The 288,358-nt window shown below is 39.1% G+C and overlaps 7 protein-coding genes and 1 pseudogene across 34 annotated transcripts in view; 6 read left to right on the top strand and 2 right to left on the bottom strand.

The window, feature by feature from the left end:
* The window catches only part of TBC1D23 (TBC1 domain family member 23), a 40,813-nt gene extending 38,892 nt beyond the window's left edge, over positions 1-1,921 (top strand). The window contains exon 25 of the transcript XR_005953974.1: positions 1,905-1,921. The gene's annotated coding sequence lies outside the window, so the exon portion shown is untranslated. The remainder of the gene's footprint in view (positions 1-1,904) is intronic.
* NIT2 (nitrilase family member 2) overlaps positions 1-9,096 on the top strand; it is an 11,581-nt gene extending 2,485 nt beyond the window's left edge. The window contains exons 3-10 of the mRNA XM_041422437.1: positions 1,905-2,025; positions 2,146-2,234; positions 3,530-3,623; positions 4,647-4,721; positions 5,155-5,233; positions 5,882-5,980; positions 6,995-7,050; positions 7,442-9,096. Of these exons, the coding sequence (XP_041278371.1) occupies positions 1,905-2,025; positions 2,146-2,234; positions 3,530-3,623; positions 4,647-4,721; positions 5,155-5,233; positions 5,882-5,980; positions 6,995-7,050; positions 7,442-7,530 (702 nt within the window). The 3' untranslated portion in view covers positions 7,531-9,096. The remainder of the gene's footprint in view (positions 1-1,904; positions 2,026-2,145; positions 2,235-3,529; positions 3,624-4,646; positions 4,722-5,154; positions 5,234-5,881; positions 5,981-6,994; positions 7,051-7,441) is intronic.
* Positions 9,040-33,774, bottom strand: TOMM70 (translocase of outer mitochondrial membrane 70). Its single transcript, XM_041422430.1, has 12 exons — positions 33,472-33,774; positions 25,043-25,216; positions 23,827-23,953; positions 21,251-21,360; positions 19,807-19,955; positions 18,466-18,673; positions 17,751-17,885; positions 16,473-16,580; positions 15,231-15,347; positions 14,288-14,385; positions 13,635-13,757; positions 9,040-12,701 (listed from the first exon to the last, which is right to left on the bottom strand). Exons 1-12 carry the CDS (start codon positions 33,721-33,723, stop codon positions 12,548-12,550), a joined length of 1,755 nt encoding a protein of 584 aa, XP_041278364.1. The 5' UTR covers positions 33,724-33,774; the 3' UTR covers positions 9,040-12,547.
* A 2,875-nt stretch (positions 33,775-36,649) lies between these two features.
* Positions 36,650-45,482, top strand: LNP1 (leukemia NUP98 fusion partner 1). The gene is made up of 3 exons (XM_041422348.1): positions 36,650-36,875; positions 43,050-43,295; positions 45,282-45,482. The coding sequence occupies exons 1-3, from the start codon at positions 36,729-36,731 to the stop codon at positions 45,480-45,482; spliced, it is 594 nt and encodes a 197-aa protein (XP_041278282.1). The 5' UTR covers positions 36,650-36,728.
* A 9,855-nt stretch (positions 45,483-55,337) lies between these two features.
* TMEM45A (transmembrane protein 45A) lies at positions 55,338-81,597 on the top strand. 2 transcript variants are annotated; one of them, XM_041422463.1, is made up of 6 exons: positions 55,338-55,485; positions 74,830-75,039; positions 76,959-77,171; positions 77,641-77,825; positions 79,963-80,108; positions 81,368-81,597. In XM_041422463.1, exons 2-6 carry the CDS (start codon positions 74,850-74,852, stop codon positions 81,459-81,461), a joined length of 828 nt encoding a protein of 275 aa, XP_041278397.1. In that variant the 5' UTR covers positions 55,338-55,485; positions 74,830-74,849; the 3' UTR covers positions 81,462-81,597. The 2 variants fall into 2 exon arrangements, with proteins under 2 accessions (XP_041278397.1, XP_041278396.1); XM_041422462.1 differs by lacking the exon at positions 55,338-55,485 and adding an exon at positions 59,678-60,250.
* Positions 81,598-96,211: 14,614 nt separating this feature from the next.
* LOC121345432 lies at positions 96,212-111,401 on the top strand (annotated as a pseudogene).
* A 2,836-nt stretch (positions 111,402-114,237) lies between these two features.
* On the top strand, positions 114,238-137,640 carry TFG (trafficking from ER to golgi regulator). Of its 4 annotated transcripts, none has more exons than XM_041422319.1 (9): positions 114,238-114,390; positions 116,706-116,809; positions 118,441-118,649; positions 125,251-125,334; positions 126,222-126,368; positions 127,837-128,004; positions 130,257-130,397; positions 134,332-134,421; positions 136,867-137,640. In XM_041422319.1, the coding sequence occupies exons 3-9, from the start codon at positions 118,466-118,468 to the stop codon at positions 137,226-137,228; spliced, it is 1,176 nt and encodes a 391-aa protein (XP_041278253.1). In that variant the 5' UTR covers positions 114,238-114,390; positions 116,706-116,809; positions 118,441-118,465; the 3' UTR covers positions 137,229-137,640. The 4 variants fall into 4 exon arrangements, with proteins under 4 accessions (XP_041278253.1, XP_041278254.1, XP_041278256.1 ...); XM_041422320.1 differs by having other exon boundaries at positions 114,262-114,390; positions 136,870-137,640; XM_041422322.1 differs by lacking the exon at positions 127,837-128,004 and having other exon boundaries at positions 114,262-114,390; positions 136,870-137,640.
* Positions 137,641-138,511: 871 nt separating this feature from the next.
* LOC121345424 (ABI family member 3 binding protein) lies at positions 138,512-276,174 on the bottom strand. Of its 24 annotated transcripts, none has more exons than XM_041422293.1 (59): positions 275,999-276,174; positions 255,701-255,880; positions 247,138-247,206; positions 245,024-245,156; positions 235,698-235,879; positions 232,690-232,751; positions 227,779-227,830; positions 227,340-227,402; positions 226,212-226,307; positions 225,816-225,893; positions 220,526-220,606; positions 219,146-219,220; positions 216,554-216,619; positions 215,987-216,061; positions 214,761-214,829; positions 213,146-213,220; positions 211,782-211,841; positions 211,345-211,410; positions 209,621-209,695; positions 207,601-207,666; positions 207,001-207,087; positions 202,896-202,961; positions 202,419-202,481; positions 201,348-201,407; positions 200,911-200,976; positions 199,897-199,971; positions 198,768-198,842; positions 197,779-197,853; positions 196,887-196,964; positions 196,272-196,346; positions 196,025-196,090; positions 194,729-194,809; positions 191,420-191,488; positions 188,714-188,761; positions 188,163-188,237; positions 186,543-186,590; positions 185,970-186,044; positions 183,709-183,783; positions 182,775-182,849; positions 181,443-181,517; positions 180,734-180,808; positions 179,027-179,101; positions 178,306-178,380; positions 177,752-177,826; positions 176,066-176,140; positions 175,512-175,586; positions 174,358-174,423; positions 173,942-174,016; positions 168,255-168,350; positions 164,074-164,184; positions 161,151-161,234; positions 159,672-159,740; positions 158,793-159,005; positions 157,220-157,331; positions 148,501-148,580; positions 147,031-147,060; positions 145,889-146,050; positions 141,990-142,103; positions 138,512-139,862 (listed from the first exon to the last, which is right to left on the bottom strand). In XM_041422293.1, the coding sequence occupies exons 1-59, from the start codon at positions 276,075-276,077 to the stop codon at positions 139,747-139,749; spliced, it is 4,887 nt and encodes a 1,628-aa protein (XP_041278227.1). In that variant the 5' UTR covers positions 276,078-276,174; the 3' UTR covers positions 138,512-139,746. The 24 variants fall into 24 exon arrangements, with proteins under 24 accessions (XP_041278227.1, XP_041278229.1, XP_041278228.1 ...); XM_041422295.1 differs by having other exon boundaries at positions 191,420-191,485; XM_041422294.1 differs by having other exon boundaries at positions 196,887-196,961.
* Between the last annotated feature and the right edge of the window lie 12,184 nt (positions 276,175-288,358).

Genomic DNA, 288,358 nt, shown 5'->3' with positions numbered 1-288,358 from the left:
GACACATGAGAAACAAAATAGATTTAAAACATATTTCTAGCAGGTCATTTGTGGCTGTATAATGTTTAAGACACATTTCTCTTGAGAATTCCATGTGTGGAAACATAAATAGCCACTTAAAATGATCAATCACTTCTGATTTACTTTTTGCACTTTAGCCATAATTTATTTTGCTCAATTTTCACATAGTGGGTATGCTGACAACAGGGTGGGCTTCCCAGTGGCTTTGAGCTTTTCTCCTCTCTTCATGGGGGAACTTGTGTTACTCCTGTACATCTGACACAGGAGTGCAAAGTTCATCTCTGGGTGAACTTTGGGTCTCAGTTTTACACAAAAACAGAATGTTTTCTCTCCTGTTGTCATGGGGGAAGCATTGAGCAACCTTCCCTGCTCCTCTGTGCTAATGTGGTTCTTGTGTTGCAAATGTGACCATTCAGTATTCTGTGTAGAGATTACTATTATTTACTGGTTTCATCATGTGTACAAGCATTGAATTTTCCAGACTTATTTAGCTGAGATACTCCCTTTGCCAACTAAGATTTATGCTTTTAGAATGCAAGTTGTGGAACATGGGCAAGGCATTTCACAGACTTTTGGGAGATACATTTTGTATAGACATTAGCATGGGCATGAAATATTGTCTTTCCATTGTTTTGTTTGTTTGGGGGTCTGTTTTTTGTTTTAATAACTTCATATAAAGGAAAGTAACTCATACTGGATATGTGAAGATGGAGGCAGCTGGCTTTGCTTTCACTTCTTTGAAGTTCAGCCCAGATTTCAAAAGCCTGGGAAGCTCATTTTGACAGCCTGCAGAGACTTCCCTTCCTGCTTCCTCCATCTACAGGCTGTGCTGTGGGTTAGCTGGCACCTGCTGACCTAGTGCCCTGTATAGGGAAAAAAAGCCCTTTCCAGCTTGGATTAATTAATTCCACTTCAGGAGGACCTACCTCAGTTGTTAAGAAGTTTGCTTGAGCAGATAAAGCAGAAGTGTTTATTGTGCTCGTCACAGTTTGATTTTTTTCCCCTTTTCTTTATGGGGGTTGGGAGTGTGTTTGTCACTTCTGATGAGCAAAGGGAACAATGGATGTGTCTGAGCTGGGAGTCCCTTTCTCACAGAAGAGAAGTTGCTGCCACAGTTTGATAGCCTATCTGTAGCCTCCAGCTGTACTCCTTCAGGGTACAGGAAAGTGTTGGGGTGGAGTGTCTCATGTCCTCACATAACTGGCAAGTGTAATGCAGAGTGAAAGTTCCTCATATCTTGGGCATCTCAAATACCAGTAGCCCACCCATTTTAGGCGTCTAAACTACTGATCTGACTGTGTAAAGATCGCATGCCTGGTTCTAAAGGGATGGCAAATCTTTAACAAGGGCCTAAGTTGGAGGATACTGTTCAGTTGTGAGGAAATAATGTTTGAAGGATTGTTTTAGAAAAACAGTAAATAATTTTGAGAAATGCATGCTTTTGCAAATGTCCTTTTAAAAATGAAGAAATCATGGGCTGTGGATGAGCATTTCACGGTTTTGCGAGGATCTGTTGAGTTTGTAGCTTGTCAAATGAGAGCTGTGTAGAACTTGGCTCCTCATTCTGATGTGAACATCCCTTGTGTTCTTGCTAAGCCCAGAGCAGTGAATGTGCTATTTTTACAGCTTGCATGATAGTCTTAGCTCTTGTTCTATTTGGCATGCACTCCACAAGCACACCTGTTATATTTTCAACAATTGTTCAAGTCTCTCTGGCCTTCCTAGCATTTTCTGGTTCACTTACTGATCTCCTATAAACTAAACTACTGTAACCAAAGGTTGTTTGAGAACATGGTTAGAGAGGAGTTGGAAAAGTTAGGTACATCTCATTGTAGTGGTGTTACTGGATTTTAGTTTCTTTTTTTTCCCCCCATCTAATATAGGAATGCTTTAATTCTCCATATGGAACCCAATACTTTAAGGAGTATGCAGAGAAGATCCCTGGGGAATCAACACAGCAGCTGTCAGAAGTTGCAAAGGAGTGCAGCATATATCTCGTTGGAGGTACTTTACTCTTAGTGACCATCTCACTGGGGAAAAAATGGGCAGTGTCTGTTACTGCCATTGGATCAAAATTACATAAATAATACAGTGGGGGAAATCTCTGTTCTTGCCTTTACAAAGGATCCATTCCAGAAGAGGATGGTGGAAAACTCTATAATACATGTACTGTCTTTGGGCCTGATGGTGCTCTTCTGGCAAAGCATAGGAAGGTAAGATGGCAGAATATTGTTATTAAAAGTTTTCTCAGCATTGTTGCACAAATTATTTCATCTGTACTTAAAGGAGGTATAAGTTAATAGAATCTTGCATTAATAATAAGTTGTGTACCATCACCCATGAAATTTCATGTAACTTTTATTTGGGATATGTAAACACCACATCAAAAGGTGGTAATAAATTTTTTCTGGGTAAGGATGACAAAATACTAGAAGGTGTAACCGGCTTTCCCCATATCCTGGGAAAACCATGGTAAAGAGTGAAACCTGATCCAACTCATATATCTCTGTACCCAGGCCTAAGTCTAAAACACAGTGCCACTTGAGTGGGATCAGGATTTTCCCTCAGCTTCCTGATGGATTTATTCCTTCTGTTATAATAAATACTGTTCTTTACATACTTTGTGCTATACATGTGATTAGTGCAGACATGCAGAGTCCAAGTTGTGCTGTCACTGCTGTTTGTGGTAGATGTTTCCTTGCTGTCATCTTCCACCTCATCATTGCTTTGTGCTTTCTGGAAAACTGCCTCCCATTTGTAACTCCGGAGTCAGTTTCTCTTCATGGGACTGTTCTGTTCATTCTTATCCCCAGTTTCTGTTCATGGGACTGTGCACACAGGGATCACTCCATGAGTGAACAGCAACTTATTTCTTTTAAGGTTAAACCAAAAAGATAATGCAGGGTTGCTTGGAACAAATCAGGTGGTGCAGAAATTAATAAATATTAATTTATTCCGTTTGCTGATTCTACATTAGCATTGCTTACTTGATCACCTTGTGCAGTTCTGTGTTGCCTTCCACCTGTCACAGCACAGCAGTCTGCAAGCCCAGGAGTTGCTCATAGCCTGCTGGGTGCAGGCTTGTGCTAAGTATGAACAAATAATAAAATAAAACCAGCTCTGAGGTTAGGAAGCTCCAGTCAGGAACAACACCTTCCACTGCAAGGGAGGAATGAAGGCAGCTGCAGGCCCTCAGAGGCACCTGCATAGCTGAAGTAATGGTATTTTCTTGAGAAATTTTACAGGAATGGGACTCAAATCTTAGAGACAAATCATTAGGTCAAGACATCTAGCTGTTTTGCATGTATTTTCAACTTTAGACATGTGTATTTCTGTATAGAAGAAAATACTTTAAATCATCTTTGGGGCATCTAGCAATCTTAAATGTTTACTTTGGATCCTGACAAAAGAGTAGTCTAGATAACAGTAGAAAACACATGCCTAAAGAGGCTCAAATACCAAACAGAGAAATTGTTAGTAATTGTTATTAATCATAGTATAATTGCAGGTTCATTTGTTTGACATTAATGTTCCTGGGAAGATACAGTTCAAAGAGTCTGAAACACTGAGTCCAGGGAATAGTTTCTCCATGTTTGACACACGTGAGTATAAAATAAACTCTCTCTTTAAGGAGCTCTACTACAGTAACACTACAGTCACTCTGCAGTTCTCTTCCCCCTCCTCTTTTCCAGCAGTGGATTTTTAGACTATCAGATTGTGCATTGGATGACAAATGTAGTTTAAGTTTGCTTCAAGTGTTTGGGTCACTTCTGAAACTTTTAAAAAGGCGGTGTGGTTGCAAAAGGACAGAGGAGTACAGAGGGTTGAAGCATATGTCACCCCACTTGCCTTAATTAAAGAATGGTCCTATTGATTTGTTAGAGGGAAGTGATGGTATTTTTTATAGCAGTTACAGCTTGAAAATTGTTCTTATAAAACATGGTCTAGAAAAGAAAGTATCTAACAGCTACAATGGAACATGCTTCACGTGAGGATGATACAAAAATGGAGACAATTAAGTAGATCAGGAATCCCATTCCAGCCTTCTTGAATCAACCACCTCAGATAAAAAAGCAAAATACCTACTCGTCCCCACCCCATATTGCTCAAAAGCTGACACAGTCTGTTAACTGAGCTCTCCAAAGAGTCTTGTCTGCCACAGTCACTTTCTCCTCCTTGCAATGTGCATGCTTTAAGAAAGTACGTGGCTATTTTTACTCCATGAAAAGCAGGGAGTGTTTTCTTTTATTGAAAAAAAAAATTGAAAAAATTGCAGCTAAATGAGAGAGGAATATGTTACACAAAGACCTGATATAACATGATTTGTGGAAATGACTTTTTTTAAAGGGTAGATAAGACTGCTTCTCACGCTCTTTCTGTCCTCATGAGGCATGAATTCTCCCCCAATAATGGCCAGTGCTTGTTGGACACACATTTTTTTTAAAGGGTAGATAAGACTGCTTCTCACACTCTTTCTGTCCTCATGAGGACATTTAAATGTAGCTCCTCCTGCTGCTGCAAGCCATGTAAAATAACAGTTGGCTGGATGGCTACAGGGAGTCTTGTGCTGGTTTTGTGTACTTGTGCTGGTGATATGACTTCTGTCTCTTGTGTTTTGAGAACAGCATACTGCAAAGTGGGCTTGGGCATCTGCTATGACATGAGATTTGCTGAGATGGCTCAAATCTACGGCCAGAAAGGTGAGGCTGGGTCACCTAAGGGAGTGTGGGCAGCCCTAAGGCCAGGGCTGGGCAGGGTTGGTTCTGGGGGGTCCGTGCTGGGGGGTCCCTGTGATCAGGCATTCCTTGATCCATGTGATCAGGCATTCTTATTCCTGCCCAGTAACACAAAATGTATCCTGTGGCCAAGACTCTTACTCAGATGAGTGACTTCTCTCAGGGAGTAAACCATCACTTCCTGCTCCACATGTAGTGATGGAGTTGGAGTATCCCCACCACAGCTCTTGGCTGAAGTAACCTGTTGTGCATGGACAGGCTCTGTTTGGTTCCATTCTGGGCAGAGGCTGGGAAGTATGGAAAGAAATTTCACCTTGGGTTTCAGTGTGAAGGGCCACTCTAGGGTAAACCATCTTCCCCTTAATGATGCTTAGGTTCCAATTGTCTCTTAACAAAGGTTGCCAGCTGCTGATATATCCAGGGGCTTTTAACATGACAACAGGACCAGCTCATTGGGAACTCTTACAAAGGGGAAGGTAAGATCACAGCAAAAGTTTATTCCCCTGTTCTAGAGGAGTTTTGGTGCATGGAACTGAACTTTCTTGTGTTCCAAATGACATTTGTGTGTCAGAAGTGGTGCTGCAGGGCCACTCAGCCATTGGAGCTGTACCATCCCTCAAGCCTTGCATGGGACACCAAAATTATTTTACTTGCAAGGAGAAAAGCAGGAAGTTCTTGGCCTTTACTCCCTCCTGCCCTTGCTATGCCCTTTCAATGACCCTTTCCCATGGCTTTATAAGCACCCTTCACACACAAATTCTAGAGAGAAGAGCCAGTAACCATTTGGGAAGTGCTCTAATTACAGGTAGAAATAGACTGAAATTCCTGAATCCAGTATTGTTTATTCATTTGGTCAGCTTCAATCAATTTTGCTACATCCTGAATGAACCTGTGAATTACATGATATTTTATGCACTAACTCTGGAGCCAGGTGCTAGAGACTTTGCTTTCCAGGCTCTTCTTTCTCTGACCTTTGTATCATTCACAGTTTGGGCTAGTCATTTGGAGGATATATAGCTTGTTCTTCAGAGTGAATTCTTTCTCTTCTGCTTAATTAAATGGTATTATAGAAAACAATTCTTCTCACTTTTTCCCTTCCTTCCTTCATCTTTCTGTGAACACAGAGCTGTTGATAATCAACTCTTTGTAGCTACTGTATCTCCTGCTAGAGACGAAAAAGCATCCTATGTTGCCTGGGGACACAGCACTGTAGTAAATCCATGGTGAGTTCAATAAAATAAAAAACACCACCTTTTCTTTGGTTAAAAAAAATATTTTAGTTGACAGTCACACTTCAGTCCTACTTTTCCATCTACTGTTAAAAGTGCAAATTCTTTGTAAAAAGCGCATGAGACTTGAGCCTACATTCTCAAGATCATGATCTAAAACAGCCAAACTAAAAAAAAAAAAAAACAAGAAGCAAACTAGAACTAGTTTGAGTATCTATTCATTTTGGTAGTAAAGCATTAGTTGAACTGCTGACCTTGTCACCTTCTCCCTGAAGTTCAGTCCATTATATGCTATGCATGGGGTAATTCTCTTAAACAGCTCACACAGAACTATCTCATTTCCTCAAAGAACAACACTGCTTTGACATAAGAACAAGAAGAATGTCTTCAGCTAGAGAAGAGAGATTCTGACTTGAGCAGAAGTCACGCAGGTGCACAGGAGGTAAAAGTGACCAAATCTTCAGGCAGTTGTTTTTCTTTCAGATAAATCTACTGATAGCTCTGTTCCAGTTGTTTGCACAGTAAGAAAACTTGGTCTGTGTTGTGAGCTTTTAACTTTATGTGATGAAAGCAGTGACAGAACACTTGGGGGAGACATGGTCATGTTCAGAATTTCATGCAGAGTAAAAGTACACTATTAAAAGCCAGTAGGGTCTTCAAAGGAGAAAGTGTTCATCTTTGCCAATGTGGTTGTTCCTTTCCCCTTGAGGTATGTTGCATGCTCACAGGCACTGATTCTCAGAGTGGCTTTTACCACAGTTCTTGATCTTTGAAAGACACTTATGTTAAGTATGTATATACCACATATAGAAAGTCCCATATATAAAGCCTGGAAGGCATTTCTATCATGCCAGACTTATGGATTATGGTGCTATTTTTAGGACAGCCCTGTCATTACAGCTGTAGGCATCAAGGGTAGGAACTTCTTTTTGTACAAACAGCAGCAACTGCACTGATGCCTTGAAACCACTGTGTTAATCCTGTGAACAAATGTGCTTAATTTTGCAGGGGTGAAGTCATAGCCAAAGCTGGGGCTGAGGAAACAGTTGTATACACAGATATAGGTAAGGGAAAAATTGTTTTGGTTTTTTTCCCCACTTTTTTTCTTGAGTACAGGTTATGACACTAAGGAGAGACAGTGGCCTTACACATGCAACTACAGATGATGCAGCATTCCTCTGCCTTGTCTACCTTTGCTAGGTTAAAGCACTTGGCTCTACTGTTCTATGTACAGTACTTTACAGCTGTACCCATCTAGTTCACTTCCTTAGGGAGAAGGTGCCACCTTAGGAAAGAGCAAAGCTGAGGCGTCCTTCAGCCCTGGCTGCTCACTTGCAGTGCCCTACCACCCCATTCTCCATCAAAGCTGCTATTTTTCCCTGTCTTACCTCCGGGCAAGTCAGGAGCTTTCTTCTTTGTCTGCTGTTCTCTTAACTATTTTCTTCTCTCCTGCAGATCTAAAGAAACTTGCAGAAATACGTCAGCAGATTCCTATTTTAAGCCAGAAGCGTTCTGATCTCTATGGTGTAGAGATGAAAAAGTGAAGCTGGGTGAAGAGGAAAGGTTCAGCTGTCACAATGGTTGTTGCCTTCATCTTTGGAAGGATTTCCTTAGTAGTTGCTCCACAACTTACTACCTAATGTGCCTGTAAAGAAACCACCACATAACAAAAAACTTGGTGCAATTCTAGTATGATTGAAATGTAACTTCTGTATCTCCTCTCATACTTAAGTATTTCGTAGTATCTTACAGCTAGGATAAAGATGGAGATGAAATCAGTTCAACACAGCAGTGATTAACATTGATTTTTTATACATCATAATGTTTTAGTTACCTTCTGAAGGCTGTTTTGTAGAACACAGAAATGGAAATCTTGTTCTCTGAAACTCCCTCTCAGGTCAGCTTTAGTATTATGAAATTTTCAGTGAATTGTCAGAAAATCTAGAAGCATGATTCTTCTTACTCTGTCCTTTTTAGATGTACATGACTTAACCAAGGTCCTTGAATGCCCTACTTCTAACTTGGGAAGCTTAAAATTTAACACACTGAGCAAAACAGGCCAAACTCCACTCTGTGCCACTCAGGACACCTCAAGAAGCCGCCAGACAGAGCTGCTCCTATAGAAGAATCTGTAACAGTTTTTGGTTCATGTGTTTTGTCTGGATCTGTGTATTAAATTCTCCTTACCACAAATCCGGTTCATTGCTGAAGTGACAGGAGTTACTGTGTTGTTACAGTAATTCACACGTTGCCACACCTTTGCTCTCCATACTGCTCCTTATTAGAATGTCTAAGTGCCTGGAAAAGGCTGAGGGGAATCAGGTTGGAAAACCTGCTGCACTAAATCCTTCTGCCCACAGTCTCCCAGAAGACTGCCCAATGCTTGAATGCATTATTGCTACCATGGGCAGCTCCCATCCACTGCAGAGAAAACATTCCATACTGTGCTGCTTTTGCTGGAGACAAACTGCTTGTGAAAGATGGCTTTAAAATACTGCAAACCAGCCAAGCACGTTGCGCTTTTGGTTTTGGGGTTTCTTTTTTGAAGGAAGACATCTTTTAATATAAAAAGAACGTACAAATTATGCTTTTTATTCCTTGGAATGAAAAAAAGAAGCAACTTACCAGCCTTCATTGATAAACTTTTGCTTTTTCAGCAGCATAAAACAGCCTAAGGCTGTAAGGCTAAAAGAGATTTCAAAATACAAAAATGGGAGGGAGAGAAGGTTTTGTCTTGCTCTAGCTAACCACATTTCCCCCCAAACCATCTTACATTTTATTCATGTTCAGCAATTCTCCTCTTCCCACAGTTTTTTGGTTTTGTTTTGGCTTTTTTCTTTAACATTTCGGCTTCTCTGCAATGAGCTTGGTGTGCGTTTTATAGACACGAACAGACACTCAGCCAAACCCCAACACATCCTTCCCCTCAAAAGCCAGATTGCACCATTCCACTCGGTGGCATTCTGTATCAGCAGGTATTTTTGGTCTGTACTTTTGACTGCATTTTGGTGTACATACTGCACTGGAGCTTTTAAGAAACAAGCCACAGAGCACAAGGTAAAATGAAGGTTTATTTGTTGAAAAATAAATATTAAAAAATTAACAATTTACCATTTGAGCTGAGTTTCCTGCATTAGATTAGTGCTTCCCACATACTCAACAACCCATATTATCCATGATGGCCATTGCTGCAACTTCTAAGTCATAATAACTATTTCGTCTCTTTCCCTGCCCTCTCTCTACTTGTTCAACACACAGGAGTAAATAAATACTACCTTTGGAGGATTAAAGTGGTGCAGGACTCTCATGGGCTGACCACTTAAATCTGAGAAATGCAAAGTGCAGTCTGCAACAGGTAACAGAATCTGTGGTCTGAACTCTCCTCCCCTACAATCCCAAATGGAGAGGATGGATGAAAACCTATTACAAGCTACTTTGGTGAACTCAGCTGAAGAGCTGACATGAGCTCAGTTCTTTTCAGCCTATCAGGACAACTCTTAAGCACCTTGTTTTAGTAGGGTCTCCCGTGTGCTGCACTCAGAAGTGATGCAAGTGGGACTGTGAATTTGTGAGGCTTTCAGTGAAAAAAGTACAGTCAGTTCTTAGCCATAGTGCTTGAAGCAGCCAACACTCAACCTTTATGTTGGTAGAAAACAGGCACTTTTAGGTATCCATACGACACATATGCACCAGTATTCTGTAAGTACAGGAAACTAATCAGTAACAACCCTGAAACAGTTCCAGAATTTCAGCCTGCAAGAATTTAAATTCTTTTTGAAGAAATGGCAGGGAATTGGGCAGTGTTAAGATTGCTGGGCTGGTTGAAGCTTCATCTAAGCTGCTCTTGATAGTTTCAGAATAAGTTACAGTATACTTTTCAGAGTATGTTAGTTCCCTTTTCCCTTTCCATCTGCGGTTCGATCCTAGTAATTCAAGTCACAGCTTAGAATCATGGAATATGCTGAGTTGGAAGGGGCCCTTCAGGATCAGTGTCCAAGCCTTGGCCCTGTGCAGGACATCCCAAGAATCACACCATGTGCCTGACAGCACTGTCTCAGTGAGCAGGGACCATACACGATGAGAAGTGCTAGACAATTGCATGTAGAAGTATCCCTCTAGAGTATGCCTCTAGGATACACGGGCTTTATCCAAGTCTTCAGTACTTGCTTCCTACATAATTTCAACTTTCTTTTTTTTTTAAAATAGCAGTAATACTTGTCTTACTTCAAAGTTCACATGCACACCTGGCTTAAAATAAAACTTCAACTGTATCAGCCATTCACAAAAAGTCCCTTTCATCACAGTGATGCACCTGCATACACACAGGAAGAGGGTCACAGCTACTCAAGATTCCCAGCCCTCCTGGCTCGACTTCCTTTCCCCTGTAATCTTCAGGTCTCAAGATCATACCTCTGTAGGTGATGGAAGCAAGGAGAGATCGGATTTTTTGATTCCACATTTCCTCCTCATTCTTTCTTAAATGTTGAAGTGAGAGAAGATGACCAGGAGGCAGTCAATTATCAGTTCTTCCTAGACTTAGAACATAAGCACAGAGCTCACCACTGCAGAGAACACCTTCATCAAAACCTGTTCTTATACATGTCAGAGAGAGATACTTGAAGGTAGTATTTATTTTTTCAGTTTACAGGTGATATGTCATTTACAAAAAAATTACAGACAATGCATCCTTTCAGTGCAGTTTCAAACTAGTTGAAGAACAGGCAAAAGTCTGTGATGATTTGGAATGCTAATAATTGACAGCACATGCTTTTTTCCCTTAATTGACTGGGTGGGGTAAAGAATGGGGTACAGATGGGGTGATGAGGAGAAAATGCCAATGTAAATAAGGCCATGCGAATAAAAACTCCTCGGAGAACAGGGCTCATCAGCCTGGCATATTTTTGTTCTCAGGTAATTGCTGCAGAGATTGGAAGTTGGAGAAGACATTTGACACTTGTTACGCTCAGTGCCCCTAGAAGCTGCCAGTACATTCCTTTATCTTCAATATCACCAGTGCTATGATTTCCGATCACCTAATGAGCTACTAAAATAATGATTAAATCTCTACTCTCCTCCATTTGAATACTCAACTGTAGTTGCTGGGAGAAAGGAAGGTCAAGTTGAAAATGCAAGCTGCTGCTGTATGGTGGCACAACTACAGACCAAGACAGTTTGACTACAGCATCATTCATTTCTTTAAAAGGTTAAATACATTAGACAATTCACCACAAACAAATCTATGATTTCAGGATGGAAAGAAGCCCAAACTAGTGTGTCATAAATTAAGCTACATCATTTGCATGAGATTTGTCCAGCCACATCAGCCCAGGGAAAGGCAAGATGGACTGACTTCCACACCAGAAAGATCAACCCAAAGCAAGAGGGCCCTCTGTGAAGTTCCTAATGAGAGAAAAACTGTTTCATAATTTGCCCATCTGCTGTTTGCAGCACAATTGCTTCCTTTCTACAGTATTTGAAATTTTGGACAAAACAGGGTCTACAGAACAAGGAAATGAGTGCAGTTTGCAAATCCATTATTGGAAGTTTGAGCCTATGCTTTGTTCCTTATCTCTCTTAATCCTGCCAAGGGGCTCTTAAAAGGAGATCATAACCCAGCAGTCTCTAGAGACTGAAGAGAATTTAGATAGTCTATCAGCTGCTACACTTATGCAAAAGCATCAGAGATTAAAAAGATTATATGCAAGCATGACCTTACCTTTTGGAGCTTGACTCCCAGCAGTGCTTTCTGTTCTTGAAAGTCTCTGAACCCTCCAGAACAATTTCCCATGACATTCAAGTAAGGACTGCTGCATAGGAATACATTCTTTCTTCCAGTAAAGTCTACACTGAAGCAGTGTTACTGACCTCCTTCCCCACCTAACCTTTTTCCTAGCTCTCCTATGCAGTACTCTAGGGCTTTCTGGGGTGAAAATAAGGACTATCAAATTAATTCCCTAATAGCTGCCACAGGACTATTTCTAAGTAAGTTATACAGAGGATGGAAGGTGATTTAAGGGAAGATTGTGCATGCTTGCATATATTTACAGGTATCCTCTCCACATCTACTGACTTAAAAACCCCTCTATTATTAAAGTTTGAAAATTAATTTTTGCAAAATTGAAATCAACCCTCAAGGATTAATTGGATATAAAACCTATTTTACAGCACTGACTAGTATTACCTTTAAAATCAACAGGAAAAAAACCCACATGCTGTGATATTATTTGATAAAGCAAAAATCGCCCACAACATAATCACCCAAAATGAACCAGTGTGAAGTTTTTATTTGCATGGCCAAAATATGTTCCTTTGGTTCCCCTGCAACTTTATTTCCCTTAACACACTCTAAGGTTTCTGCTGCAGAAGGAACAAGATGCAGCACTGCATACTTCCTTGAACAACCACTCCCACAACACCTAAACATTTAACAGATGTAGCAAATGACAACACCACAAACGGGAAAAAACTAAGTTCCACCATTCAGCATGTTCTGCAACAGCGTCTTTAGGGCTGGCTGAAGTGGGCAACTTCACTTTGGAAGGTCATTTCCTCCTTGTTTCTTTACAGTGTTGGTGGTTTCAATCCATACTTCTTTGCAACTTCTGTCTGAGCATAGGCAGCATCACAGAGTGAGTAGAGGTGTGCCATCTCCATTTCCGATTTGGCCAGGTTGATAGCTTTGTTGAACATTTCAATGGCTTTGTCCAGATTACCTCTGAAAGAAACAAAAATTTAGCCCAGTTAAGACTGCCAAAGCAATCTTGTCATCTCTAAAACATCCTTTTTCTTTCACGACTTACACTCTCCACCATTAATAATTTAAAAGGACTTTGGGAGGAACCACTACAAGAACTTGTGGTGATGCTGAGTAAACTCAGAGCTCATTAGGCTGTCCAAGCCTAATCAGCTAGGACACTTGTTAAACAGCCTTCCTCTTGAGAGTCCCCACAGGTGATGGTGCAGGATAAAACATTTTCCACAGGACACCAAGTTCACTACAAAGACAATGCTGGGCAACTGAATGAAGTCTCGTCTCCCCTGAAAGGACTTAGTATACAAAAGAGGAAAACTTGCACAGACAGAAGCACATTATTTAAATAGGAAATGCTTGCAAAATTTCTCATGGCAATAGTTTGTCTGTCCTTTAGAGGACTAGACATATTAAAAAGAGACCCTGTACTGTACTGCCATACTGTACTGTCAGCTACACCCCAAGCCTTTGCACAGCTGCAATACAATGTTACAGAGCAGGGCATTCCTCTTTCCCTCAAGAATCCTGGAGTCCTCTTGGCTGCAGGAGAAAACAGCACAGGATTCTCAGTAGAGACAGTCCAATGTCCAAGGACAACATCAGATACACACAAAGCCGGGTAATGATTAAGGAAGTCACTTTAAATGCAGAAGGGATGTATTTAAACGTCCATTAAGTATGAAATTGGTGATAAGAAGTTGTCAGATCATAAATCACAATTATGCCACAGAGAATGCATGCTTTCCCTAAGAGTTACAGAACAGAAATCAGGACTTTGGGTAAGAGCTGGCCTTACAGCACACTGGGGAGAAGATCTTAGGATCCATGAGGAAATTTGAAGAACTACTGTAACTTCAGAAGTAACTGAGAACTCTTAACACTGCAATTCAGCATTACCTTTGCACTTCAATCGTTCCCATGGTCTCATATGCAAAATCACATTTGTTATCGATTTCAATGGCCTTGCTTATGAGTTCTAATCCTTTGTCTAAATCTTGCTTCCACTGGAGCTGAAGTAAACTATAGAAGAGAGAAAATTTCAAACTGGCTTCACATACTCCTCCCCAAACCTTCATCACGGTAAGTAAAATCATCCCAAATGTATAATGTATTTAATTTCTAATGCAGGTACACAGTAACTTAGTAGCTTCATGACTTTTAAAAACACCTGTGTGAAAGTCACTTTCAATAAGCCACTTTACTGCTTTAATGACTCTAAAGAAAGGCAATTTTTTCCCAAGAGGACTTGGTACATGTTGTTTTATGAAAAAAAAAGCAAACTTCAACACAAAGCTGAAACTAATAGAGGTAAAGGAAAAGTCAGATATATTTCAAGCAGATACTCAATTAGCAATGAACACTGATTAAACTTTTCTAAAACTTATTTGCAGCTTAGTCAAGACAAAATATAAAAATATATTTAAGAGCACAAAGATGGTCTCAAGTTATTTTTCCTGGCTAAATTTCTAAACATAAACATTCAATTCAGGTTGGTTCATCTAAATATGCCAACTGCTCTCAAACAAAAGGACTGCAAATTCAATACATACCCTTTATGAACATATGTAGTGGCATTGTCTGGCTCAAGGTCAATGCATTTATCATACATTTCATCAGCCTTGCCAAACTGCTGTTGATCAGTTAGTGCCTGAATCAAAAGAGAAACCTGTTTGTCAATAAGCAACCAAAGCATGCACTCTGCACTCAGCTAATTCTAATTAAAACTGTATTGACAGCGTGAGATTGGATGTAGTTCATTTATGGTAGAGCAGGCCAGGCACATCAGTTACCAGAGTTAAGTTTCAAACTTGAGGCTTTTTGGAAAGCTTCTGTGCTTTAAGCGCACAAATTACTGACCACACTGCCACCTGTAATGGGAAATCCACAAGCAACATGCTGTGTGCTGTAAATAAAAACCATTCTAAAAGTCTGTACCTGCAAGCTTCAACTCTTCCTTTTTCAGATATACTTCTTTCAGAAGGAAATACATATATATTGCCAACCTACTTAAAATCAGAATATCTCATTCTTCCTACTAAAACCAGCAGTATATTCTTAAGAGAAGAAATTACAGTCTCTGTTACAAGTGTACTGCCAACAGCTGTTCTAAACCACTACATGCCAATGGCAGCAGAACAAAAATGTCACCCTAGTTCCACACATCTGACTCGCAAATTACCCAGAGAATCCCTGACATTAATCAACTGTGATGCCACATACATGCAAGAAGGAGGGAACCGTGCAGGGATAACCTCTGCCTCCTAATAACCACCCTAAACTCTCATTACTTACACCCTGCTCCACCAGTTCCCCCTGTACTTCCTCTGCCCCAGAACACCCATAGCCATAAATGCAAGTAGCTAACTCCAGGCAGCATGTCTTATCTCAGAACTTAGCCTCACAAATCTTCATCTGTTACTTGAAGAAATGTTATATCCAAGATAAAAAGTACAAGAAAACACAGCATTTTCTTTAAGAGAGAGAAAAACATACCTGAGCATAGAGTGCATAGCCCTCAGCACACTTTGGAAAATTTTTTATGACATCTTCAAAGCCTTTCATGGCTGCTTGCACAGTCAAAGCATTACTTCCTGTATAAGCTTGACGATACTATTCCAAGGAAAAAAATAAATGAAAAAAATTAGGTCAACACCAGACTGAAAAAAAGCTGATCAGGCCTCTACCCACCTCCCCAAGAGTTGCCTGCATCATAATAATTCAGTTATTTTACATTATCTGAGCAAATTGGGATTGTACAGCCTGGAGAAGAGAAGGCTTTGGGGTGGTCTAATTGTGGTCTTCACACACCTGAAAGGAGCCCTGAGAAAGATGGAGAGGGATTTTTTACGAGAGTATGTAAAAATGAGTTTTTACAAGAACATGTAAACAGGACAAGGGGAATGGATTCAAACTGAAAGACAGCAGGTTTGGATCAGATATTAGGAAAAAATTCTCATAAAGGTGGTGAGACACTGGAACAGGACCCAGAGAAGTTGTGGATGCCTCAGCCATGGCAGTGTTCAAGGTCAGGTTGGATGGTGCTCTGAGCAACCTGGTCTGGTGGAAGGTGTCCCTGTTTGTGACAAGGGAGTTAGAACAAGATGATTTTTGAGATCCCTTCCAACCCAGGCCATTGTATGACTTCGTGCTAAGCTCCAGAAGGTGACATGCCTGTACATCCTACCAGATCTGGTTTTGGGAACCTTCCAGGTGTCTGGACTTGGAGAGGAAAACAGATGAAAGAAGGAAGTTGTAAGGCCTGACAATTGTGATAGCGTCCCTCTATTTTAAATGCTTAGAAATTCCAAACTTGGCATTCCTCCTTGTTCACACCATGCAAAGCTGCCCTGACAAGATTCTTGCACACTGAGTCATTGTACTAGCTTGAAATAGTTTGTTTCCAATTTCTTGATGATAACCATTTTCCACAATAGTAAAGCTTTATTAAAATCAATTTTATTTGCTCCAGTTAGAATCAAGATTTTAGTTCCTCTCTCACAGAAAGAACTGTGAAAAAATGTTCTTCTGTTTTAACAATGAGTGTTTCAAAAGAAAAGCAGGAAATCCCTACTCCAACTGAAGAAACTGTTGCATTATTCCTTTACCCTATTATTAAAAGACAGAGAGGTATGTTGCCCTACTTTCCTGTTAAATTTGAATAAACCAGAGAAACATAGTGTTTTACAGAGCTCTTTAAAGCACACGCACCCAGACAAACCCCAGCACGTCACCTACCAGAGCGAAACATTTCTGTGCTTGTGCCAAGGCAGAATTGGGTCGCAATCGGATACATTCATCAAAGTCTTCCACAGCCTCCTCAATTTGGTCAAGCAGGATTTTCAGCTAGCCAGAATGAAAGAAAATCCTATTTCTCTATTTCATCTGTGCTCCAGACACTTACATGATAATTCAAATACCATCAGTTACTCATATAATTTCCAGCTCAGTTGCAGAACTGTCTAGAAACCTACAAAACCTGTAACTAAAAATTACTGTTATTATTGTATTATCACAATAATTACTGGATTATTGTATTAAGCCACCAGTGAAACTTTGGCCACCTACGCAATGACCCTCTATAGAGATTGAGACTGCTTGCATTTTAGACTGTTGTCATCATTGTGTCAGCATTATGACCAGTCTTCAAAATTAAACCATATCTTCTCAAGTTTTGCCTCTCTGTAGCCAGCATCTGTGGGCTATTTGGACATTGAAACATTTCAGCTTTTCCAGTTTCTATTTCAACTTATTTTGTTGGGTTGGGGTATTTTTGTTTTGTTTTGACATTCTTTTACTCCACAGGAGATGAGTTCACTTCATCATTCTCTTACTTTACTGTGAAGGTACTTTAAAACACAAATTTTCAATCTGCAGAACACTTTCATTCCCTTCACAGCACCATCTTAATTTCTGAGCACTAAAGAGGTCTAACAAATTCATGGAGAAAAACCCTTGATCCATGGAAGTCTTCCTTACAAATATGACTGAGCCTATCTGCATATGCTAGTGTTCCTTTTTTACTTCCAGCACCATTCATCTTACAGCTCTGTGGCAGCCCAGGCTTCCCTAGGGCTAGAAATTAGTCAAGGACACAGCAGTGTCACAAGGCAGAGAGGGATGAGCTGAAGAGATCCAAGTCCAGGGCCCAGGGCTGCAGGCATTATCAGGGACACCTTACCTCTGCTGTAACAAAGCTTCCTGCTGTGCAGATGCTGCTCTGCCATCCAGGTCCCTTCACAGAACAGCTTTTGTCTGCTGTACATGTACACAAGCCCCCACACTTCTAAGTCTCAGTTCATACTATAGAGAGCTTTCCTACAGCTATAGAAATTAATTGCTTCTGCCTGACCTGAACCTCCAAAACAGACTGTGTGTTTATCCCACAAAAGTTTCCAATTTGGAGTTCATATTTTTCTGCCACCAACAGCATGAAGTGTCTCCAATGACACCGTTTTTCCTTTTAGTATAACTGAAATAGCCAAGTGTTGGGACCAAATCCCTAGGGTTTCTTACCTGTCCTCGATGGTGGTAAACATCAGCATTCTGAGGATCAATGTCAGCAGCCATGTTGAAGTCCTGGGTGGACAGCACAGGCTGCTGCTGCTGCATGTACATGCTGCCCCGTTTGATCAGAGCGTTGGCTCGCAGCTGCAAAACACAGGGAAACATCAGCCACCCAGTGTTCCTCCACATTTCAGGCTTCATTACAATCACAGAAAATTTTTCGTTTGACTAGTTTCTCCCACTGACAGATTTCAATTATTCTAAGCAGGAGTACGTTTCATATTGACTCTAAATAAATTAGCTCCCTTACGTAATATCAAAAATGTCACCTTTGCTTCCATCTCCGTGGATTTCCAAGTCCCCACAAAATCCTTCTTAATTCCTATGTTTCCAAACACATCAATGTTTTTTGAAGCAGCTGAATATGCAAGTGCAATTAAGGTTTTTCACTTATCCAGAGCGGATAAGCCTCCAATTCGTTCAGCTTCCCTCGTTCTTTAGTTTGTAGTACCTATCACCTTTAGTTTGCACAACTCAGTACAGCTGTCTCAAAAATCAACAAGCCCTTGAGAAAAACAGTTTGTCAGTAAAAATACAGTCAATAAACCAGAATATTCCCATTAATACATCTGTAAATTTGGACAACCAACTTCTTGAAGTACATTGCAAGTTTATCATCTAACTTCTCAATCCCAACTCCAATCCAGCTGTGACAGATTCTTACCTTCACATTTGCATCTTCCATGCTGATGACCTGATCTAGGTCTGGCTTGGCAGCACTTGCATTGCCAATAAGTAAGTAGAAAGTAGCTCGCAGAAGCAAAGCTTCTGCCATGTATCTTCCCTTTGCTTCAATTTCTTTTGTGCTTTCACTGATAATTTTGTCATAGTTCTCTTCTTCCATATATTGTTTGGCTCTCAGATAGCCAGAGCTGTAAATGATGTAAGAACAGTTGTATATATACATGCATTCACTGAACACTGCAATTTCCATTCAGATGTTTCATCAAATCATTACAAATACTAACTTGTGCTATACTTTTACAACACCAGCATAGTCCCATGGGAACGTCCATCCCTGGATGGAGCAATCTTAGATGGAAAACAATTTCCACAAAAACTGGCCAAATTACATTGGAAATGAAGAAGAAAAACGTTTTAAAGAATTTGAATTTGAGCTTCATTTGTCCCTTGAGGTTTTTTTTCACATGAAGAAGAGCAATAATCTCTGGTTTAAAACAAGAGGATTGAATTCATGGACAGGAAAGTGAAATGTTAAACCTAGCAATGTGCAGCTTGTATGTGGAAGAAATTATTTAATAGCAAAAAATTACAGCACTGCCTTGTTCTTAGCTGTATCCTGGATTCAGTGAATCTGCCTGTAGATCAGGACATTCTCTCTTACTTAAAAAAAACAAAAACATAATGCTGTTTGCAATGGTTTCCAAACTGACAGCATTGCAGTCTTCCAAAAATGATCTGGAAAGTAACACAGTAAATTAAAGAACCATTTATGTGGTGCTCAGGCTCCACTAAACAAAACACAAAACAAACCTACAAAACCAAGTTTTTCTATGCCAGAACAAACTTTTCATTTATGGGCAATTTGATTCCAGAAAGATAAAGCACCATTTCAGCTTCAGTTGCTGTAAATGCATGTTTTCATTCAAAATTCCCCTTTTCCTAGCTCATCTTCTCCCTGTCAGTCCAAAGGCTAACTTGCTCTCTTCCTTGGAAATACTCCTTCAATATAAAATATTCTTTACCCCCAAAGCATCATTCAGCCCTCTCCAGTTCTCCCATCTCCTAAGATTTACTGTGATACTGTAGTAAATATTCAGCATATTTTCCCAGTCTCATTGTCCTTCTTCTGCTTAGTGCAAGTTTGGAACTAGCCAGTCAGCTTCCACTAAGGTTTCACTTGCAATACTGGTGTAATTTATGTCAAAGGAATCTCCATGTCAAGTACTACACAAACAGCAGCCCGTTACACTGAGCAGAATGTCCAAATCACTGAAAATTTAATTCCAGTACCAAACAATTCTCAACTGTACTGTACACTCACTTTTCTTTTACTTCAGAAGCCTCTCCCTCCTTGTCCTTATCTTCATCTGATTTCTCACCCTTAAGCAAAGGTTGGGAAATTATATCATCTGTGAAAGAACTGAAGTAGGATTTAATGAACTGTGGCGAGGGCATCAGAGGCTCCCGATTCTGAAACAGAGAAAGGGAATTCCAAGTCATTAGGTGGTGAGATCAGATGGTAAAGACGGAAATGGATAGCAAACGTGATTATTAAAAAAAAACTGATGAAAGAAACAATGTATGACTTTCATCTGATAGCCTGATGTTTTGGATTTGCCATTTTGATGTTTAGGGATCCTTTAAACTTCAGATCACAATGCAGTACCCATCACCAGTGAAAACCAAGTGATGATATTTGGGGGTAGGGAGATTGTATCTTTCCACATATGTGGCTAGAAATAAGGACTCTTAGGAAATCATAAGACATTGGGTAGGTATAATAAAGCACTGGGTGTGCACATAAACTGGGTGAAAAATGCAAGCTGGTGATTTAAGCATAACCCTCAATTCAAGCAGATTCTGAATAGCAGTTTTGTCTTTTCTCCAGCTTGTCCAAGAGAAGCTGCTGTCATTATTACAGTGGAGACTAATGAAGCAATACCCTAGTTCTGTGTGGAACTTGGCCCAGATACAACATATTTTACTTGAAGTCCCAGAAGTAACACCTCTCAGGTAATCAATCCTTTCTACAGCCAAAAAATACTTCTTGTTTAAAATAAAATGCATACAAGAATTACAATGCAGTCTCTCCTGCAGGAAACACTGAATGCACTCTTCTGAAGCATACCTATCTATGTCCACCACACTCATAACACTATTTGTTGTTACCTCCACACTACACATTTAAGTGAATTTCAACAGGAAAGAAATTCAGCATCTCAAAACCAACACAGGATTTCAGCACTTCAACCACCATCAAAACACGAACAAGAATGCTTTAGTAACAACCAAGAACATGTCAGTATCTGTCCCAACCTTTTTGTAAACCTACAGTCACATAAAATGATGCTCCTGGCTACCCCTATGCTTCTCTTCTGCAGTTTCCAAACATTCATGCATAGATGTCTGTCTGTTCCAACACACCCAGTTTCCATGAAGTTGCAAGTTCAGAAAAGCCCTACACAGGGCAGCACACCAACTTAGGGTGTCTCCTGAATGTCGTAAAAAATTTCATTATTAAAGGGAAACAACTGCTCTAAGTAGATCTCTCTTCCCTGCTGAGGTTCCAAAAACTTTGGAGAGGTCCCACAGGAAAATACCATTGGTACAATGGCAGCTTTGTAGAAACCAGTTTGTGTTGCTTCTTATGCTTGAGCAGATGCAGACAGTGACTTGTTTACAACAACTGACAGAATGCCAACAACCAACTTTTCAACAACTGGTCAGGTGAAATAACAATTAGTCAGCAGTATCACAAGTCCTACCTTGTACTTCTCTTTGGCCTTTTCTTTCCCAAGGAGTTTAAGAACTTTATCAGCTAATAACATACTTTGCTGGTTTTGGAAGGCTTCTAAAATGCAGACTGCAGTGACATCTAGGAAACAACATTAAAAAAAAAGTGAGATTAAAGGAATTCTGATAGTAACTGAAGTACACTATAAAATGTGCCACTGAGTACAATGAGGCATTGCCAAAATAATACATGTCCTGTTCTCAGGCCAAAGCCTCTGTTTCCAGTTTGCTGTATTTACTGTATTCTTCAAGACACAAATTTGTATCCAAAATGATCTTCCTGGGATAAAAGGACTTCATGACAGTGAATGAAAAGAAATTACATTTATTTTTCTGTTCATGTTTTTATCTAGAGACAAACACACTTAAATCAAAAGTGAAAATATATACCTCTATCAGGGGCTTTCATAATTTTGAAACTTTGAGGAGAGTAATTATGTTCATATGATGTTTGCATTAGAAGTACTAACACAGCTTTTCTTCTGGGACTGGTCTTTATTTTCTACTTCTAAAATTCACATTCAGTCCCATCACATCTCACTTACTCCTCAGTATAAGAAATCTGCCTAAATTCTTCTCAAATTTTTCAGCTCACCTCCGTGACTTTGGAAGGGAGCAAGGAGAAATACCTTGCTGGCCTATTTGAAGTGCCAGCCCCTATCACATAGCTCTCATTCACACAGAGAAACCTCTGCAAATGTTAACCCACTGCTGCCCAAGTGACACTTTGCAGTGTGAAATGCACTCCTACCATACACAGCTTCTCCGGACCCTCCACTTAATGCAATGCCACCACGTGTTTTCTGTTTTAAACATTAGTGAAGATGACCAGAACCTGGACTTGAAATTCAAGCAAGGTGTTTTCTCAATATGCTTGAAAAGCAAATGTCTTGCCCTGGAGTTTTACTATATTTCTCTAATTCTGCTGCTAGAGATACTATTAAGCCATCACTTATACAAAAACTCCCTGCACCTCTGGCATGGTCCAGAAGCACATCAGAGTCCCTGGGAAAATATGGTACCCCCAGAAAGAATATGCTATACAAACCCAGCAAACACACTCTGCCCAAAGACTGCTGCACTCCAGGCTTGGCTGCAGCAGCAACATCTTCCCAAATAATACTGCCAGGGATCAGTTTTTGGAGGAGTTTTCTACTGGTAGTGGTTTTGAGGTTTGTTTGATTTTGCTTTTCTCCATTACACGGGCATACCCTACTTCCAGGGATTTTACTGGCCATATGTGTTGGCAGGCAAAACCAGGGTTATAGAAAAACAGTGCTGTTTAAAAAAAAAAAGCAAGAAAGCTTCAGATCTGAAAAAACTGCAAACAAAAAGTCGAACAGAAATAAAGGCTGAAAATAATTGTCACTAGCATTACTGCTATTAACAGTAAAAAGAAGTTATAATTAAAACTGTCCTACTGTCACAGGGACACTTGACCTTTCTTGGGGCTTTTACCACCAGGCAGCTACATAAGGGTTAGATTTTGTTACAGCACCCTAGAAGTGCAGCTGATACACAGTGCTTGTAAAGCAGTGCACTAAATGGACCAAGTTGTCCTTTTCTAGTTACTACCATCTTAAAGGGCATAAAGGCATTCTGCCAGCAGATAAACAGATAGATAAATTTTTCAAATCTAATTTACCTTCTAATTTGGCAGACCTAATTCTTGTCTGTTACACATAATGAAACTAATTTAACAGTTAGATTTCCCAGCCAAAGCACTGCCTTATTTTCTGTCCTTCTTTGATAATGAGCACAGCTGAAAATTTCATTTGTCTTTTAACCTAACATCAGCAGGAATTATTTCACTTGATGAAATTTATATGGGTCATTTCAAGCAGCGTACTATAGCTCAAAAGTGCCATGAGACAACACATCTGACCTGTAGTTCTTAATTTCCATGGCTTCTCAGTGACATCTTCCTGACAGTTCAAGATGTATTCTGTTTACAAATAGCACTGGAAGGTTTGACACAGTAATTTCTTCTGAATACAAAGTATTAGCAATAAAAAAAATCAATCTGTTCTAGTTTTCTTAAACTATGCACCAGGAAAAAATGCTACTGAAGCTGTTTTCCCGCTAATACCAGTTCAATGCATTTACATTACTGCAATACTTTTATTTCTGACCATGCATCTCTACCTGCAAAACCCCACATTTCTGTAGTAGCATAATTTCTCTAAAACAGAGAAGTCTCTTTACTGCATGGAAATAGAACAACTGGTTTTCCACCCATGTTAGGTTAATTCTATCTTAAAGTGAAGGAGCTTCCTGGAAAAATAATACCTTGAGTGGCTACAGTAACATCAATTTCTCAGCAGTCATTTCAGATGTGAGCAGATGACAGTTAGAAAAATGTGAAAAGGTTTCTTTTGACAAAAGAATACGTATTTGCAGAAGCTACGAATGGTTTTAAATACATAATTCTGTATTACCGTAGCTACAGAAGTGAAAACAAAACATTTCCAGAAGGTGCCATCTCCAAAGCTCTCCAAGGCAGCAGAACTAATTCCACTTTTAAGTATACACAGCATGAGCCACTCACCTTCTAAACATTCCTTCTTATTGTCTAGCTTCTCATGGGCCTTTGCACGTCTGAAGAGAGCTTTGACATATTTAGGGTTAAGCTCAACGGCCTTTGTACAATCCTGTGCCACTTCTGTCCATTTTTGCTGTGGGTGGAGAAGCAGCACAGTGAGAGGGGCCCCCCTCAGCTCCCTGTGCTGGCTCCCCCAGCCAGCTCCGGGCTCACGCGCACCCCGCGGTGGCTGCAGCTCCCAGGGATCCGCTCCCGACTCCGCCTCTGCAAGTCCCACAGGGAGAAACTGCCTGCAAACCACTGCACCAGAAACGGAATTCCTACAAAATACTACACCAGACAGTGTACAAATCCCATGGGAGAGCATAATGACTTGATACAAAGATGCTTGCAGGAGGTAACACTGGGACTGAAAGACTGGTGTAAAACAATTAGAAGAAAAAACATGGAAATGTAACAATGGAATGGAAGCAAACAAGCTTACCAAAGTGCTGAAACTTTTTTTTTTTAATGTTATTTCAATTTATCAAAACAGGTTTTTCTAATACAGGAATCATATGCATTTGGTATTCATTATGGCATGAATTTGTATTAGACAAGAACTAAATCTAATACCAGATTTATGTAAGCACAGTCTCTCACCTGATACTTCAGACTGTACAAGGCCAACTTTTATACTCCTTTGTACAGCTCACCAACTTGACCTCATAAGCAAATCCTTCATACCATAATAAGCAACACTGGCTGACTTCTAAAATAACACCCAGTATGTAATTACCCAGCTGCTGAGTAAATGTTACTTCCCCATGTGCAAAATTTAGGTCTTGGCCTTTACTAGGATTTCAATGATTTTTTTCTGTACATTTTGAAGTAGCATCCTTCCGAAATATTTGGCCTTTCACCTTTCTTTCACAGTTAATCACTCAAGTAGAGAGAAGTAAAACAAACTTATATACAAGAAAATTCTTCCAGAGAATAAGAAATTAAAACTTTGTCTTGGAAGAACAAGATGCATAAGAATTACATAAGATATACTGAGTGTGGTTAACATAAAACAATTTTATTTATATTTAGAAAAGTATGATAAGTTGAAAAAAGCTGCAATAGCATCTTGTTGTGAAAGCAGCAGATGTTATCACTTGGGACCTTTCAGTGGATGTAAGTGACAAAATAGATAGTGCTACTTTTTACAATAACCACATACTCATCTTTCATTTCTTACCAGTTGTTCATAGGCAGCAGCTCTGTTTTGATAGAAGGTAGAAAGATCAAGGTTTTTCTCAGGAGGACACAGGCTGATAGCCTCAGTATAACACTGAATAGCTAACTCATATTTTCCTGCTTTGAAGTATTTGTTTCCTTTGTTCTTGGCTGCTTGGGCTCTACCAAGAGGACTCTGAAAAAGAAAGTGAGAGGTCAGTTAAAATTAAAAAGGCATCACAGCACACAAGCTATGCACTTTAGGGCTCATCTTCAGAATAAAAATGGACCTGACTTGTAAACTCTAGCTCAGACTTCTGGAAAATCTCACTGATTTCAGTTCCTGGAAACACACATGAATTTTATTTTGCAAGTATATCAGATAGGAGATAACCTTTTCACAAGATTCACTACAATAGTAATAAACAATGCAATGATTTCTGTTGGGAAAGCTAAACAGATTGTAATCTTTTACATGGCTGGTGATCAGAAGAACCAATGAGGTAAGTTGTTTCTCCAAAGGCTAAAGTGTACAGACAACAAAGCCCTCACAGCAATTCAAACAGAAGATCCTCCTTCTGAAATACATACAGCCTCTAAGACAAGAGGTGATTCATCAGACTATGAATTAAATACAGAAAACACTTTGTGGAAAGACCTACTGAACAGGATAAATAAAACCTGAAAGGAAAATAAAGCTGATTTGCCTCTCATGCACTAGGCAAATCAACTTTTTGATTGACTGACTCCTCCACAGCTTCACACACTCTGCTCCATGTAATGACAAGTGTTGGACCACCACCATCTTAGCAAGGGATGGGAAACTTTGCTGACTGGCCTGAGACCCTGCTAAATGCATCTTTATGTTCTGCACCACACGCTGATGATCTGTATTTCTGCAGAAACTAACATTACTACCTACCTGAAACCCCTGGATTTACAAATCAGTTATCAAATCTTGTGGTTTGTAAGGGATTAGATGTATAAATGTTCTATCAAAGAGCATTCAAGAAATAAGAGCTGCAAAAGATTCTCACATTGATCTTCTGGACTTCTGCTCTTCTGTCACAGCCTTACTTCATGGACAATATTTTGGGGCAGTTCTGCCAGAACAAAATGAAGAGAAGTATGGGCACACATGCCATTCTACCAACCTTTCTGAGGAGGGAAAGGCTACAGACTGGGGGCAGAAGTGCCTTTAACAACAGCTGCAGGACTCACTACATGTCCCCTGCACTTCAGATCACTGAGGATTTTTTGGGAATTGTTCCTGCTGCTCTTTCACCATACTTCTGCCTCCTGTACCCACTTATCCACTGCCAGGGCCAAACTGAACAGATACAGACAACCAGACAGCTATAACACAAATTTGAAAGCAACTTTGCATTTCATTTGCCCATTCCCCATAACATCTGCTCATTTCTTTCCAACGTGATCATTTTTTGCATCTAAGTGATTTGCTTTAAAACTCAAAACCTGACGGGAAGCCAGGACTTGCTCTATAACCTGACTTTTAAGGTCTGGATCCCTATCCTGGCAGGAGAAAATCAGATAATGGGTGCTAGCCTCAGGTCCTACATAAAAGTAAGCATCCAAATAGAACAAAAGTATCCTAGAAGCATTCTCCTGAGGGGAGACTTACAAGTGAAACCATATAAGGGAGAGAATTTTGTAAATATCCCTACTGCCAGCAAAGCTCTTCTCTCAAGTCATTAATCACTGGGTTCACAAGAAATCAATCTGCACCATCTTTATTGTTCACAGAACAAGGCAATCTGCAAGGTTTTCACATTTTTCTATTGTAAAGCTTCAAATTTAATTTGATAAAAGATTATTAACTTGAGTTACTGTGTGTCACTCTATGCTACTCTACGCCAAAATTAGGGTGCAACTATTTTTACTGAGACAAGTAACTGTGTATCTGATAAGTTGTTTCTTTAAAACTTTAACCAAAGTCTCAAAAGGTTAAATTTATCTTGAGTAGGTCCTAAATTTATCTCCAAATACAACAATGCTTTTCTTTTAACAAAGGGAAGGGTTAGGCATATGCTGCAAACTTAAATGCATGCAAGTCAGCTTGAATTTTTCCTTGTGCATGTCTAAAGCAAACCACATTAAAGACGCCCTTGTGTGAAAATCTTACAAAATTCAGTGCTGCTCCTATTAACTTGGGTCTAAAAGGAAAAACACATGATATGGGCCATGTTGTAACATTCATACATGTGTTCCCAGTGTGAAAATTACTTAAGACTGCAGAGATGAAGCCTAACTGCAGCTAGGTTACTAGCTAGGTTGCTTCATGCCGAGGCTCTCCCATTCCAGTGCGTGTGCTCCATCCCAGGCACTCAGAGCCCTGCCCACAGCCCCGAGTAAGGCACCAGCCAGGGATGGGGACTGCTGGGTCACACCCCAGTGCCACAGCCGCCCCGGGGCCACGCGTGGGAATTGTAACTGCAAGCAAGACACATGCAGGTCTGGGGCTCCCACTGGTGCTCTGCTGGATTCTGGGAAGCATCAAGCCTCCCCACAAGCCTACAAGTGCACACAACAGTGATCAAAAACTTCAGAGACTACAGACACGATGCCAAAGTTATTAAAATCAGTAACTCTTGTTATGAGAGTAAACTTTCAGTAACCCTTGCAGGATCAGAGACCACACACCCAATCATACAGAAATGAATCATGGAACATTTGCTGACTCCTTGGTTACCCACTGCTGCACCCATTGCATGAGGCAGGAAATGTGGGGGTAAGGAGTTAGAAGTTGGAGCACAACATGCTCTCATGCAATAAAGTCAGCAGTATCGCCCAAGGCAAGGAAGAAATCAACTTGTTTTGTTTGTTTATGTTGTCTTAAACTAGATGCTTGCTCTGAAATGTTTTATTTCTGCACTCTTACTCAAACTACTCTGCTGTAGTCCTCAGTACGGACCCAAAACACCACCAAATCCAATGCATGTTTTTGTTTGGTTTGGTGGGGTTTTTTGTTGTTGATGGTTTGGAAGTTTTCTGGTAGCTGTTTATTTTTTGATTAAAAGATATTAAAGAACTCACATCACATTCTAGGCTGCAATACGTTTTCACGACAGCACAAATAAGAAAATTACAATTAATTCCTCACATAACATCAGTTTCTAAAGGTTTGTCAAGCCTTAAATTTAACCCTTACACAATTTTTAAGCATATTTTTAAAAATTCTTTCTCAATTGCTACACTGGACATACACAAGATAGTACTTAAGAAACTGATTATGCAAATTTCATGCACAAGTAATCAAAAACCTCATTCTTCTGTTTTCTTGCCAAAGTAATAATACTAGACATTATTTTCCAATTTCACTGCTTCTCCCCACCTGGCCCATGAGCCTGACCTGACCCATGCTATGTGGCACACTGGACACTTTTTATCCCCAAGGTGAAGGTTGATAAAGAGCAAGAAAAACTCTCCAATTTGTCATCTTCTGGTCAAAGAATCTGTACAACAACCAAATCAGCTCAATAAAATGAATGTAAGTTCATAACAGAGCAACAAAACAACTCAAGTTATTTGCAGCTACACAAAAAATAACATCCCAGTACTTAGGACTGCTTTCAGCAACTGTTCATTAACAAGTTTTAGAACACAGCTTAAGCCAAAGGACACTTGTGAAATTGAATTATCAGTTATCCTGGTACCTGAACAAGCAGATTGCTAACTGACTAAAGAATAGACAACACTGGCAAAATTTTCTGAACTTCTAATTTAACCTCAGCAAATGTGCTTTCCTCACACAATGTCCAGAAACTGTGCAAACAGCAACTTTACAGCAACAGACTGCCAGCTGCAAGAATAATAATGCACAGTAACTCCCTGCAATGGCAATATTGTTAAACTAGCCATTCAGAACTTTTATATTTGAGGGAGATTGTTATTCAAAGCAGAACAAGAAATTTCCTGCCAGCCAATGGTGACAGTGATTCACAACAGAAGCATGAGCAGAGAGTTTCAGCATTTTCTCTTGGTGGAAAAGGATTTGCATGAGCCCTTATCTGACAGATGACATGGAGGGTGACTACTGTTTCAGCCATCTTAATTCAACGTGCAAAAAAAGAAAGCCTTGGTCTAGGCCTCTTTTTTGGCATTTGCAAGTGAAAGAACCCTCTTAACGAGATGAGGTACCAGGAAAAAAAATCTTGTTCTTTTCTGAATACCTACCTTTCTGCTTTTTGGTTTTTTTTACTAAGGTTCATCTCAAGTCTTTTCTCAAACAAAGGCATTAATTGAATATAAATGGTTTAAAAAGTCTCTTTAGCACTAAAACCACTATGAGAAAAAATATGTTTACATGATCTTTAGAAGTAAATTCAAAGTAAGGATGTATTACACTCAGAAAAAACATAATGAAGTTTACAGGACAAATTCACAATGTTCCCAGTCACCTTCCTGTTAAATGAATTTGCCATCCACGCCTTCCAAAAATAACCAAGAGTCTAACAGTTTTACTGCTATTGTACACACATTTAGGAGTTTTCTACACCTGTCCACTATAGCTAGCACAAAATAAAGACTTACAGGAGGTTGACAGTGAGATTTACTAAGCAACAGGTGCACAGTACAATAGAAATGACTTTTTACTTTGCTTAGATCAATTTAGAGTAAGTACCAACATGAATGTTTCTAGACTAAGGGGTTCAATTTGTTCATATCCTGATCTAATGTCAAGGCAGTGAGAGAGGCAGCATTCAGCAATTGCTACTAAAACAGACACTGGAAAGAAGCCACGCTAGCTGGCTGCTGATCCCGGGATGTGGCACCACAAAGCCCGAGGAGTTTGTCACGTTCACCCACCACTGCACTCAAGGACAGCACCCAGCTCACAGGAAAGTGTGCAGACAGGGAACTGCTGGGACCCCAATGGCTATTTCTGCAATACACAAGGCCACCCAGCTGACCTCCCCTCACAATAAACACAGGGTTACCCTGGCAACTTGCTGAAAGAGTTAAGGGGTCAGATCTGGACTATCACAGAACTGCAAAAGGAATTGATTCCAACTTCAGGGGAAAAAAATACTGAAGCAATCAACACACTATCTCACTGACTAACCACTGATCACTCCTGTAAGACAAGGAGGGTATAAAACCTGCTAAGAATTTATCATGGAATAAGTTAAAAAAAAGAATCAATTGGATGCCAACTAAAGCAATATATGCAAAGTACTCCGTATTTTAATTACGCAATACTCCCTACAAACCAGGAGAGCATGTGAAAAGCAACTGCTACTGACTGACTAAAACACATTCCATCTAAATTATAAGAAACAGTGACAACTGTCATTAACAGATGCAATTTGGCTTTATGACCTCTGAGCCATCCATAGATGCAGTTTTATCGTCATCACTTAACTGGTCCAATAATACCAGTTTACTGCACTGTTAAGGAGCTGTGCTTACAGGAGAAGGAATCTCAAAAGCAGTTCAACTTTTCCCAATATAGCACCTGTGCTAAGGGCTTCTGCCAACACAATGTCAGTCATAGATCACACACTTGGCCAGTGCATTGATGTCAGGAGAATCCTCTGGTGCAGACAAAGCTGGGAAAAAAATGTGAGGCCTGTGCAGCAGGTAAAAGAAAAGCTTGAACTGCATGCAAAATAGTGGCAAGTCAGAATAAAGAACAGGGAAGATATAGGACCTTACATGTTTTTAAAGAACAAAGGAAAAAAATTCAAGGTCGTGTCTTCAGAAAAAGTGACCAGAACATCAAATGGATACAGGGACTGATTTAATGAAAAGTACAAAACAGTATGAGTCCTGTTACATTTATGAGTAAAAGAACAGCTAGCTGACACAGCTGTTAGTAGCAGATTCATTACTGACCTATGTGTTTTCCAAAAGATTTTCCTCTTGTATTTCAACTGTGAAATGAATTACTGGCTCTTATTCACTGTGCAGACTTGTACGTGAAATCCAACTGAGTTTCAAAAAATACCTGATCACACCATAAAGGCAGACTAATACAATACAGGCAGTTTTACAAGTGAAGCACCTGCTGTAGTTGTATTTTCAATCATGGGTCTTATCACTAACATCCATAACTAATAAAATATGAGAGGAAACATAAAATCTACATGGCATCATTGCTTTGGATATGAGTAACAGGAAGACAATCCTCCACACACACATAAAGCAGTCCCGGGAACTTGCAGCCACATTTATTTTCCTGATGCAGCCATATTTTGACCAGCTAGACAAATATCTCATGTAATCAAATCTGATAACTTGCGCAGCTTTCCTAAGCAACATCTCTCATTTCTTTACAGTGTAATCAATGCCACTCTTCAAGAAACTTTGCATCAGCTCATACCACTCAACTTATTCTTAAATGCACACAGCCTTCCAGTAATTCAATTTGTGGAGCAACACACAGTATCTTAAATCAAATGCTACGTAAGTGTTTTAAATGTTTTAAGGGCTTCCTTCCTACAACTGCAGAATGACTGCAAACTCCTGGATATTGGTGAAATTCAGAAATATAATCAAGAAACCCAGCGTGAACGCACTAACAGGGAAGTCACTGCAGGAAGACAAAGGTCAGGAGCAGCCTGCAAACCTGCAGAGCTCACACACAGAAAGCACACTCCCATAAGTATGCCAGATGCTGCTTGCAGCCACGAGCCAAAGCCACCACAGTAAACAGTCTGAATTTGTCCTCTGTACACAACTTCTTCAGTACTGTTTGGTGCCCAGGAAGGAACAAATTACTGCACTGAAGTAACTGCCTCAAGGTCCAGTATAGGTTTTACAGCCTACTGTGCTTTCAGGAATGCCTGAGAGCAGCTATGATTCACTAGCTGGGGAAGTTGCCACCTTCCTCACCACTCCCACGTGTGCCTGCCACTGCCCGCCCAGGCGCATCCATCTTCATCATCAAACCATCAAGGTTAAAACGGACTTTTTCCAGCCTCCAAGAGGTGATTCTTCGTCTCTCCTGATCATTTCAGATGGGAAGCTTAAACAGTCTGACAGTTCAAAGCATTTTGGGTGACACACAAGAACAGGAGAAGAAAATGCAGTGTGGGATACTCTTATCAAAGACCATCAGTTTGTCAAATCCATCACTTTAAACATGCTTGTCAACTGCAACCTCACCTCAGTAATGCTGCATGAGTGGCAAGGTACATCTGGGGCTGCAGATGTGCAGAAGGTGCATCTTAGAGGCATTTTTTTCAAGCACAGATACACAAGAGAACCATAGATCTGATCTGGACTCCAATCTTACATGTTGTCCTTGAGCTTTTGCACAGACCATTTTATTTGAAAGTTCTCAGAATGGTAATTTACAACTGGATAGATGTATGCTTTGAGAGCATGCCTACTAGGCAAATTCTACACTTTGAAGTCTCTGCTGCATGAACTGTGTGGCTTCTGTATTTTCATGGGACATTTTAAAACAATCTTGATTTTGTTTTCTTTTCACTCACTTGTATCCAGCATCTCACACAAAAGAGATCACAGATTTCCTTTTCAAAACACTATTCCTGGAGGAAACTTATTCACAGATACCTCTGCCTCAGAGGTCTATAGTATGTTCCCCCCTCAGCAGCACAGATCCATGCTCAGCCACTTGATGAGAAGATGCATTTGGCAATGCCTGATCTTGGAACAAACTACTCCCGATCCCTGTGCAGCAAGGGCAGAACCGCAACCATGAATGCCTGGCTAAGAACTCCGTGGGTCACCCAGGCTGACCACAGAAAGACATGGAGGTCTGGGAGCACATCCAGCCAAGGGTGACAAACGTGATTTAAGGGACTGAAGCATCTCTTATAGAAGCAAAACCTAAAGGAGAATGGCCTGGTCAGCCTTGAGAAGAGATGGCTGAGAAGGGACCTCATCATTATCTATCGGTATCTGGAGAAAATGTGTCAGGAGGATGGCTCTGGGCTCTGCTCAGTGGTGCCAAGCAATGGGACATGAAGCAATGGGCAGAAACTGATGCACAGAAGTTCCACCTGAACATGAGGAAGAATTTCTTTACCGTGCAGTGACCAAACACTGAACAGGTTGCTCAGAGAGGGCACGGAGCCTCCCTCACTGGAGGTATTCCAGACTGTTCGGACACAATTGTGTGCAATGTGCTCTGGGATGACCCTGCTCAGCCCCGAAGGCTGGATCACCGACCGTGGGCCCTTCCGACCTGCCCAGTTTGTGATTCTGTGACCTGCCGGGCGTGTCACGCAGAGCACGACCAGGATGTCACCCGAGCTCCATCCCATCACACGCCTGCTCCTCGGTGGGGACCAGCACCCTGACAGCCGCGTTCCGGACGGGGCCAGCGGCCTGTCGGGCCCTGCCGCCCGCAGCCCGGGCATCCCCACGCTGCTCCGGGCCGGCGGCGGGACCCCGGCCCCGGCTCCCCGGCGGCGAGCCCGGCCCCTGCCGCCGCCACGGGCGGCGCCGCTCCCCGCTCACCATCTCCTCGTGTCCGGGCCCGTCGGGCTGCCCGGAGCCGCCTTCACCGCCGAGCCCGGGGCTCGCCCGCCCCTCCGGGGTCTTCCGCTCGCTAGCGCCCTTCCCGCGCCGCGCCGCCCGCCGCCCCCACAGATAGATCGCGCCGGCTCCCAGCAGGATGGGCGCGCCCAGCACCAACGCCAGCTGCCACCGGGACAGCCCGGTGGAGCCCCCACCGCCGCCCGGCACCTCCACGGGCTTCGAGGCGGCCATGACGCCCGGGAGGAGGAGGAGGAGAAGGAGGAGGAGGAGGGAGGGTCAGCGGACACGCGGGGTGCGCCGGGAGGGCGCGGGCGCGCCGCCGCTTCCGCCCGCCCGCAGCGCCCCCTGCCGGCGCGGAGGGGCAGCCGCAGCCCCTCGGGGGGAGCCCGGGCGGCGCCGGGCCGGGCTCGGTCCCCGGCGGACGACGCTGGAATGGCCTCGGGGCTGGAGCGGTCCGTGCCGAAGGAGTTCTGAGCCGCTGACACGAGAAGTGCGCTGCACATCTGGAGCGCTGCGTTCAGTTCTGGGCTCCTCAGTACGAGAGAGACGTGCAGCTCCTGGAGCGGGTCCAGGAGAGGGCAGCGAAGGTAATTAAGGGACTCTAAAGAGGAAAGGCTGAGAGAGCTGGGCCTGTTCGGCCTTGAGAAGAGACGGCTGAGAGGGGCCCTCATCAACGTCTACAAGTACCTAAAGAGGGAATACCAAGAAGATGGATAAAGGAACTTCTCGGTGGTCCAAGCAATGGGACAAGAGGCAACGGGCAGAAGCTGAGGCACAGAAGTTCCACCTGAACATGAGGAAGAAATTCTTTTCTGTGCTGGTGACCAAGCACTGGACCAGGTTGTCCAGAGAAGTTGTGGAGGCTCCCTCACTAGAGATGTTCCAGACCTGTCTGGGTACAACCCTGTGCTCTGGGATGACCCTGCTTGAGCAGGGAGGTTGGACCAGATGATCCACTGTGGCCTCTCCCAACTTTACGTTGGTTCTCTAATTCTGTGAAGTTTCAGCTAATGTGGCTGATTCAAACCTTCTAGGACTTTGTACTTAAAAGTTTTGGAGCAATCCGTGTTATAAATTAAATATTCCTGTTTTCTTCCCAGTTATTAATTGAATCTGTCACAAAAATAATTTAATATGTAATACTAGAATTTTGTTCATGTATGTGTCTATGCCTAGTTAAAATCCTTACCTGTAGGCAGAGGAAGCTTATGTTCCTGTCTCCACTTATTTCCATGGAGCACTCAGCTGAAGATGAGCAGGAATAATTTTTGATACACTTTCACAATCAGCCCCAGTCATCTTGTGCCTGAAAATTTCATTGTAGGTAGGAGTGAAATGTTAGAAGACATTGCACAGAAGAAAAAAGGGCTGCAAATAAAATCAACAGTAAGATTGCAAAGCAAACATCTCAGGGTCCCAACTAAAATTTGCCCTGCTCAATCTGAGTCAGTGTATCTGCATGCCTGCAGATACTTGAGAAATGACTTGAGAAATGTCCTTTAATTGATGGATTATTACTACTTATGTAAGAATATTTGGACAAAACTGGGACAATTTTTCCCTATTCTCCCCGTCGCCTCACAATAGAAAATATTTATCTAACAGGTCAATAGCTTCCTGCTGGGACAGCCTCAATTCCAGCCACATCATGCTTCCTGCAGGCCTTCAGATGTGCCTTGCCTGTACAGATGGGTGGCCTCCGGGATGTAAGTCAAATTCAGGCTGTTTGAATATGGCCAGGAGTGTCCTCCCTTACTAGAAAATCAGCCTACACATCCTTTTCATTGCTTCAGGTGTCTTTACTGTACTGTTTCTTGCTCCTGTCCAGGTTGCTGCAGGCATGGTTGTGTCCCCAAGCTCTCATACAGAGACTTACACCTCACACTTACACCCCCATGAGTGAAACTGGAGTTTTGTAACTACATCTGTAGTTCTAAACAAGTTGAGGAAAAGGTTTAATGCTGGACCACTGATTCTCTGTAATGCCAAATTACCAGCAAGCTTTTTGGCATATTTCTGTCCAAGACCAACCAGCATCTCCACAGCAATGCCTGGGCACCAGAAGAACACCAACACACACCAAGGTTTGCTTCCAGTGAGAAGTTCAGTTTGGGTTCTTCCTCCCATGCAGCCTTCCAGCACCATCCCAACAGGCTCTACAGCCTCAGAGCCCTCATTGTCCTCCTGCCAGGCCCCAAACCATGTAACACATCTTCCAGTTTCATACCATGCAGACAACAGTTTTGTGAGGCACAACAGTTTTTGTGTTATGTCAGAGATTTTGAAATAAAGGAGACACAAAAATGACAGCAAAGCATTACAGCCACAGTGCAGTAATTGCAGTACAGAGCCCCGAGGAGACCCTCAGCAGAGACACCACGTAGGGTACATGTGCTCAGTTTAGACACTTAGTCTGAGGGCCAGAAGTCATTCCCTGCTCCTGTTCTGTTGTGTGGTATAGGCAAGGGCTTTATGGTTTACACCCTGGGCTGGTGAGGAGGAAACAGCACATTCTTACCCTGAGTGCATTCAAGTGGGGCAGGGCTTCCCATACTCCTGATATAGCAGATGAAATTACTCAGGTGAAAAGCAGCAGCTGCAAGATTGTGCTGTCTGTCATAACCCAAAAATGAACGAGCAGTTGCTTTAGGAAGGGTTTCTACCTAGGCAGATGACATTTCTGAAATACTAAAGGAAGCATAGGCAACAGAAGTCAGGAGAGAGGGAGCAGCAGGGGAAGAGTGTTCCCTCCCACAGAGCCAGCTAGGTCTCTGCAAGCAGCTGTGCCAGTTTCTGACCAACATCAATATGTCAATTCTGCTTCTCAAAAATCACAAGCCTACTTTGGGTCTGCCCCCTGCAGGCATGTAACTGTGGGCAGTTCTGCATTGGTATTGACAGCTGGGGCACTCAGCAGCAACACAGGGAGCAGCCACAGCCCTGCCACCCACCCCCTGCGGCAGTGTCATATTGGACATCGCTGCAATGGAAAGGTTAAAGGAAAACTAGTTGAAAAGAGATGAGAAAGGGCTGACTTTATGTTTAGACAGTGCCCGGGGCTGCAGTGGGACAGGTTTTGGGGAGGGAGTGCAGAAAAGGTGCTTGAAACTCTGTGTCTGCTTCCTCTTGTTGGCAGAACAGTGAGAAGCTACTGGCTTGGTGGTGGAATTTGACCTTGCTTTGCCTTGTCTGGCTGGGAGAAACCACACGGCCCCCCAAGTTTGGAGCATCTGTACATGGAATATGATGAGGATGATGATATTTTCTTTGCAAAATGGATGAGCAGCTACTGGGGCCACAACTTGATCGATGAGGAGAAAGAAGGCAGAGGCCACAAGAAACGCCAGCCACAGCTCTGCAGTGAAAGGAGGGCATCCCTACCGGTAAGGGCTGTGTGCAGCTTTCTCTGTTTGTGCAGGTAGTGTATGTACAAATATGAGTTCCATTCCCAGAGGCACAGCCCCAGGGATGTATGAGGAGTATGGGACACCTTGCCAAGTAAATTCAGTTCCTGCTGGCAGCTGCTAGTTGCTTTTTGAGCTTAGCTGTCTGACAGGGTCAAGCCTCTGGGGTCTTGGAATACAGACAACTGGCAAACTCCAAGAAAAGTTATGATAGGACCAGAAATGTAAGGAGAAGTTTATAATAGCTGCCTAACTATGTATTACAGAGTTGTTCTGGCTGCTCAGCATAACCTGGTAGACATCAAAACATTTTGCATCTGCATACATAAAGACTACCGTAACAAGTCTGTTCTCATGTGAAAAACTGTATAATTCCATATGTTTTAAAAATTATGCAACTATGTTGTCTCCAGGAAGTTTTACTCTTTACCTCTTGAGACTTACCTGTTTTCAGGTAAGTGTAATTCTATTTTAAGCTAGAGGATAGAGTCCCTCCTGTTTTAAAACATTTGACTCTGAAAACAATGATTCAATACATAACAAAGCTTATTGAACTGTGAAGTAAGATTTTAAGGTAGAAGTACATTATTTATTCTTAAAGCAGTCAGGAAAGGGGCAGGTTCATGTGCAGAAGGCCGCTCACAACTGTCTAAGTGGCTATCAAAATTAGATTAAACTGAAAACTGTTCATAATCTTCTCTTTATTCAAAGATTGTTGCTTTCATTTCAGCTTTTAAAAGAACACTTAGGTAGTCCAAACCTGTCTCCTTTTTTTCCAACTACATCAGTTGTCTTAACAAAGATACTATGTTTCCTTACAAACCAGTTTTTACTTATATCCTTAGGTCATTATGGCTGCAATGAAGCAAATGCTAATGTACTGGGGAGGAGCAGCTAATCTTTTCCAAACTTTTTTTTTGTGCCATTCCATGTTTCCACCTTGCAAGTTCTTCTCCACTGCAGCTGTCAGGTTCTAAGCTGTGGGATTTTTCATTAAAAAAAAAAAAATTGACTAAGAAAAACCAATGAGTTCCAAAACCACTTCCTCCCTCTTTGAATTCATGAGCAGGCTGGAGAGATAACCTTCATTCAGAACTTCTGGTCTGATCAGCCACATTTGTTATTTACTTTTATATTTCACCTCAGCCACAGATTGCAAGACAGAGTCTGAGCTAGAGCTCTGCTGCTGTATTCCATCAAAATGCTGAATACATAACATTTATTAATGGGAGGGGAAGTAGGTTAATTAATTTTGCTGTATTTTACTTTTTTCACTCCGAGATCCATGCATATGTGATTTCTCTAGCCCTCAAAAGAAACTGGAGTGTAAGAATGTACTTTAAATCTCTTTCCATTCAGCAAGGTGCTGAACACATCTTGTATATTTGTGTCTGTATTAGCATGTTCTTATATTCTGTTTGTTCAAAAGTTATTTAAATAGTTAGCTAATAGCTATTCAAATATTTTGCTATACTTGCATTCCTGAATCCATACCTAGAATTTAGATTAAGTTAGCTGACAGAAAGACTATGACTTTTTGATGTTAATTATATCTGACCTTTACATTAATGCTTCATACAAATTTGTCTCGCTCCACTAGTTTCATATAGAAGACGTAAATTTTAACTGCCTTTTTTCTCAGTGCTAGATGTTGACTGGAGGAATGAGACAGGAATATTTGTCTGGGGATTTTATAATTTGCAGATATATTTTAAAATGAGCTCTCGATTTGGAAGTTGAGTAGTTGGTAGTAAAGAGCAGTAGTATGTGCTGACTAACCAAAGCCAGAAGTTAAATAAGTGGGCACTACTGATGCCTTGTAAATCCAGAAAGAGCATCTCCTTGGTGAGAGCAGTAACTTGAGAGCTATTGCATCTAGATGTGTGGTTTTTTGCAAAGTTACTTCAAATTATAACTACTGTAAGATTCATTATTGAAAATTATAACTGTTGTAAGATTCAAAACACTGGTACTGTTATTTAAATATTGTCTTCATTTTATCTGAACAGTGCTAATTATTAGGAGGAATAATAACTGAGATTAGAGTGCATCTCTTCTGAAAGCTAATAGCTCCACAGTGTACTTTCTTCTGTCTCAGCACTGAAAATTGATAACTCCACTGTCTAAAATCAAGTCAGCAAGTTCTGACACAGCTGTTGGGAAAAGCTCCTTGTGCAGATACAATGGTACTGCCAAAAGAGCACTGCCAGCTCACTTGGTCTCATACCCAAGGCTGGTATTCAGAGCACCAGCAGCCGAGCAGTCCTGCCCATGGGAACTGCTTCATCACCATGAGCCTTTTGATGCTGCAAAGTAAAGTGCTCTCAAAGTAGCACAAAAGGTGGTTCTGCTGGAAAATCACTTTCAGCTACAAACTGCTGTATTGGTCTTTGTAGTTTTTCCTGTGCTATAGTGAGACATTCAAGCCACTGCTTCCACCTCAAAGACAAAAATAAACTCCTGTGGTACCCTATCATGGTACAGCCCCCATCCTAAGTATGGATAAAGCTTTGAAGAGTAACTCCCAAACTAACAGCAGTTTTCATTATTTTTTTCCCAGTATCTTTGTATACCTCACGAACACCGCTGAGATGAGCTTTGCACAATGCTTTTGCTATTGTCATTCACACTTTGTAGAGGGGAACACAAAATTATATTCATCCTACACTGGGTCACTTGCAAGTCAGGCTAAAACATGTAACTCCAATCTGTCAGGCTAAAACAACATGTAACTGCTCTGTCCTGGAAAGCTCAGAGTTCTGTATGTTGCTGTGGGCCAACATTTAATGTAAAAACTGCCTGGGGATAATTAAGTCAGCTGTTTCCATTTCCTTTATTTAACTTGTTCCCCTGGCAATCTTTAGACAAATTAACTGTGGTACCTTTTCTGAAGCCTCCAGCTATGACTTTCCTTGTCACATTGTAGTTACCCTACATCATTTAGGTTCAGAACACATCTTACCTCCCAGACATTTTGTTGTAAGGAAAAGATTTGAGACAAAGGAGAACTAATAAGAAGTTTACAGCCCTATACATGAATCCACCTTCAAATAGACATTGTTGCTCACAGGAGAAAATTGCTAGGAGTGGCAGCAGAACAAATGACTGCTGTTGAAGTTACTGACATTTAATTTAAACTAAACTTAAACTGAACATCTACTACAATATTGTTATTATAGACCAATTGAAGGCCAGACCAAACCATTTTTAAGAAATATATGCTTGTCTGTAAGCTTCTTGGAAGGAAATGAAGCCATGCGAGAGCATCTGAATGTCAGATGTTCCAAAATATCTCTAAAATACTCGGGTCATTGTGTAAACTCCAGCAAACAATGAACACTTGTGCTGACGCTCTGAAGATTAATGTTCTTACTGACAGCTGTGCAAGCTCTCAGATCAAGCCCAAAAGATGTAAACAATTAACCTGTCTACAACAGAAACTGAGAAAGTGATAAGGCAAATTATACTTACAACAATTTTTCTTGTGTGAAGTATTTTTGTTTGTGTACCTTTTGTGTGTTTGAGATTGGCAATTAGCAGAAGATTAGCTGTTTTGTAAATAGATACACTGAACATGAGTGGCCTTCACCCAACACAGAAAAAAGGACTACTAATGGGAATAAGAAACAATCCCTGACATCCCTTGGTGCTTCTGGATTTCCCAGCACTGGCAAAAAATCCCCATTTTGATAGTGGAGAATTTAATGTATCATGCACAGGCACTGTAAGAGGAAGCACAGTCACAGTAATATGATTGCATAGACCTGTGGGTGTATCTTTACCTTTAACCCACTGAGGCAGATGGGCATTTCAGAGAAAAGCTCATCCCTTTTCTGGACCATTGCTGCCATATCAGTAGGTAAACTGCAGTCTTTTTGTTAAGGGCTTGACTGTAATTCTGTCTGTGAATGGAAACTAAAAAATAATGTCTTCGTAAAAGAAAACATTTACAGTCTTTGTGAAACAAGATTCATAGAATACAATCCCCCATTTCAGCTGTCTTTCTGTGTTTGGTTTGGGTTTTTTTCCCAAACCCTCTAGGAACAGATACCAGTGATTTTTACCCTGAGACAATTTTTATTTCCAGGAAAGAATATAGGTTGGTGCCATTAAAATGTCAGAGAAGACATTTAGCTTATTGAGCCTGGCATGTCACGTGTGCCCCTGTCCCTTGAGCACAATGTGATTGCTTTGATGCTTTCTAAAGTAACAATACAATATGACCTTACAGAACTTGCAGCTGTATTGACTGGTTTGAAACCAAAGTAAAAATAATATGGCAGAAATCATTAACACTACTCTCAGAGGCAGTTCATAATACTGTTCATAGTATGCTTATGCCTGGGAAAAAAAATGGAACCAGTACCATGTATTTTGCAAACACTCTTCAAATATTAGGTACTTCTGTCAGGTGCAGGATTTATTATTTTCAGCATCTCTCATCAAGCCTGTCTAATGTCATGTAGCTGCAGCCATATGAATGCACAGCCTCTCTATACAGAGAAAGGCTGCATTGGTCCCTGTTGTGCCAGTACATTTAGAGTAGCAGGAATAGGTCATTCAGAGTGAAGGAGGTTGTTTGCTGGGCATATTTCAGATCCCTTGCCGTCCAAGCTTTGTAGATTCACGTGAACACTATACACAGTTGTTTTAGTTTCCCCTGTTTGTTAAAATAACAAAACAACCAATACACACACCACAAACCCTGCATTGAGTGTAGGGTTTTCTACTGGATTTTCTTAGAAAGCATTACAGGACTGGTGGGATAAGCCTTCCTTTGTTATAAACAATCACAGCTCCCTTAAAGCCAGCAGAACTTCTCAGGGTTACTTAGTAGCTGAAGGCTTAACACCAGGCTTATACAAAACAAAGTCACAGAATCAATTGGGTTGGAAAAGACCCCTGAAATCATTGACTCTAATCTTTGACCAATCCACCACCATGTCAACTAGACCATGGTACTGAGTGCCATGTCCTGTCTTTCCTTAAACACCTCCAGGGACAGTGACTCCACAACCTCCCTGGGCAGTCTATTCCAATATCTAGTCATCCCGTCTGTGAAGAAATTCCTCATAATGTCCAAAACATTCAAAAACGTATGCCAGCAGCTGGGTGCTTGTAGTGCTTTAATCTGACACTTGCAGGGGTGTAATTTTCAGTACCTCCTGTCTCTCACAACTTTCACCTTCTGCATCTTACCTGTGTTCAGCTACTCATCCTGAAAATCATCAACAGTTGGCAGGGTTTGGGGTATCTCCAACTGTGTGGTGTCCTTCTCATGCCTCTCTTCTACAAGTCTGTCCCTTTCTAAAACCACCAATTCATGACTCCACATGACAGGACACAGCAGTTCTGTATCAGTTTAATCTGCTTTGCAGACATTCAATTAAACACAGCTGATGCAGATCAATAGCTTTTATCTGCATGCCAGGCCTTGGAAAATTGAATCACACAGAAACAAAACGACTCATTCTGACTTCAGTCCTAAAAATATAATTGCAGAAGTCTGTTTCCTACTACTTCTTTGGTAGGGATGTGTCCCTCAGTACCCTGAAAGTGCTTCTTCATTGGTTCGAGACAAATGTGCCCAAAAAACCAGCAGAAAATTCAAAGCTGGCAAATAAAGCAGCTTGTCTGCATGTATACTGTGCTGAAAACTTGACAGAACTGGATGAGAAATGGTTGCTGTCACACTCTATAAACTCAAACAGCTGATAACACCTGGAGCACTGGTGGGTCAAACCTCTTACCTGACTCATCTAGCTACAAAAGGCTGGGTAATACTTTTTGAGAGTCCTGCCTAGAAACTGCAGCCAGTTGTGAGGCCTGAATTTTTGAGGTTATGAAGAGTCCCAGTTCTTTTTCAGTGAACACTAAGAGGACCCAGCACACTTTAAATTTGAAATGTTCCATTGTGTGCCAAAACTTATATCCTTAAACCCAGAAATAATAGGAAATTCTGCCCTTGCTGCCTCCAGAAAGCAAGTTCTTGGCAGTGTGATTCTCCTACACTTAAAAAGAAAGATACAGAATTCTGGGGAGAGTCTTTCACTTTGCACCAATGTTTGGGAGAGTGTCTGTGGCAGAAAAAAAATCTGCCTTGTGTGTTCTGCTTTGCTATTCAACAGTAAACAAAGACCTGTTGTTTTTCAGGCCAAGCTGTCATCCCTCCATACAACACGACTTCATGCTTCTGCCAAAGGCTCATCTTCAGGCCACCTCAGGGGCTCCAAGGAATTTCAAGAAGACCAAGATGTCAAATGTCACTGCCACAGGAAAGCAAGCAGAACACCTTCAACAGACAGCTCATGTCCAGAGACAAGATCAAACTCCATTCAGGAATTTGCAGTGTCCTTTGAAAAGCAATTGCATCTCAAAAGCAAACGCTCAGTTTCTCTGGTAGGTAATAAGATCACTACAGAAGAAAAAAAGCCAAACCAACCAAGTCAGCTTCATCCTTTGTGTAATTGCTGTGACTTTGCTGGGGGAAGTGTAGAAATAAACTCCAATTGGAATTTCTCATATGTGGTCTCAAATTACTACAAGTAGCACAAACCAGGTTAAAGTTGTGTAATTAGTGTGAGGATTCTTGATGTTCTGTTACTGTGCAGGCATATTCAGAAATGTTGATCCTCAAAATGAAACACCACACTGGCTCATGTGGCAATGTTTTCAGAGGTTTCTATGGCTGTGACCACAAAACATGACAATAAAAACCAAGGTTTGCTTCACTTCTGCTGCAAGACCCAGCTCACGTTTTCACTGCTGCTGACCTGACTTAACCTGTGTGGAGTTGTCTGTAATACTGCCAGACACTGCAGGCTTCTCATTTACCCCTCAGGACTCCATCCATCTGCTTTCTGCAGTGTCACCACACAGCTGCAGCAGCAGCTATTGCTATAAGTAGCAGAACATATTTTCACTGAAAGGGCATGCAGGGGATTCTCTGCCCAATTCATCCTTCTCCTCATAATTCTGTTCACAGCCATGAGCATTTTATCTTGTGTGTGTTGATGAAATAGCCAATAACAACTTTTTGTCTAGACTTTAATAGATTTTTATTATGATACATCGTATCTGCTGAAGAAAGGGTAATAAATCCTAACTCACTTTTAAGTATCAGAAAACCCCATCAAATTGTCACTCCATTAAAAAAGCTGTGCTTGAATAACACCTGACATTAGCATCAAATAACCACAGAAGGAAGCATCCTTTTTTTGTTCCAGGTTCTTGACACTGACAATTTGTATGGAAAAGTAATTTTCAACTCTCTTTGCACAGCAAAAGAGGGGGGAAGATTTCTTTTCAATAGGCAGCATAATTACATGACCAGTCCCATAATTATAGTCCTTGCATGACCAATCGTCTAAGAATATGCAGAATTATGATGATGACAGCACTGTTACACCATGGTCAAAATTTCAAGTGCATTCCCTAATCTTCTTTTTCCTCTTCAGGAACTATTCAATTGCTTTCATTTGGAAATTCACATTGCCTCATGCGCCAGCATTCACCAGTGGTTGTCTGGTTTATCATTTATAATTTCTCAGAAATGCCTGTGGCTAGAAAGTCTGTGAGTGTATAGTTGATGTATGATTAGATAGAGTGATGAGCACAATGTATTAATTATGGCTTCAGTTCCACTTAAAAGCATGGATTCCAGTGCCCTTCTGTAATCAGCAGTGGGATGTGTTGAGCTGTATTTTAATGTGTTTTTCAAGAAGACCAAGTTGTTGCCATTCCCTCAGTCACAATTGTAGTTTGGGAGATGTGAAGGACTTGTGAATCTCAAAGAACTGAGCAATAGATCAGAGATATGAAAGGAAATTTGGGCTTAAACCTGTGTCTTCAAATGGACCATATTTTTTCATTCAGAGCTCTGTGGGTGCAATTCAAACCACCATGACCAGACAGGTGAACAATATGGGAAAGGTAATTAATCTCCTCCCTTGTATATTGCTTTTCTCATATAAATGCCTTTGAGAACCCTTCAGACCTTGTTTTCAGTGAGGTCTTTGCAGCTAGCACTGAGAAGTCTTCAGGGATGTAAAGATGGATCACATGAAAGGATAGAAACATGGAGTATGGGCTGAAATCTCAGAGCCCCTCTCTTTCTCCCTTCTGTCTGCTCTCCTCTTCAAGTCCACTGAGCCTGTGACCCTTCTATCATATACAGAGTAAAATCAAAGCATGTGTGTTGCTTCTTGCTGAGCTTTAGGGTGACTGGCTTGGGCCTTGAATTTGAGCCCATCATGGTAAAGTGATCTTGGTGAGGAAGTTACTGGAAAATTTTGTTATTTAGTGGAACAAAATAATGAGCTTTTTTGTTGTTTTTCTTGTAGGAGTCTCTTTTAATTCCCTGTTATTTTTTTCCTTGCCTTTTAGCAACCTGAAGGTGCAAAAGAGAGACGAGAAAGAGAAAAATTGCATTTGAGAAAAAGCAAGTCTCATAAGAAAATGGGAGAGAAATCAGAGGCAAGGAGAGAGCGGGATGAAGCTGAAAGTTCAGAAGTACCTGCAAAACACAGCAAACAGTTTCCATCACAAACAAGCATTCAGAAAGGTTATGTATCTACAGGCAGCTAGAACGCATTGAGATAATCAATCTTAACAGTCCCCCTGAAGAGCAGAGGGAGCATTACTGTTCTGTTTTGACTAGAAGCAGCCTGTTAGGTAGAATAACCCCTAAGTTGTAAAATAAAAGTAAAACTCAACTGCATCGCTGACACCATGTTACTACCTTCCTGTCTTTACTTTTGTCATTAGAAATATGACCTTTGTCACAGGAGTGTATCAGTAGAAGATCCAAGTTAGAGATTAACCATCATGAGAGGATTTCAGGCATATTTAGCATTGCAGCAGGACAGTGGTGGATGTGTTCCTTTAAGAGGAGGCCACCACCTATATATTACAGAGCCATGCAAAGCCTTATGTTTCTTTTTTAATTGAAAGCAGCTTTTTGGTAGGTTTGGGAAGAAAAAAGTGTATATAAACACCCAACTGCTTCCTGGCCCTAACATTCACTTAGATTTGTCTCAAAAACAGGTATCTTTTTTCTCTGACAGTCTTTCAGCTCCAAATTTATGTAAGTAAGAGAAGAGAGGCCCATGTTCTCTATTACACCTCCCTGATGTCTCACTTCTCTCTGCTTTTCCTGTCACTGTGCAGTGTGACTCGTTTCACTGGCATCTCCCAGCCCTCTGCCATGTCCTCAGTCCCATTTCCCCAGTCACAGTCACGCAGCTAGTTCTTTCTCTCAACTTTACCCACAGAATTCATAGAGTGACTAGGTTGGAAGAGCCCTTAAAGATCATCGAGTCCAACCCATGCCCGAACACCTCAACTAAACCATGGCATCGAGTGCCATATGCAGTCTTTTTTTAAACATCACCTCATTACCTTGCTTCTTTTGTGGCCTTTCCTCTCTCCATTTACTACTTCACTGCCTTGTAGCTACCAGTCTCTTCTGCTAGAGCTCTACTTCTGCTTCATCAACTGTTGAGGCGAACACCCCATGCGTGGAGACATGAGGCTTGACTCCATTTCAGAAGGTTGATTCATTATCTTATGTATTATACTAAAATACTACATTAAAACTATACTAAAAGAACAGAGAGAAAAGAATGATCAGAAGGCTACAAAGAACAGGAATATAATAGAATAACATAATCTTGTGACTTTCAGAGTCCGATGCAGCTGCATCTGTGATTGGCTCTTAATTAGAAACAACCAACATGCACCAATCACAGATGCACCTGTTGCATTCCACAGCAGCAGATAGTTATTGTTTACATTTCTTTCCTGAGGCCCTCAGCTTCTCAGGAGGGGAAAAATCCTAGCAGAGGATTTTTCATAAAATATCATGGTGACAATCAACATCTGAGCCTTGCTGAATATTCTCTAATAAAACCAGAGGTGTTCTGTCTCATATTTCCATATAATATCTTCAAGGGTTTGATGGGGCATTGCAATGCTTTTTCCTTTTCCAGAATTTGGGCCAAACTGTCTGTCTATGGTGAGCAGGACCTAAGAAAATGCTGATCCTATGTCTGAGGATCTCCTGAACACAGGTGTAAATCTCAACTCCACATGGTCACAACCACATACACACTCCCACAATCCCCCTATGCTCCCCTCTCTTCAAAATGCCAGTGTTCTCTGCAGATAAAACCCTTCCCTCTTTGGGACTAATCTTCCCAGGACTAGTATGGAGAAAGCCTGATTTGGATAATATGGGGAGAAAAGAGTGAAGAGTAATGAAGTCATGAGCAAAAGTCAAGGTGTAATGGATATTCTTCCTGTGATTTTTCTGTAATTAACAAAAATCTTACTAATTTACCTTAGAGCCTTACTTTTGAATATTCAGCCCTTTAAAAGCTTAGGGCATCCTTAAAACTTTATAACACTTATATCCTTTAAGGGATTGAGTTGTTTGGTTTATTTTTTGTTTAGGGCTTTGGGGGATATTTAAGAAAGTAATTGAACCCTTACTGATGCTTGTAAATTGCTTCTTGCTGGGTAACATTTATTACAAGCTAATAAATCTAATAATGGAAAAATGTTGTTCCTATGCATTGTTCCTGTCCTTCCCAATCCAGATTGAATTTTTACGAAGTTCGTCTGTAAAAGCCAAAACTTAAATACAGATGATTTTTCCTTTACAACCTTAATCTGCATTACAAAATGTCTGGATAGAAATGAACATGGCCAGCAGTGTCTGAGCTCCTCAGATAAAACCTCTCACATACATCCTTTCAGGTAGCAGCCTGTCCTCACATCTTGGGACAGCTGAATGCCATGACTGCATGGATTTCAGGTCATCAGCTGCCTCCTCCTCTTTTACAGACAGGTTAACTCAACAGGCCCCAGCAGAATTTGCTTGTGTTCATCAAACCAATGTGCTGGTTGTACACCAGACCTGATGGAAAGAAAACACCAAATAGAGCTAAAATAGGAGAGCCCTGTGCGGCTGCCTCTGACTTGCTGGTTGCCATCTCCCTGAAAGCACAGATAAACCTCACTGCCACCAGGGCAGCTGGGCAGCTGTGCCCACAAACAGCTCCCCTGTATTCCACCAAATCCCATTTGTCTGATGGGAGAGTCAGTAAGTGTTTATGTGCTCTTGAAGCAGCCCATCAGCCCCATGGTGTGACTCTGGAAGCAGAAGCTTTCACATAATGCCCTCTATTGACTCAGAAGTGTTCTCTCTTGCTCTGTGTCATGGCTGATTAGACCAACAGCCTTTTCCAGCTCAGTCCCTTCCAGTCTGAGGCAATAGTATTACTTGGATGGACTGAATCTTGCTTGATAGAATGAAATAATTCTCCACAGAAGTACAAGTATTCCATAACAAATTGGGCATTTGGAAAGGCTGGTAACCATCCAAAGAGGAATCTGATTGCAATGGCACGTCTGATATTTTTGTCAGAAAGACCCCAGAGTGTTTCCATTCTCACAGTAGGTCACTAGTTCTGTGGCAGCTGACATAAAAAACAGTCACTGCCTTGATTCCACCCTGAATTCCCAGAGCAACAGGGCTGGCTGCAAGCAGTTTCTGCACAAACACCCATTCCTGGGCAAACACTGTTTGCTTTTTCTGCCCTTTCCAAGAGTGGGATGGCTGCAAGTTGTATCAGAGTCCAAACCCTGGACATGAAGGAAGTCAGGCTTCAGTGGGAAGTGAAGACAAAGGGATGAAGAAATCCATATGCTCACTAATAAGAAATCTTGAAAACATGAAACAGAAAGGGGAATGAGCAGGAAAACTGGTGTGATTCAAGGGACCCATGAAGGAAATATTAAACTTGCTGTGTCTCCCAAGTGGAAGACCATGGTCTGATAAAACACTCATCCCTGTGAATTCTTCCAGCACTTCGGGCTAGCTGGAAAGTGCTCCTGTGGGAAGGGAAGATGTGGGTACATACAAATCTTTCAAGAGCAAGAGAGACTTACACCCCAGTGTTTTCTGTAAGAGCTGAGAAGAGGACATCAATTGGGGTTACCTCATCTGTCAGGTGGGCATTCCCAAAGAAAATATTTATGCTTGCTTCTCAGGTAATATTTAATTGCAGCATGGTTTTGAGGATGAATTAAATTTTGAGTGCTGGTTAACTTATATTGGTATATGAAATGCCATATACCACACATGTAAAATGATGTAACAGCTGTATTTATGTACATGCTCACAAGAACCCTTTCTGGTGAAAAAAAATAGGAAATATTTAAATGCATGAATAAAATAAAAATGAAGCAACCATAATGTATAACTGAAGAAGAATATAATACCTATTAAAAAACCCCTAAAATATTAAATATGAAAAATATTAAAATATTAATCAGCAGGGTTTTGTTCTTTAGCACAAAAAAAGGTATTTGGGTAAGCACAGCCCTGGCTCTGAATATACTCAGTGTATATGTAGGTAGTGTAAAACCATGCAGAGATATAATCAAGCTTGATAACTGAAATTATTCACACAGCAATGAATCATAATCACAGGACTTTGAGTTTATCACAGCTTTCTGCCAAAACTGCTGTAAACAGACAGGTCTTGAAATATTTCCAGAGAGATATTACAGCCAAAATCTAGTCATTCAGTGAAAGAATTGAACACTGAAATACAACAAACTTCATAAAGGATGCTTTGCCTGCAGTTGTTGTGCCAGAGCTTTAGGTAATTGTGTGCGAACAAATGTGAAAATAAACCCACTCATCAAAGAAAACATTGCTCATAGCATGTTGATTTTCATTTTCACTGTTGTTTTAGACTGGCTTGACAGATGCTATTGCTACTATTAGGAGGATCTCTCTGAATCCCAGCTCAGTATCTACAGTTCTTTGGAAAAAGATAATTTTTCTCAGCTGTGTCTTGTCCCTGAGGTCAGATAGAAAATAAGAGAAAGAAGTGATACAGAGAGCATCAATATTCTGTCATACTAGATGCATTCTTGTCCTTCTTATATGCTTGTCAAAATGCTCCAGTTCATACAATTTCTAAACTGACAAAAGTTTTGGTGAATTGAGAAGACCAACCAACCTGTGACAGTTGTACGTGAATTTTCATCAAAAAGCCATCAAGGCTCCTACAGAGAGTCCTCAGACTGGAGAGAATTAGTACTGTTCCTGATAATGAAGTATCAAGAAAGAACTCTTTTTTTGCTCTAAAGCTTGAGCAGAAGGATTCATGGACATGGTTGCCTGCAGCTATATCCCATGGTATGAGGTGAATGCCAAGGTTTGGTCCTTTGAAAACCAGCCCTTCCTGGACCATTATGCAATGGCTCTCATTTGATATACTGCTCTTCCTGTATACACAAAGTACATCTTCAATGGTTCTCATAAGCTTTTTAAATATAGTGGGTCTACTCCCTGAGGACTCCTATACAGAGAAATCTGTCTGTCAGGAAGCATCTACGGTGATTTCAGATTAGCACAAGTTTATGCCTGGCAGAGAGGAATGATTAGGGCATTTCTTTGCTCTAGTGGTCCCAGCAGCAATAAAAGATCTTCAGGGAGAACCAAGTAACTTTGGGCTGCTCTTATCTGTGCAGGACTGGCAACTGCAGTTTAGCCAAGAATTTGGGATAGATATATATTCATCAATTCCTTTTCAATTGTGCCAGTTTCTACATGCCCACAGCTGCAGGTGAAGCTACTTCATCTTCTTTAATGCCTTTTGCATGGAACAAAAGGACTCTCACATTAGGATATTCCAGGTCTCATCTGGTCAATGGGCATCGACCATAATGTCCATCACTCAGGGTACTCACTGCAATGTGGTGTCCTAATCCAAAGCAATTCTGAGCTGAGAATGATACAAATTTCAGTTGGTGCAAGAAGATTTGGATCCATGTGCAATTTCTCATGGTGTCTTGTGGACTGACAGGAGCACAGAACTTCACTGCATGCACAGCTTTCATAAAGAGGGCTCATGGCAAACTCTCAGGGCCTTATTTTCTGTTACTTGCAATATAGAGAGTAGAGAATCTTGACTAAACCCTGGATGCTGTTGACTGAGAGGTGATACATCTGTGTTGAAGCTGTTGCAGTAATCCTGTATTACCAGATGCTACTAAGAAGGTGGGAGAACCCTCAGTGCTATCTTTAATGACTTTTAACAATGTTTTGCACTGATGGAAAGACTAAAGGTGAAGATGGTGGGCCACACTGAAGCTGCTGCAGCCAGAGTGTGTCATTCTTTAAATAGCTGTATTAGTGGAAAAGTGGAACACAGTGCTCCGAAAGAGCTGCAAGCAGCTGGGTGTTTCAATGTCTGCAGTTCAGAGCTGGCACTGCAGAGAGGGAGCAGTCAGTTCTCCTCATTTCCTGCTAGTTGATGCACTGTGTTCAGCTCTGGGGCCCCCAACACAAGAAAGACACTGACCTGCTGGAATGAGTCCAGAGGTGAGGCACTAAACTGATCACAGGTCTGGAGCACCTCTCCTGTGACAAGCTGAGAGTTTTTGGAACTGTTCAGCCTGGAGAAGAAAAGGCTCCAGGGAGACCTCAGAGCCCCTGCCAGTACCTAAAGGGGGTTTACAAGAAATTTGGATAGGAACTTTTCACAAGTGCATGGAGGTTTTGGGCTCCCCATCGCTGGAAGGCTGTATGAGGCCTTGAGTAACCAGGTCTATTGGAATGTTCCTTGCCCATGGCACAGTGCTTGGAATCAAACAATCTTTTAATCCAAACTGTTCTGTGATTCTATGATGATAAATTATATGGTATAGTTGTTGCCTATATTGATAACGTCAGGAAAGGCACCAAGCACCAAGTCCTCCTCTCTTTGGAGGTTCTTTCTGCAGGTGGCATCCGAGACACATTGGTGGGGTGAGTGGAGTGAGAGAAGCAGGCATAACTGCTGTGCTATAGTGGTACTTTAAAACACAGATCTTATCTCAATACACTTTTGTCTCAAATAAGCAAAAATAGAAAGCATTGGATAATACATTCTTCTAGAAAAAAAGTAAAGCTGTGTATAACCTGGATCCTGCTGAAGTTATTCTGATGATAAGAACACTTAATCTAACAATAGTAACCTTCCTTTCCTTAAGATCAATGATCCAGTAAATAATTTGGATTTCTGAAGGGAATATATCAGCTCCACCTCCTAAAATTCCTGAGAAATAACAGGAATTCTTGCATTAAAATCCTGTTTGCAAGTACTCTTTTCCACTTGCTTTTAACAGTGTATTCAAAAGTTGCTGCTAAAGAAACCAACCTGTCCCACATGTCATGTCCTGGTGCGTCTGTAAGGTCTTGTCCTCTGTGATGAAGAGAAGATCCTCTAGGATTACAGTGGGGATCTATTCAAGGCTTGATTCTAAATACAGAAAAAAGAGAAATCAAAACTTTACTCAGTGCATTAGTGCATTATAAGGTTAGTGTAAGTGGTGTGAATTTTTACAAAGTTCAGATATAAACTTTGAAGGTAAAACCTCCTAGCTCCGTCCCAGTGATTAGGGAAGAAGGCAAAATATTTTTACAATTCCTCGGACAATGTAAGTCAAAATTGCATATTTGCCAGAGAATACACTGTTTGCAAGTTCTTTCACTTACAATCATTAATCAGCTGGACAACCTTCTTAGCCGTTTTCCAGCAGAGGGAGTCTGTCCCTACCAAGTGAGAACATGCACTATAATCCAGTGCAAGCATGAGTTTGAGACTAAAATAATTACACTCAGAAGGAGATAACTGTCATCAACAGAACAGGTCCAAGTGGTTAAATTTTGCCCGGTGCTGTTCAAATATGACTTTTCTTTTTTATATAAAGGAAATCAATATAGACTGAAACCCATGGCAGAGCTTAGTCTGGTATTAGGAATTGCAGTGTTTACCCTGTGGTCAGCAGAAAACCCTGATCCAGCTCTCTCCCAGTCCTTACTATAGGAAAGATAATACATTTCTTGCCCCAGGTTTATTCTGACAGAAGTTTCTCAGGGAGAAAAAGCAATAACATTTTTATTCTTCCAAGCAGCACAACTACTTTTCACAGGCAGCAGAGCTGAAAATAAGCCACATTTTAAAATACATTTCAAAACATCTTTGTTCATCAAATGCAACCTCTCCTCTACAACCGCTAAGGGATGTGGGTGGTATGTCCACCCCAATTTTGGCTGGTCTGGTTCAGAGTCTGGGATGTGGGGAGGTTTGTGCTGTTTTGCTGGGCTGAGAACTCCCATGGCAATGGGCAGGGACACGCTCCTGTTGGGTGACTTTGCTGTGAGGGTACATCTGGCAGTGGGACAGAAATAAGCACCTGGGGAGCAGCAGGAGTCTTAAACCACTCAGCTTCTTTGCATGGGTAAGGTGAGTTGCAGTCCTTGGCCTCTCACTGTTATTGCAGAGGCAGTCTGGACTCAACTCATTCTCCAAGCACATACAAATATGCTAATTGCAGGGAGGTTATTCGTGGCTGTGAAGTAAAGCATAAATGGACACATTGGCAGGATCAGTTCATATGTCCTGTCAAGTAAATGTGTGTATTTGCTCAGAAATAAAAAGCAGGTAAAACAACTGTATTTCATAAAAGAAAGAAAGTAAGTCACAGGAAAGTCAAAACAAAGCTGATAGCAATTGAAAAAGGATGATTTGGCTGGGAATTTCAGCAGGAGACATGGAATCAGAATTGACCTTCTTTCCCTTTTACATTTATCACTGGCTTACTAAATTAGTTGGCAGTTTCATTTTTATTGTGCCTGGTCACCAAGATACAAAATATCATTTTATGTATATTTATATAACACATGCACTATACATATATACATGCATATATATATATATATATACATACATACACATATGCACACGTACAGAGACATGTGCTGACAATTAGGCATTTGACTATCCGCATCTCCCAGAACTGTGCTCTACTGTGGGTTTCTCTCCTCCTGCCTGGCCACAAACTATTACTTTTCAAGCTGCCTCTGGGTTTCTCTGCTTTCTCTCAACTTTCTTGCTCATAAACAGCCTTCTCCCCATCAATCCCCAGCTTCCCTACAATGGCCTTTTCCTACAGAAATGCTTAGCTGATTGCCTGTGACCCCATTTGTATCCAACATCACCTTGCAAGCTCAAACCCATGTTCAAGTATGCCTGTGCTGATATTGTGTCTGTGTAAATATATTCTAACCCATGGGCAGATGGACATTCCCATGCTGTGGGAAATCTTGTGAAAAGGCAGGAACAAGTGGGAGTCTGCACTGTGGAAGTGGCAGTGCCAGCTGGACTTCTGGATTAAAGCAAAGAGGAGGAGGACCCTGGTGAATTAATGCTGAAGCACGTCTGCAGCTGTGACTTGGTGCCTGGCTTGGGACCAGAGCTGGTGATGCCAGAGGTGAGGAGTTCAGGCTGAACTTTTTCCTTTGGTGGTCTGATTGTGACTCCACTGATCCTTGGGGAGGAGTGTGGTGGACAGAGCCCAGAGCTGCCTTTGGGAGCAAGCTGGTTTGTAGAGGAGTTTTGGGTTCACAGGGGCTCTGTAAATTCCGATATTTTGAGAAGTCGAAGTTTCCCTAAGTGACAGCCAGCTGGGAGACCAAAGGATCCATTTCCTAGTGAGATGGGACACATGGGCATGTCTGTAAGGAGCTGGGTGGGAGGACAGTGACTGAGGGGAAAGTGCTTGTCTTCTGGGAATATTGCACCTGGTCACAGACACTTTTGTGACTTGGATGGAGTCCCTCCAAAAGAAAGATGGCTCTTCCTTTTCCCTGTAAGTGATAAATGTGTGTATTGGGGGAGCTTTTATGCACCAAAGATTTTATGGTCCTGGTGTTCCATGGGATGAAGGCTGGTACAACAACCACATGTAGCAAGCAGGAGGACATTTTCCTGCAGTGCTGCAGAAGAGCCAAGGGAGAAGGGCCACAGGAGGCAATGCCTATGCAGTGACATTGGATTTCCAGCCTCCTCATCACTCCACTCTCACCTTCCACAGCTGCACTCCAGCTCTCACTTTCCCTCTCCTGCTGAAAAAGAATTTTTCCTTCTTTCTCCCTAGGCTGGGCTACAGCTGATGTTTTTCATATCATTGCTTAACTGGCCGGTTTCCCCATCCTGTTCTTTCTGCCTGGTGTCTCTGTCCAGAGGGTTGTTCACCCCGATGCCTTTTCCCAGCTAACTCTCCTGACTCACCCGAGGTACGTGCAGAATGTCAGCAACTGAGCCAGAGAGACTGAGAGACCAAAAATTAACAAAACAATGAGGAAGATAAAACTGCAACTTTTAAAAATAGGGAAAGAACCTCCCTAGGTTTACAAAGTTAAACTCTTAAGTGCTGGACAAATCCAGACCTAAGGCTGCCTTTTCCCTTCCTCCACACAACGTGTATTATGTGACATGATTTAATTGTTTGGCTGCATACTATTTTTCCCACAGGACTAGCGCCTCATTCAGTGTAAACTCAGGACAGTGTCTGAGAATGAAGCTGGTCTCTGCATTTCCTGGACCAAGTGTGTGACTAGAAGCCCCGTTTATCACCACCTAACCCAGACACCGTGCTGAATTTGGAGCTGACAGCTTCTTCATGAGGTTTTCTGGGGTGGCGTCCCTGCAGCCTCTGATTATTTATCATCACAGTGTGCCTAAAGGTGAGAAGCTACTATTTCCAGGGAACTGGGAACTTTTTATTGCAATTTGATGAAGTTTCTTGGAATACTCCATGGGCTCTGGCATTTGTTCAGAATACTTTATGATTTAACTAACTGATGCAGCAGACTTCATTTACTGTTCTGAGTGCTGGGTGCTTCTATAAATCTATAACCTAAATGTCTCCTACCAGGTGTCTAAAAACAAGAAACCGTAAGTCAGACATGTAGATATCTCACCTAGATGTGACTAAGGAACTTGATAGAAGCAGGGAGAGTTTCTAGTTCTTTCAGCTGTCATTTCTTTCTTCTATTAGTAGATTACTCCATTTTCCCACAGCCCTCTGCCTTAGATTTCCCTGTCCCAGATAAGCTAGGACTTGGCTTGATATTTGACCATGAGTGAGCACACCAGATGAGTCTCCACTGCCTGATGCTATTTAGAAGTTACATCTTGTAAACTTGTTTGACTATTCTATTGCTGACTGTCTTTCATCAAAAAATGCCAGGTCATTTTCATCATTATGAATAATTTCTTGTTTTCTAACACAAAACTTGCATCATGAGCTGGAATATAGTACAAAGAAGTTCCATTCCACATTCTCAGAGATGAGTTTCAGAGCTCTGTGTTGATATTTGCAGCTTTAAAATCATATTTTCTCTCATTTAGCTGATACCCAATGAGACAAGGAAAAGTAAAGATTCTTGCTCGGCACTGTGGGAAAGGGCTCAATCTTTTTTTATGCATTTGTGTCATGGTTTAACATGTACACAAAAGCAACACAGTACTGCAGACAAGCTCACCTGCACAGCTCTCAGGGTTCAGACATATTTGGTTCAAGAACTGAAATTCTGAGAAGAAAAACATTTGGAACCTGCAAACAACTTTCTGCTTTTCCCAGATTTCTCCATTCTTCATCATCCTAATAAAGGAATAGGAATATCTGGGGAGAAAGTTTTTACTGTTACTACTCCTGGCATTTCTGGCTTTTATTACACTAGATTCTCCATGCCAAATTGCTAGACTAGTTCAAAGGACTCTGATTAACTTGAACCATAGCCAATTACCTGTGAATTATAGATTGTTTCAGGAAATTCTCCTGAAGTTCCTCTGTTCATGCAGATAGTGTTAAGCTGAGCTCTGCTGACTTTTTATCACCATGATTGTTTTTGCATGTTGTTCTAGATGAAAGACTTTCATAAGGGGGGGGGGGGGGGGGTGTTACATTTTTATATGCTAGAAATCAGCTTGAGACATTGCATTGACAGGATATAAACTCAGAAAAAGTATCCCTTTTGAAAGTTTCTTATGAAGGTCTTATAGGCTACTCATAAAAAACCAAAAAGGAGACAACATAAATATAGCTAATAACTATTAACATAAAAAAACCTTAGAAATTTCATCCCCCCGCCACCAGATGATGGGATTAAGCCTGGAAGCATTTTTAAACTTTACAGATTGAAACGTGTACCTTCAAAGTCCATGCAAGAGCAAATATCCCTAATAGAACTCCAAAGAATGGACTTTTGTAATATGGGTCTTTGTATTCAAATTCACTTTTTACTTATTTTGATGTTAGAAGTTGTATTAAAACCAGAATGTCAATGTTTGTGTTTTTTTCTGAAATCATAGCAAGTGCATGTATTTCTCTTTATTCAATTGTTGCATGAACTTTGCAAGGCCAGAATTATTTGTTTAGCTTTCTGGGCACTTTATCCAGATAGCTATTATTTTATCAGCCTTCTACTTCTATGGTACATTTCATAAAATCATAGAATGGTTTGGGTTGGAAGGAACCTTACAAACCATCAAGTTCCAACCCCCCTGCCATGGGCAGGGACATCTTCTGCTAGACCAGGTTGCTCAGGGCCCCATCCAGCCTGGCTTTGAACACTGCCAAGGATGGGGCATCCACAGCTTCTCTGGGCAACCTGTGCCAGTGTCTCAGCACCCTCACAGTAAAGAATGCTGAGTAAAGAATTCCTCATATCTTCCTTTCTCCCCTTTTTGAAAATGGGAGCAATGTTTCCCTTTTTTCCCGGTCACTGGGAACTTCGCCTGACCACTGTGACTTTTCAAATATGAAGTAAAGTGGCTTGGCAACAACGTCAGCCAGTCCCCTCAGGACCCTGGGATGCATACCACCAGGTCCTAGACACTCATGGCTCTTGACCTTCATCAGATGGTCCTGAACCTGCTTTTCACTTATACGGTGGGGCGGCCTTCACTCCCTCAGCTATAAATTAGGTGCGGTGCTGCAAAGATATCTACAAACAGCCAACAAAACCCTTGGATTCCAAGTGTTCAGGGGAGTAGGTCAACATTTCACTTCAGTTTTCACCCAGAAACATGTCTGGATTTGTAGAGTAGTGTTCCCTCAAGTGCCCAGGCTGAAACCAGCTCACCTGCCCCCAGGGGCAGTTTTGCCTTCTGGGCCAAAATGCAGATGTTACAATAATCCTAAAACATCTAGAGTTCTAATTTGTCTGTAATGTGCTCATGAGTTATTTGGATCAAGGCATAGCTGTGTGACTTCATGGCTGATTTTAGTGCCTGGTATTTGTGATAATTCTGATGAAGTAAAAGCACTGGGCACTACACTAAATGCAATGTAATGGACCTGTGGGTCTTGGAGCCACAGGCATTTGACCATGGGATGTTTCATTAAGCTAACCTCTGTGGAAAGTGGATCAAGCACTACTTGCAAATTCATCTCACATCATTTAGGCTTTGCTATGAAATAAGATTTTACCTCCTTGCTTCAGATGCAATGCTCAATATCAGCAGGGAAAAAACCAACAAATGCTGTTTGGATGCCCCATTCCTCCAGCAAGAGAAGAGCTCAGTTGCCTGCCTGTGTGTCAAGCATGGATCCCAAGTCTGCAAAAGGAGCATTGCATTAATTTCCTAAGTAACTTTGGAATAAGGCAAAAAGAGTAAGGTCAAAATGAAGGAACGTCTGAACTTGAATGAATGTGGCAGAACTGTCATCCTTTTGCTGACCTTAGGTAAAAACATCACAAAAGATGTTTTGTTATTTCTATAGTCTCCAGCAGTTCTGTAGAATATTTTATGCATGCACTTCTCTGCGGTTACTTTGATGCACACTGACTCGAAGAAGTCCGGGATCCCTGCAGGGCCCCGGGGATGCCAGCTGGAGTTTTTTACATTGGCAACATTGGTTGTCACTTAGATTGACTTTTATGTCATTTTAAGTGTGGATGGAAATGAGGAATCCCAGGAAGCAATTGTTGCTCCACTGCCAAGACAAACATCAAACCAGTGGTAAATAGAAGAGGTTATTACAATTATCAGTATTACTGACTGAATAAGCTCAGTCTATGAAAACTCTCCTGCAAGACAAGGATATCCATTAGGTAGGGATTAATGTTGTGATGTAAAATGCATTCTGCTGTCTGAAAAAAAAAATGCAGAAAAAGTCACTCAGACCAGGAAGCAGCTTTCATGGAGGCTGGATTTTTGAAGCACTGTTTACAGAGAGGTGGTCCTTCTGGGAAATATTTTTGCCCTTTTCTCTGTACTCATTGCATCATCCAACCTGCAAAGGCATCTGCTTGCCAGATGCTGAGGGGTATTCGCTGGAGTACTATTTATCTAAGAGTGAAAGTGTCACTTTGTCCTAAAGAGCAGGCGTGGATGCAGCTTCCTAAGAAGATGAGTGTGAAAAAGTTTTAATCCTTATATGGAGTTGATTTCCCCCACCAATTTCCACAAAAATGTTTCTGTATCATGAAAGTAGAAATCTTAAATTAGGGGACTTGAGGGAAGTGTCTCAGAATTCAGTCCAAGTTGTGACTTACTGGTAGGGAGAGCAGCACCTTGGCTTGGTTATTCCTACAGCCGCAGGGGAATCAAGATCTTGATGCTGACAGGGGTGGAAAAGGGTCAAGGGAGTCTTCTGGTGTAGTTTAAACAGAACTTCAAAACCCGGTTATCACAACTTCCTGGCAAATACCTCAAAGGAGGATTTTTCCACAATTTGAGGCTTTCATTGGTGTTCTTTCTGGTGGTTGTAAGAGAGGTGATGCAGTGTGAGATGCCCTTCGTTACACTGTGAACGATTCTGTAATGTCACTTATTTACTTCTTTACTACAGGATGACATCTGCAAATAAAGCCGTGGTTTCGTTCTTTAAATTTTATTTTTAGACATTCTTCTTTTGGATTCAGCGCTGTACCATAAATTCCTGCTAAATTACAGGAATTACAGCCATGGGTGCTCATTTTCGTGGAGAAAGCCACGGCTGTCAGTGTATGTGTAAATAAAAAAAAGGCCTCTGTTATATGCAGCGATCAAAGGAAGGTTTGTATGTCTGACTCTCTACTTTTTCTATTTTTCCTCGCCTTGCCGGGCTACTGGGAGCCGCTGTCCTCGGCCGCCAGCCCCGCGCCAGCCCTGCCCGCTCTCGGCCGCTTTTCCTGGAAAGCGGGGCAGGAGAGGGGGCGGGCAGCGCCGGATCCCGCGGAAGCCTCGCTTTCCCCGAGCCCCTTTCCTTTGGCTCTGCTCTGGGTCTTTCCCGGCCAGGCGGGGAGGAGAACGCCCGCCCCCCGCGGGGCCGCCAGGGGAACATCTGGGCGGCCGCGCCGCAAACATCTGGAGCGGCCGCGGCGCATCCCCGGGGGCCGCAGCTGCAGGGTCCTGCCCCCGGCGCTGCCCGGGCCGGCAGCGAGACCCCCCGGAGGAGGGGGAAGGAAGGAAGGAAGGAAGGAAGGCGGAGAAGGGGCTGCGAGGGAGGGCGCGGCACAGGTAAGGGCAGCCCGGCGCCCCCGATCCCCGGCGGCGGCAGGGGCCGGGGTGAGGGCAGGACGGGCGGCGGGGCAGGCCGGGGGATGTCGGATATTGCCGGGTGAAAGGACAGCTACTCCATGTTTGCCTCGACTCGCTCCACGGGGGGCACTTCTGAGGTGAAAAGCGCGGACGAGACGTTTAAATCGGCGATCGCTTTTGGGAAAGTTGCTGGTGTTGAAAGGCGAGCGTGGCCCTTGCCGGCGTCCGGAGCGTTCTGCCCCGTGTGCAAGGGGGTTGGCGGCCGAGCTTCTGGGTCGTTAAACAAAGGGGAGATTAAGTGTTCGGCTGAGTTCTAAGTTCACTACGTGATTTTTATCTCTCCCTCCCTCTTGTATGTGTCAAGTGGAGATGGATATCCAAACTTGAATTTCCAGGCAAAATTAAAAGAATTTAAATGTACTTCATGGCTTCCTACTCTATGAGAGAAACCCTAAAATTATCTTAGCCTCTTTATTTTTATTTCAAAACAGAATAACCCTCAGCAAAACACTTTCCATCCCTGGATATGTTCCATTTTGTTTCAACTTTTCCATCAATAAATCATATTTTGCTCTCCTAATAACACTTAATATTTGACATGGTATAAAAGAAAATATTGTCTTTTTGATAAAGGGCTTTCTGAGGAGTTCGGGAACTGAAGTATTTAAGACCAAAGTATTTCTGCTTTTTACTTTTTAAACCAAGTGTTTGATTATTACCATGCATTTGCACACTTAGGACTTGTGATTTCTCCACTATGTATAACTTTGTTTGCATCACCTTATATTGCTGTTACTGTCACTGCAAGTCACTGCAAGTACTTTGCAAAAGGATGTTTTCAATATCCATTTTAGATGCAAATTCATCATTGACTCTGGAGTTACCTTTCAGAAGTTTGCTCAGATATATTTTGCTGCTTTTCAGAGTTGCTTGTGTGGCTTTTTCTGTATTTTTCTCTTTACAAATGAAGCTGGGCAAACCAAGCAGATTTCTCTCAGTTGTGGAGACTGTGGACAGAAATAACTGCTGGAGAAGAAAACTCAAGAGAACCTTGATGAGTGGCTGGAATATTTATGCCTGTGTTTAGGCAAACTGCTGTTTACTCTCTTCTTGCACACAAATCTGCCTGTAGAGATCATTTGAGTAGGTACAGCAGATGGCCAGTGCAGTAGTACAAAAATGGGCTCCTTGTTCCAGTCTGAAGAGGTACATGAACCAAGACTTCTCAGTGTTGAAACTCTTGTCAACTGGCTCCTTTTTCTTACATGTGACCAAACACACTCATGCTCACTTGCAGTCGGCAGGAGTAGTAATTTTGACCGTCTCTTCCAAGATACAAGCGAGACAAGCTCCTAAACCCAGGAATTACAAATAATTTGACATTGGTTTTGAAATACCTTCATTTTCTGTAGAGTGACTCTCTGCAGGGGCAGTTCTATCTCATCATGCAGCATGAGCCTGACCTTGGGTCCTGGTGCTGCTTTTGGCTCCAGAAGGTAAAAAGGAGACTTAAGTCCCTTTTATCAATTTATGCCTAAATCAGGGCCTGCTATAACACTTTAATGCTATCTGAGCAACACTCCTAAAACTCTTGCTCCAAATCGCCTTGCACTTAGGCATTTCTAAGACAAATTGTGTAACATCTGTAATGGCAGTGGCTTTGGAAGAGGATCTTTCGGGGTCTGCTCCCTCTGTTAATTGTGTTGTTGGAGGGGTTGCAGCAACTGGAGCTGCTGCTGCTGTATCATGGAGGACTTTTCAGTTTCTGCTAATGTTGTATTAGCACAAACTGATTCCAGTGTAAGGAGTATGAGGTGGTCCTGTGAAATGGAACTACACCTCTCAAGCATTTTGTCTCTTCCAGCTGGGCAAAGCCAGCCAGCCATTTCTCCCAGCTAGACTCAGTGTTATAGACTGCCTTGTCAACACTCCCATTTATTCATTAGTGTTTCTCTTGGTTTTGATCCACACAGCTTTCTGCTGTTGATAGTGTGTTCCCCCCCCCAGGCTATAGTTGGTAGAGGCAGTGCATTTGGCTCCCCTTGGAGAAGCAGTATTACCAGACAAGACTGCAGAGAAAACTTCAAGGTACAAAGGCAGGTTAGACAAGGCAAAGTTCTAGGTGCAAACACCCACCTGCTCCGTTGCACAGCTTTGTGGAAATTACTGATAAGAAAATTTTTATATATTTTTTTCTTATCACAGCAGAATGCTGTAAGCCCCAAGCACTCAAAGAATTGGTTACAATCTTCAAATACATAAGATTTATACGTTTATTTGTAATCACTTTGCTTGCAATGAGGGCTCACACTACCTTACTGTACTGCAAAGACAAATGGGGTGGCTGAAGATGGAGACAGTCTTTTTAGTAGGGCTTGTTGGTGGGAAAATGGGCTAATGGTTTTAAACTAAAAGAGAGCCTGTTTAGGTTAGATATAAGAAAGAATTTTTTTGTGAGGAGGATGGTAAGACACTGCCACTGGTTGCCCAGACAAGTGGAAAGGTTCCTTCCAACTCAAACTATTCTATAACTCTGTCAGAAGGTTATGAACATTTAATGGAATAACTTCAGAAAGCAGAGATCCATGAACAAGTGATTGGCTCTCTATGGGATGAGACAGCAAAATGAAGCACAGTGTCACAGCAGAAGTCAATATTCTGGACACATGTCCCATGTTTCCAGCCTTCTCCCTTGCAGGGGACAGGAGAAGTTCAGCTCTTACAAGTGTCACCTGCTTATTGCCCAAGTATGACCTGTTATGAGCTTTACATTAGGAAGCTGAGTCTCTTTGTAGTTTTTCAGTAAGAAAAACAAGGCCTTCCTATTAAAACCATCAAGGATTTAATAATGACCTCACATTTGTTGATATCAGCTCCCTTTCCATTTTTGTCAACTTGAGACTGTCCTTAAGATGAAAGCTTACTAATGCACACAGCACAGATGATAATTCTGCTTCCCATATTTTGTTAGTGATTCCTTAAAACAGGGTCTTCTTTGTAATCCAGTTTCTCATTCAAAGGCTTCAGTCACCCCAATATCTGGTCCTGTACATAATGAAGAGAAATTCTAATGGCTTTTCTGCACAGTCACCAGTAGTTATTGTAAGGGAGAAACCCTTGCAACCAAAGAACTATAACTCATTGAGGTCAGCAAGCCCTGTGCTTCACACCTGCATGCCTTCACACCTCCTCTGCAGCTACCTGAAAGGAGGTGGCAGCCAGGTGTGGGTCTGCCTCTTCTCCCAAGTAAGTAGGGACAGGATGAAAGGGCATAGTCTTAAGCTGTGCCTGGAGAGGTTTCAGTTGGACATTAGGAAGAATTTCTTCACAGAAAGGGTGAGGACATTGGACTGGACCACCCAGGGAGATGGTGGAGTCACTGTCCCTGGAGGTGTTTAAGGAAAGACTGGCTGTGCCAGTCAGCACCCCTTGGTGTAGCTGGCAGGGTGGGGATCAAAGGCTGGACTGATGGTGTGAGAGGTGCTTTCCAAGCTAATTGATTCTGTGATTCTGTGACCTGTCCTCCTCTAAGCACAGAGCTCTCTTTCAGATATGGCTTCTTTGCTGGTGGAAAATATTAATTGAAGACCATTCAAACATTAAGTTTTCTCAGTAGACTGCCTCCTTTTTTTGGGTTGTGTCTTCTTGTCTTCAAGAAGTGTTTGCAGACATAAGTAACAATTACAGTAACTTCTAAGAGTCTGCAAAGAGCTTTGTAAGTGCCAAATGGAGGATCTTTCACAGCCCAAGTGGTCATTAGTATTTATTACAAATATTTTCCATAGTCTAGTAGCCCTGTCAGCTTTGCTATTTTATGAGACCATTCCACTGAAACCCAACTATACTGTCAAGATGCTGTAGGAGGAGGTCTATAAAAAGGATGCCAACAGAAACCAATCCATATTTTATGTCATTTCCTCTTCAAAGCAGGGCTCTGATCTCTAAATCATCAGTTAATACATCAAACTTTTGCTCTCCTGGCATTTTCCTAGCCTAGGAAGCCTTTTCCCTCCTAGGAAGCAAAGAACATGTAAGTGAACACAAAGAGGAGTCAGAGATTACATCCCACAGAACTGGCTTTTGTGGCAAAGCCATGGAGCAATATTCCTAGTGGCAGTGTAACCTCTGCTGGACCATGGAACTCCAGGAATAGCTAGAGTCCTGCAGAGGTTGTTCTTTGAAGTGACTTGGATGTTTTAAAGAACAAGTAATCCCTCCCCACTAGTCTGCCCTGCCCCATCTGGGGTGCTGTGTCCAGTTCTGGTCTCCTGAGTTCAAGGAAGACAAGGAATTACTGAAGAGGGTCCAGCAGAGGAAGATTAGGAGACTAGAGCATCTCTTTTCAGAGAAACAGCTGAGGAAGCTGGGCCTGTTTAGCCTGAAGAGGAGACAGCTGAGAGGGAACCACATCAATGCATACAGGTATCTTGAGGGCTGGTGTCAAGAGGATGGTGCCAGAATCTTGTCAGTGGTGCCTGGTGACAGGACAAGGGACAATGGGCACAAATTGGAACACAGGAAGTTCCACCTGATTATGATGAAGAACTTCCTTCCTGTGCAGGTGGCCGAGCACTGGGACAGGCTGTCCAGACAGGTTGTGGATTCTCCCTCACTGGAGATATTCAAGAACTCTCTGGATGCAATCCTGGGCAACCTGCTCTAGATAAACCTGCTCTGGCAGGGGGGTTGGACTAGACAACCTGCAGAAGTCCCTTCCAGCAGTAACCATTCTGTAATTTCATGATTTTGTGATTCTGTGATAAAAGGAATTGACTTCAAAAGGAGAGTGACCGCATATAGAAATTTCACTAGCCAGCACAACTCGGGTTAAAATAGGGAAGCACTAAGAGCTCCAGCTAAGCCCAGCTCTGGCTGGGGAGATGGCCTCAGATGTTAGCGAAGAGCTCCCACAGCACAGCAGTGGGATGTCACAGCATGTCCCTCCTTATGCCCTGTCTCTGGCAGCACTCTGCCTCTGCCACACACCGTCAAAAACTGCCAGGCTGGGAGGAGCCCTGCAGCACCTCAGCTGGAGGGCAGCAGTCTGCTGTGACCCTCTGTGGAGAAGGGAACAGCTCCTCTGCCTGGGGAACCGATGGAGGGCCACCCCACAGGAGGCACCCCACTGTGGGCACAGAAGTGGCTGTGATGGCTGGAGCCAAACCTGTCCCACCAGAGGCAGCACTGTTATACCTGCAATATTCTACTGACATACCCATGGTATTCCACCCTTCATTTCAGCCAGTGCTAGGAAATACCAGGGTTTATGACCAATACAGGAACTATGAATCTTTCCTAGGAAAAAATTACTCTCGTGTGTCCCATGCACTTACCAGGTTTACTTTTTGTGTGTGTAAGTTTTTTGAACTTGTGGTGCTCTGAGAAAGGCTCCAATTTGGCAGTCCTCAGGACAAAAAATTCATATCCCCAGACGAGCAGCTGCTCAGATATCAAGAGCCAATGGTAAGATTGTTATGTAGTACTTGTTGTCCCTGGGTAACCCCTGGAGATAGCCTGCTCATCTGTGGGAGCAGAAACAGTCAGCAGATGTGCAGAGAACGGGGAAAGAGAGCCAGAAAATGGAGGGTTATGAGAGATACCACAGTGAGGAGCACTCAGAGGCTGACAAGTACCTGAGAAGGCAGAGTCTCTGACAGATGCGAGGCACTGAAAAAGAATAGAGTGGTACAAGCTGTGGGCCCAAACTCATCACTGTGGGAGATTGTGTCCCAGAGTCCCTTTTTTTCTAGGGCCAGCAGATAGATTTCTGGTCATTACCTCTAGGATTTTTGGTTTTTATCCCTATCTTCTAGGCTTGAAGATTCTCTCAAGGCTTCAATTCTTCTCCTACAGACTTTGGACATGTGTGTTTATGACATTTCTTTTTTTTTTTTTCTTTACCTGAAAATCTTTATCTCCCACACCCATAGGCCAAAACCACCAAGGCTGTCCTGTTACTTTTCAGCATTTCAAATAGTCTTTGTCCTGCTTTCATAAACACAGTGCTTAGTTCCAGTCTAATTCTAAAGCAGCTATAGGTGCCAGCTGAGTATTTCCTTAACACCAGAGCAGTGATCTCATCTGGAAACATGGAGCTGTAATCACTGAAATGCTTTCAGTCATGACATGAAACCAGGGGTGTGTTTAGTGAACAATGTACTTGGAGCAGGCAGTTTTTCAGTCAGCCTGGCTGACTGTGGTGTTTACAGCATAATGGCTGCAGGACAAAAGGCACTTGCCTCTTGAATATGTCTTTAGCTGCAAGTAGGAAACTTTGATACTGAATTAAACTTGTCTGTGATTTTCTTTGTCTTACATGCATTTCAGCTTTGCTGGTTTCCATTTTTTGTAAAAGCTGTATGATCACAGCTTGTGCACTGATTAGAAAATGCCTACAATTGTTATTTCCTCCTCTTATCTGGGTACATCATTCTCACCAATATCACAATCCATTCCCACAGCTGTTATGGATAAATAAACATTTCCCATCAAATATTATAAACTCCACATCACTATTTTCTAATCTAGCATATGGAAGAAAAAATTGGTGATGTTTGATCTTGGGGCTTAACCTTTGTTGTCATATGGTTGTGTAGCAGAAATGGAAGCATTGCAGCAGAGTTTGTGCCTTTATAACTTGTGTCATTTCTGGAAAAGAAATCCATATTTCTGGTTGACTCTGTAGAATCCCCCAGGGCTTGACAAACACAGGAAATTGCAGGGCATACTGCTGTGGCAGGAGAATGTGCAGGGAAGGGAAGCTGCCTGCTGCAGGGCAGGTTCTGGCTCAGCTACTGCTCATGTCCCTGTCCCATGTAGGTTGCACTGTAAACCTCTGTCTGTCCTTTAAAGGGAAAAGGGATAAAAGGGAAGCTAACCTAGCTCTTCCAGAAGCAGTTGAGAAGTCTTCTGAGTAACCAGGTGACCTGTAGGGTTTCTTCACAGCACTTGCAAGTCTTGACTTGGACCCCACTAAAGTGGAGATCAGAAATCAAACTGGTAAATGTTAGAAAACATCTCTCCCAAAATCATCAGAGGATATTTCAATCAATCATCTGAGTCTATTTCTTTCCTGACTTTCATGCTTCTGATGGTGTGAGATAATTTTCAGGCTAAAAAGGCAGCTCTTAATAGCCACAAAAATGCACACCTTTTCTTGAGTGCTCACTTGGAAGCCTCCTTTTTCAGTGGAATCCCATGTTCCCTTCTGACCCCAACGAGTAAGACGCAGCCTGAACAGAGGGATGAACAACCCAGATACACAAAGCTTTATGGCTACATGGGGAATTTGTGGGCAACTGTGAACAGCCTATATTGGTTTGGCAAAGTGTGCATGTAAAACACATTTGCAATACCATGCAGCTTTCTAATTACTGGAAAAACCTTAATAATGCAGTGCTTTCTGTGGTTATTGCAAGAAAAACTACGCTTGGAGCTCTCACATTAAAAAAAAAGCATCTCACATTCACAGGTAGCTGTAAATTATTCTTTTTCTTTATTCCAATCAGCTGCAGAGACATTGACTGGTACTTAAAATTTATAAACAACCTCAACAATTGAGATTGTTGCCATAATTATGCCTAATTACCTTTTTCTCCAGTTCCCCTGAGACCACAGGCCCCTGAGTAGGGGGTGCCATGATGGGATCCTTGGGTGAGTCTGACTGAGGCAGCTAAAACCTGTGGCTGTCCTGGAGCCCTGACAGCAGCCTCCTGTGCCGGTGTGCCCCACACTCTGATGACAGCAGCTTTTCAAGGGGCACTTGGTGTGAAAAGCCTGGATCTGGGCTGGAATGTGTGCCTTGTCTAGTTCCTAGGCATGCTCTTTGGGGCAGCAGCCCTGCTGGTTGGCAGAGGTGGACTTTCCCTCATTTTGACTCCAAAATTTGCTTTGCTAGATCTCAAAATTTGCCCTGGCTGCTGTGGCTCCAAGGCTGCTTGCTGGAGGTGGTGGAAAGGTCCTGGGTGGTGAACCTTCAGGGTGGACACCTGAGGAGTGAGTGATCCTGCAAGAATTCTAGGGGTTAGCAGATAACAGTGGCCATGTGATCTGCAATAGGCAAGGATGTACATGTGCTGGAAAGGCAGCCCTGTCACCGTGGGGACAACAGTGGCCAAGTGAAGAAAGTGATCTGCCCAGTGAGCCTCCCAATTACTTCATCTGTCAGATCAGCACCTCTGACACTAAAAAGAAAAGCAGGGCAGTCGTGGTGGGTGACTCCCTTCTGAGGGGAACAGAGCACCCTGTATGTCAACCTGACCCATTCCACAGGGATGCTGCCTCCCTGGGCCTGGGTATGGGATATCACTGAGAGCCTTCTGATTATTATCCACTGCTGATACTCCGGCCTGGCAGTGATGAGACAGGAAAGAGGAGTGTCAGGGCAATTAAAAAGGACTTCAGGACACTGGGTCAAGTGGTTGATAGGGCAAGAGTACAGGTAGTGTTCTGCTCAGTCCCTTTAGTGGCAGGGATAAATGATGAACAGGAGAACTCACATTATCAACAAGTGGCTCAAGGGTTGCTGTCATCAGCAGAATTTTGGATTCTTCAATCATGGGGCAACTTTCATGGCATCTGGCCTGCTGGAACTGGATGGGCTCCATCTCTCTGTTAAGGGCAGAGGGATTTTAGCTCATGAACCAGCAGAACTGGTTGAGAGGGCTTTAAAGTAGGTTTGAAGGGGGAAGGGGATGCAGCTGGGCTGCCTGGAAGCAGGCCCAAGGGTGGTAAGCCTGAGTCAGGGATGAAATCAGCAGCCCAGCTGAGGTGCATGTACACTGATGCACAGAGCTAGAGGCTGTGGTGCAGCAGCAGAGCTGTGATGTAGTTGCCATCACAGAAATGTGGTGGGATGACTCACGTGGCTGGAGTGCTGCACTGGATGGCTACAAACTCTTCAGAGGAGACAAGAGAGGGAGAAGAGGTGGAGGGGTGGCCCTTTATGTTAGGGAGGCCTTGGACGCCATAGGTGTTGACACTAAGGATGATGAAGTTGAGTGTCTGTGGGTAAGAATTAAGGTGAAGGCCAAGAAGGCTGACATCCTACTGGAAGTCTGTTATCATCCACCCACCAGGAAGAAGAGGCGGACAACTCATTCCTAAAGCAGCTAGGGAATATTTCAGGATCACCAGCCTTTGTTCTTGTAGGTGACTTTAACCTACCAGACAGCTGTGGGAACTTAATACAGCAGAGAAGATGCAGTCCAGGAAATTTTTAGAGTGTGGGGAGGACAACTTTTTGCCACAACTGTTGAGTGAGCCTGCCAGGAGAGGAACTATGTTGGATCTGTTGTTTGCAAATAGGGATGGGCTGGTGGGAGATGTGGTGGTTGGAGACCCTCTGGGGCACAGTGATCATGAAATTATAGAGTTCTTGATATTTGGTGAAATCAGGAGGAACATCAATAAGACTTTTACATTGGACTTTTGGAGGGCAGACTTTGGCCTATTTAGGAGACTTATTCAGAGAGTTCCTTGGGAAGCAGCCCTTAAAAACAAAGGAGTTCAGGAAAGGTGGGCGTGCATTCAAAACAGAGGTCTTGAGGGCACAGGAACAGACTGTCCCTGTGTGCCAAAAGACGAGTCAATGAGGCAAATGTCCATCCTGGATGGGCAAGTAGGATTTGGAGGAACTTAGGAATAAAAAGAGGATGCATCATCTTTGGTAGAAGGATCTCTCAGGAAGTTTTTAAGGGGGTTGCCAGGGCATGTAGGAAAAAATTAGGGGAGCCAAAGCTCAGTTCAAACTTAATTTGGCAACTTTTATTAAGAATAATAAAAAATGTTTTTACAAATACATTAACAGCAAGAGGAAAGGTAAGACCAACCTCTGTTCTCTACTGGATGCAGGAGGGAACTTGGTAACTGCAGATGAGAAGAAGGCAGAGGTGCTTAAGGCTTTCTTTGTCTTAGTTTTTAGTGAGAAGACTTGCCTTCAGGACAACTGTCCTCCTGGGTTGCTCGATGATATCAGGGAGCCGAATGGTCCTGCCATTATTCAAGAGGAGGCAGTCAGAGAACTGCTGAGCCTCTTCAATATTCATAAATCTATGGGCCCAGATGGGATCCATCCCAGGGTGATGAAGGAGCTGGCAGATGAGCTTGCAAAGCTGCTCTCTGTCGTGGCAGGTTCCAGCCGGGCTATGCCCTGTGGGCTGCCGTGGCCAGGATAGCTCAGGTAGGCTCAGCACAGCGTCCAAACTCCCAAGCAGTTCCAAGCTGCAGGCAACCTAAGCAAGCTTAAGTGATTTCTGGCTCTTAGTGATTATGAGCTTTCTCTACAACTTCCTGAAAGGTGGCTGCAGTCAGGTGGGGGTTGGTCTCTCTCTCCAAGCAACAACTGACAGAACGAGAGGACACAGTCTTAAACTGCGCCAAGGGTTGACAATAGGCTGGATATTAGGAACAAGCTTTTACAGAAAGAGTGATAAAGTTCTGGAATGGCTTCCTCATGGAGGTGGTGGAGTCACCATCCCTGGATGTGTTTGAAAAAAGTTTGGATGTGGCACTTGGTGTCATGGTTTAGTTGAGATGTTAGGGCTGGGTGGGACTCGATGATCAGGAAGGTCTCTTCCCACCTAGTGATTCGGTGATTCTGTGTGATTCTGTGATGCCAGCTGTGAGCCTTTTGATGGCTGTGTGCCTTTTGTAGGCATCAGAACCACTGCCTTTTCCTGGCAGAGTTAGGAGAAGAATTTGGACAGAATTGAAGTTGTCAAGCAGGTCACCAGCTAGAGGAATTTGTGTGGCACCTGGTGGGACTGGGTGGCTTTGGGGCCAGCCCTCATGGCCCCTGTCTATGGGTCAACTCTGCTTACAGCTCTGGCAGACCACAGAATCACAGAATTGTTTAGGTAGGAAAAGACCTTTCAGATTATTCAGTCCAACCACTAACACAGCACTGCCAAGTCCTCCACTAAACAACATCCCAGGAGCCACATCTCCATACCTTTTAAATATCTCCAGGAATGATGATCCCACCACTTCCCTGGGCAGTGGCTTGACAGTTCTTTCAGTGAATAAATTTCTCCTGATATCCAATCTAAGATTATGAACTCTAGGGAGGGTTGTAGGAAGCAAGGAATGTTTGCTGCTGAGAACATGACTGTGGCTCTGACAAGAGACTTGGCCCTGAAATCACTGAGGGTAAAAGAGAGAGTCTTGAATTTGCACATCCTGCGACATCAGTCTGACATTGCAGATATAGACTGATAAGGCTCTGTAAAAATAAGCCCTCAAATTTATCAAGTATCATCATAACATGCTGATGCCATCTTTATCCAGTAAATAGCACCTGCTGTATCAAAACTGTCTGGCTCTCAAGCTGTGCAGAAGAGCTGACAGATGTTTTGTCCCAGGCTGTACAGGGGAATTCCAAAGTGCCTCATGGAAAGGCAGCAGCCTGACATATTGCTTTCCTCTCCTTTCACCTCCCATTACACCTCTGCCTTCCACCTCCCAGATGCATCTCTTGACCCCACAGTGACTTTCCTACTGAGGAGTCTGTGCTTAGCCTCACCATATCCTCAGTTTCATACTGAGCCCCTAAACTGTGCACTATCCCCCCGTTTATTTGCAGACAAAACTTCTCAGTCACATCAAAACAGTGGGTGTTGGCAGGTGACTTCTAGACTCACCAAAAGCTCTCAGGCCTGAAAAGAGAAAATTCATGAATTGTGAAGTTTAATCAGTTTAAGGCAAGCTCTGTCATGATGTTTTCAAGTTCACTAGAACTTTAAAGGGTAAGTTGTATAACTCCTTTCTGAAACCAGCTGTGTTGAGATACAGCATTCCAAAGGTTTGCCACAACAGCTGGCCAGCAGAACTGATGTGTGTCTTTCTAGAGAAATCCTACAAATAATCCCTAACACCTTTGGATGAACTCAGTCTGAAGTTTACACTCTCTAAAGCTAATAATATGTGATTGTACTTCTTTTAGCAAAAAAGTAATTTTTCTCATTCTGTTTTGTTTACGTTGGATGTGGAACATCAGCTGCTGTATCAGTCTTTTGTTCTTTTTGCTTATTTTGAAAGGGAAAAAATAGTTCAAAACAAAGTTTCTTGATAGTTTGCCCAGATTTAGTGCAGAAAAATCCTCCAGTGTTTAAAAAGCTAGGTAACCCAGGTGTAAATTTACAGATTGAGAATTACTTTTGAAGTTTTACTACAAATGTTGTCAACACAATTCTTCATTTCACTGCTACTGTAGCTGTATTCTCCTAAGGGAAAGTTACTCAGAGGTTTCCTTTATCTTTCTAATCCATTGTTTTGCTTTGATGTGCAGTACAGGGTAAATGGTTCCTTTTGAACTGCTTTGTACCTGTGGTGAATAATAATGATAATGAATAAAGTCTTTCCAATGAACCATGTTCAGTGAGATAAGATGTGGTGAGGAAAAGCCACTCCCTTCTCCTCCCCTCTTCCTTTCAGTCAAAGAAGGGAAAAGACCAATGTGACCAAAAAGACAGCAGTGCCTTCCAGGCCAGCATGTTTAAAAAACCTCAGAAATTAAGGTTTTTAATCAAAGCAAAAGAAGTATTTTAAAGGTTAAAGCAAAGTTCAGAGGACTGTCTACAGCTATTAGCACTGCCCCTTACTGAGGCAAACAGTGGTGCAGTGAGTACTGGCAGGGATGTGCAGGCAGGTCAGAGTCTTTGAACTAAAGGTGTCCCAAAATGACTCTTGGCTGAGATAGCAAGGGCTGGGTCCCACCTATGAGGCTGAGCTCCCCAGACCTCACCACTGAGAGCCCCACTGTGCTGTGGGCTGCTGCAGAGCGAGCAGTGCTTTTCCCACTTGCAAATAAAACACACAGGCATCAACCCAGCAGAACTTTAAGGGTAGTGGGGGAGGCAGAGAAGGCAGAAAAAGGCTCTCCCAGCTCTTGGACCCTCAGCTGCAGGAGGCTTTCCCACACAGCAGAAATCCCAAGTGGGAGTGCTTTAGGTTTTGTTCATAAACACGTCCCTCGTGCCCCCTTTGGCTGCCCCATGACTGGCAGTGCTGCTTCCCTGAGCATCACCACACGCTCTCCTTCCCAACTTCCACATGCAGACACCAGACCCTGCAACACCTGCAGGGACACATCCAGCAATGGGCTTGCTTGGGCAACCAGCATCACATTTCTCTGTGCTCGTGCTTCCCCAGTGCTTCCCTAGAAACTAGGTAACCAGGGTATTATCCACGGAAAGATTTTAGAGCTCACCTCTCCCACTCAGCAGCCCTTGCAGTGGGAGAGTTCAGCTCTGGAAGAAGAGGGGACAGGCAGGGGCTGCAGAACTGCATCCTGTTTAAATCAGGCCAGACTCATGCTATGCATGAACAGTTGTATTTTCTTTTATTTTCCTTTGTAGCTATAGAGGCCACTTTTCCTCCTGCAGTTGGGATAGTCTTAGGAGAACTCCAGGACCTGTGCATGTGGAAAAGTTTCTCTTCTTAAAAAAAAAAAAAAAAAAAGGAAAAAAGTAAAATTTCAGTGGAGTTTAGCCTCCAGAAATAGGAGAGGGCTGACATTATGTGACTAGACAGCCTTATATGAACCCTGCAAGTACTCCACGGCCCAGAAGCTGCAGTTTAAAACTTCTTATGCAGAGCTGGCCATAGGAAATACTCATGAAAAAGAAAAATATACTAGAGCTTCCGTGTGCCATTCATAGCCATATAGTTCCAGTGCAGTGTGGCAATTGAACTTTTAAGTCAACAACAATAATAACAGAAAGTACAGACTGCCAGTCCTTCTAAAGTGGTTATTCGTGATTGCTGCCTGTGCAGAGACTCAGTATGCCTTTGGGGCATGAGGCACAATAACTCAATTTCTATATCTTAAAGAAAAATTGCAATTTAATGTTAGAACCATCATTTTAATGAAAAAGCCACTGGCTCAAAGGCAACTATCCCATATTTTGGGATGATGACCAGAATTACTAGGATTATGAATGGCATTTCTGTTAAATGACTACATAATCCTGACCAAGTAATAACCTTGACACACAGTGCACTTGATATACTTGATAATATATATCTAGTGGTGGATGCATAATTCACCCATAAATAATGAGAATTACTTCATGTTTGTAAATTATAACAAGACATCTGGATTGAAATAAAAAAAATACAATTTACTAGTGAATATTTACCCATTTGATGGGTATGCAATTCATTTTTCCTTCAGTCAGGTATTGTCTTGGTTTCCTTTTGTGAAGGAAAAAAAATATAACACTCTCTCTGAAGGTGAAAGCACCAAATAGTGAGTATTCAGATTCTCTCTTTCTCTAGCTCAACTTCTACAGCAAGATGTAGTGTGCCATGTCTTTTCCTGCTCCTGCCCTGCTGACTGCCAGCTCTGCATTTCAGGTCAGCTGCTCTGCTGCTTCTGCAAAGCTATGAAACTGGGGAGACTGGCTGGGGGGTTAAGTACCCAAATTTGTTTTTAAATTAACTGTGAGTACTCAATTCAATGACACCCATTTGATCTATGCAAGGAGATACTTTAAAATTATAACCCACAGAATTTTCCCACTATTCCCATAATCGGTCTCTGTTTGTTTCTTCCTCAGGTATTGCCTAGCAGAAAACCATGGGAAATTTCAAAGGGCATGCCCTCCCTGGAAGCTTTTTCCTTCTTTTTGGCTTGTGGTGGTCAGTGAAGTATCCACTGAAGTATGCCTGTCGAAAAAACAAGAACGCTTGCTACCTTGGCTCCAGGGCAGGATTCCAGCGCCTGGAGTTTGTTGAGGGCATCATCAAAGCTGTCTTTGCCCTCATTGGTAAGTGAGGTGGACTAAGGGCAGGCTGTACCTTCTAACACTTTTTGCTTTAAATTTTGTTATCTGATAAAATGAATCTCCTTTTGTTCTGCTCTTTTGCCCTTTAACCGCTGAGAAGTGGTGGGGCTACTGCTAATTACACAGCTGTGGCCATAGCATGGTTTCCATCCATAGTGCTCTTCTGGAGCTTCTCTGAGGTCTCCTGACCACTCCTGACCACTTGACTGCTCCTGACCACATCTCAGCGTTCATGTTCTGTTCACTGTGCAGGGAGGGAGACAAGATATTTAGGCAAGGGGCTCCCATGTGCATACTGAGAGCACCAGACTGTGAAGGTGTTGCTTTTCTGTTTTGAATTCAACCATCTCACATGTTGGTAGCCTCCACTGATTTATTGATAAAACATGTAAATATGCAGGTGATTTTTTGATTAATCTCAGTCAAAAGTGAAAATTTTCATGCAAAAAGACTGAACTCCAGATCTTATTGCTGCAGGACTGTTGTGATGGGGTGTGGGGGAGCAGTTTGTCCTTCCATTGTGTCCAGGCCTGGTACAAACCCACTGGGATGGTTTTGGGAGCTGTGTAGCTGGCTGAAAGTGTTTAGTTCTTGTTTACATCCTGGCAGGCTGTGTGGTAGTGATTTGGCTTTAGAAGGTAAATAAACTAAACAGCAGGGGGTCTGAGGAGCTCAGCATCTGTAGCTCAAGTTGAAAAATAGCTAAATTTTAAGCATTTTTGCACTTCTAGATTATATTTGTCTACTCTTCTTTAGATGCCCAGAGTTGCCTCATTTCTAATCAAGGTGCAGGCAGTGACAGAGTCTTGTTCTTGCTTTTCCTTCCTTTCTGTTAAGATATATCAGCACTGAAGGGATGTTGTGTCTACAGCTTTATCATTAAAAAATTATAAAAATCTAAATAATAGCATTCATTTTGAGGCTTGATTGTGGACACCTTTCCTACAAATCTCCCAGTCTGTGTCTAGAGGTAGTTTGGCAGCTAAAACATTAATGTACTCTTTCTATTTTCACTTTGAAACCACAGGTTCTTATTTTAACATATGGAAATTCCAATTCAAATCAAAAGTATGGAAAAACTGCTTGGCTAAGACAGTAAAGGCATCAGGAGTAAAACCTGCTGTGTCCATGTTAGGAAAGCTGGAAATAAGGGTGGAACAACACTGCATTTACTCTACAGCATATCTACTTTTACAGCAGATGCTGGCCTATGCTTTATAAACAGTGTAATCAGCTTTTATGTTTTTAAAGCAGAAGAAGTTTTAAACCCTCCCCAAACTTCACTGATCATATAAAGCATTTAAAAGCAGTTTTCCCTTGCTGGAGTACCTCAGCTAGTTGGCAAAACACTGAGGGGCCAAGGTAAGGGAGAGAGTGGAGCAGTGATTCAAATACTAACTCCGTGTACATTCCCATGGGACTTTTAACGACTCTGCACGGTGGAGGGGTTTCCTTTTATGGCTTTAGAGGAAAAATCCCCTTTGAATTATGAGTCTGTCATCACGCATGTGGCAGGGCACTGAAATGGTAAATCTTTCTTTTGGAGACTTTAGTGTGTGTTATGCTCATGTTTGAACCACTGGAAAAGGCAGCTGAAAAATCTGGTCAGAGGACTGCTACAATAGCAATTGTTTAAAAGAAGAAAAAGCAGCACAGAATAAGATTTTTTCATTTTCATTGCCGGAAACTGCAAGATGCAAATAGTTCCACCAGGAGTGGAGCTGAAGCCTGATTTCCTCTGGCTCTCCACTCTCCAGATTATGTGATGCTAAAACCTCAACCTTGCTGGCATGATGCTGCAAGGGGATGTATTGCTGCCTCTATTGTTTGTGTAAAGACTTGCCATCAGTTTACACCATAAGTACCAGAACAAATGGTTTTTCTTCCTGTTTCGTGCACAGGGATGGTGGCTGAGCAGTTTGTTCCTGATGGACCTCATCTGAAGCTGTACAACTACGAGAAGAAGCACTGGGATCACCTGATGAACTGGCAGCATGCCACCATGTATCTCTTCTATGGCATTTCAGGGCTGGTGGACATCGTGGCTCACGGGACCAACGCGCTGCCAGCGGCCATGGACAGGATGATGCTCTCCTTAGCAGTCTTCATTGAAGGTCAGTTTCCTTCTCCCTGCAGGGATATGCATGAATCCTGTGGATGGGCATTGATCATTGGCCTGGGAATCTCCAATCAGCCTTGCAGAGTGACCTCTGGGAGCTGCCTGTTTCACTCCCTGAAAGACTTCAAAGAGATCACAAAAAGATCAGTCTTGGCCCTCCTTACACTGCCCAGTCATGATCCTGCATTGCAAAGGTGTATCTTAGCTTTCCTACCTGCTCAGACAGCAACAGAAATGTTATGGAAATAGCAGCAAAAGCCTGTTTTAGGTAAGGGCTCAGTAGCTCAGGCATGTGTTTGATGTAGGTACTGACATGGCACACAACTGGTTAGCTAAAGCCAGTGTGAGTGAAGGTGACACTGGCATAAAGAGAAATGCCATAAATGTTTCACTGTTTTCTAAAGGCAGATGCAGGGAAATTGCAAGGGAAGAAATTATCTTAAACTGATCACAATTTATTCCAGGTTTTCTCTTCTGCTACCATCTTCATGGGAGGGCCATGCTGGATGTTCATGTTCATCAGTTACTGCTATTTGCTATCTTTGGAGCTGCTGCCTGCATATTTTTGGAAGTTTTTTTCCGGGGCAGTATTGTGCTAGAGATGCTCCGTACAAGCCTCTGCATATTACAGGGCAGCTGGTTCTGGCAGGTAGGTCACTTTTCTGCCTTTGTAATTTCTTCCTCACCAAAATTAGCCATTTAACCCTTTGAAAATGTGTCACAGGTTATATATATGCCTTTTAAACACAGACCTCAAAAGACTTACAGAAAATAAGTTCCTTTAAAGAGATACAGAAAAAAAAATGTTCCTTTTAAGTGATAAAAATATTTCTTATAGCGATTTTACAGAAGAAGAAGCAGCCATTTCACTTCAAGTGCCTTTTATTTGAATCAATAAAGAAGCTAAAGTGTTTTTCTTGAGTTCTCCATGTTACAGAGCTCTCTGATCCTTGTAACATTCTGTTCCAAATTTGCCAGCCAAGTGGCAGTGATTTTAGAGCATGGAAATATATGTTGTTCTTTACAAAGAGAGTTTCTACTGTCAGCTGCTGGAGCAGTGAGTAGACACCCAGTGTAGCACTGGACAGGTGAGGCAAAGGCCTCATTGACATTGCCAGGTTCAAAAGGTACTTAAGGTACAGATTCTCATTAGGAGACTGGATGATGTAAAGCCTCCTGCTTTTCTAGTGCTCTGGGAGCTGAGCAGAAAAAAAAACAGCCAGAACTTTGATATTTCAGGGATGTGGCTCCTGAAAGGACTCTTCAAAATGTAGCTTCCATGCCCTCATTTACTTGTGAGACTATCCAATAAGAGATATTTGACAGTGACTCTTTCTCTACGGTCAGAACAAGAGAGATTTAAGGAGCTGCTAGGAGTTTGTAACAGAAATAGGAGCACTGGTGCTGATGTGTGTTTCATCTTATAGTGGGGAATTGAGGTCACTCCAATGATTTTTCCTTCCGGCATGTCTAGACTGGCTTCCCTTTTTTCTGTGCTGGCCAGACAAGATGAATAAAAATGTTTGCTGTTTCTTAGGAGAACTGGACACTCAGCACCAAATCAAATATTTAAATGCTTTCTCTGGCTTGAAGACAGACCTCAAACTGGCTGTATTTTTCTATAAGTGAACTCAAGAATGTGATGCTGCAGCACTTGCTGTTTTATTTTCTTGTTTAATTTTCTTGTTTGCAAACTTCCAGCGGGTGATTTAAGAAGCTTTACATAGGAGGAATAGATACAACCATTTATTCATTGTTTTCTGCCTAGTCTAATTTTAGAACAGATTATTTCTTTAGCTCTAGAGACAATGTGGGTTTTGTTTCAAAGTAAAAATTGAAGTACTAAAAATAGAAGAAATTTAAGTGTGGCTTTTTTCACACCCGCATCAGACTTAACCATCTGTGTGATTGAAAACCACACACTGGCTGCAGCACAGGAAATTTGTAAATGGTAAAGGGACTTTCTTTCTGCATCATCAACACCCTCATTCATTGAATTCTCTGCATGAAATGCAAAATTCACTCCCCTCCTTCTTCCTCTCCTCTTCCCAGTTTCTAAATTCCCAGCTAAACTGCTGAGTGAGGACTTTGAATAGTATTAAGCAGTACACAGGGTTGGGGTTTGTCATGCAAACACTGCATAGCCACAGGATTAACTGGTTTCCCATTTTATGCACAAATATGAATCTGATCTTTCCCAGCTCTGAACAAACAAATCAGCTATGTATTTCACATGAACTTACGGTCTTGCATGAGGAAGCTCCATTTTATGGCATTTCTGACCTTCTCCTTGCGATGGCCCAGAAGAAACAGAATTGTGGCTCCCCTTTATTTGTTCATTGATTATTCATCTTCCCAGCCATGTAATGCATTCCCAGACCCTGCTGGGAAGAAGGGAGGCAGTGCAAATGGCCAGGCAGGTTTTCTGATCCATGAAGTGATTTCAGTTCAGAGCACACAGGGCTGAGCACCAGCTCCTCTCCTTACAGTGCGTAACTGTGATTGTTGCAGGGCTGGGCTTTTGGGCAGGCTCCTTAATTTTCTGGGCAAGAGCAGGGGGTCTCTGGTATTGTCACTTTATCTTCAAAGGCATTTCTGCACAAAGCTGTTTAAAGTGTTCCATCACACCTGAGATTGACTACAAAATTGTTTTTAATAGTAAACATAGAAATAAGCAACACCATAAGAAAATTAAATGTCTGCCTTGTGATGGGTAGCATAAAACACGACATGGCACAGGATGCTCATCAAATGACATGTACTAAATCTCTTTTATTTTATTACAGATTGGCTTTGTGCTTTATCCTCCAAATGGAAGCCCAGAGTGGAATCAGACAGATCACACTAACATGATGTTCCTGACCATGTGCTATTGCTGGCATTATGCTTTTGCTTTTCTTATACTTGCAGTGAATTACACAATTGTCAGCTGGTAAGTTACTTGAAACACTGAAACTTTGGTGACTTGTCTATTTAGTCTAGTAGGGGGTTTATTTTAGACAAGTGTCACTGGCAAATGAAAAGGTTTCTATGAAGTAAGTAATTGTCTTGCAAGGTAAAATAAAAATGGTTATTAGTAATCAGTGAAAAGCACATGACATTGCTTCAGTAAAATGGGGACAAAAATGCACCCATAAATACAGCTCTGATAGCACAGCATAATACTTCTCACATAAAATCAGCACCAATAGTCTTCCACATTTGTAAGTGCATATAAAGTCAGAAGTAGGAGACTTTCTTACCTGCAGACTCCAACTGCTCATCTCTGCTAATTTTAAGTGGCTTAGAGAGCCAGCTTCATGACTTTACTGTGAAGATCACTACACAGAATTCCTTGCTAGAAATTTCCTGTGATCAAACTTGATTTCTTTTCTCACTAGTCGTTTTCACTCCCTAATGTCTAATGTTTCTCACTAGTCTTTTACTCCCTAATTAGCACTGCCCAGTGCTAATTCTGACAAAATTCCAACTGCAGTGTTAATTTGGCTGTAAAAATGCCTCTGCCATCAGATCATAGAATGTGATCACCTTCTATCCACAGGACCTTACCAAGCCTTTTCCTGCAGTGTCCTAAACATGCTTCCCACCCCTTGCTTTACCCCTGCCATCCTAATAGCCCTATTTAATCATGTCAAATACATAGTTCTTCCAATCTTGATTTGCACTGAGGTGCCAGTCCTTTTTTGTGTCTCAGTCTGAAAGGCACCAGCACTCAAGGCTGGGTAATTGGTTTGCTGTATAAGGAGGGGCAGCTTTTGAGAAAGTGGCAGCAATCTCATGGCCCTTCTGGCCCTGGGACCAGTGGCTGCTGCAGCATCAGACGAGGCCTCAGAGGAGGCTGATCACGGCACACTGGCAGAGTTCCCCGCTGAGGGTAGTTTGGGCAGAGTCTTTCTCACAGCTTTATGGTCCCTTCCCAAGTGTGCATAGTGCCTGCACAACACTGAACCTTCTGGAGGGTTCACTGAGGTTTGTTTGAAGTGCTCTGGGATATGTCCATAGGAACAAGTTCTTGCAAGCTGTACAGTCAGGACGGATCAGTAAAGGCAGCACTTCCTAACCACAGAATCACAGAATGAGTCATCCTAACTTGCTGATGAGATACCAGAGTTAAACAGGATTTTACCATATAAAAAATGGTCAGATGAGCCTTTGAGTTACCACTGACATATTTTTGGTTGTTGTTTCCAGGGCGGTTCGTTCGAAGGTTAAGCAGTCCCAGTCCATGGAAATGGGTTTACTGAAAACATCTGAACGAGATCATGAGTCAGAAGAAGAAATTTAGCATGTCTTGACCAGTTTGCCCACTCCAACTATTAGGCTAATTGATACCTCATTTCTACATTTTTTTGCCATCTTATTCATTTTTTGACTATGACTTGCTTTGCAAATATCAATCCCCTATGATGTCTACATCTACACAGTTGTTTTTTGGTTTTTTTTTTGTGAAAGGTAAGCTTGATATTGATTCATGGTGGTTGCACTAGTACATTGCTTTTCATATGCTTCACAGAAAATCAGACTAGTATTAGACAGACTTGATGTGGATGAGGTGGCACAATGAAGTCTGTATGTTTTCCTTATTAAAAGCTAAGCGAAATGTTTTTCAGCTGCTGCTGAACATGAAGTTTCCATAATCAGGGTGTCTAAATATGTGTGTTGGTTGCCTTGCAAGTACCTGTGGATAAATAACTGTGCAGACCTGGATAACAGTAGAACAAGATATAGAAACCACAGTCTTGCAGCTGTTCTGTGTAACAGTTTTGTGTCTCTGCCTGTGGCTTTACGTTAAACAGGAAGAACTTCTCACAGTGAACTGTAGTTCACTGAAGAGTGTTCCCCCCCAGAGACACCACCACACCTGGCAGGAGGACCAAAGACGTGTATGGTGATCAAAACTCAGTGTGGTTGTTTGTGCTTGTGCCTACACAGTCCTGTCTCTTTGCTATTCTTTGACTTTTCAAGGCAGTGGAAGTGACCCTGCCTTCCCTTGGTGCCTGGAACAATTTATTTTCCAAAAAGGCTGAGGGGTGTCCAGTCAGGCAGCACCTAACTGCAAAACCAGTTTCTTTCCCCAAGCTATCTCCTTTCCTTAGGTGGAATTTGGTGGATTTCTGCAGGATTCAGAGCAGACATGTGACCCACCACCTGAGTCAGGAGTGGGTAATTCTGCTCTGTGGGCAGGATGAAATGGTTTTACATCCTTACCCTGTATCATCCCTTCAGTCACCAGGCAGCCTGCACAGTGCTGCACAGTGAGCTGTGGGAGGGCAGATGTTGCCTTCTTAGTAGCTCCATACCCAGCTACCAACACCAGTGAGGGAATTAAAAAATAACACCACTTTTAATTGCATTTATTTTCTCCATGCAAACTAATCTAGTGAAAAGCATAGTGTTCATGGCTAATGGCAGCAAAATGATTGCTTAAAAAAGCTAGCTGATAAAATAGTTTGTATCTCAAAGGGATCCCAAGACCCAAAAAATCCTTACAGGCTTTTCCTCAAACTACTTTACCTTCAGTACAACATAAATATTTACTTCACTTTTAAGATCTACCTTTTATCTCCCTGTTTTCAAGGAGCACCTTTCCAAGCTGCACATGCTGCTAATGCTGTATTTTAGTCTGTCAGTTTTGTCAGTGCCTTTCTAAAATCAGTGGTGTTGTTTATTCTAAAGGAGATCATCAGAAACTACTTTGCTTCTCACAGGCAGGAGCAATGCAAATTTCTTCACTGCTTTTCTTGATAAATACTTTTAGTACCATGTAAATATTAAGGTGCTGTATCTCTAAAGCAAGGAGATAACCTAAGCAGGATGAAAAGCACAATGAACTTCCTGAGCTTTTGTGTGTCTTGTTAGAAGACTTCAGTTGTTAATTTTTAAAATAATTTTAGGTGTTTGCCAAGTATTGTGAAGTAACACCTGTAACCAGGTGCCAGATTCTCCAGATGAATCTTCTTTGGAAAGAAGAGTAGTTGGCTCGCAGACCTTTCTACATTTACAAACGTCAAGGAGGAAATGGCACATTGCTAGCCAAAGATCACTGCTTTTCTTAGCAATTGTTGGCCTTTTTCCAATGCCTTTCTCTGAAGGCTCTTGGAGATTTTGGCAGACTTCAGTAAAGCCTGTCACAAACCTTAGTAAAGCCCAGAACATTCTTGTAAGATAGGTATCGGTATGGTATATTTGTAGCTCTGTGTCTCAGCTTTAAAGTGGTCTTACTACAAACTCTGAAATAATTTTATTTACTCCACTCTGCAAATCTAAGACGGGAGTTTGATTACTGTGGCTCCATTAAAATCAGATTTTGTGTAGAAAGAAGATCCAGGGCTTCCCTGAGGAGCTTGCCTGTTAATTGCAGCAGGGATACATTTGCCAAATGTGTCCCTGTTAGGATCTTACCTTCATTGCACCACATCACTGTTGTCTCTAAATTGTGGGGATTGTTTTTTAAAGGTCCTTTTTCCTGTTAGAATGGTTGAGCTACAAAGCTTCTGTAGTCTGGGCAGAGAAGATGATGGTTGTGCATCAAAGAGAACTTGGGGTTTATTACAAAATTCTGTCACAATAATAAAATAAATTGATGAAGTGAACCTCACAGGCGAGCTGTGCACAGGGAAGGTGCTTAGCAAAATCTCCTTTTGAAAACAATTCCCTGCTCTTACAGAAGCAAAAAGTGACAGTACTTGAGCTCATTGGACAGAGAGTGGCTGCCTGATACTGTTCCTCCAGTGGGGAGGAGCTGGGGACTCTGGCTCTGTCCTTATCCAGCAGTGGCTGTAGAGCTGGGTCTTTTTGGGGAAAAACTGAGCAGGATTTGGCATGCTGAGAGGTATCACCTGCACCTCCCTCTGCATCCCTGCTGTGAATCTCCTGTAAATGACCACAGAACTGGATGAATAAGCCCAACACATCTGCTGGTTTCGGTGCAAGCACGCTTGGCAAAGACACCTCTAAAGAAGCCCGAACTGGAGGCTGATGCAGTCTGACACAGAACTGTAGGGCAGGCTTTCTGCAAAAAGCTCTCTCCTCACATCAGAAAATGTGGCATTGCATTATCAAGCTTGGAGAAATGCAAGGAAAAACAGATCCTGAAGTCTCAAAGAAAGTAGTTTTTGGAATTTAATTTTTAATACTTACAGCACATGGAAAGTGAGTGTCATAGCAGGGGTTTGTGTCTGACAAGTGTGTGGTGCCACAAAGGAAAGGAACACCCTATTTCAGAGTGAGATTTTGCTACATGGAATGCCTGACCCATTCTCCTGTGTTCTAAAGAGAAGCCTAGAAACAGTAGGGCATCTATGACAACGAAAAAGGTACAGCCTTCATAATTTCACAAGCAGCAGGTATTGCCTGAGTTGAATGAGGGGAGGGAAGTCCAACAAGTTTACAAACACCACTCAGAAAAGGGAAGCTGCTCTCAAGAAGATTTAAATTATTTTTAAATATTGGTGCCTTTGAAAAACTATATGTTAGTTTTTACTAGACAAAATACACCTGTAATTTTATTTAAATAAAATTGATTTATTAATGTAAGACGTCTGTCATGTTTTCAGGGGAAAAAATATAACCATTTATGGGACAGGATGGGGTGGGATAAACAGGTTACTCTCATAACACATCCAGACATTTGAACAAGTTGCACTTTAATTCAAGAAAGGTCAGTACTACCTTGTCATCAGAAACTGTGATGTGTGTTCTATTTAAATTACTTAAAGGTATTATTTAAATTATTTTTTTCCTTTGTAACTAAACATAGCATGAATGAAGAGCAAATATGACAGCAAGGAATTTGTATCCTCCAGGTTCACTCATCCTTAAAACTTAGGGACTAAAACACTTCAGTGGATCAAGTACCTTAATCAGGTACTCTTCCCCAAAATGTTTCAGTTCCTCCAAACAGCAGTTGCGGTAGGAGTTGCTGGTACACAAGTTGGTGGAAGAAAACAGAACAGTTTTTTATCCAAAAAGATCTCCAGTGTGTGCAGTAGTGGAAGGGAGCCTGACTCCCAAGAACTAAGTAACAAAGAGCACATCTGTTAAAAGGGAGAAAGGCAACTAGAAAGCTGCCAGAAAATTTGTCCTTAAAATCTATTCTAGGTACAATATATGCTTGCTCAAAATAGTTGTCAAATAAGGAATAACTTGTCCTCAGATGACTTTTTTTGAACATTAATTTCTACCTCTTTGCTAGGTAACTGTTGCAGTTCATGGATCTCTATATTTGATAGTTTCTTAGAATGAAAATACATATGGAGAAGTAGATGAAAACCATAATTATAAATACTACAGCAATACTAAGTAATTTAGTTTAGAAAGGAAGCTCTCACCTATAGACTTCTGCCGTTTACTGACAAAACACTCTGCCAGAGATGGCAGTTCAGAGGTCAATGAAAGGGTGCAATAAAGGCCTGAAATTGGAGCAGAAATGGTTTTGCCTGTATGCTGTGGTTAGGAGCCACTGCCTCCCTGAGGAGGAGAAGGAAGAAATGGAAAACAGGCTGCAGATCCATACAGCTGAACAGCAATTAAGCAACAAGAAATCACTCCCAGCACTCTGAAGAGCATGGCAGGGGCAGCTGTGTTCATGGTACACAGCATTCCAGCCTCCTGCCTCCGGTGTAATTTACCAGGGGCAAGGTTCTCAGACACATGGTGGGATTTTTATGGCTCCTGTGCCGCAGGAAACAGCAATGCCAATCTTCCAGTAGGAGGGAAAGCTTGCACTGCTTTGCTGGAATTTTACTGGTTTGTGACTCTGACTCAGATGCAGTTGACACATTAAAAAAAGTCAAAGATGGTGTTTACTGCTGGCACCATGCTTTGTGCACACTTGAAAACAAAAAAGAAAGGAAATAAGAAACATCTGGCTCTAATTAAGGCTTAAAAGAAATGAAGGAAAGCAGAAGAAACATATCCTGTCACTCAAGAGTGATTTTATCTCCCTGCAGCTGCATCACACATACGAATTTGCAAGTGTTAAGGTTCCCTTTCAGTTTGTTATTATATCATATAAACATGGTTTAATATTTTCATAAATAAAAGTATACTATCTTTTAAGAGGTGTTCATTCATTTGTGTTGGTTTTGCCATCTGGTGCGTTAAGTATTTTTTTTTCTCTGTATTTTATATAAAGTGTTCATATGAAGTTAGAAATTCACAGTTTTGCTCACAATCCTACTGCAATTTCCCAGTGGACAAACTGTCTCCCATTTGCAAAGCTGGGCTTGTAACCCAAAGTTTTGGACTCTTAGTATTCCATATATCTAAACTCAACATTCTAGTCAAAGATATCCATGATGATGTTAGCCATGTGAAGGGAAGAAGCAAGGATGCTCTTTCCCTTGAATAGGAAGGGCAGTGTAAGTAAGCATGAGAATGAATTTCTTTCCTATTTTGTCATTTAAAAATACCTGTAATCATCTATTTGCATTTCTATTAGCAAAGGACTCAGACCTGTGATTCAGTAGCTGGGTCTGCTTTCAATACACCAAAAACCTCAGACTGAGTTTGGCAAAGCTGGATGGAGCTTAATGTCACTGAACTGTTCTTTTTCCCATTTTCAAGAATCAAGTTGCACTTGGTTCTGTTTTGTCTGTAAGATTCCTGCTCAGGGATTAGCATCTTCCTGTGTGTCTCTTAGATCCAATTTTACATTCCTATCCCTTAAAACAGCAGAAAAACAAACATTTAACTGCTTATGGCAGGAGGCTGTAAAGTCATTAACATTTCAAGGCTGCAAAGCATTCTCTGTGAGCAGGAGATGTTTCTGTCCAGCTGAGCATTGCTGCTGTTCACAGTGTGACAGCACTGGGAGAGCTGGGCCATGCAGCCTTCGTGCTCCCAGGGCTTGCCCGGCCACCCACGCAATTCCTCCCAAGCCCAGGGGTAGGAATGTGTCCCCTGTTGACAGAGTGACAAAACTATCCTTTGTCCCCCTAAAAAGGAAAGAAGCCCAGGAGTTTCGCTCATTGATTAGGTAAAAAGCCACCTCATAGGACCTTGCAAACTTCACCCCAAACTTAAGGGTAGCTAATTGGATAGGAGCCAAAAAGTCCCGCCCGGGCAATTTACTAGAAAAGGATGTGAACAAAGAAACGAATGGCTTTTATGAGGTATTTTACCAGGAGCAAGGTCTCTTGCACCTGGCTCAGTTTTTTCTGTTTGTTATTTTGCCTTTTATTAAACCTTTTTGTTTCCAACTCTGCAGCAGAAGCCATCCTGCTTAATTTTATGCCTCCAAAGGTAGCTGAGGTATCTTGGGTGTATTATATTTCTCCGAGAGCTTATCAGACATGGCTCGAGGAAGATAAGACCCAGGGGCTCCCCGGCCCTGGATGTACACTGGGGCCACTGGAGCTGTGCCACGCAGCCTCGGCTGTCCTGCCCCACAGAGCCCTGTGCCCGCCCCTCTCCCATGAAGCCTCCCATTCCCTGGCAATCCCGCTGGGGGAAGCTGCACTTTGGCATCTCAGGGAGTGAAGGGCTCCGGTGGCCCCCGGGTGATGTCTGTGCCACCCTGGACTGTCACCTGTCACCGGGGTGCCACGGCCCCTGTGCCCCCCTCATGTCCCTGTGCTGATCCACCACTGAGGATCTTTTCCCTTTTCTGTTTTCCATGCTAATGAGAATAACACGGAGAGAGGAAAGATCTAGGACAAGAAACAGGGCTGCCACACGCAAGCAGGCAGACACCCCCCGAGTGGACAGACTGAGCCCAGAGGGACAGCACGCAGCCCTGTCCCTCCGAAAGGATTGTACCAGCCTGGCACTGGGGTGGTGGCACAGCCTGGGTTTAACTAAAACCTCTGTCAGTAGACTATTAAAACATTTGGCTATCTGAATAAGCACATTAACAATTTTGGTGTTCCCATTTGTAAAAGCAATCTTAATTATTCCAGCATTTCCATAGTCTTTCCTATGTCCTGAGGAGTTTTCTTCAACACAAAATGTCTAGGTCACCTGACATGAGATAATTTTTATTTTCAGTATGAATATTTTGAATATGAGTATGAGTATCATTATGAGTACCTTGCAGATTGCCACCAATTGAATTAAAATAATAAATACATATATTGCTCATTTTTATTCTTCATAAGAGGAAAAGGCATCATAACAATCTGTAAGGTGTTAAAGGAATTGTAGTGTGGATTAGTAGCAGTATCAGTAGTGTCTAATGGCTAGACAATTGTGCAACATCCCAAGAGTCCAGAACCCTTTTTTTTTGACTGCATTTCTGTACATTCTCTGCACATCACATCAGCTTGTTGAGCCCTGTTTTTTAAAGTGAGATGGAATTGCTGTGGTAATTAAAAAAGCCAAACAAATCTCCTTTCTTCATTAGCAAAACACAACTTGTTAAAGCAAGGTACTGTCCCTACTTACTCAGTGGGAATTAATCCACTGAATGCTGATGACAAAAAAGATGTGTTTACTCCAACTCATTCTTAAAATAACTCTATTTTCTTCGTCACTTTGACTGTGTTGACTTTCACCCTGTGCCAGCCAGCACCACTTTCCCCAGGGTACGTGCAGATCTATAATGAGGACCAGTCAGTTCCCAAGAGGTAATAAACACACATATGCCAAAACTCTTTTTTTTTAGAACAGAAAAGGTTAAAGTTTTATCAGTAGACAAGTAGTTAATGGTTTATAACAAGAGTATCACTGTATAATAACCATTTTATAGCATTGCAGACAGCCTGCACTAAAACATGTCTTCACCCCACTGGGACAGAATTTTGGTTGGAGTCACTGCTCTGTAGTGACTGTGACCCTTTGGTTGCTGTGTATTTGGCAACTCCTCAGGTTTAAAGCGGGTAAGAAATTATTCTACCCAATTTGAACTCTTTGGGTTCTTTTTCCTTTCCTTAAATGTTTAAGCATGGCTGCTGAAAAATATTATTACCTCCATGTTGCATGCTTCTCAGGAGGAAATATTTTTTTCTTAGAAGAATGTTTAAAGAAGTACCCCAAACTTTATATGCTGCTGTAAAACAGAAGAGGATGACAAGCAATCTCTGGAGTGTTTTAATTGGAACATGTGTCCACTGCTCATGACTCCTTTGATGTAACTTTGAGAAATGTCTTGACATTTTCTCACTCTTTTGATAGAAATTTGATTTATTTTTCAAAAGAGATAAATAAACCTCTAACTAATCTAGTAAATTGTATTTTATAAAGGAAATATTTGCTTTGCAGGTGCTTGTATGTTTGCATCCATATGGCACCTGTTCATGTTTTCATTGCAACTTGCATTGCGGACATATTTATTGAAAGCATACCAGAGACTTGCATTTTCTGTATCTGAAAATTAGGTCAATGTACTCTTGTAAAACATTTCTGTGTGCAAACTTGGAGCAGAACGCTCATCAGTGTTTCCTCAGCAAAATACTCACTACATTGAAGTGTCACAAAACTGTGCATGGACCTATACTTAAAATGCTTTGAAAGAATCAAGTAATCCTGGCTGCTTGTCCAGTAGAGAGTCAGGCATGATTTAAGACCAAGAAGCCTGAAGAAAAGTTTATATAAGGATTCATTAGGTTACATTTACTTCAAGAGATTTATCAGATGTTTGTAGGGATTGAATATTCCCGAGCCCAAGAAAGGAAGCAAAAGTAAACAGTGATTATTTAACATCACTGTTAAATTATTACTGTCAGTAATAATCTACCTGTGCTAATATCAGTATATGCTCAGATCTTTGTCTGACTTGGTGGAGCCAAACCCAGATGAGATGGGAGTTAAGTCTCAGTACAGCACAGGGATACCTCTACTTGTGCCTGACACAGCTGCAGGCAAACGAGGTGCTAAGGAAGGCATTTAAACTGCAGCTACTTCAGGGATGGAAAACACCTCCATGCCCATCTGGTGCATTGCTTGCTGTGCATTGTGGTAGAGTTTCTTCTTTATTCAGACTTCAATCACAACTATTAGCATTAAGAGTTCCCACGATGCTTGATTAAAACTCCCTCAGCAGTTCACAGTGACATGGTAATATATAAGAATGTAATAATTTTAATTTAGACACATATACAGTCAACAATCAGTGGCATTCTTGACATGATTAATGTCTGCAAAACCTAAAAGATAAAGATGTTTCTTGAATCTTACAATAAAACCAGAAGAACCCCATGATTTTAAGCCTGTTACCACATATGTAATAGATGTGACTGCATAAGTCAGCTCAGGAATTTGCATTTCTGAAAGTCAGATTTCTCTCTGTCAGAAACAAAAAAAGCCTCATGAGACCTTGAACAGTAGGCTAAGAAAAGTTACCAGGAAGCTCTAAGTAGAGGCACAGTTTTGCCCAGCATTAACAGGTTCTGTGAGTGTCACGTTGTTACAGAGGAACTCTTTCGGGGAATGCAAAGGTAAGGCTGATGCCCTTTGCTGTCACCTCCCCTTGACCACATGGGCTTCATGGCAGCTCTGTCTGCACCTCCAGGGCTAAATGCTGAACTTTTTACCCCACAGCTGCCTGCTTTTCTCCTTCATTGCTTCCAAAGGTGTGTCAGCCCAGTCTTTCTTTTCACCTTTCTCTTTCCTTGCACTCCTTTGCAGACCATCACCAGCCTTGCCCCAGCTGGCTGCAGAAGCAGCTCCAGCACTGCTCCCACCTGAGGCTGTCCCAGACACTGCTCCTCAGTCCAGGGTCCAGGGCAGCCCTGCTCCCTCCCTGGTTTTGGGATCCTTGGTGCCAGATGAGCCAGCGGTCCTGCTTGGCCTGGCAGGGTTCATGCTCCCCAAGCAAGGCAGAGGCTTGGAGCTGTGCTGCAGGTTCCCCAGTTGGGCTGGGGGTTCCCAGGCTCCCAGTCCAGAGCAGGTGGGTGGCTGAGCCCCAGGGACACTCCTCTGCCACATGAGCCACACTGAGTGCCTGGCTGGTGAGACAGTGCTGCTGGGCAGCGGAGCAACAACGGCGTGATCGGACACAGCCCCCACAGATCCAGAGGTTCTCCACAGCTGCTTAGGGCTGCACAAATCTGGGCCACACAAATCTCAATTGCTGGAGGAGATTTTCTTTCCTTCCTGTAAGATTTCCAATGGAGAGTTGATGTGTTTTGAAAAGCTGATGGCTGGGACAGACTTTACCTAGCTACACTTAGATGTTATTCCACTATCATCAGAGAGATCTGGCTGCAGTGGAGCTGAGACAGCCTAAATACAACTGCTAAATAGCAATAACATGAGCAAAAGCTAAGCAAAGAGTGCCAAGAATAGAATTACCCCTGCCACGTGGCACAGCCCTTATAGTTTGTAATAATCTTCCAGTTATATGAATCCCATTAAAGAGTAAGAAGTTAAGCAATCTCTTTAGTTCAGTGAGACCATTAGAAATATACAATGACACGTGTTCCTGGCAGTGCTGTTTACTTTTGAATGTTCTGGCTTTCCTCTCTTTGTCAGTGTCTCAAAACACAGGCATTAAAATGTCAGATCAAATGGCAGTCCTCAAGTCCACTTTTCAGCATTATTTGAAACCGTACACCCAGTGCATAGGTGTGCAATTTCCACTGTGACCCTTACTGGAAAGGATTCTAACTCCATCCTTCACTTAGGGACCTGGTGAGATTGACTGTGAGCAAACCTTGCTCTGTGGAGATTCCCCAGCTCTTGGATCCTTCTTTCCAAGACTAAGGTCTGCCCACCCCTTCCCTGTTGCAATTTCTGCAGCAAAGTACCCCTTTAGCCATTCAAGATCTGCCAGTCTCTTTTTAAAAAAACCCTAAGATTTTCAGAGCTTGCTCTGAAATATCATCATACACAGGAAATACCATAATACATTCAGAAATTTCTAAGATCTGCAACTCCTCTGCTATTGCTTAGACCGTGCCTTTTTGTTTCCTGAAGCTGTGGCAGACAGTTCAATGATTATTTCAAAGAAAACACACTATTTCTGCTCAAAGACAGAATAAAAATCGTCACCTGTCCTGAAGTGGGTATAGAAGCTATGTCTGAGTTTGGGGCATGTGGTTTTCCTGTTTTATCCTATAATGCCTGCCTTAAATCAAAGCATCCTTATCTGATTCTTGGATGTGTGACTATCCACGTCCTTATTATTGTGCCAGGCCCTTCAGGACTAGGAATCTGTGGCTTTGTTTTGTCTTCTTGGTCCTGTGAATTCCTGCAGAAGTAATTTGGGTGTTTCATGGAATTAACAGTTTGAGGTTTTGGTAGACTAGAGGGCCACACTCCTGCTCTGTCAGCATCTGCACACAATTGTTCCCACCTATATTGTTTTGGGAATGCAAATTCATGTTTGGAAGCTTTGACCCCACATTCATGTCATTGGTTTTAGGGGCAAGTGACTGAGTTTATGGGTGAGATTATGTGTCACATATATACTTTTAGCTGAGGCTTCAAATATATCATGCTTCTTTCCTCCCTTAATCAAATTAAATACATTATTTTACATACCTGTTGATGAAGCGATATATCTATATCTATATATGTATATGTATATATATATGTGTATATATATATGTATATATGTATGTGTATATATATACACACACATACACACACACACACACATATATATATATATATATAGACATGTCTTGATTCTTTATTTGCACAGGCAAATAAGATGAACCCATGGTTCCAGAACCCATGGAACCTCCGTGCTTCTGTCTCAACAGAGGCAGCGCTGGGGATGGAGCCTGTCTGTGCCCAGAGGAGTGGGTGAGATTTCTTTGTCATATAGGTCAGTACAAACCAGGCAGCATGGGCAGCTGGCACCATTTCCAGGAACACCTCCACTCCGGGAGATCCCTGACCTTTCCTGCTGCTGAGATCTGCTCAGCAGGGTCAGATCCACAAGCAGTGCCGTGGCTCTTCTTGCTTGGTGAGGCCCCATTTTTCACCCACCTCAAAGGAATAATACATCTGGGGAAGACATTGCAGGTTTTGACAATCTGTGGCCTGTTTCTAGCCAATTTGGCCGTTGTTTGAATTCCCCTGTTCAAAGATCACAGTGACTTGAAAGTCTGATTCAGGTCTCAGTGACCAGTGTTGCTGTGTCTGGATTTGCCCTGTGTTTGAGGACACCATCCACCTCAGCACCCCATAGGACAATGCCTGCCTTCAGCTCCTGCTGCCACTGGCACTGGTCTTGGATGAGTCAAATTTCGTACACCTGGAATAGTGCTGTCCTGGTTGACTCCCATTTCAGTCTCCTTTGCCACAACACGGCATCTGTGCACTGCCCTGAGCCGGGAGGCTGCCAGCTCACCAAGCTGCAGGATCTCCAGAGCTGGTAAAATCCCCAGCTCCTTTTTCCCAGGCCAACAGCCTGCAATGTGGCCAGTGTGGCACACAAATACACCGTCATGTGTCAGCTGGGCTTTTGTCAAATGATGTGACACCTTTGGTCAGAAAGATGTCAAAATATCTGCAATGTACCCAGGAAAATATTCTTGGTGAGGACTGCTATGTAGATGGAAAGTTCAGGTCTTCCATGTTATTTCCCTTATGACAGGATGGGCAGCACATACAACAGACAATGATAGATTGAATAAGTTCATGACTGATTGGAACATTTGGGCAAAATGTTTTAGAGAAGCTGGCTTAAATAAAGTAATCATGGCTAGGATTTCAGCACTGGAAACAAAGCATTATGATGATTCTGTAATTTCTTTCGGTCACTGCTCTAGTGTTCTACATTTGATTTGCTGTGAATTGCCTTAAAGAATATATTTTAATAGCTATAGTTGTTAAAATACATGAGGTAAGAATCTTTGGACAGACATAATTAACTTGAAATCATAACAAACATTACTGAAATTACAAACCCTCAATTTTACTCTGTTTTCGTGAGGAAAGTTTATACTGTTCATCTGCCTGTTGTTCCACTTTCTTGGCAACTTCTTTAACTTGCTGACCAGTTTAAACTAAATTTACTAGGTGGTTACACATCTTAAAGGTCTCGAAGTCTTATGAGTTTTGCATGTATCACCAGTTGGGTACAGAATACCAACACTATAATTATCTCAAAGAGGAAAAGGAAAGGAGACTTATGCCACCAGTGAGGAGGTTGAGGCCAGTCAATCCAGTCCAGTCAGTAAGATGCATGAACTACCCACGACATTTGTCTCCCCTCCGCCAGCTAACAAAATGGAGATGTATGTTTTATGTACTGAAAATATAAATATGGATTGAAGAGGTGAGAGGGGCTGAGACATGGTGGAGCATGAAGAGCATGGGATCACAGTGCTAAAGCTGTTGAGGAGGCTGGAAGAAAGGGCAGTCAGGCACTGGGAGGATGGAGGAGGTGATCCAGTTTATTGCCAGGAAAAGAGAGCATGGCATACAGCACAGACAGCTTTTGTAACCCAAATACTTTTGTTTCAACAATGATGAAAAAATTTCCACTTTCTCACAGTTCACTGCTTTTCTACATTATGTCATGGTTATTTTCTTTCACAAATCATGACAAAGGGCCTGATTTTCTTTTTGTGGTTTGTCTGTTTGGGTCTTTTTTTGTTTGGTTTGGTTTTATTTTGTTTTGTTTTGTTTTAATCTGGAGCGATCCTAATGACATTAAAATATTTGGAATAATTGGAGATTTGCATCAGTGGGAAAATTTTATTTCAGATGGATTCTCCTTTCTAAGCCCAAAACCAAGTAGTATAAGCATATAAACCAGCCCTGAAAACTTTCAGATCAAGGCTTGAATAACTAAGAAGAAAAAAATAAATAAAGCTTGTATGAAAGCATGTGTGTTTATAGCAACTTACTGTTGGCTTTCATCCCTCAGCCGTGGGTCTAGTCATCACAAAGGTATTCAAATCCGTGGGTCTATAGAGGACTCATTCAAGACAGCTGAAAGACCTGGCTGATGCCCCTGTGGGTTCCTGTCACCTGTGGTGATGAAAAGAGGCCACAGAGAACTGCAAGAAGGTTCATATTATACTCACCTTTAAGAAAGGTAAGAAGGAGATCTGGGGGAGCCATGAGCCAGTCAGGCTTACCTCTTCTAGCAGGCTTCCCTGCTAGAAGCATTTTGGAACATATCCTCTTGAAGTCAATTCCCATGCATATGACAGACCAGAAGATCATCAGGAACAGCATGGAATTATTATTATTATTATTTACATATAGGACCAATCTGACTGTCTGCCATATGAAATAACTGTATGCAGACACAGAAGAGTAACAAGATGTAATACACTTTGATTTATAGATGCCCTCGACACCATGTCCCTCAGTGCTCTTGTTTGGTAGTTGAAGACACGTGTTGAAAAACACGGGAGCAGAGGTAGATGAGAGTCCCAAAAGCTAATATAATCCACACGAGTGAATTACCAGCTTCTTTGTGCTGTCTCAGACGTGGGAGGTAGACACGCTGGGCGCCACCTGAAGGAACATGTTTCCTGAGCTGTTGGGGTCCACTCTGGCTAGCTATAGACCCTTGCCCACACGAGACTTCATAGACGATGGTAAAGGATTGAGAAGCGCCCTCCTCCACATGGCTAGCTATAGACCCTTGCTCACAGGATACTTCATAGACAAAGGTAGAAGATTAGAGAAGCGCTCTCCTCCACGTGGGAAACGTCCTTTATTCCAAGACACACATCAGGCGGACAAACCCATGGGAGAAAAAGAGAGCATTCCCTGGCAGCAGGGAGCTTTTATACCCGCCGGGATGGGGACAGAGGGAGAGGTCCACCAATGTCCAATGGGACACCAGTGAGGAGTGGCGAGGGGAGGGGGAACCCAGGGAGAGACCACCAGGGGGTACCGGGACATGTGAGGGGGGAAAGGGATAACAAACCATGTGATATAACATAAGCTATACAGTGCAATACAAAACTATTCTGTGCAAATTCCCAATCACCCAGTGAAAGGGAACAACTAAACTGGTGCACCACAACATCGTGTTGGGTGAATGAACAACTTGCTGGGCTGAAAATTAACAGGCAAGATCAAAGGGTAGCAATCAGTGGCTCGATCAGGATGTTGTAAAAGTAGAGCCACTGGTCAATAGTAGGGCAGAACCGTTCAGTGTCTTCATCCACAACCTGAGCCATGACACAGCAGGTCCCCTCAGCAAGTGTGCCCACAACACTGAACCTCGGCAGGGCAGAGGCATTGCTGACACAGTTAAGGCAGAGCTCCAATGCAGAAGAACTTGAGAAACCTGAAGATGACTCCAACAGAAACCTCACAGTGTCCAACAGGAATAAGTGCCGGTCTCCGTGCCAAGGACATTGGTACAGAGCAGGAACTCGCTGGCTGAGGAGCGGGCCTGCTGGAAACTACCTGGGAATTACAGTAGATGCCAAGTTCAATGTGAGCCAACAGCATGTGGTTCTCTGCAAACAGGGTAGGAGAGCAGCTGTGTTATGGTGGAGGGAGACAGGCAATGGACGCTTTTACCCTGCCCTTCCTGGTCCTGGTGAGGCACCACTGGGAAATACAAGCTTAGTTTTGCCACCTGCAAGCCAGGTTAACCAGACTTATGGAAGCTGGAGAGGGTTCAGCAGGATGCAGTGAGGTCAGTGAGCAGCTTTGGACAGGTGGCCTGCAGGAAGCACGGGAAAGAGCTGAACTTGTTCACTGTGCTGAAGAGGAGACTGAGGGCAGAGCTAACAGCAGCCTTCAGCTGAGAGGGAGTTGCAAAGACCTTCAAACCCAAACCCTCAGTAACACCAGAGGGTAAAGCAAGACACAGCAGTCGTAAACTGCAGTTTAAGACACTGAAACTGAGCATGAAGAGAAATGCTTGGATTTAGAAAGGTATCATGTCACTGCAGCACATCTCCTAGTGAGGATGTGAAGGTGAAGCCTCTTATTGGCCTAGACGCCCTCCAGAGGTTCCTTCCACCAGATTTTTGAGACACCTTGTCCTGCTAACCACCTTCTGGCAAGCAAGGCTCAGGTGTGGTGCTGTAAGGAAGACCTCATCTTTGCAGCATCTTTATTTTTTTGTAATAATTTGTGTGGGAGGAAAGTGTCATTGTATAGTGGGAAACTGAGACCTTGTAGAAAACAAGATCCACAGAAAGTTAAGTAACTTGACATGAAAGCCTGTGCCAGAGCACAGACAACATTCCAGGTTTCCTAGGCCCCCTCAGGACCCTGACCATAAATATGCTTTGTCAGTCCAGCTAATGGGACATAGTCAGCTGAAATGTGGTCTGAATTAGCAAAAGTTAGCAAAAACAGGAAGTTGCAAGTCTTAAGATGAAGCAAAATTTCTCTGCCTGTGTGCTGCAATATTTTTTCCAAGTGTTTGCAGCTTTGTGAGGTAAATTTGTGTTAAGTTATAGCAGTAAGGTACATGAGAATGCTGTTTCGGATCAGACGGATCAGGCCACGGTTTACTGGGTTCACCACGCTGCCTTTAGCTGTAGCCAGTAGCAGCTGTGGGGTCTGGGGTGCTCAGCCTGTCCCAGTCCAGCAGACAGCAGGGCAGAAATGTCCTGCACCAAAAGCCAAATCCAGCCCATCATGGTTTAGAGTCACCAAAGTACTGCTCCCCATTAATTGTTCAAAAGTGTGTATTTTTGTCCCCTGCTGTTTTCTGTGGCATTAGGTTACCAAGTTTGATTTCTGCCCAAAGATTAAGATACCAAACATGAGGCTTCATAATATTTTACAAATTTTCTAGGAGTAAAACAGTGAAAATAGAAAATAGAAGAGATGGCAAAAAGTATGGGCTTTTAAGACTTCACTCACTTCAAAAATATCACTTGTGGCAGCTTAGAAGCTTGGGTTTAGATAAGATTTACCTAACTGCTTTTATTTCACTTAGGGCAAAAGATTGAATGAGCTTTTCTTGTCTCAGTACTATTTCATTTTTGAAAACTGATCCTTATGTTAAAAATATTTAATCTGGAAATATATTATTTTTTCTTTCTGTGTAGTTAATTTCTGTGACTGCAGTACTGAGACAGTGAACATTTTTGAAAGCAATATAAGAACCTTACTTTTGAAGATATTATAGTGGGTAAATATGGCCACTCCTAAAAGGCATGTGCACCTGATACTGTGAATGGTATGTGTTTCCTTCCTTTTGCCCCATATCTCAAAAGTAGATGTAAGGTTTGTCAAAGATGTCAGATTTTCAGACCAGATGAGAGGTCTGTGTTTGAAGCCAGAACTCTGTAGCTCAGGCAGCAGGAGCACAAACTTTTCTGCAAAGTTTTCTACCCCAAATGCAGAGAATTCCAGGTACACATGCTGAGATGGATCTGTGCCTGTCTGGGGCTGGGAGGAGAGTCAGGGTCCTGAACAGCCTTTTATTAGTAAATCAATCTGTTTATATCCTACTATTTAGCATTAGGATTCAGGATGCTTTCCATCAGCTGTGGTTCCATGAACTGCCTCAGCTTTCAGAGACCTTGTAGAGGAGTAAGTGCTGCACAGCTGCTCCACGTGTCCTTTGCATCTCTTTCATGACGTATAAACTGTGTTTTTCAGGACATGGTAAAAAGTCTTTCTGACAGCTCAGAGCTGATGCCAGTTCTTCCCAATTTAATGATGTATTTCTGCAGCTCTAACATAACTAAAGCCTGTTAACTTAGGCATAAAGAATGTCAGCCCCTCTGACAGAACTGTGTACATGAATGCAAACCACATGTTCTGAAAAGAACAATAAATGGTTAAATAATTGATGGTCACTTGTAACACTGAAAGACAAAATTTTACAAGCAAACAGAAAATAACACTGGATAGGGTGTCACAGCCACACAACAGTTTTAACTCCCAGTGAGGTCATCTGAATGTGTGAGAACTCCTATACTAAATGCATATCTTTCTGCTTTTAGAAAATTACAGGTCATGCTTCAATAGAAATCCGGATGTGCTCCAGAGAAAGGAAGATTCCTACCTAAAAACCTCTCCAAATTCCGAATTGTAATGAAAATCTGGACTCCTTAGCATCACAGGTAATCTTAAATTACTACTTAAACAGTTTCTGGGATTCTGCATCGTCCTGGGGGAAAAAAAAAATGGGGAATGGGAATAGAAAATTGGGGCAGGAAATATAGCTCATGTTCCTCAAAACTTTGCAGAAAGCAAAATAAATGACCAAAGCCTTTTTCCAGTGGCATTCTTGGCATGTGGCTGCTTTGCAGATGACCTGAATTTCCAACAGTGATCATTTTATTTTGCTTGGGTTTGCCTGAACACAGCATCCCATTTCATATTTCTTAACTGGTCTGCAATTTCCTCAATCAGGTTCCTAGTTCACAGCAAATGCCTCTGAGTGGATGTGATGCTGACCCAGGGTACCAAATCAGTGAAAACATGGAATGGGTCAGGAGAAGACTGGCATGAGGGTGACACTGACACCAATATGTTTAGAAGGATTAAGAGTGAAGCCCTTCCATTCTGTCAACATTGCTGTCCATCAAGAATCCAAATTCAGACTCTCTTGCATGAATGCTATATATAAAATCCATAAAATCCATAACTCCCTAAGTCTAGCTCTAAGGCTTAGCCTTGCTGTATCTGCAAAACATGGAGAGCTGAACATGACTAAGCGCATTACTGTGACTGCTTCCCTTCTGCTGCTTCTGTGTTTCACTTCCTTATCACTAGTCCCAAATGAAAAAAAAAGGAAAAAAAAAAAGAAAAAACATATACTAGGTACAGTCCTTGTTAAATAAGAGAAGTCCTTTCCTCATGCATTTTGGCTTGACTACTGTACCTTCAACCCAATGCATCACCTGCTTGGATCCTTTCCTGAGAAAGCCTTCAGCTCAATATTTTTCCAGTACACAACCTTCACTAAACGGTTCAAAGCAATATATAACATTATAAGTAGTTATTTCTAGTCCCAGTAAGGTGTGACACATGGTTTTTCTGCTGTCATCAGTAACGTGTGGGTTTCTTGGGAGCTGTGATGTTGGGCTGCCATCTAGTGAGCTGAGGGCCGCTTGGGGAACTGGGGAATGGGAGCAGGAGGTGGGCATGCTAGTGATCCAGAGCCTAGGTTTAAAAGGATTTGATTACTTTTTAATAGAACTACGTATTTTGAATCCAAGGTCATGCTAGAAAGTTGGAAGCAAGAACAGTGAACACAGGCGTTCATGATGTACTGTTGGTCCCTTGTGCATATGCAGATATTTTCAAGTCAAATAATATTATCTCCAGTAATTATAAATGCAAATTTCCTTCCTCCTTATGCAAGACATTCATTTTTTCTTACCTACCTACCTTCCAAGTTTTATCAATGCTTCAAATCTGCATGATAGAATTAATCTTGATTTTGGTAGCTTTCCAACATAAATAATTTGAGAACAATTCAGTTATTGAAGCAATTCAGTAGAGTTCTTCATTGATGGAATTAAAAACCAGATTACTTGACCTGATGACTGGCAGATTTTCTGTGTCTTATTGTTATCTAGCTATACCTTCATAAATTATATGAAGGTACAGCTAGGTGCCTCAACTTGGTTTTGTGTTTAGACTTTAAAGATGCTACAGACATACATTTAATCTCTATTCATTCAGTGTTAACTAACTCAAACTGGACCCAACCAGTGCTTATAGCAATTCTTATTGGTACATCCAACAGCAGCATATTTTATAGTTTGTTTGGGGTTTTTTTTTGTGTTTTGTTGTTGGTTTTTTGTTTTGTTTTGTTTTGTTTTGTTTTTTTCTTTTTGCATTTATTCCAAGCTGACACTCTGTATAATGTACTGGAGTGAGGATAATGCCCTCAGTGCAGGTTATAAGCCCTGTGTTGAGGGGCAAGATTGTTCCAGAAGACATTTGTCAAGTTGCTTTGATGGCCTTTCAAAAAATCCTGTTGTGGTTATTTAAGGAACAATGAAAGGTGCAGAGAAGTTACAGACTCAGAACTCAGTGACCTCAAGACAAAGGAGAGGTCCTGCTGCTGCTCCATGGCAAGGTGGGGAGAACAATGTGGCCTGGCTGCTCTTCAAGGTGTGCAGTTTTAGGATGAGTGCCCAGAGAATTAAATGGCAATATAGAAAATTCCATTTAGATAAGAGAATATTTTTCCCCTTAACACTGTTCAAACACAAGCAGTTTTCCAGGGTAGATTGTGGATATTCAAAATGATTCCCTGAGCAGCTTGGTTTCAGCCCCTGTTGGGCATGGGGACCTCCAGGGCTCCCTTCCAACCCAAGATACGCCAAGGATTCATGAAAACAATTTCTAGGGAAAATTTGCAAACACCACATACTTGACATTAACATAAACATTTTAGATGGCAAATTACTTGTATATTTTTATTTTATTTTATTTCTTGTATATTTTTATTTTGTGTGAGAATGTTATGAAGTGGTGATTATTTTGCCTTTTCTCTTTTGTTTCTGTTAAATGACATTCTCCTCACAGGCTGAAACTGTGAGCTCCAGGAAGGTTTCAGTTATTGCAAGTAACACTCAAATCCTCAGCTGTCCCCCCAGCAGAAAAGACACTGTTCTTTCTCTTAACTGTACATAACACTACAAACAAATGCATTAATTTTGTCATTTAGCAGAGTTATTTAAGCATCCTCGAGCACGTACTTGTGGAATCATCCTTGTTCTGTTCTCAGAGCTGAGTGTAAACTTGCCAGCTTCTTAGATGTACATCTAAAATTTGAATATGAGCATCATTTAATGTTTAAGTTAATAATTAAATCTTTAATAACTGAATTAATAAAAGTGTGGCTTTATGAATCCACTGGCACAAAGTTTGTGCTCACTTGAATGGCTTTCTTTACTTTTTTATTCTGTTATTCTGTTTTGTTCTGTTAACAAGCAATACTTGTTAAGTTTTCTTACTTTGTCCATTCTGTGTGTAGCACAAGGGGTGATTTACTCAACTGTATTTGAATATTGCCTTTTTTTCTGCTTGAGACAGGCATCTGTGGCAGTAATGGCTACAGTGAGTCAACTCTTGGATGCCAACAAATGGAATTCATCCACAATAGTCTTGTCAATGCTACAACCAGGTAACTTGAGCTTTTGCCATTTTCTTTAGGTGTAAGTCGACAACCTTTTCCCTTCTGGTTCAGGATGAAAGCAGTTCATGAACAAGTTAAAATATGTTTGCCATTCAACTCCAATATGTAATTCCCAGTTTACACCAATATAAACATTGCTGGATTCTTCTGCTTTAGAGAAAAAATGGGGATAGGAAATGAGGAGCACTACCCACTGGAGAACCAAATAAGAGAGGAAGCTCAGAAACTGAACCTATAGCTGTATAATAACAAATAATGATAACTTTTATCCCACTCATTATTTTGATACAGCCTCATGAAACAATGAAGGAATTTTCATTCACTGATAACATCTCACAGCTTGAAGTTGCAATCCAGTCTGCTCCACTGAATTAAGCTCCTCTATGATTCTGTTTTTGGCACAGAGAAGTAAGTCCTGTGTGTTGTTGGATTTAGCTAGACAGAATGAACACCAGTGTGAATCATAAATCCTAACTCATACACTGCTAATTGTTGCAGATGCAGTGCTGGGAAAGCATCAGTCAACAAAACCAGAAATACAGGAAAATGCTCCTGGGCTAATTGGTGACCTCAGTACTGAAGTTCAGATACTGTTCAACATTTTAAGTAAGTCCTTTCTTCTTTTGAAAACTGCAACTGGGAAATTTTTTAATGAATATTCACTGAAAATCTCCTTTGGGGGAAAAAAAAACCCTTAGCTGGTTGGTTTTTATGCATACTGATGCCTGGTACAAGAAATGCAAACATCAAATGAGCTCAGACATATAAATATGACAGATCAGCAATCATCACCATAGAACCATACAGCTAAGTGATCCAGGAAATGTGTCATTTCTAAGGAAATTGCTGCAACAAACTTTTTTACTCCTATTTTTATTAATAATTTTTAGTTGAACTATTTAATACCATGAATGGTTGTGTTCACTTCTTATTTGCACTCCAAGCTGCTTGTTGCTCATTAAAAGTAGTTCTAATTGCTGTACCCTGCAGAAGCATGTTTGAAAATGTCTGCATGTCATTTGATGTGTGACTGCATGAGCACCACTGTGCTGCAGGAGGGGAGGGAAGGGCCACTCCATTTATCATTGTTTGCTTCTTGTTCCAGTGTGGATTCAGCACTGGTTGGCAGTAACAGTGCTACCAAAACCTGAAAGCTGTTGTTTGGCTTGCACAAAAATCAACTGTCAGTTGTTTAATGCTTAGTCAGTGGAAGCCTGAATCCTGATCATTTGGATAAATCACAGGAATTGGTAATTTCATTGGAAATCTTGACTGAGAAAGGCACATAAAGTAAATTTAAAATGCCAAATTATGCTGTTATTGATATAATTGATAAGGTTTATGAAACCCAACTATTGCTTCATAGGTGTCAGCTCCCCTTTCAAAATCAAGTCACTGTCAGTTCACACGGTTTGCTGGTGCCTATCTCTCTGTCTCTGTAGCCTCTTTTTCTCCTTGCAATCCCAATCCCTAGTATGACACATCTGAACTGCAGCTGTGTGGTCATGCCTGTGTATTTTGGGATGCAGGTGTAATCACACCACTAATTTTGCTGTTCTGATGGTAGGGCATTGTCCTTTCTTCAGTGAGAAGAGTCTGAGGTTGTTTGGTTTTTTTGTTTGGTTGATTGTTTCTAACTCTAAGATCAGCATGGCAATACAAGGGCATAGGTGCATTCAAGCTAGAATGCACAGGACTTTAAAGTGTCCCCACGTACTTGTTTCTGCCCTGTGGCAGATCTGGCAAATTGGGCAAGTTGTGCCCAAGCTGCTGAATAGCCAAATGCGTTGGCAAGTCCTGGCTTCCTCTGACACGACCTGTGGCTGTGCCCGGCTGCTCGCACAGCTCCTCAGCAGGTAGGCCTGATTCATTCATTCATGCATTCATTCATTCCTGGCCTAATGCATTCCCGTTGCTCAGCCTTTGTCACCTCCAGCTCAGCAGCTCCGTTGTGGCAGCTGGTGGTTGGATGAAGGGTTGTCTAAAGGCTGAAGTGTCCCCCGATGAACAGTAGAGCTTCCTGGAATCTGGGATAGCTGTGGCACTGCCTTGTGCTGGGTAAACAACTCAGAGGATTTAGCATTAACTACTCCCTTTGCTTATATGTTTATAAAAGCACTTGCTCTGTAAATATTAAGCTTTCAACCATAAAGTTTTATACACTGGCCTCTTTTACTAACAAGACTATTTAGGAATGACTGGCTGGTTCTCATGTTTGTTATTCTTTCAGTATTTATTTCAGCTTCTCTAAACAAAACACACCCTGGGTAAAATCACATGTCTGTGTCACTAACTTCAGTGTGCCAGCATTTCAGAGTTCATTTTTACTGTCTTTGCAGAACAGCATTTTCATATTTGTACTATTTACTTGTTTCTGTATTTTCCTTTATGTCATGCGTGTCCTTTTTGCACAAACTGACGATATTCTAAATAAGATTCTCATCTGTTTATGCAAATGCAACAGCAATTTTCTGTTTCACTGAACACATTTACATTTACTTGCTGCTTTATTGTCACTATAAAAACATAGACTGATTTCAATTTATAATTATTTGTAATATCTTACCTTAGACCAATAAGTCAAAATTCAGAATGCTCACCAGTAGGAAAAGCTAAAATCTGCTTTGTAAATTCTGTGTCACCTTGCATTTTATTATGAATAATTTAACCTGATATTTTGATGAATATTTGATTGGTATTTTTTAAATCTCTTGTTGGTGTTTTTCACAAGCTTTTCTAGTTTTGGATATTATGAATAATTTAACCTGATATTTTGATGAATATTTGATGGGTATTGTTAAATCTCTTGTTGGTGTTTTTTATAAGCTTTTCTAGTTTTGGGGTCTAGAATAATTCTGTGGGACCTAAAAATTCTGGCAGTGGGTAGCAATAATCATAATTTTACTGAAACATTCTTGTTCTTATCTGCAACCAGGAACAGAAACTTTAAAAAGAAATGTATCTCTTCTCATCTCATATAACTGATACAATTGGTTTTCTGGGCATTTCAGATAAAATATGAAATATAAATATGAAAAGCTTTTGGATTATATTGGTGTGATTGTCCATGGCTGGTGTGGTTATTGTCATATTGTTTCAAATACTCACTAGGTAAGAGGGAAGATGTTAAACTGCAAGTATTTTACACTAAATTACAATATTTTGTTCTGTATGTAGTTTGAGGAAAACAATTAAAAGCGGCCAGTTTAGAACACATTGCAATATTACTGACTAGCAAATACTATTTTCAAAAATAGCTAAACCACACAGCATGGCTTGGGACTCACTGACACCTCTGTTTCTACCCTGATCAGGTACTGACAACACAGACCCAGAGTACACAGGTCTGTGATACACATTGAGCTTTTCAGTTCACTATCTCAATACCAGGCTTTAAAAATGTGTCACAGTGTTCCACCACCAGTGTGACCTCCTCCCATACTCTGGTATTACAATGTGTAAACAGTTATCTCTTCTCCTAGGCAGTAGCTAGCTTGTGCTAGCTGTTTTATTGTGAATTGCTTAATACAGACACAATTGCAGCAATTTTTTTTTTGAGGGACATGCCTGTAATTAATGGTGTCCTGTCAATCCCCTCTGAACAATGAGAGAAGTCATGCCAGCAGAACTGAAGTTATAATAGATTAATGCCTGTTTCTCATCCTGTTTGCACTAGTGCAGATTTGGAACAATTCCATCAAGGTTCATGTTTTTAAGACTGTAGGAGGTTCCAGCCTCTGCCTTTTAAGTGTATTTATTTATGATAATATTTTATATATATATATATATATATAATAAAAATACACCTTTATATATATATGCATACATATATTATATATAATGCCAAGGGAAGTGGTGGAATCACTGTCCCCAGAGGTGTTTAAGGAAAGACTGGACATGGCACTCAGTGCCAGGGTGCAGTTGACATGGTGATGTTTGGTCATAGGTTGGACTTAATTATCTTGGAAGACACAATTGCAGCAATTTTTTTTTTGAGGGACATGCCTGTAATTAATGGTGTCCTGTCAATCCCCTCTGAACAATGAGAGAAGTCATGCCAGCAGAACTGAAGTTATAATAGATTAATGCCTGTTTCTCATCCTGTTTGCACTAATGCAGATTTGGAGCAATTCCATCAAGGTTCATGTTTTTAAGACTGTAGGAGGTTCCAGCCTCTGCCTTTTAAGTGTATTTATTTATGATAATATTTTATATATATATATATATATATAATAAAAATACACCTTTATATATATATGCATACATATGTTATATATAATGCCAAGGGAAGTGGTGGAATCACTGTCCCCAGAGGTGTTTAAGGAAAGACTGGACATGGCACTCAGTGCCAGGGTGCAGTTGACATGGTGATGTTTGGTCATAGGTTGGACTTAATTATCTTGGAAGCCTTTTCCAACCTAATTGATTCTGTGATTCAGAGATAGAGCAAAGTTTGGAAGTGGAGGTTTATTATTCTCTTACACTCTGGAGAACGGTTTTATGCTAACTCACTTCTGAACACTGATGAAAAAGATTCCAAAAAGAGTAGAGAGGGGAAAAATGCATCCCAAACTGCTGTCAGTCAAGGCCTAGTCCTAAAAGTTGCTGGATATTCTCTGTTCCAGTCAAAGTCAGACAAAACTGATGGATTTGTGAAGCTGTCTGAGAGTACTGTTGGTGTAATTCTGCAAACAAGTTATTGTTTTAGTTTCTGTCTGTATTAAAGTTTCTCCTCTCTAGCTTGCTTTTAGCATAAATGAAAATGAGGCAATATTTGAGAATTTTTCTCATTTTTCTCTTCTTTTTTTGTCCTAAACATATTTCTACCAATAGGAAAACTCAAAACTTATCTGTAAAGTGAATGTTAGTGAATCTCTGCTTTTCTATGCTCATTTTTAACATCATCCTCATCTCTGGAATTGAAAACCAACCTTCCAGAAAGTGCAGCAACGATACCACCAGATGCCACCAGCAATACCTTCCTTATGATGCCACCAGTACCACCTTACCTCTGGTGGTATCCTTACAGTGGATACTCCCACAGACACCTGGTGCACAGTTGTGGCTGTCCTGCTGCCTTCTTGTTGGCAACATTTCTGTGGTCAGCCCTTATTTCTGCACTGTTGTATTTATTGATGCTCAGAGCCATGAAGCCACTGCCTGGACACTTCCTCGTAACCATGTCAGTAATCAGATGGGGTAAGATTTAAAGTTGTCCATATGGCAACTTTTACAGTCCAGAGTACATTCAGGGTGAGTTGTAAAGATAGGAGATCAGCAGAGAGCGAGTAGAACCAGCGTCTCTGCCTCTGGGTTAATGCCACGTGATTTAATAATCTCCTGTTGCTGCTCACATTACTGGTATAACCTGAGCTTGTTCTCATTGACCCGATAACACACTGAAATTGATAGCCTGGTCACTGCCACAGCAGCACAGGCCTGTTGGGTGCAGGAGAAATTTTCACAGTAATCAAACATTCAACAATCTGCTTCTGCAACTAAGTAAAAAATCTTACAGTTATGGTGATCGCATATGTGGACTTAAATTCCTCATTTAGTGATTCCCAGCCAGAGCTTTGAATACATCCAAAAGCAATGAGTGCCTGATATTATTTTTTATGTATCATTTATTAATAAGCAAAGAACACATTCTAAAGTCAGTACAGCAGTTAGAAGCAACACTGCAAACCAAAAGGAAACTTTCAAAGAATGTTTCACTTTCAGAGAATGTTTCATTTTGTCTTTCAGAGAACTCACCCAGACAATGGAAAAATTCAGACAGATGCTGACAAGGTAAAGTGAAAATCTCACACTGTTTCAAGAAACCCTTCTAATACATTGTACAGGGGCACCAGTATTTTCCATGTTGTGTATTCAGCTTTTGTATTGCATTGTTTCTGATAGCACCCACCAAGCAGTTTTCAACCCTTATTGTTCCATTATTATGTCTTGCATTTATAGAGGCAATTACTTGGAAACTTTTAGAATTTAGACTGCATATGCAAACCAGAAAACATTCAGCAAATGCTGCCTGGCTACATGGCACTCCATGGTCCCTCCATATGTATTTGAATGACAGCACAGCATCTGTGTGGCTCAGGAAGCTCTGTTGAATCTCTTTGGTGGCAAAAATCAGCATGTCATGGATATGAGCTGCCCTCAGAAAAATATCGCTCACAACCCTCAGTCCTGCCTTTTGTCTAGGCTACAGAAAACCCCTTCAACTCAGCACAAGGCAGCTGAAACACAGATCTTAAAATCTGTGGAATTTAGGAGGCAAGAAACTATTTCTGTGGAAGGGAGGTATGCCTGTGCAACCAAACAATAAATTGCTAATGTCTCATTTATTAATTAGGAATCCCTGCCATAGTAGTTGCAATAACACTTGCAGCTACTGACAGAGAAGGAAAAGCTCTAAACTACTGATAGGAAGAATTTCAAGTCCACATATTATTACAACAGCTGCTATCCCACGCCTTTTGTGATGGCTTATTATTAATACAATTCTAGATGTATTGTTGGTATACTATTTTGTACTTCTAAGTACTCAAAAGAAATAAAACTCTTTACTCAACCTAGATATTCACTAGAAAGAAACACATTTTCTCCTTACTAAGGATCTAGGGTACTGGATCTATATCTGCCTTGAATCCTTCTGCAAGACTGTGCAGTCCTCTGTGAATTGAAATGCAAACTGCAGACACCCTCAGCCTAACTGATACTCCACCCCTTCACTTAAGTGCATAACTACATTTCAGTACCTACATAAAAAATATTAAATTAATTAATATAATATACTGAAATATACATACCTCACATGTATTTAAATCTGGCTATAATAATTATAATCTTATTTGCCCTGTGTTTCAGGAATAGGTATTCATTGGAGTGCCCACATATCAAAGCAGGCTATCCGGCTTACAATGTACCTTGGCAATAGTGGATGATACGAAAGAAAGGCAGGCTTGTACAGGAAATGTAAACACAAACCCCCTTCCAGATGGTGGTCATATTTTTGCAAATTTATTACTCAGTCCCTTGTCAGCAGCTCAGACCTTCTTGTCACAAAGTCAGATTTTTGACAAAATCATTTATTTTAAAGAAATGTATACTTTCAGCAGGCAGAAAATGAATTCCATTTGTTACAATGGGTCAGACTTTGTTTAAGTGCATATCAACACATTCAGACTTTTGTCCCTCTTTTTGGATTGCAGCATCATTCAACTTCAATGTCAGTTATTCCCAATTTAAATCTCTAAAAGTGAGAGAAGAGCAGGTCCAGCCAACTGAGAATTTTGAATTTCTCAGCACAGCCAAACATCACACCAGTTCTAGAGCAGCTTGAAGCAGATTTACTTGCTCAGTTTGACATCAACACTCCATGTATTGTCACAGACTGTATGTCACAAGCCCTCAGCATACACTGTATTATTTAAAAAAGGATTGCTTTCATTTTATTAATTTCATGGGACTGATCCATTCAACAAAACTTTGTACCATTTCTTCATTTCTTTAAGTACAATTTTCATGGTTGGAGCAAACAAAATACCTTATCTCTGAGTCTGTTCAGGCTTGAGAGAAACTTAATGGGCAGCTACTTCTTTTGTTGAAAATTAAGTGCATTTGGATGAATTTATAAGCATTCTAAAAAACTTATAATAGCTAACATGCTAATTTTCAATTGCCTTGGTAAACCTCACTTTTTAAATTGAAAACAGATACATACAAGTTGCGTACTCCAAACACAGATTAGTCTGATAAATTTGGTTACATTTATTTTTCTGGATTTCTTCTGTGAATGATACATCAAACAAATGTAGGGAAGTATATCTTCTCAACTCACTCTAATACCTTTTTGCAATAAAGCCCTGAATAAATAGAAAGTTTGAAACTCAGATGTTTTCAGAAAGAATAGCAGGAAAAAATTCCTCTGCAATAGATGTTGGAAAGAGTCCCAAGGCAGTAACAAGAGCTTCATGGTTTGAGGCCTTTCACAGTGACACTGAAAAAAAGCCTTCATAAAAGTTTCTACCTCTTCTTTCCCCCCACAGCCCTGCTGGATTCTTGGCCTTGTATTCCTACAAATGCATCCCTTCATACAAGGCAAATGAAGTACTAGGAGTAATGGATTCTTCATTATTATGCCCCCGGCTATTTTCCATAAAACAGCTAATTGGAAATATGTGAAAATCCACCCATCCCCAAACACTAAGTTGTTTATTGTCAGTTTGATCTACCAAAAACTGAGTGCCTGTACACCAGTGACAATCAGATCTGCAAACTCTGTGCAAAAAGTCCTGAGGTGATCATACCACACTGATGGACAGATTATGCCCAGGATTTAAAACTGAGGTCATGAGCAGGAAACAGAGATTTATTTAAAAACATGAGCCTCCTTGTTTTTTTTTTTGTTTTGTTTTGTTTTGTTTTTTTTTACTCAAGATTCTCCTATTTTTTTTGTTTTTGTGGTTTTCTTTTTTTTTTTTTTTTGACTCAAGATTCTCCTGTTTAATCCTTGAAATGAGAATTTAGAAAACCAGTATAGAAATGTTAAAATCTTTATTCCCTTTGTCTGAATCTGACTGAAGTGCTGATATGGCACACCACATTTAATGCTTATGGCATCCTCAGCCAGGTCTTATCTTCATCCTATCCAGATGAGAGTAATAATATGATCCTGAGACAGGCTCCTGACACATGCTAACTAATCCATTACAATGTGCAAATGAGGTATCTATAGTTGGGAATCACCTGCATTAATTCGTTTTCCTCTTGAAAATACTTCATTTATTTCAAGTTATTGATGTTATTGTTAGCAGTTACCAAAAATCATTTTATGGTTGTTTTTCGAATCAAGTCACATTGACTGGTTCTTTTCTGCTTTTAACAGCAAAATAAGTCCACACTTTCATTTCCTCTACAGGAAGTCCAGATTTGTATTCTGTTCACTTTCAGAACACCACTCTTCAAGAAAAAAGTTTTCAAAGTGTTCCCATTTTCCAGGTACCACTGTATCTGCATTAAAAACCATAAAATGTTTCAAAATGACAGCCTGAAAAACACTCACAGGAAACTTTCAGATCAACCCAGCCTTTTTCAGACAATATTTCCTTGTCTACCTTCCCTAACTGGAACTGGAAACCTGCAAATACGTGAAATACAATCCCGCATTGTTCATGGTTTGTTTCATACAGCTCTCACAGGTACCTTGAAAGATGGACACACTTCTTCAGCTGAAGGTAGCTGGAAATAGATCATAAGCTGAGACCACGAGGAGAGAGGAGCAGGACCACGTGCTGGCAGGACAATGTGGCTGCAAAGCAGCCAGAGCCTCTTGGTGCTACTTGTATCCCAAGGTCTTCACAAGGACTGAGCTAATGACAGCTTTATACTCCAGTACAGACACACAGAAGTTGCTCTCTTTATGCCCTTTATGCCCTTTCCAGGCCCACTGGACATGGCCAATGCACTGCAGCTCTCCTCTCCCGTTCATAAGTAAAAAATCAATTTAATTAGAAACCAAACAGTATCTCAACAAGCAGCAATTATACATACACTGTGCATTACACATGAGACTTTCTGAGTGTCTTCATAGAAGTGTTTCATCAGTCCTGAAAAGTCCTCCATGTCTTAGAAATTCATGCTGTCTTATGAGGTAGAAAATAAGTGTACTGGAGCATTGATACACCTCTAAAAAGAGCAGTCACACCAGAAGCAAGGCTGAAGTTCATCACTACTACTCCAGAAAAAGCAGAGAAGGTCATTAAAAGTTATTTAGGACAGGTAGTTCATACTTTTTTTTTTTTTTTTGATAGGAAGTTCATATACCTGTGGGCATCCATTTTTTGTTTGTAAATCCAATGTATAATGCTTGCTTTTGTCAATTCCTCCAATTTCCTTCAGAAATTTTCTTTTAGAAATTTGTGTGGTTTAGGAAGGATGATACTTGATTGTGTTACAAAACATTGCTAGGCACTCTGAGGATGACTCCTTAAATGAGTAATAATATTTTCTAATAATTGATATTTTTTCTCCACAAACAAAAGTATTCTCTAAAGAACATCCCATTTAATTTTTAACAGCTCTTTAAAAAAACTAATGAAAACATTGTTTCCATATTATCCCAAAAAATGAAGCAAAAACCTACAAAGAATTTGAAGTATGACATTGGAAGTGTTGTCTTCTTTTACTAATTAAGCATCCTGTCATCTGTATTTCAGATGTGAATAAAATGCTGTAATTGCCAATATGAAAAATGTGTATTTTATGATTGGTTTTTCACAAGTATTAAAATGAATATTGTATGTGTTATGTTAGAAAGTTATGCTGTATTAATTTTCTTAAGTAGTGTATTAAATATAGTTTTAGGTTATAACGTAATGTTAAAATAGAAACTATGCTATGTAAGATATTTGATTAAGAAAGGACTCACACCAGATAGCAGCCACAGGACACCTAAATCTTTCAGAGAAAGGGAGTTTTATTGCTCCCTTATCAGCAGAAAACTAACTTCTTCCCACCTCGCTCAGACAGGAAGACAGACGCTGATAGGATTAAGGGGAGGAAGTTGGCACTGACCAGACAGAATCCTGTGTTTGAATGGAATTTATGCATCATGTATGAGATGTATGAATATGCAACAGGCGATTGTTTTTAAGGGTTAATCCTCTGTTAATGGGGGTCCTTTTTCGGGCTTGTGTTGCCCAGAAAAAGGTACCCAGATGTCCGTATCTCTTTGTTTTTATTGTCTCATATTGTCCTAATCCCAATTGTTCAAATTGTATTACTCTAGTTATATTACTATTTTTATAACCATTTTATTACTATTAAACTTTAAAAAAATTTAAAAACAAGTGACTGGAGTTTTTCACACCAACACTGAACATCTCTTGCTTAATATAGAACATAAAGCCCCCTGCCCCTCCTAATTATACATTTCATGGCTTTTTTTTCCTTTCATCTAGGGAATCCTAATTTCAGAAATGGAACAAATTAAAATTATCTTTTTCAGGTAATATCCTAAATTATTACAGGAACAATAGTTCAGCTCTTATGTACACGTGGAATATATTTATCTTCATAGTGTAGTGAACTTTGGCATTGTTGTCATATGTGGGCTTTAGGGATCACGAAGTTTCTTGTCAACACTTTGGAAACACTGCTTTGATAAAGAAATGGATTGGAGAAGGACTGAATCATCAGTACAAAGGTATGCAATACAAGTTGCAGAAAGTATAATGGATGGAAACATCCACTTTTCCAGATCTTTCCCATATTTTTTAAAGCAAAGATTTTTTTCATTGAAAATACCTAAATATTTTCTAAATACTTTGTAAAGTTTAGCAAAGGAGCCTCCCAAACCATGCACCTCCTCCTCCTTGAAATGTTTAGAATTAAAATTTGTATCGTGTTCATCTTTTATCACTTCCATTCCGAATTCTCACCTCCATTTTCAATCTCCTTACTGCTAGTTGGACCCTCCTCTAGGCCAGGACAGAGCTCTCAGCAAGGACAAATAGAAAAAAAAAATTAAAACTCTTACATTTTTCTTGTCCCGGCAGAAAACAGATATTAAAGGAAAAGGTATCTTTTCAGAGGCATCTTTAACGCCAGGAAATAACTAAGCACAGTTGTGCTTTCGGTAGTTCTGCACAGGCACCTCTTTCGGAAGTGCAGCTGAACGAAAACGGGCAGCAGAAATCCCAATTACCCCCGAGCAACACGAGCTCCAGCTCCAGAAGCTCTGGGAGAGGCCCCCTTAGGAATCCATTCCCACACCTTCCATTGACAAAACTCAGGGAATTAGCTGCAGATTCATGGGTTTTGTCTCTTATGGGGACAAGCTCTGAATGCAAGACAGGTCAGTGTGAGAGGGTGTGAGGGCGTGTGCGGCTACGAGAGTAACGTGACCATTCAAAGATGAGTGACTCCTGTATGTGGGTGTCTAGCAAGTCTAACAAGTACAGAGGAATTTTACGGCCCGTTTTTTCCCTGAGCACCGCCAGCCTACGAAGGCCAAGGCTCGTATTTCGAAAGAAACCCTCTGTCAGAGCGCAGCCTCGCTGCAGCAGCGCTGAGCTGGCACAGCGGGCAAGGCGGACCCGCCATGCCGGCCGGGAGGGGCGGGGCCCCGCACGCGCAGCACGCACGCGCGCGACTCGCGCAGGCCCGGCCTGGCTCCGGCCCCTTCTCTCTGCCCTGCCACGTACGGGCGGTGGCGGCCGGGCTCGCGCGGGCCTGGACGGGGGGGCTGCAGCGGCGGGACGGCGGAGAAGCCACAGTAAGAGAGCCGGGGTTGCTGCCGGGAGCTGCCGCGTGTGGAAGCGGCGGGAAGGAGGGAGAGAGGGGCAGCTTTGGGTTTGGGATGAGCCGACCGCCCCCTCTTCCCGGCCCCATCGTTCCCCGGTGCCAGCGGCGACGGGGCCCCTAGCGGAGGGGCCGGGAGACCCCTCGCGTCCCCCCGGCCGCGGCTGAGGGAGGCGGAAAGCGCCCGCGGCCTCCTGGGCCCGGGGGAGCGGGAGATCCCGGGATCCTGCCTCTGCCCGGCCGGGTGTTTCCTGGGTCATCCAGCCCCTTTCCTTGGGGAGCCACGAGAGCTGCCGGCTCCTCATTGCCAGGCAGGGATTGGCTATGATTTCTGTTCCCCTTTGGGCCGGGCCTGCCGTATGGGAACTGGAGAAAAGCGAAAAGAGCTCTTCTCCGTTCTGCTCCCTCGCGTCACCCCCCACCTGTCTTGGGAAAACTCATGGCTCTCTCTCGGGTGGCGTTTGGGAGGCACTCCTGCTTGCTCGTGTCTCTGTCGGCGTCACTCTAATCCTTAACCTTGTTTGATAGAAAAAAAAGAAGCAGGAGTGTCTGTCCTTCCCTTGCTTGGGCAAGGCTGTTTTTCTCTGCTGCTGCGCTAAAAGGGTAGTGAAATGCAACGTGGTCATGAGATGCTGGTTTTAGATGGGATCCTGAAGTGACTGGCCTAGATTGGGCAATCCTTGTGCACATGCACCACGTAGGTTAGTGCATGATGTGAATGAAAAGTGAGCCGGGAGGGGAGGAAAAGTCTGTACCTGCGAAATGCAAGTGGTACACCAGGAAGGTTAGAAAGATGTCAGCGTGATTCTTATGGAAAGCAGTCTGTAGTCTGAAAGATGGAAACATAAATGTTTTTTGGTTGGTTCCTCTCCACCCCAGGAAAGTAGACACTGATTTTGTTAAAAAGCTCATTAGTGTGCGTTCTGGATGTGTTCTCTGTAGAACTCTCTTAATGGAGTCATCCATTCAGCTGTATCACAGTGAGGGAAAAAGCTTTAGTGCTGTGTAATTCAGCAATTTGAGTATTTCACATAGTTTTTTGTAACAGTCGCAAGCAGCTGCAGTGTTTAGAATCTGTGTCTTTAAATCTGGACACCTTCAAGCAGAATGGAGAACAGCCAGACCAAAAGAGTGCCTTTATTCTCCTGTTACCTTTTCGTAGTCAGTGATGGACAGCAGGTTTCTGTGGGTAAATAAGGCATTGCAGTAGCTCCTTTCCTTGCACGAGGAATGAACAATCCATTCAATCTGTTGAAAGGCCACAGAGTTCAGCTGTGTCCACCAAAAAGTATGTATGTTTAGGACTTAGAGGTGAGGTTCAGTTCTTACTGTTAACAGTTTCTGAGTAGCATATATTGTAATGCTGAAGAAGCAAAACCAGTGCCCAGATGTAATGCTTAAACAACATGAGGGGGGTAGCTAAATGATGTCTTTGTTTCTACCACTTTTAGATGCATTATCTGTATTTGTCCAGTGCAGTAAACTTAGCTGGAGCTGTAGCAGGTCTGGGGTGAAGGGGGCACTATCTTCATGCCTTACTTATTTCATAAAATGTGAGTGAGGCATCAGAAAAGTCATCTCTTCCTGTTCCCCTGCTTAGTGTGTCACGGCAGTCTCTCACTGTCAGGAGCAGGCACAACCCTTTTTAAAGGGAAGCATTTCATACTCAGTACTCAGGATGAGGGGAGCAGCTGCCAGCCTTTGAGGACCAGAGAGTGGCTTTGTGTCTTTTCTGGGGTTTGCTTGTTCTCTGCCTTCATCCTGTATGTTCCAGTTTACTTCCAGTTGAGTTGAAAGAGGAGAGCTGGGAAGCCTAGCTTTATGTGAATGAAGGGGAACCTACTTTTTTTCTCTGGTTAGCAGTGAATCATGTAAAAATCAGATTATGGATTTTTGAAATTGGCTGTGCATGTGAAACAGAGGAATTGCCAGGAGGGTACACCCATGGGGTCAAAAGGGTGGAGCCAGGGGTGTTCCCCATTGGACTGTTCAGTATGCTAAATCATCTCTTGATCTTAGTCCTGGAAAAGAATACATTACTGTTAGGAATTAATACATGCCATTAGAAAATGAAAAAAAAAAACCTCTTATATTACAAAATTAGAAGTCTTGTTTGAGATCTCTTTTAGATGAATGCAAATTCTATGCAAATCTGACTGCTACATTATGGATAAAGCAAGGGCTTTTTATATTGGGTATATTCACTAAGATGTTCTAAAGTGAAAGATTGATGTGAATTGTGTCATTCTAGGGAAGTGTGACTGTAAATATGTTTACTTTCTGATGCAGCTTACTGTTCCCTGGCATTGATAGTGCATGGCGGCTTATCCTAACTCTGTCCTGAAGTGAGGAAGGAAAACTGTCCAATAATCCAGCATCACTAAACAGACAAGGTAATGATAACTGTATATTTTTGGGAGGGAGATTAAAGGGAGCCTGTGGGTCGATACTGTTTTATTTTTTAATGCTTAAATTAGAAAAAATCCCAACAACCAACAAACTTGTGCAAAACCCTCTGCTTTTAAATCTAATTTAAAGTTAATTAGGTTGGGTTGATGTGCCTGCAGTCAAGATTCCTATGTTGCAAAACCTGAATAATGCATTAGTGAGCATTAACAGTACTATAAACCTCACAGTTTCATCACAGTGCCTCAGCAGCAAGGTGGCTGTGTTAATTGCTGGTCTCTTTTCCCTGCAGTTAGGCTCTATCCACCTCCCTCGTCTTAGGTGTGATGAGGAGAGTGAGTTTTGTTCAATAATTGCTTGTATCTTTTTGGGCTAAACAAAGGGCTTTGCCTGAAATCTTTGCTTTGTATTAAGTTAATTACTAACACGCCCAGAAATTTAATTGCAGTCTAAAGATAGCATTATACTCCATCTTTTTAATGCAAAATGTTGTCACTGAAACAGTAGAGTTAAATATATAGAGGTGCATCAAGGGATGTGTTAAAGGTTTTAGCTGTCTTGTTTCTGGTAGGAGAGAATTTTCAGTGCAGAACTTCAAAAATAGACTGACTATAGCAAAATTCATTTTTCTTATAAGGCACTGTGTTATAACATCCTTAAGGGTAAAAGAAAAATAGCTGCATATTTCTGAGAGTTCTTCTTGTGCAAGAGAATGAACAATGTCCTTGCCAGCATGTGGCTTCAGAAATCTTGAGTTGGATATGGGCTGTTTACGTTTTAAGATCTCCAGTAATTGTATTTCAGATGTTAAGATAACTGCTTCTTTAGTTGCTCCTCATTCCAGATCTATTGTTTTGGCCCTGTCCAAAGCAGTGAAAATAGGAGGAGACATTTGACTAACTACCTGGATCTCTTTTTGTGCTTTTTTCCCCCCTCCTATTCATTTTTTGAGTAACTTTACTGTAGTTTCAGATTTTTAAATGTAAAGCCTTTGTGTTTTTAAATGAGAGATGCTTATATACAAAGTGGTAATTTTAAAATTTTCTTCACTAAAATGTTAAAGATATAACAGAAGTATATGCTGTGTGCTGCTAGGACACAAGATGACTGTTGCACTTCCTACTCAGTTGGAGCACCTCTTAAAACGCTGAGAGTAACAGACTGTTCTGACCATGTGTTGAGCCCAACGAGTAGCTCATGTGTGGTCTATTGAGCTGCTTTTAAAAGTCTAAAATCTTGGTTAAAATATCCCAATCAAAGTTTTCAAAAATTAAAAAATTGTGCATCTTCGTTTTTGGAGAGGTTATCTCAGTGAGTTCTCATCATCCATGTGATAAAACCAGTGTTCAGCTCTGCACTTATTGTTCAGAATATAATACATGATTCAGCTTGATCCCCTTAGTAAAGCTATCTTAGAGCCTGAAATCTTTGAGACATTTGTTCTGGCAGTCTTTTCTTAAATGAAAAAAAAAGCCATTTATTCTTTTTCATAATGGAGGGAGCACGTAAAAGTAATTGAATTGGGTGATAATGTAAAGCTTCAGAACTGTCATCAGATAGATTAAAATAACTAACAGTTCAGTTTTCTGAAATGTTCTTAATGTTTTGCTGCTAACAGGTCTGCAGGTGATAAGGAATTCACCATGAATGGGCAGCTGGACTTAAGTGGGAAGCTGATCATCAAAGCTCAGCTTGGGGAAGATATTAGGAGAATCCCTATTCATAATGAAGATATCACCTATGATGAATTGGTGCTAATGATGCAAAGAGTTTTTAGAGGAAAGCTTCTGAGCAATGATGAAGTCACAATAAAATATAAAGATGAAGGTAAGGTTTAATTACTACTGTTGAGGTTTAATTGGCTACTGTTGCTCTGATATGGTTTATCAATGGATAGAAACTTTGACATTCACCTTTTACAATTGTCCAATGTCACGGGCAAATGCAAGTGATTTCTTGTGAAATCTTTTTGATCAGACAACAGAAGCTGTATTTCATTATCTCCTGTTATGCTCTCTTAACAGCATTTCCTCCATTTCGTTCCTGAAATATTTCCTCAATTTTTCTCCTTGAAAGTGAACTTCTTGCTGTTGCAAGAAGTCGATTGCAAGTTTCTCTTGTGTTCATTCATTTAATCTTTTGTTGAGTTTTCAGTGGTTTTGAAGGTGTAAAGAGAATAAACATGTATGACCTAACACAAGTTCTTATAAGACTGAAAACTTGATCTATATGGTAGTAATTCTTGATTGTTTTCTCCATCAGTAAAGATTAGAAAGATAACTTTTAATACATTATTTCAAGTTAAAATTATCTTTCCTCTCTGGGACCCTTTGAATCTGTTGCACATTGGTTGTTCCAAAGGAAATATTGATCATTAAAGTTAAAAGACACATAACCTTAAGGGCTTCCACAGAATGAGGAGAGCCCTATTTGAGATGCATAGAGACAGAGAGTTGTGATTGGAGTGCTTTTCCCCTTTGAATGTCAATGGGGCATGGATAAGTTACTTGATTTGGGACAGAGGGATGGTGTTCATAAAAGGAAACTTGGAATGAAGTGATAAAATCCAGAGTCTCTTAAAGACTGATGATTATGCTGTTGCACAGTAAAAAGCGCTGAAGCATTTATGTTCATTTCTCTTTATGGCCCTAGGAAACTTCAGTGCTGCCTAAAATGTCAACTTTTGTTCATATATCTAAGCAATAAAATTTCACTTTGAATAACCCTGAGGCATTTTTTTCTGAGGTTCATGAAGTTTTTGAGATGTTGCTTATCAAATTTTGAAGTAGTGTATGTCTTGGGTCTTGACCAATATTTTGGGTCTTGATCTCTAGTGAGAGGGTGCTCAGTGGATTTGTGGTGGTTTTGTACCACATTTTGTTTCTTTCTGAAATGAGAAAGGTGAAAGGAGATGGGATGCTTTTTCATTAGATTAAATCAAGTCAGTTACTTTGTTTTTTTGGCATTCTTATCTGTGCTTTAAGTATGGTCATTTGGGGGTTTTGGTATACACTACTCTGTTTTATTCAAAATAAGATAATGATGTATGATGGAGACAGTAATTACAATTTAATTCTTTGGTTGTCTTTTACAGTCTAGAGACTTCCTGCTTTCACTTTTAGTTTTCTTTGTCTCAGAATTGTATTTGTTTTGCATGGCCAGGTTTTGGTAGTGGGGAGGCCAAAGCCAGGCAGTTCCAGGACAGACATGCCGCTGGCCAAGGCTAAATCAGTCAGACATAGTGGTAATGCCTCTGTGGTAACATATTTAAAAGGGGGAAAAAAAAGTTATGGCACAGATGTAGCTTTGGCCAGAGAAGAGAGGAGCAAGAATATGTGAGAGGAATAGCTCTGCAGACACCAAGGTCAGAAGAGGAGGAGGGGCAGGAAGTGCTCCAGGCAGCAGAGCAGAGATTCCCCTGCAGCCCATGGTGCTGACTGTAGTGAGGCAGAATGTGCTCATGGAGGTCCATGGAAGTGCAGCCTGTGGAGGAGCCTTACACCAGAGCAGCTGGATGCCTGAGAAGAGGCTGTGACCCCGTGGGAGGCCTGTGCTGAAACAGGTTCCTGGCAGGACCCATGGAGAGAGGAGCCCATGCTCAAGCAGGTTTCCGGGTAGGACTTGTGACCCTGTGGGGGGGCCCCATGCTGGAGCAGGTTGTTCTTGAAGGGCTGCAGCCAATAGAAGAGTGACCCATGCTGGAGCAGTTCCTGGAGAACTGTTGCCAATAGGATGCACTCACACTGGAGAAGTTTGTGGAGGACTCTCCCATGGGAAGGACCCCAGGCTGGAGCTGAGGAAGGACTCCTCTGCCTGAGCAGTGGCAGAAACCATAACCTTCACTCCTTGTGCCTCTGCACCACTAGGGGAGGAAGAGATAGAGCTGGAAAGGAAGGAGGGGTTGAAAGGTGAATTATCCTGCCCTGATTTTGACTGGTAATAAATTCAGTTAATCTCCCCAAGCTGAGTCTGTTTGCCCATGAGGGTAATTGATTTGTGATCTCTCCCTTTTCTTATCTCATATCTTGTCCTTTGTTCTCTGTCCTGGTCACTTGTGGAGGGGAGTGATGGAGTGGCTTTGGTGGGTGCCCGGCATCCAGCCGGGGTTAACCCACCACACGGAATGTACTGCTATTCCACTATTCAGTGTGTGTTATGCTAGCTGATCGTCACTGCTGTAAACTGTATGGTAGCTCATCATCACTACTGTAAACAAATAAATGTTCTTGCTATCAGAATTAGTTGTGAGTGATCAAGGAAAAGGTTAACAAGGCTTCAGTTTGCTTGTCGTATGAGAGCTGTTATATCCTTAACTTCATTTCAGCTAAGCTTAGATTCTTCTTTAAATCTATTTCAGTCATTAGATGCATTGGAATATATACAGTTTAGCTATTTCTGTTTTGTTATTTATCCCTGCAGACCTGCAGGAATGCTTGTCTGGATCTGTTATGAGGGGATACCTTAAACTGGTCTAAGCATGTCCATTACTTCCATAGCCTCCATCTGTGTCTTCTTGGAATTCATATGCACAGTCTTTCAGTGTTCAAAGAATGTTTCATCTACCCCTCCATATTCCTACATTACATTTAGGTTATGTGGTGCTTTTATTAATTACCGGAGAGAAGAAGCCTCAGGTTGAATGGTGCTTTGTGAGGTCAAGTTTTATATTCAAGCTTTCAAACTCCTGAGCTAAGGAAATTGCTCTGCTAGATGTGGAACAATTTTCATGAGCTATTTAAAGTTTTTGAACACACAAAACCCAATGTCAGCTAAAAAACCTCAACCCCAAACAAACTAATGAGGACTGTCAGCAGTGAATTTGTATGAGTCAAAGAGTAAAATTGCATCTTAAACACACCACGTCACTGAGTTACACATGCTAAAAGGCCCTGTAGAGCCAATAACAGGAACTTTTAAGTTATGCTTGAATTTAAACCAGGGGGTAATGTGAGATTTGCCATTTTGCTCTTGTTCTTCATTACCTTGTAATAGAAGATTGTTACTTCTGCTGCATGTATTCAAGCTGCTGTGCTAGTCAGTAATCTCTCAGCCTTTGGTAAATTTACTAGAGTGAAGGAAAACTACATTTTGATGTAGTGTAGTTTTTTGATTGTGTAGGGTTTTGTGGTTTGTTTTTGTTTTTTCAAAAATGGACTAAATGAGAAATAAAAGGGCGGATAAATCTAATAGATAATGAAGCTTAGTAGATGAGGAAACAGCTGGCAGGGCGAAGGAATGAGTCAGATTTCTAATGTCATGAAGGTTGAAATACATCATGGTGATGCAGCATAAATGCTGAAAGAGCTTGCAGGCCAGTGGTTAGTTTAAGGATTCACTAGTTTATAGAAAGAAAAAAGTTATAATTGGCATAGCAGAGAATGTGGTACATGGGAAATTGTAGAGAGAGAAAGCAGTGTCCGTTGTGAAAATGAGAAAGATCAACTCCTAAAACAACAAGATTAGAAGGGAAAATAAAGGAAAGTATATCTTATTTTTCAACAGAAAATAATTAACATTGTGTAATTCTATCAGTGTCATGGTAACAGGAATTAAGCTTCATTGGCATTCCTTAAGATGAAGAGGTTTTTTTGCTATATCTAATGCACTTAAATTGTCAGGCTTGACATATACCTTATGAATCCTAGCTTATACTCTACTTCAATAATAATTTGATAGCTGTCAATAGGAATCATGGAACTGACTTCATGCATCTAACAAGATTCTGTACTTGGTACTTCTCAGCCTTTTTTTTTCTGCTAACTATTTAAACCAGAAAATTTGTTCATTATTCTTAATGCCTTCAACCTAAAGGTTAAAATAGGTGAGGGAGGATTAAGATTGAATGATCCCAGTTCTTTTGGGTGGCATTAATCCATATAAGCCACGTGTATCGATGTGCATTTTCATTTCACTGTGCAGGATAGACTGTTTAGAACATGCATCTTAGTTCAGGCAGTGAGTCTGACTGTTGACTGGTATGACAGAAGAGCATCAAAGGATGGTTTGCCAATGTTGTGGATTACTAAGAGAAGTAATTATAATTTATTGTGTTACCATGACAATAAGGAATAGAAGGGCTTTGTGTTAAGACGCTGTTGGATTTTATTATCAGTGTTTAGGAAAGGTTACTGAAAAGCTGGAGAAAGTGTTGAGTTGGAGGGAGCACACACCTCATCACACTCCTCTTTGCCGCCAAAGCAAAAAAAAGATCTGTTTAACTCTGATAGTCTGATTGTCCAAGTCCCATTATGGATCATAATGGCAAATAGGAACACTGAGCCTCCTCTTCCTGGCACTGGCAAGGTGGCACCAGGGAGGCTGCATGTCTGTGCTCACTTTTAATGTGTGCTATCCAGGACAAAAAGATCTTGGAAAAGCTGCAGAGGGCTCTAGCAGGGTGTGGTGAGAACAGGGAGGGGCTTTGTGAAGGTTGCCTTCAGGGAGCATTGCAGGGAGCTGGGCTTATTCAGTGTGCTACAGAGGGGGCTAAGGGCAGAACCAGTGGAAAGGGAGTTGCAGCCTGAGCATTGTGACCATTGAGTGCAGTGTGACCACTGAATGTGAGCAATTTGCAGTAGCACCAGATGGCGGCAGCCAGAAATTGCAGTTTGAGGGGTTGAGCATGAGGGCAATGTTGAGCCAGGAGGGCAATGTGTCACTGGAGCAAGCTGCCTGGTGGGGTTTGGAGCCCTTGCTTCTGGAGACTTTCCAGTCTCTACTCAGAGAATCCATGACTGATACTGCTATCAACAGATGTCTTTTCAGATTCTGAAAGTGAAAACAGGACATAAAAAATCTTGGGAGGCAACACTATTTCTTTCAGGAAAACTTGAAAATTATTTTATATGCCATCACTTTATTAGTGTTTGTAACTTCATTTTGTTAGAAAGCACCTTCTTTGAGGACTGACAGGCACTGTGAGGTGTTATTAATAGTACTTAAGAAAACCTTGCTTTGCAGAGGTGTAACTTGTAGTCAGGGATGACAAAATTAGAATATGTAGTTCTTCAAATTCTGAGCTGTTTTCTACTTGATATCATGTGTTTTTTTACTATTCATACTGAAGCATTAATTTATTTGAGAATTTTAACCATAACTTAGATATAGTTTGCCCTTGTCACCAATGTGTAAGGAATTTATATACGCTCAGAATTTTTAGTCAGTAATCTGTAATGGAAAACATGTTCCTGTGTCTGCCCACAGAACCCCATTGCTACAGTGTTTTGTGGAGGAGCCTGGGCAGCCTGGAGTTGGCTTTGTTCCAAGCTGTGTGGCATTTATCTAAACACTGTTGCTTTTCAAGGTGAAACTTCACTAGATGGTGTTTCACCTCAGCTATGAAACTGCTCAGGCAGGAAGTGTTCCTGCTATTCCTTGTGCCAGTACACGTTTTCCTGATAATGTGCTCTCATTCATTCCTTTGCACTGCTTAGCTTGGGCTCATTTAAGCTGTGAATAACCTGTTGAACATGTTAAACACCAGAAAATCTGTCCTGCCAAAGACAATAGTCTTGTTTTAATTGTGATTTTGTTGAGTAAGCAAAGATGCCAACATAGCTTTCCTTGACTCAAAAATCATGAGAGACAAACTTAATGGGAACTTGGTATCACTTTTGAGGATTAATACAATTAAAGGTGATCAGTACTTTGTGCATAACCCTTTGTATCTTAAGAGTAAATGATCCCATCCAGTTCTAATATAGTTCCTGGGACAGATGGCAATGTGTAAATTCATTAGGATCCTCTGACATGTGACATGGAAGAAATCCATGCCTAAGAGTTGTGACTTTGTGTAAAATTCCTGTTTGAGAGAAGTTTTCTTCTAACTATTTTGGCGTCTTCATGTCTTCATACTTATGTGTTAAAGCTGAGGGAGATCTTTACTATTCACTTCTACAAATGAACTTTGTTTTTCAGCAAGGGAATGATAATAGTCTTGCAACTCATGTTCTGAATAAATACCTGAGGAAGTGTTCTAGACATTTGAAATTTTATTTTGGTTTTTAAAAATTGAACTGGGTTTGGCTTGTGCCATTTATCTGACTCTTTGTCTGTTCATGAACAGTATGGTTCTGGAGCCGCTTGGCGTAGCCATTTCACTTTTAACTGGTAGCATCATTTTTCCTAGTGTTGGACTTCATGAACTTTTAGCTCTAATATTTCATCCTGTATGTAAACATAAAAGAAAGATGGACTATATGAAACATCAAAGGGCTAATGTCAGAAGACTCACTTTTGGAGCCATTCATGTTTCTGTCTTACCTTCTGTGCACAATTTCTTTGCACACTGATTCTTGCACTAAAAGAATAAACATTTTTTCTAGTGAATTCAAAATCAAATAGGAAGGTTACTTTTGAGTAATGGAGGAACACTTCTGTCCTAGTCATAGGCTGTGATTTTAATGTAACTTTTTCTTGTTCTTTTCAGATGGAGATCTTATAACAATTTTTGATAGCTCAGATCTCTCCTTTGCAATTCAGTGCAGTAGGATACTTAAGCTGACATTGTTTGGTAAGTACAGAAGACTATATTTTTCTTTTTCTTTTAAACAATATTTATTAAAAGTCAGGCAGTGGACTTTACTGAGAGGTACAAAATACTTTAAACTGTCACCTCAGAAGGTGAAGAAAATGCAATCAGTAAGTTGGTACTGCTGAGTTAATACATAATACCTGTTTTCTCTTGATGTTTTTCGTGAGACTTCCAGACTTAATGGAAATGGAAACTGCTGCTTTTTTACACTTGCTCAAAGTGCAAAAAGCATTTAAGTATTTGGCATGTGTGCGTATGCGTGTGATCAGTGTTCTTTCTTCCTTAATGCTCTTTTCCATGTTCTCTTCTGCTCTAGCACTTGTGGGATTTTCTTCACAGGTGCATGAGAATTCGAAGCTGACACTTACCTCACTTATCTCGCAGTGGTACACTGCTCCAAACTAGTGTTAGTTGCTTGGAGTTGAATAGATCTTAACGTTTATCCTTTAGCCTTTGTGTAAAAGTTCTTTATTTTCAAACTAGCTTGGGTAACTTAGCGTGCAGTTCCAAGCCTTTAACTTGGACACTGACCTTCTTTATGAATTGCAGCAGGGTTGTGTGGACTGTGTTAGTTCTAAAGGGTCACTTTCCAGAACCACTGCATCATTCAGGGTATATTCAGGGAAATGAGTAAACAATGCAGACACTTACTGTGGACTTTGATACTTTTTAGTTTTTGCTGAACTGAGGTTATATGAAAGGAACAGTAAGCTCTAGAATGAGTTTAGTTTGCATGGACTAAATTTTGTCACTTTAAACTCAGCAAAGGATGGTGATGCTACAAGCAAGTAAAAGTTGGAATTTTTTTGGTCATCTTAAGCTGGATGTTACTACAGTCTTAAGTTTATCTAATTGCTGTTTTGCAGTGAATGGACAACCAAGACCCCTAGAATCTAACCAGGTGAAGTACCTGCGCCGAGAGCTGATAGAACTTCGGAATAAAGTCAATCGTTTATTGGACTGTTTAGAGCCGCCAGCGGAACCAGGACTTTCCACTAATCTGCCTGAGAGTGGTAGGCAGCATGGCAAAGAGTTTGATTTCCAGAGTGGTGTGCTGTTTAACAAAGTGAAAGATGGATCATTTTTAATTGTTGCTTGATGGCCCAGAACTTAATTTTTAATGCTTTAGTTATTTCAGAGACAGAATTTTTGTTTGATGTATCTGGAGTAAAGCCCTGAACTAACTTAGGAATTGAAACTTCAGAGTCCGAGGTTTTGTTGCAATGTACAAAAACACTGTAACTAACACCCGTGAACTCCAGCAATGTCTTGAGAGGGCTTTTAGCCAAATTTATAGTTTGTTGTTGCTGAAGAGTTCTTGCTCGCAGTTGTGTAGTCCCTCTGCTTACTTTGGGCTAGCTCTGGTGCTTATCTTGTGTTGCTAAGCAAGTTTGATTCACTAAAACAGTAAGAAGTGAATTCAGCAAAAATTATATCCACTTTTTTTGCCAGGTTAGGAAATTGAATCCACGCATTTTGCACTCAGACCAGCATCAGAGCTGTCTCAGGGTAAGCAGCACGAGGGTGCAGGTAGGGGTGGGAAAGGATTTTTGCGGGAGGGCAAAATGGGAAAGAAAGTCTTATTCTCACAGTTCTGAGGTATTGGTCTCCTAGCTTAGGGCAGTTGTACTGCAAATATTGTATCTCCGTGTGCTTAACTACAGAGTTGAGGTAAGCTGGACACAGAAAATAATGACACAAAGTCATGAAGTACAGTGCTCTGAGTAAAGAGGTGAACCGAGAACATCAGCCTGCCTTTTAGGAAATGTTGCTTTTGTATTTGCACTTTGAAATTTTACTGCTTTTGTTGCTTAAAAAAATCCCAGCCCTGCTCCTACGATACATGTAATTAGTAATTTCAGTGGAATACCATGGATTCTGGTTACAAACTATTTGGAAAGAGGTTAGAGTGATGATTTAAAAATGTAAACAAAACTGGCCAGTCTGTATCTATCTGTAGTTGTTTGCTTTTAACACAAAATGTATCACTATTAGGTAAGGCGTTTCTGAACAATTCAGCTACGTGTATAGTTGCAAAGATCTCAACTTCACCTGTCAGCTTAGGAAAGATTAGTGGAGAAGGGTAGAGTACAAACCAGAAACTGCAGATGATAAAAAACCATAATAAGTTGGCACTATGCTGTATGTTTTCCTAATTTTGGATTCTTTGTGGCCAATTCATTTGTTTGAAGCAGCAGCTTTGTGCCTTTGAATTTCAGAACTGATGATACATGATATTGATAGTCCACAGTGTTAGTGTATCTTGAAGTAACTGTGAAAGAAACCTAAGCTTTGTGATCCATCCCAGGTTCAGATACCTCAGTGATTCTTCACTGCTATCCTAACATGCACATCTCAACAGTTCAATTTATGAAGCGCCCCAGCTGTGCGATGTTGCGATTGCTGCAGTGCCGTGTGTGTGTGTGTGTGTGCTGGTGTTTCAGTTCTGGAGAGCTGGTAACCGGGCGTTTTGCTTTGTAGATGCTGTAGATGGTAGGGACGAAAAGCCTGCTGCTGCTGACGCTAATGTTAAGCCATCCACTCAAGTTATAGCAGCGAGCATGTCTGCATTCGATCCGCTAAAGAACCAGGATGAAATCAGCAAGAATGTCATGTCAGCCTTTGGCTTGACAGATGATCAGGTGTCAGGTAAGGATGTGGCTGGTGAAAAGGAAAGCTAAACCTGTTCATAATCAATTGCTCCAGTTTTGATTTGTAACAAAGCATTTGTTTGTTGGATGTATTAAGCTGTGTTCTGTGTTCACTATGTCTTTTAAGAATTCTAAAACTTGCTATGTTAAGGTGTCGTATCTGTGTGCTAACGTTTGTGTACAAAATATTGAAATTCTGCTGTTGATTTTAGCATTGTGTTTTACGGTGGAGTACAAAATGGCTTCATTTTTTAAAAATTTGAATTACTTAAAGCTATTGTGTGGACTAACTTAATTGGTATCTGCCAGTGGTAGTAGAACTCACTGCTCTGCTTTAAGGTTTGATCTTGCAGTTCATGTTCTTGGCTTGTGCTTCTGCAGTTTGGGTCATTCAGAATAGGTTGTATGATCCCAGCTTTTCTCTCTTTCATTTTAGAAGTAAATAGAATCAACGTTTTCACAGTTAACAGAAAGGAATAACATACTGGTCTGAATTATATTTATTTTTGAAGAGCTGAAGGACTGCTGGCCCTAGTAATAGAATGCTAAGCATATGAAAACTGACTATACTAAACTGAATGCTGTCAACTTGAGACAGGATAACTGAAGCTAGAAAAGCAGTGTAGAATGTGATAAGGAGTGTGATGCAGAACTTAGGGAAGTGATTTTGCACAGAACCTGTGTGAGCCTGACAAGGTTTAATGGCTCATTGAAACATGAGAATGAAACTGCTGTTAGCTAACAGGTTTTGCTGTGTACTCTCATCTCCAGAGCAAGTGAGTTTATATGATGTGTGAAGTAATGATAGAGATGAGCAAACCAGTAGGAACTTGAGGTCGTTCCTCCAGTATGCCTGCCATGGCAGAAGTGTGGAGTAAAAGTAATAGATCTGCACTGTGTGATTGTGACTGTACAGTATCTAAAGTTGTACCCACAGACAGTGGTTGACTTCAGTATGAAGTACAGGTATGTGGACCAGGCCTATTGTGTGATCTCTTCCTCCATGCCACATTTTGGGTATTGTCACAGCATGGTTCTTTCACAAACCAGATGGTACTTAAAAACTTGCAGTGGGCTAGCTGAACAAGTAAACAATAGCAAGTGAAGCGCAACTGGCAGAAAATTTGAGTTAATTTTTGAATGAGTGGTTTTGATCAGTGATATTTCAATATTTGTGTCTCCATAATTCTTCTGAGAGTGTGAAATTACTTGACCGTTCTTTGACTGTGCAAAGAACTCCACAGAGGACATTTAAACAGGGTATAAGAAATCCCATTTCTAAAACTGTAATCCTGCACTTATCTACATAAATGCGAGTCAAGTAGTAGGCAGATTTAGTTGACTTTCCCCTAATAAGGTTAACATGAAAACACAATCAGGGACTGTTGGATGCATATTTATATTGTGTAAATATAACTAAAAATTGCAGATGTATTGGCAGCAGTTCTAGTACTTGTGCTTAACTTAAAGTGTGTATTTGAAAGTAGTGTCTCCTAGCATTCATACAGTTGCAAAGATCCAGGTTTAAGCTCCCTTGTTTCTAACAAAATATTTTGCATTAAATTGTAGTATATTATATTTGTTCACATGTGTGTTTCAGAACTTCTTACTGCTATAGAGAAAATCTGAATTCCCAGTTTCCATGCTGTCTTTGGGTGTCAGCTGGAATATTTTCAGAATTAGCAGAGCAGACAATTGCCTTTAGACTAAAGCCTGCCATATCCTGTCTTGGAGTGTGATTTTAACACCTCTTTGGAGGTTTTCTGTTCACGTGCTATTTGTGGCCTGGTCCCTGTGTTTCACAGTAAGACGCTAATCCGTTTGGATAGTTCCATTCAACCTTTTACCTTTCCTCCAGATAAGAAAAAATAGGTAAGTGCATGTTGTGTCCAAACATGGCAACTCCTCAGTGTATTTACGTGCAAGGTTAACACTTGAAGCTGTTGAAAAAATATGCTGTAATGAAGGGTTTTATCTCACAAATGAGTCAGGTTCCTCAGAAGAATGAAATCTGAGTGACCTAGAGATAGATGGAAAATTCTGCCCCCTCTGCCTGCCCCTACCCAGTGTTTTCAAATAAAAGTTTAGGTGTGCAAGTACACACTTAGTTTTAGCTTAGGTATGACACATATGTAAATCTGAAGTGGAAAAAATGTTAAAAAACATTGCAAGGGAGGGTCTTGTATTAGAATTTTTTAATTCCAACTTGGTGTTCATTTCATATACTGTATTTTGGTTTTGCTCCTCTAGGACCACCCAGTGCCCCTGCCGAGGAGCGATCAGGAACGCCGGACAGCATCGCTTCCTCCTCTTCTGCAGCTCACCCCCCTGGGGTTCAGGCACAGCAGCCACCCTACCCCAGCACGCAGCCGCAGACGGGGCAGGTGGAAGGTAAGCAGGGGACTGTCCAGGATGTGAAGGATGTTGTCTGATTGATTGTGCCTTGAATTAGCAGACCCAAAGTGAATACCAAACTGCAAATCGATGTGTGGCCCCAGGCAGAACAGCTTTTGTCCTTGCTGCTCGCGCTGGTCCATACAGAAACAGCAGGTGGAGCAGTGGCTCTGTTTGAAAGGGCGGGTGGTGTAACACGAGAGAATTTTCAGGATTCTGTTTTGTGCTTGCATCTGTGCTCGTCACTGTGTTGTGTCAAGCTTTCCCTCAACTAACAGTTTGTGGACTTGTCTACTATGTATTACAACTGTTGTTTACTCACCATTTCTGACAGGCTGGAGCTAGTATTTCATTGCTTCCTTTTTGTATATGGCTCTGTGCTAGTCAAGTGAAACCCTGTAACCATCTTAAATGCATGGTGGTTCCTTATAACTTCGAGAGCTCAGCTGGCTCTCTTTTAAAGTTGACCTTAACTCTGGTACTCAGATTTGTTTGCACTATGCCCTTAAAAATGTTACTTAACTCCTCAAAATTTACATGTTCTGAGGTTTCCTACATTTGGGCATCATTTCTTCTTGTGCTATTTTGTAAGTGCGTTGAGCCGTCAGACCTTCAACTTCTGGGTTAAACTGTGTGTGAAATACCCTGCTTTGTTACTTCTTCCTCCATGTGAAGAATAATATAAAATTGTTTCTGTGCTGGTGTAGGCACAAGTGAGAGCCCCCTGATGCTTGCTTTACTGATGCTCAGACAAGTGTGAGATAGTGATCACAGTATCCATAGTCATTTGGATTGTCTTGCCTGAAGGGAAAAAGTAATATTTTGATTAAGGACAGCATTTGAACAGCTGGTACTTATATATAATATTTAAAGAGGTATGAATACTGCTGGTTGAAGTGGAGCTTATGGAACACTTCTTTTGCTGCTTTCAGCCTTTTCTTGCTTATTAGTCAAGTGTTATAACATAGCAAGAGACAAATTTGTAGCTTAAAGATAGGGCAATTTGGTGTTTATGTATAAAAGTTACTTTTGCAAAAAAGGGCTCCAGATTCTTCTCTTGGCAGCCAGAAAACTTAATGTTCAGAAACCATATTCTCAGCTACTGAACTTGCATTTTATGAGTTTAATTTTTTTACTTTAGTTTAATATAGTAAGGTAAGAAGTTTTAAGTTGTTGCTGTTAAACTGGAACTGAAGCAAAGAAGTGAAAAAAGCACTTTAAAAGCACTAGCAACACTAGCTTGGAATCCTCTATGGCTGCTAACACTAGGCAAGGGGAAAATATTTCTTTCAGTAAAATTCATCTTACTTGGGGAGAAGATGTTATCTAGGCTCATGTATCAGAGTAGATGTAGTGATTTTTCTAAACTTGGGTCAAGGAAAATACAACAGTACTAATTATAAAGGGTTTGATCTGTAGTTTAATGTAGTTTTTATTATTGATACTGCAATTATTTAAGTATTGATTATATTTTCTTCATGCTGTGGTTCAGTCTTTGGGAAGAGATCAGAAGTAACTTTTGTCCTTGTTCATTAGAAATTAGAAAGACATTGCTTATGCTGTGTGTGGTATGTATGTGGTAAACAGCAGTCTCTCCCCAAAGCTGGGTACTGTAAGTGCAATTATCAATTTTATTCCAAAGTGTTCCAATACTTTTCTTTGAAACATGGAGTAGTTTTCTGTACTTCACTGAGGTTTGATAGGACCTCAGTCCAGTGGTAATTTGGGGGCTTGTGCTGTCCCCACAGAGCCATAACCCAGCCAGAACTTTGGATAGGTTTTGATTGTTAGGTGTTCAACAGGATGGACTCACATAAATCGTACTGCTGGTGAACAGCAGGTTTGGTTAGAAACTAGTTTTGAGACTTCGAAATTATTTGCTCACTTCATAAAAAACCCAAAACTCCCCAAGCTCTGCTTCCCCCACACGCTTTCTCAGTATTTTGAAGATATAAATAAACTTGTGATGCCAATCATGTGTCAGTCATTCTGGTGTATCAGGGCTTATTAATGGCTTTCTCTGCCAGTAAATGCTGTGATGATTATGATTGGTTATTAGGTTCTTACATGTGAATATCAAGTCACCTCACTTCTGTGTGCTGGTACTACTGAAGGGCTGCCTCCCTTGAGAAGTTTTCAGCATTCACTAATTTGAATTAAATCAGTCCAGCAAAGATGTTCTGGTATAGTGCTGTGTCTTGTGGCCTCTGCTTTTCTATCACTAAATTCAGTCCTGAGCACACACAAGAAGCAATTATATACAGATGTGGATGCTTTTTTAGTCTTTGCTGAAATACATGTGAAATCTCAGTCCCATAAGCACTTCATGATCTTCTAGGGAAAAGACTGTTGTGTGGATATATGTAAATGGTCTGTATTCTGAATCAGACTAAAAGTCTTTTTCAGTGCACGGGAACAATGGTAAATGCTGGCAGACCTTTCACTGCAATAAGCACTGCTAAGTACAAAACCAGGCATCAATGCTGTAGCTCATCTAGTTTTCAGAATAAAAATCCAGGGAAAGAAAAGACTCTGTGTCTGAGGACTCAGAGTATCCCTGCCTGTATTCATGGCTGTAAATTAAGAATGTTTTCTTAAATGGCATTGGAACACCTCTCTGTTCCTCACTAACACCTCAGCCCTGGAGAAGACAGCAAGCCTTCTCAGAAACCTTTAGTAAAACTCCATGCTGTTTCTTTGCTATCCCTTTACCTGGGATTTCCAGCAGGGGCCAGTGTGGTCTCTCTGTTAGCCTGTAGGGAACTATCCCAAGGTAGGCAGCCTGCTGGTTATTCTCCCAGAACTTCCCCATGTCAAATGAGCTTCAGAAAGACAACTTTATGAGTTTCTAATTCTTAATTATCAAGCTAACAGGCTTAAGTTCTCTTCAAGCCTTGTGTTTTGCACTCTCATCATCCCACAATAATTGCACACCAAATAATATTTTAAGTGACTGCATCAGTATAAAGTATTCTAAATGCCTTAGTGTGAATATAAAATACTGTTACTTTCAGATGCAAGTAATACAGATAAAAGAAGAAATAAGGAGTTACTTTAAATCAGTGTGGACAGAGATCTGTCTGGGAGAACTTGGAGCAGAGTTGAGTTGCTTTTGTCCCTGTGCAGCTCTGAACATAGAGTTTACAGTCTATTTATACAGTCTGCTGATCTTTGCAGAATGAATAATAGTACAGTAACACTTCATAATAGTAAAGTTTCCATGTCTGCTTCAGTTCAGCTAAGCTTTAGTTTTGGCAGATAATTGATTTTGTTCTTTGACTGTGACTTTCTAGATTGAAAAACAGTAGAAGCATAAAGCCTCAACAGGACCCATAGGTTGTGTAAACAAATATTCTGCCTCTTCTGGCCAAGAAATTGAAAACAGTGAATGTGGGAAAAATAAGCATTGACTTGGACTACAAAGCTTAAGAATATATGGTTTTATTTTTGCTTTGGGTGTATACTGCTGGGTCTCTTAAGAAAACTTAGCAGTGTAGGAGATGGATGTCTTATCTGGAAATTGTGGTCAGGATAAATAATGTACCACTTGCTTACAGTACTTGGTTGCAGAAATGGTCTTAAAAAGCTAATCTAAACAGACAATCTGAGGACATGTTTAACTTTAGAAGTACTTTAATTTACAATGTAAGTTCTCGAGCAGTTATGAAGATGTTTAAAGATTCCTGGTCTGTTATCCACCAGAGTAGTGCTAACTAAGGTGCATAGATTCTGGCAGCCTCTGAAGATGTGCAATAGTAAGCCTCACATAACTCTAGATAAACTTTATTTAGTCAGAACAGCGTGTTTCAGAAACTAAAATCTGTACTTTGATGCCACTGGGTTTGTTTCTGTGACGTTGAACTGTCAGGGTATGGTTCGCTGTGATGCACCAGGGTACTGGGCTTCAATGAAATGCGTTTTTAATCCCTAGGTCAGATGTATCAGCAGTACCAGCAGCCCGGTTACCCTGCTCAGCAGCCGCAGGCTCAGCCCCAGCAGCAGTACGGCGTGCAGTACCCAGGTAAGCAGCTCTGCAGCAGCAGCTCAGCTGCGGGACCTCTCCTGCAGTGCCCGGCCCTGTCAAGCTTCAGTTCCTGACCCTGGGAGGCAGGGCAGGGTGCGAGCTGCCCAGATGCCTGTGTTCCTTACGGGAACTGGCACAATTCAGAAATTGCCAGGAAGGGAGTGCTGTAGCTGTTTATGCTAATATGTAGTCAAACTTCAGGCCTACTTGATTATGAGCAAAGGCAGAGCTCGTTACTAATCAGCAGAATGCCTTGTTAAAAAGGCAGGCAAAATTAATCACCTGAAGGGTGAGCAGCCTTCAGGATTATATTCTGAAGTCATAAAATTCTAGCAAGTAAGTGACCAAACATCCCAATTTAGCTTCCTTAAATATCAAAGGTGTCTAAAGATGGCCCCTATTTCTTGCATCTAGAATGATCTCTGTGTCCAAAATTTACTGGTGCAAACACTGTAGTTGTCATTCAGTAAATCCTTGGCTAACAGACATACTGTAAATCCCAGAGAAACTTTTAAGTCATAGTTTTTCTTTTTTAGTTTTTGATTTTGCTGATATCTTAGGTAAAGGTGCCAACAGACTTTCAGCAGTAGAATATTTTAGTGCACTATAGGTTTATGTGCAGTGAAATACGAAAAGCTGGCTTTGGTGTATACCCAAAATAAACTTGACATCAGACCTTTCAGTTCTTTTAGGAGCAGCTGGCATCTAGGAATGCATAGTATATGCTAGGAATGATAATCCAGATGAGGTCTAGGGATGAACCTGTAAAAATTCAATTGCAACAAATTGCATTTTGCTTAATCATTTTAAAAAAAGATACAAAGCATTTATCATTCTTTGTTTTAAAAAATCCTCCTTAAACTAAACCAAAGACTCCCATTAAGTGACTCAGAGCCAGTGTGACCTTTTCTGGGTGCACAGTGGGAGTGCATCACTTTTTATGTAGATGAGAAGATTTGCAGAGCTCACGAAGAAATTCCATGCTTAGATTGGATAAGAACCCTAGAATACTTGGACTAAACATTTTGTGCCTCAGACTTTGTTCCTGTGCACTGTGTGAGAGCTCGTTAGTTTGAGTGTCTAGTGGTATCTTGTTCTCTGCAGATTTCTCTCCCCCACATTTGTAATTAGAATACAGAGACAGATGTATTGAGGTGTAATTTGAGAAGTAGCAATCCTGTTGGAGGTAGAAGGGTCTGTCTGACACTCTAGGCTTAAAAGCTTAGTGGGGAAACAAAGGAATTCCAGTCTGCTTTCTAGACATATCATACCATGGTCTAATCCATTATTTTACTGATGTTCCTGTGAAAACTGCAGTGCAATGTGAGTTTTGCTTTCCAACATCATTGTCAAGTATGAATGAAATGCCACCAGAAACTTACTGGGCACCTCTGTTTGTTATAACTTAGTTGACAATTAATCTTCAGAGACAGATTTTGCTTTGAGGACCTCTTGACAGCAGCCTTTGGAGATGTTGAGTCATAGGATCTTTTTGTTTGTGTTGCTTTAGTTCTCATGAGTATTGTCTCCTTTCAAACCCATGTCTCCTCAAGAGCAGGATACCTTCCCACTCTTGTAGATCTACTAGGCAACAGTGGCTATTTATACATGGGTGTAAAAATGGACCCTTCAGAGGTTTGCCTCATGAGTAAATTTTGATCCCAGTTTCAAGGTGAGTTTACTGCAGTGCATTCTTACCCTTACTCTTTCCATTTAGGGCTGTGCACTTTTAATAATTTGTGTGTCTGGTGTTTAATGCTGACAGGATTCCAGTCACTGGAGAGGTTTCATTGCAAGTAGCTGCAGGTGTGTTTCATGATGGATAAAAGTAGCTATTTCTTCATGAAAGGACTTTGTTCCATTTTAAAATTTGTAAGAAGAGAATTTCCCTTTGGAAGCTAGTGTTATACAGGAAAATCAAATTTGGAACATGTGTAAATGGAAGTTTTGTGCTAAAGTGTTCTGTTATACATAACCTTTTCGTTTTTAATGCTAAAGAACTGAAAACACCTATGATTTCACCAACGATTTTTTTTTTAATATAAAAACCTGAGAGTATTGTCAAGGCAGTTTAATTTGGAGGTTTTATTTGGGAAAAGGATTGAATTTTGCCTCATTTGCCAATGAAGACTTTATTTTTTTGTGTGACATAAAGGAAAAGACTACCTGCCTTTTTTTTTTCTTTATTTCTTGTCAGTCACAGGAAAACTGTTTTATAGTAACTGTTGTCAGTGTGCTGTGCTGCCACGGTGTGCACCAAAACCCCGGTCGTGCGCTTATGTGAAAGGCAGGAAAACTCGCAGTTCACGCTTGGTTTGCCTTTTCTGTGCTTCCTGCATCGTTTTGCATTTGTCACTGTGAACATTAGGAACAAAAGGTCTTTCTGCAGGCACCCAGGGCTCCTTAGTGTCTCTCACCCCACCTTGCTCTCTGCCTTTCCAGCAGGCTACAGCCAGCAGCAGCCCCCGTCGCAGCAAGCCCAGCAGTTCCCGGCCTACAGCCAGGCGGCTGCCCCGGCCCCGGCCGCCGCCTTCCCGGGGCAGGCGCAGCAGCTGCCGGCGCAGCAGCCGCCGCAGTACCCGGCGGGCAGCTTCCCCCCGCAGCCCTACACCACGCAGGCCTCCCAGCCCGCGGCCTACAGCGGTTCCCAGGCGGCCCCGGGCACCTTCCAGCCGCGGCCCGGCTTCACCCCCCCGCCCGGCAGCACCATGACCCCCCCGCCCAGCGGGCCCAACCCCTACGCCCGCAGCCGTCCCCCTTTCGGGCCGCAGGGTTACACCCAGCCCGGGCCCGGCTACCGCTAAGGAGGTGCCCCGAAGACAGCTACTGACACGTGCGATTCCATCCCGACAGACTCCAGAATTTTTAATTGAGATTCCAAAATTGTAATGAGGCAAAACTATAGCTGTTAATTAAATTCTGCTGGGGGGAGGGAAATTACCAAATCTTTCCTGCTTTAAATTGTATTCGCTTCCTAGTTTAATTTGGGGCTGGGTGGTTTTTGGAAAACACTACTTAAATGTCTGTAAAGTGATTGCTAGCTTGCCTTGTCTGAAGGATATGAAGATACTAGTTGGAAGTTTAGCCCACTTATCAGGCTTTTTTTTACTAATACCATGATGTACTAAATTAGATTCATTCTGGAGGTCAAACTAGATATGATGTATTATAAATTGTAATGTTGACATGGAAAAACTAATAAAAACCCTGAATCTATTCAATGCCTGATCTTGATTTCACAAGTTAAGTAATACTGAACAAGACAACTGTGCTAAGACCAGTGTGCATGCTGGGTGCAAAGACTTTGTGGTGAAGAGCAGCAGTGCTGGGGTCTGTAGGGGGAGAGGCAGATTTCTGGGTGTGTAAATGGAGAGGTGCTGGGACTGCAGATGGCTTTCACAGAGGTTTCACAGCAGGGAGTGGTTTTGTGCTGGCTGCTGTCATTAATTATCAAGTGACTCTTTTACCAAATGGTTAGAAACCAATCCTTAAGATTTTAAAGCCTCTTATCAATTTTGCTTTAACAAGTTGTGGTAGAGAATTCATTTATTACTTGAAAATTTAAACCAACTGGGTAACTTTAAAAAGGGCTCTTAAAAAAACCCCAACTTTCCACAAGTTCTTTGCCACCCAGAAGAACTTGGGAGTGCAGTCCTAGTGACTCAATTTTGAGCCAAGAAAAAGCAGAGCAAGAGCTGTAATGAAGTCAATAGACCACATTACAGCAGAGGGCAAAACATTCTCCCAGTTAATATTTTCCATTTTGCAGATTCTAGGAATGTGTAAAACTAAGCAGGAAATAAAAAAAATGAGCTGGGCAAGCTGCTTGAGCTCTCCTAAAGACAAATTAGGAAGTTGAGTGAAAATATTCCTACCTTCAGCATCCTTAAATAGTGCTGGGCCCACAGCTATACTCAGTAAGCTGTGGTTGTACCTCCTCCCATTTCTGCTCTTGGACCTAACACATCCCATGTTCATCAGACCATTTAACAGGGGCTTGGTTCCAGCAAGCAGTTTGTTCTGAATAACAACATTTACTGCAGCATTTAAGCCTTGTTTCCATGTAAAACACTTGAAAAAAAACCACTTGATTAAAAAATATTTTATTAGGAGTACAGTGTACCTGCAATGTACTTTATAAGGTATTTTCTATAAATGACTACTATATAGATCTGGTAGTTCCTGTTCATATTTCTTCAATACCTTAGTAAGGTAATGAATAACACCTTTAAAAAAACCTACATCTCTTTATTTAGTTAATAAATGTTCAAGCAGTACAACAAGTAGCTTTGGGAGAGGTTTTAATCAAAATAACTATAAAGCAGTTTTAAAGTTCAGTTATCAGTATTTCCCCTTTGTCCCCAGTGAAAACTGTTTTAAACCAGAATTTTTCTTTTTAAATAAAATAAACCTGATCATGCTGTTATAACTAGTTTATTCTTTTTCCTCTTCCATTTGTCTTTCCAAGTCCCCTTGCATGGTTCGTACATTTGGCTTTTGAACCAGTAAGTGTCAGGCTCAAAACTACATTTTCCTGAAAAACCCCAGCTGTGGAGGCCAGCTTTGTTTTTTCATTCCATGTACATATGTACCTGTCCACTTCAATTAGAGAACACCAACCCTCCCTGCCAGCCACTGCCAGGCTCTGACTCCGTAGTGACAGGCTGAACATGGCTTTGGCTGGGGCTGAAACATTTGAAAACAAACATGGAAGAAAACTCCACTGAACTTGATCATTTAAAGCTGCACATACAGCAACCTACCTCAGCATTTTGGCAGGAGCATAAACTGTTTGTACGTGTAAGGAGAAAGTGCTTCAAGTTTACTGGCTGCAGGATATTAAAAATTATAGGATCTTTTCTATAATTTATGACTGAGAGATGTTACAGATGGATTAGGATGGGTAGCTTATGGCACTTGCATTACAGGACCAGTGAATATTTAACACACATTGCATTCCATGACCATCTCTGGCATATCTGTGCCTTAAACATTTATTACAACATCGTGATAAATAATACACACACTGTATCTTTTAAAATACCATATAAACCATACCTCAAGAATAGGGAGCCAGCTTCCCTATGCATTATCCTACAACGTGTCCCTAGCCTGTGTTATTTTAAATTTTAAAAACAAATTTTTAACACTGGATAACTACAGTAAGCAGCCTACACTATTACACAATTAATGCAGTATTGGCATTAGACTGGTGTAAGCCTCGCGCGTCGGCCAACACCGCGGTGCCGGGCGCACCGTAAGTGTTGCCTTCCTGCAGCCTGCGCTGGGCAGCTGGGCCTCTGCACCCTCTTCCTGTGGCATCTACCACTTGCCAGGTATCGATGTGCCGCACTCGTACCAGCGCACGTAGTTTATCTGAGTCTCCCCGCCTATTTTCCCAAATTTGACAGGTTCCTGACGAACTGCCCTGAAAAACCCTGGAACAGAGAAGAGAGTTTTGTTTGCACGAAGCTCTCAGGACAGTACCGTGCGTTGGTTCCTTGAGAAGTCTGTAACTAACAATTCAGTGAGTGGCTGAAATGGTCACCAAGCCTTAACCCGCCTGCCAGAAGCAGAGCTGTTTGCTGCCCCTACGTCCACTAGCGCTCTGCAATTTGCCCACCCAACTCAAAGCAAAAGTACTTGGGATGGCAGTACAGAGGTGAAACGTGCCTCCCCTGGAGATGCCAGCACCCTGCTGTGGGTGGGGCTGGCTGGACACAGCCTGTGCCCCCTCTGTCCTCCCTCTGGCTGTGCTGGGCTCTCGGAACAGGAGGGTGCTCTGCATTGCAAAGTGACAGTGACAAACAGTCCCCACTGTGCAGCCTTGACACTGCAGTGAACTTCAATAAAACCTGGCCACTGGGAAAAGTTCACAGCATCCCCCCATCCAAGTCATCCTCCTGCTTTCACTCTTGCTTTTGACAACATGCTTGCTTCCTATTCAAACAATTAACATTAGGTAAAAAATTAAAGTGGGGAATTGGGGCTCCATCCAACCTGACCATAAGGAATATATGTGTGGCTGGAGCCACACACACAAAAAAAATACTGTTCTGCAGCTGAAAGCACCAGCCGTGATTGTCTCACAGCACTTCAGGTCAAATATACACACTGTATCTTTTAAAATACCATATAAACCATACCTCAGGAATAGGGAGCCAGCTTCCCTATACATTATCCTACAACATGTCCCGAGCCTGTGGTTTTTTTTACTCTGATTCTCTCACAGCACTTCATGTCAAATACGTGAAGTTAATTCAGAAATCAATCTGCTGCAACTAGAACAATTGATCTCTTGGTCTGTTCAGTTCATTTGCTAGAAATACAAGCTACTGAAAAGGTGAAGTCTTTTGTTTGCTTGTTTTGTTGTTTATTTTGGCCTAAAAATGATCGTAGCTCATGAATTCACTCAAATCCAGTTGCCAAAATCAAATTGGTTATAAGTGTCTTTTAAACTGAGGTAGCAAGGTTGTTAGGTAAAAGTTTTTTAAAATATTAAAATATTTTTAAAAGTATGAATCTGGTACAACTGAGAAGTTTGCTGTCCTGGCAATGCAAATTGGATTCTGACCATCTCTTACTCAAAATATCTTTTCAGATGGGCAGCACTGACTGGGAAGGGAAAAGCAAAAACCTCTTTAGAAGAAACCCACAAAACACATAAACAAACACCATTCAGACTGTTCAATTACTTTGTTTTTTGGAAAAACTTGTGAAAGACTTAGGAGATTCACATTCATCTCCCACACCTACCTCAATGCGTATCTGGACTCATGTGGGTTGTTTTGTAAATTAAGCAGAGGAAGGTTTGGTAAACACGCTGATATTGTACTGAAAACTGTTTTGCTGTTTTCCTCAGTAAAATATTCCGTGATATGCTCAGCACTCCTGCACGTACCAGTACAGCCTGAATTCTTACCCCACAAGGAACAGAACACCTCACCCTGGCACTGCTGCCAGCAGCAAGGCAGGAGTTTAGCTGACAGAAATACAAATTTCTTACACCTCAGCCTCAGCAATGGATGAAAAATAGCCAGGCAGGTCATGGCTGTGTTTAGCACATCCAGTCCCATGTCCACTTAGACCAGACTGGAATTTTGGGCACCCTTTTGCAGTCAGTACACACAGAATTACTGCAGCATGAATTATATTTTCCGGCCATAAATTTTCATTTTCTCATTAGTACCAAACAAGGTATTTAATGCCCAACTGATTATGTACTGTGCTTTAAATCAACCTTGCTAGTCTGAGCACACCACTTAATGCTTCTCTGCAAACTCAAATTTGTGGTTGGGTTTAAATATGTGATGCCAACTGTGAATAATTTGTTGGGCTGTTTTAAACAGGAGAGAGGCTCTTTGCTACCTAACAGAACCCAAGTCATAACTGTCTTAATAAGTCATCATTCACTGTCAAAGAACTTCTTGACCCTCTTCTGCCTGCAAAGCTGGCAGCTCCTTTCATCGCCCACCCCAGCAGTGGGCATTCAATCCACTGGCAGGAAATACAAACAAACAAAGGAGTAGCCCAGGTTTGCTACAGGTACAGGTGTTGGGAATTACCATCTTTTACTGGCAGATCTTCTTGCTGTCCTGTCCTTCCATCTAAGAATGAGTCTACAAATTGGCAGTGATCTTCTCCATGGCCCCTCTGGTCTCCTATGTTATAAAATTTTCCTGAAAGCAAAGAAGCAGCAGAGTTAGTGAAGGCTATTTCCAAAAACCACTGGAGGCAAGGGCTGTGCTCTTTCCTCTGTGGGGAAGCCAAGGTGAATGCTATGATTCTTTTCCTCTCAGGACCTGTAGGTGTAATTTGAACATGACATGCTGGCTCCAAGTGCTCAAGGCTAAGGCCCCACTCCTGGCCAAAATCTATGCCTGGACATAATTTTTCCCTCTTCTTACATTTCATACAGTAAGGGAAATTCTGTTACTACCAAGAACATCATCAAAAAGCAAGTTTTGGTAGTGATTTGAATGGAAGGCAGGTCTGGTTCCCTGTCAGGAAGCCCCCAGTACCTTCAGAGATGTTTTTACAGACCATCTCCTAACATAGCCAAGGCCTGTTTTGTAAATCATCATATTTTTACAACATGTATGTGCAAGTGATAGCCCTTAACATATAGATGACCTCGGATACTAAGTACTTATCCAGAGCATGGAGTGTGCCCATGTGTTTGCTTGCAGGATTGCTTAACAGGACACTTGACTGTAACTGAGTAGAAGTCAAGGTCTCAAGTGTCCCTTGTAGCATATGCTGATGTTACAGACTGTGCTTATCCTGTTAACAGACACAGTGAAGGAGCTTAAAAAACCAGATTTTTTTACTTGCTGATTTGATTTGCAAGACATTAGTAAAATTCAGTTCAGAAGATGAGGAGAGCATGCTATGTTCTCTTCCCAAACCTGGGATGGAAACCTTTGTAGATAAACTTACCATTCTTTCTAATCTCCTTTCACAGCACGTAGTTCTCAATATGTTCAACCTTTGGTTGAGATGTTGAAAGGAAAGGCGAGAGTATTTAGAAAAAGGCTCAGGACGGAGGTATAAGCTAGGCAGAAAGTCCAGTTACTCATTAGATACTGGGTGTCCTGGAGCCTTGAATCCATGCCAGTCTGGCCATTTGAGAGGTGGTGGGGTGGGTTATACTGCTCCCAAAGAACAATTAATAAAAAAACAAGCCTACCAATAAACTCCACGTTTTTGTGATCTGAGCAGTACTTTGCCAAAATTTCTCACCTCCAGTTGATGGCCTCTGTGCATGTTGTTCTTCTCTAGCTTTACAAAATTATTTATTGCTATCTAGCTTTGGCTGCAAACATGTTTTTTTCCGTAGGAGAACTGGTCAGAGGGAGTTCCTCTCAGCAAATTTTTGCTCTGAAATTAAGAACATTCAGGCTGCCCAAAAAAACCTTTTTTTTTTTCTTTTTTTTTTTTTTTTTCCACAGCTGTTGAAGGTCACACATAGAATTTATTTTTTTCCTTCCCTCAATAAATACTTATTTTTAGGTGGCCTGCTTTTCTGGAATGCCTAAAGTGACTGCTCTGGAGGACTGTTAAATGAGGTCAGCAGTAGATGCTGGTTTATGGAACAGTCCTGGCATGTGTAACGGAGATCAGTTTTTCTCCATAAGAGAGAGAATAAGCCAGAAATTTTAATGGCTAACACCAGAACAGTAACTTGCAGATCCACACATATTCTTCTGGCCCACAGCTTAACCTATGCATAACTCAAATAATTGGTCTTCATAATTTAGCAGCATTCTCAGTGAATATTTTACTTACTTGGGCATTCTTACTGCCCAGTTATTTCCATAATAAAAGAACACACTTAAAACCATTCAGCTAACTGATTTTCTGCTTTGTGGATAGCAATTCTAGCACAAAGTTAATTTTTTTCCCCAGTGTTTCCTTGTGAGTGGCCTTACAATCTTACATACCAACTTTGTTTTATACGTTACAAATTCCACAGCATTAGAAGAATAAATTCATGCTGAAAGACAGCATGCAAAGGTACAGTTGCTGCCTGCCTTATACAATGGCATTCGGACAGAGCACCCAAGTGTCCAGGCAATTACACTGCTTCAACAGCAAAGCTGTGGAAGATTTTTCAGTGTCCAGTGGAGTTCAGAGCTCAGTGCAGCCCTGCACAGCCGGCACACGCGCTCCAGCTCGCTGGTGCTTGCAGGGACACTTCCGCTGGCCTTGGGGGCACGGCGAGGCGAGGTGACCGTGAGACACATCAGAGCAGAGCTTGGCTTCAGACGGGCAAACTTCTCACTCACACACAGAGGCCTCGCTTAGCAAACGGGGCAAAAGCAGCTTTCCTTCTACATAAATATTTCACTTCTTTTAAATATTGTGGCAACTGGCCAGCGCTGGTTGTAACAATTCAAGTGCAAGAACCAGGCTTAGCAAGTATAATGAATACAGTGTGTCTACCTCATTTTTTTTCCAACGAGGTTAAACCACCGCCCTTCCAGCAAGAACAAAAACAATCTAATGAAAATAGGAAAATGGGCTCCTGATATTAAACTTTTCGGATTGGAGTTGCTTTCACTGCAGTGTTAATTCACTTGATTTAGGGCTGAAGTCTAGTCCTGCTAGATTAGCACTGCTATTTCCTCTGCTGGCTGGTTTTGGGACACATCATGTCTCATTGCCAGTGCTTGTCATTTGATCACAGCTGGTTAGTACAGCAACAGTTGAATGAATGATACATCTGTTCAAAACATTCTCCTTTATTCACATAATATCTAAGATATTTTTTTACATACAGAATATTGTATTTGACTATTAATGACAAGGCTTTCCTTCCTATTCTGCTCATCAGAGAACAGTGCCGGATGCAAGGCAGGGAAGCTTAAAATTATGACAATGTGGGCCATAATTCCATGAAGCCCAGAGCTTCTTTCCATGAAGCCCAGACCCCTGCTCCTGTGAGGTGCTGAGCTCAGAGATGGGGCAACTTCAGGTCATGAAAGTGGATTCTTCCAGACACAGTCTCACCTTAGCTAATTCTATGCAATGTGTTGAACAAACTTGCCTAACTTGCACTCAAAAGGCATTTCCCACACATCTTTGTGCTCAGATGCCATGCTATTGTCACAGAGCTGTCTGATAATAGGCTTCACACAGAAGAGAGCCAGCAGCTTGGGATGCATTATAAGAAGTTAAAATATTTCTTAGTGTAGCAGATACAGCTTGGACAAGCTGCATGAGACATAAAGATCTCCTATCAACTAACTGCAAAACACTTCTCACAGGCTGATTCCTCAGCATGTCTCATCTCATTCAGGTCTTAAACACATCACACTCAACTGGCCTTAAAAGACGAAAAAACCTTGAGAATGTAAGGCCAAGAAGTTTCCCTTAGTAATAAAATATAACATGAGGAATACAAAAAGGTGGAGAAAAAAGATCACAAGCAAAAATCAAGAATGTGAAAACAAAACAAATATTTCAAAGCAGGTGAGTAAAACCTATTGACTATAGTTAAAGTCATGTCTTTATAAGCCTCCCAGTAAAGAAGTAAGCAGATGTTTACTGAAAGGAGTGGGAATGACAGGTGTAATCCTGGTATAAAATGAGGTCCTAATCCTCTAATTAATAATTCTAATTAATAATTATTCTCTAATTAATAATTAAACACCAGTTTGGCTGTTTTACAATATATGCTATTCACTCTGATCTTGGTTTTCTGTATGATCCCCAGTATATGAACAGATACTTAAAATCAGATGATCACCACAGAGAGGTACATCTGGAGTCTGAAAACTCAGTATCAAACATATCAATGGTTACTGAGCACAAACAGATTACTGATAATGACTAATCTGTGGACTAAATTAAACAAATCTGATCACACTTCAGCAGAGCTCATCTTGTTAAACCTCTTATTTCAGAATAATATCTTTCAGGAATGTATAATATGGACAGCACTGATTTGAATGTTTCTTACCTGTGAGTGAATCACTGAGGTATATCTTGTATCTCAAAGAATTGCACAGCTGCACACCTACAAACTTCTTATACCAAGTCCTCTTTACATATTGTTTGCCTTTGCATTCTGAGTATGTGTCTGAATTGAATGGGATTTCAGTCCAGATAGCATCTTTCCCCACTGCAGGAGAAGAAACAAGAGGCTGAAGTATGGTGCTGCATACAAAATTACACACAACAAATGGGTTTGAATAACTAGAATTAGAAACCTTGATGAAGCAGAATGTACCATGACACCTGCATTTTGAACATGAGAAATATTTCAGGGAAGCACCAAAATATGCAGATACAATTGGTGCTGTGAACTCCTGCTGTCCTCTGGTGCAGGTTTGGAACAGGTCCATTCTAGGACCTTGTTAGGGGGCAATGTTTGTATTGGAAATACTCTCATTTACGAAGTGTGTTATACAGTGACCATTCTTCAGTGTGTTCAAGCCAAGGCAATCAACTTGCAGCAAACTGTGATCTAACAAAAACACATATAAAAATGAAGTGCCATTAATTATGTGGAGAAAAATGGTGCCAAGGTGTTTGCCAAAGTGAAAGTGATGACTATTACAAATACAAAAAGCAGCCCAATTTGCTCGAATGATCTCAGCTCTTCTTCAAAAGCTCAGTCCACCTTCCATCAAGGACATGAAGAGCCTTGTAAGTGGCCTAAAGCAGAGCTAGATCAAACCTTCTGAAGGAGAACATTTTCCTAAAGCACAAAGACAGATAAATAGAATCCTCCAAGTTGCGCTCTGTTAACTCACTTAAAAAGTGTGGAGTAGCTTATTCATTTTGCAGAGCTTTCTTTGCTTTAATGACAAGGTTGAGAAAATATGAGGCTGTCCTTGGCTCATTTGTGTACATTGGTTTGAAGCCATCCCAGCTGCCATGGGAGCTCCACATCACATTGATTGCCTGAAGCTCAGGTAAACAAACAGCCTCGCATGAATTGCTTAGCAGGGGCATGGGCGGAAGGAATGAAATTGTGTGTGACTGCTGTTTGATTCTGTAACTCATCCAACTGGTGCAGCAGAGCTACCCTCCTTGTAAAATTCTGCTATCTCATTTCTGAAAAAAACCGCTGGTGAGATTTATATATAAAACACTTACTTGAAATTGGCTCACTCACTCTTGGGTCCGCTGGGGGAAGAAAACAAACATTCAATCAGACACTGTAAAATGAATGTTTCCAATAATTCTATGGAAAAGCATTGGTAAGTGATTTTTTACAGCTGACGTAAGCTGTAATTTGTGAAACAGAAAGAGTTTTGGAAGCAAAGTTAACTTTTGTATTAAATTAAATTAGAAGAAATATATTTCTTGTGTGAAACTCCAGTATCAATGAGCTTTTAATAATTTTACTTATGGGACAACACCAGCCAAGCAGAGCTCTAGTAAAAACAAGAGTTTAAACCTGTAAACAGCAGAACCCAATTGTACTGTGTTTTATTAAAATTTCAGTTTCAAAACCTAAATAATAAAAAGGGCACATCTGTAATACTTGCCACAAAAATCTTGGCTTTGAAAGCCCAAATGTGAGACATGGATGTGTGCAATTAAGAAAAAACAAAACTGCATGCTTAATTTGTCCAAACTAAATAGGAGACAGAACACAAGCCTTGTCATTCATGAAAATTACACTTGGCACAAGCTTTTTTTTTTTTTTCTTTTAACAATCTAGAATTACAAAGAGTGTATTCAGAGGTTTTAAATATGTGTGGCATAGTCTGCACTCCTCCCTGAGTAATCCTTTGCTCAGCCAAAACTCTCATCCATCAGTGACAGCATTAGTTGAGCACTATTAAATTATTAGACCTGTCTCAAAACACAGATTGAGAAAGTCCTTTAAAAAAGGCTAAATCAATTTTGTGTTTTATGTGGTCTTTCAGTACTACCAAGCAATAAACACTTCTGCACAAAAGATGGTATCTTGCTTGCCTAAAGTCAACAAGTCAGCAAGAACAGGCAAAGCAAAAGCTCTCTGATTCTCACCTCTGAGTCAGAGAGTACTTGACTTGGGAACCAACCAGTGGCCAAAACAGGCTTGTACACACCTCTTTAGGAGTTTCACTGGAGAGTAAACAGCATGGAAGGGGACCTACTGGGACACTGACTTTTCACAACAGCTCTTTCTCAATCTTTATGTCAGCCAAACAACATCACTGTTTACAGCAGCCTTATTGAACAGGTAGCAAAAACACCTATGAACACACCAGCCCAAAAATATCCCTAATGTTCCCCATCCAGAAGCTGTTAATGAGTTGGATAGATGCAAAAAGGTCAGAACATAAATCTTAAATTACTGAGCCCTCTCTAAGGATGAAGTAATTTTCTTTGCAATGAATACCAGACAATGTTCCTCTGTTTTTTTTTCTCTTGCAGACTGTCCATCTTATGTCCTCACACAACACAGTTCTGATCCCAGGCTGACTTTGCAGGCATGGTGGTAAAAAGCCAATCAGGAGACATTAAAGAGCAGGACTGACTGCACAAAATGAAGTGAGAGAGCCCTTCATGTATCCCACAGACATGGGTACTAAAGGCCCTGTAAATGATGGTCTGATCTTTGGAAGTTCTCACCTGATTCAGTACTGAATGCCACAACATTGCTACTTGGACCTTCACCAAGGGGGTTCCTGGGTTTCACATGGAATTCATAACTGGGGAATAAAAGAGAAGAGATGAAAATTTTGCAAACTAAGCATTCTTGAATGGTCTGGAGCAAGCAAGAAACACACACATTGGGACTACTCCTCTTCTGGAGAACAAGAAAGCCTAATTTCTTGCCACAAAACCACTGAGACGTTTTTTGTCCTAACTGTGTAAGATCTGAACTGAACACAAAATTAACCAGTCCTTTTGATAACTTTTTGCACACATACTATCAATATTTTATTTAATTCAACACTGACTTGTCTCTTCTGACACAGCAGTTTCATTCTGGCAAAGGGTGCAAGTTCAGATGAGGTCTGAGGCAACCTGATAAGCAGAGACTTAGTAAAGGACATTGCTATTTATTTGTACTTTTTGCTTTTTTAGGAACACAAACCTCCAATTCAATGCCTGTCAGGCCCACCCACAGTGACAGACAGGACCAGTAGCAAAACACAGGGCAAGTCTTCCAGGACAGGGGCTCATCCAAGGCAAAGATCCAATTGCTTGAATCTATGTTAATAATAAGTATATGAAGCAATGACAAGACACTGTGCAGTCTCTTTTGCATGTGTTTTTACTGATGTGGCACAATGCTGGCCTGTGCTGTAGTTGCCTCGTGATCCCTTTTCATCACTGTGTTGTGAACCAAATACAATGCTGTGAAAACAACATGACTGAAGAAAAAAATCCAAACCAGCCTCCTCTTCCTAAGCCTCCCCCACCTCTCAGTGCTTGTTTGCCAGTGGTAGTGGCATGTACAGAGGGACATCTCCCATGCTCTCAGCACATGCATGGTGACTCTCTCATAACAGAGAGGGTCTCTTCATCAGTGAGAGGGAGCCACAGGACATGAGTCAAATGAACTGTAGGCCTGGAAAACAGGCCCCAAATTAGAGGCACTTTTGCTGTAAACATATAAAAAAATGTGAGTCCCAGAAGTGGGCAACTAAACCTTCAACTCTTGACTCGAGAAGGATCATTTACCTGTGACAATTTTGGTAGCTTGTGACTGTAACATAGCATTGTAACGTATTGCTGAATAATTTCCAAACAGCAATTTTCTAAAGAAAGAAAACCCCCATACCATGCTTTGCACAGCTGGAAATTTGTAAACTCCATTTGCAATTCCCCAGAAGAATAATTCAATCCAAACTTTGGATTACCTTTCATTCCTCCTTGGCTCCTGCAAAACCTGAGCTAATTAACCTCAGTGGAGTATTCATGCAGTGCCCAGCAACTGTTTTCCATCCACCGTACTTCTAAGACAATATTTAACTTTAAAATTGCTTACTTAAGCATTTGCCTTTATTTCTAGGGTTTTCTTTTCTTTTTGAGGGAAATACTTATATAGACTGGTATGCTGAACAGATGCATTGTGGAAATTCATGAATATTACTAAGAGAAACATGGGCTTGTTTTGAGCTATTTGGAGAAATCTTGACATTTATTTAAACATGCTGAAAGAGAATTTGGAACTACCCATATTACCCCACGGTAGGAGGGAGACATTAACTAAATAATCAGTTTAAGAAATTTGTAAATCTTCATTCCCAACTTCAAATTGCTTAAACAAAGACATGCTTTTAAAAATAGGACCTGAGCAGTTAGTATTCACATTGGCCACGTGGTACAGTAACTTTTTTGGTCAAGAAGTATTCTTATCTGGTAGGAAATGTCATAATATAGAGAACTGTAGCAAAGGAGTCAGAGATTTTTTTCTGAAGAACCACTGAAGCATAAACAAAGATTTCCTAATATGTTGGCGGTCTTAAAGTAATAGCTAGATGATACATTTTTAAAAATGTAGATATTAATGCACACCTAGACATAAAAGACTGCAAAGAAGTTTTCCTGCTTCCTTCACAGGAGGAACACCTGATCTAAAGCTATTATTGTAATAATGATCATCAAGATGGAATGTTCTATTGCTTTATGGGCAGTTTATGGTTTGATCTCATGGGTGTTAATCTGGTTGTGTCCCTTTGTATGTGTTTTGCTGATTTTTGAGCAAATATATTGCTCTCAATAGTTGATATGCTCTACTTTGGGATGCATTAGGCGACATTCTTCATAGGAATCAGTCCTGTTCCCAAAAATCTTTATCAACTTGGACTCATCAATTCTCTAATTCCAAAGAGACAAAAACAAGAACTGAAGGCTATTTTCCAAGCACTGTTTTTCAAATTGTGGTTTAGAGATCACTAGGTTCTCTGCAAAAGACCAAACCACAGCTTGGGAAATTAGGGCAAAATTTAAATAAAGAACTAAAATCTACAGATAGAGACTTCAGCTTATGTAAACACATAAAGAAAATTGGAGAAAAGAAAAATAATAAGGAAATGTCCAAAGTTTAGCTCAGTCAATTAGGGAAGCCTCTCATTAATAACGTTAAAAAGAAATTTTAGAAACTAAAATACATGCAGTTCTACAGTTCTGTGGTATGTGTTTTTACAAGCATCACACGCTCCTTTCCTCTGCCGATTTCAATCTTAAAACAATACCAGTGGCTTCCACAGTACAAAAATAACAAACAACCACTTTTGGAGATGAAGAGAATTAGATAGTTGACAGAACATTGAAAAGGAGAGGAAGGAGATGACAGAGATCGATTACAATATGACATGGTTTACAGTATTTTTAAAGCTATACTGTGGCTGTTTTTATAGAAGACGATCTAAAATCTTCCCTTTTTTTGTGTAAGGTGAAAGATCTGAAAAATAAAATTAAAATTGTAAAAAAGTGTACCATCTGCTCTTTTATGCACTCCTACAGAAACCACAAAGAAGGGGGAAAATGCTCAGAGTTTCAAGAAGAATGTACATCAAAATTAATAGAATCCATGTCTGCTGCTTAGTTAGATTTACCTAACAAGAAACTAGAGTCTACATTTCATCTTTATATCTGCCTGCCTAATATACCAAAAACTCTGCTGTCCTATGTAAGCAGCAATCTAATGCCTCACACCTTTAACATCTATAAGATTGCTATCCTACAAACTTTTGGAGACCAGGCTTTCCAAATCCTCCCAAACTGTGTAAGACAGTAAAAGTCCTTGTGCAGATCGAATGGACTTGACTTACAGTAATTACTACTTGGAGCGTATTTTTCCACCACAGGAAATTGCTATACCACATGGAACTCTGGCAAATGCAGCATTTTTCAAATCATGCAAAAGGAGAAGATTGCAGAACTGAAAATAGGTGAAAAGAGATTTTCACCATAATAGAACTGGAGCAGCTGAGTACAGACCTGGGACTTTAGGTCTGTTTCTGGGGAGATGCTGGTGTTGGATGGCAATTGTGCAGGGCTCTGTGCACAGAGCTCCTCTGTGTCTGCAGAGTGTGCTTGGATGGCAGTGTCACCAGGAAAGAGAGGAAGAAAGAGAAAGAGAGAGAGAGAGAGAGAGAGAGAGAGAGAGAGAGAGAGAGAGAGAGAGAGAGAGAGAACAAACTGCTATGCTTGTTTGAGGAATCTTTCTCCTAACAAATGTGGAAGAAGGGCTAAGAGAAATGGGAAATGCTTATCCATGAACCCTGATATCAACAGCAATATAGTACAATACCTGTTAGTTTTTTAATAAAACAAATAGAAACCTGCAGCATTTTTCTGCCACTTTCTGAATTTTGCTGCATTGAAGCTTTCTTTACAGTTTTTAGCTCTTGACCCTTGCTGTTAACAAAAGCTAAACTCTTCATTGATAGAGGTTTTCTTGGGTTTTTCCTTGTATATGATTAGAACGTTTGGGTGCTAACTACAATGAAAACCAATATTAGATGAAGGTGATAACAGCCTTAGGACACAATCAAACCCAAAAATCCAAAAGAAACCACTCAAAACATTTTTAAAAAGGAGAAAAGTATATTTGAAACCACCAAAATAATTAATGGGGAAGCAGATCAGTACGTAAAGGGAAGCTATACAAAACTGTGGAATGCAAGCTTTACAGGCTTTTTGTTTCTTATTCATACTCTTTTTCTACAGTAGGCTGGTGAGACACATCCTCCAATGGCTACTCAAACTTCCCCAGAGCTATTTGTGACAAGTCTTAATATCTTTACTAGCTTCCTATTACTGCCATCACAAACATGAATGAGAACAGTTTTCAGCAGTCTTCAGGCTCTTTTTTGAAGTCTTGTATAGAAATTTGGGCTGTAGAAGTTTCTGGACACTATGGTCTGTGCTATGGGCTACACTGCCCTTAAGCAAACCACCAGAATGAAATAGAAAATGTACACCAACTGAAAAAAAAGGGTTTCAAGATAGGAAAGGGATACAGAAATAAGAGCTACATATTTTGGCAGAGAAACCAGCAGAAATAGCAAAAAAAAAAAAAACTCATTGGAAAAAAAAACCCAAACAACATCTGCATTTAATATATTAGGCTAGGAAAGTCCATGAAAAAACTACAGATCAGTGAAACCAATTTTTTTCCAAGGAGAATATGCAGAGGATCACCATTATTACTACAGAATAGATGGAATTAAGACAACAAAAACCACAGTAAGCCCATTTCTCTCTCAGCCTCTCAATGTTTATTGCATACAAGCAGCTCAAGATGGAAAATACTGAAAATTGTGGATAGTAACCTTATCTTGATTCACATATGGAAGATGATGCTTGACTATTAACATAAGAGAAATTACTGCATTGCTTTCTTATGAAGCTTTAATGTAAAACAAGGAAAGAGCAGAGTCCTGGGTATGCTAGTGCTACTACCACTGGGTGCCTTTTAAGGAAACTCAGAAACAGGAGACCTGTATGACAACTTAGGTGGAATACTGCAGGTCTCATTCCTCAAATGGCTGCTTGGAAGTTAGACTGTAACTACTTTAACCAAAATGATCCGTCTTGCAGTTTGACTCTTTTCCAAGTGGAGTAAACACTGCATTTCTCACTATAAGAATCACAGAATTTCCATGTGGAGGATGAAAATTTGTTAGTTCATACTAGTGCATTTGTTTCTCTCTCTTTTTTTTTTCTGCTAAGATAGAAATGACATTTGCATTAGCACACTAAGCCACCTTAGCCTTTAGTATTAAAGAAACTAGAGGAAAATGATATTTACAAGACCAGAAACTACCCCTAAGGTCCAATCTTACAATAATATGTGTTGTAAGACACCTGTGAAGGTGACCTGGTCCAGGCCCCTTTTCAGCTGCTTTGAGTTCAGGGTTCATCAAGTACAGTAGTGGCAGACACTCACTGTTTGAACAACAGAGTAAAGACTGAGTAGCTCACTGCTGTGTTCAGACCAACCAGGACAAAGAAGAATAAATATTTTCATTAAAAGAATAAAGATAACAAAGACTGTAGAAATTTTGATGTGTGCTTCTGTGGGATAACGAACAGGGTGCTGAATGAAATGTGACCTGAACCTACTGTAAAGTCCTTGGAAATAATATAAAGGTAACAAAAGCTAACTACAGTATAAAGTCATAATCAGCACTGTGTATATGTGAATATTAGATCATAGAAGCACATCTATAAGAGAAATATTTATGCAGAAGACATTAATAAAATAAAAGGAAGTTTTCTTCAGGCACCAGTTATATCCAATTAACTATCTATGTAAGGAAGATGTATATTTTTACCTAGTTCACATAGCACAACAACACTACATGCTTTGAGATATTTCAGGTAAAGGTTACAGGAGCAAATCTGATGAAATTAAACAGAATTCTAGACTGAAGCCAGTCAATAGCTTACTTACAGCAAGAGTACCAATTTCAAGAACTCTGACCAACCAAATAATGGATATCAAGATTTTAACTTTCTGGGTTATTTAAACTATCAGAAATCTTCTAAAATTTGAAATCCTGCAATCACCACCTTTGAGAACTCTCTAGGGGAAAAAGAGGATGAAATATTTTTCCTACAAGGAAAAATCCTTTAAGTTAATGTGTGGTTGTCAGCTGTGAGGCATGCCTTACTGTGGGAAAATGTCATGGATATGATATGTCTTTCCTTGGGCAAAAAACATATGGATGTCAGCATTCCAATAAAATCACAGTGTACAGGCACCTCTAAAACTTTTTTTTTTAAGAAAAAAACCCCAAACAACCTGTTGCACTAGAAAGCAGCTGACTGTTCCCCATATTTATTTAAAGGGTCTACGTCTTCACAGTCAGAAGTTTTTCAAATCTATATTTTACTTTCATCTCAGAGCATCAGACTTGCCATCAAGTCACCAGGAACACATAAAGCTGACATATATAAGACAGAAAGGCAACAAACTTCCATAATATATTTGACAACAAATCAACAACTAGATTTGTTTAAAATTAACCTTCACAAGTTGTTGTATATACCTATGAAAGTCCATTTGCATTTCCATCTCCATATTATCATGGCATGAGTCTGCTAAAACCAAGTACTTGATAACTGTAGTCAAAGTCAAAACTTTTTTTTCAGCAGTGCATTTTTTCTGGATCTAGTCACTTTTCAGACAGCTAAATGGACACACAGAATACTACACCATAATCCTCATCCCATTTAACTTCTGTGTTTGTACTTACTGACAGCTGCAGTCTCACATGCAATTTTTGGTGAGTGGCTGTAAAAGTCTCTTTGTTGCCTCCCTAACACTGTCCAAATTCCTGAAATATTTCTAGACTGGCCATTAGCTCCTAATCTTTAAAAGCTACCTTGTGTAAAGGCCAGCTGAAAGGGAGAAGGGTGTCTGCCTTGCTGCAGAGCTTTCCAGAGGTGCAGCAGTATCACCTATTTGAAGAATGTAAAAGACTGAAGCAAGTAAAAAGCATGATCCGGCACCCAGGCTTTCCCTGCTGCTTGTCCTCCCCCTTCACACCAAAAAGTTGTTTGTCTTGCCCTCCTGTTGGTTGTGGGCAATTAACTCTTTAGCTTCTGGGCCAGGTGCTACCATATCCTACCTGAAGTGCCTCAACAGGATGCTAGACTTTGGCCAGCATGACTGCAGACCCTCTGCCAGGTACAGCCCCCCGAGAGCGAACACCTTGAACTGGCTTGAACTACAGCCTTGAACTGGCTTGCTGCTACAGGATCTTTCTGCTTTAGACTTACCCATGAAGGCTTAGATAACAGATTCACAAACATTTTTATGCCTTTTTGGGAAGTCTTTGTTTAGGTCTGTCTGCTTTAGATCTGTCCTGAACTGCCTTTAGTTCTGAATGCACTGGACCTTCAGACCAGCATAGGGGGTTCACACAAACCTCACTGAGGGCTTCAGGAAAGCTGGAAAAAATAGGGTCTCTAATTCAGCCTGTCAGTTTCTCCAAAGTGTTCCCAGGCCAAGAGGTTCTTCCCAGTTAATCCACCTTCTGCTACTGAGCATCTCTCTTTCCATATCTTGCTGGAACTTTTGCAAATGCTGATCATTTGTGGGAGGGATTTCTATTTCTCTGTCAAGTTTCTTTTTCAGCTCTACCTCTTTTACAGCTCTTCCCTTTGAGGCTAGTTATTGAAAAGTTTCCTTCCCAGTCTAATGTATTCCTTGATGAATTTTTAAACATATCAGGGACTCTGTTAATGAATATTGAGCTGTGTTTAATTTTTGCTCTTCCTTCCATTTGCAGTCAGTTGTATCCACAAGCATATTTCCTTCATCTAATGAGCAGCTCCTGATAGACAGGAGACTTCTAAAATGGACACGTGGTGTTTCTTGGCAGAACAGATACTGTCTACATGATGCCACCTCTCTTAACCACTTTCTTGTTTTCCCTGAATTCAGTGTGCCAGCAAGCCTGGATTTAAGTGGTAACAGTAACTTCTTCTGCTTCTGCCAAAACTCTCAAGGTGTCCTCACAATTAGGAAACACATATTGCGCTTGGAATGGGAGTTTTATTGAACAGAGCCACTCTGAGGAGTTTACATCCTTAAATCTGATGAGACTTGGGGGACATGCACCACTGCCATTTATATCAAAGGTTTTCAATTTTGGGCAGCGGTCCTCTGGATCCAGAAAGGCTTTCACTCTCTTTCCTTTTTGAGGCTGGGATGAGTGAAAAGTGAATGGTAGCTGCTCCCTTCTCAGGAAAAGCTATATCTTTATATCTTAGTTTATCTAAAACAGAAACACCCATTCACCAAAGCCAAATGGTCTTGCAGGAAAAACCCCAAGTGTTGCTCATAAAATTTCTGGTGCAATTAGTAAACAATGTAACAAACGATGAGTGGTTCTCTTCTCTGTTCTGAATTTTACCATAAAAAGAAGAATACTTTTTAATGAGATTTGATATTTAAAGATAGATCATGCTTATTTGAACTAGTTGCATGAGAAGCACACCATGAACCGGAATGCACTTACTCATTTTTAATTTGCCAGCTCTTTTAAGACACTGAAAGAAAATTATATATTCAGGAAAAACGTGTTTTTCCTCTCACAGTAATTTTCTTACTTTTGACAAGTAGTCTTTCTGATACAATAGGTCACTTCTGCAGCTTGTCCAGACCACAAATACTCTTGTAAATTTCTTAAAGATTCTTCAAATGTGTTTTATCTGTTAACTTACAAGAAAGATAAACCAAGCCATACACTTTTTTTTCTATCAAAACAGGAGTAAAACCGATCAGGTCTTCGTTCCACAGGTATTTCCATTTGATGTTGTAGACAGCTGACAGTCTAAATTAGTTGGATTAACTTAAAAAATTATATTATTTATCTACCTTGTGTCAGGTTTTAGGTTTTCCACAGTAGAATGGGTTTGATTTGTAGTGATAATTGATTTCTCCTTTTCACCATCACTTCCTCCATTTTCAGTTGACACAACCTCATACTCTGGAAAATTACAGCAAAGAAAAATTAGATCAAGTAACATCTCTTACTTGAGCTTCTAAAATACAGCCAGATAGGGATTGAGTATGCAATTTTACAGGAATTCAGCCTTTCTGCCTCTTGCCAGCCTGAAGTCAATACATGATATGGACTTTTTAATTCATCCAAGTTGGAAAAGAAAGTGCAGGAAATGAATGAGCATGCAAATATGTGCATGCACACACAGAAACACACCAAGAACTACCGAGTCCATCCAACTGCTTGTTACTCTGTGCACAAGGCAACAAACTGCCCTTCATTTCTGTGGCAACACAAACGAGCAAAGCATGAGCAGAATGGTCTTGATTCCTGACACTTGAAGTTTTTATGAAAACAAGGAGGTGAGTGTGATCACTGTTTTGGTTGTTATTTGTCAGACCTTTGCATTATGCTTTGGTTTCGGGCATACCCAATGAAAACCCTTGTAGTCAACCCTTAAAGTCAAGCAAAGTAAGCATTCAAAAAGCAAAATGATGCAAGAAATTATGTTTTCTGTTTCCACCTTTCTATCTGAAACAGCACATTTATTAAAAAAAAAAGAAAAAGAGATATGATGCCTAAATAAGATGATTGGAAAAACATGCATAAACTACAAAAATAGAAAGAGATGACAGCAAAACTGGTTTAAGCCTGTCTAAACAAGTAATGTCGTACTGATGCCAATATGAAGCAATCACTGTTTTCAGAAAACAGGATTCAATGCCTTCTCTTGAATTCATAATTGATTTTGATGAGTCATTTACTGAGCTGTTAGTTAACTTCAGTGTTCAACTTTTGTCAGCTAATGTTGAAATACAGAAGACGATGGAAGAATGGCCATCTTGCATGTTTACCTGTCTGTGCGCTGAGCCCTGCATGACTCACAGGCATTTATTCTTAATATAAACAGCTTCCTTTAGAAATGAAAGAAAAACCAGACTCTTTTAACAGAGTGGGCATGTTTACCCTCTTGCAGTGAGTCATAATACTGCAAGTATTATGCTGGCAAAGTTCTACTGACTTAGTAGATGGATGTAAGCTTTGATTGTGTCTGGCCCACAACAACAGCCTCAAGTCAAGAAAGACACCTACATTATGTGTATGCATCTAGATATACTGCTGTGTTGTTGGAACTTCTTGACTAGGTCTTACCAGATCCTGTACAGAGAAGAGCCAGAAAATTGGAGGAGATACGGAGTCATATTTCTTAAGCATCTTTTTGTGTCATCACTGACACCAATGACCCTTGTGTAAATCTTGTTATAATCTAGCAGCATTTTCTTATCCACACTGGAGCTCACAGTAGCACAAAAATACCCCAAATCACTGGGCTCCTTTAATCCCTGGGGATTAAAGTCCTTTTAAATGACAAAAAAACTACTGTGAAAGTAAATTAAACTGGAAATACTGTATTATCACACAATGGAGGAAAGAAATCAAACCAACCAGTAACAGTGTCATTATCTGGTTTTTCCCAGTCCAATATGACAAAGGATGGACAGCCCTCTACAGTCACCACCGTGAGGTTGGTTGGAGGATTTTGTGGAGGACGAGTGGGTTCTTCCTTGCTGCCAACTTCTTCTTGAGGAAAATGTTCAAGAGAGCTTGTGATGGAGCAAGGCACATCATCATCTTTCTTCATGTACTTGACATGGGGGGCTAAGAACAATATAGGAAAGAGCTGTTATTCAACACAGTGTTTTTACAAAATGGCAGTGCCATTTCACCTGGTGCACAATAGCCATATCAGGACACCAAGCAAAAGTCTGCACAAGTGAAACACAAGCTTTCAGAGTAAACCTCATATATTCAATATTAAGCTCCTTGTTCTCATTTTTGTTTGTTTGTTTTGGATTTTACATTTTTGTTGTTGGTTTTTGGTTTTTGGCTTGTTTTTAAAATTTTACTTATTGTTGTTTGACCTGGAATCTGCACTGCTTCACCCTCTTCCCACTGGCACTACTGATGAAATGATACTCTGAAGATATTAGTAGGTGATACACACTGGTTGAAAGAATTAAAATCTGTCACAAAATAACAAATCAACTTTATTTCTTCTGTAGTAAAATGAGACTATAATTCTACTTGCAGCTTTTGAGGGGTATGCTAATACAAAGATATGCACTTTTGTTTCACCAGAAGGAGCAATAACTTTAGACCAGAAAAATTATGGTTTGTACTGCAGCTCTTACATCTGCCACTAAAGTGACATAGAATCAAATAAAATGTTGGTCTTTGAATAAGCAAATAAGATAATTTGATGCAAGATACCTCAAACTTCATATGCCCCCTGGAATAAAAATACTAAAGCTATGAATATCCTACCTTGGTACCTTGGTTTTCCTGAAGAATCAGTTTCTGATGTAGGACTTGAGCTGAAGACTGTTGCATCAACTGTAGAAAACACAGTTATAATTTGCAATAAATACAAAGTTTCATTGTTAGAACTGCAGCATTTCACAGTTTCTTTGGCATTTTCAATAATTATAAGAATAGATAAATGGTAGACATTTGCTGGCAGATCTGGCTCTTCATTTTATGTATTTTTTCTGTGATGCTGTGTAAACCCTGTACTTACCTGCTAGTACAGCCAGCCACAATCAAAATTACATATTTCATGACTGCAGCTGGATTCAATTAATGCAATATATGTAAAATACTTTTAGACCATTGTCTTGCATTTGCTTTAATTTAATTTTTGGTAAGGAAGAAAAAGGCCAGCCATGGAAAAAAGATCTTTTTGCACTGTGCTGGCTATTTAGCTTGGAGATTTTTTGATGTTCCTGGGATATATAGAACTATTACATTGGCACAGTAACTTCTCTAAAAATAACAATAAGGAAATGAAAAAAAAATCTGTCTTCAGAGTATACAACTTCCACAAAATTTGAAGGAAATTGAAAGCAAATACACTGGTGAAGAGAAATGAGCTAAAGCAATCAGGATTCATGATACAATGTTGTATTAATTAGCCACTACACTGAACGAGATGCAAATACTACAATGGACCTCAACAGATAAAACATGATATCTTCCCAACAGGCATTTATAAATAAATCTAGCATCCAGTCTGCTTTACTGGGCACTGTGGGTCACAGTGAGTTCATGATCATTGTAAGGATACAAGAATTTAAGTGTTACTATAAGTCCAGAAAAATTAGAAGCAGCATCATTCATGACAATATACCAAGAACTGCACATTTGGGCCCAAAAATTCTAAGCACATCCTCCTCCAAACTCATTACTGTATGCCACCTTGAAAAGACTCAGCTCTGAATTTGTAATCAACACCCAGTTTTATAAAGGACAAATTACCCACTGACCACTATGATCGCACTACTACAATTTTTTCAGTTAAAATGGTGGCTGTTTGATCAAATAAAGGAGGCTATCACATCTATGATGAGGACTCTCAGTCACTGAAAAATAATATGTTGAATTTATGTCCTGGGAAAATTGAAATATCCAGGAAAATAAGTACCTTATCCAGTTTTTGCACAGCTTTAAATGACCACAGAGTAGTATTGAAAACCTGCTAAGCATGTATGGATTTCTGAAGATGGAAGCCTTGTCATGTTCTCAATTACCAAGATGAGTATGAGAAGGGAGCTAGATCTCAGTCAAATCAGAAAAGTCAAAGGCATAAAGAAATAACAATCATCTCAGACATAATACTTTTTATGTTAAATATCCAATGCATCAATAAAGTTCAGGGAAGGGAAGCAAAAGAAAAATGGAAACATTAATGTTAATTACAAAAAAAAAAAAAAAAAAAAGAAACCAGAACTGTTGTAACATGCTTACCATAATACTCTGGAGTTGCAAAAGCTGTTGGTGTCTTATATAATGTTCCTGTCCTCACAGGTGGTGTTGGTCCAGCAGGCTTAGCTATAGTGATAGATGGAGGGACTTGTAGCAACAAGACATTCAGCATTTGAAGGAGTCAAACAGCCTTCTCATTTTCTAAGAGAACTCAGTTTGTGACAACTGCTTCATGCAACAAGTATTGTCATTCAAATCTCAGTAATCCCTCAGCTGGATTTAGGAAAGTTCTGAACTGTGCTAGTTGCAAACATAACCTAATACTAAAACCCAGTAAGAAATTTCTTTGCTACTTTTAGGTTGTCTTGGAGGACCTTAGCTGGCTAGAATATAACCTGGTTCAGTGCACAGAACCATCTTACACTGACTGGTAAAAGGATGCAAAATGATCAGCACTAACATTGCTGTTCCTTGAAAAAAGGCCATGTTTGTTCCTGAGTTGCAAGGCACAATAGCTGAAGCCAGCAAGTGAAACTTGGATCCTTCCCTCAAAGATAGGTAAGATTAATTTCTGCTCTCAACACAGCACATACATTAGTGGTGCTGGAACATTTCCAACAATAAACACCAAGTCCTTCACTGTGGTCTGCATTAAGAGTTTAACTACAAAGCAGTACTGAAGCTTACACTACATGAAATTAATATGATACACTTCAAATGAAACCAAAGAAAATGCAGCCAAGTCCATTTTCAACATTTATAGCACTATATCGCTCAAGAAGAAAAGTTTTCTTGCTGAACTCATTTCTGTAGTAGGTTCCATAAGTCTGGACAGAAACTAACTGATATCACTGTGGTCTGCATTAAGAGTTTAACTACAAAGCAGTACTGAATATGAGGCAATATTATCACCTATAATTAGACAATTATTTTAAAAAAAGTATTTTAGATTATGTGACATTGCTTTTATTCTTCAGCTGTTACCACCTAATAAAGAAAACAGGTTTCTAAGAGGCAAACAATCCATGGTAAAGGTCTTGATTTCTTGCATAATAGCTGTAAAAGACAAGAATTAAATTCATAAAACATGCAGATACTCCCAGATAACCATGATATGACAGCGAAATCTCAACCCTGAAGAGTCAAGAACTATATAATGTAGTTACCTCCCCATCATATATGATACAGAGCATGGCAACTGAGGGCAGAACTCTGGTAAGCCAAGTTTAAGGCAACAAAAATCCCTACTTTCCACTAATTTTCTTAATGAAGTGGAAATCTGAAAGATTCTCACTAGAGCTCAGTTTCACAAAGTTTCTGGAACTCTCATTTCCATTTGTTTTTACCCATTCAGGAGACTTTTAATGTCTGCATAGAAACCTTTCCATAATATCCACTGGATGAGTTAGAAAGATTCAAGTAAGGAATTAATCACAGTGTTAATGAGAAATAGGACAGAATTCTGACAGGGAAAATCCAAGAAGAACATTGAGGCAAATTTTTCCTGTTAGTACAGTGGAACTGTCTCTCTCTCCAGGGAACCAGAAGAAACAAAATTACAGTGTTTAAAACTAAGCTGGATAAAACACTAGGAAACACAGAAGAAGGAAAATCTTCTACTGTCCCCACAAGGAAGAACCAGATAATTTAACCAATTTATTCCATCTTGAAAACCTAGGAAGGTATGGTAAATGCTGACTACCACATAACCTGGCATCCACTGTCAGGAAAAAGGTTGAAATTTCAAAACACTGGTAAATTAATTAGACACTTAGTGGAGAGAATTAGTATAGACCCCAGTACAAGCAAAAGAAAATATATCAGGTCTAAGACTGATGATGACTTCTGTTTTCTGGGAACTATTACTAAGGAAACACCACCCAACAACAACAAATACAGACACAGTATTTCAATCTTGGCTCTGCTGATGAATAAATATATAGATTGTCTCATCCATCCTGGAGATACTTGCTACTCATCTGCCACACAAAATACTAAAGCATCATTTAGGTCTTTAGTACCTTCATAGCAGATAAAGTCCCAAATGAAATAAGCAAAACAAACAAACAAACAAACAACAAAAAACCCCAAACCAAAACAAAACAAACGCCAAAAAACCAACAACAACAACAACAAAAAAAACCACAACAGGAAATCCAGTGGAACCATATATTCATATTTAGCTGCATATTCTAACTTTATAACTCCAAGGAACTACAGAGATCAATATGAAGAGGAAAAAAGCTGTCATGGTATTAAGCTTAAGGAGATGATGGTTTCTGACTACACGGAATAATGTTAGCCTAAGGATTCTTATATAGAATCCACTGACAGAACATCCATGTGGATACTGTATACCTACTTCAGGATTAATTTAAAATAAAATAGGAAAGGTGGAATTTTCTTTGTCGTCTTAAACCAATACTGAGAAGCCAGAATATTTTAGCACAATAATCAAACTAAACTCTCCACATGAAACAACTTAGCTTGCTCTACCTCCCAGTGCAGTTACTTGTCTGGGTGACTATTAGCTCATTTTTTGCAGTGGTTAATGGATGTACCATATATATATATATGAGCAATTCCATAACAAATAACTAGTTAGGACTAGGCACTGAAGCACAATAGTCAACACCTCCCATCCAACATGCACATTAAATAGCAAAAAATGATATTAGTAGATATGAAATATTCTTAAATCTGATCTAAAAGGATGACTTGGAGTGTGCTATTTTGCTTTCAGCTTCCTTACTAGGTGTGATTTTGATATAACTAGGTTAGGAAAAAAGAAAGAAACAAGGTTTTTTGTAAGAAGACAAAAAACACAAGGCCTATATGTTCCAAAAGACTAGTTTCTATAGGTATCACAGATCAAAGAAATCTATGATGTAGAATTCTCCTATACCCTGCTAGCCAGTATTATCTCACACACAATAAAATGTTTATGCTGAAAAGGCTGAAATACCTGGACTCCCTGGTTTACCAGTCACGGTGTTAGGAGGCAGAGGTTTTCTTCTCATTTGTGTAGGTCTGGCAGGAGGTATAGGAGGGTGCTGAGGGCCAGGTGGTATAGTCACTGAATGACATTACAAGACAGCATTATTAATTAGTTAACCTCAAATTCCATAAAATCAGAAACACACTACAAGTTGTATTCTGACTTCTCAAGCAATGTTTCGTGTCTGATTTAATATCAAAAGTGGAGAGGTGAGATTAGGAGATGATCTGAGTTGTATTTTCAATCTTAAATCTCTGAGAACTGTGTGCCATGAAGTTTTAAAAAAGTTTACACTGAAAAAATGTATTTCCTTTGAGATTTTGCACAAGTGTTTTTAGTGATTCACTTTCTGTGTAGTTACTCATTTTTGTCAACAGTAATTTTTTGGCATTCAAATGCATTCATCTTCGCACAACAAACACCACCTCAATGTGCTAGGAAACTTCTTCAGTATCCTACTCACAAAATTTCTGACCTCTTGTACTTTCTGACTAATACAACTGGCCACCCTCAGCTTGAAGCAAAATATGTAAGAAAATGAAATTATCATTAGCAACACTTTATTCTGTGTCATTCAAAACTGAAAAACGGCACCTCATACACTGACATGGCTAAAGACAATTACCGTTACCAAAATTTCTGAAGCACCCAACTTGGTTATTTCAATGTGCAGCTCCAACCAGTACCCATTACATTTATCTAATAATTTCTTTTGACAGTGAGGTCTAAAAGGAAAACCTAAGCCCCTTAATTCATACTTACGTATAATTTTACTGTAATGTCCAGATAATTATGAAGGATTTTATTATGCAAAGGAAAGGCAAAGGAAAAGATTTTTGTTCCACTATTCACCTTTGCCTTTCTTTCCTTAAGAAAATCCAGGAGATATGTGCAACACATTTATGTAACAAAAGCCTTTTTGTACCTAAAAGGAGAAAATCCTCAAGAGTAATATAATTCTCATAAGGCTGCCAATGTCAACAACTATGCAAGTTGCCTGATACTGAATTACTGGCTCCATAAGGTACCTCAGGTCCTGTGTGTCAGACCATAGTTTACCCTATAAATAGAGAGACTGTGGGCGAGATGGAAGCAGATCCAAAGACTCATTTAGGAGAGCTTTTTTGGAAATACTTACAATATACAACCAGGAAGATCTCCATCTCTCTCTCTTCCCTTTTCCTTTTAGGACTCTTGTAGTCACTTATGAAACAGCTGATTTAATTTTTTAAAATCACTCAGATCAGGACAGAAAATAGTGGTCTATCTAATTCAGGAGAATGTAGTGGTTTTGAAAATAGCATTTCTAGATTTCATAGTAATTTTTAATTTCCAGATGGTGATTAAAAAAATATGCTTAAGGCCAGAAAAAATATAGTAAATTTTCGTATATATGTCATCATACCCTAGATATTACTATATGGTAGTAGTCATCATTACTTTTCCCCCTGCCTATAATTAGAGAAGGTAGAATTGTCCAAGGTATTTATGAAGTAAAAACGTGCAAGTATTGACTTGCTAGTGGTTTGTATCATATTTTCTGAGCAGCACAACTACAACAGTTGCAGGCAAACTGAAACATAGCATTCAGACTGCTGGATCACAATTGAATCTACTGTACTGTACTCTGGAAAAACAAGAATTCCTACTTTTCCCTTCTGCTACTTCTGACAATGATTTGGGTGCTGGTCGATGATGGTACCAAATCTAATTACCAGTGTGTGGAGACTGAACTTGTAAACTAGGATGCACAATAGAATTTAGGGATTTCGTGAGTGTAGATTCTTGTAAGGACAACAACATGGTGAAATGTTCTTATTTAATTAATCTCTAGGCTTCTTTCTGGATGGGGAGTCCTTAATCAGACACTCTTGATGAAAGAGAAGGATGAGCAGCCTCTTAGGGCAGACATCTTTACTGGGGACACGACAATGGGAATGAGTGCCCCCTCAGCAATTCTGTGGGTAATACCAAGCTGGTCGTGCAGTGGATGCACTGGAGGGAAGGATCCCATCCAGACAACCCTGGCAGGTTGAGCAGTGGCCAATGCAAACCTCCTGAAGTCCATCACGGCCAAGCACAAAATCCAGCTCCTGGACTGGGTGCAATCACCAGTCTCAGCGCTGGCTAGATGAGAGATTAAAAACAGCCCTGCTCTGCAGATATGGACTGGAGGATACTGGTGGTTGAAAAACCAGAGACAAACCAGCAATGCGGGCTCTTAGCCCAGGAAGCCATGTGTATCTCGGGCTGCACCAAAAGGAGTGTGGCCAGCAGAGTGAGGGAGGTGATTCTACCCCTCTGCTCTTGCGAGGCCCCACCTGCAGTGCTGCATCCCGCTCTGGGGTCTTCAGGAAAACAGCAACAGGGGCCTGTTAGAGCCAGTCCATGGAAGGGCCACAAAATCTATCAGAGGGCTGGAGCTCTTCTGCTATGAAGAAACTCAGAGAGTTGGGGTTGTTTAATGAGAAGAGAAGGCTCCAGAGAGACTTTAGTGCAACCTACAGTGCTTAAAGAGGGCTTGTGAGAGAAATGGAGAAAGGGTTTCTAACAGGGCCTGCAGTGGTAGGACAAGGAGAGACAGCTTTAAACTGTTTAAAGGGTAGATTTATTTGATAATAATATATACTGGAAGAGAGTTGGTTTAGATTAGCTATTAGGAAGAAATTCTTTACTGTGAGGGTGGTGAGGCAGTGGAATATGTTGCCCAGAGAAATTGTGGATGCCCCATCCTTGGCACTGTTCAAGGCCAGGCTGGATGGGGCTTGGAGCAACCTGGTTTGGTGGAAGGTGTCCCTCCCAAGGCAGGTGGGATCTTTAAACATTCTTTGGTCTTTAAACGTTCCTTCTTACCCAAGCCATTCTACGATTCCATGAATTTTGATACACATGTTAAGGCCGCATGAAGAGAGCTGAGATTGCAGTTATACAAGAAAATGATGAAACAGTAGTAGATAATTTTACAGTCATACCCAACTGCCTTTTATGACTACAGTTCAAGGTACTGACTGACCTCAAAGCTCTAAAAGCTTAACTTTAGACATCAAATGTCATAAGACAAATAAAAGTTGTTCCCTCAAATCTATGTGCATAAAAAACCTTCAAGTCTCTGCAAATCACAAGTTGGATTTACTTAAGGAAACACCACTGCCTGACATTCAGTAACAAAAAGTGCAGAGTATCATCCTTGGTTTGAGTTCATACTTTGCCTTCAGCTGCTACTAACAGTACATCACGCTAGATTTAATCTTTGCAAAGTACAGTGGTCAGACTGAATAAACTAAAAAAGGATAAAACATGGCCATCAAGATAGGCTCTTTTCATTGTAGAGGTAAATTAGGTGCAAAGGAAATCCAACAGGGATTAGGAACACACAGCAGTTTATAAAATAGTGTTTTAAAATCCAGTAACATATTCTCAAAGAAGAAGCTACCTAAAATGAACATCTGCAGCTGAATAATAAATCCAAAAATAAAACAAAATATTTCATTTTCAGTCAGTTTCTATGTCAGAAAAAAACCACAGATAAAGCAAATTTTGTGCCTGATTATGTTTATGAAACAGAGAAATTCTTTACACATCAGGGTACTTACCCGTTGTATGTATGTTTCAGTTAAAATATTTTGATTGTTTTGAAAACATGATTGCAAGACTTGCCAGAAGAGTAAACCCTACAAGTCTTGTATTATACATGTAAAAAACTCTGTAACCTGATTTGCTCCACATTGTTATTTTCCTTCAAGCCTAATGTTCTAACTTTTCCAACAATCCCAATATTCAATGAAAATTCCTCATACATGGGACTATGAGTTGGTTATGCTTTTACTGATTCTCCTTTGTTATGTGGAAAACATTAGCATGAAAAAAATCAGTGCTTACAGTATTGTAGCTGTTAGATCATAAGGATACAGCTCCGGTTGTGAAAATTTCTACCATATGTAGTGACTAAGCATATGTAAGTGACTAAGGAGTGGCTATAAATTATTCTTATCTCTTTTAGTAGCATCCTGAAGCCATAAGAACATGTATTGATGAGGATGATTATGAATTATTTTTTCTTCTCAGTAGAGATGCTTTGTGTGCAGAAAAGGCAGCATTTTTATTTTTAATAACAATTGTTAAAAACTGTTTACTTTTATTAACCTTACCAGAAATTGGCTTTTGCCAGGTGTCAACATATTCTGGAGGTCTTTTGACGCCCATATCAATTGGTCTGGCAGTAACCTCAGGTGTATAAAGGTCATCTGTGAAAAAAAGGAAATGAAATAAGTATCTACAGTGTGGCACCAAGTCATGGTATACTTGTATATTGAATGTGTTCAAACTCCAGCTGACATGCAGGTGGTGCAAAACCAATATGTGTCTCCTCTGTGTTTTTTACTTATAACTTGGTGACATCCATTATCTTCTTATTCAGCTAAGTGGAAAGTGATCTGGTTCTACAAAGTCTGCAGTTTAATTTCAAACATTCCTCTAGTAAAGCATATTTGGAAAGAGAAAATTAATAAGATGAAGAGGTAACAGATGAGTTAAACCAAGATTGTGTGTGGAAAAATGAGTAGAGAGAATATTCTAGTTTTTCAGTGTAAAGAGTAAAATGTCCATTGATTCTTGCAAAGGGCACAGTTTTCCTTCTCCCCATCCTATGATCTCTGGTCACCCTCCATATTAAATGGTTAGAGCAATTCTGGACCAAATATATTCACCATATTTGGAGTACAGGAGGCAAAGTATACACAACATCCAGTTTGTATATAAGAGAAAGTCCTACTTGAAAGTTATATAAACACATTTTTAGAAAAGTAAGTGGCATTAAAAGATCATCACAACTCCTGGTACAGAACAACTGTTTCACATGCTGGTATTTATAGGATGGCCAAACTGCTAAATTAATATCCTGTCTCTACATAAAGTAAGTATATTTGCTTTATAAAAACTGTATATACAGTAAAGCAAGAAGATGCATTGCAACTTCATCATGTTTGTGGGAAAACCTCCCTACACCCTTGCTTAGGATGTAAGACAAAAACTCCTAAAATTTGTTATATTTGAATAAAATAAATCTCAATATTACTTTAATTATCAAATTCCAACCCTGTTCCAACATGATCTAATCGCTTCTGCTAAAGATTTAATAGATTTATAATCTGGTTCTCAATTTGTCTTGATATTTCACTAGGATTTTAATGGTATGAAGCAGATAATTTTTCAATTACTTTACTATTTGACCATTTTTGTTGCATGTTCATTACAAATCCAAAATCCATACATGATAAATAATTTACTGGAGATTAAAGCAAACTGGGAATAAGACTTGCAGGAAGCTGGGAAATGGATGCAGGTGACCTGGTCCCTATGTCTAAAATATCTGAATACATCATATGGTTTTATATAACTCCAATGTGTCTTCAGGTAATTAAAAAGATTAATTAGATCTTCAGCTAAACAAAGCACCAGAGTGATAATCAATGTTTCATGTGAATGATGTTCAAGGAAGAAAAGGCATGAGAAGACTAGCACCAGCCTTAAAAAAAATTAAAAATAAACTTGTACATCATGAGGTATAGTTTAGTTTCTCAGCTCACCTTTAAGTGAACATATCAACAAAATGTGGTTGCACATTGACTAATTCACACTAAATCACCCAAGTGTATATTACAAGTCTAAATTACTTTTGCGTGTTACAGTCTCTACAGAAAATCTATCTCTATTCTGCTTATTAGAATCTAGTTTAGATTCATAATCTTTCCTGTGTTATGTCAGCTGAAAATGAACAAAATATTGTCCATGTTCTAGTTGGAAGAAGTAATTTTATTTTCTTTTCAGAAACATGCATTTCTGTTCTGATATTAGTAAAGTAGTAACAAAAAATAAGTCAAAGTTTCAAACCACAATACCTTCATGCTGACAAAATCTCCTATTTTGAGTGTTTCAATATGTTTTATAGTTACACAAAAGTTTGTGTTTTCACACGTGGTGCCTGCACAACCAAAGTTTTCTGTATTTGTCATAGCATTTGCCTAATGCTATGCCTAATTCTACCTAATGTAACTTGCTTATTAAAAGCACTTACCACATTCATCCAAACTTTTAATCAGAATTTAGAATAGACCTATTACTTGCATATGTCTTTGTGTCTTCTTTTAATTCTGTATTTTTTCCTGGAAACACTCATGGGGTCTGGAACATGTTAAACTAACCTCTCCGTCTTTAATTGTAGGAATACTATTAGAAGGGTGGATCATTTAAAGGGGAAATAATAGAAAAAGTCCCCTTGATAAAATAAACTGAAATACCTTTATACTTGAGTTCCTCTGAAACTTGGCTATACACACAGTTTAAAAATAAAAAGAAAATAGAACTCAAAGTTATTGGTCATTGGTCATTAAAAACTATGTATGCTTCCCTTTCAAAAGGGAAAGAAAAATGTTGCTCAAAGTTTGTCTGCTGGCATTTGTCAGAAAGCTCAGTAGATCAGAAGCAGTATTTATATGGTTAGGATTAAATTAAAAAACAACCCAGTAAGGTAAGTTACATACACCAACATCTGGATAAAATGGCATTCTAGAGAAAATGGCTAAAACATGACAAAAACCGAAAAGGAATGCTAGTCATGAGGAAGAAATCCCTGCCTCTTTTCCACAGTCCAGTTTACCACCTGGCACTACAGCTGGCCAGGAGGCTGAAAAGCCTGCCAGGAAACCAGCCACAACCCCATGTGCTGGTGATGGAAAAAACAAATTCCACTGCTCATCATCTGGGCCCTGCAGCTGCCAAGCCCTCCCTGCATGGGGTGAAACATCTTTGCACTGAGGCTAACAAACCCAGTCAGGAAGAAGAAATGCAGTACAAACAACAGCAGTGCCACTCCAGCAAGGAATAAAAAGATCCAAACTGGTGTCCAAATAATGGAATATCCAAGAATAAGTGATGTAATGTCTAAAGGTAAGTCTGAAAACATACTGTTGCACATATAGAGCATATTCCTAACAGCCCACTTAAAAATTCTGATCATCTTAGGTCAAAAGTTCAGGATTTTGACCACAGAAAATAGTGAAAAAGGAACTTTTTTTGTCTTTGTTCAGCTGGTAGGATTTGAAGTTCCAGGTTATAGAGTTCTTTCCCAAGTCTCTTTTGCAGACTTAGGAATTCTTTTGCAATAGGTAATTCACTGCACATTGCTTGGGAGAGATACAGAAGATTTCTTTAATTGGCTACCTGAATTCCTTTTTGTGTGAATTTATTTTTGTGGGCACAGTCAGCTTTGTGTCTCAGACACTAGAGCAATACTGTGATGTACTTGCCTTACAGAAGACTTGGGATTTCACTTACTGATCATCAAGAAAAGTACAGCCTGAAAAGTTGTGACAAGCTGCAGTCCCCTCTCAAGATGACATAAATGTATGAAATTCATTGGTGACTTCTCTTACATTTCTCAGAAGAAAGGTGAAGACTCACAGAAACATGTCAATGAGTGTTGTGGCAACAGGGTTGGAGGTACAAGAACTGGGCAGGAGATACCAAAAGTCTTTGGTATTTTGGATACTTTGACTTACAGGGCTTACTTGGCAGCACACAAAATTTAACTGAGAGACATCTACAGCGTGTTTCTTTAACTTAGAGAAGACTTGGGATTTCACTTACTGATCATCAAGAAAAGTACAGCCTGAAAAGTTGTGACAAGCTGCAGTCCCCTCTCAAGATGACATAAATGTATGAAATTCATTGGTGACTTCTCTTACATTTCTCAGAAGAAAGGTGAAGACTCACAGAAACATGTCAATGAGTGTTGTGGCAACGGGGTTGGAGGTACAAGAACTGGGCAGGAGATACCAAAGGTCTTTGGTATTTTGGATACTTTGACTTACAGGGCTTACTTGGCAGCACACAAAATTTAGCTGAGACATCTACAGCATGTTTCTTTAACTTAGACAAAAAATATGCTTATTTAACTTGGCAATGGAAACCACTACTGGAAGCGTCATTTTTCAGAAGAATTCTAAAAGAAGGTACTTATTTACCAGTAAGTACACATAGCATGCCCAGTAATTAGTAGTTTTGTGGTGACTTCTGACACCATCTACCACAATGAAGCTCTAGTTCTTCCTGGCAACAGGCACTACAACAAAGGCGTGGAAATAATAACAAATAATGGGCACACCAAGAGGGCCACTTACAATATGATTTCTTAAAACAATACTTTGGCAACTTAAACCAGCATTAAGCACATAAAACTAGTAGTAGTAGCTAGAAGTTTATACTACTGATTTACTTAGCATGTATTAAGTTTTGCTGGTGTTTCAATAACCCACCAATACCTCGGCCAAGGTTACGATTATAAGGGAGAAGAGAAAAGCTCAATGTACTGTGTAATGTAACTGTGTATTTGTGCATAATTTCATAACGTGATCATTCCTGGAGACCTGTGTGCATTCTCCTGTTCCAGTAATCAGACATTAGAAAGCTCACTTGTATAAGGTGATTTCCAGTGCAAGTTAACAACAAAACCTTTTGACCCACAACTACTAAAATTGGGCAATTAATGCTTTAACTGGCTCTGATGTCCTGGAATTTCATGGCCTCATTTAATTTACCAGAAGGACTATGCAAGATCAGAGAACATGTAGCTCTAGTGAAGGCATTCACTCTATATGTAATACAGAAATGTATGCCATACTGTAAACAGGTTAAATTTAATTCAGTTTAAATATACAACCATCTCTGCTGAATTTCTACCATTTCTAACAACATAGTGGACTTGTGAGAATGTACAGGAATGAGTAGCTCAAGACGTTTTACAATCAGCAGCAGGTATAAAATTGCCAAATACAGCAGAAAGAAACATTACACAGGCAAAATTATTTAGAATAGATGGAGTATCACTGGCTACCCTAATCTAGCTAGCATAGAAATGGTAACAGGAGCCAGCAATAATATGGGACAATAGAACTTTTAGTGGGTGGTCAGACAAAAGTTTGCCTTGAATATGTACATTATTATTTATTTATATTATTTATTATTTTAAACTTAAACTGTTGGTGAAGAATCCCAAAAATATATATTTAATTAACCAATGGCTGTATAAAAAATAAATACCCAATGCTATTTGTACTGATGTAATAAATTAATGCTCTATGAAATTAAAAAAAAAATGGATTCATTTTGAATTAACACTGAAAATTTTATATTGATTGGATGGAAAAATCAAGTACAACTGAAAAAAGATAATTTATTTTTCCCCAAGCAGACATGTACTTTTAATAAATCTTTGTGGTTAGGGATGTTTGTTATCTGTTGGCTAAGGACATGTAAATTGAAGCTCACACTTTGATGTCATCTGCCATCCACCAACATGGAATTTTTTTGGTGCTGAAGCATCCAAGACTGAATACTGCACAGTCCAAATACTGCATGGTCTGAGTGTGAGTAGGTCTGATGTGAACACACCATGGGCATAGGGTGTACCTAGAAAGATACCTGGCTTTGAGGCTACCAAGCCTCCTGACTTGGACTAAAACAAATGGGTGATCTTTTTGAATGAAGCATTTTCCAGTACTTATTGTGGATCTGACATCTAGAAAACATTAGTAAAGAGTAGCCACACAGTAATAAATCTGTAAATTTACACAGACTGAGTGCCAATATAATTTCATAATTACCCTCCGAAATTGTATAACAAGATCAGTAGAAGCAATTAGACGTGGCACTCTGAGGAATTAAATTCTAGAATAAAACACAGTGAGATATTTTGCAGGGCTCAAGATGACTCGGGGAAGTCACATTCCAGTCTCCTATTGATAAACTTAAAAAAACCACCCCAGCCCCAGAACTCTACCTGATGTTGGCACAATCCACTTTGGCAGTCCAGGTGCTTTTGTTCTGACTGGTGCTAGTGTGGTTTTACTGAAAGCTGTGAGAGAGTTTCAAAAGATAAAAAGGAAAAAGAAGAAAAAAGAAAGAAGTTCCATGAGAAGAATACCCAACAGGTTTCTATGTGATGCCAAGAATTCCACACTAGAGAAGAAGTAATACCTGCTGTGACACACATAGTTTTAGTTTTGTTTCTTTTTTCTTGGTGTTTTTTTTTTTTCTTTTCTGATTTGGAAAGGCTTTACCATTAGATTTATTAATTGATTGAAAAATATCCCATTTTTTTTCCTCCCAGCAATACTTAAAATTCCACTAAGACTAGTTAAAGTTAATTAACTACTTAAACTCCTCCCCATCCCAGACTGAATAAACAATTATTACCAGGTCTTGTCTGTGATTTATCTGAAGGCTGTGGTCTTGCAGAAGTCAGACGAGTTTTATGAGGTGCTAAAAGAAATAAGGTCCTGTTTCAGTGCTGTGTGTAACAGAACACGGACAGCGCAGTGCGAATTGCCAGACAAAGAGGTCCATGCACCAATGTGATACAGCAAAATGGACACATGAGAGCTCTATGAGTTCTAATCCAAAATGCATGTGGAAAATGCTAGTTTCTTTAGTGGCCAGATGACTCCATCATGCAGTCTGACCAGTTACATTCATACGTAGGTTTAGGAAAAAGATGTAAAATATTTACAGCCAGTTACCCAACTGTATATGGATACAGAGTTAGCTCTGCAAGGTATCCATGGCCTTAAGACATTTAATTAGGTTCTGTAAAAAACAAACAAACAAAAAACCTCAAAATAAAACACCGAACTGAACCCCCCAAACCAAAGACTTACATAAAATTATGAAACATTAAAATTTTGCTGAGAAAACAGCTGGGGGCATTCAATGCAGACACTGTGCAGGGCAGATGAAGAACAGTGTCATCAGCAAGGCTGAAATCAGAAGCCATCAACCTTTTTTTATTGTTGCCTTTCGCTTGAAAAATAATTTTGATAGTCTAGATGTTATGGGATCTGTGGAAGCTGAAAGCATAAGCAGTAGTCACTGCAAATCAGTTCTTTTAAGTAGAGCTGGCTGTTTGATATTCAAGACAAATAAACATTCGACCCATAACACTTAATCCAGCCTCTCCAAAGGATCAGAGAAAATACAGGACAGAACATATTACTCATTTTTAACATTTAGGTTGGGGAAGTTATACAGATTTAGATTTTGTAAGGAAAAAGTTGGAACTCAGTTACATTGATGTTTGCAACACTACATACATATGAGTATCCAATACACAGCTGTAATACTGTTTAAGAACTTCATATAGTCTTCGATATTTGAGGCAATACTGTGCAAATCCCATTTTCAGAGAAATAAACTAAAATATTTGATAATGGGAAAAATAAATTTTCATATTATTTATTTGAAACAGTTTAAAAGGTAATAATGAACAGACCATTAAACATTAAACTGTACTGATTTTACTTAAGATCTACAGACTCTCAATACAACAACTTAAGAAAATCTTTAAAAATTACCTGTATCGAACCAAGGAATTTCAGTTGCTTGACCAATTTTGGGCCTGGGTGAAATGTGGTATGTTTCATTGGGAACTGAAAATGGACATATTACTGCTTAGCAAATGCAAATGATTTCCTTTTAAACATAAGGCATCACAGGTGGAAAGGAAATTCAAACTGTCTGTGTAAATCATAAACAAAAGAGTCAGTGCTAGAAATCTGGGTGGAAATCATGCTTTTATACATGTAAAAGACTTTTTGAGTCTGGTAAGGTATATATCATTAGTAAGTCAAACAAAACCAGAAAAGATGATAAGGCAATGCCTTTTTACATGACACCTCAGCCTCATACATGTAGTACTTATTTCTATAAAGAATCACATGAATAAGAAAAATGGCTGGAAAATTAAAACCAGCAACATTTTGTACATGCACTGGGCTGTAACTAACAAATTAACGTGACAAAGATATAGTAAGGTATTTCTGTTGATTAAAGTGTAGGTTTAGCCATATAGCAAAAGCAGAGAAAGTAAAGATTGATGAAAAATAAACTGATGTAATATTCTCATTACCCAAACTTATTTTGGACCCATCAACAACATGAACTGTTACAAGGTTAATTGATCCCAGGTGTGTTGCCCTTGGAGCTATAAAACATAAACCATTGTTCTGTGAGAAGGCAAATAAAAGAAGTTGGATTTCATGAAGGATCTGTCTCCATTGTTTCCTAAAAACCTATCTGCACATCTGCTAGGACAATTTTAACAGGCATGCGACAGGCACATTCTGATTAGTCTGGATGTATTTTCATGCTGACAACCAGACAGTGTAACTATTCTGCTGGGCCCCCACTAACTTCAAAACACTTGCCCTAAACCTGGAGTTCTGACAGTCTTTGGTCTTTCTAATACTTGTTGATTAACTTACACTTCTCAAAAAAACAAAAAAAATCTAGAAGTTATGAGTAATGTATTTATTTTTCAGACCTCACTCAAATTTGAATGAATTAATTGAAAGGTCTCCAAGTTACTGGATGAAAAGGACAGACTGGCAGGCAGAGGCACATACTGCATGGCTCTTTTTCTTTCAGAAGTAAGGTAAAAATATGGAAGCTGGAAAATAACCTACTTACTCACATAAGGAGCAGTCTCTAAAAAGAGCCATTTGTATTTCACAGTAAACATTTGATTACAATTTTTCCTACTAATAGCTTGTTTTGCATATACACCTTTATAATAACTTAAACTTTAAATATAAATTTTATAAGTATTTTAAAAAGGCAAAAAATAAGCCTCTAAATTCTGTTCTCTAAAATTCTTTCACTAAAACTAAATTTGTAGTGGTACCAAAAGATGGCACTTGTTAACTATGATATGATTGCAATTAGCTCTTATTCAACTGAGACTTAGAATTTAACTTGGTTATTGATCAGCCTTTCAAAACAAGGTATTTAGAAAAGAAATCTTTTTCCTGGACTGTTCAGTTTGATGTTCACAGTAGTATATATATATATACATATGGTGTATGTATAGATAGAATATAGTTCTTGAATGAATAGGGTCTCTGCTTGAAATCTCTTTGGCCATAAAAAATGAACAGGGAGAAAGACAGTGGAGGGCAAATTACTAAACTATTCATTAAACTTTTTTTCTAAGAATAAAATTTTATCAAGTCAAAGGTTAGATCAGAGAGAAGGAAAGATATAGACATGTAGTCTCTATTCACCTAACTATATTTTTCTCCTGTTATCTTCCTTCTTAGCAATTTCTCTTGAAATAGATCACTTCATGGTAAAGCTCAGATATCACCACCCTTCACTACAGATGTGCATCCCTGAATCTACCACGGTTACTGCAAAATCACTACTATTGAAAGCACTTCTACTCTTAGCAGGTAAAATATCTTGGACTGAAACTCTGTAACCCAATTTTCAAAATACTCGTGAAATCGAATCAAATGTATTTAGAATAATAAAATTCCCCCAAACAAAAAACTTTTTGAATGCAAGCACAGAAATATATTTTAATTAAAATTAATTAAATTTCTCACATATTTTGATGGCTACTAAACCCATCCAACTGCTTTCCATGGAAATTGATCCAATCCTTGGATATTCACTTTGATATAATTTATGAACAATGATACAAAATTCTGTCTACTTATTATGCATGCTCCATGACTGCAAAACTCAGTGACAGCAGAAATATATCTAAGGCAGTGCCACAGTAACACTTCTAAAGTTACAAACTGTAAATTACCAGGTTTAGTTTGTGGTACTTCTGGCCCAACAGATGTTTTGGATTTGGAAGGAATGAGCAGTGTTTCTTTTGGAGCTGAAAGAAAAGGAAAAAGATTATTATTGTATTCTTCAGGAGTCATGATCCAATGCCATACTTAGCCCACAGAAAATGCATGCCTCAAATGCCTGAAAAAAAGACAATAACAATTCCGTGGCTTTCTGGAACCTGAAAGAAAATGACTAGCCAAAACACAGAAAAGTCCCAGCAGTGTGCTGTAGGATAAGTTGAGTTAGGGACTAAAATTCTTGCTCTAAAAGAAAAATTAGGCCACTGACTTTGGTTGGAGGTCTGACAAATACAGATTTCTGATCAAACATAAGCTGTGGGCTATTTTTGCTTTACTTGACAAACAGAAATGAGAATCCTCTGTGCTAACATACATGCACGTGGCAGCAGAATGAAAGATAGTGGACTGGTGTTATATAAATACCACATTGGAGCATGTTCTCTAGAAATTTCTCCACTGAAAAATTAGAAATACCTGCATCTTAATGTTAAGGAAATTTATTTACCCATTGTTGCCCTTGATTGACCAGTGGTAGTAGAAGATTTTGTAATAATTGGTTGTGGAGTTGTCGGATGTATTGCTGTTAGGAGAAAATGTGAAAAATCTTAGAATACTTATCTGTAATCTAAACAAAGCAGCATTTGCTAAAACCTGCAAAATGTCCCAAACTAAGGAGTAGCAGAATATCTTGATAATCAACTGCTGACAGATATAATTATCTCTAACTTCTGCTATACAAACATTTATACAAAAACATTTATACCAAAAATGGGAAGCCACACAGCCCTCCATAACTATTTTTAAAGCTATTTTCATTTCAATACAGCAGACAATGTCTGTTGCTAACTGCACAAGCACATTGTAAAGAAGTTCTGTTGCATTTCAAGAACCAATTAAAAAAATGCTCACAGAGGAGCACCCAAGATTACCAATAATCACAGAGAGCTCAGAGAACTGCCTAGCCACTGAAATTTGTCAATACCCACATTACTACATTTCAGTCATCATTTGCTGTGTGTAATAGACAGAGGAATACCATTATATATATTATTCATATCTTACTATTATTTGTAGTGCAGTTTTGGCTTACTTTGGGTTTATCATCTGAAGTGTAATGCATTTGTTTCACCACAAAACTGGCTATGAATAATCCCATTAAGAAGCACAAAACTTGAAACTTGGGGAAAGAATGATTAAATGCAAAATTAAAATAATGACTCCATTACCAGGTTTGGTGTATGGCACTCTTGGTCTTTCAGTTGTTTTTCGTTTGGTATGAATGAACTGTTTTTCAGTTGGAGCTAGAATAAAAACAAAAAAGCACCCAAAACAATAATGAAAAAATGTATTGCTTTTCACAGTGCACAAGGAACATAAGTATGAGCTGATCTAGAATAAGGCAAATTATATAAGAATAAGCTGAAAGTTGTGATTCCTGCAAAGAAAGGAAAACAAGTTAAATGGCCACTTATATAAGAAGACTTCTACAAAAATATATACAAATTTGTAGCTTTGCATCAAGCAGACTGGAATATAGTCATTAATGTCATCATACTGTAATAGGACAAAACTAGACTGTGCTAATCTGTGTCTTTCTCATCTGCCACACATGAGTATATGAGGACAGGATTTCTTTTTCAGTGGACCATTTGTGTCATACTTGATTTCTAAATTAAATTCTTTTGTTCTTATGTGGGAATGATTTAGTATTGTTATCTTCACACTATTGAGATAAAAAAAAGTCTTGTAAGTAAATTAGGAATCATTGTAGAAAATGTAGGAAAAGGTTATCTTAGCACTTTTTAGTCTGTGGTCTACACCAATGCAAGAGGTCCAAAATTATCTGCCTTAGCCTGTGCAGTTTTCATCCCCCTTGCTCTGAGGAATCATTTTCTGCAGTGACTGTTACTCAGGTAGCTCAGGTGTTTACAACAGGGCACCTACTTCATAAAGCTAGATGAACAGATACTGAATGAATACTAACCTAAGTATCATTGCATACAGAGAATATAAATTGGAATAGAGACATGTTTAACAGCAGTTTTAATTTCCTCTTCCTCAAAAAGAAAAGAAACATAGTTTGAAGATTATAAAATGCCTATTAATATTTCATTCTCAGAAAATATATACCATTTCATTCTCAGAAAATCACAGTCAAGGTCTGTCTCTGAAGCTGGGGACAGAAAACTGGTTGAACAATGATTACTCAAGCAATGTCCTGCTCCTGGATAGTGCTTGGGTTCAGTGACCCTTACTTGATCCACATCTGACAGTTGACTTAAGAAGGAAGAACACTCAGCTAAGGTTTCATATATTTAAGCAAGTCTTCCCAACACGGATAACTAGAAGAAAGCAGAGGATGGTTTCAAGAAGCAGAGTGGGATTTAGACGGTCACATAGCTGGTCTGGAGACTATGCCATTGTTGATATGCTAGGATTTTTTTCTGTAAAATTAAACTATGAGGAGTGAAGGAGAGTATTTTAGAATGAAATCATCCACAATTCACATGAAGAATAGGGGATTAACTCATTTGGTTAGAGCATGGTGATAATGCAAGTGTTGTGATGGACCAGTTTACTTCAGAGTTGGACTCGATGATCCTTGTGAGTCCCTTCCAACTCAGACTATATTGTGATTCTGTGAAGCATCTCTATCTGCTCTTTAAATAAAGTCCCCTTTTACTGGAAAATAGATAACATCTGGAGAAATTGCATCATCCTGACTGGAAAGGCTAGAAGAGGAGGAAAAGAACCTTTGGAAGTAAATGAGCTCATGCATTCTTACCCTTATCAAGACCAAAGAGCAAGTAAGTATCTACAAGTAGAGCAAAATTGTATTATTAGCTTTTAATAAAATATAATGAGCTCTCTTTAAGGAGATATTCTCTAAAAAAGGTGTAAAATAGAATAATTATTTATGAAATAACAGTTACCAAATATTGCCTTTGTTCTTTCAGGAATATGAGGAATCATAGTAGCATCTCGTTCATCAAAGGTTGGAAGAATCTCTGTTGGAAAAAATGTCAATAAATTATCTGAATAATGAAAGAAATCTCCCTTTCTCCTTTTCTCAAAAAATCTTTCAGCACTACCCTGCATGCAACAGGAAAGGGATGTCTTAAAACAGCAATGGGCATTTACCTTCAGAAATTTATGGTTAGGAAGCAACAGTAACAGACCTTCAGTAAAATAACTGATTATATTACATAGGTCTGTTGGATTTATGATGGGGAGTCACCTAAGCAAAATGTAATTGAAGGGAAACCTCACTCTAATCTGGGTGAAAATGCATGTGTAAAGAAAAAGCACGGCAACAGTGTTAGGAGGTTTCTCTCATAAAAGCTTCAAAAACATGGTGCAAACTATTAAAGCGTGTTGCTCAGATAGAAGCTGCAAATAACTTTTTATCCTTGATTAAAACATAGAGGTTGATAGTATTTCTTCTGTTAATGTCTGATAAAATACAAAAACTCTTGAACTGTTGACGTTTCCATCAGATTTAATTGCATCCCTGCAGAGGTTTCTTAACCTAGAATAATAACCAGGTAACAGTGAATGCACTAATGATTATTCCCCCCATTGCCACCCCAAAAGCTATTGTTCAATTATCCACTGAAGCTTCAAAAAGAGCAGATGATTTACCAGGCTTCCTGTATGGAGCATCCGGGATGGGAGTTGCTCTAGGTTTAAAAGGAATATGTTGTGGTTCTTTAAGAGCTGAAAGAAAAGATCTGTTTTAAGGGTTTATACTTTGACAAAATTTTGTTTGTACTTTGAAAAAAGGTTTATTGCACAGGCACTGCATGTCTCATGCTTGCAAAGAAAAAACAATCCCTGCATCACAGCCTGAAAAACTGAGTGTCGGATACGTATCAAGTACATGTCAGAAATTCAAGAGAAAACAAAATACTGAATGAAAGCGTGAATGGAAAATTAATCAGGTAAGCAAAATTGGGAGTCAAGTAACAAAGCCAGAAAGAGCACAGACAACTACAGGGAATGTATTTCTCTCTGTATTTCAGAACCCATAATTGCAATACCCCTGGTGTGCTGGTCTCCTACAAGTGTCAAAGGAATTACAACGTGTGTGACAGGGAAAGAAATTTTATGTGAAGACAACAAACCAGTTCAATACCTGCAGAGTAGAATGTAGTTCAATTAGTAGAAAAGAAAACAATTCAAAACCACAAACAGATTATGTGAAAAACAGACTAGTGATATATAAACATTGGCCCAAGGAGTAGTGAAAAAATAATAATGACCTGCTCAACGTAACAAATTTATCTGCTGCTGTCTTTTGTTGTTCAACTGTAAATGTACTGACTGCCAAAACTCCATAAAAACAACAAGATACACAGCGTTAGTAGTGATTATAAGTTAGTGGTAAAAATACTCCCTTTGACATGACTGGTATGTTTTCAATTTGGAACAGATTTTTTTTTTTCCTTTTCTTTGTAAAATCAGTGAATACACACTCACTCAAAATAATGTTCAATGAATACTCTCAGAACTGTTAGAAGTTAGAGATGCTTGGCCGTTCATTAGTATGTAAATCCCTATTAAGTTTATTTTTAAGGGTGATATTCCATTACCAGGTCACACAAACCTATGAGCAGTTTCAGCTAGAGATTTTTGGAGTCATACATGAAGGCTCTCAAATAGGTTTTTCCCTAAGCACCTTTTGACAGGCATAAAAGAGATGCAATTTCTTCCAACTTCTCATGATGTTTGTGTGCTGTCTACCCTGCTGTACAGGTTATTCATCCGTGGTAGATGTGGCTGAAAAGCAGAGGCAACTACTACAACTCAGAAATTAAAAATAGAAATCAGCTCTGTTTTCCTTTAAACACCTATTTAATGATCATCAGAGAATGTATTTGTAATATGAAGAAATGTTAATCAACACTTGATTCACTGAGGAAAGACAACTCAAAAGAACCCCTGGATATTCAAGCACAACAAAACAACGTGTACCAGGTTTTGTGTGTGGCACATCTGGACTTGGTGATGCCCTGGGCTTGGAAGGGACTCGTCGACTTTCTTTGGGACCTGTGGAAATGAGTGAAGTTTTGAATTTATTATTGAGGATGATGATTCTTGGCCTTATGAAGATGTGCAAAGTTTTGAACACATTGTTGAGGATGATGATTCAACATGCATCTTTCAATTTTCCTGCTGAATCAGAAGATTCATTTTCTGCTAAGAAATTTTTTAGGGATTATTTCTGTCACTTTAAAATAATCTCAAAGAGATCTCCTGTTACTGCAATCAATACAATGCCAGTGCAGAGACCAAAGACAAAGTGACTTTTACAGTGCAGTGTCAGATCAACTTTCCACTCCTAACAGCAATAACAAACACAGCTTTCTACAGAGTAAACTGCTTTAGTTCTAACACTTCCTAGTTGTGCTTCACAAGTGTTTCATATTCCAAAAACCTACTGCTTATTTAAATGCAATTAAATCAACAGTGCAAAAAAAAAAAAAAAAAATCCTCAGCCAAGCAGTCAAAGCAGAAGAAACATGGAAATTTAACTCTAATTTTCTAATTGACAGAGCTATATCCAAAGTTTTGGGAACAGCAAAGTACTGTAATTTTACACTTTTAAAGAAGCAACTCAAAATACAAATATTTCTGTCACATTCTAAACAAATCAAGATGCAGATTTTCCTGTGTGCAAGGGCTAAGGACGAGTGTTGAACCACACATCTCCATTGCGTGTCACTGACATTTATAAATATCCAGCTAATTATGTTCAATGACAGTTGTATAGCAAAATTTAATTATGACAGCAAAGCACAGCCTAGACAATAAGTATCTCTGTATCTTCACAGAACTCATCAATTTTGAACATTTTCAAAATGAAGAAACTTTCATGCACAAAAGAGCAAAATATTGATAAGCTTACTTGCTCTAGTTGGAGGAACACGTGGACTGGGTGATGTTTTAGGTTTGGAAGGCCTGTGATATGTATCTTTAGAAGCTGAAAGAAAGAAACTGGGTTAAGCATTATTAAAGTAATAAGTAGCTTCAAATAAAAATACACTGCCCTGTAATGGGTGTAGTCCTGGAATGATTCACAATATCAAATTCAAGTGACAAAAATGCCTCAGTCAAATAGATCGGCCTCAAGCAATCATATGACCCAGGATTAATGAAGTGATTGTGGTCTGACAGTAAAATTGAGGTTTGAGTGGAACAGAATTATTTTTCAGTCCTCTATGAAGGACTGAATTTCATTTCATAAAACTGGAGGGGAAGGGGAAAAAAGAAAGAGGAAGATAAAGAAAGCTTTCAGGATGCAGCTCTGCCCACCCATGGTGCTCTGCACCTGCAATGGTGCAATCTTCACAGGATGACTGAAAGCATATAATTAGGATCCTGTTCTGATCTGGCTCTGCTTCTTACCATTAAATATTGAAGGAGATTTTTCTATCTTATGTGCATAACAACTTGAAAGAAACAAGGATTCTCCTTGATTGTTTAATAGAAAATAAGAAGACACCATGAACCTTGACTGATAAATTATTAAGGAACATGCAAAGAAAGATGACAATTTTTTTCAGGTCTGCTTTTAACAATTTGTGCTGAAGAAGAAAGACAATGTGACCATTCAAACAAGAAAGTATCATTATCTATTTTTGCCTTTGGTTTCTGAGTTCTAAACCTAATTGTTTCCAGAACTGCATTAGCATAATAAAACAAAAAAACCAAAGTATTACCAAGAACAATAATTGCCTCCACAATAATCATACCACCCCTGCTAGGGCTGTTGACAGATAGTCACTCCTCCCTGAAACTCAACATTGAAGTATTATGTTCCGCAGAATTTCCTCCAGTTCAAGGTAACAGCTCTAACACAGAACAGATCCCAAATATAAATCCAAATTTTTTGTAAAAGCCACAAAGAGACTGTGGGTGGATTTTTTTTTACCTTCAGCTTTGTACATTTTCAAGACTTATTTCAAGTTTTTTTTTTTTTTCAAGAAATAGGTGCAGATTTACTGGGGAGAAAAGGAACCCGAGTTGTTGTCTCTCTGCCCATCTCTTCACCAACACATTCTAATACTCCATGTACCTTGGATACCTGTACTGGGTCTGGCTGGAATGGAGGTTATTTTCTTCACAGCAGCCCCTGTGGTACTCTGTTTTGAATTCATGAGCAAGGAAGTGTTGATAAAATACCAATGTTTTAGTTGTTGCTGAGTATGCCTTGTCACAGCATCCAAGAATTCTTTGTTTTTCACTCCGCCTTCAGGCAAGAGGCCTGGGCTAGGAGTGGGCAGGATGCTCACAGAGGACACAGTCAGGATAGCAGAACCACCCTGGCTGGAGGGATAGTCCACCTCACATGAAGCCATCTTAGCAACAAAACTTTCCAAAGCACCCATTGCTCCTAGACTGACACTGCTCTGCCTGTGGGATGTGGTGTGCGGTTGCTTTGTGCCACTTGCTTTCTTCCACCTCTTTTTATCCTTCCTTATTAAACTGTCTTTATTGCGAACTATGATTTTTTTCCTCTCTCTTTTTTTTTTTTTTTCTCTCCCCCAGACCACTGTGGGGTAGAATGAGCAAGAGGTTCGTGTGTGCTTAGCTTCTGGTCAGTGTCAGCCCACTACGGTACCTCACATCATGCAAGTGTAAGTTGTGTAATTTACTTTCTCCCTCCTTAATTCTCCTAAGGTTGTATATGGGTATAACAACACATGCAGACACAATTATAGGAAGTATTACACATTCTTAAATCTCTGAACAACACAAGGGGTCTGGAAAAGTGAATCAACAAGTATGAATAAAAGCTCGTGCCTGGAAAAGAAGAAACAGGCACAATTTAAGAAACACAGAGCAGAATCCTTCCTCTTTGCAATGACACCCCTCATTTTCACCTTCACTTTACGAGAACACAAGTTACATAGAAAATACTTATTTTCACTGAGAATTGTACAGAAAACATCTGTTTCTGCAGTGACATACAATGTAATAAATAGCTGAAGATATTTTCAACTTAGCAGGTTGCTTATAAATTCTACATGTCACTGGATTTTATCCCTCAAGGAATGTTATAAAATATATACCCAAGGAATGAATACAAATCTGAAGCTCCAGTGGTCACAGTAGAATCCATAAGACACATGCCAGTATGAAAAGGTAAAAAAATAATGTACTTACCAGGTCTTGTTCGTGGCACCTCTGGGACTGGTGATGCTCTAGGTTTGGAAGGAACATACTGGGGTACTCTAGGAACTAAAAAAATAGCAAATATTAGAATTTTTTGGGAAATGATACTGACAGAAAGAATAACATTAAAGAAGAACACATGCCTTTGGGACCCTTTGGAATCACAAAAATTTGAGTAATGGAGAAATATGAACACTTGGAACATAAACCCCAGTGCTGATGGAAAACCTCTGTGACAGGATAGTATAAAACAAGGCTAGCATCATTGCACAGTATAAAAGTGAAGCAGCACATGATAGAAATGGAGCAGAGAGACTAGCAGTCAAAGGTAGGTTGTGGTGCTTCTATCCCCTTCACAGAACACACTTGTGTGAAGGAAAAAAGAGAAAAAGATGATGATAAATTGTTAGTGAAAAATCACTAAACCCCCCCTTACAGGACGAACTTTAATAGTAAAAAAATTATGAGACTGGAGTGCAATGAAGCAGTGCTTGTGATGGTCAGTGAGAAAAAAGCTAAATGTGATGGTCCCCAGGTGATTTACCCTATAGGTAAAACTGTTACCTATTGTTGGTTTTAGCTGATCAGTTCTAAGTGTTATAGACTCCAGGACTGTATCAGAAACAAAACAGAAAATATGTTTTGAAAGTTAAAAATTTACAATTAGCGGACTTTTTGAATCATGTACTTTGTACACTGTCTCATACAGAAACAGTTGTATTAAAAGAAATATCTGAGAAAGCATTGTAATCTTCAACACAGCGTGAGCTTTGTTCTCCCATAGACTTCAATGAAATATCCAAATATTATCATTCTGTTATTCAGAAAATGGCTTTTTAGGGGCACAAATATCTTCTCTTGGTGATGTGTTTCAAACCCTATATACACAGTTGGAATCAGACAATACTTGCTTGTGTACTGAACACTATTATTAAAGAGCATTACATGGTGTATTGCATTGCCCAGTCATATAATTCAGCTCTAAACTGGAATGGATCTAGAGTCCATTGGTTTAGAGTCATAAGGATGTGAAATTGATGTGTCAGTTCTTATATATGGATTACAATTAAAAAAAAAAAGAAGAAATGCCTTTGGATATTTTAAGACAATTACTAGATAAGTGGATGATGCTGTAGAAAGTGTTCTGTATATTACAGATTCATGAAGAAACAGTGAGTTGTAGGGGATTTTGTTTTTGTTTGTTTGTTAGTTTGTTTTAAACACAGATCAATACAAGCTCATAACATTTGTGTGACAAAACCATAAACCATTTCTGAGAAGGCCAGACTACCATAACAATGAAAAATGGCTACAAAGGTAAAAACTGAGTGTATGAGAAGTTGCATCTTAAGGTGTAACTTGGAAACAATGTTTTATAATCAGATGCCATGGTTAAAAATTATGAGAAGACAAGGATTTTGACTGTTTGCAACATGAGGAAATCACATGCAATAGATAACATCAGAATTCAAAAATATTGGTCTATGTCTACAATTTAAAGGTCTTCAATATAGCGTTTATCCTTAAATTTTTCACATTTACCAAAGGATAACATATGTTGGTATTTGAGACCATTGCAATTTTCTATTGTTCTTACCAACTAGAGAGCATGGGACAGAAAGTAATTTTTTCTGCCTACCACTACATTCAACTGCTCTCACATTTAATGACATAAAAATACAGTATTTTGGAACACAATGTAAAGGATCATTAATGCCAATAAATGTTTACAAGCAAATACTAAGTATGCATGTATAACTGGGTAATTTAGTCCCTCATGCAGAAAATAATAATGACATGAAATGAATTGATTGTGGCTTAGAAGGGAAACAGATTTATTTTAACAATGCAAAACAATGTTGGAAAGAATTTATACACCCCCCCCCCCCCCCCGTAGCCTCAGAACACACTTTAATTGCTTTGTATTTGCTTTAGTTAGCAAGGTTAATCTGAGTGTAACAACACTATTCTCATCCTGTTGCCTTGAAGTAGCAGAGGTTTATTCTTTTGCTCAGTGAAAAATACCTAGCAATGTCACTACTCATGAAAGCTGCAATTAAATTGCTGAACGGCAGAGAACAGAACTCCATTCTGTTTTACCTGGATCAGGTAACTAAACAGCTGCTTATAAACACATTTCAATCAAAAATAAACTGTACTAGAAACAATCACAAAATAGTTTACCATCTTTGGCTTGTGGAACGTGAGGTTTGGGTGAAGTTTTAGGTTTGGAAGGAACACGTTGAGTCACCTTTGGAGCTGGAAGAGAAAATGTGGGCAGTAAGTTGATTAAATTGCACAGCAGTTAGCATCTGATACCAGCCGAACACACAAGCACAGAAACCTCACACCTGCAACTGAGAAGAAGTAGGGAAATCTGGTAATAATCTCCATGTGTTTACAACAATCTAAGCAAGAAAGTGGAATTTTAGTAATTTTTGAAGCTCAGTTTTTGTTTGTGTTTATAAAATAAAAACCGAAACAAGCGCAAATAAGCATAATTATGAGAAAGGTGATTGAGAGCTGCCAGCATAATTTCTTTTTTTATAAAGGAGACATTCCAGCTGTGAAGAGAGCAATACACCCAACTGTTTTGAATGTCAAGCAAGATAATCACCTAGAAGAAAAATGAGGTTAAATGAAACAATCCTGAGGCACAAGGTGACTAACTTCAGTGATGTTTGCTGTGATGTAAATAAAGTAAACACAACAGCTCGCCAAGGAAATATTATTACCTATGGGTGAACTTGGTGGTTCAGTTCTAAGTGTAATAGGTTCCAAGGCTGCAACAGAAACAGTGTGACAAAGTGAGTGAGGAACACACACCAAAAATTTAAATACTCCAGTGGTAAGTAGAAAAGCAGGCACTAACACAACGCCACAGTAATATGGATCTTCAAGCTGACTTTTAAATCATGGACAATTACAATTCTTAATAATACAGGTAAAATAAGAAATAAGTAATTGGACAATCTTGATGGCAATAGAAGCAAAAATATGTTGATATAACTCAGTAAATCCAAGAACAAGCAAGAGAAGAAATTGCAGAGTTTAACTTAGAGACAGCAAGGGACTATTGATACACAGAAGGTCAAATTGAACTCTGTTATTTCAAAGTAGTGTGCTGACCGAGACAAAATAGTTGAATTTTTCCTCTAAAGTGAGTAATCAAGCAGAGGACTAAAAAGCTGCTATTGCTAGAGCTGTATTTATCAGTCATCTGAAAAAAAGTAAGTTTGATAAAGCCTCTTCATTTTTTCTCATATCCACTTAAAATTTGAATCACAAAACCAATATATCATGCCCTTTTCCCGGTCACAAACTGTACCAAATGAGACGAAAAATTATGAGATGGCAGAATCTATAAAAATAACATGGCAATAAAGAAAACCTATTAAAAGAACTTTAATGCATTAATTCTTTCATCTCAATGCAGTAACAAGTCAAATAGCTTATAACACACAGATAAAGACCTAAAGATAGAACCTGTTCTATAACCCACATTCACTTATCTCCCAAACTCTCTTATGCATCTACCCATTTTAAAAATGGGCTTCACAGTAAATAACACTATAAAACTTTGATTGCAATTGAGGGGGCTAATACTAAAGTATTTATTACATGCCTATTAACATACACAGTACAACATTCTGTAGTATTAATATTGCTGCAAATGAAGAAAAAAACCCCAAAAAAACAGTATTAACTTCTACTGACAGTGGCCCGATACTCCATAGAAATGTCAGACCAGCCACTAATTTTTCAAATGTTCTTGCTACATATGCCTGGTTTGCAATGACTTTGCCATTATTCAAGCTCATCAGTTGCCTTTGGAATTCAAATTCAAAATCTTTCCCTAGAAAACACTAATTTCTATTTCCAGTTTGTGTTTGAAAAAGCAGTAATTTCTTGCAAAGAGAAAAACAGCTTTCAATAATAGAAAGATATGTATATTATTTGTTAGATCTGCAAACTCTCTTCTGGAGCAATATGGTTTCTTTTTGTAACAAGTATTATCTAAAAAAATTGAATGTCTCTTCTCCCCACCTAGAGGAAAAAAAAAAGTTGTTCTCTTCTTTACTTGCTGTATTAATATCAAGTTGCAAAGTACATAATTTCAAAAGAAGTGCCTCATCAGTCTTAGCTTGAGGTGTTTTGATCTTAGCAGATCATTTGGGCTTCATATATGAGCAATGAGTATTTTGGATACTGGGAAAAGTTTGTTTTGTGAAAACCTGCATTTAAGCTGAAAGTGAATGGTCCCATAGTAAATCACATTCAGGTTCAGCAACAAAGAAATTAAGTCTAGGAAATGAGCTTCTGTCCCTATCAATGAATAACCACAGAAAAAGGAATTGTACTATATGTTTAATGCATGAAATATTGTTGGATATGAACAAAACAAGCAATGACTATCCATTCGATGGATAATCACAGCTGGATGTTCTTGTGCAGCAAAATTAACTACTCATAATTTAGTAAAAAGCCAAGGAAAAGACTTAACAAGCAATGCTAAGAAAAGGTTGTTATGCAACATTGACCTTGAAATCAAGGTCATTAGGGGAGTTTTGAGAGTATTTCATGGTGTAGAACTTGTTGCAGTTGAAAACTACGAGTTTAAGTGAGTTACTGCTAATTGACCAAATCAAACTGATTCTATATTATCATATCATTTAAGTAAGGCTTAAAGATGTCCTTGTCTTGTGAAGTATCATTTATGTAGTCAGCTTCATCCAGGTTTTAAAGACCAAAGCTAGACTTCTGAAAACACCCTGAAGCCCAACACAACCTGCAGAATACAACCTGCACAGCAAATGCAAACAGTATTTCAAATTTTCCTTGCAACTAGATAAAGTATTTTATGGCTCACTGCAAAGGAGAGCTTTGTCTGCATAAAAAAAAATGTATATATATTTAGCACATCACTTCACATATATTCCCATACTAAAAAAAGGCCATGCATTATTTTATAGAAACTGTGCTCCTCATTAAAAATAAAATCACTTAGTTTTTTTTTCTTTAAATTGAGCACAAGTTTAGATTTATTAATTGAAAAAATGCAGTATTTTCATACATTTGAGAAAATATCAGGCAGTATGCCACAAAACTCCTTCTGCAGGAATTGTTTACCAGTGTGTAGTTTTAAATGTCATTTCAGATTATGTTATTTCTATATTCCATAAGATCTTTACTATTGCAATAATTCTTATTCTTTCTTCTTCTAATGAAAGTGAAACCTTTGAAGTGATATCCTATCTTTTAGAAGACATCTCCATGTTAGAAACATGGAGAAATAATAAAGCACCAAGATCATACTTCCATTTGCTGGGTTTGGACCACACATGAATAAGCAAGAAGCCTCCAGGAAATGCTGTTTTCAGCTACACATGATATGAGACCAATGAAAAGAAGAATGACTAAGGATGACTCATAATCATTACCCTCTGCAGTCATTGGACATTCGTATGTGTAGGGACTCCTAGAAGTGACTGACACTGGAATGGTTGCTGCTGGAATAAAGAGAATTTTCTTAAGAGAAATACAGGTGTATATGTGCCTGGTTTTTTACTGTTGGTGCAGCTCAGCTGCTCTTGCTTCCCAACTAAAATCCACCTCTTCAAAACTCCTCAAATGGAAACACTGAGTGAATGATAAATTTACTGAAATTACCCTATGTGGCTTTTGCTGCTTTTGGAAAATGAAAAGTGCATTTATGCTAGAGGAACACACTGGGTGATGAGCTCTCTAAAGATTCACCTTCCTGTTTTACTGAATTTTTAAAATCTCTTTATGGGGCTGTAGACCACTGAAAAGAAACAGCTCCAGAGAACTCCATTTTCTTTGGTAAATCTTTCTATTAATTTTCCTGGGTTTCTCCCATAGTGATATAAAGGATAGATATGAAAGGCTTTGGGTGTAAATAACTGTAAAGCCCCAGAAAGCAAGGCTGAAGATCCCAGCAGATTATCTAGTGCTACTGCACATTAGATAATCATGTTAACATGCTTCCCATCTCTATCTAGAGCACTTAACTTGGTTTGAAAGGAACAAACCCCAAACACCCTGAAAAATATAAAGAACTTTGAAGTCAAAATTGGTAGAATTGCTTGACAGCAGTGTGACTTTACAAACAAAGTCCATTTTCATTCTTAAACACATCTACAATCATTGAGTAATCTTTGTGCTCACCCTTTAAATTTTGCTTTGTTTACTCTGTTTTGACTCTGAGTCCCTGTCCCTCCCAACATATTTTAATTTGGAAGGAAAAAGTGATGGATAAATATTGTATGATGGGCCTCAAACTATATTTTTGGACATACTAACAATTTGTCATGTTGTAATTCACAAGCATTTTAAGACTCACAAGAAAACTTACTTAAAGGAAGTTACCTTAAAATTCTGAAATACAATAAAATCTGAGACCTAACACTTCCAAAATTCTATCAGTTCAGATAGAAAATCACATTCTTTATTTAAAAGTCTCTATTTCCCCACATGAAGGTTTATGGTGGTTTACCTCCGTGGGTGGTGTTTGATTTTAAAAGACTGAATTATTTCAGTTTTCTGAATTGTCCCTCTTTTTTTACTGACATTTTTTATTGCTTAGACAGCTTTTATATTTGATAATATTGTCTCTATTTTAAGAAGGCAAAATACTCCAAAATGTCTTCAGGACAAATAATTTGTGCATTGAAGTAAATGCCCAGAGAAGTTGTGGAGTCTCAATCCCTGGAGATATTTAAAAACTTTTCTGTAAAGAAAGTGTGGCAATGTATTTGTGTACACAATACAAAATTCATTACATTTTCTTTCCTGAAAAATGGAGAATGTTTAGAGAGAGGTATTCATGCTAACAATAATAAAAGTGAGGACAATGGTTTGGCATGATCACATTGGCAAGAAAACCCAACTTTTTTCATGTAAGCCACAGATTCAGTTACCCAAATGCCAAGAAAGAGAATGAAGTTGTGAACTTTCACTAGAATGTACAGTTTGTTAGTGGGAGAATCTGAAAAATCATTTAAATGTTTGGGGTTTTTTAAATGAAGATTTTTTTTCCCACTGCCAAAAAAGGCAAATACTTTACCAGAAACAGCACAAAAATCATATTAATAATGACAGCCAAAATTAATTGCTTCACCCAAAAGCAGTTATTTGGCAGTAAGTAATTGATTAAATATGAATTTGGTATATATTGTTCATTATTTTGACTTACTCTTAGGGAAGGCTGACAACCACTATCATGACACAAGTTTCTAATTTAAGCTGAACTTCCAGGTGATGCTGGAACACAGACAGGCTCCTGCTCTTTTACCATTTTGGCACCTACCCAAAAGCCAGCTTATCCCCATGCACTGCATATTTTACGGCTTAAATAATATTTTCTAAACAGGAATATAATTTGTCACATCAGAACATGTGCCAGTTTCACTACCTACTTACAAGAGAATCATGACAAGCTTCATCAAGATTAAAAAGTGTGTCTTAGCATTCTACCTGATTGATTCATGAGACCACTACAGGGAAAGAAAAAAACCAGAGGCATGTGTACAAATATTTAAAAATTCCACTTTCTTCTTAGGCATATAGAAACTAGGCTATAGAGCCTCTTATTGTGGAAACACCAGGATAAAATCTTGATCTTGGCAGTCCCAGAATATAAAACAAATCTATGCAACAACTTCCAAATGAGTTGCTTTTTTTTTCTCAGCCAGAGAAAAAAAAGCAACCCATGCATGACTAGTGCATGAGTTGCTGAATATAAATCTGAGTCCTGCATGTTGTTCAAAAAACAATAGGCAGGACTCAGATTTATATTCAGACACAGACATCTGCAGCAGAGACAAAAGTAATGATTCTTGTAATACAATACTGGATTTCCTACACTTAAAGTTATGTAGGAGCTGTACTCCACATAAAAACTAATTATGCTCAGTATTCTGACAATTTCAAGTCCTAAGTGCCATTCCTTTAACAAGCTTCACAGGGAATAATTTGGTCTGAAGAGAGTTAATTTCTTTTTATAAGCAAAAAATAATTTGCAGGGAATCTGGAAAGAATTTAATAAAATCATCTGACCTCCGCCAGCATTGAGTAATATATTCTTACAATAAACAATTATGCAATTTCAAGCTTTCTAATTTCATTACAAACCATGTAACACTGGAAATATTTTTACAACTCTATTTATTTATTCTTCAAGTCCAGAAAATGCCAGGTGTCTTTTACTCTCTGCCATACATCATAGGTGAAATTTAACATTGGTGTGAAGGTGCTATTTCATTTGGGATCATAAAATATGTCTTTACTGAATTCCAGAACAAAATTCCATTCTTACTTTCACAGTTTCATGTAAGTCTACATATGCTCTAATAATCACTGAATCAATAAAATCCTATGGTTCTATGTAAGATGCTATAACCATCAGCAAAACACTAGAATTTGTGTTTTCTGGACTCTATGCTGAAGTAAGTTGGAAAACTTGTTATTCCAAAATGAAAAGCAGGAAAACAATTTGCTTTGATGTCTAGCTGTGTGTGTTGGTGACTTGGGATAAAAAAGTTAAAAGGTTTTTTGCTTTGCTTCTATTTTGGGGGGATCCAATACGAAAATATTATTCGTCAAAGAGAAATTCCTCACCTTTCTGATGATTAAGTGCCGAACTTCACAACCGCACAGAAGAAATTCTAGCTAAAATGCGCTACTTCAGTGGTACACTATAACAAATGTTTGCTATGGAAATTAGTTACCAGGTTTAGTTCGTGGCTTTTGGGGTCTGGCAGATGGTCTAGGTTTAGATGCAGAAGTAGTGAGTTTTGCTTCCTTAGGAGCTGAAAGACATATACTGGATTATAAATTTATGCTTTCCACTGTATCACAAAAAAAATCAAATGAGGCAATGAATGGCTACTGGGAACAAAAGCAAATGGTAGAATCAGATATGCCAAGAAGTGTTCCCAAAAATCTTTCAGAGAATTCACTAGTCCAGCAAAATCCCTGTTTGTCCTTCATTGTAAAAGTGAGTAATTGCATTTAAATATGCAGTCGACACTTGCAATCACGTCTGAATATTCCTCTCATTAAGTTAGCAAATTCATTTTTGCAAGATACCTAAGAGGTAAAATAATAATGTTTTTTATGATTTTGAAGTCCAGGTCAATTTTAAGCCATAAGAAGACATATATAGACAAAATATACAGAAATGTCCTCATTTTTTGGCACAGTAAAGAAATTACTGGCAAACAGCTGAAAGAATATGGAATCAATTTAAAAAAATTGAATTGCTTCATAGCTGCAGTCATTGAATTCTGCTAATGGAATAGAAGTAGTTAATATAAGTTGAATAATATAAGTAGAATAGCAGTATCATGTAAATGGTAAAAATGAAGAACAATGAGTTCTAGAAACCCTTTTCGCACCAAACATGCATGGGTTGAAACTGTAATTAGTTAATCTGCCTGACTTCAGATAAAGTGTAAACTCAGTTTCAGGCAGAGGTAAGTAACTTTGTACATTTTTAAAAAGCAGTGCTATGAGACTGCTTTCCAAAAAAATGTTTCATAGCAATTAACGCAGTGCAAAAATGTTTGATGTCTACAAAAAGAGCAGAGAGGAGTGAGCCATGAAGTGACTGAGAGGTGTTTTTAAGCCAAAACGACATTCAGAAGGATTCATAAAGCAGTGGAATGAACATGTTAACCTAGTACCACAAGTATCCTTCACTGAGAGTTCTGGGATTAACATCCACAATACTACCTTTACACTTGGCAGTTTTCAATGAGTTTTCTGAATAAAGAGTCTTGGCAGAGAAAAGCTCTCAGCAAAATGGAAGACAAAAATTTTTACTGTACCATGGAACTAGTAAAACTGTGTGAAAAAAATTGTTTCTTTTTCTAAGTGTAGAAAAGCGTTTCTGAATGCTTATCTCCTAACTTCTTCTTTCAGAGGAATGGATACAGCAAAAACTATGAGAAAAAGTACCAGAGTACAAACTGTGGCTTGGACTGCAAAGAAGAGTGACTAACAACTACAGAAACGTATATTACCTAGGGTTGCTTTTGGTTGTTCAACAGTCTCAGAAGTTTTAGGCTCCAAAAGTGGTGGTTTAGGGGCTAGAAAAGAAAACTTCAAGTGTAATCAAACCAATTATGACCAATTTGAGAATGAAGAGTTAGTCAGGATGTTCACGTATTGCATAGCTCCTGCCCTTTTTAGGAAGTTTTAGGAAATTAGATATTTTTAGAGAACATATCTATCTGCATACCAACTTATGAAAATGAAGTGCACAATTACCAGGTTTCATATGTTGTACTTCTGGGGTAGCAGATGGTTTCGGTTTAGAAGGAATAAGTGGTCTTTCTTTTGGAGCTGAAAGAAAGAGCTCAGTTTGCAATGAAAAATTGTTTAACAAGCATTTCCCACAACAAACAGCACATGTCACATGTTTATATTGAAGACAACTTATTATGGAATGTCAAAGCCAGCTGATGAAATTGGATTTTGAAGTGTGGAATGGAGATGATACTGAAATGCTGTACGTTGATCAGAATAAGATTTTGTGAACCCAAAACAATTAAAATTTCCATTTTGAAGGCTTTACATATCAGAGACAACCAGCACATGCGTGTGCATTGGGAGTAAAAGAGACAGAACACTAATAAAAGGATGATGGTGTTGTATCATGCAAGAGACAAGTTGTATTTCTCTGAGACAGTAAATCCACCCAGATCTTGTTCTCATACACAGGTATGTCAAGAGCAATCAGTATAACAATGGCAGAAGACCAAGACTCTCTAACCAGGAAGAAGAATGATTATGCATGTGAAATGATATGTGGAAGGAATGCATTCATATGGGATGGAGTGCTCAAAACAAACAGAGTTTTTCACTGGGTGAAAACAACATTACCTAATGTTACCCTTGGCCACTGAAAAGGATGGGAAGTTTTAGGTGTGAAAGATTCCAGAATGGATTCACTTGTGGCTGCTGGAAGAAATGATGACAGTCATAAGAGAGTAAAGAGCTAATGGAAGAAACTCTTCCTTCATGAGAAAAAATATTTTTTTTTTAACAAGAACAACAAATATTTCAATAATGTTTGGACATTTATCAGTTTAGTATGCATTAGGGAGAAATTCAGAACTGCACAGAGCTTCAGTGACTATAGATCAGCACACCTGTGATGTGCAAAAATTCTGGATATTTATTTCCTCCTGCCTGCATTGCAACTGGTCTGGATCTCAACCACTGCCAAGTAAGATTTTAAGTAGAGCTTTTGAACATTTTGGTTTTGGTCCAATACTTAAGGGAGGTGGCACCGTGTACAATGTACATGCTGAACAATCAATTAGTCACACATTAAAACATATAAAATTTGGAATAGAAACCTGACAACAGATCCAGCTGTGGTTTCAGTCCAAAACCACTGAACATCTGTAACTGTTGTTACTGATGCACTGATGCACTGATGTTAACATTTTTAGCAATACTACAACAATAAAATGCAACCTACAGTTCATATCACAGTGTTTTCATCAGAACTACTCTACAAATATTGTTTTCTCAATTTTTGATGTGGCATATTTTTTAACATACTGAATTAAGTGACTGTGAGTTGCCATATACATTATTACTGTGAGAAAACACTAAGTTCAACCATTAGCAGCAACATAAATTTGAAATCAGCTGTTAGGGGCTAATCCAAATGTCCACTGAAAATAACAGCAGTGTTTTAATTTCAGTTGAGTTTTAGAGCATGGTTTGAGCTGCTGAATTAAGAACTAGGTAGAGATTATTGTACCTGGTCCAGCTTCTGCTATTTCAGGCTTACTAGGTGCCACAGGACTTGAAAGAAGAGGCTGAATACCACTGAAAACTATAAAAAAATCATGTCATGTTAGCTGTGATTATTAATTCTACACACAGTTTTTTTCATATAAAAACAACCAAAAAATGTGATATGTTATGGCACACCTAATTTGCACTTCACCATAAGCACACCTTACTTCAGGAATGGAGCAGTATTGGATTAGAGTATAAACTGAAGGTAATGCTTAAAGTGAGAACTAAAACTAAATTGTCAGCCAACCAAAGCTAACATTGCTTTGCATCATATGGTCCACACAGCTTAAAGCGACTCAGAAAATACAAAGATAAAAACTTCTAACACCACAATTATAAAGTACTCAATCCCCCCTCACCCCAAAAACTATAAAAACTAAAAAGCACTGCAAGTTTATTTCCATGAAGAAAAGCACCTGCCTTAGTTCTCTTCAGTGCTTTGTTTTGTGACAATATTTTTAGTGGATTTTTGTGTCATATAATGTTATACACACATAAAAAAAGAGTAAAGCTAAAAAATTGCTAAACAGCAAAAAAAAAAAAGTTAGAAAGGAGCTTCCTATGTTGGCAAGACAATATTTGGTATAAAAACATGCGTTCTAATTGAGCATATAACAATTAAGCATATAAGAAAGCAACACGTAATTTAAGAATTCTTATTAAGATTTAGCCAGTAGTAGTATTAAACCAGGTTTACTTCATGTAAGTATATCACAAAATAGCCCTAGAAACTTTTTGAGAAATGAATGTAAGATCAGAAACACTACCAGGTGAGTTTCTCAGCAGAAAGCACAAGTTGTCATGTGAAAAAGGATGCTTTCAATGACCATGACTCACACAGAGGACAACATGAAAGATGATGAAAATATCTAGGATTAACAACATTTCAGAAATGTCTGTCCAGACATCAAAAGGGGTTTAACTGAAAAGCTAATGCATTACTATTACCCGCAGTGGTTGTTAGCACATGAGGTATTCTGGAAAGTGGAGGCATAGGTTTTTCCAGGTCAGCTGAACTTGTAACTGTGAAAAAATGTAAATATCCCTGAGACAGATGCATATTGATGCAGACATAGCAAAGGAGGCAAAAATCAGAAAAAGAAAGATTGCTTTACATTGCTTCGCAAGATGCCAACACCACTACAACAGAGTTTCATAAATTTCCAACTTAAATGTCTTGCAGATGTCACATACGCCTAATAGACGCACCCTGACAGGAAATGCAGTCCCCCTAAATCAGATTTATCAACAGGAATGAATTGATCTGTACCCATGTAACATGAAAAAAGCTGTGCTTTTGACTTCACATGTACCCATAGAAAGAGACCTATATACTTTAAATGCATGCAAATATGAATTTGTACAACCAGGTATTTCTATTGTCAAAGCTTTATGTGTTTCAATATAACAAAAGCCAGTATTTTGACTAATGGGTTTTAACGTACTACACATCATGCAATTTGTCATTGGTGGTATTTTACCTAATTGACATAATACAAATTAACAAACCTTCCATGATAGATAGAAGAGACAGACTGAGGCAGAAAACCTAACACAAAACTGTTGAAATATTGACTGCCAGGTTTAGGATAATTTTCATTCTTATCTCTTGCACATTCCTACCTTTTTAATAAATACAAATATGTTCTTGAATACCTATGACCCCAGCAATAAAAGTTTCAAGGTGCAATAGCAAAATAACCTGAAGAAAAGTCTTATGAATAGAGAAAACTGCAAAATAATGTGTATGATATGGCTGACAGGAAATCCCCCATGGTGAAATGTCCCAGTCAGGAACATATCTTTATAACTGATAATCAACCCATCTAGCTATTGGTCCCATTGGTCCTATTGGTCCTAATCTATTCAACAGCTTAAAACCATACAAAAAATATTAATTCCTGTGATTTCATTTGTATCTGATCCCATACCACAAAATATCACCATGTAATTATAGAGCTTATCAGACACTGCAAACAAAATTCTTCAGACACCAAGCAATCAGAGCAAACAGTCTGTAACATCCGTGATGCAAAACCAAACACTAAGCAGTGGAAGTACCGTAAATACAATTTACCAGTCTCTGGTTTTGATATTTCTGCAGATGCAGAAGTTTGGGACAGGAAGCTAATGTGATTAGAGTCCAGTGAAGCTGGAAAAAGAAAACCAAAACAAAACATTTTTTGGCATCATCTGAACATATAGACTGAACAGGTTTCAAGACGTGACTAAGAAACTAGGGATTTGAGAAAGGAAAATATCTCAAATGAACATGCCATGGATTTCCTAATGTAAATGTGTGAAAATGCACTGATTATGAAAATGATGAGGAAGCTGCTAGAAGAAATAAGAAGAGATCACATTACAAGAGAAGTGGAATTGCCATAGTCAAAGCCAGAATTAAATGTGGTTTTGCACGGATGGCCCCTTTTATCTCAGCGATTAAACTTTACCGAAATCTAGGCCCAAGAGAAGGAGCAGGTTGGCTAAAAGCACAACAGTACCTCTTGGGACAATTCCCACCTTGCATCGCCACTGGAGCTGCAAGAAATATTACTGCCACAGGCAGCTGGTGTCTCTAACTGTGAAGAAACATCCTATGATTCACCAAATGCTGAAACGAGGTTTTGATCTTAAAACCCTAACATGGCCTCAAAAAGCAGCAGCAGAGCAGAGCATTCCCGGTTCCAGCTGATGGCATTGGAAAGGCAAGTCCTCTTGTGGCAGCCCAGCTGGGTCTGTGTCATAGGAACGCTGTCATGTTTGAATGCACCAGAGAAAGAAAGACCCACCACCCAAACACAAAGAAGCAGGGGAATGCAGCTGAGGGCCAGCGGCAACAATGTGGTCCCTCTGCAGTATGCCACGTGCTTCCTGCAGGAAATGCTCATCGGCCATGGAAAAAGCGTGGGATCAAACAAGAGAATTGCAGAACCGGTGTGGCAAGTGCTTCGGCAAGCCAAGCTGCACCAACAGGATTCCATCCTCTCCATGGAAGATGACAAAGGATGCCAGGTGGTTTGGGGTGGGAGGTGTGATGGGCAGTGAAAGAGATGGCAGACAATGGGAAAAGAAAGCTGTTGCTAGTTACCCATCACAGTTTCTTGAGTTGCCAGGGAGGAAGGAGTGGTGGACTTCGGCCTCGGTCTTCGAGCGGCTAAGATCAAACACAGAAACTGCCTTCAGCTCCTCACACAGGCTGCTGTCACACAGGTCACATCAAGACAGAGCTATAAAGAAGGGGACGTGGCCCTGCTTGGGCCAGGCTACCATGTCACAGCTCCACTGCCCATGGTGGTGGCACAATGCTGCCTTTCAACTGGCCTTGGCAGCCAAGGCATGAGAGCAAACCTAGACATGGTTCCCCAGAACATTTACAGGTAGAATGATTTTTAGTGAGGAGCCATAAAGGTCCAGCCACATCTCTGAGCCACTCTTTGGGACACCAGCACATCTGCAGAGGCTCATCGCCGCAGAGAAGAGCATGGCCAAAGTAAGCAGTGAAGGAGGGAATCGCTGGCTATTTACCCATCCTTGTGGTTTCCCGTGAAGCAGACGAGGTCCATTCCAGATCTGGTCTCTCGGTTGCTATGGTCAGACACAGAAATGATCTTGAGATATGCACTCAGCCTTGCCACAGCAGTACAAGCAGCACCAGCAGTACAACACCCTAAAAGTCTGTATTTAGGGCCACACCTGCCCTTTCCTGCCAGTACCCTGTGACTCAAACCCGCAGTCAAGTGTCTTGTGGTGGTTACAACTAACACAATACTCCCTGAGCCTCAGTGGCTAAATGGCTCAACATCAGCAGAAAAATGCCAAAATATCCAATTCACCAAACCACTCCTTACACTTTCTTGGAAGATCCAAAACCAGCAGGAAATGCAGAGAGAGCAGGAGCCAAGACATATGTTAGAATTCAAAATTCAGGATGGCAAGTGCTGGGTATGTTCCCAATGCAAGCAGTTGCAAATGCTAATTACTAATTTTTCTAGCATGAAGAAATAAACTGCATATTGTGCTATCAATATTCAGTCATAACTCCAACCTTTCTTATAATTTCAATAATTTATGCAAGTATTTTCTTACTCTTTTCATTATTACTCTTTTTACATAGAATATATAAGCTCTCACCATTCACATGAAAGGCGTTGCAATTCCCTGTGAAATATAATTCCCCTTCTTCCTTACCGTTAGTCTATAAGCCATTGATTAACATGCCCATACATCAAGCCTGAACTTTAGTCCTCTTTCAAAAAGATAAGAAAAAAGTTCTGTATGCTAACAAATCCACATTAGTAAGAAGACACAAAATTATGTTTCTGCCATATTGGAATATTTCATTCTAGAAAGAATTTTCAGAATAACAACTGCATATAGAGTCACAGAGAAATTCTGTGACAAATTTTTTTTGTCACTGGAACCTTCAAAACTGACTTTTCAAGTAATGGAAAAAACCATGTTCAAACATCATAACCATGTCATTAATATGGCAAGTGTTTTACACTGCATTAACAAACCACAGATATTGCTCAAAGCAAATGAAAATTATGTCAAACGACATTAAGAAAAAAGAAAAAAATTAAAATATCTTTTTACCCTCCACTGTTCCTTGGCTTGCAAGGTAAGGAGAAGAAGATTTCGGCTTTGGTCTCTGAGTAACTGTGATTAAATCAGAAAACTTTCTTCAGAAATAGTGACAAACTTCTTTTTTTAAAGATGCATCAGTACAGAACTGTGTGATTAAAGCCCATATTACACTCAGCTCTTTTACATAAATATTTGCATTCATTACAAGGTTATTCCACTTCAAAATCAGGAGGGCTTAGTTGAGTTAGTGTAGTATACAGACAGTTAATCTTTTAGTGAACTAAGGCTACAGATTAGAAAATTAGGAAGAGTAATTGAGAAGCCTAATAATTAAGTATCTCATTTACATAAATGACTGATGATCTTGCTGAAATGTTTGGCATTGCCACTATCAGTAAAAGAACTGAAATATTTGGACTAAATTCTAAAATACAACTTTTCTTATTTAAGTATTGTGACATGACAGAAATTAGGATTACTCTTTACCTATCACTGTCTTCGTGGTTTGCAGGAAAGGAAAAGATGTGGGCTCCAAAACTGGTCTTGGAAGAACTAAGATTAGAGATGGAAACTATCTTGAGATATTATGGCAGTCTGTCAATGCATATGAAAGCATTACTTGAATCACACCCAAATAAATCAATTGTGGTTTCTCACGTATGCTCTTTCTACCAAATAAACCCTACATCAGTTTATAGTCACTTGATATTACCACAAACTTCCAGCCACTAGCTAAAGTGCTCTTGCACAATAGTGGCAGTCATGATGCTCCAGAGCTGCCTTTTAACTGCAGTAAATGACACATTCCAAAATCCTTTTTCAGGCATCAAATATTTTCCAACCATAAATTTCAAACTAGTCAATGAATATATAGTCAGAAGTTTTGTTTGCATCAAAGATACTGCCCACCTTATATTTTATCTGAAAAACTATTAACTAGCTCTGATTATTATATACTTCACCACACTTAAAAATGAACTTTGGTCTAAACTAATATATGCCTGGAAAAAAAAAAAAAAAAAAAAAAAAAAAAAAAGAGAAACAATAGATTCTCCACTGAAAATGCATAAAGGTGAACTTAATAATGATTTCCATGAAGAGTTGGGCACCCTGGTAGAAGAAAATCAACTTGTGCCTTCTTGAATAGCTTGATTAATTTACAAGTTTTCATTCTGAACAGGTATGAAGTGCTGTGAAGCACTTTGGACAGACAGAATTTCATACAGACACTGGAAGACAAGGATAAGTTAAAAGAAGAGTCACATTTACTACATAGTAATTAGTGAACACATATGGAAATGATAACAGTAAATGCAAAGATCACGATACAAAAAATCCCTTCTCTTGTCTAAGAATGTATTATTGAAAAGGAAAAAAGTTTCTCATAAAAGCATAGAACAGATTCCTAACACAAACAGATGAAAAATCCCTTCTCTTGTCTAAGAATGTATTATTGAAAAGGAAAAAAGTTTCTCATAAAAGCATAGAACAGATTCCTAACACAAACAGATGAAAAATCCCTTCTCTTGTCTAAGAATGTATTATTGAAAAGGAAAAAAGTTTCTCATAAAAGCATAGAACATATTCCTAACACAAATAGACAGTCAAACAGTTTATCTCAGAAAATGGAATCAAAGTTTGGACACTGTCACCACACTTGCAAGAACACAGTACAGAAAAATTAGAAGAGCACAAATCTGATGGACCAACAAAGAGAAAATTTCAAACAAGGAGTTCTTGTTCTGAAAATTCTGTTAGACTCCTCCAGTCTTAGCAAATAATATCTTTCAAAAATGCATCAAAAGTTTGTAGGGTAAATTGACAGGGGGTGGATTGAAAGAGTTTCAGAAATGTATCCCTTTGCATCTGACTACACACTTCTCTGCGGCACAGGGCTACTTACTGTCCTCTCCATCTTAATTTTGTTGCTGAAAAATGGAAATAATAAGAGCTTCACAAATACATGTTCTGAATATATTCTCCTTGCCTACCACTGGTTTAAAGAAGTGTTCAACATAAGTCTTATGATGGCAAATATAAAAGGAAGTACCTACTTGTTAATATACAGGGGGATACTATAGAACATTTACAAATATCTGTAGAGATCTGCAGTAGAAGACAAGGTTCAGAGTATACCAAGAGAAACAAAAAGGAGAGTTCCTGTGTTCAGCATTAAATTTGTCCTATAGAGGAAGAAAATATGAAAGAAATTGACTGCATCATTTAGGACACATGAGGAAAGCTGACAAACCTTTATTTCCCCAGGTAAAAGGGTTTTTTTTTTTTCCCTAGATGTAGTTAGACTATCAAGTCTCAAGCTGCTTATAAAAACCCCTCACCCTGAACATGGGTTTGCAATGCTCCCTGTGCTATCTTTCATCTCCCTGAAAGGACTTTTGTCATAGCTGGAGAGTTCTCCTCAATGAGAAATATGCTTGAATATTCTATGCAACTTCAGGATTTACAACTTGAACAACCATTAAGCTGTTTTAAAACCACAACCGAACATGAACAATATTTATAGAAGTTAAATCCACAAAGAGAATTTCCTACGCATGTCACTGTCTGCCCCCAACATTGTAACTGGCCAGGACAATGTCTTAAATACCAATGGCCATGGGAATACACTTTGGTAATGCCAAAGTAATTAGCAAATAAAAAAGAGTATGACTTACAGCAATACCACCGCTATCTGTATCATGATACACTACATATAGTAGAGAAATTATAGTTTGGTTACAAGCCCCACAGTATCACATGGTAAAGTTCTATGACATTAAATAATACATAACTGGTCAGTGGCAATCATGGCTAATACTAATAATTAGTACTGTAAAAGTGAACTCAGAATTTGGAAAGAAGATCATAATCCAGTATGTTAAACATCATAGATATTGCCTTAAACACAAATAGTAACTGATGCAGAATTTTTATCTCGCAGTTGTTCTTATCCCCAAAGTAAAGGAAATCAACCTTTCACCAAAAGCACCCTGGGAACCCTTCTGATAATTCAAGAACACTCAGTTTGCAAGAAATGTCAATAGCAGACTGAGCTGATGGTATTTCCGTGACTCCAGATGCTTTAGATGGGAATTGAGAAACTGTCTGTGTTTCATTAAGAGCTGCACAGAAAATCTGGATTTAAAATGCCGAGGAATCTGACTGTTGCTGGGATAGCAAACACACAAGCTGTGTTGTTCAAGATGATGTCACTGCAAACACAAGCAAAATACGGGGCACTTCAAAGTCCTTTCTGTATTATGTGAGTAAGGAGAAAGACATGTGTCCCAATATGGTGACAAGAAGATCCAGTATCTGACGCTAGAAAGAACTCCAAAGAACCTTCTTCTGCACTTTCTGGAGTTTAAATTACTCCAACACAAGGAAGAAATTCAAACAAGTTGGTGAAAAAGATCGCTCTTTTTGCACCTTGTACCAAAAATGCTTTCTAGCTGCTGATCAAGAAGTGACAGATACAGAACTGTCCTTTAACAGGCTGGTCACTTGGATTTAGAGGAAAATGTGTTCACAGCAGAAAAAAGGCAGCAAGTGGCAATGTGATTAAATTAAACCTAACTAATTTTTGCTGCAAGGAGTGTTGGTAACAACTTGAAATAGGCTTTGGAAGAAATTGTCACCATTGAATGAAAATTAAATATTTCTTCTTGCAGGGACACTAAATGAAACAGAACCTTGAGCACTGATAAAAATGTATTTGTTCAGTGTCCCATTTTGTAAGGTATTGGTAAATTGACTTATTTAAGAATTGAGGAAGTAGAAGAAACCCAATGCATAAATGCTGATAAGGAAAACCAGAAAAACTATATAGATTATTACATAGTATTAGGCATGATTAATTTAAATGTCAATAAAATGCTATTAATCCACCAGTTCAATTTCACTGGGATCTGGTATAACAGGTTTCAAGGGTGTTTGGAAGCATCAGATCTACCATGGAAGTGTTTGGTCAAGAGCAATTTGTTGCAACTGTTTTCTTTAACTACAGTGTTCTGCCTTTTATTTGCAAAGTTGTACTCAAGAAACACAGCAATACACTTGACATTGCACATTTTTGTTTCTATTAATCTCCTGCTTATGCAGACTCCCTTTCTCGTAGCCAAATGTCTAAGTTAATCACTGCTTTAAATATATTCAAATTAAAGTACTTTAGAGTCTATTCTCCACCATTGCTATTGTTCCTGCTATATCTATGGGACTTACTTGACAGTCCCAACTTAGAATGGTTTCATTCAGGGATTTATACGAAACTTATAATACCTTTCACTCTACCCCTCTTCAGTATTGCAACTTAGAAAGAGAACTCTACTTTATGTAATAAGACATGCCTATTAACACCAAACACAGCAATAGAGACTTGTAAATATACCAGGAATATAGTCCAAAATTAGAAGAGAATATTTACTTTTTCGTGCAAAATTTCCTAAATTAGTCTGGTATTTGAGAGAACAACCTAATTACAACAGTTCTGAAGCTATCTTGAGTCATATTAAACTTAACTAACAATATACACTTTTTAAAATAAAAATCTCTGGGGCAATTTCTATTTAAAATCACATTTTTCAAGTATTACCAGGTATAGCTGATGGCATTTCTTGGATGCCTGACGTTTCAGGTCTTGAAGAAATGTGCTGATTTTCATCAAAAGCTGAAAGAAAATCTGGAGTTAAAATTAAAACTGGCTTCAGATCCACAGTATTTGGCCATTAGCTATTGGGCTGTTCAAGACAACATTGATGTGAGATCAGGCAAGGTGACAGCAGCTGTAAAGATCAACTGAGAAATGAAGTGTTACATGACCACTGAAGCTGGTGTGAAATGAAGGAGGGTCAATTCCAGTAGCTCATGTGAGGCAATCTTCTTCTCACAGGCCTCTTTTTTAAAGTACTTATTCTTTGAAAGAAAACTGCAGCTGCCAGAAGAAACCTAGAGACAACATAAACTAGCAGAGGTCTATTTGTGGATTGCTATTCAGTCACTGCAGGGAATTATTTTCCAGCTTAGATTGCACAGAAATGGCTGAGTTGAGCAGGGGTGGGGGTGGAGTGTGGGGAGAAAGCCCAGCATCAAGCAGTCTTTGGAGCAACGTGTCTGAATGAAGCTTGGCACTCTCCACAGCTGCTGGAAGGGATGGCAAGCAATGGAAAAGCTAATGGAATTATAAGCTATTTACCCATCACGCTCCCTGTGGTTTCCATGGAGGGATGAGAAGTGATTTTCAGGCCTGATCCATGGGTTGCTAAGATCAAATATGAAAATAATCTTGAAACAGTAAGTGAAATCAGCCTTTAGACAAGGGGATCTTCAGTTCTTAGCAGGTCCAAAGGACATACATTTATTTTATGATTCTTGTATACACACTTCTGATTGATATTTGCGGTAACCTACTACATTTTTATTTCATGGGGTAATGTTTTTTTTTGGTCACATAACATCTAATTTTAGGCATTAGCTACTAAGCCAACTGTCTGCATCTGATTTTAAAATTCTATCCAATAGCAACAGCTGACAGCAAACCCCTTCTCCCCTACACTTCAGTTTGGATGTGCCAGACAAATCTTTTAAATAAGGAGTTGCAAATGCCCAATATTATTTTGATACAGCATGCACACAATTTTCACACAGGTGGTATCAAAACATTTTCCTACAAATCCATATTTTGGCCAAGAATGAGATTTTCCCTGCAACTGCCACAAAACTACTTTGAGAGAAGCAGGATTTTTGAGACAGACCATACTTTGCCAGATAATGGCTTAAAATATTTTTAGGTTTTTCTGACAATATATTAATAAAAACACAAATTAAAATAAAACCCAACAAACAAACAAACAAAACCAACAACAGCAAAAAATACCAACCAAAAACCCCCAACAAAAGCAGATTCTATCAGCCCCTAAGACCAGCATTTCCATTAGAGAAATTATGCAGCCTAGAGCATGAAAGAAACATTTCTGTGGGTGGTATTATACGAAAAAATGAAGAGTGGGTACTCTTAATGTTAAGAACACTCATGATTTAATAAAGTGTAACGCCAAGTAATAAGTAATCTAAGTAGCCCAGTCCTTTAAATCAAGAGAGAAGGCTGTGCTAACTTGGTGAGAACAATACTGCAGATCATAGCAAAGTCATGCCTGATAAACTGCTAAATGTTTTCCATCTACTGAAGATAGAAATGACCTTGGATAGATGGATCTCTCAGCTTCAAAAGAAAACAAAGATCTTGTGTTCATGCAGAGGCAAGATAACTGTCAGCACCACCCACTGAGTATTAGTACAGCTGTATCATGTTTGTGTTCAGTGTGAATTCTGAATAGATAAAAGCTTTTCTAAATTTATCTTGAAGGGAAGCTAAAAGAACACTGACCAAACTGTAACCAAATAAGAACAGAGAAAACACAAATAGTGTATGCATGTTGTAGTTAGCTAATCTTCAGATGATGAACTACGTCAATGCTCATTTACCCAGTTCCATTTGATTGGGCCCCAGAAAGAGAGTGATTTTTGATACACTGATGTAATAAAATGTCACTTGTTAAATCATGCTAGCATGAACAGAACCAAGAATGAGAACCTCACAGCAACCTTCTACTATGTTTTATGACTATATGCTGGGAAAATCTCATGCTCAAATAAAAATGCATATATTGTGCCTAAAAATCTATATTCTTCATGAATAAATGGAGGGAAATAATAAATTATTAGCAGAAGTAACTGTAGAAATAACTTTTAGGACCAAAATTATGTACTGCAGCAGCCTTTTAAATATCAGAGACTACTTCAAAAAGTTGTAAACAGGAAACCAAAGACCAACCAGTGAATCTCTTTAAATGTGTCTACTAGGTAGAGAAAAACATTCCCACTGCAAAGGATAACTGTTATGCTGATATTCCAAAATTCATCAGAGCCTGAGGGTTTCCTCTTAAGTGCTAAATTCTGCCCCACTGACCATATCAGAACCACCCTTCAGTAAGACAATACTAGCCTGAAAGTGCCAGGTAGTATCAGGATCACTTACTTGAGGCTAGAACTCCTAATTATACACTGGTGATTACTACAAATAACATGAAGCCATAGTGAACAAATGAAAGACCACTGGAGATAACATTAAAAATAGAGGATATATAAGAGGAATAAAAATTGCACTTGAATATCAAGAAAAATCAAGGAAAGGGTATAAAATAAATGCTATTTACCAGTCTCTCGCTCTGACATTTTTCCAGATGTAGAAGTTTGGGGAGTGGAAGTAACATGAAGGAAGTCATGTGAGGCTGGAAAAAATGGTGGCTTATTATTCAAAAAATACATGAACCATCATACCGTTGCATCACTTGCAACCATGTACTCAATGGTTTAGAGTACAAACAATAAAGAACAGAAAAAAAATTTGCAAAATAAGCACAATTTTAAAAAGAAAGATGTTAATATGCAAAGATGTGTAAACCCACAAAAATATAATGCAAAAACTTAAACAGAATGGCACAAGGAATATGGAAGAAAATTCCCATGTGGTTAGAAGGAATGCAAGATTGAAAAAGTACAAGAACACTGGCCAAGAGAAGTCAAGGAGAAAGTGAATTTATGAGATGAAGATACTGGAAAAAATCCAATTAAAAAATTTGGCAAAAATAAGAGAACATAAAAAGTGATTCAGACAACATCACCAGGCAGGGAAACAGAAATGAATATCCTTAGGCCAGTCAAATTTATATGCCTTGTTATAATTACAAGTATCTGATTTCTCTACTATAAAAACAAGAAAGCTCAGAAAATTACTTCAAGTAATGCAAAGTAGGGAATGTAAATTCCCTGGAAAAGATCCTGAAGTGTGTGAAAGATCTCAGTTGATATGAAAGCAAGACTGCTCCAGACAAAAGTGCCAAGTCACTTTATACTGTTCATTAAATTTTTAACTTGCGCTCAACTTCAGATTTTAGGCACACCAGCCTGCTCATGTAATACTTTGTTACCCCATTTTGTGCCCCATGGGGCACAAAATACTGCAAAGACACAGGACTGGTCTTGCACACCTGCCAGTGTGAAATAAGCTGTTACCACAAGCATCTCCACCACTGTTGATAAGTGCCACAGGCAATGCCTGAACTAAATATGGTTTGCACATATGGCCCCATATTTATATCTGCACTGAAGGTTTATCCCAATGTAGGCCCAAGAGCAGTAACAGGCTGGCTAAAAGCACAATATCTCTTGGGACACTGCTGAATTGCATAGTTGTCAGATCTGCAAGAAATATTGTTAGTACCAGAGGCTGCCAGTGCCTTAAACCATGAAGAAACTTACCAATATTCACCAAAAACTTATTCGAGGTATCAATTTAACAAAAAAAAAAAAACAAACAAAAAAAACCACCATAACACAGCCTCAAAAGCAGCAGCAGGGCAGAGCATTCCCAGTTCCAGGTGATGGCAATGGAAAGGCATGAGCAGAAGAAAACCAGCCGCCTTGAATGTCAGTGGTGAGGAAACCAAGAGGCGCAGCCTTGCCCAAGGAATGCCTGGAGGGCAGCTGAGCTGCTCTGCTGTGTTCTTGTGGCAGCCCAGCTGGGTCTGTGTCATAGGAACGCTGTCATGTTTGAATGCACCAGAGAAAGAAAGACCCACCACCCAAACACAAAGAAGCAGGGGAATGCAGCTGAGGGCCAGCGGCAACAATGTGGTCCCTCTGCAGTATGCCACGTGCTTCCTGCAGGAAATGCTCATCGGCCATGGAAAAAGCGTGGGATCAAACAAGAGAATTGCAGAACCGGTGTGGCAAGTGCTTCGGCAAGCCAAGCTGCACCAACAGGATTCCATCCTCTCCATGGAAGATGACAAAGGATGCCAGGTGGTTTGGGGTGGGAGGTGTGATGGGCAGTGAAAGAGATGGCAGACAATGGGAAAAGAAAGCTGTTGCTAGTTACCCATCACAGTTTCTTGAGTTGCCAGGGAGGAAGGAGTGGTGGACTTCGGCCTCGGTCTTCGAGCGGCTAAGATCAAACACAGAAACTGCCTTCAGCTCCTCACACAGGCTGCTGTCACACAGGTCACATCAAGACAGAGCTATAAAGAAGGGGACGTGGCCCTGCTTGGGCCAGGCTACCATGTCACAGCTCCACTGCCCATGGTGGTGGCACAATGCTGCCTTTCAACTGGCCTTGGCAGCCAAGGCATGAGAGCAAACCTAGACATGGTTCCCCAGAACATTTACAGGTAGAATGATTTTTAGTGAGGAGCCATAAAGGTCCAGCCACATCTCTGAGCCACTCTTTGGGACACCAGCACATCTGCAGAGGCTCATCGCCGCAGAGAAGAGCATGGCCAAAGTAAGCAGTGAAGGAGGGAATCGCTGGCTATTTACCCATCCTTGTGGTTTCCCGTGAAGCAGACGAGGTCCATTCCAGATCTGGTCTCTCGGTTGCTATGGTCAGACACAGAAATGATCTTGAGATATGCACTCAGCCTTGCCACAGCAGTACAAGCAGCACCAGCAGTACAACACCCTAAAAGTCTGTATTTAGGGCCACACCTGCCCTTTCCTGCCAGTACCCTGTGACTCAAACCCGCAGTCAAGTGTCTTGTGGTGGTTACAACTAACACAATACTCCCTGAGCCTCAGTGGCTAAATGGCTCAACATCAGCAGAAAAATGCCAAAATATCCAATTCACCAAACAACTCCTTACACTTTCTTGACAGATTCTAACAGTTCTTGCAGAGGTAACATGGCAACTAAGAATCACACTTATGTATTTAGAATTTAAGATCTGATTTCACTTTTCCCTACAATCAATGAAATCCTTCATTCTATGGGTCAGAAATTACTGTCCCTGGCACTAATAAAACACAGTGTAATGTTTATATCTCTCTATATAAATGCTTGCAAGCAAGTGAAAAAAACCAGTATTTTTTGCACAGAATTCTAGCACATCTTACAACTTACACTTTTACAATTCAACACTTTGTGCACTGAAGAAAAACTCCCTTTAATCAAGTGATCTCATCATACCCTGTTATCCTAATTTTGCACGGGGAGAATGCACAACCTAATACATAAACTAGTGTCAAATCTGGACTATGTGTACTCACTACTACCATGCATATTTGCCCATTGCTTTGGGCGTGGTTTCAGGTTTGAGGCAGGCAAGACTTGTGACAGTTTACAAACATGCCCTTAGATGCAGCTGATGGCAGTAAGGAAATAGTGCTGATTGATTCCTCTGGGATATTTTGATATTGTAGTCTTTGGAAATCCTTCAGTTCTCTTTGACTCGATCCTTTCCTAGCAACATTCAATGACTCACTAACCAAAGTGCTTGCACCTGCTTAAGAATTGTAGATAAATCTTTTTTCTGCCTGTGGTGGAGCTTTTCCAATGTGCAAAAGGAGGAAATTGGACATGTTAGCATTTATTTAACCATTCCTAACAATGATACATATATATATATATGTATGTATGTGTGTGTGTGTGTGTCCATCTATACAAATGAACCTTCACAAGAAAATATGGACAAGGTAATTGTTTAACAACATTAAAAAAATTAATCCTATCATTGCAATTTTCATTTCAAATATCTCAAACGTTGCAGCAGGTGCAACTAATTTCAATCTCTCCAGCTTTATACAGAGCAAGTCAGAATAAATCCTTCATTTAGCAAAGCACTGCTGTGTCTTTTGAGAGGCTGCCTAGATGTGAGGAGAACTACAGAGAAGGCAGATATGATTACCAGCTGAGATTGGTGGCATTTCTGGCATGCCAGATGTTGTGACACTTGAAGAAAGAGGGTTCCTTTCACCTAAATCTGGAAAGATAATCTTGTGTTAAAAGGCTTAATTGTCTCAGAGCTACCTGAATATCTCAGGACTTTGCAAAGAGGTATTGCTTTGTTAAAATTGAAGCACAGGGAAAATTTCTTGCAAGTCAGCTGGGCATTACTCTGCCATTACTCTCATGGACTGTTAGGCTGGTGTGGAAGTCAATGTGGAAACCATTTTGTTCATACTAATGAGAATTCTTATTACCTAATAATCTTAGCATATAGTGCATGGTAGATGGTAAGAAAACTCCTTTGGTTCCAGAAAGTATTTAGGGGACTAGACTTTTAATGGAAACATTTCACAGAAATATGTGTAAGCTTTTTATTCCGTCTCAAAACTAAGTTCTCTCAGCACAGGAAAAAAAATAAAATCCCAAAACTAAGAAAGGCAGGTCCATAGCTGGGAATCTTAACAATGAGAAAAAGCAAACACAGCCAACTAAAGGGAACTCTCCTCTTTGCCTCTGATTCTTCATCTACAATGATGAATAATGAGTGCAGATGAGAATCTAGTTAACAGCAATAAGTGCCTGAATTACTGTGATGGTAACAACTAAAGCAATGCAAAACTTCCAAAAATAGCAGCAAGGATAAAAAAAAAGAAAACAAAATTTTGAAACAATATTGAAGTCAACTTTTCAATTTTACCCCATGCCATTCTAACAGCTGAAGCTCTGTAGTAATTACAGGCATGGATATTTCCAAATCAGTATTATCTCTAGAGGCTCATAAAAAAAAACAAACCAAAAACAAAAAAAATCCAACCAACCAACAACAACAACAACAACAACAACAACAACAAAAAACAAACAAAAAAAAACCCAAAAAAACCCCAAAATAAACCCAACCAAACCTGAGAAATAATTTCATGTAAGTAAATTAAGAAGGAACATCTGATGGAGAGAAACTTTACTTTCCACTGCTCTGCAAAGCATTTATTATTTTTTGCTTATTTATTTCAAAATTAACCTCCTTTTCCATTTCAAATACAATCACTAATTACTTAGCTGAAGATGTTAACTTGGGCATTCTCACCTACCTAAGGCTACAGGAAAAACAATCTATTCCCAAAGCTATAACTCAAAGTATAGCTCAGTTGGAAAGGTCTGGCCTTAGTTGTGTTGACTTACTTAATTCAAGAGAATACATAGGAAAAAAATCACAGCAAACTGTATGTGAAAAATTGACAGGATAAAAGAAATAGAAAAATCTTATCATTAAAAAGCATGGTATTTTACTTGACAGGAACAGCCTTAAGCCTTGCAAAATTGAAATCTTTTCCTGACACACCTCTTTGATCATACTTGCATACTGCAAGCTGCTTGCAGACTTGCTTTAAACTTGTGCTCTGCCTGATCACAGGAATGAGGATGGTGATACAGGAGTTGAAAAAAATATGATGTAGGGCAACACCCAAGGCGAGTGGTATGCAATGGCTGTCTGAAATCATCAACACGGAAGCAGCAACAAACTTTTCATCACCAACCAATCAAAAGGCTTTTGAAAGAATATTGTTATAATTTACCAGTGCCTGGTATTTCTGAAGATGTAAAAGTCTGGGGAGTAGAAATAACATGAAGAAAGGCATGTGAAACTGGAAAATAAAAGCAAAAATAATGCTGTGTTGTTTTGAAGTGATAAGAAACCTTCTGCAACAACATCATATTCCTTCATAAGCTGACAAAACTTCTGGGTAATACTTAACATATTATGTTCCACAGAAAGGTAAAGTCTGAAATGTACAATGACTGATTGTGACTTGAAAATTATTTCCAAAAACACGCATTAATGCATAAAGCATTTTATGACCAAATTTTTATCAGATCACATAAAAAGGTGAAATACAGAGTTAAAAAGTGAAAATACAATAAATCAAAATAGGAGAACATACTATTAATAAAAAGTAGCAAACTGCGTCTGCATGGAATTTTTTTCTAGGATCAGGAAGGACAATATTCTGGTGCTAAAACTGGAGAAGGAAAAAGGATGACAAAACAGGAGCTGGACCAAATGAAACATAGAATCTGCCTTTGTCAGACATGTGAACAGCTGACTATTGTAATCAATCTCCCCCTAGTAATGGATTTCCTTCAATGTTAATTTCTTCCAAAAACATATGCATCAGGCATACTATTGGCATGCTGAGGAAATGAAATCTTTCTAACTGGCTCTTATTTTATTTTTTTTTCCCTTCTTTTGGAAAACTGTCTGTTGCCCCAGGCAAATAACATCTTTAAAGTAATAAAAACACATACTAGAAATTTCGTTAGGTTTAACTAGAAAGCATCTGAATCTTCAGTGATATGTTTTTATAGTGCCAGTTTAGAAATCTGGGCAGAATTATATCTATGTTTATACAGAAAGGCTAAAAGAGTGATAGTTTCAAAATATGTTGGAATTTCTTTGGTTTTCATTAATCTCTTACAACTCAGAATTCTTCAGCAAATCAGGATATTCTATTTATGAAACTCAGGTGAGGACAGTCCTATTTAAATTTGATATTTACAGTAAGTCAAATTTACTTTTAAAACTAAGAATTACATGCTGTTGCCAAACATGGAAAAAACCCCTGAATCACTGGCTTAGTACTTCACATAGACTGTCATAAAGAGATTTAATACTTGATGCAGTACTTTCATACCCACAGTTATTCTTCATTTACATCAAACTGAACAAACTATTTCATGAGGGGCACTGTCTGCACCAAAAATTCCCAACTGTCAGGAGGATTAACCTTATGAGAACCATTACCAGGTCGGGTTGGTTGCACTTCCATGGTACTGGACGGTTTGGATCCCAAAGAAACAGTCTGTTTTTCCTCAAAAGCTGAAAAAAGAATCTAAGCTTAAAATGCTGAGAGAGCTGTGACTTGGTGGATTAGCATCAAACAGTTGAGCGTACGCTGTGCTTTTCCAGAGGATGGTAACACTAAGCTGAGCAAGATGGCAGATGGCCTCAAGTGAGATGTGAGACAATGGCTGCGACAAGGAGAGGGGATGGATGGAAAAACAGGTTTCTGGCCTTGGAATGCAAGTGCCACATGCTTGAAAGAACTCTTACCAGCAAGGAATTCTCTCTTATTAAGTTTTCTGGGTAAGAGCTGCAGCTACACCGAAAGAAATAAGATAATGACGAGATATGACAACACTGACAACACTATTTTTGGGCAGTTTTTAAACTGACAACAGATACATTCTTCAGGAGGTTACACAGACAGAAGGATGATGAATAAGCAGCTCTCTGTGAATGTTGGTAGCCAAGATTAAAATTTGCCAAGATAATGGAAAAAAAAAATAACAGAACTAATCTGCTATTTACCCATTTCCATCTCTCTTTTTTCTGCAGAAGGTGGAGATATGGATTTCAAGGCTGGACTCTGAGTAGCTAAGAGCAAACACGAAACAAATTTTATCATTCCAAGTCAGACTATTCTGGCAAGTGATACAAAATCTAATTACAACTGTAACTAGTAAGGGGTTTTTTGTTTGAATGTTTCTTTGCTCCATTAATTTCTACCCCATTCATATTTAGCATACCCTATCTAATCAAGCTGAATCCTTATTACTTAAGAGGATTTTATTCACAGCAAGACAGCTACAACACAACATTTGATATTCACACCACTTGCAGGTCTCTAATCACTACTGTAATATGTATAACTATTTTTAAAGAAGTTGTAATGGTAAAAGATAAGAGAAGAGTTGTACAATGAAATCAGTGAAATAATTGTTGAAGTTAGTAACAGCACCTACTACCTGCCATCTGTGATGAGAATTATTACAAAGACCTTCTTGTTTCTTCACTATGGATAAGTATAGATAACCTGAAGTGTGCTTTAATGAAAATGGAGTCAAGATGGAATTGGGCACTCTTACCCAAAAGTCATAATGAACAAGCTTCCACCATGTGCAGGTTTTGCACTACTGGGCTGCTACTGATCCTACTTAGCTGTGTGTACTGGTCAGTAAGTATTTTTCTTCCTGTTAAAACCCCCATTTAAATAATTAGGTGTAGTATTCATTTCTAGTACAGGAAATATGAATATACATGCCAAAAGTGAACAGCCTTTTTTTCACACATTGGATCTGCTTTCCCATTTACTTTCAATCTACCTTATCACATTAACGATTTGGATCCTGGGTTACTATCCTGATGTAGTTGGACTCAGCAGCTGGACCAGATGATCACTGTGGGTCCCTTGCAAATGGGACCATTCTATTATATATTTCTAGAGAAGAAAACACTGCCAACAAAAGCCATATGATTCACAGCTTTTGGCAAAAGCTTCTATTGATCCTTTTACACCCAGCAAGAACTATAAGAGATCTCCCAAAGACTTCAGAACATTGAAGGCATGTTCACAAAGCTATCTTTTCTAAAACATTTGAATCCAAAATATACTGACCACACAGGAAGTTTACAAAACTTCCTCTAGCACAATCTGGATAGAAAAATAAAGAAAAAAATTCTTCAGGGGAACTAGGGCAGAATACAGGTCACACACATTTGAACTTCATAAATAAAATTTTGCTTTCTTTGCTGGTTTTATGACAGCAGGTGATCAAGGCATGCAGAGGCACAGTGCAGACAAATCTCCTCTGTATAACCATGCCCTGACTCACACAGAATATGTTTGTCTTCAGCAGTGATTTCATGAAGAGCACAGATGCTCCCTTTGAACCAATGGCTGGGCCTAGCCTCACATAATGAAATCCCACTTTTGCCAAGTAAAACTATTCAAAGGGAAGGGAGGACATGAGAACAAAACCATAATAAATACTTGAATGAAAACACTTATTTTTTCCTCAAATGTTGCTATTATTCCACCTTTAACACTGACACCAACATAGGATTAGATTATTATTTCTTTTTTTATAGAAAGAAAAAATACTTCACATCCCTAACAATTTTCAGTTTTTCAGCTACATTTATAGCAAATAGGCTCTTAAATAATTGTGTTTCTCTTTTTCCAGTGCTGCTGGTAATTGGATTTAACCACATGTCTCTTCCTATCCCCTCAAATGTTATCTGGAAAAGAGCTGTCAAAAAAATCTGTCAAATTAAGAACAGATTATGAAGATTATTTTCATGTTCTTGAGAATCTACTTCAAATATGCATTTCAAGAACTAAGAGGTGTTCCTTAAATTATTTTAAAATTTTGCGGACTGGATTAAGCAAAAGTATGCCGTCCTAATAAACTAGCATTATTCTATAATAACTTCTTGACTTATGCTCAATGACAGAGAAATGCATCTGATTCAAGGGCCCTCCAGGTAACTAGTGTAATAGCTGTTAATACTGAAAGCAGCAACAAGCAATAGTTCTGGTAGAATGAGCTATTTTAACACAAACACAGAGAAAATACAGGCCCATTATGAAATCAGAGGTCTTGAGAAAGGGAGACTCAGGGTACAATAGAGGAGCAGAGGCACGAGGTGGTGAGAGGTGGGACTAAGGTTGGCACTGGACACCCCCTGCCACAAACAGCTCATAACGTCAGCTGTAAAAACTGAACACTTGGAACTGGACAAAAATTAGTTTAGGGTAACAACAAAGACACAGAAATAATATCTACCACACAAAAATGGTCCCCTATGCAGTGAGATCACACCTGAGATGTCTCCCAGCAGAAGAAAGAAGGGAGGAAGAAGAAAGCATCCACACAAACATCATATTCTTCCCAGCACAGGACTCCAGATGCTCATAACTTGCTGAAATCCCCACTCATCACCAACACAAGCATCAAAGCACTGAGTTTAGGGCCCAATTATGTAATGAAGGAGTGCACATAGCGCCATAAAAAGGGCACAATATAAGACGTTTGTGTGTTGCTTCTCTTATTGGAGCAAGCTTTGTGAAGATAATTTTTCAGTAAAGTTTTTACTCATATATACAAAGAACGTAATTACCAAGTTCTGTCAATGGACTTTTTGGAGCATCGGGGATTTTGGATCCAGAAGGAAGTAGCTGTATTTCGTTAGAAGCTACGGAAGAAATAAGAAAAAGAACCAAAACATCTCTCAATTAAGAACAATACAAGGCACAACATGGATTTATATTTGGCTTCTGGACCACACACTCCTGAAAAAAATGAGAATTAATAAAAAAAGAAAAAGTGGTTCCAACCTAGAGAAAAACCCACATAAATTGTCATTTAAAGGCTATGAGGAATATGAAGGAAGCCCTTTTTTCCCTAATTGTTAAACAAAAGTCCATCAATCATGGGAATTTGACAATGAACATCTGTCAGTAAGTATGAGCACCTAGTTTAAAATTAATCAATGATCCATCTTGATTAATTTTCATATTTTAATCTTTGAAACATAGCAAAATGAAGGAAAGTTTATATGGTTAAAAAAAGGCAATTAGAAATTAAAATGAAATTAGATTGACTGCTGGTTTCACGTCAGTAAATTCTGGAAATCTGCTGTCAAATTTAAATGAAAAAAGAAAAAAGTGCAAGTAAGACATTAATGTGAATCCACAGGATTGTGTAGAATGCATTTATTGAGAAGCATTAGCAGTCCTCTTCATGGGAAGATCTGCATTTCAGTCCTGCAACATTCCTGGTCCTTCCCTTTATCATGTATCCTCCTGAATGCAGGCTAGCTGTGCTTTAGAAAATTCTAAGTTTAAAAAAAATATAATTAAATACAACTTCAAGTTTAGATTTGTCCTCATAATTTTTCATGGCTCAGGGAACAAAATACGAGCAAAAAAATCAAGATTAGAGAATTTAGAATTCTGAATAACAGAGCTAAATAAGTGTTACACCAAATCACAAAACTAACCATACAACACTGAGATAAAAAATTTAAAAAATCAGTAGAGCTTCTCTTTCCTTCAAGGCAAATGCAGTTATATCCCATCACATGCTATATAAAATTGTTCTTACTCATTGCTGTTGGTGTTACCTAAATGAATCTGTAATCAAAAGAAAATCAAAGAGGTAATTATTTAAATTCTATCACTGAGGTCAATTTACAGATGGAAATTTTATGTTATGTCAAACATGCAGATCACACAGACAAAAAGCATTAACTTCAAAAATCAAATAGAATCATGCAGTGAAATCTGTGAAGGTCACAGTTCAGCCAGAGCTAGGTGCACCCTGCTTTACAATTCATTCCAGTATTAGTCACTGGAACCACAAAAGAAACCAGAGTATTTTAATCAGGATTTCCTTTGGAGCCAACACAAAGAGGATGCAGCAAGTAGTAGAAAAATTCTGCTGAAGGTAAAAAAGTGTTTAATGCAGAAAGAATGTAAAAAGCAGAAAAATTAGTTACCCGGTATGTTTTGAGTTGGAACCAATTTGGGTTTAGGTGTCGATCTAAAATCTTCAGGTCCATGTGTTTTCTCAGCCTGAGCTAGAAGAAAGAAGCTTAATGTAATTTAAAATCCCCCTGAACTTCTCTTGATTTACTACTCAAAGACTGATGCTTTTCTTGTCACCATTTCATGCCACACGATTAGAATGATTTCTACAGCAGTTCAACTCCATCATGATTAATATTTACTTTTGTTTTCAGATGTGAAATCTATATGATATTTTAGATTTATTTAGCTGCATTTTTATATTAACAAAAGAAAATAAAAGTAACGAACAGCAAAGTTAAGGTCAGAAACTCACACTGTACTTCTGTTACAGCCTCTTAAATTCATTATAATAGATTATAAACAAGATCCATTACATCACAAAGTAATTTACACAAAATATTTACAAATATTTTCCCTGATATTCTGAATGGTTTTTAATCCTTCTAATATAAAGATTTTCAGGAACGTAATAAATACCCACCTGCAATATCCCAGATCTTTCAATTTTCTAGTAATTATAAAACTTGTAAGGTTATAGAATAGGTTTTGATTTCTATTCATTCTTCTAATTGTACATTTTTAGAGTAATACACAGGCAGTTTATTAAACAGCAATTAAATGCACCTAAACTGAATTGCTGGCCATATTTTAATATACTCTGCAAGCTGTTTCACATCACAATTAATGCCAATAGTAAGTCAAGGTCACTTCTTTCATCTGCATCTTGCTGGAGATCCCAGAGGTGTTTAATCAGTCATGCAGTACTCAGAATTGGTCATCTAAGACTGCAAAATGCCAAGGCCTATGGGTATGGAACACAGAATGGTAAGGTCTCAGCCTTGAATGCCACAAGCACATTAATGCCCTCCACAGAGCAAACTGCACAGTATTTAGTGCATGGAGCTACTTGGAAGAGATCTTTAATATCGATCGTAGGCATTAATATAGCACTAAGTTTTAGTACTAATTTAATAAAAGATCACTTTCTTTTTGAGACACATTAGAAGACATTTTGGTTTTTCCTGCATGATCTCCAAGCTTTTTCCACAATCTACTTAACACACTTCAAGCCAGAGCTGATCATGGAGGTTTATAAGCTTCTTATTTCATCTAGTGAAAATAAAATGTACTGTTTCCCAGTTCTAAACAGTAGGATTTGGATGATATTACGGTTATGACAATTACACTATTTTTTAGTTTGGAGTCTGTCTCACACAGTCTGAAGCCTTTACAGATGCCATTTGTTATGGCTCAGTTTATCTTCTAAGCCAGTCACAGTGCTGTCAGTGCCATCAGTGCAAGGAGGAGTTCATTGTCCAGAGAAGGCAGAGCATTTCTCTCTAAGAAACTTGTGGGAGAGAATTCACTCATAAGAAATACTGAAGCAACAACTAACTACCTGTACCTCAGGAGCAGTTCAAAATCTAACATTTCTTGTTGGTGAGGTGCAATAATGAAAAAAAACCCAAACACAAGCAAATACAGAACTCATGATATTTTGAATTTTTTCTTTTTTAGAGGTCAGAGGGTTTACACTCAGATGAAATGTGTCTTTGCTGAGCAAGCTGAGCAAGACAAAACATGCCTAGAGTTAGAACAAAAGAAACCAAGCCCTCAGTTTTGCACAAAACATTGTAGGAATGACATGAAAATAAGACAGACATTTTCGTTAAAAGAAGATACAGGAAGAAGAAAGTTTAGGCTCTGAAAGCTAAACTAGAGAAAAGAGAAATGCCTCTGACTATTCCAGGGCAGCAGGTAAGCTAAGACTGTTGTAGTGGTTCAAGGCTGTCTGCAAAGTAAAGCATCAACACAGCCAAGTTATTTTATCATCACAGCATGGAATACAGCAAGAATGCAGCCAAGCAATGCTTCTTAAAATGTTTCCTCTGATTTCTCTTGACTCTCTTTTCATCTTTATAATGGTGAAAGACATTATGATGAAAAAATTAATCTCACTCTTGATATACCCTGTGAGCACAAGGGGAACTCTTCAGAGGGCAGAAGGAGGACAGGAGGAGCAGGACCTGGGAAATGTGGCAGCAAAGGAGTTATTTTCAACTGAACATTAACCCTGGTTAATGGAGTCACAGGTGGCACTTTTCATTTCAAGCCTATTCCGTATTTCACAAATCTAATTCACTAAATTTGTAGTATAACCCCCCACATAAATAACTAGATTGCTTTTTTTTTGTAATGGAAGTGCTGTTGCTCATTTTGCCAGGAACTAAACACATTTATCTCTACATTTCTTGCCACGTACAAATACACTTTGTTTTCTGGCATCACACTAATCCCCCCCCCAAAAAAAAAATTTTTTTTTTTTTTTTTTTTTTTTTTTTTTTTTTTTTTTTTTTTTTTTTTTTTTTTTTTTTTTAAGAGAAACTAGTTCTTTCATGTCCCAGACTAATGTGCTCTAATGTGTATTTCTAAGGGTTGGTGAGCTCCAATTTCCCTGTGAAGTTAATAGAAAGACACATTTAGCAGAGAAAAAAAGTTTCAGGAGTAGTTTGAGGTACATTAGACAACAACTTAAAGATTAGATTGAGGAAAACACTAGAGATTTGAGCTGTTGTGTTAAGAATAAATTAGTCCTGAGTGGAAAATATGGTAACAAGCCTGGCAAAAACAAAGAATGAAAGAGCTTACTAACAAGTCTTTCCATGGAAATGCATGCCAAGGGAGGGGATGATTGAAATAAAGAAAATGATGGAATGCCTGGTAGACAAATACATGAAAAAAGTTACTAAACTGTGTCACATCACAGAACACACCCTTTGATGAAGAGCCAGTGGAATACAAGAGCAGCCCAGCCCACAGAGCCTTTCAGATAGACTGCTTGCTGAAATACTTGGAGCTCCCTTCTCTTCTAGCGTGGCTGATGATACAACAGCTGCTACAGCACAGAGCTCCTGCTAAATCACTGTGCTCTTGCCAGTCTGGCACCACTCCTTAAACCTTCCACAACAAATAATTATTATGCCTTACTCAAAGAATCCAGTATGATTTTTCAAACAGCAATGTCTGAATTAAATATATTGAAGTGGATCCTATTGCTAAACTCAATTAATTATGTCTATATACTAAACTGTTTAAATGCAACCCTTGCAAAGGGTTAGTGCTCAGATCTCTCACCTAAGTTACTCATAAAAGTATACTTCAGCATTTTAGCCAGACAAGTTATTTTTCCATATTCCATGGCAAGACAGAATTACACTTGAACATTTTTCTTTTGAAGGATTTATTTTCACTTCCCTGTTTCCTGACTTCCTTTTTTTTTTTCTCTTTAACTGAATACTGTAATCACAATGGAGAGTGACTTAACTTATTTTAACATGAGGCACTGGTGCTGAGATCAACAAATACTATCTGAAAGGAATCAACAAATAATATCTGAAAGGAATGGTCACCACAGGAAAAAAAAGGCATGGAAGCAAAACCACAAAGGAAGCTTGAAATGGAAGATGAAAATTAAAATGATTCTAAATATTTCAGTAAGTAACTATTGGTGTGGGAGCAAAAAGAATGTTTAATTGTAAAAAATTATTACTAAATTGTTACAAGGAAAGAGAGTATTTGCCAATAATTACCAGAGTAATGAAAACTTCTCCAACTTCATAAACACACAATTCTGTGCTGTGTCTAGACATGGCACTGTTTATGGTTAGAAATTGTACATGTTGATACATAAACAGGAAAGGAAAGGAAAGGAAATTGAAATGAACCAATGCTCTCCTCCCCAGCTGCCACATTTCACACTCTTTAGCTGACTAACCAATACATTCCATCAACAAGGAATGACACATTTTGATTAGACGAATGCAAGCTTGAGGGCTGTGATTCTGACAGAGAACGAACCATACAAATGTATTCAGTTCTCACTTTTACAAAAAATGGCAAAGTTCTAGAAAATACACTTCCAGATTGCCGGTTCTTAAACAGCAGTTACTTAAACAAGGTGAATAATCTAGTAACATAGTCAAAAAATTTAATTCCACAAGAGACCTTGAACTGTAAGAGAAAACAAACCAATCAAACAACCTAAAAAGACTCCTTACAGCTCTCTGAAAAGGATCCACATATTTTCAATGTGTCCTCTGATAATAAATTCTTGTGAGGAGGCATCATTTCTTCCCTTCTTAATATTTAGGATGAACAGAAAAGAGCCATCCCTATGAAGGTTTTGCAGATAGGAAGAAATGGTTTAAAGTAAAATTTGGAAAATATATCTATTGAGCAGAAAATAAAGTTCTAACATTTTCACAAAAGAAAAAATATGGATCAGTTTGAAAGATTGCTGTCAATGATTACATGATATTGCTGCATTTCTTTACACCTTTTTAATGCCCTATATATTTTTGAAGGGTTTTTATTCTGCTTTGGTTTTTTTTTTTAAGACTAAGGTGCTATGATGAAGTTAAGCATAGCATTTTTTAATATACTTAAGGAATAAAATAAACACAATCTTATTTGAGGGCAGTATCTGTCTGAGTCGTGTGATGTCAAAGAAACCACATTACACTACTTCATCCAACCAGGAAAGACTTGAAAGACAGAAGACAGTAATGCCAGCAAGATCACATAATATGTCTCAACCAGACCAAAGTAAACCTTTGGTCATTGTTTCCTCAAATTCCTTTTTTAGTTTTAAATTCTCGCCACTGTTCAGGCATTCCTTCTTCCTTTCAGCAAAGCAGTTGGCAGAAGCCAGCTGTTGTCTCTTGTGACAGCAGAACCAAGGCTCCAACTCAGTTATAGGATTAGAGTCAGACTAGAGAAAATGAAGATAGGCATATTCCTTCTTAAACAATTCTGAAATGTGGGTCAATAAAGTGGGTGATAAGTGATCTTCATCCTTTGACTCTGAACAATTCAGCTCTTTCTGATCCTTTCCTCCCCTGCCCCCAGACTGAACATGTTAAAATATATGACTCTATTCGTCATACAAATTCATAAAGTAGTTGGTGTTACACAAAAAAACTCACTTTGCCATTTTTCAAATTTCAAGGCATCTATCACGCCACAAAGTATGGTTCTAATTCTAAGTAGTTTTATAAACCTAATAATTATATCACCTGAAACTTTTGTCCAAAATCAGATTCAGATTTTTATCCACATTACCACTCCTTGCTAACTCAGCCACGTATCCTCCTGTTTTCCAACTACTATTTTAACTGTATAGCACAAAGTTGGGTTTCATTTTAGTTTATGTATTTGGCAAAGAAATTCCACAGTTTCTAAAAACAGAATTTTCATTACCTGGAAGGGACTGTGGGGAGATTTCTTGAACTTCTGGTGTTTTGGATTCAGCAGGCCATACTCCAGTTTCATTCTTAGCTAAAAGAACAGACATTAGAGAGTAATTACAAAGATATATCTGCTCTTACCACAGATTTATTTCTGTCCCACTTTAGTTTGACTAAGTAAGCCAACATGGATAAATGTGGACAGCTGAGTACCTTTAGGACCCAATAAACTTCCACTGCACAATCACTCCAAGATATGTTAAACTCATGTGTTTTTGGTTTTATTTTGTTCATTAAAAGATACTTTAAAAATAAAATGTACAACAAGGATTTAATGACTTATGAATCATTATTTTCACAGTGCAAAATTGTTTTCAGCATTTCTCATTTGTTTAGCATTTCTGCTTACCGATTTTTTTCCTGGATGCTTGAGGTATGTCATCTATTGTCAGGAGAGGAGGAAGTTTCTGCTGACTTTCATTGAGGCCTGGAACAATAAGGTGCACTACAGAGGAAGATGTATGCCATTAATTCCAGAAGTCATGAAAGCACACAGTCTGCTCTCTGAGATATGTCAGTAACTACTACTGAACAACTGGGAGTTCAGTCTGAATATCCAGAAAATGAATTTATTCTATCCTGCAATTATCTCTCCAGTTTGGTGCTATTTCCCTTTTATACCATTCCTTCTATCACCACCATCTCATGATTTATCAGAGTTGGAAACCATTTGACACTGGAGCACAAAACTCTGGAATACTGCACCATCACAGATACTGGGACAGATTCTGCCTGGTGAGCCAAGACTAACCAGACTGGGTTAGTATGTGTGTGTTTGACTCACACCAATACTCTGAAACTCACACAAAGAAAACTTCAGCCAAAGTTACGCAGTCACAGAAAATATATAAAGAAATAAATAATTAATCCAGGAATAAATTGGTCATAAGGTACATGGTGCAGTGAGCCTTTCATGGAAATTTCAGGCAGACCAGTAGTTCACCACACTGTATGACAGACTTTCCCCTGGTTTAGTGTTCTAAGCCAATATTGCATATTCTTATAGGTAAAACAAGAACATAAAGCATGAAACTGAATGGCTTGGAGGAAAACAGTAATGCCCGAGATCTAACATCAAATTCTAATTGCAAGATTTCTGTAGTTTAATATATCATGTTTGTGACTGTAGATATGATGTTACTGTGCTACCTTAAAAGCCCAGTAAGAACAATCCTCCATCTCAACAAGATCTTTGCCACAGAACTTCAATTGAAGTATCAAAGAACTCCTTGGCTTAAACAGTGACAGTGTCTTCTTCTAAGTACAATGACAATGAAATTATTCTACTTCACTTAAGCAACAACATTCTTGAACCATCTGTACCACCATAAAATGTAACAAATATTGTCTGCACCAGCTGCAAAATACACTTTGATATGCAAGGAAAAACAATTAAGATCAGGAAAATTAAAAGCATTTGCGCAATTCTAAGTTTCAACCAGGGGTTAAGAGAAATAATAAAATATCTTCTAGTCACCTAATATTGCTCCTGGGAGAGAAGAACTATCTGGTGCTTTTGACTGTGTCCGATTTTGAATAACTGTGGAGACAACACAGGGATATTATAAGCTAATTAAAACAACAACAACAACAACAAAACTGAAATAGGAAAAAACCCACACCCGAAACAAATGTCAGCGTTCCAAAAACCTTTCCTTAATATTTGCAGACGAAGATGCAATATTAATCCTTTCTGTATTTACATTCAGTTTAAGAGACTGCAAACTCTGTTTCCTCTACATTGTCTCCTAATTGTGCATCTCTTTCCCTTGGCATATTAGTTGTGGTGAAACTGACATTCTGTGTTTATGTTATTATATGGCTAGCTGCAGGACATAATCCCATTGCCCTGACACTCAGTCTCAATTTATCCTTGCAGAGTATAAGAATACATTTTAAAAAATGCACAAACTTACTTTGTTTGATTATTGTGACAGGGACCAATTTCTTATTATCACTTAGTATAATCTGAAAAAAGAGAAAAAACGGATAAAAGTAGTGCCTTGGGAGAACTGCCATAATAGTAATTGAACTGAGTAATAAAAAGAGAGGGTTTTAATCCAATACCACGCCTGTCCCAAGTTAACACTGGATATGGCTCTGGCCCCGGTCCCTGATGGTTGTGCTATTGCTTCACTTCCCACGGGCTAATGTTGTAATATTGCATTTTGATCTCCTTCTATCAGCTTGAGATGTTTTGCTCAATAAAACCACAGTATTTGATAGCTTAGGAAACCCCAATTCTTTTTTCTCTTAAGGATCTCTGGAGCACTCACTGGGGAGTAGTCCAGAATGCTGAAGAAAAGCTGAAATTTAGCTACAGCAAAACATGTGAAACATATGCAATTACAATTTGGTCACAGGACACAAATGTATTCTCAGGAACATTATATTTAGAACACAGACTATTCCAGAACCAGGTGCACATTTGTAAACCATCAGCACTCTTGGGTGCATAGCCTGATTAAAGTAGATTAGCTCAGAAAAATTGTATTTAGTGGAATTGTTTCCAAAGCACAAGCAGCCAGCCACCCACATGATTCTTACATTTTTATGCTAAATACTTGGACTCTTATGCCGTTCATATCTCTTTGACCCAGATTACATCTTGGCTAAATGTGAATATCAAATTATACTAATACCATAAAAAAAGGAGAAATACATGAATGGACCCCACAGTTATTAAAAAAAAAAAAAAAAACAGTTGATAGCAAAGATAAGAATTATGAACAAATTCTGAAAGCTTAATAATACACTCAAGTTATGAGAGAAGGTAGACTGTAATGTTAATGACATAAAAATGCTACATACATTAAAAGGGGATTGTTTTAGTTATATTTGAGTTACAAGAATGAAAATAACTCTGACAATCACCTTCCATGCTAAATACATTCTGCTGAAATCAGAATCAGATAATGTTAATTTTGCACTTTATGACATCTGGCCTAGTTCATGTGAAAGAACACTTACTTGCATGAGAAGTCACATTGATGACAAAGTGCTAATCATTTACCTAAGGATAGCTATTTTTGTTCTATTCTAAATACATCTGAGAAGTTTTAAAAACAATGTTTGGGTATACATTAAACACATACCAAAGTTGAAGAAGCTGGAAGAAGGCCAGACTCCACAAGTGAGACGGACCTTTCCTTGGGGAAATGGATGAAGGCAACTTTATGATTACTGTCTGCTACCTAGTAACAGTTTGCATTGGTGTGAACATGGCTCAATCACTGTCGTTATATGAAGATAGAAATAATCTTCCTTCTTTATTTTTCCTTTTTTACATTTCCATTTTGTTTTCTAGTGAAAAAACTGTGTTACAGATGATCTGCTTTTGAAGTAGCCCTCCTATTCATGTGACTGACAAGTGGGATGGAATGCCTATGTTAGAAAAAGGTGTTCATTTTATTATATTTCTCCTCAGCAGCCTTACAATCAAATAAACAGCTCTGAAGTTGCAGTGAGTGCTTGTGTAACCTCTACTGTAGAACTTCTAATCATAATTACTATCAGCCTTTTTTACTAGTAAACAGTTCTTATATTGACAAGAGCATTCTTTCTTTGTTGACTAATAATGGATGTCTATAATGGTAGCAATATAAAACCTCAAAATACATTTAAGTATATTAAAAATGTAGTTTTTATCTCAGGAATGAATAATTGACATGAAATCCACATTCTCCAGCTGCTATAATTAGACTGCTCATCTGCACAAATCTGTAACTGCTGCACTTGAAATCTACCCATGCTGTCAAAGCTTTCTTCTCAGTTTCCACAAAGTGGCTAATTTAGATATTCCTAGTAATATTTTCTACTTATACAAACTATTTTGGAAATGTCAGCCCATCATCTGTAGGAATGGCACTATCAACCATATTTTTCAGATAGGGAATATAAAGCATATAGGTATTAGGAACACCAGTTATTTAAACAACTGCTGCCATCATGAAAGAAGATAGCAAATAACATATTCCTTATTTTCAGAGGAAAATGAGAGATGTAAATTATACCATCGGTCAGGCATCTCACTTCTTACCATATACATACAGCATATTCTTACAGAACTGCAAATCTCAAACATTCTGTGAAAGGGCACATGGTAACATTACCTTAAGGACTTGTTCTTTCTGTGTTGTATTCTGATACCTCAAAAAGCCAAAACTAACTGGCATGCACATAAGAGACTCCTCAAGGAAGGGCCATGGTCAGTCTGGACTGAATAAAGTTTGGAAGAGCAGGAATGTTTCCTTATAGAGTTTAACAAATGGTAGAAGCTAAGAGTCCTTTTTGGCTGGAAAATTGGGGAGGACCCCACCTTCCAGGCTGACATTATGAAACTAGAGAAACTTAACAAGAAAGAAGAGGAAATAAATTTCTACTGCATTTTTTCCTGCTCTATCACAACCCATTGTTTATGAAGGGAAGAAGAATGACCATTTCTAGAATACCCCTTTTCTTCCAATCTCTCCTTAGTTGCTGCTCGCTCAGCCCTGGGAGCTTAGACAAACTTAAAGGATGAAACTGCCAAAAGAAACACAAGATGATATGTGACTGATGTTGAAAGGGCAGAATGACTAGATGGGTTGGTAACGTTTTTAATAAACAGCCTCTAAAAATGTCCTTACAGAGAAGAGTTAGGACCATGTTGATATGAGTCAGTTGTGTCTGTGGAACAAAATAAAGCACAAACAAACTTGGCCTAAATAACACTCATTCTGGCTTTGCATCAATAATCTGATCGCACCACTGAAACATACCCCACCTAGTGCTGTGGAAACTGAAGGAACAATGTAAACTATCTGCTTTTTGGCTTTTTGCACTACTAAAGCAAGAATGATAAGAGAACTTTTAGAATAGTCTATGGTATGTTTTCATGATATTTCTGTGGAGGGTGATAAAGCAGTCCTGTTCTGGAGCTGAGCCCTGTGAAGATCACAAAAAAGACTAGAGGTTGGCTCTAGTCCTTCTTTCATACTTGAGCCGTGCAAATATTTGGAGAACTGTTTTAGCTCATTTTCTCAGGACTTCTCCTGCGTAAATAGAATCCCTACTTGCACAGAAGCAGCACAACAGTCAGAGTTCTGGCACACAGGGTTTGCTAAGAGGAGCAAAGGAACTCAGCTTGCACTCCATAGTCCAGAACGAATTCCCTGATCTTGGGCTGTGCAGCTTTAAAGACACTCGTGGGACCAAGGGGAAGAACAGTAAAGCTGACTTCATCAACATAATGAAATGAGCACCCTCCTGAATCTCTAACCAACTGGATTTATACTAGTCACAAATAAAACCTTTTCTCGTGAACTCAAGACATATTTCCAATAATGTAAGCATTCCACTGATCTAACTCTGTATGTAATGCAATTATCGAAGTATTACTGCCCTAAATGAATGGACACGGCCTCAAGTTGCACTGGGGAGGTTTAGATCAGACATTAGGAAAATTCATTTTCACAGAAAGGGGTGTCAGGCACTGGAAATGACTGCCCAGGAATCATCATGCCTGGAAGAGTTAAAAAATACATGGATACAACACTTGAGGACATGATTTAATGATAAACGTGGTGGTGGTGCTGGGTTAGCAGTTGGACTTGAGAAACTTGAAGATATTTTCTAACCTCATTGGTTCTATGATTCTGTGCATACCTAATTATTCCTAGAATAAAATTTATTTAATGAATTTTTATTTGATTCCTGAAGGAATTCCAGGTCTGATAATTACAGACCATTTATAATATTCTGAAATATGAAAAACAAACAATGAGAAAACATGCATTACCATTTCCTACCATTTGGAAAATCTCAGACAGTAGAGAATTGTGAAGAATGGCCTATTCTTCTGTAATAATTAACACTCATGAGTTAACCCTCTAAAATCTCTAAAGTAAGAAGGATTTCTATAACTTTTCTTGGGAAGTTATCCCATAGTCTGCCTCAGGGATAGTAACCTAAAAAGAAGCAGAACAAAAAAAAATCCTCCAGAGGATTAGATGCTGAAAATTGCACTTAGATGAAAAAACAAGGAAAAGGAAATATAAATGAACCAATTTAATCTCATAGTAGAACTGGTAATGCTCAGAATCTATAACTTAAATGTCTATTATTCACTAGCTGGTTTGATTTAGAGAGCCTTCATTTATGCTTCAGGTCTTGGAAGAAAAAAAAATCTGGGTACATGAATCCATAAACAAATTAAATCCATCCATCCATGCTTGTTTGAGAATGTTTATGGAAAATGTCAAGTGAGGGGGAAAAAATCTTTATTTATAAAAATCAATTTTTTTAAATGAAATGGTAAAAATTCTACCATGCCACATAAAAGGTTTTAATGGACAGCCTAGCAAACCTAATTAAATTGCCCTTTCCAGCTTCCTCTGGTTCTGCAAACACTTGCCTCACATATGGGAACTATCAGTGAATTCAGTGGGATGACTAATTTAGAAGACCTGAGTATATACAGAATTACTCTATAAAATCACATTACCAAGTTACCCCAAAGTTAACAGACCACAACAAATATCACAGTTTAACAAACCTGACTACTACAAAGGAATAATCAACTTCTAGGTTTTGAAGCTACAAGTGGCAACCACCAGATTTTTCTTGGGTAGGTTGGAAAAAGTGTATGTAATCATCTCAGTTACAGTTCTCAATTATTTTATCCATCAACACATTCAAATATTTTCCATACAGTGCATTTAACAGATTGTTTTCTATATTGGCAGTTAGTGGCCTTGATAATTTCTTTCTCACTGAACACTAACAGAGAATAAAAAATTTGATCATATGAAACATGAATCAGGTAAAAAAGAGACTGTTTTGCATACCTGTGTTTGGGAATTGGGTACCAACTTATACATATTCTGGAGTTGTCCATTTACTTTTTTACCTGTTTTGACAGAAAGAAAAATAAATTCACATAATTAATTTTTTGTTTTGTCCAAAGCAAAGCAAACCAAGTTTATTCACCTTTTGTTTGTCAGCTCAGAAAGTTAGAAGGCTTAATTAAAAGCCTGTATAAAAAAACATAATGGAAAATTTTTATTGTCCTATGTCTCCAGGACCATTAATCCATCTTCAAGGCCTTCTCTTCACATTTTGACAGAAAGGAAATTAAATGTATTCTTCTTGTTTTGTTTATGGTTTTGTTTATCTCAATGTATCAACAAATCCCCAGATTTAAACTCTGATTTTTTTTTTCTCTTAAGTTTTCCTCTTAGTTTCTAAGTATTAGAAGTTTTTTGTGATGCAGCTGTTGAGTAAATCAAGAAACAGTCCTGTTCAGCACCTACTCTATTCTAGCATGCTGCTTCAAACTTTCCCTGTATCTTCCACTTTTACACTTTTCTGCTGCCCTTCCAACAACGGATGTGCAAACGAATCAAGCTACATGTTATAATTTTTTTTTTCAAATTCCATCCAAAACAGATGAGAAGAAGAAAAAAAATTCAACTCTAAAGAAATAGCAATTGAGATACATTTAGGTTGGAAACAAGTCTTTCAAAGTACTTGATACTTCTAAATAACAGGACTTACTATTGGCCTAAATTCAAGGGAACAGTGACAGAAGTTTCTCAATGACTTCATGAGAAAATCATGGCAAGACGGTCTGAAATAAGCTACTTTAATCTCTTCTGAAAAAAATCAATTAAATAAATGTTGAACTTTTGCCATGCCTTTCATGTTTTTTCAAATCATGAATTAAAAGCAGATTCTCCTCCCAACCACTCCCAATGTGTTTAGTATAAAACAAAAATTCGGCCTGTAGATTCAACAAATCCAGGAACATGTAAAATAACTTTCAGTTTCTAGTAACTGATATATTCTTCAGTGGGAAAAAGAACATTTACAGTAAAGGATGTTTGGTTTAGGTTGAGATGCTTCTCCTATAGGAGAACTTGATACAAACCAAGAAATTACCACAGAAAAGAAGTGCCTATTTGTGTTGATTGATAATCTTTACAGGCATCTGGCTGTACATTTATTATAAATATACACTCTCTGTTTGCCGCCATTTTCTGTATCTACCCACTATACACTAAAAATATGAAAGGCTTGAATTTGAAAGTGCTGACTATTTTCCCATTATAAGATTCTTTATCAGTAGACCAGAATGTAGACATGCAGGGTAATTACAAACTCCTGGGATTTAGCTGCTGCAGAAGCATCCACTGAATACACAAATCTACACTGCAGACAAAAGAAATCTTATGTAAATAGAATACGAACTCTTAGAAGAAATAATCTTTCAACCAAGCTCAATGGGTCTCCATAAACACACAAGAACAATTTTCCTGATGTATTAAAAATGTAAAATGTCTGTAAGAAACAGCAGTTGGAAATACATTCTAGAGAAAGATAAAATTTGGTGATGTTTTCATCAGTCTTGAACAAGTAATAAACTATAAACATTTTGCACTCATCCCTCCCTCTTATTCTAAGCGCTGAAATATCATCACTTGCTCTACAGATGACTTTAAGATGTTTGAAATATAGAAAAAACCCAGAAAAAAACACTTGGTAAGATATCTGTAAGGCTGCAAAGCAGAGCTTTTTGTGAATCAGGTACAGGAAAAGGCTACAACCATTATCCTCTTTAAGCTATGGTTTAGCAATGGCTTTATTCTGCGCAGCTCAAACAGCTCTATGGACACTGGGCAGGTGCTTCAAAGTTACAGCTTTGTACTTTATAATTAAGGCCAACAAAGCTCTTTATTAGGCAATATAAAGGTTTTCCCAGTGTTAAAAGCCACCATACTGCTCCCATCCTTTATCCTCAAGTATATTGAGCTCTGTAACTCACCTACAAGTCAAAACTGTAGTACAAATTAAATTTCAGCTGGAAATCTCATATGAATAAGGCTCTCTAATGAGAATTCCCATTCTTTATATTTTGAGTCAAGCTGAAAATACTAAGCAGAGGAGTTTCCAGCATCTTCTGAGCAACATCATGTTTCAAAATACTTTTATGCAAATACTTGAGGAAAATAAATCAAATTGGATACTCTGTTAAGTCCTGTCTTCTTCTCATTACAAGGAGGAAAACTCTACTGATGCTTATTTCCTCTACTGGTGTGAGTGATTCTTTCAGCATTACATGTTTTCACAAGGGTTAATATGACATCACTTTTCCTGCATTGTCTTGGTATTTTAGAGGAGAACCTTAAAATATGAATGGCAGCCAGCCAGAGGTGTTATACACTGCTCCATGAAAAAAAAACAAATGCATACATGACACTGCATGCTTCAGACATGATCCATATAATCCTTTGACTGTAAATTAGCTTCAAATTCATCTTTTGAGTGGAGTCATAAAGGGCCCATTGAGGCAGGACAGGCCCTGTCTGGCTTGAAGACCTTCAGCTTCAATGTAAATGCAGGTGTAAAAGAAGATTCAAATAATGCTAATAATTTCTCTCACTCATGATGGAAAAGAAATTCAATGGATTAGTTGAATGATGGCTGATGGATTAGTTCATTACTTGATCATCTTATTATTCATGGCCTAAGGAAAAAGCTTAGAATCCAGTCAGAAGTGTAAATATTCATACTCAACACTTGAATGTGTATCTGTACTAAACACCTTTAGAATTCTATCAACGTGCAGCAGATGTTCTGTTTGCAATGTCAACACCTTTCAGAAGACTAGGTGGCAGTTTTTCAAAACCAAAATATTTCTATTTTCAGCAATTCTTGAGAGAATTTTTAGGGGTATAATGGATGACATTTAAACAATAAAAACTTGATCAGCAGCTTACTCTAATTAATACCATAATAGAGGAAAAAATACTGTCAAAATCAGCAGCTATTTGATTAACTATTGTCAAATACTTACTAGAGAGAATAGTCTTATGATTCAAAGTCTTGCTCCAAATACTATCCTCTGCATTGTCTTTAACTCCAAATTCATAGGGTGTGTTTGGCTTCAGATTGTCAATCACTGTCTCTGTAGCTGGGCAGAGCTGAAAAACCCATTTCTTGTCTTTACCTTTTTCTCTGTAGCGAACTGTATAGAACCTGCTCAGGGGGAAAATAAAAGTCTATGCAAAGGAATTCATGACAACATTTTCTGTGAGAAAATTATTAATAATAATAATAATAATAATAATAATAATAATAATAATAATAATGTTCTATTGTTCTTGTTCTTTCTGGCTCTTTATGGTCACTAAATACCAGAAAAGCCAGATTTATTCCCCATATATGTACCCCATCATATAGACCATGACATTAGGAATATTGTACAAAGAGTAAAAGGACAGTCTCCTTATTCACAAACACCCATTGTATGTGAAGTTTTAACCACAAAGTGTAAGCTCATTGTCCAAGCAGTTCCTGTAATTCTGACATATGCCAGAACCAGTCAACTGAATTGTGAGTCTGCTAGTCAAGAAGCCTGTACTGATTTCTCAAAATCATCTATATCCATCCAGTGAAAGGTGTTCCCTTCAAAATGAGTCCAAAAACATTCTCCAGGGAAGACCAGTAATATCTGTTGTTTGTATAATACATTCCTCATTCAGAGATCCCATTATGGATTGCCCCCACTTCAAACAAAAAAATAAACCAAGACATTACTTCCAGCAGTATAAAACACGTTGAATGCTAACAGATTGTGAAACTAGGAAACATTTCTACAGAAATTGCCCAATTCTGTCAAGGAGCACCACCCTGAAAAAGCATGACTGCAATGTTAACCAATCAAAGAAAGGTAGTGGAAATGGTGAGAGCTTCAGCACAAGAACTCCCCTGCTGAAATAGTCTCATTTTCAATATACGTGCTGAATCACCACCAAAATGGAGTGGATGTTTCTTTTCTTGGAAAAGCAAATCTCAGAGCAATTTGGTCACTTTTAAATCCAAGTATTACTGAAAATTGTTACACATAACATAAATAACCCATATCCATAATCCATATCCATCTCACATTTATATCATCTGAAAAGGGATGAATTCAGTCCAATTGTATTTTGTCACGCTTAAATAGAACAACTTAATGCTTGCAAATCAAGGTTGTGAGATTTATTACAGGCATTATACAGACAATTACATAGAGACAAAGGAATCCCTTCCTTAAAAAAAACAAATGAACAAAAAAAAAAAGGTTCCTAAACTGAAACTGAAAAAGTTTCAAAAGTCCAGACTAAAATTACTTAGTGGATCAGACCTAATACAGTCAATTAATAAAGCTGCTTCTGCTGAAGTTACAAGAGTCCTTTCAGAGTACAGTTTACATGAAATGTGACTGTTGAGTAGACAGAAATTCCTACTTTACTATTAAAACACGACCTAAGACAAGGCAAGTGTCACTCATGGAAGATATTTCCATACATAATGGTTCACTTTGTTCACACATTTTATCTCATAACTGTCAAATTTGTTTTCTCGGCACCAAAAATATAGATTCTCCTGGTAAACCAGGAGCTACAATTCAACTTATTCAGGTACTTCACCAGGTTCCAAGATCAATGTTTATGTTGGCTCACATAACTTCATTAACTGTACTACTTTGTGTTCAAAACAAGATATAGTCTAACTTAAAACTTGAAAAGGAAAAAAAAAAACCCAAAACAATAAGGGAAAAAAAAGACCGACACGTAGTCAATAGTATTTCTCAGTTCCAGGACTACCAAGTAAAAATCTGCCTCCTGACTTCTGTGGGCTGTGATCTAATCAAATGTCAAATCAATCTAATTGTCAGTTAACCTGACAAAGAACATTTTAAACAATCAATTATTGGCAACATTAAGAGAAGGAAAAATTCTTCCCTTTTATCCTCTTAAGAGGATACATCTACTTGTATGTGGTCACAGAGACATTAACCAACAGGAACAGCTTATTTGAACTCACTGTCACAGTCTTGCAAAGGATGTAACTTTAATAAACAAATTCAGTCTTCAACACAAATGACTCTTACTAGACCCCATACAGTCTTTTGGTGGAGGATTTGGAATAAGTATGGACAGATATCAGGTGTGAATTCAAGTGGAAATAGTCACCTTTTCCCCTTGCCTGAAAGAGAAATTTTCATTGGTTTTCATCTTTATCCTCACCTTGTCCTATCTATTTTAATTCAGTGGGATAGAAATAAAGTGTTTGCATGTGATGGAAAAAAGAGAGTATACTGTTTCAGTTCAGTTATTGAACAATCTAAAAGAACAGCTGCATCAGAAATGGGGAGAAAACAAACCACTAAAAACTTGTTGATAACGAATGGGCTTTTAAGTAGCTGTCCCCAGTTGCTTCTAGTGGACAAAATGTTCTACTTTTTAATGCTCTCTCCACACCTGGAATTTTCTTCACTCTAATAAAAATTAAAATACTAAGAATACATGCACAACAAAAAAAGGTCCTATCTTTCACTTAAATTCAAGACTATTATAAAATCTGAAAAGAAGATTTTCATAATTGTGCCGAACTATGCCATTAGAAGGAAAGAGAAATATACAGCACAGAAGAAATGTGCTCTCAACTCCAAGATTTCCAAGCCTATAAAAACTTCACTAAGGGTATAATTATTTTGGTGGAAACTTGCCATAGTGAGTACTAAAAACACTGACCGTGATGACAGAATTTCCTCAACCATTTCAATAAAAAGCAATAAAAATGAAGTTCCATTTAAGAATTTGCAGGTCACAATCATTTGATTATTAAAAATATCTAAATATCTAAATATCTGTAAATAAAATACATGTGCTTTTGGGGTAATGCAATCATTTGTTTATAGAGTAAAAATTCAGAAATGCCAAGTTTTGTCATCAAAGAACAACAACTCATTGTTAAACCAGACCAAAAAACTGCCAAATAAAAAGCAATTTCAGTGTCTGCCTGAGAACACTGTACTGATTGAATATTGTTGTAATTTCAATTTCTCCCTTTTTCAAATCTTTCTTTCATCAAAAATACAATATCAAACAGTCAACACATATAATTGAAGACATGAGTAAGCAGTATGATCCAGTCACCACTCACGTCTATCAATCCCCTTGTGGCAGTGACATACATGCACAAAATGAGTGCAGCTGGCTGAACTGGAAACATTCAGCAAAACCTCTTCATAGATCCCCTCTAGAACAACATAAGGCAGTTGAAAGCACTGAAATAGAGGGCTTAAAGGGAAAGCTACACTACATGTTTCTCAAATAAAACACTTTCTATTATCTCTGTGAGGTAAGAAAAGGAAAAATTGATTGCTCACCACAGAGTCCTAGCAGCTAATACACTGTGGAGTGCTCCTGGGAATGCTATTCCCACCTGTGAATACTGGTTTGATGTTTCAGCAGGAGATGGCACACCCAGCTGCACTTGGTGAGAAATTATTTCAATCTAGATTCTCAGCAGGTATAAAGACCTAACAATATTTAACTTAATTTAACATTTAATTTTGATTGATTGATTTGTTATGTATTTTGGTGGGGGACATTTTATCAGAAAAATGTTTATTGAATACTCTTGTATTTATATTTACAACAAATATTAATCAAATGATTGCAGGGGTTACTCTGTTTCTTTGCCAGCTAGCACTCTATAAAACATTAGAGCTCTTTTGTCAAACTCCATAAAAGTTAGTACCTCCCTCTCTCTCTCTAAGCAATGCTTCACTCATTTGAAGATAACCACCAATCAGGTCACCCTAGGAACTGTAGAAAAATGTTACCTATTCCCTTTTTACTAGACAACTAAAACTCCAACAATTTAAAACAAAAGGTGTTATGAGCAGGTGAGAGGCTTTGTTGCACTCAGAAATAATCTCTGTAATAATGAGGCAAAAAAACAAACAAAACCAAAACCAGCCACAGCAGCGGAATAAAGAGCCTACATTCACCAAGAACCTCTCTCCATACACATTTGTGCAAAATTATGGAATGTTTAGTGTCTACATTCTTGAAACTCTGTGTCTTTGATGATATTTTTACTTTGCTTGCCTCCACATAAGACGTACACAAAATGTGATGGCAGAAATAAAATAAGTAAGACCAAGTTCATAATTTAAAGGAAGCCACAAGAGTGCAAGATTACTCATAGGCTAACCACTGTAGTGATTACTATAGCTGCAGAGTCAATGTAAAAGACTCAGCCTGACACAGAAGGTTGTTTCTCCTCCTCTGTGTTCAGCTTACAAAGTTTGTTTTCATAACAAGGCAGTGCTCAGTTTAGAGACAGCCTTTTTGTTGCACTAGAAATCAAAATTTTAAAAAATGACCATTTTAAATAAAGAGCACAGAGGGTTTTTGCTTTTGAGATGAAGAAAATCTTATTCACTGTTAAAAGAAGTAGAATTCTAGGATGGATAGGCAAGACATTGAGTTTTCATCTATCATTGTGAATGATACTCTTTTGCCAAGAATTCCAGTGTAATTTTTCGACTTTTTAACCAAATCTCATTTCAGCCAGATTCCCAGAACATGCTTGCACGATCAAATATTCAGACACAAACAATTAGATACTGGAAATCTTGTAAAGCAGATGGTTTTGTGAGATTTCAAGACTAGGTCAGTTTGTATAAATATCATGGATTTATTTGGAACCAGGTCCCAACCAAAACTCCAAACAATTTAATCATTACTATTTTAGTCACACGTAACACTAAACAAACAATTAAGCCTTGGAGATATAAGAAGATTCCAACTCTGTGATTTTGTGTTGCCAGAGACAATAGATTATAAAGCTCTTTTTTTTTGTTCATAGAAATGTAATCAAAGTTTTTTAAGAGACTATCAGCATACCAGGTATTATTTATTTATAGTTAGATTTCATTAGAAGTGCAGCATCCATTTAATAGTAGAAAGCAATAAGAGAAATGGTTTGAACAATGATTTCTCATACACTGAGTGTTGCACAAATTGACCCATGAAGTTGATTGTAGTTTCCTTTTTTATTGTTAAGTTTACTTTAAAGTAACAGACACTGGCATGTGTAAAAAATGGAAATTACAACACCAGTGTCAGTTACCAGCTAGGTTTGCAAAGCACTTTCTAATTTAGTTTTGACTCTTACATAATCACTAAAATTCACTTCTTCTACTTAAAACTTTTAGTAGAATGACTGAAATAAAGAGTGAGAGGCTCTGAAAAACGAGAGACTGAACAGCAACAAATATTTCCAGTTTAAACAAACTTCCAGCGTGTACTCCTACAGCAGCAACTCAAAAGCATCTGAAACTCAAGGAGTGTATTTGCTGCTGCATGTTTTCCTTTAAAAATTCTGCTATGTTTAAAATACATTTTGTATGACACTTGCAACACAAAGTATGACTTAGTTGGCAGCTGCATAATGACAGAAGTTTGTAAATAGGCACAGGAGGAGTAGGCACATTTCTTTCTGAATTTCAGATTTTAAAAACCCTACTTCTACATACTAGTCAACAAAAAGACTAAGTATGGACTCTTCCCTGATTTTCCCTTACTGTTTTCCTTGCATTTTTTTTTAAAGCATCAGATAAAAACAAAATAAAACACAAGATCTCTGCTACTTGCAAGTACGACATTAGGACATTTAGATCACAGGTAAATCAATTAAAACAATGCCAGTGTGAAATTGTCACAGCATTTAACTTAAAAAAGACATACCTTCAGGTTTTAAATTCTTATTTTTGCATGTATCTGAAAGTGTGTTTTTTCCACACAATCCACTCAATAGACTATTATATTTTACTGCAACTATAAACTCTGATTTAATCTAACATGGGGAAAAATGGGTTTTGTTCCATCCCCTGACTTTTCTTCCTAAAGAATTGAAAGTTGAAGTCCACCTTTTTTGACCCCCCCAGCTACAGTGGTGTTCTAATCAAAGCAAAGAAAGAAAAATCTACAGAGTATTCTCTCTTTTTCAGACCTGAATGGAGAGTAAATGAAGCCCCAGTACTTTTATTTTGACTTTCACTTTTATTTCGACAGATCTGTCCACTAATATTTGTCTGAACACAGCTAGGCAGAGAGGAAACAAACCTCTGACTCTCTTGGAAATAATAAAAAGAGGAACTGAACACGGCTGTGCAGCAGGATATCGTGACTTCACCATCTTCCCTCATCAACTTTCTTCCACTCATGTCAGAAAGCAGAGGATGCTGAGAAAGGTTCCACCAACTGTGCTTCCTGGTGTTATGTAGTTTTCATCAATTACATAAAACTAATCACTTGAGTTTTTTGATTTAGATATTTTTTGTTTATTTTAGATTCTAGTGCTAAGGGTCTTATGAGAGATAATAGTCACTTCAAGAATGCTTCAAAATTTCACCTTCCAGTTTTGGTCCACAAAAATGGCAATGAATACTTTTGTTTCAATGAGGGATTAGCATTTGGGGTTATCTTGAGGGAAATATGTAGCACTCCATTGGCTTATGCTCTTAATCTCTAGGGAGTTAAGCCAAAATAAAGATTTATTGAAAAATGTCACAGTAAATTCTTTTCATCGGAGTTTCTTAAAAATCTCATAGATACAGAAGACCACTATGTTCCCTGAAGAAGCAAGCAGCCATTTCACTGAAGCACTAAAAGATATTCTCCTTGAGATTTCTTTGAGCTTCTCTTTGAGAATATGGCACCTCTTATTCCAAACTCACTTGTTCACAAAACCAGATCTTCCAAGGAATATCCCACTGAGGTCAAACTTGCACTAGAGAAAATCTTGGCCAGCAGAACTGCGCTATTCCATGTGGTTTCTATCTTCTGACTCAGTAACACATTGAAATAATGCAACATTTTATTATGCAACTCTTGTACAAAAGCCTAACATGCACATGGAGATGGTAAAATCTGAGGCTGAGAACAGTGACTCCATTTCAGGTCATCGAGAGTTACAAATTTAAACCTTGGTGGGACATTGGCTGACAGAACTGAGTTAATCCAAAGGTTAGAGGTTAGCCACTAACAGCAATCTTGAGGATGATTACCAGTCACAGTAAGGAGAATATGCCAGGTGAAAAAGCATCAAGCCAGGTACACTGCCCCTGAAATAGACTGAAATTTTGGTGAATCTGTTACTGGTTTTTTAAGTCTTGTACTTTTATCACAACACTAACTTGGTAAGAATGGGCTGCTTCCTTTTTTTTTTTCCTATTGTATATTATCAACAGTCATTCAAATTATAATAAATTAATAGTTTTTCTTCTACACACTGACTAGAAATATATGTGGATCTTAGAATTCTAGATATAAGCACCATGGTCACATGGACAACTGTTCTTATAATTTAAATCACAAGCACTTTGGTCCAGTAAAGGTAAAATTAATAAGAGCACCACTTAAGTGACTTTTTTTCTTCATTAACTTCCTTGTTACGCTTGATTGCAAAACAGAAATCTGGCTATAGGTATATACCTAACTTTGATAAGTTCATTTGTAACGTGATATAAATATTTTTAAAGTAGCTACTCCTGTCTGGCAATATTTCACTGAAATGTGCACTTTAACTCCTGAGAGGAGGAATACCTCAGAATATATTCTAAACATAGCAAGACACTAGTAGCACACTGCCCTAACTGAAAAACTATATTAAAAACTTTGTTCCAACTTTGAGTCAATGAATGCCCAAAAAGAAAATTCAGCTACTGAGGAGAAAACACAGAACTGATGAAAGCAAGGCGGTGGATACCATTTGCCTTGAATTTCCAGGTGGCTTAATACAGGATATAGGCTTCTCCTGAAGTGTTCTTCATTCCCACTGCACAATGGCTGCTGCAGCATTGGTGCTGACACATCACATAAAGAAAAATTCATGGGTAAAAACTGTGCTAAAACCACTATGTTAGAACACTCTACAAGTTCATCCAAGATCAGCTCATTTATTCAATTTCACACAGTAGGAAAATATTTGCTTCTTCCATTATTGAAAGAGCAAAATCTAAGCCTTAACAAACTTTTATTTCTATTGAAGAAAAATCTGATCAAATTTCGTCCTTGGACATTTACTAACATTCCATAAGTGTTTCCTAACAAACAATAATTTTTTTTCAATGGTGTTTGAAATTCTGGTTGGTGAGGAAGATCCAAATTTTTTTCATGAGAAATTTCTGGTGCTTGAAAAGGATCAGTCCTTTTGTGAGATATGAAACTTTTGTGAAGGTAGGAAAAAGTAATGGCTAAATGGGATGTGTATTTAAACATGGCCTATATTTGACATCCAGTTTAATCATGTCAGCTAGAGTTTTCTTATGAACACCAGAGTAAGAAAAGTCAAGTCTAAATGAGACAGCTACAAATTCGACAAATGTTAGACAGGTAAAAGAAATGTTCTGAATCATAAAATAAAAAGAACATTTAAAACCCAAAAGATAACAGTTGCAAAACAGATGTAGGTGCATCCCATGGGTTCACAATGGCTTCACATAAAGAAAAATTCATTGGTAAAAACTGTGTTAAAACCACTATGTTAGAACACTCTACAAGTTCAAAACACTGTTGAGTAGAATAGAGCTTCACACAGTGTAAATGAAAGTAAAAATATTCTTCTGTCATCAAGGAACAATATAAAGAGAAACACAAGTAGAGAAAACATCTGCATTAGCAATTTAAATAATTTTATTCATCTACAGAGGGTTGACTAAACCATAATAGTGCACTTAATTGAGAAGCTCTTCTGCACTATGAGTTCTCTTGAACCTGCCACTTGGCGAGCGTTTCCGAGTTTCCCACCTACTGCGCCACTCAGTTAATGCCAAAAATATTGACATAGAAGAAATCATTTTTTACTTATGACAGAAATTTAATGAAAGCTGTACTGTATCAGTTTTAATGATAAGACAAGATAAAGGAAACAAAATTCAAACAGTGTTAAAACAAGACCTCATTCCCCCACCTCAGCACAACAAAAGACTTCTTTTACACTTTTTCAGTCAACTCTAAAGTAAAATATTTCCTGTGATTTAACAAAGTTTCAATTGGTTCAGATACAAATGACGGTAGAGCCAAGGCCATTAATTCAAGAACAAAGGATCCAGTGTGAAATAACAAGATTTGTAATTCAGTGTGTAGACATCTCACTAAAGTTGTCAAGTAAAGAGTTGCAAAGCACTAGTGTGAGCAAATTAAAAAACTGACTTTATATTCAGAACTATTGTTTACAACATTTTAATTTTTACTGTAAAAATGATATTAATCATAGCAGAGAGCTGCCCTGAGTGAACTCATGGTGGTAATAAAGCCCATCCTTGTCTGTTGTTACCTGTCACTAGCACAGTTACTTGTTGCTGTCCAGTCATGTTGAGGGTTGACTAGGATGCCCCAAGAGAGAAACACAGAGGTTGGGGTGAGAGTGCCAACCACCAGCTGCAGAGGCTTCTGTGTCTTGTTCCGACCTACATAAGAAACATATAAAGTTAATTTCTCCCTCCTGCATTATGCAAAGGAAAGTTTTTGCAGATGGATAATTATGTAAATTAAGATCTCTTCTGAGGTTGAAGGGAAAGGTACAACAGTTCTCTAATTTTCATGGTCACTGTTTCTAACATATGATTTACAAATGTGGCAGTGTCCATGGTCACTTTTTCAACCTAACATTCAAGTTAAAACTAGTTTTTGAAAACAGTCATTTGGTGGTTTAAGTACACTTAGTATAAGAATAAGCTATAGGTAGATTAAATTAAAAACTCTTGCTATCTTGGACTATTTCACAGAAGACATGACAGAGTTCAGGACATTAGAAAGCCTCCATGAATGTGATAAAATAGTAATTTCTTGGCAAGTTTCTCAGTTACACTGCAAATATATCTACACATAATAAATATTTTCTAGAGCATTCTTAAGAGCAAAGTAAAACCTACAGAAGTTCTTTAGGTTTTAACTGCAGGCAGATCTGAGTCAGTGTCTGTATCTGCAGGAACTTTCTCAACTATACTGAAATCAGGTTTTGCATGATACTGAACCTCACCCTTGCTCTGTATAACGGAGTACAGTTCTTGTGCGAAGCAAGAACTTATTTTAAAGAAAGTTTAAAAGCTAATAGATGGAAATGAACAAATTATGTAGAGACTCTATTTTGAACCTGTAGTTTATGGACAGCTATACGCCCAAGGAGAATCTCTGGTGTTTGAAAGATGATTGACTATAGGAAATCAATATATTCTTTACATCACTTTATATACTTCAAAAATCTAAAGGATCTGTACCTCCTCAAAACATACAGGTGACCAACATTTCCTGAAAACTTATAAGCCACTGATCTAAAGGGTTTTTTTCTCACTGTTGTGAACCAGATCAGACTAACTCTCTACTCAGCCTTTTCAACCCTATTATCTCTTCACTTAACCAGCCCCAGTGACAGCCTGTTTTGTATTTTCAACCAATATATGTGTGTCCATTTAGAAATATTAATCATGTTGGTTTTAACTTTATGTTGATGATGAATATGTTGCTACAAAACCTACACTAAAAACCAATATATATGTTGCATCTGAAGGGTAAATCACTTTCCAAAATCTTTCCAGACATATTGTGTTATACCTGGCAAAGAGCAAGAAAAGATTTATCCCAAACATTACCAGGAGTTAGGAAAAAAAAATCATCCAAAGATCATAGAATAATTTGGGTTGGAAGGGACCTTTAAGGACCTTCTAGTCCAAGTCCCCTGCCATGAGCAGGGACATCTTCAATTGGATCAGGTTTCTCAGATGTGATCTGTCCAACCTGACCTTGAGTGCTTCCAGGAATAGGCCATGAGTCTATTTTTTGTAACAGTCCGGTCATCCTGAAAGAAGTCTCCACATTAAAGTACAGAATTAAGTCACTATATTAAAGTAAGGAATTCAGAACTAACAATATTAATAACATGATTGAGGTTATATAGAAATACTTTGAAACAGATGAGAACAAAATTCAGATTTCTACTCTGTTGTGTATAGATTCAGCTGGAAATATCACTTTCTGCTACTTCTTGCATTAGCAAACTTAGTATATATTGATATAGAGACAGACACACACTACCATTTTCCAACGAGGAACTAGGAGCATTAACATGTCTGTGGATGAAGGAATCCTTACTTATAGTTTGGGAAGAATAACTTTATTAATTTCTGATGTTTAAAGGCATTATTTTAAATTTCAATTCTCATTTGTAAGAACTTTATGCAAAAAAATCTTTAGGTACATCTTCATGTTTTAAGCACTGTGTGTGTGGCTGCTGACTGGGAAATGATGTCCTACATTTTACCTTTTCATGTATGGAATTTGTGCATCCCAGTGAGATGCCTACAGGTAGAAACATCTTTTCAGAGAAACCCAGCACCAGGGTCTGTTTTCTTTCAAATATTTTAAGAAAGAGATGCAGTAAGATTAAAATACCTGAACAAGATTTCTTGTTATTTGAAACACGTGCTGGTCTTACTGAAACCAAATACCGTGGCTCTGCATCTGCAAATGAATGAAAAAGCAATTAGTACAGATGTGCTATTTATTTGAAAAACAGATTAATCTGAAACTGATAACAAAAAGTCAAATAGTCAGTGAATTCTTGACACATTGTCCAATCTTCATGATCTTTAGGCTGTTTTCTTTAAAATTCATTGAGTTCAAAATGATAAATGATTCGATTAAAACAAGGTTGAGATATTTATTTTAGTTTGGGGAATTCCTCTTCAGAAATAAGATTTTCCCTTACACTTAAAACCAGATGTCAGAGATTTCTGCCCTTCTTAATTATTTAAAACCAAGATTTATTCCCTCTTAACTGCAACATGAGAGAAGTTGTCCTAGGATATTCCAGCAAGATATCCACGGGCAGAATTTGGCTCACTCTACTGACCACAATTATTTTACTATGGCTTTTAAAAAAACAGGACTACTCTCCATAGAATTCTTATTCTAGTTTAGATACATTTATCTAAATGCATAAGTACAAATAAGAGACTGCATTTCCTGCATATTTCAGGCACCTTGAATTCTACCAACTAAACAGAACTGCTAAGAAATCATTCATTTTTCCCAAACACTCAGATTTCTGTAAACATAAAGGAAAAGCAGTACCAAAAAAGCCAAAAGCTTGCAATACTACTGAAAAGGTTCTGCCAGTGTGGGGAAAACCACTCTAACTTAACTTCACTGATTCTGTGCACCTGAAGCACTGGAAACCCATACTATGGATGTGCTTTATTTGCTTAATTAGTCTTTTTAAATGGGTTTTATCTGCATCAAATAACCAAATAAGCATTGAAAACGGCTGTCCAAAGCAGTGTGGGAAAAAATAATTAGTCAAAAAAGGAATCCCAAAGTGCAAATACGCTTTCATTTACAAAAAATGTTTTTTAATATTTAGAAGGGTACACAAGTGTGGGAGCTGTGTAACCACTTGGATATTTTTTGTATTGAGACTGAAAAATAGAAATAAGCAACACTATAAAATAATTTGGTTTCCCTGTATTATAAACACAGTTTTCTTCTCTGCATTTTTGACCACTTGTGAAATGTTATAACTCTCACAAAGTATTCAACAGGATTATTTTAAAGCGTGACCTGGAAAGTTCTAGAACTATAAAACCAGTCTTCAAAACTAAAAATTTATGGATTTATCAGTAAAATGTCCAAGGATTGTGAAAGAAAATTATTCAAATACTTTAAAACAGTTTTTCACTGCTCCATAAATGGAAAAATTAATTCTGGCTGAAATCTGAAATGACTTGTGCAGCAGTATAGAAAGAGATTAACTGCTAAACAAAATATGGCAAAACACAAAAACTATTAATGCCTCACTGCACATCTCAGCTACAAAACCCGGCAGTTTTCAGGATTCATTAGTTCTAGCAGGTGTTTATGTTCTGTAACAAAGTGTTCTCTGTGGAAATATTTTGTGCTATATGCTGTTCATTAAGCTTTTTTTTGGTGAATTTAACAAATGTTGCCTTAATAAAGAATACAACACATTCCCATTTTCCAGAGAATTCACAGCTCTTCTCACTGTAATACAACCTACCAAAGGAAGCATTGAGGAAAACAGGCTGAGACTAGATGTTGACAGAGGGCTGTTAGAGAAGAGGTAGGTTTAACAAGTACCACTTCTTTAGAACCACTGAACTTAAGACAATATTATGATCATTATAACTGAAATCAGAAAATGAATTTGTTAAAAAAATCCATTCAATACCTGGGATACAACAATAAATTTCTGTACTGTGTTTAAGCTATATCTTAATTTAGAGATATGAGTCCATGATTCCTGAGCAGAACCACACATGCTACTATATAGATGTTAAGAGAATAATAAATTAAATAATTTAAATTAAATTCATTGGTTTGATGCACAGTACCAAAGCATTATGCATGGACAGGAAGACACATGCCTTGAAATGCTTTTATTCTGGGCAGATATATATTCTATATCCAAGACACATGAAATTAAAAAATGCAGAGAGCTTTTTCAATATCATATAAGGAGCCCTGACTCCTTAGAATTGGGAGTTCTTTCTTAGTCTTCCCCTGCAAATCAACATTTCTTTTAGTAAATTCAGAAAACTGCTGAGTTTCTACAGTGATTCAATCTTCTTCAAATATGACTATCAGTCATCATCACAATGCTGAAATCATCTGATGCTACTATGACTCAATTCACTTTCAGGGTGTTCAAACATTGCCTCATCCATGTATTAAGTTCCGTCAAGTTGCAGGAAATATTTCATTATAATAATAAATATTTCATCAGTGTTCTTTTATTATGCTTATATATTCATAATCCATTTCACAGATCCATGCCTATAAGAAGCAGGAATCTTGGGAAGAGGTGAGTAACACAGTAGAAGAAAATGAAAATTCTGCAGAGTATCAGAACATAAATAAAACCATAAATTGCATTAATTCTTGTAATGCTTAAAAGATAAATTGTTGACATAGGAGGCAGGTAGGTATATGTGTTAGTCAGTCATAAAAATATGGATGTTTGACTGGATGTAATTATGATTCACAGAACAGATCAGTTATTTGCATGAAAATGTATTTAAGAAGAGAAGCTTGTTTAAAAAATAAAATTATAACCTCAAGTAGAAGCAAACTACACCAGAGAGTACAGACAATCCTGTTTGTAACTGAATATTTCTTATTTTCTTTGAATTATATTTAGTAAGAAAAGGACAGTTATGTAATTAAGATAAATGTTGAAATTTCTGGACACAGATTCATGAATCCAGCATCTGCATCCAAAAATAATTTCAACATTAATCAATATATAACAGAGACATTTATGAAAAAGATGCAAAATATAGATCTGTCTGTCTCCCATCTGTGAGGATCCACAATCTCATAAATGAAGGATCCCTACAAAACAATGCAAGCTTTAGCAAGTTAAGTTTGAACTACATTTGCAAATTTGCTATGAAAAGCTTAGTAGCTCCTTGATGCCTAACACATTCTTGGAGGGATGCTACTCTAAGACCACTTGTTTGAATCTGTTACTGTCTAGCCCTTTATTAAGGCTAGAACAACAAATATCCTGGCTAAGAACTCCTTTCAGATCAGAAATAAAGCCCAAAGAGTGACCACCTTCAATTCTTTAACCACAAAATACTCTAGGAAAACACCCACATGTACCAGAGAAGTGCTCCTCCATGAATCCATGCCTAATTATTAGTGATGTAATTCCCCAAACATAGGCTATTATATTAATAAATATAATTATTAAAAGAATAAAGCTTCTATTACCCACCTTAACAGCTTATGAAGACAACCAGAATGTAACAGATACATGTCACTGACATATCAGATTAACAAAGAAGATGTCTTACTTTCACATGCCATGAGCTAGTCTATCAAATCAGTGGCAGCAGGCAAATAACACACACTAGAAAATGCTAGGAAATTCTGCTTCTGTTCAAGCACACTATTCAGGGCCCAGACAACATGCACTTGCAAGCAAAACAATGTAAGTATGAACTGACTGATGAACTTAAAATAAATCTTAAAATAGTGTTACAAATGCATTATTAGAATTCATGGACCACTGGATTCAGAAAGCAAAACGAAGTAAGTTTTTGCTTCAGGCTGCAAGCTCTTAATCTGTATTTAGGGATTGCTAAAAACTTCCCATGGGATGTTGCTAGGGGCAAAGTTGGAAGAAGGGGAGGATGGAAAGTGTTGGAGTGTAACAAGCATGGGAGAAGACAGAGAAGTGGGACAAAGAGGCTGGCATGAATGAACTGCTGCTGATCAATGCACTTGTCTAGAGGAAGGGGCATCTGCTGGACACCTCCAGCTCCTCTCTTCCACTAGACTCTGCTAGCATTAGCAATGAGAGCTTGCTTCCTGGTAAGTTAGCAGGAGGCAACATAATGCTGAATTAACATCACGTTATTTGGCATCTTGAAAAACATGTAGCTAATAAACTGCCAGTTTCTGGTAACTGATAAGAAACTGCACAGCAAGATCTTTTAGGTAAGCACTGCTCTAGCACAGATCCCTGAGTTACACTTTCTAAAATGTGCTCAAGGTGGTACTAGTAGGCTGTCATATACATACATAAACAGGAAATTCACACAACACTTACTGGCATTGTTATGAAGCGGGATTACCAATACATTCTCCTCTTACACTGTACAATCTTGTACAAGAAAAGGAAAAGCAAAAGTATTGCCCAACTTTGAGCTGGTTTTAGAAACTGAAAGGGAAAATAATTTTGTTCATTTTGTTAAGTAATTGCTGTTTATTCTTGCAAAAATTTCCTCTCTCCACCCAAATTTTTGGGTTTCTCCAACAGTAGCAACAATTTCTAGGAGGTTGGCTTGCAATCTTCCTAGCCAAGTTAGGAAAGACTACCACAAATCTCTTAAGCAAATACTTTCTTTACAAGTCAGGAAGACTGAAAAAAATAAGATAAATTTTAAGATAAGTTTAAGTTTTTTTGGATGGGTCCATTCACCTTTCTATTAGTCCAGCGGAATTAACCTCTTGATATCTTTTGACCCTGAATAGCTTTCATGACCAAAAATCATGTTGTTTACTGTCATGTGAGCACATAACATACACTCAGCACAAACTACATCTGGTGTCCTGAAACAGAGGCATAATTCTTGGGAACAAACTTTGCTGCTGCCTCGTCATTGTCATTGTCATTGTCATTGACATTGACATTTCAGTATGTTCAGATCTATCTACTAGAGCATGAAGCTGCTCAAGACTGCTGTCAGCAGAAACTCATCACAAGTTCAGGATCCTTTTCTCTTTGCCCATGCCCTCTGCAGGCAGATCCCAATTTATTGATAATGTTATCCAATTGCTGCCTCAATTACTATATAATTTGCAAAATGAAGGGAAAACATATTTTAAGGTAAGAATTACTGCAGTGAGATGCTGAATATTTTAATGGATGAAACGTAGGTGAATGTCACATGTACAAAAGCATATCTCCCTTCTGAAAATCCTAGGACATGTCATGTCCTTAATAATTTCTTTAAAAATATATCCATCTATAGAAATGTAATTTTATAAATGAATACATCTGCAGCCTTCAAGCTTCCTGTTAACAGGATCATAAAAGGTGTATGACCCAGCAAAAAAGCTGACAATAAATTTCATATTAATCTACAATGGGTGTGTTGGGCATATGGAATTTATGGGCCTTACAAATATATATTGTTGTGTATATTGTCATCTTCCATATTCCAGTTCCAACTGGGGGCAATTATCCCAAACAGAATACCAATTATGCTGCTCCATTAACAAAACCAGGGGTGCAGAACTAAATCAAGGAAATGTGGAAATTTCTCCAAGGCACTTCATTCTACTTGTAGACCTACACTCTTTGTTAGAAAGCAGAAATTATATTTTAAAGGACTGACATATTTTAGGAAGGGAATAATGGCTGATATGCGAAGTATGTTTGGTTTATGGTTTTTTACATTAGCCTAACACATAAATTAAAGCTTTTTTTTTTTTTTTTTTTAGTATTGTTTACAGCTGATTGTGTATCTGTATGATTTGTCCTTAAACATTTTCACAGAATAAACAATTTTAATGCTACCAGAACAAGATCCACTTTCATGGATCTTCCATTTTCCTGGATCTAATCTCTCTCCCAGGGATTATATTCCACAGCATTGTTCCTTAATGTGTTAGAAAAACATACATACTTTTTAGACACTTAAAAATGCCCTTAAACATCCATTTCTAATTTTTATTTCACTACAAACTAATTTAAGGGTGTGATCATAGTCCCTGAATTGACTGGGAAAGGTTTCTTTTTCCACGAACCACTAAAACTGACAAGGGAGAAAGTATTAAATGGCATTAGTCTTGATCTAAACAGACCATAATAAATTTTCATATTTGGGAACCTCTTCTTCCACATTCTGCTCAATAAAAACCTCACTTACCACTGTTCAGGGAAGCCTATAAACTCACCTGCTTTCTGTAAAATTCAGATAAGTCAAAGCATGACAGGACCAAAAAGGAGTTCTCAGGGCAAAAATGAATGGTTTTTTTTGTATAAACCTAGTTGCTTTGACTGTGGAAAAACATGTGGAACACACTGAACACTATTGCCAGAGTGTGCAGTGGCACTTGGATCACTCGAATATCTAGAACATGGGACAGACAACTTTGAGTGTGAAATTTAAAAGTATATTGTTTTGATATGAAGACAACATACTAGGCCAACTTCATCACATATGAGATGTACCAGAAGTACAAAGATAATCTGAGATTTTTCAGCAATAGAGTCTAGGGGATTTATATCTTTGACGTATTTCTTGTGAGTATTTTCATTGTCCCTCTATAACACCTTGCTTTTTTTAAAATCAATATAAAGTGTATGCTAGAGCTGAGGTCTCTGGCTGCCACAATAAAACTTAATCTTTGTTCCTAGAATTGAGAACCATTCTGCAGTTCTTCCAGTTTCTGCCAACAACTGATCCCTAATAATGGTGGGGAGGAGGGAGTGTGCTAGCAATCATTTCTGTCTTCATTTCTGCCACACAAGTCACTCTAAAGTAGAGCCAAAAGCACAACTGTTGTTTATTGCTTTAGCTCGTGTTCCATACATATTTGGAAAGCAAAGTCAAAGCTGCAATTTAATGTTGTGTTTAATATTCTTGAAATGGGAAAGATTATGCACTCTCTGCTTCCAATAAACAAGTCCCCAAGGCACTCAATCTAACCCTAAATCTCTTAACTAAAAACAACAGCTCCAATAAATGTACTGGTAATTCCTCGAATAAATGTTTGCAACTTGAAGTGCATATTGCTGATAACTTCTTTTACTCCTGTCTTTTCAAAGATGACATTTTTTTGAAGGTTAGAAATCCTTGTCTTGCTATCTATATTATGTTGCATTTTGCATGTTTAGTTACTGGACATTCAGAAGTCACAAGCATAGATTTATTGTCACAAGGAAACTGACAACTTCTATTAGCATGAGGGAGATAAAATTTTGATGCTATTCTCTTTTGAAAGAATCATAAAGGAAGAGTATTCCTCAACATTTGTGCTTTTCCCTCTCCAGACACCCTACAGCAAATGGATATGCATATGGTCAGTGCTCTGATGTGCTGTGGAACTAAAGAAAGGTGCCTAGACTCCAGCCATTAACTGTTATGGTTAAAGCTACAAAATATCAATATTCCTGAAATTCCAGGTAAATTTGAGCTTTCAGATTTGCAAAACATTAGATATAAAAGCTTCTATTACATAGGGAGGGAAAATGATTTTACGCAATGCTACATTCAGTCTTTTTTTTTGTTCTTCCCTAAGATCTCAGAATACCTGAAAAAATTAATCCTCAAAAATTAATCCTCACTACTCCTGCTACAGGCATTGTTATGCCTAATGCACAGTATACTACAGAAAATACTGTACATCACTCTTAGTGAACTGATTCAAAAGTTACGCATAGGATGCATCAGGTAAGCCAGACCCAGCTTAAGCAATGAAGTCAAACACTGGATGGGTGATAGAATTACAGGGGGATCCCAGGAGTACCAACCTAGGAAAAGGAAAGTTAACCTTTGCCATAGTGATCCTATCAGTCTCCAATATCTTAATTATTCTGTGTCTAACATCTTTTTTTTTTTTTTTCAGTTTTTATTCTGCAGTTTTCAGCCTGGAGCAGACACCCACAGCGGCCTGAACTGAACACATGAAAACCAATGGCAATTATTACTTCTGTGCTCATGCATCCATTCCTCCCCCTTGCTTTACACCCAGATCACAAGCATTACAATGATGAGGGTGAATTGATTCATTTTAGGCTAGAAAAACTTAAAGAAATCAATAGAAAAATCTTTAGGGATTCAACATATTTCTCAAAAGGTCAAATCCTGATAAATTAATGTTTTAATAATTCATTCTTCCTTCTCCCTATTCCAGATAGCAGGATATAGCATTCTTGACATGGTTTAATCTCTTCCATAAAACAGTTCATGGAATTCCATCAGTAATTTCTGACATGGTAGTTAGAGGTTAATCTATAACAAGCAATACTGGAGTAGATCCCTACAAGAAGAGGCATCACGTTGATATGAATGTTTCTGTCAAAAAGAATCAACCACACAATTCTCAAGACTCACATTGCTTCTTCTATTGTTTGTAAAAGCATGTATATTTCCCTCAAGTTCTACTTTCTAGCTGCATCTTTAAGCAAATCATCCCATTTGATGGGTGATGTGTTCAAGTATAGTACAGGCTCTCACTAAAACGAAAATCCCCAAAACAAATACCAGTAAGCAAAATTTCCAGACAATAAGAACTAGTTGCTCTCCTTGAAGGATCTGCTAATTCCACTTTCCATTGAAATTTGTAACAGCAACCTTAAACAAACACAAAGAAACTGTGAGTAACAGCCCAATAAAATAAAAAATTAGATGAACATATTCTCCTCAGTCGCTTCCCATAATTCTCTACAACAACAGCATGCAAAGCAAATATGACTTACCAAGTTCTGTTAAGTAATTTTTTCCTTCTGAAGGTAAAGGAATGTACTGATTAGAAAAGAAGTTGCTTCCATAACCCAGGACAAAACCTTCTAGTTTGGTGCTTTGACTTGGTCGAAGATACCTCATGCAAACAGTGTCATCTGTCGCGTTGATCTGAACCTTCAGACTCTGCCTTTTCACTGGGAAAGAGTGAAAAAGAGGAGATCAGAATGCATTACCTTGCCACCACATATTCAGTAATGGAACATGACAATGTAACAATATAGTGCTGTTTAATTTGCTAACAGCATGCAACTGAAAAATTTCTTATAGGTGATGTCCCCTGGAAGCACAATGTATTTATAAAAGCGAACTAACAGTCATGTACAGTAATGCCAACATTACTGTTTTTCCACTAGTTTAGCATTATCATTTGCTTTAACATCTACATTTGCAGTAGTAAAACCATGCATGAAGTAAGTGGAAAAAATGCAAGTGTTTTTTTCCTTTAAATGCAAGAGTTATAGTAGTATAACCCATATTTAGGACCCATAGGAGAGAAATGTACAAGTTTTTGGTTTGATGGTTTTTTTTTTTTTTGCTTCTTAGTAGAAAATATGAAGTTGTAAAATTAAGTTAATCAGTTAATCACACTCAAAAATTATGGTAGATGATAAACAGCAACTAGATCCAAATAAATCTTCTACAATTTTTCCCCCTATGTTGGGCTGGAAATGTAATTTTGTATTTGGAATTGCACCAGGACACCTAACTAACATAAATACTTTACTCAAAACTACGAAGAAACTCTTTTTAAACATTCATTTTTATGCTTTCCAGGGGAACAGCACATAAAGTAAGAAACATCTTGTATATCCATCTGCAAAAATTTAACTTTAGCAACAGAGAATGACTTCACAACAGAATAACTAACTTTTTAGGCTACAAGTTGGTGTTCTGGCTTCTTCTTGGTTTCCTTCCTTGGTATGTACAATTTTAATACTCCCTTGTTACTGTTAGGCCTATCATATTTTCAGAACTGTTGAATTGCTGGCTTTTCCCCAAACTTACAACACCAGCACTGGACTAGTACATTTTGTGTTGTTATTTCTCTTCTCATTCTCAAAATATAAATTTTTATCCCCAGCAGATTTTCAGGCATCTGTTCAATCATGAGGGTTGAAATTAACTTATCAGGAAAAACCAGAATTTTGCAGATAATTATTTTGCTTTGGGAACGAAATCCTGAAGAACAACTATGAGATAAATGATAAATAATACATCATTGAACAATAGGATAGAGCGATACTAAACTTTTCTTTCTTTCTTTCTTTCTTTCTTTCTTTCTTTCTTTCTTTCTTTCTTTCTTTCTTTCTTTCTTTCTTTTTCTCTCTTTCTTTCTCTCTTTCTTTTTCTCTCTCTCAGTAATTGCAGACCAGTATTTAAACTTTCTCTAGACAAGTACATACTGATTCTCTGGTATCACCCCAACATACCCTGCTTTTTTTAGAGAAATTCTAATGACTAGAGTTGCCAAGAGACCAAAACCCTCACTTCGTTTTAGTAGATGATTTGAGCATCTGCAGTTGTCTGCACACAGAATGTAAAGCCTTAAGCCAACACTTTATGCCTCTTCCCTTTACAGAAAGAAGTGTACAAGTAAAATTGATGGAAAACATCTGCCTCCCTTCCTTTATCTAAAGACTGATCAAGAAAAATCATTCAGCCAGGAAACTGTCACAATTTTCCGAAGGCAACTCTGCCAGGTTCCAGAAGACTGCAAGGCTTCTAGAAAACTCAGTTCTCTGGCATTCTCAGCAGAGCAATGCCTTCACGGGGGAAAGGACGGCAGTGGCTTCTAATCTCTGTGACACCCTAGCTCTTTTATTTTCAGTACACAAGACTGCTGAGGATGGGCAACTCTGAATATTGACAGGACTCGAGATAGCACAAACCAGGAAGAAAACACAACACACTTCAAATACCCCAAACTGGGTTCATAAAGACAGTGAAAACTGGTAACAAAGTTTAGGATTATTATCCTGGCTGACAGTGAGCTACATCTGTTTAAATTATGGATTCTTCAAAACCCATTAAGCATTATTGAAATGATGGTTTCCTGGTCTCTATTGAGAACTCATGTCTAAGAATAAAAGAAGACTTACAGAACTTAATTCAAATATGGCAATTTGATTTCCATAATAAAATTCTTAATCAGTCTCAAACCTGAATTTATGAAAAAAAAAAATAGAGAACATCTATTTAATTTTAAGCTTATAATAATTTAAACCATTTTCCCCCACAATTGTATCTATGTATCTCTGTTATACTTTACATCAATTTGAAGATTTAATTCTACATCAAGATTATATTCAACTGGGTCTGATTTCAGTTAGATGGATACTGTTGTTTATTCATAAGCAGTCAATTATAGTGACAAAGGGTCTTGATTTTATGAAACCCTTAAAACTCAGTGAGGTTTCTGCAATTAGAAAGCTTAAATGGGATCCCAAAACAGTAGTAGCTTTAAGATAATACCCTTTAGATCTCTTTTTTATGGCTAGCATATCCAAACCACCAAGAGAGCTTTCAAAATCAAACACATTTCTAGCAGAAAATATACAGGAATAATATATTTTAAAAAATTTTTAAAAAAAAGATAATAAGGCAGGAAAGAAGAAAAGAAGATGCCCTTGAAATTTAAAAAATAATCCTTGTCCTCACCACCCTGTCTTGACAGGGCAGGTCATTTTTCTCTCATTTACTTTTAAGTACAGTGATGGCAAAAAATATTGCAGAGTCCCTGTAGAGTTTAGGAAAAAAACATTAAGAAAAAATTATTTAGGTTGGAAAAGACCATCAAGACCATCATCAAGTTCAACCATAAACGTATCACTGTCAAGTCCACCACTAAACTATGTCCCCAAGTGCCTCATCTACACAACTTTCAAATACCTCGAGGGATTGTGACTCAAACATCATTAGTCTGTTCAGATGTTTCACGTTTTGGTGAAGATATTTTTTCTTGTATCCAACCTAAAGCTCCCCTGGCACAACCTGAGGCCATTTGCCCCTGCTCTGTTACTTGTTACTTGGGAGAAAAAGCTAATCCCCACCTGGCCCCTACACCCTCCTTTCAGGCAGTTGTAGAGAGAGATAAGGTCCCCCCAAGACTCCTTTTCTCCAGCTCGCTCAACTCCTCCTCATAGGACTTTTGCTCCAGTCCCTTCATCACCTTTGAGGCCCTTCTGTGGACATGCTTCAGCTCCCCAACATCTTTCTTGTAAAGAGGGACCCAAAACTTAATACAGGATTTAGAGTGCAGCCCTACCAGTGCCAAGTGCAGGGCAGTGACCACTTCCCTGGTTCTGCTTGGCACACTATTGCTGATAAAAGCTGGGCTTCCATTGGGCTTTTGGCCACCTGGGTGCACCCTGGCTCATGGTCAGCTGCTGGTGACCAGAACACCCAAGTCCTTTCTCACCAGGCAGCTTTGGGTTGTCATGAGACAGGTGCAGCATTTGGCCTTGCTGAAGGTACACAATATCCACAACCTTTTCCTCATCCAGTGAGTGACTCTATCATAAGGGGAGATCAGTTTAGGCAAGCAGGACCTGTCTTTCCTAAAACCTGACCCCAAAGAGCAGCAAAGAGCAAGCGGACAAATCTCCTTCATTTTAACTTAGTTTTTCAGCGAAAATAACTGCTAAAGCAACAACACAGATGCCACACTTCATATGACTAAACCACATTCCTATTCATGGACTGTGTGCATTCCAGAATCAGTGAAAATGAGGGATGAATATTGACTGGTAAAACAATAAATGACCAGTTTCTAGAAGTGTATGAACAGAAGTGGAGCAACCAAGGACTAGGAGAGCTCAAGCCTACGTGCTGCACAGACACTGCCAGTCTAATCAAGAGAGGGCCAGCCTGGAGCAAGGCAGATACAAATGATCTATAAATTATCATGGTAAATGGGTACTGCCCCCAGCAGCATATTAACAATATAGATTTCACTTGTGCTGATCTCAGTGTTTTGAACAACTAACCAGGAAAACATTCTCATTCTGAGTAATATGTCTCTTTTAGTCGTCACTCAGATAAATATTCATTAAATATGATTGAATGGACAAGGAAAGTCATAGGAACTTAACTCTTATGATACTGGGATAAGAATCTATTTGATTTTGAGAAAATATTTTTTTTTGTATTAGGATTCCAAGAGACCTTTTTTCCCTTCATCTTCTTGATAAAGGACTTAAAAGATAAACTAGATGCTCTCTAATTCCATTCATTTGTGTCAGTTTTTGGCATTTGTTAGTGAAACCCTGGTCTTAAGAATTTACATTTGTATTGTAATTCTTTTACATTGAGGCCATTTCCAAGTGGAAGATTCTGAGATCTATAGCTACCTCTGAAACACAATCTTTCCTTCCATGCTTGCCAACAGAAATTCCACACTGATCTGCAAGTATTCTCTTCAACAAAAGTCATTTGATGGCCAAGATCAGCAGGAGAAACTGTGCAAAGCACATCTGAAGTAAAAGCACAGCATAAAGTGCATCAGAGCACTTGGAGTGTTGGAATCGCTCTGAGAAAAGGAGTCTGTCTATACTAGGAGAGAATGAAAAACAGCTTAATAATGAATCAGCTGCATCATCAGAGAACCAGCCACCACCAGCTCTTCAGAAAGAAGAAAATAGCTACCAATGGCCCGAAGAATCCAGCTGGAAGAACCATAGTGTGCTAGTTGGAATGTATAGGCAACAGGAGACAAAGGCAAGAACGTATTGAAACTTTTAAAAGTTTAGATGTTACTTTCACTCACACCAGGAGTCTCCTGCACGCTTTAAGTGTGCATGGTCTCTTGTGATCAAATACAGTCCTATTTTTTGTTTTTATCCATAGAGTGAGGATCCTTGAACTCTGCCCTACAAAACAAGAGGGTGAATACAGCTGTAGTGTATTACAGCAAATTTGGCTTTCTTGCCAGAATTCCTTTTGCCTTACATTGAAACTGTTTATTTTCCACTATTTCAAAGACTTTAAGGGGCATGAAGGCAAGACCCAGCACTGCCTCCCAGAGTGCTAGACAAATGAAGTGTGCCTTATGAAAATATATTAGCACCATGTATTTGTGAGCACTACCTCATTTATTCAAATCATTCACAGCAGTGGTTTGATTTTTCCAAATCTGGTGTCATAGTACCACCAGGCAAGTTTTCAATGATAATTGAAAAAACTATGAAACTATGAAATTTTTATTTTCTGCTCTTTTATATTTTTGTATTTATTTTGGCAGCCAAACATGGAGAAATATTGGCTGTTTGGCTGCAACCCAAATATATCTTAAAATGGGAAACATTTAAAAATAGTTCTGTTTCTATGTACTACAATAAACAAGACACACTTCTAAAGCAGCCACAAGCACAGAATAATGGAATAACTTAGGGTGGAAGAAACTTCTCTAAGTCATCTAGTTCAACTCCCTGCTCAAAGTCTCAAGTTGCTCAGGGCCACATCCAGCTGAGTCTTGAAAATCTCTGGGGTAATCTGTTTCAGTGCTTAGCATACTTCTGTTTAAAAAAAAAGTCCTAATATCTAACTGGAATTTCCCGTGTTCCAGTTTGTGCCCAGTGCCTCTTGCCAAATTACTCTGCACTTCTGCAGAAAATCTGTCTTTGTATTCTCTAATAAGATAGCTGAGGATCCGTTCTCATGAGAGATTGCATCAAACACTAAGGTTCTTAGCTGTGAAATTCACATTCACAAATACTCTGAATGATGAAAGTAGGTGCAACAAAGAATACCTTTTTAGAGGAGGGTGAGCTAACAGCCTTGCATGTAGTTTTGACATTTGCAAATGAAGTTCCCCAATAATTTTTTTCAAAGTATTATTATGCCTACACAAGTCTAACATTGCTTCAGAAGAATTGGCTGTCAACCTGCAGCAGTCAACTGCGCAAAACAAAAACAAGCATGTCTATCTACAAAAACCGAACCCTTCAGCTCTCAACTTCCACCTTCAAACTACTTTCATTTCAAAGAAGGGAACTTTTTTTAGGTATATCAACATTCTTAACAGAATGCACACAGCAAATTAAATAGCTTAAACTGTAGTTCCCTCCATATTTCTTTCATATCTGGGGGCATTTTAGTAATTTAAATGCTAGAGAAATTTACTACCAAATGAATAGGAATTTCAGGAGTAGCTGAAATACACAGTAGGGAGTAGTACTCAATATTGGTGCTCAGCTGAAGGTAGTGACCCAAAAGGAAAAGATGCCCTGTGAGGGCCCACGGTGAGCCCCATCCCTTCCTGTGTCCTTTCTCACAGCACTATTTCAAGGTTACTGACACCTTTTCCTCCAGTTGCTTTGCACATTTGGTTTTATTAATGCTAATCAGAAATATACTGTTCTTTAATGTTATAAACTAAACATATACTTCTGAAAGAGAATTGTTAGAGCATTTATATTACAAAATTATAAGGTTTTAAGACTTATTTTGCCAATTCCTCTCTAGTGATTATTACCGTTCAGAACTGTGTAATGTACTCATTAGTACTTTAGTTGGGTCAATGCAGATTAAAGATATAGTTATTAGCAATTCCAGCTTCTATGTAGCTACAGAAACCATTGTACAAAGGAAATTTGTAGCTCAAATGTTGCCATCTGTTTTGTCTATTTTCAGGTCATTCAGGAACTTCACTGAAGCTCCACCTCCATTTTTATCACTATCTCCTTCACAAGGTTCCTTCAACATGCTGGTTTAAACTTGGGATCCCATTTCAGAGGTCCAACCCCCAGTTCCACCTTCCATTCTGCAGGAGATTTTTTATTATTTATTAAAATATGAAACAAAACTGAAAACAAAGAAGAAAACTGTTGTTTGAAAATAACCAAGCTCTGATGAAAAAGGGAAGAGGAGTTAAACCTCTGAAAACTTCTTTGGTGTGATTTAAAAGAACCTGACCCTGGCTCCTCTTGTGGGATTCTGTTTAATTTTTATTTTGAACATTAGAAAACCTTTATGTGTCCAGTTAGTAAACTTAGTTTGGTTTTTGATGGTAAAAATTTATAAAATTCAACGTTGAACAATTCAACATTTTTGAAGGATAAAGACAAAGCCAAGCCTATTCATTATTTTCAATGCATAATGCCCTTTGAAACTCCTTCAAGCTGAATAATTTTTGATAGATAACACTTTTAAAATAAACAGTGCACAAATTTAAAAGGACAAGACAAAAACTACTTGTTAATAAAGAAACCTGAAACCCTTATTTCAATTTAGATTATGGATCATTTATTTGTAGTAGGATAAAGCTTAATTTTGATCTGATGTCTTTAGTTCTCCAGGCCCTTGTTCCCCTGGCTTTACTCTCAAAGCTCCTTATTGTTGTTGTTTTTTCCAGACTGGCCTGGTATGTATTTTTCAGGATGTAATTTCACCTGGACAGAGCTGATGAGACAGTGACTGCATCTTGCCCAAAAGAGCTGTCTTTCCAATCCTGGCTCCTTCTCCTGTCCAAGGAAACAAGTCCAAGGCAACTCCACCCAGACTGGGCTATGAAGAAAAATGTGTCTCCTGGCCAAAGAACCTGACAGATTCTGCATAAATATATTCAATAAAGGCAACCAGAAGACTGTGAAGATCAAGGAGAGTCTCACAAATTTTCTAGGTCTAACTCTCTATTTTAAGCCTTTAAAAAGCAGCAGCCAGTGCAAACACCAAAAGAGAAATGTGGTCTTTGGACATGGCCTCATACAAGGCGGTCATACTTTAGAGCTGATCAGCTGAATAAAATCAGGGACTTTCTCTAACAACATCTCCTCAGTAGAAAAAGCTCAACAAAATACCAAGAACCTGAGCAGGTGAAGAATTCAAATGCTGTTGGACTGGCTCTGTCCATAAACTTCAAATGTATTGAAGCAATTGGCACTCAAGACCATAGACCCTAGTGCAGGAAGTCTCCTATGACTGTGCTCCTGAGCAGGCAGTGCATTATCACTGCCATTACCTACTCAGTGCTAGGCAGTGTTTGCCATCTCCACTTCCTTAAGCCACCTCTCATTTACAAAGATCAGTGCATTTTTGAAGAGTGAAAATCAAAGGCATAAAACCAGTCTGGAACTGCAGTCACCTTTGCTTCCCTGAGAAGAGTGAGGACACCACACTTAACAATCCAGGATGTTAGTGTATTACTGAGTGCATAGGTAATCTGCTACATGGGTTACTGTGTACCCAGGCTGCAGTGAGGGACTCATTTCCTACAGCCAATTTGGAGTCTATTCCTTACATGTCATCGCCATTTTTACATCATAATACTTAATTTTTTTTCACTCTGTGACTACTCATCTGGGGATCTTTTGAAACACTTTGGGAGGAATAATTTCAAAGAATATGAAATAACCAACAGCAACAAAGTATAAATTCTACTGTGTTACAATAAGGCAGCTCCAAATCAACAGCTGAAAAAACCTCAAGCAGTAATAAATTGAAATTTGCATGTTTATCTGCGTTAATAGAACAAAAAATGTAGTCATATACTGAAATCTTCATCTGTGATAAGTATTACCTTATTTGCCATAGTCCAAGCAAATAAAAGAGCAAGTCTTTAGCTGAGTGTTCTGTAACATTGGGCTAGATTATTTTAAAGCTTTGTTTTACCTCCTTCTCTGATTAAGCACATTGTTATCTTTTAGGGACAAACCTGCTTAAAGATAGTAATATTTAGACAGCTAGGAGGATTTACAAGCCGTAGCAACAGAATAAAAACAGAATTTGAAACCAACATGTACTTCCAACCCTTTAGTTGTAAATTAATCTGTAAGTCTCAGAATCCCCAACGTGTAGGTATGTTTCAAAATTGTTGCCTTCTCTATTTTAAATCTGAATAAATGGATCCCAGTCCTTTTATGCACTAGTTGTCACTTCTAAAAAGGTCTCATCACTAATGGATAAATACATAGAGCACTGCAAAACAGACCATCTTGATAAATTCAGGGAAAAATCAAATTCAATGTCTAGAGATAATGAGTATATTACCCAGGAAAGAAGCCTGAGAAAATAGGAGTCACTGAGCTTGGACGAAAAGTACATGGATAGATAAGAAAACAGTATCCAAATATATATGGCAAACAAACAAAGCCCTGAGGAAAAGCAGTATAAATTACTTCTGCTCCATATTTTGAAGAGAAGACACAAACTGCAGCAAGAAAGATACCTGGAAAACTGATACAGGGAGATACACTCTGGAGCAAACTGACTTGGGAATAAGAAGAAGGTGGTCAAAATAAGTTCAGGAAGTCCATTTCAGCCCTATGTTTCCTTGTAAAAATTACTATTTTCCGGTTGAAGGCTACTATTTTTGTTCTACACATCTAAGTATGTACCATAAAACTTCAAGGAGGGCTGCATCAATTCCAGTATCCTACTTCCTATCTCAAAGACATAGAAAATAAAAATCCAATTAGGCATGGTCTCTTCAGTATATAGATAAGCATATGAGAATTGACAGGGAGAAGTAAGATTAATTTCCTATGGAGAAGAGAAACATATCTCAGTACAATTGATTGAGTAAAGGCAAGAAAGAGCATCCAGGAAACTGCAAGCTGCTGTCCCTAGCCTCAGTCACCAGAAACAGTCACACCTATGCACATGATGACCAAAAAGGTGATTTGGAACGGCCAGAGCAAATTTACCAAGACCAGGCTGTCTGGCAAAGCTCACTGCCTTCTGTAATGTTATTCCTGGCTTTGCATACAAAGGAAAGGGGTGAACATCATTTACGTCAACTTTGGCACAATTTCCACAGGTATCCTTACTGTCAGACTGGAGAAATGCAGACTGGATTCCTACATTACAGGGGAGATGGAAAACTGGGCTCTAAGCATAGCAGTCAGCGGTTAAAAGCCCAAAATCCCTTTTGATACCTCTTTGATATTGCTTAAGAAGCTCTTCCTGGTTCTTGAGCAATATTCAGTGTAATTCCTATACTCATTTTAGTGAAGGAGAATGTTTTGTGCTTTCTGTACTCTGGGAAAGAACTTGGGTTGTGGAAAAGAGTAGAAGCAGATGAGTTGTCCATAATGACCTGCTTTGGAATTGAAGGAAAACAACCTAGATGGTGACGCCCATTCAGAAACAGATGACATACGGTTTGTAAGTCCCCCCACTATGCTGTGTATAGTTGAAGAAAGAACCTTTAAAATAATATGCAAAAATATGGAAATGGAATGGGATTATTCTTTTTCTGAAGTCACAATCGTTTTCCATTTCCAGCATTGTTACCTGCATATGATCACAAAAAATACCTGTGTTCTCTGCTCAAAATAACACCAAAAACATACAGGACTTCAAACAGAGCAAGGATTAATAGCTCTGAATGGCACTTGGCAATATTCTGTGTTAACTTTGGAATAAATTCCCCACTTTTAAGAAGCGGACAGATGATAAAGCAATTAAATATCTGAAGCACACATAAGAATTCCTGGGCAGTGTTTTATATCAAATGCTAAACTCAGAAAGAGTAAGAAAACTCCGTCAGTAACAAAAGCAGTACTGAAATGTTAAATTCTATTGTGCTTGGACAACTATGATTTGGGCTAGTCAATGGAGTCAAGTCTGTCAGCAAAGATTTTAGCTAGTTGCTTTCCTTTGGTTTAGAAAGCTGTAGACATAAACAAACAAACATAATGCAAATTTTAAAAAATTGCCCGATGTTTCCAAAAGAGCAGTCAAAATAAAGTGGTTTCACTTATGTTCCGGGTCTCCAAACTGAACGTTCTCACACATGTCTATGACACTTGCTGGATACAGCCCAGTCCTATAAGGATTGATTCCAACTGCACATAGTTTTCCCAGCTGGAAAATGTATCTCATCTTGCACCATTAGATGAGACAGATCTCAGGACTGATGACCTGGCTTCTTACTACTACTCTAAAATAAACCCAACAAAAATCCCAACAGATTAAGAAAAATCAGAGGTGATCCTTTTAATCTTCTGTATTGTTCCACATTTTGAGTTTGCAGAGATCAAAGGAAAGATTATACAGTTGAAACATATCTGGGCAAAAGAAGCAACATATTGCCAGTACATCTTTAATTTAAAAAGTACTAATAACTTCATAAGTTTAGAATGTATTATTGAATTCCTAAATTTGACAGAAATTCTTTTACAGCTCTATGAACACACTGTGAAGCAGAGGCATTGTTAACTCATCTTAACAAAACTAAAATATGAAGTAAATGCTTCCACTAAATCTGCTATCCACTAAACCAGAAAATAATGGACACCAAGCCTAGTAAGTATACAACATGTAAAATAAAAGCTATGTCATGATTAATGGAGTACTAAGATAAGACAAATACTTATTTTTTCATAATGGAGTTGTTTTATCTTTTCTCCCACATATTTCCCTTCCTACCCAGGACATGGTATAGAGTTCATGTTCTCTGACTATATTTCCAAATTCTTTATCTGTTACATCACCTGCTCTGTTTTCACCGTGTTACCTTTTATCTACAGAGATGAAAGAAAACTGCAGGAAGTAATCTCTCTTTCCAGCCTATCTTCCTATGTCTATATTACTTTTTAAAATAAATTCTCCAGCTGGTGTTTCATTGAAAGAAAATGCCAATAAAGAACACTATCAGCTACACAAAAGGAAGGCATATGAAAACTTTGGGGTGGAATAAGGGTACGTACATCTATGCACACCACCAGCTAAGCAATCTTTGTAGGCCTGACTTTGCACTTTTACTTGTACTTCTGTCAGGCATTTATCCAAATGCTCATGGAGAATTTATGGTATGTAGGAAGCTATGTCTCCCTCATTACTGATCTTGTAACCCAGTGTGCAGTAGATTACATTAATTCCCAAGGAATGCTCTCTGACTTAAGAGTGTATTAAGTACATAAATAATGCTTCATGACTTCAGAGTTTTTACATGAGATGTCTTCCCTGTGCCAGTTTTTTTGACAAGTGTTTTAATACTACAAAAACAAATTATTGTAAAAAAAAATCCAGAAGGGCTGTGTCATGGAAAAAATTATTCACAATGCCTGAACTTCAACAGGGCATAAATGAGATTATCTATTCCCTATGTTATCTATTCCCTATATGTAACTTTTCTACATCCTTAATATTATGAGCAACATCACATTGCCTTCAAATAAGTATAATAATAGCATATGATCTCCCTTGCTAATTGCTGTATGTATTTCTGAGTGGAAAGGGAACACAGTAAACATCTGTTACATTACTGAGAAGCTGCTTTCTAAGAATTCATGGCTGTACATTAACAACCTACTAATCCTTTTATCAACTGCTATTTGATCATGTTACCAAAATTGTGAGAGTACAGGGGATTGATGAAAGTGTGAAAGATTAAAAGAGATATTTTTTTAGGAAAAGCACTTACCAAAAGCAAATGAGCAAGATCCCACACTTTGTGTGTGCACGTGTATGTCTCAGTGTACTAGAGTCTCTGTGAAATCACATTAATGATTTGGTTACTTGTGTGCAAGGTGAGTACAGATTTTCCATTGGAGCAAAAATCCCCAAATCTGCCAACAATTCAAAATAAGTTCTTCAGCTAAAATTAATTGCATAATTAGTATTTTAATCTTCTGGGGAAACAGATCTTATTTATACAGACTTGATTAACAAAGGACATAAATTACCTCCTACTCCATAACACCGAGTTACATCAGATATATCAGCTACTAAGGAGCACCGAATAACCAACATAAGCAAGAAGACATTTCTATTAGAATTGCCAGGTTTTGTGTTCCTTGTAACAAAACCAAAGAGCAGGAAGGATTGCTGAAGAGATGCAGTATTGGTGCTTGTAAGATCATAGCTGAAAGCTGGTGTTCATCTGTAAGGTAGCAAATGATGAGCTGCCACTGTGGAGCAATTTCATAGTCATGTTCACACAGTAAATGTCTCTTAATTAGCTTTATGACAGGAGACCTATTGATTCAAGCTGAATATGAAACCTCACCACTTTTACTTGAGTCAGCTCTTCATCAAACTAAGAGAATTCATGGCTCTTAAGCCTGACTGCAGCCACTTCCCTGACTGTGAAACAAGCTGCACACTGTGCTATAAATAAAAATTCTGCCCTGCCATTTAATCCAACTACTTCAGTGTGTGCATGAACCACAGAATGGAACTCTGCCAAGATGTTCAGGTCAGACAGCAGAGTTTTATTTCTACTATATGTATCCCAAAGCTCAATTTCTTATCAACTTTCAGACTATTGCATCCATGCCTTTGTTTTCACAGTGTTTGTTCATGTTGTACTGACACTGAGATTACAAAAGAAGAGTGATAAGTGATAAAGTCTGAAAGTCTTGTAATTTTCTCAGTGTGCATTTTTCTTGTTCATGTATAGGCTTGAACTGTGCTAATGAGGTAATGTAAATTGCCAGAAAATGTTTTAACTTCAAGGTCAGAAAACGATCTTCTGGAATATTTCAAGCATACATATTTGTATTTTTGAACAAACCACAATTTTATGTGTTCTAAAATTAATCCAGACATTTCCATCACAGACAGAAAAATTAAAGTGAACAATTAATACAAAGCAGATATTGCAAGCAGCTGACAAAAAAAGAAAAGTCTTTTCCAAATGTGAGTTTAAAAATAATGGTATCCCACATACACTCTCAGTCCTTTAAAATTGGCCAGGTTCCCAAAGTATTAATTATGTAAACTCATATCAAGCATTCTGTGGCCATTTATAGATTCATAAACTAATGCCACAACTGCAGGTGATTGGAAAGAATCTTTTCTCACTCTATTGAATTGTGCTATTCCTGAGCAGATTTTAAGAATAGTGCAAAACATTAGAAGTATATTAAAATGCTAGAAAAGCCCTAAAAAAATAATTCCCTCATACTTTGAGAATCCATTTTGCCATCAGCTCTTCAGCTTGAGAAAGAGTATAGAATTACAATTTCTTTTTAAGTACATGCAGTGACACCCCAGTGTTAGCACACCCCATGCACACACAAAATAAATAAAAATCCAATCACATGCAGAGGTTTAGGCATGTCATTAAGCTGGGTTTTATCAAAGTGGATTTATTCACATGGAGCCCTGATGACATGTTTGTTCAAGGTAAACAATATTTATATAAGAGCCATGGCTACAATTAGTCTAAGAAAAATTATGGATTCACTTGCCTTGTTTATTTTTCTTCCAGAAGATGCTGTCAATAATACTAAATTATTGCTAAATGATGGACCTCAGTAACAACTAAAGCATTTTAGAGAAGACAGGTTATATTTTGTCTACCAACCTCTGAAGAAGTGAGATAAAGCTCCCCTCCAGACTGGGAGGAAAGTAGTTTTTGTCTCATAGAAGAGCATTCCCTACCTCCCTGCCTTTAGGTCTAGAATCTTCATAGCTAGAGCCTCAACTCTTTACCAGTATTTTATTCAGTAGCTCTGAATGGGTAAAGACTCTGTGTTGATATTCGTAATGCAACCATCCTTCCATAACCTTGCCTGGATACCTGCATGCTCTGATGACATCACTTTGGTGAAGCAGTGAGTGCAAAAGTATTCCATTCTGGTGACCATAACTGCAATCACACTTCATGAACAGTAGAAATTCACTTGGTTGTTCAAAACTTGACCTGTTTTTTCTTCCCCTTGATATGACACACACTGATTTGCTCAAGTGAGGAGGTTTAGAGTTGATTTAGCTGGAGTAAAATGGCACATGATTGTTATGTTTTGAGGGATGGCAGCACTGGAAAAGTTGGCCCAGGCCTTGCTCACGCAACAGTTTCATTCATGATGCTGCCAGTAGTCATCTTCACAACCACCATTCTCACAGCACAATAAGGTGAATATCTATCTCACAATGCAAACTAGCATTACATACATGTTATCCTGTATTGTAGAAAAAACAATTTTTAACTAAGACCATTTGAACTAAGGCCTGTCAAGCAAGTCCGTGTAGGATCTGGCCTGTTTCCAGCTGCCCTTTTCCACTTGGGAAGACATTGCAGACTGGGCTGTTATGCTAATGGCACCTATTTTAGGCTGAAGCCTGTCCAGAACACGAATACCTGCTTCTGTTCTCACCAAGATCCACCATGCCAGTGAGTAGGACTCCAACTGTCTTCTGTAAAAGTAGTCAAGAATGCTCCACAGCAACAAATTTGTCTTGCTCACAAACAATTTCAAGTCTGCACTTGAATTCCCTGAAGGAAAATAGATCCCCTAGGAGCTGCATGAACAGTTCTGACTATGGCAGGTCACTGCTAGCCATCTTTTCCCCCTGGAGCAGACAGAGGTTTTTGTTTCCACATGCAGTGTGCAGTGCACACCTGGTGACTCCAAAAGGTCCAAAGGCTCAAACCCATTGTCCATCCACTGTATCATCAGTCAACAGATCCACAGTAGGTCTGGCCCCATAGCAGCAGCAAGATTTAGCCTACAGCTCTCCTGCCAAGGGAATTATGTAGCTTGTCCTTCTGGAACAGCTAGAGCCAAAGATTATATGAAGGAGGCTGAAAAATAAGGTTCAAAAAGAGACACTTGGGAACATGAAAATTAAAATGAAGAGGTGGAAGGTTATATAGATTATCCAGCAGTGAGATCATTTTGGAGGCATTCATATGCAGTGGAATTTAATTCTGGCAGAATCCACCCATATGTATCATCACAATGTTGCACCACTGCATGTGCCAATACAAAAATGGAATTCTGGTATTACAGATCATCTTTGAACTCAGAAGCCTGACACTCAGTACTGGGTTTTTGTATGTTTATGTGCAAGCCTAGGACACAACTGTCTGCATGAAAAGATAACTTTGATTAAATGAACTGCTATAACTGTTACATTCTTATGAGCTGTTTTCACTCTCTGCTAAGAATCAGCCAAATTTGCCATGACATATCTAGTGACTGAAAACCCTATTACACCAGATAAAGCATCCCTTTTAAATTTCCTGTTGGACTTGTCATTTATATGCTATTAAACATAAGAAAAATATTTCACAAAAAAAACCCAAATTAATTTTGCACTTCTTTTTCCAAACACAGAAAGTTAAATAATTTGGTTCAAACTGGCTCTTCTTCATAAGAACATTTTTTAAAGGTTAATGCATTGTGATTTTTGAAAAATAGTTCCCAGAAAGATGTTTTATAAACCATGGGGACAGTAATATATAAACCACATGTCATTTTGTGATATTTTGATATGCCAGCTTCATTGCATGCTCAAAACCCCACAACTTCCATGAGACTTTTCCCTGTCTTACAGTTTTTGCCCTGTCGCCCTACAGCTACCAAAGGGGTGATTCTGGCAGGAAGGGAGAGGGCAGCACAAAAGTTTAAAGTTTGGTTGCTGCACTATAATAACTGTGATACATTGAAAAAACTCTTCATTGTTTTAACTGTTTGACACTAGTAAATGAAAACACATGCTCTGCCTAGTAAGATGTATTACGTAATATGGCATAGCCAGCAAACTTAGCTAGGAATATAATTAGCCTACTCCTTTTCTCAAATGTCAAAGTTTGGGAGTCTACTGTAAATACAGCATTCACTCTAAAAGAGATGTCAGTTATAATTACCTTAAGTACAAATATTAGCTAGTAGCTATCTACAATATCAGACCAAACATATTCAGTACTTCCAAACAAAGAAACAAATCCTCAGTGCTAAACAATTATTTTTCCCACTTAACCCCACTGCTGACAACTGTAGACACGAGGAAGTTTTGGATCTGGTTTTCCCTATAGAAGTCTGTAAATCAGGCTTTTTCACATGGTCCCCTAAGAAATGTCAAGTCAATATTCTTTTTCCCTAAGAAGACAGCAACCAGGAGAAAGCCAAATTAGGGTTTCCTGAGCCCTTCCTGGACAGCAGAGTAGGATAGGCCTGAGTCTTGGAAAGTAGAAGCAGAATGGACCTACATTCCACTGTACCTGATGACTAGTTCAAATAGTAGAAAAACCACAGTGGTCAGAAATATGTCAAAAAATACCCTGAAAAAAAACCCAGAAAAAAACACTGAGGCTCTTTTTTTTAATAACTTCCTAAAACTGAAATTTTATAAGAAGGGATGAACCCCTAAATTCTTTTCAGCTCTAACAAAATAAAACAGAACATGTAGACAAAAGCTATCAGAAACAGACATTCTAGTGAAAAAACACATTTCCATGCACCTCTGTGCTGTAACTGGAAAGTCAAGTGGCAAAATCAAAAACATGAAATGCTGTTTCACCAAACACTAAGAACTTATTCTTCAGTTGTTCCTTCAACAATTGTATCAGCTCCAACTGGAAAGATGACAGTGAAACATGGTTTATAAGGCAATACAATCTCGGGGATTACGTCCTGTAACTTGTTTGTTCTGGATTCTGTGGCTTTTTTTTCTCATCCCTGTCTCAAATCCGGGATGATCTGCTAACCAATTCATTCTCTAAAGACAAGTCTTTTTGTCTGTACTTAATTCCTGTCTAGAGAGACAACACTGAGCTCTTTAAGAATGTAACTTTTCTGTTATGCAGAGCCATAAAAATTAGAGCATGTTTCCATCCATCAATAAAGCACAACAGTGTTGAACTTTAGAATCATGTATGTTGGATGGCACTGGCATAATGGCATAATGACAGAGACAAAAACAAGTAGAAAAATTCTAATTAGAAGAAAACTTTAGAGGCTAGACAAAGTTGAACAGACAGCCGCTGAAATACTGGATGAAATGTCATCCATAATGGTACCACCATCTCTCATCCTGATGTTCTGTCATCCCTCACTCAGTATCCAAAGGCACTGACTGCAGAATTTTCTTAGCAGCTGATCCCCCAGATGAAACACAGACATAATTGTAAAAAATCCAGTGCCTTCATACTAAAACACACTACCCACCAGCCTTCCTTTCCCAATTATATTGTCTTTATTTATCACTATTATTCCTCCAACAATACCTTCATCTTTGATGTCAAAACAATGAAAGAATTCATTAATAAAAAAAACACTTTTGAGAACAGCAATAATATTTTCTTTTTCATCCTAGTAAAACACACATATGTGGAGGTGAAAGTACAAAAATATATGGGAATAGGGAGCAATTTGTGTTCCAGCCTGCTGACCAGCACATTTGCACACAGTCTCTCAAACAGCTCTGGAAGTCACTGTACTGGCTCTGTTCCTTTGCAGCTGCAGGAGGCAAGATGTTCCTTCCACCTTTTACCAGTGAAAGGAAATCCCAGTCCATGAGACATGGGGTCAATGTGTTTCACCTCTGGGAGAGAAGATTTGAGCACTAGAATTGCAAAGTGCTGGTAAGAAGGGCAAGATTTACTCTGATAACCTGTTCCCACAAGTACCTGCACCACCAGAAAGCGAGTTTGGCTAGATTGCTCTCCTTCAAGTTATGAACTTGATTCCACTGTTCCCCAGACAGCAAGAGTGACTCTGAAACCTCAGTTACATACTTTGGGACTTAAAGAGCACAGGAGCTCACTGGAATTTAAGCTTGCAGAGCAAGGCAAAGAAGCCCTCTAAAAACAGAACATTACCAGTACATGTTTTCATTTCTAAAACACATATTCTCTTTGCTTACAAAAAAAGTCTCTAGTACCTATCAAACAAGACAATGCTGTAGAGGACAATCCGCTGAACATTTCTGGACAGCAGCTAAGTACCAATACACTTGCTTTTTCAATGCAATTATTTGAAAATAGTAACTGGAGAGGCAGCTACAAACAAAAGAATTAGACTGATGTTTCCACACTGCAATGGGAGTATCTTAAAAGTTATTTCACTGAAAAGAAATGAAGTTTCCACCTGCAGTTTTATGCATTTGGCAAAGAGAACTTCACTTCTGCAATGTTATTTTAGGACAGAAAAAATGCATGCCAGAGTTAATCTTGCATTGGATTAGAAGCTTTGTCTGAACTTCACAGTTAGCATAAACTTAGAGCCACTATTCTACAGTAGTGAGCAGAAAGTCCAGTTAAATCATTTAAAAAGACAAGCACTGGAAAAGTTCCTTCCCTCAGTCTAGGCAATATATACAAGTTCCCTGTCTGGTCAACATAATCCTTTCTTAAGTCCTTTTTTGACAAAACTAAATTCTTAGAGTTAGCTTGACTGGAACTGCATATCTGTTACTTTCAGACTACACACTGTTTCACTTTTACCAGTATGCAAAAAACTCCACGTTGGCTCCAGAAGATGAGATTAAAAGAAAGATAATTTCAAAAGAATATCATCATAGAAAAAAAAGAAAATAATTAAATTCTGAGGGGAAAAAAAGTATCTTAAAGAGGGGTAGAGATGAAAAATCACCTCAACTCCCCAAAATAATTTTAGGTTTCCCTTCTATGAAAGAGATTCTCCTTAGGAAGCCCTCAAAGTGCTTATTTCTTAATAAACACTCTCATAACTAAATCACAGGTTCTTCTAAATGTCAGTGGCTACAGGAGAATGCAGATGTAAAATGCATTACAAAGCACAGTGGACTCAGGCAAGCACTGCCACAAAGTGAGAACAATACGTGCAGTACAGAAACAGTTGTGAAATTGCTGCCTTAATGCCAAGGAACTACGAAGTGTTTTACCATCCAGATAGAGAAATATTATTTTCATTTTATGCTATGAGTGCTCTTCCTGCAGTAAGCAATAAACTACTCTTAAAATGCCAATGCTACGTGTGTCATATAACCAACGAGAAGAAGAGATCACTGCCAGCTCTGCAAATCTACTGTACTTCCAGACTCTGGGAGAAAGGAATGGTTAAACAATATTCACACAGGTTGGAGGGGTTTTCTACTTGTATAAATTTTAATCAATCATATTTCTCTCCCTCAAAATGCATGCAACCTCACCAACACTAGTCAATTCCTACTGAATTGTTAGGATAGATATAAAGGAAAGTATACAAGTTCTTTCAAAGACGGAACTGAAATCTTCCACAAGTGACTCAGGGTGCTTCCAAGTCACATTGTCTTTAAGATATTAAACCTGCACAGACCTGCACACTGCTGTCCAAATCACTATAAAATCACTAAAATACAGCAACTTTGTCATGATAATTCTCACTAGAGTCACAAGATACCATGAAAACTTTTGAGCTTATTTTATTCAAGAGCTTTAAGGTTGCTGTTATACCTGGATTTGCCCTTTTCCCTGACCTTCTTTCATTTCGTCTATTACTCTTAATCATTTCTAACATGTTGTAAGCAAATTTCCATAACAAAACACAGGCTTTAAAAACCCCGAAGTCCCACAACAGAAAAACAAACAAACCCCCAGAAAGTTGTTCATAGCTACTTGCCTCTTGGCAATTTCTGAGTATTTCCCAGGTTTAGTGCAATATATCCACAGAAAAGAAGACAGACAAATCTTGACATCATGGTCACAAACCCAACCTCGCACTGGGAATGGCTCTGACAGGTATCACACAGAAGTACTGCGGCTGCATTTAAGTGAACCGTTCTCTCTGTGACAAGAGGCAGCAACACTTTGACACGAGCTTAGTTTACACAGTGGGAGGAGACAGGATGACATCATTCACTCCCACTTCAAAACGAGAATTAGCATAAGAAAATATTATCAGGCTCCCCCTGCAATATTCTTCTGGGGTTTGCTAGAAGATTTTTTCCACCACTAAGGGTAAAACATTACCATTTTATTACTTATATTTCATGAAAATAAAATAATGAATATCAAACTTTCTATTAATGGGAAAATTATCTGAGAGACATTTTCACTGTTTTATCCAAGAGAGCTGGACTTAAACTGCAAAAACAGCATTTGCAGTACTCAGAGAACTGTTTGCTATATTGACCTCAGTATTTTTGCAATCTCAACATTTTTCTTAAGGTTAATTCAGGCTACTTGTGGCTTTCATCCAGGGAAAATAAATACTAGTTTAATTTGACATGACATAATAAACAGACATTGTAAATATTTATTCAGGAAAAGAACTGGACTTGAAAAATCTAAATGTCATTTTTTTCAGTTGTATCTAGTGTTGACAATTTAAAAATACTTTATAATTTTCCTTTCCTAAGTGTCTGGTGAGTTAATGGGTACAACACACATTGAAAGGAATAAAGCAACGCTTCTCATTCCAGGGTGATCTTCTCACCAGTTACATTACTTTAGATAGAAAAGAAGTTCCATTTTTTCATTAAAAGCTGTTGCATTCCATGTTTACAATGAGCCAAGTAAGCACAGCATTTGGTCCCACTCACAAGTGAGAAGAAGGGAAGGAAAGGGTAAAGCTGAAGAAAAGGAAGAATTTAGTCTCAGTATCTGGAAAAGTTTCCAAAGAGATTAAATCTATTCAACTAAGTAGTGATAGCTCTCTCTCTCTCTCTCCCTTAAAACAAAAACCCCAAAACCAAATAAGGAACAACCCAACAAACAAAGAAAACCCAAAACTATCACCAAGGGGAAAAAAATAGCACAAAAAAAAAACCCAACCAAACCAAACCCAAAATAAAACACACTGCAGTAAAAAATGAAAAAAAAAAAAAAAACCCCAACCAAACCAAACCCAAAATAGTCATCAACAACCAAACCTAAACATACCCCTTGCTTACAATATGTGAAGTTCCTCAGTAGGCTTAGTCTGCTCCCACTCCCTGCTTGACTGGACCTGACACTGTTCTGCTTCTATAGTGTTTATAAGCAGGGAAAATCACAGAGCTCGTACCTGGGTTAGAAACTAGTAGTTTAAAATAAAAAAGTAATATCTTGAAGCATATGGGAACGCTTCTTAAAGATCAGATTAATCATGTATTTAAAAAGACTTAATGTTTGCCATAATTCAAGAAGAACTTCACAAAAGAAACCAGCAGTCATTGTCTTAGAGACAAACCTGAGGAATTTCAAGCTCTTCTAATCAATATGAACAGCACACAGCTATAACAAAAACAGCTGGACTATGGGGATGTGTTCCAGACCCATCATACTATCTGAATTTGGACATAAGGAAATGTTTTTATTATTCAGCAGCTCAAGTCTGGGAAACACAACTTGAAAGTCAATATTTGAGACAGACCCCAAAAAATCCCCAAACACTATTACCTGAAGAATCTTTGGGAGGATTCAGATCTTGAATATGAACATTCTGAACAGTAATGAGACAGGTACAATTTGAAAAGATGAAAAGATGTTTGAGATGAAAAGATGTTTGAAAGGCTGTACAGTTAGACAGGGGGTATCCCAATACACCACACCAAAAGAGTGTTAAATGGCAGAAAGATGGATACAGAGAGCAAACATGCCATTCTTATTGTTTTTTAAGTTGAAATACTGTTTTCAAAATGCTCCAGAAACCATATTCTATTTTTTCTCTTCAAAATTAAAAAATAAGGAATCAGTCATTTGATGTAACTGTCTCTTGGGAGAAGTAATGGGAAAAATTGCTCCATGGTCACACAGAGCTGTCTTTGTATTAGTGTAAACTGGACTCTCCTATTTGTCTTATGGCAAATTCACTTTCCTTCAAAAGATTACACAACACCTTCCAAAAAAAGGCACAAAGGCCAACTTCTACTCAGAGAAATCTTAGTGAAACAAACATATTTATTACTTGCCTACCTCACAACCTCTCTCATAGATAAATATAGTCCCATCCCTCTTTTCACAACTACTTTCTTCTCTGCTGCCATCTTACTTCTTCCTCCTTGGTGCACTATACAACAATGTTTTCTCTGCTTAGGTGTTCCATGTAGATATTTAACCTTCCCCTTGAGACCCTGACAGACTATGCAGGTCCCTTTCCCTCTGATCCCTGTAGAACACAGCTCTTCCCAGCCCAGAGTTCAAAAACCCATGTCAAGCTGCATTTTCTTCTGTCTTATCAAGGATATGCTTTGTCAGGGACAATTTTGCTATAAGCAGATGCAAGTATAACTTTCCATTAAATATATGTCAAGAGTACAAGAATCAGTTATATAACATCCTTTTATAATTTTCTGATATAGTCCCCTCCTCTTGCAGGACTAACCTTTCCTGGGAAACCTCTGCTACATGAAAAAATGAAAAAAGAAAAAAATCAGCTTCCGCTTTCCTTTCTCCTAAATCCTCCTGCCATTTCAATGGTTGTTGACTACCGCAGTGCTAAACTAAACAAGGGAACATAAAGGAGTTCCTGGGACTTGAAGCACTATCTTGCACTGCTGGATGCTTCCATAATGCTGTTCAGGTATCCAATTTCTCCTCCAATTTACCTCCTCAGATATCCAATTTCTCCTCCATTGAAACAGAGAGAGAATCTGATTTCAAAGTTACCAAACCTAGGATGTTCCTCAGGTTTCTCTCATTCACACAGGTCTGGAAGTATGTTACCCATCCTTTGACTCCTCAGAAGGAAAATATCAAACAACGAAGATTCAGTTAATGACAGTTTTGTGTTACAGCTTTAGCATAAAAGGCAAGAATATTAAGCTAAGTGCAAGAATGAAAAGTCTCAAACCGATCAAACAGGAAAAGACAAAACCTCTGATCCTCTAGTGACACCTCCTTTTCAGCACCAAACTAATGTTTAAGTAACAAAGTCAAGTACTCAAAAGTTTACTTGCTTACCTCAACTGGCTCTCTGTGGGTTAGATCTCAAAAAATGGAGATTCCAACAAGATCGTATCACAGCACATCTGGGGGCAAAGCAGAGCTTTTCTAGTCCTCTTTAATAGTTCCCAGACCAGCAAGTACAATAAAAACAAAAGTATGGGATGAAAAAGAAAAATGGGATGGGAGGAAGAAGAGCAGGAGACAAGATTTTACATTTTGTTTCCAAATACGAACATGCTTTTGTTGAGATTTGGGATCTGTCCCAATTCACCTATCATTCCTGATTATTTTGACAAGCAAAAGCCAAGGTGCCTCAATTCCTTGATGTTCTAATTTAAAGCAGAAAGAATGTGCAAAGAATAACATTAACAAACAAAAATCTTGTTTTCATTTTGAAAAGCACAATAATGCCATGTGGAGCTCTCCAAGAGTAAAGACTTACTCACAGTACACTTGATCTGCTTTTTCTCAGAAGATTTCTGGTTGATACTATTTATTTCAGCAATGTTGTTCAATTATTTGTGAAGTGTCTTTTTCATAAAATATGCGATATAAATGTTAATTATAATTTTCATTCTCTTATGGGTGACTCAATTATTGGACTCTTTGTCTTGCAAATATCATGGGATCTCCTCTAAAGGCCTTCAGGAAAAAAGAGATGCCAAAGAACATTCTTTCAGATGTGCTGTTTATAGAAGAAAAAGAAGAAAAAAGAAAATTGTAACTACTTTCTGGAAGTCTGTAATTTCTTTTTTTTTCCAATATTCAATTCTCATTTTGATAAGCAAATATTTGATCTCTCATGCTGTTGGAAATACAGGGTTCACACATTAGTCTATTAGTCAAATGTAAGACATATTAATTTCATAACATAAAAGACAAAGACAGGGCATTCTAGTGTCCTTATCCCAAACTGATTTCCAGATTTCCAAATTAATGGGATCTGAGACAAAGTGAAAAGAAGAAATTCAGTGAAAAAGAGTGGACAGAATAGCTGGTTCTTGTGACATGTTTTACATAGTTCAAACTCTTTCAGCACTTTCTCATTTGACATGCATAATTTCAGACAGTGACCCATCTTTTCTAACAGGCAGTGTATTTCACCAAAATTCTGTACAACAGGGAATGAAATAAAAAAGCCCATTTATTTAATTTCTCTATTAAGTATTTAATTTCTCTATTAAGTATTGACTTATCTTATTGTTCCCTTTGTAATGCAAATAACCTGCTACACTCAGTTCTGCAGTTTTGATAACATTATCATAACCTACCACATGAAGAACCAACACAATTCCAGGTTTCCAACAGTGCCACTCCTCTCTGTTACCAAGAATTTGCATTATTTAATTTGGGGCTTATTTTGCCTTTTAAAATTATTTTTTAACCGTCAGGTTTTGACTGACTCCAAGGAATGACTCTGCAGAGTGTCACTAGGCTCCTGGTATGATCCACATAGGGGAAAAACATTTTTCCCATATAATCAGTCTAAACCTCCTTTGTTTTAGCTCATAGCTGTTTTTTCTCATGCTCCCACCACACAGCAATGTGAGGAGCCTAGCTTCATGTTCTTGGCCACCTCTTGGGAAACACTGTAAGGGCTGCTGTTAGATTCCCGACTGAGCAAGTCCCTGACCATCTTGGTTGCCCTTCTCTAGACTTGCTCCAGTTTATTGCTGTCTGTCTTGAATTTGGGGGTGGGGTGAGGCAACACAGGATGCTGCCTAGCTATATAATTCACCAAGTGGTGAGTAGTGGGGGGAAATTATTTCCTTCAATCTCCTGGCCATGCTCCTATTCGTATAGCCCCGGGCACTGCTGACCTGCCTTGCTGCCAGGACCCACTGCTGGCTCCTGTGCAGCCTTCTGCCCACCAAGATCCCCCACTGCTCTTCACCAGGGCTGCTCCCAACCAGTCAGTCCCCAGCCTGTATCACTGCAGGGGCTACTCCCAAACAGATAGAGGACTTTGCAGCTCTACTTGTTGAATTTCATAACATCCCTGTCAGCCCATTCCTCCAGTGTGGTGAGGACATCCCTGCCCTAAAGAGTATTAAGTGATCATCCAAATTTGTGTCAAAGGTGTTAAACCAAATAGGTCCTAAGATAACCAGCTATGGTGCCCCACTTGTTAACCCCATCTAGGTAATGTATGATCCACTACCTACTGCCCTCTGAGCCCAAGCATCCAACCACTTGGCCGGATAGTTGATCACGGTCTCTGTGAATCACTTTGGTAGATGTGTGCTCCATCAAACACATGATGTGTGCCACAATTTATATTTTAAAATACTATCTAGAAACCAGCTCCTTTAAGCAAACACTCAACACATTAAATAGGTTACTCACCTGAAGGTTTTCTCCTTCATTGTTACATCTTAACAGAAATAAATCTGCACAACTTCATCAAGCCTCTAGAGCAAAAACCTAGCCTGGCCTTTGAAGAACCATGTAATTACTAAGTACTGAAGACACTGCTTCTGCCTGTGAAGAAAACAACCTTATTCTCCTCTTCTATCAACACCTTTGCACCACATGACATAATTAACACAATTACAGCCTATCTACTATTGGATTACCCCTGAACATTCCTTTCAAACATCTTCTGTCTCTGCCTCTCCCTCCATCATATCCCTAAATACTTATCACTGCCTAAAGATGATCTGATTAACTTGAAATGCAGACAGAAGCAAAGAGCAAAACACAAAAAGGCATGTGACAGTAATGAGTCTTTAACAGAGTAATTTCATGAATTAAATACATTTTAGCATATATTGATTTTCCTGTAATTAGAATGAATTTTGCATAACCTAAATTATTCTCAATTATAATTTAATTATTCTACACATGCTTAAAATATGAGCAAAGACTTTAAGAACCAGTCCTGTCCCAGTGTGCTTTGGAAAGTGGGCTTCATAATCCATGCTGTACCAAGTCTTGGTGTTTCAATACTCCATTAAAATTTTCCTTTGCAGAAGTCAGCACCTCCTGGTCTCTTTCAGTCTCTTTCCACAATATGTTCTGACTTGTGAAGGTAATGTAAGATCACAGTCCAGATTAGTGAACTCAGATGTGAAGTCTGGAGTCTATTACTATACACTAGGATGGGATACAAAATCTGTTTATACATTTAGAACATAAATGCTGATGCCATTGGCAATTCTGTTTTGAAGAAGAGAGATCTGTCTGTATCACAGATCTGCAGAAGCACTCACCTCTGAAGATAACAATGAAGTGCTAATGATTGACTTCTCTAATCCTTGCCAAGTTATAGTCTAGTGGGTTTGTAGAGGAGTAAATACCACATGCCACGTGTCATATCACATATCTGACAGAGATTTTGGTTTATTTTGGATTATTGCCACAGGACAAGCTACTATGCCCTTATGCTACTGCTTCCTCATTGCTCAGCCACATTCTAATCAGTGTTTCTGGCTTCCATCTCAAAGAGACATAATACGCTTCCTTACTTCTCAATACCCTCATTTTCCTGTGCCCTGTGCCTTTACCTCTGGCTCGCTCCTTAGCTGCCCTTCTCAGTGTTCCAGCCCCCGGGGCATCCCGGCCCGAGCGCTCCGGGAGCTGCCGCCGCTGGCCGCCAGGGCGCAGCCCCGGGACAGCACGGCGCTGGGACAGCGGGACAGGGACAGGGGTGACACCTGGGACAGCGGGGACAGCACCGCACTGGGACAGCGGGACAGGGACAGGGGTGACACCTGGGCCAGCGGGGACAGCACCGCGCTGGGACAGAGGGACAGCGGGGACACCTGGGCCAGCGGGGACAGCACCGCGCCGGGACAGCGGGGACAGCACCGCGCTAGGACAGCGACAGCGGGGACACCTGGGCCAGTGGGGACAGCACCGGCCCGAGGCCGGTTCCAGAGCCCGGCTGCGCCAGCGGGTGCCGCGGAGCGCACTGCAGACCCCAAGGTCGGCGAGCCCGCTGCTGCACCGGCAGGAGAACGGGATGTGCTCCCACACGGCACAGTCCGCGTCCCTCAGAGAGAGGCAGCGCTGGAAAGATTGCTGCCGCTCAAGCTGCTCCTCAGTGTGCCCGCACACCGACAGCGGCGGCCACCAAACCCTGCTAGCTCTGCTTGGGCTCTGCGGAGCTGGGCTTTTCCCTATTGATTCCCTGGCGCCTCCCAGTATAAGCTCCAATGAGAGAATGCAGGGAGACACCAAACGGCTCTTGTATCAAGGCAATGCGCAAAAGCGCACAAGGCTGTTGCTGGTGCTCTTTTACTTAAAATAGAAAAAATCATTCTCCCCATGGCTGCTGGCTCAACTCATCGCACACGCACACACACACACACACAAAAAAAAAAAAAAAAAAAACCCAACCCCCCCCAACAAAAAAAAAAAAAAAAAAAAAAAAAAAAAAAAAAGTTTAAGTTCTGCCTCACTACTGAACTGAATGCAACTCTGCAACTCAGTACTGAATCTGGCCCACTCCACAAGACAGCAGGTGCAGCCTTAAACTGTGCTTATTTGCCTCTTCTCTCCTCCCTTTCTCTACACCAATCTTTCAAATATTCTGGAAAAAAGCCAGGGGAAGCCCTGCAAAAACTAGAGCAAATAATAAAAACAAAACACTGTTAACTTTTATCAAAAGCGGAGAAGTCATCTCTAAGTTATATAGAGAAAGAGGACTAGATTCTTAGTTTTATTAAAAGATATTATTTTCTTGGCATAAGAAAATTAGTTATTTGGCTAGGATGCACAGATTTGATGAATGCATGCAAAGACAGGAGGGAAATAATTCATGTTTTTTCCTCTCTCCTTATGAGTCATTTTGGCCTCAAACACATCTTCCAGAAACTTTTTGGCTGAATTTGGCTACATTAGTTTGCACTCAACATCAGCAGGCTTATCTAGGTCAGAATACTGTGAATAACATTCAAGTGTCATTGCTTGTCACTACTGTGGACAGAATTTAAACTAAATCTAAAAAACACTATGAACTATACTCTTCACTTTAAGCTGAAAAAGGCAGCTAATGAGTAACAAACACATTATTCTAAAGTACACAGTGCATTTATTATAAAGAACTTGTACACATCAATATGAAATTCATATGTTTACTTGTCATAATTGTTCTCTGTATCCAGGGATAAAAAAATAGGAAGTTATATTACATGAAGATTAAAGTAACAGTGCATGCACTGTTTTATTTGAAGCAAACTAAAGCCAGGATTAAATAAACTCTAAATGCTGTCTTTAGAACAAAATTATTTGCATGGCACTCTTGGAGCAAGTATTTAACAACTATAAATCTAATCAAAACAACTCTGAAACATTATAGTCAAAGCACATTATCTGTAGAGGAAAGGGGTTTTGTCTCACTTCAAAAATGAATGGGAACTGTACATTTCTGACATTTAGCTCTCAACTCTGTGTTAGGAGATTTCTTTTATGCCAAGGACTGTTCTTAGCTTTCGCAAAAAGCACAGCCCAAAAGAAATGGCTTTGTACGGCCAAGGAGTGCATCACACCTCACATCCTTCCTTTAGACAAGACAGAACAATGGTTACTTAATAATGGTCTTAATCTGTTCTGTGGCCCACATGGCCACTGGTGTGTCATGGGTTGACCCAGGCCAGATGCCAGACACTCACAAAAGCCACTCACTCACTCCCCTCTGCAGCTGGACAGAGGGGAGAAAATTTAACCAAGGGTGCATGGTTTGGGATAATGACTGGGAGAGAATACTCATTAAATACCACCACAGCCAAATCAGGCTCAACTTAGAGATACAAAGTGAATTTCTTACTAACAAAATCAGAGCAGGACGATGAGAAGCAAAATAAGCCCTTAAAAACCACCTTCCCCTCACTCTTCTCTCCTTCCCAGCTCTACTGTCTACCGCAGTGGCACAAGGAAACAGGGAATGGGGGTTATGGTCTGTTCATCACCTGTGGCTTCTTCTGCTGCTCAGGGAGAGGAATTGTTCCTCTGCTGATTCATGGAATTCCTCCCATGGGAGGCAATTCTTCATTAACTTTTCTGATGTGGCTCAATCTCACAAGCAGCAGTCCTTCCGAGACTGCTGCTGCACGGGTCCCTCTTCCATGGGGTGCAGTCCCTGGAGGACAGGCTGCTCCAGCATGGGAGCCAGGGCTTCTCTTTCCACAGGTCTCCCGCAGTGTCACAGCCTCCTCCAGTCATCCACCTGCTCCAGTGTGAGCACCTCCCTCACGGGCTGTGTGTGGATCTCTGCACCCCTGGTGAACCTGGCTGCAAGGGGACAACCTGCTTCACCATGGGCCTCACCATGGCCTGCAGAGGACTCTCAGTTCCATGCCAGGAGCACCTCCTGTCCTTCCCTCTCCACTGACCTCAGTGTCTGCAGAGTTGTTCTCACATATTCTCATTTCTGCTCCTATGACTGTAATTTAACCTGTGCCACCACCTCTATTATGATTTCTTTTTGAATCAGTTATCACAGAGGCCTTACCACCATGTCCAATTAGCCCAGCCATGGCCAGCAGGCATGTCTGTCTTTGGAGTTTCCAGGAATTGACTCTGTTGGACACAATGGAAGCTTCCAGCAGCTTCGCACAGGAGCCACCTCTGTGGCCATCCCTGCTACCAAAAACTAAGCCATGCAAACCCAAGTGGCTATAGAGGGTTACATCCTATAAGATGGATCTTACCTTCCAATTCAGTTCCATTTGAAAATAATCCAGCTGTGCTATCCAAAACATTCCTATCACATCCACAAAATCAAAATTAAGTGGGGTTGAGCAGGAGAATCTCTTTCCAGGCATTCATATATATATATATAAATGGAACCCGTGTACTTCTTATCATGAAAAGTAAATATTGGAGAACAAAATCTTTTCTGTAAATTTAAAAAATTTAGAATTCTTTAAAAGTCTAAATTAAAAATACTATTGACAGCTAAAGAAATTCAACAGTATCTCTCACACCAAATGAAAGGGTTCTGCAACACAGAAGAGTTATAACATCACATGTCCAGAACAAACCCCATTTCAACATAACTTAAAAAAATCCTTAGTATTTGCGAAACCTAGAGTTTGGGAACTGTCTCATAATTTGAAGAGCTGGGAAACTGAATTCTGAGTTCTTTGTTAGTTTAAAATCCTGTAAGACTTCCATATAAAATTGGATTTTGTTTTGTGAAAATATGTAGAACCTCTTGAACCTGGTTGGACCTCAGGATCTTGAAAAACTTTCCAGGAACATAGATATAATGTCCAAAGCGCAAGTCTTCAAAAGCTCAGACAGTCTGTAAGAGCTGGGAACTGCTACAGAGACATGGACACTCTCTGGAGTACACCCAGTTGTAATAGTACATTTTGGAAATCTCTTCTTGTGCAACAGTGAGGTATTTTTGTAACAGTTGATACTACTATTTATCAAATAATATCAGCATCTGTGTTTCTGCGACAGCAAACATGAGTGAACACACAGAAACGTGCACACAAACTTAGAGCTCATTTCAAAACCTTCTCCTGCGAAATTGTTGTTTCTGTATTTTCAGAGAAAGGTTGACAGCACAGAGTAGGACAATTTTGAAGCATTCCTGAATTGAGCACAGAGTGCCAGATGACCCTCAGCAATGAATTCCTGTCTAATCACTAGGCAAATACTTTACTAGGTCAGTAACCGTCTTCTGCCAGCTTGCATCAGTCGTAAAGGAGACTTCCTCTCTCAAGCCGTTCATCCTTGGTGTCGCTGCAGACAAGTGAGAACTGTGAGCATTGTGTTCATTTTACAGCCTTGACACCTGACTGCAGTCACTACCAGTTCACCACAGAGATGTTTGCAGAGGACCCTGACCTGCTCTCAAATTATGACAACCCATGAGATACCACAAAACCTAATCTTCTGGATGACTATTACATGACAGTATAAAACCCTTATTGGCAAGGTACAAGAAGCCACATAACAACCACATACATGATTATCCCCTAGCATAACACAAAAATAAGAATTTCGGGATACTTAATGGATGGCAAATTACATTTGTTCCAAATAAGTTCAAATTTGTATCAATTAATATAAAAACTACAAGTTTTTAAATAAGCTCTGTATTTGCTACACCAATGAAAATGTGAAGGATTTAATGATGAGAAATACTAGTTGAATACATATGGAAAAACATTAACATATGCCTGCTCACCATTGCATTGATTTTCAATTTTAGTCTTGTACTTAAAAGTAAGAGAGAATATGAAGATAATTTCTGGGTTTGATTAACTCATGTGTAATCTTTTCCTTCCTTTTCACATTGCAAATATCTTGCTATAACCTCTCCAGTGCACAGGGAAAAAAAAAAAAAATCTCCCTTTCTACTTTAGTTAAAAGCTACTGTGAGAAAATGAATCTCTGAATCTTAGCTACAAATCTGTGCATTCCAAATCAGAACCAGTGGTAGTCCTCAAATGGATAAGACAAACTTCAAATTGATCAAAATGTCCTCTCACTCACAGTCACATACCTATGAAATTGGAAATATGTTCTGATCTTGCATGTGCCATTCTTATCTTTATAAGCAGATGCTGAACATACTTTTGCATAGATGAGCTTTAAAAAATAATTCACAGACAGAGGAGATTTCCTACTTTGAGTGTGGAGTAAGAGAAACCATCAAAACTTACAAAGAAAAGAATACTACTTGGTAAGAAAACACTTCAGACTGCAAAGGCAGAAAAGAATTACTGTACCACCATTTCTTAGTTTAATTTGATGAGAAAATTAAGAGACAGATGTGCAAAACAATTGGTTTTCAAAGAAGTCATGGTTTGTCCAAACCGAAAGGATCCCATTCTCATTACATGATGAAATCACTTTTCAATTAAAGCAGTGTATTCGTTTCCCTGTGGATCAAAGTTTCCCTAGCCAACTCAGGAAAGTACTCAAAACTTCAAATTACTAGTGGGATGTGTCTGGCCTTTGGACAGTATTAAAACAGCTAAATAGCTTGCATTCCCCTGTATAATTTATAACAACTCTGATAATACTGGGAGATTTGGTTTAGAAAATTTGGAACATAAAAGGGCATCAAAAGCTCTCAGAAGTCTGCAAACAGAACTCCTGGAATGGTATAAAAATGTTACAGAATAACATAATGCACACTGGTTTTGCT

Source organism: Onychostruthus taczanowskii, unplaced genomic scaffold (genome assembly GCF_017590055.1).
Source record: "Onychostruthus taczanowskii isolate IOZ18803 unplaced genomic scaffold, ASM1759005v1 scaffold73, whole genome shotgun sequence".
Classification (NCBI taxonomy): Eukaryota; Metazoa; Chordata; class Aves; order Passeriformes; family Passeridae; genus Onychostruthus; species Onychostruthus taczanowskii.
Note: the sequence above shows the minus strand (reverse complement) of the source record. Positions and strands in the feature narration are given on the sequence as shown.

Bases quoted from the DNA above. Each gene is read 5' to 3' on its own strand.
- LNP1 (XM_041422348.1), top strand. From the start codon at position 36,729: ATGGAATATGATGAGGATGATGATATTTTCTTTGCAAAATGGATGAGC. The intron at 36,876-43,049 runs GTAAGGGCTGTG...GTTGTTTTTCAG, and splicing joins AAAGGAGGGCATCCCTACCG to GCCAAGCTGTCATCCCTCCA. The intron at 43,296-45,281 runs GTAGGTAATAAG...CTTGCCTTTTAG, and splicing joins GCAAACGCTCAGTTTCTCTG to CAACCTGAAGGTGCAAAAGA.
- TFG (XM_041422319.1), top strand. From the start codon at position 118,466: ATGAATGGGCAGCTGGACTTAAGTGGGAAGCTGATCATCAAAGCTCAG. The intron at 118,650-125,250 runs GTAAGGTTTAAT...TGTTCTTTTCAG, and splicing joins AATAAAATATAAAGATGAAG to ATGGAGATCTTATAACAATT. The intron at 130,398-134,331 runs GTAAGCAGGGGA...TTTAATCCCTAG, and splicing joins GCAGACGGGGCAGGTGGAAG to GTCAGATGTATCAGCAGTAC.
- TOMM70 (XM_041422430.1), bottom strand. From the start codon at position 33,723: ATGGCCGCCTCGAAGCCCGTGGAGGTGCCGGGCGGCGGTGGGGGCTCC. The intron at 17,886-18,465 runs GTAAGAATCTGT...TGTGTTTTGCAG, and splicing joins TGGAAGATGCAAATGTGAAG to CTGCGAGCCAACGCTCTGAT. The intron at 16,581-17,750 runs GTAAGAAACCCT...CATTCTGGCTAG, and splicing joins TTTACCACCATCGAGGACAG to CTGAAAATCCTGCTTGACCA.
- LOC121345424 (XM_041422293.1), bottom strand. From the start codon at position 276,077: ATGATGTCAAGATTTGTCTGTCTTCTTTTCTGTGGATATATTGCACTA. The intron at 182,850-183,708 runs GTAAGCTTATCA...TCATTTCCACAG, and splicing joins TGTTCCTCCAACTAGAGCAA to GTCCCAAAGAAAGTCGACGA. The intron at 168,351-173,941 runs GTAGAGTTCTGG...TTTTTTTCACAG, and splicing joins GTGGATTGTGCCAACATCAG to ATGACCTTTATACACCTGAG.
- TMEM45A (XM_041422463.1), top strand. From the start codon at position 74,850: ATGGGAAATTTCAAAGGGCATGCCCTCCCTGGAAGCTTTTTCCTTCTT. The intron at 75,040-76,958 runs GTAAGTGAGGTG...TTTCGTGCACAG, and splicing joins AGCTGTCTTTGCCCTCATTG to GGATGGTGGCTGAGCAGTTT. The intron at 77,172-77,640 runs GTCAGTTTCCTT...AATTTATTCCAG, and splicing joins CTTAGCAGTCTTCATTGAAG to GTTTTCTCTTCTGCTACCAT.